This window comes from Diuraphis noxia, unplaced genomic scaffold, assembly GCF_037042655.1.
Source record: "Diuraphis noxia isolate RWA-SAM2 unplaced genomic scaffold, SU_Dnox_SAM2 contig0001, whole genome shotgun sequence".
Classification (NCBI taxonomy): domain Eukaryota; kingdom Metazoa; phylum Arthropoda; class Insecta; order Hemiptera; family Aphididae; genus Diuraphis; species Diuraphis noxia.
Window position 1 is genome coordinate 44,968,887 of NW_028301711.1, and position 240,560 is coordinate 45,209,446.

The 240,560-nt window shown below is 27.6% G+C and overlaps 10 protein-coding genes and 6 pseudogenes across 27 annotated transcripts; 7 read left to right on the forward strand and 9 right to left on the reverse strand.

Moving 5' to 3' along the window:
• The first annotated feature begins 10,197 nt into the window (after nucleotides 1-10,197).
• Nucleotides 10,198-24,997, forward strand: LOC107166526 (uncharacterized). Of its 2 annotated transcripts, none has more exons than XM_089215710.1 (7): nucleotides 10,198-10,426; nucleotides 13,315-13,701; nucleotides 14,092-14,216; nucleotides 19,458-19,540; nucleotides 21,163-21,343; nucleotides 21,418-21,872; nucleotides 24,400-24,997. In XM_089215710.1, exons 2-7 carry the CDS (start codon nucleotides 13,332-13,334, stop codon nucleotides 24,551-24,553), a joined length of 1,368 nt encoding a protein of 455 aa, XP_089071836.1. In that variant the 5' UTR covers nucleotides 10,198-10,426; nucleotides 13,315-13,331; the 3' UTR covers nucleotides 24,554-24,997. The 2 variants fall into 2 exon arrangements, with proteins under 2 accessions (XP_089071836.1, XP_089071837.1); XM_089215711.1 differs by lacking the exon at nucleotides 10,198-10,426 and adding an exon at nucleotides 11,360-11,748.
• Nucleotides 24,998-26,857: 1,860 nt separating this feature from the next.
• Nucleotides 26,858-34,888, reverse strand: LOC149060760 (uncharacterized; annotated as a pseudogene).
• A 1,373-nt stretch (nucleotides 34,889-36,261) lies between these two features.
• On the forward strand, nucleotides 36,262-39,290 carry LOC107166525 (uncharacterized; annotated as a pseudogene). The gene is made up of 3 exons (XR_016192342.1): nucleotides 36,262-36,490; nucleotides 37,585-37,676; nucleotides 38,739-39,290. The product of XR_016192342.1 is annotated as an uncharacterized LOC107166525 (transcript).
• A 1,466-nt stretch (nucleotides 39,291-40,756) lies between these two features.
• LOC107166532 (uncharacterized) lies at nucleotides 40,757-54,153 on the reverse strand. Its single transcript, XM_015515235.2, has 9 exons — nucleotides 53,982-54,153; nucleotides 53,634-53,892; nucleotides 50,322-50,434; nucleotides 45,207-45,305; nucleotides 45,017-45,127; nucleotides 44,699-44,955; nucleotides 44,428-44,616; nucleotides 44,250-44,364; nucleotides 40,757-43,166 (listed from the first exon to the last, which is right to left on the reverse strand). Exons 2-9 carry the CDS (start codon nucleotides 53,680-53,682, stop codon nucleotides 42,186-42,188), a joined length of 1,914 nt encoding a protein of 637 aa, XP_015370721.2. The 5' UTR covers nucleotides 53,683-53,892; nucleotides 53,982-54,153; the 3' UTR covers nucleotides 40,757-42,185.
• Nucleotides 54,154-71,618: 17,465 nt separating this feature from the next.
• On the reverse strand, nucleotides 71,619-76,666 carry LOC107166530 (plexin-B2-like). The gene is made up of 2 exons (XM_015515233.2): nucleotides 76,532-76,666; nucleotides 71,619-74,228 (listed from the first exon to the last, which is right to left on the reverse strand). Exons 1-2 carry the CDS (start codon nucleotides 76,559-76,561, stop codon nucleotides 72,093-72,095), a joined length of 2,166 nt encoding a protein of 721 aa, XP_015370719.2. The 5' UTR covers nucleotides 76,562-76,666; the 3' UTR covers nucleotides 71,619-72,092.
• A 3,338-nt stretch (nucleotides 76,667-80,004) lies between these two features.
• Nucleotides 80,005-87,012, forward strand: LOC107166534 (uncharacterized). The gene is made up of 3 exons (XM_015515239.2): nucleotides 80,005-80,376; nucleotides 80,467-81,164; nucleotides 86,332-87,012. The coding sequence occupies exons 2-3, from the start codon at nucleotides 80,572-80,574 to the stop codon at nucleotides 86,639-86,641; spliced, it is 903 nt and encodes a 300-aa protein (XP_015370725.1). The 5' UTR covers nucleotides 80,005-80,376; nucleotides 80,467-80,571; the 3' UTR covers nucleotides 86,642-87,012.
• Nucleotides 87,013-92,005: 4,993 nt separating this feature from the next.
• HDAC4 (histone deacetylase 4) lies at nucleotides 92,006-155,934 on the reverse strand. 9 transcript variants are annotated; one of them, XM_015515243.2, is made up of 27 exons: nucleotides 155,714-155,934; nucleotides 155,505-155,634; nucleotides 155,277-155,432; nucleotides 147,212-147,344; nucleotides 114,168-114,233; nucleotides 110,319-110,446; nucleotides 107,923-108,030; nucleotides 107,505-107,660; nucleotides 105,895-105,971; nucleotides 105,273-105,406; nucleotides 103,846-103,959; nucleotides 103,637-103,749; nucleotides 103,439-103,570; nucleotides 96,443-96,566; nucleotides 96,000-96,283; nucleotides 95,841-95,936; nucleotides 95,648-95,759; nucleotides 95,410-95,584; nucleotides 95,115-95,341; nucleotides 94,861-95,043; nucleotides 94,624-94,787; nucleotides 94,424-94,543; nucleotides 94,236-94,358; nucleotides 94,035-94,175; nucleotides 93,787-93,957; nucleotides 93,550-93,680; nucleotides 92,006-93,408 (listed from the first exon to the last, which is right to left on the reverse strand). In XM_015515243.2, exons 4-27 carry the CDS (start codon nucleotides 147,249-147,251, stop codon nucleotides 93,354-93,356), a joined length of 3,174 nt encoding a protein of 1,057 aa, XP_015370729.1. In that variant the 5' UTR covers nucleotides 147,252-147,344; nucleotides 155,277-155,432; nucleotides 155,505-155,634; nucleotides 155,714-155,934; the 3' UTR covers nucleotides 92,006-93,353. The 9 variants fall into 9 exon arrangements, with proteins under 9 accessions (XP_015370729.1, XP_089071898.1, XP_015370728.1 ...); XM_089215772.1 differs by having other exon boundaries at nucleotides 92,006-93,405; nucleotides 95,115-95,344; XM_015515242.2 differs by having other exon boundaries at nucleotides 95,115-95,344; nucleotides 103,637-103,746; nucleotides 155,714-155,933.
• On the forward strand, nucleotides 129,842-130,657 carry LOC149060761 (uncharacterized; annotated as a pseudogene).
• A 10,093-nt stretch (nucleotides 155,935-166,027) lies between the features above and the next one.
• LOC149060762 (transmembrane protein 222) lies at nucleotides 166,028-168,627 on the forward strand. Its single transcript, XM_089215852.1, has 4 exons — nucleotides 166,028-166,198; nucleotides 166,863-167,073; nucleotides 167,749-167,879; nucleotides 167,956-168,627. Exons 1-4 carry the CDS (start codon nucleotides 166,128-166,130, stop codon nucleotides 168,041-168,043), a joined length of 501 nt encoding a protein of 166 aa, XP_089071978.1. The 5' UTR covers nucleotides 166,028-166,127; the 3' UTR covers nucleotides 168,044-168,627.
• Nucleotides 168,628-169,113: 486 nt separating this feature from the next.
• LOC107166533 (uncharacterized) lies at nucleotides 169,114-173,865 on the reverse strand. Of its 3 annotated transcripts, none has more exons than XR_016189377.1 (5): nucleotides 173,543-173,860; nucleotides 173,390-173,481; nucleotides 171,858-172,277; nucleotides 171,709-171,745; nucleotides 169,114-169,476 (listed from the first exon to the last, which is right to left on the reverse strand). XR_016189377.1 is itself a non-coding variant. In XM_089215855.1 (5 exons), the coding sequence occupies exons 3-5, from the start codon at nucleotides 172,272-172,274 to the stop codon at nucleotides 169,469-169,471; spliced, it is 387 nt and encodes a 128-aa protein (XP_089071981.1). In that variant the 5' UTR covers nucleotides 172,275-172,277; nucleotides 173,390-173,481; nucleotides 173,543-173,861; the 3' UTR covers nucleotides 169,114-169,468. The 3 variants fall into 3 exon arrangements, 2 of the variants coding, with proteins under 2 accessions (XP_089071981.1, XP_089071979.1); XM_089215855.1 differs by having other exon boundaries at nucleotides 171,933-172,277; nucleotides 173,543-173,861; XM_089215853.1 differs by lacking the exon at nucleotides 169,114-169,476 and having other exon boundaries at nucleotides 169,488-171,745; nucleotides 171,933-172,277; nucleotides 173,543-173,865.
• Nucleotides 173,866-174,076: 211 nt separating this feature from the next.
• Nucleotides 174,077-174,449, forward strand: LOC149060763 (THAP domain-containing protein 1 B-like; annotated as a pseudogene). Its single transcript, XR_016189378.1, has 2 exons — nucleotides 174,077-174,147; nucleotides 174,223-174,449. The product of XR_016189378.1 is annotated as a THAP domain-containing protein 1 B-like (transcript).
• An 8,119-nt stretch (nucleotides 174,450-182,568) lies between these two features.
• On the reverse strand, nucleotides 182,569-183,669 carry LOC107166524 (14-3-3 protein zeta/delta pseudogene; annotated as a pseudogene).
• A 4,822-nt stretch (nucleotides 183,670-188,491) lies between these two features.
• Strip (striatin interacting protein) lies at nucleotides 188,492-205,965 on the reverse strand. 3 transcript variants are annotated; one of them, XM_089215851.1, is made up of 17 exons: nucleotides 205,950-205,965; nucleotides 205,415-205,608; nucleotides 205,227-205,343; nucleotides 203,880-204,041; nucleotides 203,687-203,808; nucleotides 203,457-203,620; nucleotides 203,208-203,372; nucleotides 203,013-203,152; nucleotides 199,218-199,289; nucleotides 197,817-198,158; nucleotides 197,645-197,761; nucleotides 197,405-197,532; nucleotides 197,097-197,324; nucleotides 196,860-197,031; nucleotides 196,592-196,796; nucleotides 191,716-191,810; nucleotides 188,492-190,331 (listed from the first exon to the last, which is right to left on the reverse strand). In XM_089215851.1, exons 2-17 carry the CDS (start codon nucleotides 205,493-205,495, stop codon nucleotides 190,170-190,172), a joined length of 2,472 nt encoding a protein of 823 aa, XP_089071977.1. In that variant the 5' UTR covers nucleotides 205,496-205,608; nucleotides 205,950-205,965; the 3' UTR covers nucleotides 188,492-190,169. The 3 variants fall into 3 exon arrangements, with proteins under 3 accessions (XP_089071977.1, XP_089071976.1, XP_015370718.2); XM_089215850.1 differs by lacking the exon at nucleotides 205,950-205,965 and adding an exon at nucleotides 205,734-205,886; XM_015515232.2 differs by lacking the exons at nucleotides 199,218-199,289; nucleotides 205,950-205,965 and adding an exon at nucleotides 205,734-205,886.
• Nucleotides 205,966-208,922: 2,957 nt separating this feature from the next.
• On the forward strand, nucleotides 208,923-224,657 carry Tbc1d22 (TBC1 domain family member 22). 3 transcript variants are annotated; one of them, XM_015515229.2, is made up of 11 exons: nucleotides 208,923-209,263; nucleotides 209,550-209,652; nucleotides 209,752-209,876; nucleotides 217,760-217,870; nucleotides 221,482-221,550; nucleotides 221,619-221,758; nucleotides 222,281-222,409; nucleotides 222,483-222,663; nucleotides 222,842-223,024; nucleotides 223,081-223,304; nucleotides 223,363-224,657. In XM_015515229.2, exons 1-11 carry the CDS (start codon nucleotides 209,251-209,253, stop codon nucleotides 223,495-223,497), a joined length of 1,413 nt encoding a protein of 470 aa, XP_015370715.1. In that variant the 5' UTR covers nucleotides 208,923-209,250; the 3' UTR covers nucleotides 223,498-224,657. The 3 variants fall into 3 exon arrangements, with proteins under 3 accessions (XP_015370715.1, XP_015370717.1, XP_015370716.1); XM_015515230.2 differs by lacking the exon at nucleotides 208,923-209,263 and adding an exon at nucleotides 209,294-209,433; XM_015515231.2 differs by lacking the exon at nucleotides 217,760-217,870.
• LOC107166531 (uncharacterized) lies at nucleotides 224,051-228,720 on the reverse strand. Its single transcript, XM_015515234.2, has 9 exons — nucleotides 228,534-228,720; nucleotides 228,222-228,314; nucleotides 228,063-228,110; nucleotides 227,806-227,942; nucleotides 227,229-227,483; nucleotides 226,126-226,357; nucleotides 224,941-225,906; nucleotides 224,732-224,876; nucleotides 224,051-224,653 (listed from the first exon to the last, which is right to left on the reverse strand). Exons 1-7 carry the CDS (start codon nucleotides 228,564-228,566, stop codon nucleotides 224,941-224,943), a joined length of 1,764 nt encoding a protein of 587 aa, XP_015370720.1. The 5' UTR covers nucleotides 228,567-228,720; the 3' UTR covers nucleotides 224,051-224,653; nucleotides 224,732-224,876.
• Nucleotides 228,721-232,593: 3,873 nt separating this feature from the next.
• LOC149060764 (uncharacterized) lies at nucleotides 232,594-234,514 on the reverse strand (annotated as a pseudogene).
• Nucleotides 234,515-240,560: the final 6,046 nt, after the last annotated feature.

The window sequence follows — 240,560 nt, forward strand, 5'->3', positions numbered from 1 at the left end:
TTTATTCATTTTATGATTTAATAGCTTTAATAACCTATCATGTACCTATATATTAGTATCAGAATAAATTGAAAATTAAATAATTTAGTGTTATTATTAGCTGGTTTCCCGTTTTATTCGTTTTATGTTTTGTACAATAACTAGCCACTCACATTTTTGATTGGCTAATATCAAAATATTAATATTAAACGTTGCAGTGTTTTTTCCGTGGTCAATTGTAGGCAGCTCTATCACGTGTCAAATGTAAACAAAATCTATTTGTGCTGGCCCCAGAAGGCAAGACATTTAACGTGATGTATCCAGAAATATTTAATGCTTAAGATAAATTGATATAATTGACAAAAAAATAAAAACCATTCATCATAACGAAACAAATATATTCCACAATTATGTATAAAATTATACTAAAAAAATTTACCAATTTAAATATCTGATATAATTCATATCAAATTTTTCGCATAGGTATTCCTAAACATTTATAAATATACTGAAATCTAGCAATAGCAAAGCATTGCCGGGTCAGCTAATTATACTATATAATTTATAACATTATATTAATATGATGGACTATATGTATTGCATTTGTATAGTGTCATTCAGTACAAATTAAATTATTTTATGATATCGGCTCGTTTGTTACAACGTAAAAATCAAGGGTACAAATTTTAACCCATCGTGCAGCAACTATCATTTGTTAAAACTCATAAGTACTTATTATTCGTGCACCGTATACTATATACTATAATATACTACATATTATAAAAATTATATTATAATGTTAGGAAATTTAAATTTATAAACGCAATACATATAAGCATAGGTAATAGGTACAAATTAACAATTTATTTTATATTCATAATTTAAAATTTACGTTATATTTTTTAGTAAAAATATTAAAATTTTAGTGTTTCAAAAATGAATTCTTATCTAAATGTTGGTGAAATTTGCAATACCATACAATTTCCTAAAGGATACGTTTTTTTTATTATTATAGGTATTTATATTTTACATGGCAATATCTTAAAATTCTATACATAATACATAGTATAATACAATACATTTATTACATAATTTTATTCAAATAATATAGGTATCCAATAAATATATTATAATAAAAAAAAATGTTTATAATATTTGTGTACTTTGGTTATTATATATTATTATATCATTTAAAATTCAACACGTTGTGCATGGGACATGCGTCATCTCACTTGCAATAACTTTCTAAAAAAAAATAAAAAAAATTTTAATTGTTTTTTAATACCAAAGTCCTATTATTTATTTGAACAATAATTTACCTCTATTATCTACTTAAACTTATAAATAACAAATAATAAATAATATATTATGTACAATACCTAAATTATACGACTATTGAACTATATAAAATAATATGATATAAATTTAAATAATTGGGTTAAGGACTTCTATAGCACTTGAAAATTTTGAAATATTATGTACAAATAAAAACAAAAAAATATGAACTTAATATAACATTTGAAATATATACTACCTAAATTATTACGATATTCACATAAAAATAATATTTTAATAAATATAGACTTGAAAAATAAATTGATTTTGTGAATCACTTAAACGCGTCACTGTCGCATTGTTATCGGCCAGATTCCCAATAGTGAATTACCTAAAAAGTTAAAACCGATATTAGTTATTAATAGTTATTATGTATGTAGGCACAAATTTAGAAAATAATATTTGTATATAGATTTTTATATATGTTATATCATTATAATATAATAATTACCTAACGTCAAAATTATTTTAATGTGTACCCAGAGGCGCTGATTTTTAGATATTAGCGCGGGGGCAAACTCTTCTATTAAGTGAAAAAAAATTCTATAGTATGCTGTAGTTTGCTTACCGGGAGGAGTAATTACCAAATTGTCCCTTACTCTATTTTAATACTCCTCTAGGGTGCTATAAATATATTTGTTTATAATTTATAAATAATATTATTTGAATTGAAAATTTTTAGTTTATATACTATAATGGTAATAAAATCAGTTCCGTCTCTATATTTCGGGAAAAATTGAAATGACATATGTATTTTTAGACAAAATATAAAACCAAATAGTAGTGAGCGTCGAGCGATCTATAGTATTTATAGATCATATTTAGGTAATATACAAATATACAATCGTCGATGTTCTAATGAATATTTTCATGTTATAATCTGGTATTTTAACCAAATAATTATTATTGTACACTACGGGGCACGGGGGCGAAATAATACTTTTGCCCCCGTTAAATCAATGTACGGGGGCGATCGCCCCCTTTGCCCCCGCGGAGTCGGTGCCTATGTAGTGTACCCATGTCTTTATAGCCAATAGGCTATAATCTATAATTATGCTATATATACGTCCCAATATAATATACTCAAACATGCATTATATGCAAAATACAGTTTTAATAACCTCGGAGTAGGTAGCTACATCAGTACATCACTCATCACACACATTATCACATTATTCTGCTATTTTTTTTAAGTAAATATGAAAAAAACTAGAAGTCCTCAGTCCTAACATTAATCAAATTACAATAATAGATTAAAATTATTTAAATCAAAAATACAAAAAGAAAATTAAAAAAAAAAAATGTATCTTTTCCCAATGGCCAAGTTGCCGAGGGTTGTTTCTTTAATAAAAAAAAAAAAGAAGGAAATTAAACAATTATAAATTATAATATACAACATGATATAAAATATTATGATAAGGGTCTAGTCACTAGAAACCCTAAAAAAATTTCGCGGCACCCTGGTTGGGAATCTCTGGTCTAGTCGTTCAGATATCTAGGTTTATAAAAAGATTAAATATGATTCAAATTATTCAATTATTTACAATAAGTCTGTTATCTATTATTATATTACAGCATTATCTAAAATGGAGTTTTTTACTCTGTAAATAAAGAATTATTATTATTGCTAGTAATATTCTCTTTAAAAAACATACAAACATTTTCTGAATAAAATTATGCTTTAATAAACGAATTTGTATTTTTATTAAAAAGGTGCATTAGATGCACTTATCAAATGAAAAACTAATAGAATCAAAGATATAAAATATACCTAAAAGTATTTTTTTTCCGACAATTAACAAAATATTGAAAAAAAATATGCTAAATATTAAATAACAATACATTAAGACTCAAAATATATCTTGGATAATTGTGAAGTATTCTCAAATGTAAAAAAAAAAATTTTCCAGCAAACTCTAGTGAACGAATAATCTATATTGTTTATCATTAAAAACTGCATACTATGCTCAGTAATTAACCAAAATTTCCGAACCTAGAAATTATTTTAGTTTTAACTTATCATAACTTATGGACGTTGGTTATGACATTTCACATTTTAATAGAGTAAACACTTTAGATTGTAACATTAAAAAAATTAATTCTTATAAATCTTATTTTTATAGAGCAGAAGTAGTTATATTTTTATACGATCCTGCTAATACTATAAATTACTAACATTATTTTTCTAGTTAAATAAATATACATAAAAATATTCAAAATATAGAGTAATTTTAACTAAATTTTTTTTAAATACTACAGTATTTATTTTTAATTTCAAACAGTGGAAAATAAATCTGCAAACCAAAATTTAGTTTAATCTCATACTTAATTAAAATGTGTTGTCAAGTTTCTATCGAAGTTTCTATCGAGCGGTATTGTTTATTTTGGTTATTATCATAGCTATATAAATGTATATGTACTATGTAGTTTATATTTATGTTATAAATATAGTATATTTAGTTATATGAAATATGAATGTACGTGAATTCGTATTTTGTCAACACGAAAATAGCAATATTGTGGTCAGCGAATAACACATTACACAGCCAAAATGTGCTTAATGGTCTTAATAGTATAGTATAATGCCACTGTGTCATTATATGAAATATGAAAAATAATAAATTTAATAGTAAATAAAATTGGTCCTTAAAAACAAGCTATAATCAATGGCTTAAGAAAGCTGGAGCCAAAATTCGTTTTTCACTCATACAGAAAAAAAAACAGATAAATTTTATTAAGCGTCAAATGAAATGGTCTGTCAATTAATCAAATTATTTTTACTTTACTCGTCGGAAGATGAGAGACTAGAGTGTAGAAATTATTAAAATCTCGATTAAAATAATTTACATATAATATTATGTAATCGTAGTATTGTACATTCCTAATATTTTATACAAATAAAACTTTGTGTATTGTATTATGAATAATAATAAAATGCAATAACCATGTTGTTACAACTTATAATTACGGGAAACACAAAAATGTCGAAAATGAATACCACCGAAATCGATAACTAAATACGAAATACGCATATGATAATATACGCGTGTATAATAAATAATAATTATTTATACTCAAAAATAATACGAACAAAAATAGAAATGTGTTAATCGAACTGTCCATGTGCTATTTCTAAAATGCCATGGTTTTTCTCAGAGGAACTCTCGTGACGCAGTACGTATCTATTCTGTGGTACGCACACCGACAACGCGATACCGTTTCGGCGGGCACCGTATCAATATTGTGCATTGAAGAGAATAATAAATATATTATTATCGAAATCCCAGAAATAATATTGTCTGGGTATTTTCAAAGCCGAAAAATATTATGCATGTTGTACACCATGCACAGAGTTTCAAATCTAATTGCACAGACGAATTTTCTTTGTATAAACCTTAAATTTTAAGGTGTTAAAATAAAATTATAGTATTCAATAAATTATTAGACTAATGATGTCTGAGGAAGTGAGGACATATTTTTCTAAATAATCGGGGATAAACAAACTAAAAATTAAGGAAAAAACGGGATTTGTTATGCACAATCAGTTTTCGACAAAATCAATTTTGGTTTTTGATGTAAATTTAAATGCAATTTTCACCGAATTTTTATATAAGTATAATCATTCACCGTTCAATTTTCAAAACATTTCGACTTAAGTTGAATTACTTATAGGCATACGGCGATTTTCGATCATTATTGGTTTAAAAAAAAAAATTAATATCGATAAAAATTTAGTTATTGGATAGAAAAGCTTAAAAATGTAATTCAAGACACCTACCATATTGTAACAATAGTAGTTGAAAAATATTAAAAATACAGAGGCATGATTTTTTTTTATAAGCATTTATAGTTCAAATTTTGACTAAATACGTAAAAATTACGGCAATGTTCAAATTATCTCAGATATAAATGCATAAAAGTTTTTTTTTTAAATTTAAGATTTAAAAATTTAATACAAGGCTCCTAAAATATTTTTAAACTAGCAGTTAAAAAATAAAAGAAATACACAGTCACAATTTTTTTTACAAGCATTCCAAGTTTGAATTTTAACAAAATTCGTAAAATCACGAAAATTCGCAAATTATTTTAAGCTAGAAATTCATATAAAAATTTCTTTTTAAATCCAAGATTAAAATATAACTAATATTAGACAGATAAACCGTCTCCGCTCAGAATCGTTTTTCTTATACAATGATATAATATTATTGGATTCAAATTTAATTCCATCCATTACAGTAACCCATTTGTACCTACTGTACAGCAAAGCGACATCCACGACTTACCCGCTTTTTCATTTTGAACTCGTTCAAAAATGATTAATATAAATTAACAATATTAATATAGATTCCTCACACGTCGTAAATTTTAACATTGGAATTAAAAATAATAAGTGAATTGTAAATATTATACAGTTATTAGTGATGCTTAAGAGAACACTATTGATAACCATTTGAAGTAAACATTTTGAAAAAATTCGTAAAAATCGCGAATATTTGGAAAAATGTATGAAAATATAATACTACTATATACGTCTATGTGAATTATAAAAAAAATGTGTTATTTAAAAAATAAATTTATGAGTGTCTGAAGTTTAAATTTTAACAAAATTGGTTATTCTTGTGTGAAATATAGGTTTTATTTGTTTCGTAATAATTTAAAAAATATTAAGAGATTTTAATTCAAATTTAACACACTTAAAGAATTAATGGAACACGTTGATTTATTCTTTACAGCAGAGTGGTTAATAGTCCAATTATTTTAAATACATTTATTACCCCATACAATTATTATTACAGTAAAGATGTAATTTATAAATTAAAATTAAGTATTTTAAATTCTAGTGGATTATAATAATTGATAGTATGAGAAATAACTTTTTTTTGAATAAATAAAGTTTTCTGCATTTCTATTGTCACTTTCTTAGCTACTTTAAATTCGAAAAGAACATTTTCCTTTCGACTCAACAAAAACTAATAATAGATAATTATTAGAATCATCGCAGTAATACTTTTATCATAATTTCTAATAAATAATAATACCACTACCACACGGACGTCACTGAAGTTTAGTCTAACTCATTGTCGAAAATCAAAACATAAAATATATAATATTAGGATAAACAGATATTATACTGAAAAATAAAATGATAATTGCTTATTAATTTATTTTTTTTTTATATAACATTTTTATTTATTTATTTAGTGTATTTATAATATAAGCAATAATACGCATTCATCGTGAGAATATATGATAGTATTATTATTATTAAACGTAATATGAAATTATGAATACTAAATAATATATTGTAATATATTTATTAATTTAAATATTATAAAAGTTATTACGTAGGTAGGAATATCTATTTTATTTTTATAAAATTAATTTTCCAAACACTTTAGTACAATAGTATGTTATAGTTTTAATTATTAGTTAGTATATTGCACACGTTATTTTTACAACAGTTGCTACACTGTGTCACAGTGGGTTAAAAATATTACGTAAATCTAAACTTTTAGGTCGTAATAACGATATACGAACCGCTAGAGCCCTAGAGCAATGATTTTACATGTAATGAATGAAACTATATCATAATTCATAGTATACAATATTATTTGTAGTCTGGCTATCATATGTTATACATTTATAATATCGTCCATATTTATAAGTTATTTACCAAAATATAAACAAAATAAAATTATTATTAGTTGCCAGTTTGCCACTAGGCTGTCGATGGAAAAAAAATAGAAAACTGCTAATAATAACACGACATTTTTTGATTACTGTTTCTATTCTGAGACAAATATAATAAAATAAACGTCATGATATAAATACTATGTCCTGACAGTCATAGAAATCCACCTAAAAAAATGACAAATAGTTCAAGAAAGACAAATTATGATATTCGCAATTATAAAAATACTGATTAAATCAATTTCAAAAGGTGGGTTATTGACTATTGTTCGTATCAACGTGACGAAAATGGTGTTTTTGAAGTGGGTCATACTCGCATACTGTGTCATATATAAAAAAAAAGTACAGGACAAATAGATACCCCTCTGTAGTTGTATTAGATAGTAATAGACACCTATGTTAGATTTAAATTTAATGATAAATTATTGTATACCAAAAATAATTTTGAGTAGAGATTGTGTTTATTCAAAAAAATTGATACAAATCTCAAATAGCGTTACTTTCCGATAAACTTTTTTTTGTTAAAGATAGAAAAATGTATGACTATGACTATGAATTTTCTGTAAACAGTTCAAATATTAGGTATGAAAAAAACATTAGTGAATTTCTACCTGAAAAATATCTTGCTTAATTTTAAAATTTTGATTAAAATTTGAACTTTAAATGCATATAAAAAATAATCGTGATTATGTATCTTTAATATGTTTTAAATATAATAAAAATTAATTATGAGGAACATTGTGTTCAATTGTAAAAATCTTTTACTGAGTAAAAAAGTTTGATTGACCATAATTGAAGAAAAAACAAAATATATAATATTGTATAAAAGTTCTAGAAATTATTGGAAATTAGAAAACTAAAATACTTTTCGTAGTTTCGTATTCAAAAATTACTGCCCATAAATATATGTCATCAAATTGCTCAATTCATTTTATTAATACAAATGAAGTAAAATAAAATTAACTCGGTACTCGAAAATAATAATGAGATGTAATTTCGTGAATCGTGATTTCATACTTCTATTGAAAATAATTATCGTGTTACTAGGTACTAATTTATAATGTTGAAATGACAAAATTAAATTCCACAGAATTATGTTATACCCTTATACCAAAATAAATTTTATATACCATCATATTATTTGTAGGATAACAACATAGTTAGTATACTAGGTAGTAGACTAGTAGGTATTTCTGTACGTGATTCGGAGTGAACGACAACAGATGAACATTGCAAACAAATTATCAACGACTTATTTTAATTTTGAAAATTATACTTTGTAACTTGTAAGCATTTTTATTTTTTTCTAGGCTTGTTTGGAAATTAATTTTATTTTTTTTAATTTCATGATTCAAGTTTAAGTATATATTTAAGACTGGTGTAATTACGGATGTATGTAAATTCCGCCAGATTCAACCTTTTTAGACCTTTCTTCATGTAAACTCCACCGGTACGTTTTTTTATATATTTATTATGTATATTATATATATATATATTACATTTAGATAGTTACATCTGTCTTACACAAATATAAAAATATATATAAAATAATTTAAAATGATCACTATAGTTAGTATCGAGGTTAGTATAGTTAGTAGGTACCTATTTTAGTAGTAAGTTGAGTTGGGAATACAAAGCATAGGCAGTTCTCACCCAGTTCAACAATTTAGATAAAAAAAGAAGTAAGTTGAGAGTAATAAAAATAAAACATATATACAGTATAGTTAAATATCAATAAAATGAACAGCTAGTTAATAGTACAAAAATAATTACTTAAAACAAATAAAAAATTTAGATTGATAATTATTAGATGCAGCATTAACGAATTGCATAATGTTAACTGTGAATTTTAGAATTTTACGTCGGAGTTTACGTGCTTTTAGGTCAAAAATACGCACCGGTGGAATTTGTGTATTTTTTTGGGGGTAAAAAAACTATCAGTGGAATTTACATGATATAAATCCGATCCTAAAATCGACTACCTAGTACCTCAGTAAATCAGTGAAATTTACAATCGACCGTAATAAGAGTAATAATACAAAAAGGTAAAAAGGACGTACATCCGCATGTGTTATCTTCATCTTACAATTACCTACAACATGTTAACATAGGAAAAAACTATTTTTCGTGGGGTAGGACTACTCGAGCTGTAGTGATGGCTAAAATTCCAAATTGATGTACTAATATAATTGAGAACATAATCTGTGAAATATGGTTTTTATTTTTTTGATATCACTACGAAAATAATTCTTATTGTTTCAAAATCCATTATTTTACAGCCAAAATTCTCCTTTTTAGGTGGCGGAGTTCGATATCTGTAGCATTTTCGGTTCTTTCCCGCGCATATCAGTTTTCGTAATCTTTAACATTTGTAAGACGAAGACAATACATGCGGGTGTCCTAATAGTTAATAGTTACTACAACTGGGTACATCGTAATTAAAAATTATAGTATGATACGATTTACGATTATTGCGAGTTAACTAAAATAAAACTGAACATCTATTTACTTGCAAACTTAAAAATCGAAAAATGAATAAAATTTCTTTTAAATAGTTAACGTTATCGATCAAGACACGGTGATTTTCTTTTTTCTCTTGGTACTAATTATATTAATTATTATTGGAGTCCTGTACAAAATATTCTCCAACACACTGGCTAAAAAAGTGTTTTATAAGTATTTTGAATACAATTTTTAGTACGTATAATTCAACACTGGTCATATAAATTAATGGTTTACAATGAAATACTTTTTTGATTATGTACGCAGTACCCGTTAATATTTGTGACAATATTGTTATTTATTAATAATCTTTCGGCTTCGGTAGGTTATCCCAGTGGAAATTCAATCGAATCGTGTACGACAGTGAAACATGGTGTTATTTTTATTTCAACATTGGAATTGCTCGATTGTTTACCATGCGCACTGGGAATAATATTATTATATTATTAGAAATCAAGTAATAACGGCGAGTGCCGGATGTCCAAGCCACCTCCTGCCCGCCACCCGTCGTTCGGGTTTTCTCGCGATACACCGATAAGCGATAACACGGCACACGCTCCACTGCACCGGCGAAAACCTGATTCGAACGGCCCGTCGTCGGTGCCGCCAGTGCGGACGTGGTGGCGGGTCGCGGGACGAGCGGCGATGGGCAATGTGCAACGGTGTAGGTTCGTCGTCGTTCGTCATTCGTGAGTCCTCGGTGCCGGTCCTCGCAATAATAATAGTCCACACACAGTCACATGGTCGCCGCCGCCGGTCTTTCACTTTTCCCGCGTCGGCCGTTGCGCTCTGTTCTCCTCTGCTCTCTGCTGCATAGCGCGTCTGGTCGGCACTGCAGCCCTTAGATTTCTGTCGGTCGTCGCCATTCCAACAGAAATCGCTTTTTGACAATAACGCCACCGTCCGCTTCGCTCGGAAGGTATGTATTCATTTATTATTTGTGGTTTGTTTAATTATTCGCGCTGGGCTTCCTACAATTAATTGCTGTAGGTCAGTTATTTTATTACTCCTCGCTGTTGAGTTAGGTCCGGGCCTTGTGAGATAAAATTACGAATTTTCATGCTTTCACCTACCTAGATATCAATTCCTTCGTCGGTATTTTTGCGAAGAGACACATCGTCGTGTCGGTTTTCATTCGCATAAAAAAAGTGTAAAATGTAATATGTCACAATCGTGTAGCGTTTTAAATACCTACTATTTAATTTGTGTACATTGCTTGATATATTATATAATTTTAATTTTGTCTTCAATCGCTGCTACAATTTTTTATTTGTCTATTATGTCGTATGTGTTGATCTATATATTAATATGAAACTATTGGTTTGCAAAGACCCATAGGGCAACTACCCACTACCGGCCGAAAACCCGCAAGGGACCGTAAATTATAAACTTTTATTCGTATAATATAATAGATGACGGAAGAACGTGTTATAATATGTCTGTAGTAGTTAGCACACGGTAAATAACGGTACAATTCTTACCAGTTGAATTACGTTGTTAAATATATAATTCGCTCGGGATACGATCACAGAGCATCGAGTGCATTTATTATTGGTATTTTCCATTCGTTGTATTATCTATAATCGTATTTTGTTCTGGTTGTAGCGGGTGGTGGGTGTTTCGCGCCAGAAGACGTTATCAACTCCGTGTGTTGTGTAAATCGTACACACGTACTGATTGCAATGTTGTTTTGCGTTTTCAAATGCCGCTTGTTTATTATTATACACGACATTCGTTCATCATTCATTGTGTAGTATAATTATTGTTATCGTTATTATAGTTGTCATTTGACATATCGTTGCTTTTTTTTTTTTTTTTTTTGGAAAAACCATCTTAGATTTTGCCTGATCATATAATATTATTATTATTTTAAACTCTTACGTCATGTTTTATTTTTTTTCGCCGTTTCTTCTTACTCGTACTAGATTAATGTACATTATACAGATAATGGACTTGAATGTTTAATTATATATTATTCCTAATGTGTTGATTAGTTGGTAATGATGTTTCTTCGACATCGACTCTTTTGGGGCTTTGAAAAAAAGTTTTTGTATGGAGTCCTGTTCAGAATTCAATGACAAGACACTTAAATCATTGTTTTCAAATGCAACATAAGAGTGAAGTAGTTAGCTTAATTAATCTAGTTACTACAATATGTAGTTTGCACTATTGCTCTTATCGTCTTTTCTTAAATAATAGTGTACACCACTCAATGTTGTTAAAATGGCTGTTTTTTATTTTGTGAGTAGTATTAAATATATGATATTATGTTGAATTCATTTTATAAAATTGCTTATTATTAAACTATTATTTTTACTGAATAGTAAACTTAACATAATGGTACATTTTATATTTTATAATGCACATTGTTGTTTTTGCTTTCTATTGATAATATCCTATTGGCAGCATAATATAAATAAATAATGAATATGAGTTTTCAACATGCTTTTATAGTTTTATTAAAGTATATTGAACCAGAATAATGATGCTTGCTACCAAATTTGGAAGGGCAGTTTATTGTTTTTTCACTTTATTACTATACCAATTGTTTTAATTTAGTACACAATTAACAAAAACGTTAAACATAATATTATAAGCTTAAATTAATTTCATTTTTAATTACTATGTTATAAACATTTTTCTTCATTACCTTTACCAGGGATATATATTGTGTTTAAAAACTTAATGACTGTATTAGTTTTTTTTTTTTTACTTTTCTTTTAAACACATGCATGACCTTGTCAAAAACCTAACCAACTTATGAAATAATAAACATATTTAATAAATTATTTTTATATGCAAGCAGAATTAAGTAGAAATATAAAAAAATACCTACCTACTATTATTTTATGAAGCTAGTTTTAATTTTACCTTCATATAATTTTAAATTAAGTTTATAACTTTATGGTACTTTTCTGTTATCCCTACCGCTTGACGTTTTGTTGATAATTTTGATGATTTTTTATGTTTTATATACGATTTAAGTTAGTACTTTCTTAAATCGTGGTTTTATACTATAACTCTCCACTACTGTGATAATTTATGTGATTGCTGATAATAAACGTTTTACTAATATACATTATTACATAAATGGCAATTCATGATGTGTATTATGTATTAAAATACGCAACTATCTGGATAGTACTATAATAGTCGAAATAACAGAATTGAGTAGTCGCGGAATCTGTGTGGTAGTCGAGATAACAGAATTGAGAGTCGCGGTAGTAGGGATAACAGAAAAGTACCCTTATAATTATTTACTCATCTGATTTAAAACTGAGTTAATCTCTCATTGTACATGTCTTACATAAAAGTATGAATAATTAAAAGTTACAAATATGTTGAGCAAATTCTAGCTTAAATTACCACCATAAATACCAATGGTACTTGGGTTAAATATCTACATAGTTTTAGATAAATTATTTTTAGTTTGGCGTTTAATGTTACGATTTTTTTTTTAATTGAATACAATAGTACGGACGTGCCTTATTTGTAATCTCGTCAACAATATTTATATTATCAGCTAGTATTTTTTGCTGTTCTTTACAAGGCCTATTGTATTTTTTATTTTTATTTTATAGATTTAATTGTCTTATTATTCACCAATATAATAATAGTAATATATTATTTATTTTTATAAAAAACCTTTGGTCCTGTTTCATATCTCTGGGATAAATTGATGGCAAAATATTGAATTTTGTTAGTGATTTAATAAAATTATTTCAAAAGTTATTTTTCTAATATAAATTGCCACACTGTTGCATTATTAAATATGATTTATTATTTAAAATTGGATTTTTATCACAGATTAATCAAGTGATACAATGGCTGATTCTGCAGTAAAAAACGAATCAAATTCTACAGAAAATGATCAATTGTCATGTTCAACAAGCTCATTAACTCCTGTTAATAATGTACTGACCAACAACTCTAACTTAGATGATAAATCTAAATCATTGCTTAAAGTTGAGTCTCCTGTACAAAAAGTAGAACAAATTAACAGCGTGGAAAATGAATCTCTTATAAAACAGAATATGGAAGCTGTGGAACCCAAACCTCCTTCTCCTAATAATGAAAAAAAAAAAGATTTTGAAATTGGTGACATCGTTTGGGCCAAAATTGGTAGATATCCATTTTGGCCTAGCATTGTCTGTATTGATCCAGAAACTAATGTGTACATTAAAGGATCACTTGGTAAGTTATTTATTTTGTATTCAATAATATTTTAGTGATTTAAATTTAAATATTATACCTATTTAAGTAGTTATTCTTCAATTTCATATTCTTATTAAATTTAAAATGGAAAAATTTGCATAATTTATCAGCTCTAATTGTCTTATGTTTATGGTAAATAGGTTTATAACTTATTCCATGTTAAGTGATTTCAGTTAATACTCAAAAATAAATTTTCTGAATTAAGATTTTTGATAATTTAAAAAAAATCTTAAATATATTTTTATGAGTTTGTTTGTGATATGCTTATATTGTATTCAAAAGACACAAAATATTATTTTTGATATCTGTTGAGTACTCTTCTATCCTAGTGCTTTAATTTTATATTAAGGTACTTTTGTATGTTTTTAGAAAATAAAAGACAATTTTCATTACATGTACGATTTTGTAATGATCATGGCAGAAGAAGTTGGGCCAAAACTGTAGAAATGTATTCTGGAAAAGAAGCATTGCTTTCAAAATATCCCAATGGTTTAGTAAGTTTTAATGTTAAATTCTGAGACAATATTTACCTCATTAGATTCAATCAAACAAATCAATGAAGAAGTTACTCACGTGTTTGTTATCTCCATTTTACAAACATACGCATAGGAAATATTGTTCACTAGTTTCAATAGTATGCTGTTAGTTTTTGTTTTAGAATGAATTGACCCTTTATCAGACTTTAATTTATAAACATAATATGTAATCTGTGCTTATTTTATTTTTCAATTGATAAAGATTATTAAGATTAAAAATGCTCATACACAGTATTTCTCGCTTGAAAATAAAAATATTGAATAAAAGCTCACTCAAGCACAGTTTGATGTTCATAAGGATATGATTATTGGTTGATTCATACAGCTTTTAAAACTAACAGCGCAAAGTTGAAAGTAGTGAACGGTAATTTGGTATATCATACTTGTTTTAGAAAGAGAACAAATTAATGGGTAACATCCTCTTATTAATTTGGATAACATCTTTATACAATGTAATTTTTTCAATGCATGCATTAGTAATAACTAATAATATTTTTCTTATAACCATATAACACAAAATTAAATTAAAGGTAAATAATATAAAAACAAAATGGTAGAAATCAAATTTCTTTGGATTAATTAATTTTAGAATAACCACATTTTCAATGATATGTATGGTCAGTGTTGGGTTAATTAATTTTAAAAAGTAATGTAATTATGTTACTCGTTACTTCAAATATTTTTATTTAAATAACGTAATATATGTATAAGTACTAAATACTCATAAGCCGGATTCTCATGACTGGTATACTTGCTAAATATGCCAATAATTGTACATTTGACTAGTGGACAAATATGGTGCTCACACGGTACTTGTCAAGTACACCAATACTGGAGCACTTGTACAACTAGCCAAGTACACTGTTCCCATTGCTGGCTGATATACGAACCGGTCGTGGGATCAGTAATACAAGTATATTGGCCGTTCCTTTGACTTGTGTCACATTTAATGACAATCGGGAACGACACCAGTGACAAATAATTGTACAAGTACGGCGATCTGACAGCGTGAAAAGTAACCCCAGTACCAAATATTGGCCAAGTGCACTAGTCGTGGGAATCCAGCTACAGTTATAACTATTATTATGCTAATAAAATAACAACATTAATTCCTAGAATGTTAAATACAATTATTTACTATTATCAGAATTAAAAATAAATATAATTGATTTCTAATTTTTCTGGAAAATCCTATCGTTTTATTTTTATAATACATTAAAAACTTATTTTAACAACGTGGAAAATAACATGGTAGTGTGTTACTTCATAGAAACTACTTTTAAAAAGTAATTTTGTTGCAATTGTGTTACATTAAGTAAAATTTAATGAAATTACTGCAGTGCTGTGTTACTTTGAATCTAGGAAAAAAAGCCCCAACTAAATTCATAACATTTTTATCATAGTGTACATTTTATAATTTTTAATTTTTAAACAATATAGGTACCTATAATACCTATTTTTTACTTACTTCCATTTTATATTCGCACTTTTAATCCAAAATAATCGAAAACTCAAAATGTTACACGATAATTACGAGATGTTTGAAAAATTTGTACTGAAGAGAATATCATACCTAACTATAGGTACACACTTTTAATTTAAGATGTGATTCACATCAATAACTGTATGAACGAAAAAACCACATTTGTAATAATAAAATGTTGTAGATACCAAGATCCATTTCCAGATAGGAGTCTACCATCCTTCATACGTTTTGAGATAAAGTCAAATGTCTATTACTTTCATTATACTACATATATTGCATAGCATTGTATTATTATATTGTATATAGGTATTATATGGTTATAAGTACCTATCCCCAAAAAGTGTCACATATATTGTTTAAAAATAATTGTTAAATAATAGTGTAGTAAAAATAGGTATTATAGGTACCTATATTGTTTAAAAATGTAAAATTATAAAATGTACAGTGATAAAAATGTGTTATGAATTTAGTTGGGGCTTTTTTTTCCAATTACCGTTACTATGCAACACTGCACGATATCATAAGTTCTACACTAAGTGATACTGAACTAAAGTCAGTATATAGTTTCTTGGGAGCACAAAGTTTTTCTTAAATTATTTATTATATTATTACTACTTATAATTCATATACTATAATATGATTATTTTGGTTGTGGATAACATTTAATTATTTTAACATACTATTTTATTTCATACTAATTTATTATATTAAGCGTTCAAACATTATTCATTGGATCATAGCAGATAAATTTGTCATATTATGTTCAAATCCAATAAGTGGTGGTAAATCCCATATACTTCAGAATGCCCGATTTTAGTTTTTAGTATATTAATGAATTCTTTTACAAAATATCATCTAGGTTTTTTAAGAAGTCAGTTATTAATTAAGGTTCAGATTTTTCTAAAATTCCATAAAATTATTGCATTACTTTATTTATTTTAGTCACTTACAAAATTAAATTTAAAAAGCAGTGGTAATATTATATTATATTATATTATATCTATTATATATTATATATTTTTTTTTTTGGCCCTTGACATCAAAAAGCTTTACTGACCCTTGCCAGTGAATATATGTCTAGACATTTTTTAAATTCAACCATTTTTTAAATTACAGCTCAATTTTTGGAAGTATGTTTAATTTACTACCACTTTAAATAGTTTTTATACTTATGCAGACATAATTACATTTTCACAATGTATTGGCTTGTGCTTGCACATATGAGGGTTGCATCTGGAGGCAGTTTCTCGTCTCTTTATGACAACAATTCTCGGAAATACCAATGTTAATTCACTACACTTAGACGTAGCCCAAATACATATGACGTCATATGAATTGTTCAAATATTACTCCTTAAAATATGATACGCTCCATCGTCCATTCCTTTTAATAATTTCATATACTTAATGGTTTGTAAGTATTTTATTACTTATATTACAAAACATAGTTTTGATGATTTTTATGCTTATGTAATTTTGAATGTTACTCTGCTGATTTCTGTATGCTTAATGAAACCAATATAGGTCTGAAATAAGAAAAACATTTGATCAGAAATAACTGTTTAAATTAACTTCAGACGCTCATAAATTGTCAAAAAAAATTTACTTACCACATTATTTTCATTCCAGCTATTACAACTTATGAGGAATCTAGTATTATTTTTTTAAGTTTCTAACCAAGACAACTTTCCATGGCAATTTTTGGAAAAAAAAATTAATTAAATAAAATCTCAAGTGTATAGAAAATTCATATATATTCAGTACAAATTTTAACTATCTACAGCCGTGTTATAATACAAAAAAAACCAAAACTGTTTTTGTCAAGAAGTGGGTTTGTGTTTAAATTCCTGTTTTCTTCTAATTTTATGTCGTCTTTCCTAAATAACATAATTTTTAATTCCAATCCTCTCCCAACAAAAAATATAAATCATTATTAACTTTCCTGATATTGAAATTAATTTGATTATTAACAATAATTTTTAATTATGGCATAAAATCTAAATTAATTACAATATTTAATAAGTACTTACGTAACATTATTTGTTAAATTAAATTAAATTGTCTTAGTTGTGCTTACCATAACAGTTAAATTTGTATGCACTGATAGTAAATTTAATAATGAGCAAAATATGATTAACGCCCCAACAGATAATATAACAATAATATATTGATGAACATCAGCATGATGATAGGTCTAAACTAATTATTTTCATTGACAATTATTTGCTAAGATTGTATATCGATCTTCATTTACTAATAACATAAATGGTTTCCATATAGTAGAATTTTATGACGTTATTTAATAACTCTTGAGCAAACATTTGTTTTTTTTTTAATGAGTTTTATAAATTATTAAAAAAAGGAATTTTCATATTTCATGACTCTTTAAATTGTAGTGACAAAAAGTTTATAAAGAGATGTATTTTCTTAGCCTATTAAAAAAATGTACTCTAAGGCATGGATCTAGGGACTTTGCTTAAGGCCTTTCTCCTTCCTCCACAGTAAAATTATAATATTAATCCATCCTGAAAATTTCAAGCAGATCTGCTCTGTGGTTTGGACTTTACGATGATCCCTCCAGAGGACAAATTCCTTCTTTATATACCGGGTGATTCTTTTATCATTGAACACTCATTATTTCAAAAATTATAAATGTTTTTGAAAATATTATTTTACATAGTTTAAAGTTGTTGAAAAACCAACGTTTTTATTAAAAAAATATATTTTTAAATATTTTTTATCCTTATCATTTTTTTAAGTTTTTTTACTTTTTTGAATGACAACATAGTTTTAATTTCATATTCCAAAGATGAATATTTTTCTTAATATTTTGATTCATAAAAATCGAATTTAGGACGAGTAGTTATAAGAATTTTAAGTTTAGACAAGCAAAGTAGTGGACAAACATTTTGCGGGGTAACCCCATACCACTCCACTCTGCCATTCTAAACTTTAAATACTTATAACTCGTAAACTACTCGTCCTAAATTCGATTTTTATGAATCAAAATATTGAGAAAAATATACTGCTTTGGAATATGAAATTAAAACTGTTGTCATTCAAAAAAGTAAAAAACTTAAAAAAATTATAAGGATAAAAAATACTTAAAAATATAATTTTTTAAAAAAACGTTGGTTTTTTAACAACTTTAAACTATGTAAAATAATATTTTCAAAAACATTAATAATTTTTGAAATAATGAGTGTTCAATGATAAAAGAATCACCCGGTATATAGATTATTTAATATTATGTCTTAATTTTATAATAAATATTTCATTCGACTTTAAATCCATAAATTTAATATAAAACTATAACTGATTATATCATTCTTAAATATTTTGTATAATTTATCATGTATACAATTATAATTGTATTTATTTCTGCCTCTTCCTAATTTCAGATGTTTAGATCTGTGCCTGTGTACAATTAAATAAATTTAATTAAAATATATAACAGCTTTGTCTAAAATATTGTATAATATTATTATATTAGTTCAATACTTAAATTAAACTATTGTGATATTTTACTTTGTGCTCTTGCATAATGTACAAAACTTTTATTTTTATCAAATCATATATTTTAAGCTAATACCCACTCTGAGTAACAGAAATAATACAAATTTATTAGTTTTACCACTTAGTAGTTTAGAATAAAAGACAGTATCAACAAATTATCTATTGTATTTATTTTGTAATAATTCTTAATGTTTAAAGGCTTTGATAAAAAATAGTAAGAAGCAAATGAATGTATGGGAGTTGGCAGTGAAAGAAGCTGATAATTGGTTGAAAGTAAATAGGTAATACTACACTTACGATTAAATTATTATGATTAAAAATTATATTTTTAACTCTTTCTGGTGCCGGTTACAATTTTTTTTTTCCTATTTTGCAGTTAATTTACATTTTAGATGAATAATTAATTTGCCATTAGGCAGATTTAATGGTGTCCCAACAGAAATGCACATTTTAAAGACGCTCGTTTTTTTTTTTTTTTTTTGGGGGGGGGGGGGTGGAGTTAAAAGCACTGTTCTAATGTTTTTCTTATCTTTATCATCTCCTATTTGTCATCACAAAACAGTTTTTGCATAAATAATAAAATTATGGATAGGCCTTGATTAAGTACATACAGAACAAGGAGATGCGGTCTTAAATGGATAAAGGTTATCTCTCATTCCCGCAAGTGGGAAGTTTATTGGGTTATGTTAAATAAAAAACATTAAAATTAGGTATGATGACCTCTTTTAACTTCACATAATTAACCAATCAATTTTCGTATGATAAGATTGCATGATCTATCCATTCTTCTATTATCTATGAGTTTTTAGCATTCAACACAGTTTTCCATTATGGCCACATTTATGGCGATGAATGTTCCTTTGATTGGTGGATTTCTTGTCTACAACTGAGCCAGTTTTCTCAAATATATCTAACAAACGAGAAGGCCCATTGTTTGGTCTAAGGTTTCGGTATGTTTCCACAACACTCCATATTTGTAGTGCGTTTCACTATTGTTATGTGTTGTTCAGCTATGAACCTCCTCATGACTACGAAAACAGTGGTTTGCGATGACAAAATGGGGGATGTAAAAATATAAGAAAAATATTGAACAGACCTGCCGATCCAAGACCAAAACATAAGCGCTTCTGCTGGGACACTCTTTATTATTAGCTTGTACCTATTTATATGCAACAACCCGTAATATTTATGCAAAACTGAGCATCTATTTTAGGTCCTACCGTGTAATGACAAATTATTAAATCCTTATCTAATTGTAATACATGTCAACAATGGTATATAGTACACATACTGTGAAAGTTTATTTATTAATTAATATAAATTTAAGGAAACTATTGTCCTTCTATCATTCCTCAATACAAAATATACCAAAAGTGTTATAAGACTATAACTAAAGTAAAAATTGTGACATACAATTTTTCATTACCTCTAAGAATTGTAGTTGTAAATTTGCATTTAGTGTAAAGTACACAAACTACTAGAAATTTTGTTTTCATTTTAATTTTGTTGTCTTTAGGCAGTTTATATAGTTAAGTTGTAATTTGTGTCCTATCATCCAGGTTATCAGGTTATGATATATTTAAATTCATGAAGATAGAAAATTAATTGATTTACTTTATACTTTTATAGTTAAAATTATGAAATTAATAATCCAATTGCATGAAATGATTTAATGGAATAACACTAGCTAAAAATATATGACCCATGTACTATATTGTATACTTTAAATGTCCCACATAAATTCTTTATTTTTTGCCTTTTCTAATACTTATGCTTTAACCTTTGTAAATATAAAATAGTAACAAAAAAAAAAAAAAATTGCAACAAGGGTATAGAATATTCTCAAAACCTTCATTGAGTATTGATCATTTCAGTAATTGGAAATAACGATTAAACATTTCAGAGATGACAGAATGACTAGATTTGCAAGATCAAATGGTTTGACTCGTTCTAAAATAAGTGGTTTGGGTCCCAAAACAATTGGTTTGGGTCCCAAAACAAGTGGTTTGGGTCCCAAAACAAGTGGTTTGGGTCCCAAAACTCAAAATGCTCCCACTCCATCTACATCTAAGGCTCTTACACCTGTGAGTTATTTAATTACTGAATTGTTATTTATGATTATTATTAATCTTACATTAATAAGGTATTCTGTTTTTAGCAAGAATTTTTAGCAATGCAAAAAGAAAAAGCTCTTAAAGCAGCATCATGTCAACCAAGTACCAGTGGTTCTCAAGGGAAATGTGAAGCTAGTACAAGTGGTTCTAACATGCGTCGATGTTATGTCCAGTTAAAAGATATAAAAAAAAAAAAATCTAAGAGCAAACTTATTGAAGATGAAGAAGAAAGGGCTGTACCACTACCAAAAGTCACACTACCATTACCTGAACCACCAAAACCTAAACCAAAACCTGCTAAAAGAAAATATGTTGATTTAGAAAAGAAACAGTTAAGAGAAGCTTTAAAGAAAAAAAAAGCCAAGAGAGCATTGCAAGTTAAAAAATATGGTTTCTCTTATTCATCGTCTGAATTTGAAAGTACTGATGATGAAGCTGTACCGTTAGTTCCTTTCAATCCAAATCGAAAGGTGTTGGAATCGATTAAATATGCAGTAGCGTAAGTTAAATAATTTTTTTTTTATTTAAATTTTAACAGATCAATAAATTATAAATATCAATTTTTTAATATGTTATTATTGTTTACATAAATTGCTTAAAGCGCTATAGTGACTCTTCTAGGTTGTGTAGTACATAGTGAACTACTTAAATATACATTTTACTTGAGTTTATTGCCATATTTGTACATATTATGTGGACAGGTGAAAGGTTGCCAGTTAATATTATCAATACAATAAATTAGCAAGTATGTTTATAATCAGATAATTTAACAGTGAAACTATGATCAGAGAAACTACCCAGTGATTAGACCATTTTTGTGAGATTTGCGTGGCTGAAGCCCCCCCCCCCCTTAGACTAGGACTTCGATATTTAAGATATTTCAAAAAATAAAGACTTGGTACAAAATCCCGGGACGGAACGCGGATACATTTATTTTCTGATGTGTAGGTACGTGACGACTTTCGAGAAAATCGAGGATCAGGATCAGACAGAGGCACGTCCGTGGAGGCCAATGACGATTGGTGCGTTTGGAGAAATGGAAGAGCAAAAAGGTAGTAGGGGCGCGACGGCTGGCGCCTTGATACCGCGCTGACTGTGAACAATAAAAACATCGGTATTTGATGTTGTGGGTCGCCAATGTGTTATCAATGTTATCATTACTTGTGATTACACACTTTTGAATGAATGATAATTTAACAACATTTGAATAATTATTTCTTAACTTTAAATTTTACATCTTAAACTTTATCTCTTATAATAAGCATATATAATGAATAAAAAAACTTAAACTAAATGCCCATGCTTTTATATACTTTAAGTACAGTTTTTTGTTAAGCCCCCCCCCCCTTTTAATTTCTAGATCCGCGCCTGAATGTATTGGTTTGTGATTAAAGGGTGTGTATGTTGAAGTAATTTGGAGTGGAATTTTATTAAGTGTGTTTTGAAAACTTATTTAAGTCATTGCGAAAGGTGAGATTAGAAACATACTGTGGAACAGCTGATGTACAAAGGGACATCCTCTTTTATATTATGAAAATTTCTAGTTCATACCAAGAGAATTCTTTACATCAAATACTGGTTTTGCTTAGAAATTCTTGGTTTTGTTTTAAAAAATTTGGCCTATTTTATTAAAAGATGCAGTAAAGTTTTGACATTTCAATTACCAACTATATAAAATTTGGTATCAGAAACCACTTAAAACATTGTTTATTTTTATATATAAAAATCAGATAAATATGCTCATAAAATCACACAGTAAATCTTAAAACATTCTAACATAAACATTTAACACAATTTTTTTTGTAATAGATTAATGATTAACTAATGACAAGTTTATCTGTCTTGACATAAATAAAAAAAAAAAATTCTGTTATAGTAGAAAATTAGGAACATCTAAAGTTTCTTGTGATATATTGATTCTGAAATTCAAACAAAGAGTAGAGTTGCTTCTATTATTCTCTTTTTTTGAGAGGATTTTTGATACTGAGATTTTCTGTTTTAGTCTAATACAAGGATGACTTGTAGGATTGATTTGATGAAACAATAAGATGTCAGGATACTTAGAGATCAACTTTCTCAGAATTTTGATATTATTTTCAAAATTCCTATTAAAAAAAGTAATCAAAAGTTATTTAACTTCAATAAAACTTAAAATCAACTTTTTTGTCAAAATTTAACTTATGAAAAATTAAAATCTATTTTCAGACTTCTAAATTTTTCAACATATCAATAGGTATGTTTGGTAAAGAAGTGTTTAAAATCCTGTTGAATATGTGGATTTACCGTGTTAAATCACGGTATCGAATTCCTTTAACTCATTAAGGATAAATTATTTAAGCATAAAATACTAATAGATTTAATAATGATACTATTTTTTGGTAAATTCATGATTTCCCACTTGTTTGTTTGTGTTCAGCTTGTAATTATTTATAATTAATATTTATACCTTCATAACCACGGATACCTTAAAATGATTTACATATGATAGTAGATGGTTAGTTTATGATATGTTAACAATATTATTATATCTAAAAGTTGCTTTTGTTATAATGGCCATTGATATGCAATTTTCATTGTATCTGTTGAAAAAAAACCGTTACACGAAAGTACCAATAATGGTATCGACCAAGCATTAATATTTGATCGATTCCATTGCTATTAACATTTTTTTAGCAAATTTAAAGACTTATATACACATGAAAATTATAGTAATGGTGTAAATCAGTGTTCCTCAACCTTTTAAGTGTTGGGCCCCCTCTTTTTGAGTTCCAATTTTTTAGCGACTCCCCCCCACCCACACACACACATGTATATTTTATTTATATACTTGTATAGTATATAGATAACTTTTAATATATTTTTAGAGTTCTAATTATTTAAATCATACACAACCTTGAATAATGAATTGACGACACTCTGGTTGAGAAACACTGGTGTAGATAGAAAGACTTCTAACAATAAAAAGTACTTTATAAAGTATTAGTATTATATACTAATTTAAAAAAATTTAATTTAATATATTATAGGAATTTAGAATCAGAAGGAATGCAAAGACAAAGAGAAAAAAGAATCTTGATTAAAGCTATAAGACTGGCTGAAAGAAGACATTCTAAGAAAAATAAAGAGGAAGAGGATGAAGAAGAAGAAGAACAACAAAAAGATCAAAAACCAAAGCAATAACAATATTTTTCACATTAGTGAAGAATATTCATAATTGGTAATTTAAATATATTAATATAAAAACACTGTACATATGATCAAAGAAAGAATTTAAAGGAAAACATTTTTATTTTTAGCACTATGATTAAGAATTATTATATTCTACCTTTTATAAAGTATGAGGGAGTTTAAATACTATTAAGATATACAAACAGTTAATATATAGTTATTTATTATTTGAAATTAAAGGTGCTAACTAATAACAAAAAAAAAACCTGTAACTTGTACCACCAGCTTAACTTAACTATATTTATTTAAAATTCAAACAAAATGAAAATTAATTATACATACTGTCATTTTTTTACACAATTAATTATTTTTACTGTAAAAAATATTATAAGTACTCATTATTCATGTGCAATTTTGTAAATAAGTTAAATGATTAAAGGAATAATGTCAAATCTAGTATTAGTTCTTTTGTTTTTAGTTAATTGTTCTTGCTTTTCATAATCATTATTTAATATGCAATGTTTTTTGGTATAATTTATATTAAGTTTTCGATTTTATCATAGGTTTTGATGATTTTTTTATTTTCCAAAAGACATTTACGTATGTCCGATAAACATATCTGATCTATACATATGCGATAAATGTTCTTATAATTGACAACACAGGAGTATGTATAAGAAGTATACAAGTTTAATTGGAGTCTTAAATTCTTATGTTAAATTTGTTAGTGAATCATATCTAAAGGATGGCCAGATGAAATGAAATTAAGTCACCTAATATAGATTGTGTGCAAAACACTTAAAAAGGGAGGATTTATAAGTACCTAAGATTTTTTAGAGAAAGTTCTAAAAGTTTTTAAAGTTAGTAATATTTAATTGAAACTTAAATATTACAGGTTCTCATGGTCTCACGAGGAACAATTAAAATTTATAAATGAAGTGTTTCGTAAAATAGAATTAAGTAAATTTGGTTCTTAAAAATAAATAAATAAAACAACATTTTATTACTAGGAAATTTATTAAATAGAAGTCTACCTATTTCTTCATGTGAATAATTGATAAGTCTAATAGTCTATCTTAACCCATGATATAGTGCTAAATGTACAAGATTTTTTATTATTATTCAAAATAATCAAGAGTTTTTTGGGGATATTAAGAGGCCGTCCTGGTAGCAAAATTCGGCCGTAAAAACATGGTTTCGTACTTCAAGTTTTCCTCAGCTTTGGGTAGTCGTAGAAACATAATTTTTGCACCAAAATAAACGTGAGAAGTTCTTCTAGATTTTTTAATTTAAACCGATTATAAACTAAATTTTTAAAAAATCATATAAAATTCACAAAAAAAGATATCAAAAATCTGACACGACAAAATCTAGAAGAACTTCTCACGTTTATTTTGGTGTAAAAATTATGTTTCTACGACTACCCAAAGCTGCGGAAAACTTGAAGTACGAAACCATGTTTTAGGTCAAAAAAATATAAATTTACGGCCGGCATGTGCTGCTCTGCTGACTATAGTGGCAGCGTTCAGGAACAGTGTTCGTACCACCGCCCCACACGCAGCTGTAACTATACCGCACCATAGGTCAACTAGTTTTCATATCGCGACCGACTCGTCGTTTATAAATAGTCGGGTCGAAAACAGTAATGTCGATTACAGAATATTTGTTTTATTATTTTCATAATACCCATATTGATGTTTATACTTCGTATTATAGTATTCTGCTCATCATATTTTACACAAATTTTCTTTCATCATAAAATACTTGTAGAGCATTTTACGATTTTTTTTTAACGTTGACCAAAATTAATATAAAATAAACCTTAGATATACATACGAATAAATAAAAAGCTCAAAGCTGTTGAATAAAGTGACCTGAATAAATTAATAATGTACGATGTACTTCGATAACTTATATAAATTATAATAAAAACAATAAGTCACATTAATACCTAATTATATGAATTTTATATATAGGACAGTCAAATACTGTGATTATTTATATATATATATATATTAATATATAAATGGATTGAAGCCAATTCAAAATTTTGATAAAACGAATTACAGATGACTAAATTCATCGAAAATTCACAATTATTTAAAAAAATATATTTACAACCTACGAGTATAATATTATTGTAGAATATACAATAAAAACATTTTATAGGCGAATGAGTAGCACATGATAAATCGTCAAATTGTATAAAATAATAAAAATCAATAATATTTCTAAAGACTATAATATTATAATTGTATTGCGTGGTATATCATTATATTATACTAATATTGTTGTAATTAACATTTATAAAATATTTTAATTTTTTTTTTTATTCATATCATTTCGTTTTTGCTGTTTTGTTTTTATATTTTCCAAAATATGCTGAGGATCTAAAATGTCGTCTACCAACAGTCTCTTTCCGTACTGGGGATTGACTATTTCTGGAAGTAAGCATTCTGTATAAAAACTAAAAATAAAATTTCATATGTTTATACAATTATATCAAAATCCTATAACTATGAATTTAAAAATTAAAGTTCAATTACACTTTTAACTTTTAAATCATATTTTCGCGCCAGAACGAATCATCGTAACTAATTATTTGTATTTCTATCCAATTTGGCGAATAAACGACGAAATAACAGAAATTTCGTTTTGAAATTCACATTTGTCCATGAACTTGATAATAGTAATTATGGTCCACTTTTAATTTCATTTCACCGTTTTCACTTAGACGACAGAAGGATAACTGAAATTAAATATTATAATAAGAACATTTTACATTTTAGACTTGGTGTGCGATAGTTGAAAAATTTTTGGTTTTTCAAGTGTCGGGAAAAACAAAAAAAAAAGCGGGTAAGTCATGGATGTCGCTCTGCTGTACAGTAGGTTACTGTAATGGATGGGATTAAATTTGAATGCAATGATAAGTATTATTGTATACGAAAAACGATTCTGAATGGAGATGATTTGTCAGTCTAGGATATATTATATTTAAATATTGTCATATATTCTATTTATAGAAACAAATATTTTATTTTTCAATTAAGACGCATTTTGCATAAGGCATGGTTAATCAATTAGTGTAGTTATCATAATTCATAATACCTTATATATACGAATACCTGGTTTGAAGATAAATCATTATCATTACGCGATTTCATAAAAATTTAAAACTCAAACGCTCAAAACATTTTTCCTATAATGACGCTTCAAATTTTCTGTATAGCTATTTGAAGCAAAACTTATGGAAAACTTGGTGTTAAATTTTATAACCTTAGATATAAATACAAACAATATTATGAATTTTGAACTACAAAATAATTTGCAAATATTCATGGTTTTGACGAATTTTTGTCAAAATTTGAAATCCAAATGCTAATAAAAATTTAATTTGAATTTCCGGTGGACATTTTTTTTGTGATAAAGATTGACAAATTTGTAAGGAATCTTGTATTAAATTTTCAAATCTTAGGTATAAAAGGAAAATTTTTTATGAATTTCTAGCATAAAATAATTTACGAATTTTCGTCATTTTTACATAATATGTTGTAAAAATTCAAACTTTGAATGCTTATTAAAAAAAATTATGACTATGTATTTCTTTTATTTTTCAACTTCTATTGTAAAAATATGTTAGGAGCCTTGTATTAAATTTTCAAATCTTAGATCTAAAAAGAAAAATTTTTATGAATTTCTATCTAAGATAATTTGAACATTGCCGTAATTTTTACGTATTAAGTCAATATTTGAACTTCAAATACTAATAAAATAAAATTGTGCCTATGTATTTTTATAAATTTTTAATTACTATAAGAATAACTAATGAGGAACTTTGTATTCAATTTTCATGTATTTTGATAGGGCCAAAAAAATTTTATCAACCCTTCAAAAAAAATTTTCAGAAAAATTGAAAATTTCAGTTGTCTATAAATATCTCAAAAAAAAGTCAAAATATTTTTAAAATAAAATCATGTAAAGAAAATGCCAATCTTAATAACTGATAAAATTTTCACGTACAACTTATACTTTTTAAATAATAACAAATATTTAAAATCGTTTCAGGATAAATCGTTATCGGAACGCTATTTCGTAAAAATTTAAAATTCAAACGCACTTAAAATTTTTCCTATAATGATGCTTCGAATTTTCTCTATAGCTACTTGAAGCAAAACTTATAGAGAACTTAGTGCTGTATTTTTAATCCTTAGTTATAAACGCAAAAATTTTTATGATTTTTCAACTTCAAAATTACTTGCAAATTTTCGCGTTTTCGACAGATTTCGTAAAATTTTGTACTATAATAAACGCTTATAAAAAAAAATTGTGACTTACGATTTTTAATTTTTTTTAGCTACAATAAGAACTATATATAGATAACACTAACATAAACATTTGGTGAAAATTTCAAGTATTTCAAGTGATTAGTTTTTGAATTACAACCATATAAAAAACTCGATTTGGTCGAAAACTGATTTTGCGTAAAAATTCCCGTTTTTCTGTCATTTTTTTTTTTGTTTTTCTCGATTTTTTTGAAAAATATTGGAAAATGTTAGGAAAATGAAATCGAAGCATTATTTCGACTAGTAATGCTGTACACAGAAACACACAAAAAAAAAAAAACACACATCATTGTAAAATCAATACATTCATCACTTCGTTCAGAATCTAAAACTATGGAAAACCGATATTTTGTCTAAATCCGTTTTTTTAATCTATTATTATTTTCTATACACCTACACCATGACGTTTTCGTATTATTTTTACACTTTTTGAAGTATTTATAGGTGTATATGACGAGATTTTATTAGTTTTTTGAAATTATTTAAGATTAAAAATTTGAAAGTCAAAAAACATAAACATTTAATGGAAGGTTCCTCGTAAGATGTGATAAGTGTAATTAAAAAAAAAAGATTGCAAATAATATCTTAGCTTTTGGAGTTCAATTTTTTTCAAAATCTCGTATATTTGCAAATTATTTTGCTTTTAAAAACTTATGAATTTTTTTATTATTATAGCTAAGAAACAAATTTTAAAGCAAGATTTTTTATAATTAGTTTATATTACAGTATTACCCATAATTTGATACTTCAATCTCATAAAAACAACTACGTTAAAAACGGGAGGTTGATGAGGATTCATTGGAAATATAAAACTTTCAGCATCATAATAATAAAAATAATATATACCCAAAACTTTCTTATGAAATGGTTTAAAACCGTCAAAATAAAAAAATAAAATATATTTGTGTAATTTTTTTTTTTATTTTAGAACTTTTAGTATATCTATTTAGTTCAACAATTACAATATTGATAAATACAGAGATACAATAAGTAAAAGGGGCATAATTACCTACGTGTATAATAATGAAATAAAATATAACTTTATGTAGATATTTTACGTATTTATTTGCCGTGGTAATAAAAAATCATCTGTAACAATTTGCAGTAGTCACAAATAAAGTTAATTACAGTTACAGATGGTTTTTTATTACTGCGTCAAATAAATACATAAAATATTTAGGTAAGTACATAATGTTATATTTTATATTTTACTATTATATTCGTATAGGTAACCTATACGTATGACCTATGCCTTTTCTGCATGCCTAGATAATAATATGTACATATCACATTTCATTCAATTAAAGAATATTATACGTTAGTTATCCATTGTCTATTAATTTAAGTTCTAAATAGGTAGGTAATAAAAATTTGTTTTTAATATAAATTTGTATAATGTATCTCTATTGTTTCTTTTAATTTATATATTAATAATTTAATCACTCAAATCATACACCCCTCACCAGTTACCACAACTATATTCTATACGTATATCATTATTTTACGTTTTCAATAATTATTGTAATAATTGGGCTCGCCCGTTTAATTAATTTAATAAATATACATATATATATATATATATATATATATAATTTCAATTAATTAATATATATAAATTAAATGTGTTCTGTACATTTGTAAGTACCTACATATTTAAATTTTAATTTTTATAGATCATACGAACATGTTAAATTTTTAATTTTAATAATGTTTATACATAGATTGTTGTTTTACTGTGGTGAATTATTATTATATTAAATAATGTAAAAACACTAAAGTATTCAAGTATTTATTCAATATAATATATTATTATCATGTATAACAATCAACTTCCTATAATAAGTTTTAAAATAAAAGAAGTAAACAGGTATGTATTTTATACTTATATGTATATTGGAGATTAAAATATCTTACGATAAGTACTTCAAGTCACTTATAAATTAATATGTAAAAAACGCAACAATTTTACTAAAAAAAAACTATTAAACCGTAATGAAATTATTATTTTACATGTATTTTAAAAAGTAATTGGGTTAGAAATATGATTCAAGTTATGGTGTAAAATAATTTGTATGCCTTATGTGTTCGTTAATATTTTTAAGCAAACAGGAGCTTTTATTTAATAAATAGGTCGCGGCACATGATTTAGCAGCCACGTTTCGCGCACTAGTATATAAGGAATGCACGGGCGACAATTTACGCAACGACTCCTAACATCCACAACGACGGTCTTTGCAATGATAATGTACCTCTCCCGCGATCGCGACGGCGGCGATACGGAATACAACGCCATCTCTTGAGCGTTGTATGTTTTTCACTTTTACCACGACGGCCTCTTAACCACACACCAACATCCCTGTGATTTTTGCTAATGATCTATAACATATTGATTTTTAGAGGATGATCTTTTATTGGAATTATAAACTCTTCAAAAATAGGATAAAACAGATGGGTATAGCACTATAGCATTAACTTGAGGGAAATCATGAATAATGAATTAAGAAATCTATTTAAATACATTAAAAATACCAACTTCTATACTAATAAAATTTAGTAAAATAACATAGAAATTTCATTTTAATATGTTTGAATGTTAAATTGCAATATTAAATATCAAAATCTATTTCTTGCACATACATTATAATTTATATTCTTATAGTTTCGTGTTAAAAAGTAAATTATAAAACTCAAAACTGTATCTAAAGACGAGCTAGAATAGAATCTTGCTAACTATTTATTAAAAAACGAATTTAGTCCACGTGATTCTAAACTACTATCAAACAGGATTTGTTAACCTAACTTTGTCTACCTTAGTGTATGATGTAACCCAGCGGTCTCTCCATCACGCAGCCCTTTTACAAATTTAGTGTGAGCCGTATAAAATTAAATAGTACATTTTAAAATCTTAAATTCTATAAAAAAAAAAATGGATAAAATTAACGTTGCTTTTTATCTTATCTAATTATAATTTATTTTATCTTTCTATTTTCAGCTTGTATTGAATTACTAATTGTACAAATAAGTTGGTACATTATTATTATGAGTTTATTAATTTCCACCATATAGTCTTGTATGAACAGTTAATCCATTATTTCTTAAGATCTTAAAAGAAACAGATAACATCCATCAACATTAAATCAAATTAATTAATCAAACACTAAATTAAAAAATACCGATTTAATGATTTAATACTATGCAAATAATATGAATCTATCCTAAAATTATAACTTCAAGGAAAACATTTGTGTCATTCAAAAACTTTTCCTACAACAATACCCTTCCCTAACAAAATACCCTATCTCATTTTATTATTATCCTCTAGATTTAGTGAACATAAAGTAATTTCTATTTATTTAAATATTATGCGGCCTTCAGTAATTTTCTAAAATTACATTTGTCCCTTTCTCAAATTTTAGTGACTATTGACGGTGTAACCACTGTGACAGATTAATACCAAATGGAAGTTGTAAGATAGGATTTGAATGTTAGAAAAAACACTTAGTTTTACCGAATTTAATTTTTAAGAACACATTAACATTTATCATACAGTTTTTACATTCATATAATATCAATATATTCACATTTCTATTACTATGTTATCTTTTGTACTTTTAAGTTTTATCATTAATTGTATATATTAATTCATTACATCTTATTATTTTATGTTACACAATTTTAGAAAAAATTCAATACATGCATAATGCATAAAATTATTTAGTTAACATTTTTTTTTTTTTTTTTAGTGCCATTTTAATATTATAGCCTTGGCCCATGTAAAAAAAAAAACATTGCCCCCTGGAAAAAAACTTCTAGTGCTGCGCTTGCACTGTACCACTTATCATAGGCGTAATCTGAAAGGTTAGGGGGGTATGAGTGGGCAACTTCCTCTCCAAATATTTTATTAAGGGGGCAATAGTATCGTTTTGCCTCCCCCCTTTAGAATTTATATAATATTCAATTTCTATTTTATCATAGAAAAATTAAACAGCATATTGGATTGTATAACAATAATAATAGATTTATCGTTTTGACTTATTGAATGCGTCAATTCATATCGTAATAAGAAGAATTGCATAGAGATGATAGTGATGGTATGGCTGATTATTACCACAAAGTACAAAGCTAACTAAGATTATTATCGAGTTTATTTTTACCATTTATAAGACTCATCGTACCAGTTATTAACCATTATATGAGGTAATATGTGAAAAGAATCCATCAGAAAATGAGGTTATTGTATAGTATGTGTAACATACAGTTTCAATGAAGCAGAACTAAATTTTAATTATTAAGAATTAAAAGGAGAGTTAAATATTATTAATAGAATGTTAGAATTGAAAATGATTCATTGGAAAATAGAGTAGATATTTTTTTTTCAAATAATTTAGAAAGTGAATTTGAAAATTATAATAAATGTTTAATTATATTTTTGTTGATTCTTACCAATACAGCATCAAATGAAAGAAGTTTTTTTCATTAAAGATGCCGGGGGCAAAATAAATGTAACGCCTCTTTGCTATAATAATTTATATTTTAATTATAATTTAAATTTAAATGTTTACAGTGTAATAATAATAAAAAAAAAAAACAATAGATACTTTTATTATGATGACTATTGAAAGAACTAGGTATTTAAAATACAAAATATTTTATTTGAATACAACACTTAGATTAATTTTTTTTTGGTAACTTTTCCTGAAGCAAATTTATAAATTATTTGTTCCCATTCTATTTGTTTTAATATTGTATTCTCTATACTCAATATGGAAAGTGCCGAAAGTTTTTCATTAGATAATGATGATCTAAGGTAATTTTTCACTCTTTAGAACTGAGAAAGAACGTTCTCCGGTGACTTTAGATCATGGAAGAGAGCGAAAAATTCTTAGAGCTATTTCAAAATTTGGGAGTGTTGAAGAAAGCTGAGATTGTATGGAAGCTTTTAAAATGTTAAGTACAGATGATTTGTTTTCAATAGAAAAGTTGCAAATTATATCTTTTTAAATTGGTATTACTTCTTCTATGAAATCGTTTTCAATATCATCATGATAAATATCAATTACATTTTTTTTTTAACTGAAATACCCTTTTTCACCAAAACCGTTCAAATATTATATAATAATTAATAACGAATAATATTGGGATTAACAATATGTTGACGCCGTTCTTCAAATATGAAAATTTGACGACGCGGGCAATTGGCCCATTTCCCCCCCCCCCCCCCCCCGTTAAACACGGCTCTGCTTCGAATTACAATGGGTCAAATAAGACTGAATTGTATTGGTACGCTTTACTTTGAGAGAGATAGACAACTAGACAAGTTAAAATTGATCGAGTAATTAAAAAATTTTATGGAAGTGCATCTATTCGTGGTCGTCGACTTTTGTTAAAATAAATTTTCCTGTATAAGTATAATTTTTAATAATTTTGTTGAGTTTCATATCTTTTTCTCAATTTTATAATGTAAAATAAAAACAAATGAGTTAAGACGTTAAGTATTTTTTTTATTTATTAATTAAGTCACGCAATTTTAGTTTTACTACTGCTTGCCCCCCCCCCCCCCCCCAGGATGTCGCAACATTATTTTTAATTTCATGTAATTATTTAAAAATACATGCGTGTTGCATTAAAACTTCTTTACAGAAGGCATGAAAAAAGTTTCATAACGGTCAAATATTTAGTTTCTTATATGGAAAAATTTGATTTAATTCGTTCTTTACTATACGAGGGTAAAAAATGAACCATTGATTATTATTTATTACCATAGAATCCTTAAGTTCAAACAGGCTAACAGATTTGGCAATTGGCCGGCCGGTATCTGCTGAATGGTTTTTTTTTTTTTTAAATAATATCTATATTATTAGATTATTGTGGTCAACAGTCAATGACGATTGTTTTCCAGGCCGGTCCTCCGGCATATTTACTACGCTAGAAGAAAATCTGAAACTCGGCGACTTACCAGCAAAATCCAATCGTGTGATTGGACGCTTAGTGTCGAGTAAGTCATATGATGCCCGTGACATTTTTTGGTCGTATCGGCTCTCGTGGCTGGACCTTATGTAGATACAGACGCAATTTGGTGGTGGTAGGAAGTTTAGTTTAAGCCCTGACTTATTAGTATCTAAAATTTAACACAAAGTTTTAATGGTATTAATAAGTATATAGTATCTAATAATAATTGGAGGGGCTAAGGGGACTTAACCCGCCTGCGATTTGCGACTACGCATAACGTGACCATACGTCCCGCTTTCGAGATAAGTGTCCCGCCGTCCCCAAAGAACCTAAAAATGTCCCGTTTTAAGAAAAGTCGACATGTGGTAGATATTAATTATTGGTCACATATCACAATCATACATTTATACTGTATCTAGGGGCGTCATTTCAGATTTTTTTTCGGGTGTGCGAAGTTTCAAGCAGGCCATATAAAAATAGATATACATAGGTAGGTATATGTATATTATCCTGCATTCAATTATTTCCATACATTATAGACCGGTTATTACAATTTGATTTTAATCATACAAATAATTGTGCATTCGTGGCTCGTGCATTATTTTAGGCTTCAGCAAGGCGCAGGCCAATTGTAACATTTTAAAAGTAAGGGGTGCAACCGCACACTCTGCCACCCCCACCCCCCCAAATGACGCCCCTGACTGTATCTATATAGTTAACAGTATATGACGTATACCTACATATTTTATATAAACTGTGAAACACTAAAATTCATAATTGTTGGGAGACTAATATGATTAATATAATATTCGCATTTTTCATATAAACAATTAATGTTTTTTATTCAATAAAAAAATTGTTATTTTACGCAAAATTATATGGTTTTCTTATTGAAATGTACAGGTGTCCCGCTTTGAAGGAAAAAAATTATGGGCACGTTAACTATGCATCATGTATGTATCCGACTAACGCTCTACCGCACCCAAAAAAGTTACATTCCGATACTTAAGTTTCAAGTAATATTTTCTGTATCGAACGACTTCTCTTTTTGATCAATTGGTGATTTTAACATTAACAAGATCATTGGAGGAATTAAATCGATGGCATAACATCAAAGCAGCATTACAGTAATTCCGGTTTACATTATATATAATATAATATGGAGCATTTGGGTGTAATGTAAATGTAATGCTCAAGTGTGTACGGTGTTACTGTGACATTCGCGCGTGCTCGGCTCGCAATAACGCAGTCGATCCACCAGAGTGTCGGTATTTTGACGAACATCAAAGGAACGTTACATTACGACATGGCACCGCAGTGTGTACCTACGGTACCCAGTTGCTATCGCAGCGAATCGCCCTGATCGCTACCGCTATAGAACTGTTTAAAGTTTCACTGTTCAAGTGTTTATCCCTATAAATTTGAATAATGGATTGGACCAACGAAAATGGACCTTATTGAATGTTACAAAAATAAATCGATACTATTATGGTCCCCAAAGCACCCAAAACATTACAATACATTTGCAAAATCTGATGCGTGGGAAGAGTTGGCCACGGAAATGAAAACAACATCAGACGAATGTAAGAAAAAAATAACGAGCATTTTAATGCATCATTTCGACGAGAAAAAGCTAAGATCAAAAAAAGTGGCTCAGGTAATTATAAAATACGTTATATAAAATATTATTATTTCGATACAATATTATAATTAATCAGTCTCGCTAAGTACCTATTCCAATACTAAGATTTTGTATTAAAATATAAAATTGTTTTAAAATATTTTTTTTTAAATGGTTTTAACTTATACATTATAAATTAGGTTTTGTAAAATAAGCAGATAACAGGACCTACCTACCTATTTGAGAATAATGTATATAGACTTTAATATACAATTTATTGAACTAAAAAAATGTATGTGTTTAAGTATTTTGAATACTTTTAAAATTAAGTATTTAAATACGTATTCTAAATACATTTGAAAAGTATTTTTAAGAGGATGCTACTCGGATATATTTTGTTGTCTCCTTCTTACTACAAGTGCGCAACAATGTAACATACCAAATTTACCCTCAGCAGATCACGTTTAATTCAGTTAGGTCAAAAATTAGAGTGAATCGACTTATATACTGAAATTTGATGATAAGAACATTATATGTGTTGATTTTTTACGATAATTCAGTTTTTAAGTGAGTTATGAGCATTTCTAATTTACGCTTTATTATATAGGCACGTATAATTTGCTAAAAAGTTGAACTATCGTAAAAAACCCACATACAAACACAGATAATGTTCTTAACATCAAGTTTCATAGTAGGCCGATTCAGTCTAACTAACGAAGTTTAACTTAATCTGCTCAGCGTAAACTAATAAGTTATTAGTCATTAGTAATAACCGTGTAGCAGCCTCTTAACAAGTCTGTTATTAGCTATAAATAGTTACACTCGTAAATACCTATTACGTATAAACTAGGACCTGTGAACTGTCTCTGAAATAAGCAAATACAACAAACAGGAACCGTCACGTAGTCCTTTTGTGTTACTATTATTGTCATTTTTATAACATTATTTGGAGGAAATTGGATAGGTAGTTTAATTTTAGTCTACTAATAGCACATTGTATTATAATTTATAATATACATTTTTATATTAAAAATTCACCTATTTATTGGAATTATGTCTGGAGGGACTCTTGAATGACTGTTAAATTTCCAAAACAATTTAATATAATAATTTGTACTATTTTATATAAGGAACGGAGGAAGTTTATCAAAGCACGTGGTTTGCCTTCAAAAGTTTGGCGTTTATTATGTTTAAGGACAATCCAAGATCTACATTAGACTCGGTAAGTAAAAACTAAAAATGTTAGATAACATTATTTTAAATTCTGAGCTTAAGAGGACGTGTCGCACCCGCATGTGTTGTCTCCGTCTTACACACGTACGAAATAGGAAATGTTCGTTCGCTAGTTTCAATAGGGTATTGTCAGTTTTGACCACCTATTATCAAACTTTAGGTAGCAACATTGCCAACATTATCTGTGTTCTCTCGTTGGTTTTTTACGATATTTTAATTTCTAAGTGAGTTATGAACATTTTAAAATATTCGTAATTTGCATACCTACCCATAACTCACTTGAAAATTAAAATATCGTGAAAAAACAACAAAAGAACACTTATAACGTTGCTACCTAAAAGTTTGATAATAGGTGGATTCACTCTATATCAAAACTGACAATATCCTATTGAAACTAGCGAACGAACATTTCCTATGTCGTACGTGTGTAAGACGGAGACAACACATGCGGGTGCGACGTCCTCTTAATCAATTTTGGTTTGTGATGTAACAAATGACCTTAGATACATGCAATTGTCACTGAATTATTATATTAGCATTTTCTTTATTCCATAAAATATTCAAACTAATTTGATTTGTTTTGAGGTGTTTACGGACATTTTCAATTTTTTAGTTTTTTTTCCTATACATTTTCAAATGTATTTTTTTTTATGAAAAATGAATTTAACCAACTGTAGTAAATATTAATAAATACTATTATTCACAACAATATCATCAAAATATACACTTAGTAAGATATTATAGACTGACTGACCGTCTTCGCTCAGAATCGTTTTTCTTATAAAATTGTATTATATCATTAGATTGAAATTTACCACAATCCATTACAGTGGTAATTTCTGTCAGTGGTCACTCACTTATAACCCACTGTACAGCAGAGCTGCAGAGCGACATCCATCACTTGCCCACCTCTTTTTTTTTATATATAATTAAAATTATTAAAATTATTTATATTGATGTAATTTGTATAAATGGATGTAGATATTAATATATTAATTATATATGTATAAAATCAATATTTACATTCAATTAATTTTTTGGTATATTTAAGGTCGTCGAAGAACAAGTTGAAATTGAAAATCAGAATAAAGAATCCGAAGTCGATGTGTTACAGTCCACTGAAAACCTAAAAAATTCAGTAATTTTCAACACTCCATCAATTCATCCAAAAGAAAAAGAGAAAAAAACAGATGATGATATAATGCTTGACCAGGCATTTTCAATTTTAACTGCTGCGGAAAAACCAGTAGAAGAAACGGAATGTAGTGCGTATGGGAAATATATAGAAACTAAGCTACAAAGTTTTTCCCCACAAACCAGAAATGCTGTTCAATATGAATTCGGTAACATAATTTTTAAAGCTTTCCAAGGGTTCTATGAATATAACTATCCTGCAAATAATATGAATCAAATCCATCCTCTTTATACGTCACTTTTTAACTATACAATCCTAGCCCTATACCTGCTACTTACATTCCTAGTCCCTCGTCTTCTACATACAATCCTAGCCGTTCGCCTCCTACTTATAATACTAACCCTTCCCCCACTCATAATGCCTATGATCTTAATTAAAATTAAACAAGATTTTAAGCAGTTAGATTAAAATGTAATTGTTTATTTTTTTATTATAATAAGTGTTTTTAGTAAAATACATTTATTAACATTTGTTATTATTATTATTTTTTTTTTTTATTAATATTATAATTAATAATTAATAAACAGAAAAAAGGACTTAAATCGTCAATATTATTATTTTTATATCTTATTAAAATTACAATTGTTTTTATACAGGAAAAAAAAGTACAAATTATTAATAAATAATAATTATTATTATTATTAAGCAAAAAAGGACTTTTATTATCAATGTTATTTATATTTGATTTGTTTTTAAATTATGTTCAAAACTTTATAGTGTTAAAATATAATTCAAAATGTTCATTAAACATGCATACTTGTATATTTTCTTATAAAACTTCCGCAATTGCTTGGCATACTTCGGGAACAATCTGTCCAATAACTTGTTTTGGCATTTTAAACAGGTACTGCAAACTTTGATAGAAATCACCAGTTGCCAAAAATCGCAATGTAACAGCTAATCTTTCTTTTACAGGAATGGCTTTTCGGAAATTTGTATTTTTTTTGGGGATTTTTCACCGATCAAATTTATTAGATATTCAAAATCAATTGATGACATTCTAATGAAGTTTCTGTACTGTCCAGTCCACTTATTTCCTGTTTCTGAAGACAATTTAATAAATCTGATCCACTACATATGTCCCTAGACTTCATTAAATTTGTTTGCCACCACCTTCTTTCACTTTTATTTTTTGGTTTTTTTAAAATAGAATGAATTAAAATAAATGATGTGCTAGCGACTTGTAAATTTCTATCAGAAGACATTGCACACGATGTGAACTAACTCGAGAACAAACTGTAAATACTGAATAACTGATGGATAGACCGGCGAACAACCAAATACACAGTAGCGCTCGACTCTATCATATACACTGATCGTGTAACAATCGTGTAACATTGTAACATTCAGGCAAGCATGAACTCTGTTACATTACACCCAAACGCTCCAGTGTATACCCACCTTTATAGTTAATGTGGCATGTGTGATTGTGCGAAGTATAACCGAATTACAATAAAAAATTAGTAATGGTGATTGGAATATTATAAATTAAGTAATAATTGATCATTGTGGGAATAAAATATCATGCAAATATTTTCAGTCAACCTATTTTAAAGATAAAAATGTTGAGAATGGTAATGATTTTTCATTTTAACTTAATATATTGTACTATATTAGAAAATTATTCAAAAACTGAATTTAAAAGATTTATAGACGAGAACAAACATACTTTTGAGTGGAAGTACACAATTTCAATATTTATCTGAGTAAATTACTCTTATATCCTAGTTAACATGTAACTTTTACCTTTAAATTTAACCAACATTTTTTCTAGTTTAATTTAACAAATTAAAAAACACATTGTGAACTTTCTCAGTCTTGCTGATTAGTATAACATAATACATTAATGGGTAATTAAGAGCATCAAGTTGAAATGAAGACACACACATATATATTTAAAACAAAATTCACAACTCATAGTTAACAAAATATAATATATAAATTCACTCAAGTCTAAACACAAAATAACGATAAAAATGAAAAAGAAAATTTTTAAACATTCGCTTTAAAAACATTTAATATAGCAAAAACATTACAAATATAAAGTAGTATATTAAATAGTTTGTTGCCATCATAAAAAAAAGTGACTTAGTAAAATTTATACATTTATTTTAACTTTATTTATTATTAATTTTTTCTTGTATTCAGATATTTAAAAAAACTAATCAAATACTTAGTCAAGTATTCTTACTTTTTACACAATGACGGATGTATAATATAACCATAACAATATTTTTTCCTCTTAGTCAGTCTAATCACGATCAATACTGACATATATAGTTATAAGCATGTTTAAATTCGGTTAACAAAAACAGTTCTTAGACCATTTATAAAAATATAGCAATAAAATATCATTAGAAATAGATATAAAATATTCAGAAAACTAAGAAATAAATATTATATAACATTATAAGTAAATAATATATCTAGTAAAAATGAATTAAATCATAACACAACAATAAAATATAACTGACAAAAAAAATTAACAACAGACTATCCTTAATACTGTAACACTTGTGGATTAATATTAATATTTTTACTTAATCTTATTCAAAAACAATTGAACAAACAATGACTTGTTGATAAATCATTTTGATTTTACGTTTAAATATATGCATAATTTACCTATAATTGCTATACTTAAAAGAAAGCCATTAAATGTATAGATACATAATAAATTATGCATATTTTTAACAGTTTTATACTAGAATACTATTCCCAATAATAATATTATGTTTAAATACTAATAACATGAATTTCCTAGTATCATTTGTTGATTTATAAAAGGTACCGTTTGAATGGATTCATAAACAAAAGTTTTATAAAAGTTTGGACTATAATTTTCAACAAGGCACTGATTGAACAACATAATAATAAACAAATAATAAAATAAAATGGTTACATTAATAAATAAACATATATTAACATAAACATAACTTTGAAATAAAATAAAAAATTTTAAAACAAATTAGTGGTTTTAGGCCACAAAACATAAACTTTTAAACTAATTTAAAACAATATTTAAAGTAATAATTATCAAGCACAGATCCATTTTTTTTTTGAATTGATTAATATTTTTAGATAGTATTTGGTGTGAATTAAATGAATAAAATTTAAACATCTTTGGATATAACTTTGAGTAGGCATAAATTAAATGTCTTATTTTACCTATAAGTAGGGGGCACATACATCATCAAATAAAAAAATTAATTCAACATAAAAATAAAAATAATCCCTAAAGAAAATAACATTAAGAGATCTCAGATAGGACACAAAACCATTTGGAACATAAATTAACTAAAATTACAATATTTCAATAGAACTGGAGGATGTTGAACTTTTGTTTAAATTTCTTTTAGGGACTACAAAAGACTTAATTTTTGACAACTCTGTAAGTGGAACTAATGATGAAGAATTGAATGATAATTTATCTTGAATTTTTTTGGGAACATTATAAAACCATTCTCCAATTTGTTTAGGTTTCATATTAGACATGAATTTTAAAGAATCTTTAAATGACAATGTACATTTTAAGCTAGGATTGCCTAAATTGTCTATCTTCTCCTGAATGTATTCAATACTAGACTTAGTGTCGGGGATACATGTGTATGTAGGACAGTAAGAAAAATTTGTATAGATATTTCGACGTAACTCAGGATGTTCAAATGTAAATATTTGACTTTCTGTGAAGCTTTTTGAAGGCGTAACTTCAGTTTCATTACTAAAACTTGGTTTTCTGACTACACGTATATATCTATGAACTGGTATAGTGTCCTCCGGGATTTTTTTTACATTAATATCATCATCATCATCATCATCAGATGATGATGATGACGATGATGATGACGATGATGACGATGAAGATGACGACGATGATGAAGATGACGACGATGATGAAGATGATGATATTGTTTTAACACTTTCAACATCACTTGGAGAAAACTTGTTTTTTGAATTTTGTACTCTCTTGAAACGTATTATAACTGGTGGTTGATCAGACACAATTCTATCATTATTTGGATTATTATTTGAATTTGATAAATGGCTGTTTACAACTTCCACTTTATATATATCCTTAGACAATGACTTTTGATGCGTTTTGTGTTTCCGTTTGGTTTTTTTATGAAAATTATTTTCATCATGTATTGGTGAATAATACAACTTACTAGGTCTCTTTTGAGGTACAAAAGAAATATTGTTATCTGAATATTGGAATTTTCTCTTTAAACTTTCTGATGCTTGTTCTTTAAAATCTCTTGGAGCTTTACCAGCATCCAAACAAGGCTGGAAAAAATATAAAATTATGTTAACATTATAATTGTTATTTTAATGTGAAGAAATATTACCTACCACTTTCTAGGTAACTTAAACATATATACAATGCTATACAGAAAAGCCTACATCAAAATTCTTTGTAAAAGAACTAAAATCACGATGTAATGTGTATTTCAAGTTTTAAACGTAAATTTAGAACACCTTATATTCGAGTTTTATTTGTCTTTTAGTTACCAGTATATATTATATTCTATTTCAAAAGTAACTAATCAGTTTGGCGAACCTACATTTGTTGCATTTCCTACCAATGACTTGTATTAATGGGTCGTCTGATGTCAATTTTAATATAAATGGTGTATGTCATGTAAACATTGGCTAGCAAGGTAAAGAAAATTTGGTCTCGGCACTGCTGTAACTGTTAGTTATAGGTATAAAAGTGATTATTCCCTTTTGGAATTAAGACATAGAGTATAACAGTTATAATTTATTGTTTATATTATTGATATGTTTATTAAGTTAATTTATTATCCATAGTTTATTGAGTTTTAGCAAAATATGTTAGAAATTGGGTATTTAGCTCACTACAGAGTGAGCTTTCCTAACTTTTATTATTTTTCAAAACCAAGTCAATCACTATTCAATATATCCTTTCTATGGGGCTCTCTGAGAACTTGTTTGCAGTGAGCATTTATCATTAACTAGATCCATCAGCAATATATCTATTGATTCTATTCAACAAGTCCTGAGCAAAATGCCTGTTATTCTGATATACTATACTAGTAAACTATAATTAAAGTATTAAGACTTAGTGACTTAACCCACATATAATGAACTATAAACAACATACTGTATCCACAAAACATTAAATATTACACGTATTTTAGTAAATTAATAAAAAATATATGTTGTGTTAAATTATCTAATTATTGAGAAATGATGAAAAAAAAAATACAAATACAAAATATTATAGAAATAAATAAATTATCAGCAATTTATCACCCTCAACATTTTAAATATTTAAGTAGATAAACTGAACATTTTTTTTTTGTTTTTCTTTTTAAAAATTAGATTTATTTAAAATGATAAACTTACCACATTTATTTGTTCAGCACCATCAGAATCGGAATCAATAATTATGACTGTATCTTCTATGCAGTTTTTAAGATTAGGTGTTTCTTGAGTAGAGTTTTGATCTTTGATAATTTTCCTGAGAAAATGAAAAATATTATTAAATTATGTTAAATTTTAATATAGCATTATTGTAACTTACTTATCAGACTTATCGGGTATAAATTGGTTAAATATAACATTTAAAGGCCTCTCATTAATTAATTCATCTAATTCATGAAATCTGTGTTCATCTTGGCTTTCTCTCATATGTTTTTTTGTATTTATATGCTCCTTATAATTCATAAATGGCATGTCACATAGTTCACACATTCCACCGATTTCTGAGGTACTATAGTATAATTATTAATGGTTGCACAATAACCAATAGTCAACACATAAATTAAGAAGACGAGAAAACATTATTTATTCACCTGTATTGATCCGAAGAGTAATCATCACCACTTTTATCTCCATTATATTTATGTTCAGCTGAATGTTTTGGTTTTTTTTTACACAATGCATCACCTAAATCTGGCCACTTAGGTATATATTCAAATACAGGACGTTGTGTTTGATCCATTGATTCTATTTTTAAACTAACTTTTCCTCTTAGTACACTTGCAACTTGATCTGTAGGTTTTTTGTCGGTACGGCGTTTTTTCAATAAAGACTTGAGCCAATGTTGAAACTTAATTTATAAAAAAATGTGATTATAAATTGATATTTGTAAATTATATTACATTACTAACCTTCTTGGCGGATAAAATTTTTATGTTTAAAATATTTGCTTTATTAATGAGATCAATTGAATTTTTACGATTAGAAGATTGCCCATTTTTTACTTCTATATCTTTTCTACACTGAAATTTAAATAGAATTAAGTGTTAAGTTGGATTATACCTTGTAATAATATAAAATTGAATCAAAAAATATTCTTACATTATTAGTTTCTGAACTGGTATTATGTTTTGCTCCTTCATTTTGTATCATATCTGATATTAAATAATCAGTACTCTTTTCTAACGATTGAATTAATTTCTGTTAAAAAAAATGTATAATGTGAAAATTAATAAAGACACAAATAGATAACAAGATAAGTTTTTATAAAAATGTTGATAAAGAAATTAAGTTTATTGTATCTAACTTAAAACAAGTTGTCAAAGATATAAAAACTCAATGTAATTTTTAATAATGTTTGTCTCCCACAAGAAAGTTAATATCAGGATTAAAACTGGATAAATTTAGCCTCAAATCACTCAACATTCAATTTAATTATATACCTAATTTTCAAAATAATTTAGTTGAAAAGGCTTGTTTAATATATGGGTTATCCAAAGTTCTGTCAAGTATCTCTATACAATTGAAAGCTATGAACATATAATGAGTTTTCGCCGCCAAATTTATATAAATCACGAAGATATCCCTAAGCTTCCCAGCTCATTATTAATTAATGTAAACGAAAATCAATTCAGAATCTTTTTCACTGATGACAAAATAACATGTTATGTAAATCGGTTGGTCACACAACAACTAACTGTAATAAAAATATCGAAGATAAATTTAAAAGTGACCACTTGTCCGATTCTAATGCAATCAACACTACTGATTTACCACTGAAGTACAAATAGAATACACTCTCCCACACTCAACACCTGATTTAGAACTTTTTGAAAAAATTACTCTGGACTGGTCAAAAGAATCAGAGCCCTCTTCACTAACAAATTACACCCCTGATGTATCCCTAGACTCTCCTCCAAATGAGACATATAAAAAGACCTTTCTCCAAATCGTCATCCTGCCCCCCCCCCTCATCGAATAATTTAAACAACTCCAATTAAGGAAAAACTCACCAAAAAATCCAAAATACGATCGCATCAAACTCGTCCAACAGACAAAAAAATGGCAACGAAGAGGGCCTAAAAACAGTGGAAGAATTTTTCATTGCCAAGAATTCCTCACCAATCATTTTTCTTCAATTTAGATAAATCTTAGAAAATTTTACTCTCAAATCAATGAACATTCACACGCTGACTGTATTGTGATAACTCAATATCTGATATTGACTGTGATAAGCTGATAAACAGTTTTTATAGGTTATGTTGTTTTTTTTTTTTTATTAACTACTGCAGTATTACCATGTGAAGTAGATTTTTCTTTTATACCTATGTAGTAATTAGTTAGTTAAATAATAAAGTTTTGTATGTAATAATAATTCGTTATTAATTATTACGCTTCCAAGTAATATTATGTTCAGTAAACAATATTGAACATAATAAAACATGGCGCAGTCGTGAACTTAATGTGATTTTTACGATTAAATAAGATAAAAAATTGAAGTGAAGTAAAGTGGTCCATAGTCCACATATAACCGTCAACCATGGAATTCAACAAACCAGAATGGTTGAAACTAACAGGAAGTGTCGCTGAAAATTTAAAATTATTCAAAGAGGAAGTCATGGTATTTTTCGAAGCAAACAACGAAAACAACGGCAAAACCGGAAAAGTACAGGTAGCAAGTTTACTAAATTTAATTGGAAGTGACGGTGTTAAGATTTACAGAGCATTTAACAAAAAAAACTCAAATTCACTTTTATGATTCACTTCGTATAATAGGATTAATTTTCGATAATAAATGAATCTGGATCACGCACCTTAAACATGTAAAAGTTGCATGCAAAGCTAAATTGAATGTTATAAAAACTCTAGGTAACCACACACGGGGAGCAGATAAAAAGTCTTTGATAAACATATATAAAACATTAATTCTTTCACAAATCAATTACGGATCTCCAATCTATAATACAACCAAGCCAAGACATCGCAAAACACTAGACCTTATCACGAAGGAATCCGTCTCCCAATTGGTGCTTTCAGAACAAGCCCCACAGAAAGCATTTTATGTGTCGCAGGAGAAATACCCCTTCAACTCATTACAAAAAGATCAATCTTCTACACTGTATCGAAAATAAAACCACTCCCAACCACATAGGCCATATAGCCCTTTTCAAAAACATAAACTTAAATATCAACCATAATATCACAAGAAAACTTTTTTTTCAAAAAACTCCTCCGTGGCTATGAAACCTAAAATTATCAACAGATTTACTCACACTCAGCAAACAAGAAATAAGCCACAAGATTATAACATATCACTTTCACGAAATTATCCAATCTCGTTTCCCTAACCACATTCAAATCTACGCGGATGACTCAGTCTGAAAATGGTGTTGGCTTTGCAGTTGTTCCTAATCAAACGACCATTAAACACAAGCTTCCCACATTAACAAACATATTCACCGCCGAAAAATACGCAATACTCGAAGCAATTTAATTAACAAATTCACTTCAATCAAATAACCTTTTCATTATCAGCAATTCCCTCAGCGTCCTAACAGCATTAAAAAACCAGTGGGATGAGATCACTCAAATTATCCAATCTGTACTAATCAACACCCGGAAAACCTTTGAATTTATGTGGGTACCCTCCCATGTAGGAATAAAAGGTAACGAAGCAGCCTCCCTTACCTCTAATTTTCTACCCAACAGCATCATCGACAAAATATCATCTTATGATACAGTGGCGTAGTTATGATTTTGTTCTGGGGGGGGGATATATAATTTAATGACTCAACATAAAGTGGGGGGCTTCCCCCCAAAACAGTTCTTTTAATTTTTTTAACACAGTTAAATTGGTACTTATTTATTACCGCCAGTACACCGTATACAATTTAGTATCTCCCCGCCATAAATTAAATAAGCAATAGAAATTAAAAAAAAAATATACTGTGCTAAATACCTATACATTAAAAAAAAAAAATAGTAATTCAAAATAAAAAATGAAAACATGAATAACACTATAATTTATAAAATAAGATCCAATTTTCTTGGTTTTTTAGCTAACTCGTTAATTATTTCCTCTGTGTCAATGTGTACATTTTTGTGACAGCTAATGGTTAATCCATTCAATCGATCCTATATAAGATGGTTAAGTGGATTATATCCGTGATTATAATTTATGACATAATATGGATATCAGTATATAAGTCAATGCATTAAACATAAAAAAGGCTCTTGGGGGGGGGGGGGATCTATCCCCATCATCCCCCCATAACTACGCCACTGCTATGATATTTTCACACCTCAGCCGACGTCAAGATATTGCAATCACACGTATAAAGCTGGGATCCCACGACTCGTGTATTTGACGAATATTCGGCATTCGTGGATACTCGCCAAATAATGGGAATGGAGTACTTGTACGAATATTCGGTATTCGTTATTCGCCACCTTCCCGCGGATTGTCGGTAAATGTGACACGAGTCAAATAATTTAATTACCAAAATAGATCTTCGTTGGTACATTCCCACGACGCGACAAATATTTGCATTCGGTTGTTTTTTGTTATCAGTTATCAGTCATATTAACAATTTATTATTTGTGATTTGTTAGCCTGTTAACGGTCATATAAATAATATTATATTTGCATTTCAATGTTCAACTTGAATGTTTCACGTTTTTATTTTTTATTTTGGCTATTCTAACATATCGATTAGTTGTGTATTCGTTAAATACACGAGTCGTGGGATCCCGGGGCTTAAGAATCGGCCAAACTTTCATCACACACTCCTAATCAGCAAAGATCAGCCACCCACATGTAACATAATATGTCAAACTCGCATCATTGTAAAACACATATTCCAAGAATGCTCCACATACGAATCAGTACGCACGTTTCTTAACTTCCTGCACAATATCAAAGAAATCCTCAACGAAGGACAAACCCTAAACATCATCAAGTTCATAACAAGTTCATGCAACCTCATCAACAAATTCTGACTCAGCCAATCTACTTTGTAAATACAATTAATAATTTAACTGTATATATGTAATTTTTTTTCTTATATCTTTTCTTTTCTTCTCAATTGTATACATATTTGAATAGCAAATCTGTTTTTTTATTTAAAAAACAATGTTGGCTAATAACCTTAGCAGTGGAAGCCGGTAAACTTTAAAAAATAAAAAATAAATAATCACAAACATTTCAATATTAATGCTAATTGGCATAAATTAAAATTTGCCAACCCTTGGCTTAAATCTACGAGCAATATATACGACCCAATACCATGTTGCCAATAGCCCATGGGTTGGAAACCACTGCTTTAATCATTTTAATCACTCAAAAAATAATTGAAAATTGTATTACTGTATATAAAAATACTTAACATTGGATATAACTATATGATAAGTAATTCACATACATGCTCCACATACATTACATTATATATTATATACAGGGATGTAGTGGAGGGTATGCGTGAGTATGCGGCGCATACCCACTTTTCAAATTTTTAAAAGAGAGCATACTAAAGAAAAAAACTTGAGACCAGAAGTATGCGCTGAAAAACATGCGTATACCCACTACACAAAAATTGTTTTAAACTAGCTGACAGAAGTATTATTATATTATGTATTAGATAAATAAATATACTTTATAATAATATTAGGTAATTACATTGTTAAAGTTATTATAATTTAAAATCAACTTAATAAAATAATAACTAATTATATGTTATTAATTTAATAATTTATATAATTGAAAGGAGGTGGTGGTGGAGGGGTTGATGCAGGCCGTAGCCAGACCAAATTTTCTGTTGGGACAAAGCAAGCTTTAGGGGGGGGGGCGTTATATATAAAACAATGTCCGTCTAATATTTTTAAGGTGGCAACGCCATTTCCCACCGTGGCTACGGGCCTGGTTGATGACAAAAGCTGCCACATATGTAGCATACTCGCAAATAACTTTAGGACTACATGCCTGATTATATATTATAGAAAATAAGTTACAAAATATATTTAAGATATTTAATTTTAAGCCCTAAACAGAACATAAGTATTTTTTGTCAAATCACATATTTACAATTCTCAATTGGAGAAATAATTACTTAAACAAGTTAAAAAAATAAAATCACTGATAGTCCATAGTGTTATACACTTGGTAAATTTGGCACTAAGATCATACCTTTCATAAAATAAAATGCATATCTATAAACTTACTCCTCCATATGCATTAATGAGCTTTTCCACTTTTGAGCTGACTATATTGTCAACAATGTCAATAAGAAATGTTTTATCATAAAGGATTGACCTTTTATTTTTGCTTGAAGAACCTAAAACAAAAAAAAATCAATCAACTACACGTTTCAATGCAAATTTTAAAGTAATATAATTGATAAAAACATTTATTATGCTTGATTATAATTATAAAATATTAAGAATAAAATATGTTTAATGCAATTAAAATCCTAGTAGTATTTTTCAGCTTTAATTATCTATAAAAAGATTTCAAAGTTTTTCATTTATAATAATCAAATTAAAGGACAATTAAGGAAAAAAACTGTCTTAATTTTGACCTGACCCTTAGTAATTGACATAGGTAACTCAAATTAAGGCAGTTAAAATCAAAAACACTCCTCAGATTGCTAAGTTAAACCAGCTTGGGTAGGTTCAGTGCCGTATCTACTATCTAGGCATTGGCAAGGTGGACGGTGACCAAGGGCGCAGTTTAAAATGATCGCGCTAGGGGCGCAATTTTTATATCATATATAAATACTAAAAATTCATTTTAAATTTATAACATTGGTTACCAAGGGCACACATAGAGCTAGTTACGGCACTGGGTAGGTTAGTGTAAAAATTGTTTTATCAACATTTAAAGGACCGGTCAGTTTTCAAACAATGTTAGGATCAAATTTTAAGTAAATTTAAGGGATTTCAATAGTATATTATAATTTATAATATGTATTAGAACACATTAATTAGAATCATTATATCTCTCTGTTACATACCAAAGTTTTGAACATTTTATTTTTCAATATTTTAAATAACAGATATTGAATTACATTTCAGAACAATAATCATATAAGTCCACTTGTTAATACTTTATAGGACAAACATAATACTTATTTTTAAATTATAAAATAAATCTAAATAAAAAAAAGGCACGACTATTTTATAGCTCAAAATAATAGTGTATGTAATAATGTATTTAAGTATTTTAGATTTCAGTATTTAATTTACTTAAAAGTTTAAATTAAATTCTTTTTTTCTGGTTTTAAAGAGGATTTTCATAAAATGATAAATACAGATTCAAATTAAATTATTACAATTTTCAAGTGAAATAAAACTGTTATCTTTTTAATTTTAAAGAGATACACATAAAAACACAATTTTACAATGTAATATCAATGTTAATTTCCACTTATTATCTGTTCTTGCTCCAAAAATAATACTAGATATATCCAATTTTTATAATAACTACAGGATTTTTGTTCTGTTCGGTGAAAAAAAAAGAAGATGCCAGACTATGCCGTATACTGCACACAGAGGGTAATAAGTAGATTAATTAATTTAATGACGTGCTCATATAAAATGTGGTCTACATAATATACTATATTAGAAATTTAGAAACATAACAGTTAGTTATTAATGTAAGACTTGGATTTCAATGCATTCTTTACATACCTTTGCAAGATACAAATGTGTTTCAGATACACATAACACACTATGCTAACAATAAACTTTTTTGAGTGTTTTGGAACTTAAGGTTTTTGATGTCCAAGAGCAATATTAAACAATTTTAGTCAATTATTTATTTTTTTCATAATTTTATAATCTATTTCTAATACTATTACAAAAAATATGTAATATATAGATACACATATTTTACTATAAAGATTTGAGGTTGTATCTGGATTAAAAAAAAAAAAAAAAAACAATTCACAAATTTATCTTGATTTCTGAAGAACTTTATGGACCTTTTTATAGCAAATCATAGAAATAGCCTCATAGAATTAACCTGACTGTTTACAGAGCCTCTTCAGGTTGTAATACACATGATTATAATTGATTATACATGATATTATGAAGATTAGGGTAGATGTTTAAAAATGTTCTTAATAAGCAGAAATGAAATTGAAACTATAAAGATTATCGATGGTATTACCATTTTAAAATTTATTTTATAATTATTAAAAATGATTAACAATTAATCTACTATGTATATTGATAAACAATTTGTTTAATAAGATTTTTATTTAGAAGGAAAAAGTTTCAGGCAGGGTTAGAACCCTAGAACCCTAACCCTGCAAACGTCATTGTAATGGCAGGACTGTATTTAAGAATTTTCCAACCAGAGCAACAAATAAAAAACTTTATTATACTGAATAATTTAATACAATTTAAAAACTTGAAATTTAACTCCTCTCAAATACAGCCTTGTCTGTTGTTGTGTGTGTCTATATTATATAAAGATTAAAGATGATTACCATATTATATTTTTCACCCAGAAGTATATAAGCAGCCTTTTAATATAAACCAAACAAAATTCAACACACATTTATTTAAATTAATTTTATTATAATGTTATTACCTAAGTTGAGAATACCAGAGGAAAGAATAGGTGGTGAGATGGATTTTTGCAAAATATACAAATTTGGTTTAGACTGTATAACCAACATTTATTTTGGTATGTTTACTATAATAATTTACTAGTTAATAAGTTACCAACTGTGCACTATTCAATAAATGTTGAAATAGGTATCTAACCTTGTCAACATCTATTTATTAGTTTTAATAGTATTAAATAGGTTAATTTTAACCAATGAAGTTGTTATGATAATTGCTAATAATTAATAAATAATAAGGTTTAAGAATTACTATAAAATATTTAAGTATGTATCTGTACAAATATAATTAATGAGAACCTATTAAAAAGTAAGAACTAATGAAAGTTTGTTAAACAAATATTAATATATGATCAAATTTTATTATTTTGTACAGTTCAAATTCTGTTAACCAATATTTTCAATAATTATGTTTATAAACTATGCTTAGACTGTAACTCAATACTTAATTTTCTATTACATTTTTATTAGACTTCACAGTGTATTTGACATGAATAGGAAAGGAAAGAAAAATAAAATAAAATGTTAGGTATAATGTTTGTAAGCAAACAGATTAATTCAAATTTTTTAATAACATTTGGAATATATGAAAAATTAATGCCTACTCTTTTTTTGTAATAAAATATGTAATAACAGATTCTTAGGTAGTTGATAAAGCTCTAAATTGTACATGATTTATCTATTGTAAACCGTACCAAAATAATAGCAAATGTCATAGCGTATACCCATTGTCGAGACTGGCGCGTCACCACAGTCTAACCAGGAGGCTTATTCCAAGCTGGGTTCTCCTGGACGACATATTCCAATTACTTTGATTTTTACGGACGGGAGTGAAGTAAGCACGAATCTGTCAAGCGGACTGTATATGTGTCAAAGGGACGAAAGGATTGGGTTTAGAGTTTACCTGTTTGATCAGCCGAGGGCCGTTGGTTGTTGTGATTTTCGACACTCATGTCGTCGTTTGCTGTCGCTGTCGATACGAGCTTTTACTGCGTTCCAGCGGCCAGCGGCAGAGATAATAAACTGATCATGGACTATTGGACAAGTGCGAATGACGAGCGTCGTACTTGCACCGGAGACGACGGCGAACAGCTGTTGGCCTCTAACGATGGACGGATGGGCCGCCTGCCAGACTCGGAGCGCATACAAGCACTATTCGTCGACTGTAGTCGCCGCGACGAAATCAAAATAATAATATATTATTGTAGAATATTATTGTTATAATTATAATTATTATTATCATAAATATTACTATCATATTTTGTCATCAACATCGTCGACGTCGACGGGACCGTGACGCGTGCACTACAGCCCAATATTTCACTATTTCAGCTGCAACTTGCTGCTCAGCGCTTAACTGCGCTAATCGCGGATTGCGATCGAAGAGCGAATGAGAGCTCAGAAGTTTGAACGACGAACGTATACTGCGACACTCGCTCCACAAAACGCACATGCGCACACATAAAGCCGTACATGCGCACAACGTTCTCCACACGACTCACCGCCTCACATCCCCCCCCTGCCGCTACACCTTTAGCATATTAACATAACGGCTTTCCGAGGCCGCTACGCGACAGCTGCTGTAATATCACACAAACACAGTTATATTATTATCATTATATTATTATTATTATTATTATTATTATTATTATCACTAAATTTTTCATCGCGATATTATCTTTAATTTTTGTCGTTATTATAAAAATTAAATACCCACCCAATGGCTTATGTTGCCGCGGGTTCTCCTTACAAAAAAAAAAAAATTAAATAATTATTTGATTGTAAATCAATATATTATATATATATATATATATATAAATATTAATTAGCTCTTATATTTATAAATATTCTATTATACATATTATATTGATTATCCATGTATAATAATAAAACAGAGAGTTAGTGAATTGTGGGTGTATGCGACCTACAGTCAACTGCCAATTATATAGCACTATTAGCACTCGGTAATTGGCGCTCAAGGTTCTGAAATTTGGTGAATAGGCAATATCCTATACTTGATATCTCATGTGTACCTATAATAGTCCTCTTTTTTTTATTTTGCATTTCGAAGACAGGCTCACACATGAATTTGTTGGCTCACGAAATAATAATATTTTGTTGATTATCAAAGGCTACCATTGGTTACGGAAAATAAAATAATTATTTTATTCGTATACAATTTTAGAACGGTCTATTTATATCAAGTAAAATCCGCCCAAATTACTACTGAAAATACGCATAGCTGTATAGGTTACATTTAACGGGTATAAGATGTGCTAAACCTTCAAACGTGTGGCAAATGGCAATATTTAATTTTTCGAAGACAACGCCGCGCAGTATCAGCATGTTTGTGAGATTATAATTATTTTCTGCGCACTATAGTCACTGGTCCGCGATACGCAATACGTACAATGTAGTTTAAATAATAAAATATTGGCTCTGAATGCTTCGATAATCGATATATTTTTCGTATGTTTATATGCGGCGGGGGTGAAACCATAAAGAAGAATACCATTTTGTAGCCTAGTCGCCTTATCGACGTGGCGAAGCTTGCAAAGCACTAACGAACGCACGCGCGAAAAGCACACAAAACGAGCGAGCTCGTGTAGCCACACGCACGACGTACATAACATCTAATACGCCTTTAAAATAAAGAATAATTTTCTACATTTCGAAGTTCAATATCTTCCAAGTACCAGGCGTCCCGCCGCGGCTTTTTTTTATTTATAGTAATTATCCTGGTACTGAGGTACCTATACAATATATACCTAATTTAATAATAAAATGAATTATTTATTTATTTATTATTAATTAATTTATAGTTATTAATATAAGATCGAAATTCGATGCGATAATAATTACCACCTACATTAAAGATACCATATTTTTTTAAATACTTTTGATCTTTTGAAACATGTTAAAAATCTTTAAAAAATAAATTAGATATGAACACGTTAAATTAAAGATTCTTTTTAAAACTATTGCGTAATATGATTGATTGTTCTGAACTACTTAAACAAGTAAATCCAATAAACTCATGCAGATATAAACCTGCATACCTTTATCTATAAAGAAGATGGCTACACGACTACACAGACATTTATTACAGTTGTCTCCGTCTTAACATTACAAATTGTATGCTCAGAAGATCACGTTTCACGTTTATCTCCGTTATTTTAAAAATTGGAGTGAATTGACCTCTTATAAAATTTTAACTTTAAATTAAGACTATCAAGGGCATCACATAGGTTTCTCATTATATTTTAATTTAAAAGTGAGTTACGAGTATTTTAATATGTACAAATAATTTACAATTTAAAAACTCACTTTAGAATTAAAATATAAAAATCCTATGAGATGCTCATAAATTGAAGAGATAAATTCACTCTGATTTTTAAACTAACGGAGTTGAACGTGATCTGCTGAGCCTACAATTTTCCATGTTATGGACTATACTAGTATACTACACTATAGTATGACAAATTTATGTGTAGGCTGTGTAGTGTCCTCTTAAATGTTAACATTTTGACATTTATTATACGTTACACAGCCTAACCAATATTTTAACGTCTATATATAGGTAATACTGTAATAAATGTTAATTTGTTCTTTGAGCTTAAAAATTTGTGATTTTGTACACTATAGTTATAAATGACTAATGAGTATAAACACTAAACAGTAAACATTAACCACGTAGTTAATATTTTAAAAAAATCTAGAAAGTAGTATTGATAAATTAAAAAAAAAACAGTGTTTTGTTTTAACTGCGGACGCCATTGATTTAGTACGCAATAATAAATACTAATTTTACGTTAAGTATTACTAAATTTTAAAGATTGGAATTAATAAACGTATTTATTATTAGGTAATAAATATTTGATATTAATTAGAATTTATTTTGTTAATTTATATTTTTAATATGGGTTTCAGAGGTTTCACACAAATATGTAGTCCAGAATTAACCATACAAATTAAAACATCGTTTTTCTACGAATGTTTATGGGTGTCCAATTAACCCCATACAGTTACCCGGGTTAATTCCGGACAATTTTAAATTTTAAATGAAAGTACAAATATAACTATGTAATTTTTAGGAGTTTAATTTAATTTTAATTTTAGATTTATTATTTTTAGAAATATTCAAAAAAAAAAAAAAATAGTAAATTCTGTCCTTAGTTACCCCATTTCACGGTATGTTAATAAATGGCGTATTATTTATTATGCTGTTTTAAAAATAACAAGCTTTACATAGTCTCTATATTTCTAATTGGAATTTATTCATTCCGTACATTTATTCATTCCGTAAATATAGAATTATTATTTATTGATTTCTCAATTTAAGGTTTTCAGGAAAAATAATTAAACTATTTAATTTATCATAAATCAATAAAGATAAACCTTAATATTGATAAATAATAATCAATAATATGAAGTATCTACTGCATGTACCGTATACGATTGAGTTGACTGACACATCATTGAAATATAAAAATTATTGCATTTAATTATTGTAATTAAAGATTTAGAAACTAATTATTAATTTTTATCTCAGTAGTCAGTTGGCTACTTATCCACAAACCACTGACATATAATATTAAAATAAAACTATTTCTTTTTCTCATATATCCTTTTTCCCAATAACTCATTGCTCGTTTAATTAACAACAGAAAATTAACAACAGAAATATTTTGAAACTACATTATTCAACTATTATTGATGACTGAATTTGAAAAAAATCATCAAATATAATTTTTTTTTAAACATTTCAGGTAATACGGGAACTAATACTATTATATTTTATTTTTACACCATTCAACTGTGTTAAACTTACAACATGACTATCAGATTATATTAATATTCACGTTTTTTGAGAATTTAATTAATCTGAGTTTTTTAAGAGTTCTATGGATTTTTTTTTAGCCCAGAACCATTCCGTATATATATGCTTTTGTTATGTTTTGTTATACTTATTTTATATTATCTGGTTTAAGATCTTGGTTTATTTGTCAACCGATGAATGCATAAGTCACTAGTTATAGTAACGTAGTTTGACTATACATTATAACATAACATTATATGACGTATAGATAGTCTGTAGTAACTGCTTTAAGTGCACTGGTGAGTGGTGGCGAGCCAATGGCCCCTGAGAATATACATATTTATAATAGGATGTATGTGTGTATACTGTATATATAGTGTAAGTACATTATACTGTAACATAGTCTTTATAGATAGGTAGTAAGATAACTTCGAGTGCAGTTCAAGGTATGCGTTATTATCATCCTGGTTTGTATGTTTAAAACATGATTTTGTATTTTTTTGTATTTCAACAAACTTGAATTTATTAATTAAAATTCATATATATTAAAATTTACAGAACGGACGAGTGTATTCACCTAAACGACAGTATTGTCTTAATTATAATATAGCAGTAAACATCAAACTGTACTTGTAGCTTGTTTATCATAAAATATAAATAATAATAATAACACGTGTCAGTACATGACTATTTTACAATGATAAAACATTATTTAATATAATTTAATTTCACCGTTGGAATAAAGTATTGAAAACTGAGAAGATTCAAACACTATAAACAGTAAATGCCGGTAGACGATAATATTTGTTACCTCCTTCTCAAACGTACGCCCAATAATAAGTAAAACTTTGGGTTTCTCATACTTTATTGTAAAAATTAGAATATTAGTTATATTCTAAATATTAGACAAACACAATCAACTAGTCCTTACAAATATTGCTAAATGAATAGATTTGATCTTATACTTCACTTCAGCTTTTTAAATAAAATATAATAAGTTAAGTATAAATACTAAATATTAATAGTAGAGTAATAACTAATAAAACTATTATAATATTATTAATTATTTGACTTAATTTATCCGTTGATTTATTATTCGTGGTTGTAACTATTTAAAAAATTAAATTATTTAAAATATTATCGTTAGCTCATTATATATATAGTGATCGACACTGACGACACTAATTCCTATTATAGGTGATTTTTCCGACAGTTTGTGTTTATCTGCAGTTAATAACCATTACTATAGTCATAATTAGGTAACAGTTTACCTTATTCAAACGGTTTGGCAATAATCACAAAACGAAAAGACTTAGTTCCGCTGTAACAATCTGACATTCTCTCAACGTGTGAGTGTGTCGTGTGTGAATGTAATGCGTGTCTTCTTCAATCTTCATATTTAGAACTTTCACACACCGCGATGTTTCCATGCCAGCTGGCAACGAACAGTCAAATAGTGTTCGGTCTACGAAGGGGGAATATAACCGACCGGCATTTACAACATGTCGAAAATCTTTACCTGTTCACACAATGTATTAAAACTTTAAAACTAATATTATATATACGTCGAGGGTATAGTATACATGGGCGTAGGTAGGAAATATTTTCGGAGGGTTTTTTTGTCTAAATCTATATTAATATGATAAAATTAAGAATCATTTATTTGTATGTATTAAATAATATAATAATGATAATTATTATTTATAATATAAATACAATATTTTGTCCATATAATTTACAAATTTAAAAATATAAAAAAAAATTATGAGATAAAACTTTGTTTTCTTGGTTAGGTTAGATTGTTTTATTTAATTTCGGGGGGTGTTTGAACACCCAAAACCCCCTCTTACCTACGCCCATGATAGTATATACATTTATATATATATATATATATATAAGTATATAGTAAACAATAATATAGTTATTACTACCAGAACCATCATCATATTATAAATTAAAATAATTCGATTAATAAATATTATTATGTAGCCATGCAGGTAGATTAAATTATAAACTAAATATCGTTTTGACGGTTCCGTCACTCATCTACTTCACGTCCACGAGTTGTGTAAAGGCACTATGTAGAAGTATTATTATTTATTATTTTCCCCGTACGGCTGTGATTATATATATATATATTATTAATACGTAGTCAGTATGTTCATGGATGTCAATTCAACGATGAGAGCTTATTATAATAATAGTAATAATAAATAATAACAGTAGTGAAAACCAAGCATGGACGACGGCATTGGCGATCGTTATCGCAACACCGTCGCCACCGCGCGGGTTTATCATTTTAAGTGTCAGCTCACCACGTCATATATAGATACATTATAATGTTTGTTACGTACTTACTACTTACTACTTACCTTCGAGCATCCGCGACCCATTCGTCAATTGCATACTATTATGGGTATATCCTTTATGACAGCTGCCCCGGGTAATACTTCAATATTGAAACTTAATCCTCTTTATTTTACTTTCGATATGACGATATTATATACTATATGATACCTATGATACGAGTATGCGACTCAATATATATGGACATTTGTATTAACATCATTAATAGTATGACGTGTTTGTTTTGGTGTCATCACTCAATACCTCAGTGAGCAAAAAAATATTCAACTTTGAGTGGGGTTTCCGGTAGAAAATTAAATCTATATAGTACTTTAGTTTTATGAGGAAGTTAAAAGAAAAAACATTAGGTATATAGTTTATATTTTCAATGTAATAAAAATTACGGGAATGTTTTTTTTTTGTTTCTTGGATGAACATTATAGTATTCAACAAGAATATCAATTTTAGTTATAATTTTTATCAAATTTATTTTAGCTATTTTCTGCTTTACAATTTTTGCATGATAAAATTTTTGTTTTTAAAGTAAAAAAAAAATTATCAATATAGCGTAAGGTTCTTTAGGTATATTTTTACTCAGCGTTTTAAAAATTTGTATTGATAATTGATTTTTTTTTTTTTTTTATTGGATATTTTAAGTTTAAACAAAAAATAAAAACATTTTAAAGCCTCGTGGGGAGGCTGAAGTCTTACTATAGTATAATATTGAATAAGCTTTAAAAAATGTAGGAAATATTTGGTTAGGTGTAGATTCTAAAACCCTCTAATTTTGTATATTTTACCTATATAGTTTAATGTTAGAACATAGGACGAATTTACCAACTTTAATTTAACCAACCAATACAAAATTGATTTCTCAGAACGTGTACATTATACGACGGAGATAAATGCTCAACTTCGTATCACGCTTCACTTATGAAATATCTTGATCTTAATATTTGCAAGTTTTATTTCACTTAAAGACTTAAAGTAGTCCAGTCATACAATTTTATAAATTTTGTTGTATAAATCGATATATTCTAAAGATAAAAAAAAAAAAATAATAATCTTTGTAATGGAAAATATCATGGCGTTTTAAATAGGTGATAGGGTGGAGAGGCCATTCCCTTCATATATTGTGGCTCTTTAAAAATGTTTTTAGTTTTTTAAGTAATTTTTTCTGTAACTGACTTTTTTCTGATTAGGTACACTATAGGAAACTCACGTGTGTTGTATAATAACAGTATAAAATAGATTATAACGATTACATTCTGAAAGTAACATAATTTGTTATGTTATGCAAATGTTAGTAAAGATTGAAAAACGCATGCGAATACGACAGGTTTATTTTTTATTATTGACAATTAAATAAAAAGATAGTATCTATAATATACGTACGTCATTTTTGACTTTTCAAAATGTTAAGGATGAAAGACTCACATTTAAAAAAAAATTCAAAATAAATTATTTTTTGGTATTTTTTACTAAAAAGCAAGATTTTTATGTTTTTAACTAAAACTTCCAAAAAAATTGACCAATTTATTTGTACACTTCCGTGGGATTAAATCGAACTAGGTAATACGCTATCTAAACTTTTCTGATATCTTTAAAAACAAAAAAAAAATCAGTCGTTTTTTAGGCCCGGATTTAAATTCCTTAAAAACTACCGGAAATTAATCTAAATATAATAACAAACGTCTTTCAATCCAAATCTTAATTCCGCAAACGTGCAAAGAATGTGGCTTAAAGATACGGTTTTTGTTTGAATTTTGAATTATTTTGATTTAACGTTTATAAATTTTACTGAATATTGTTTCTGATGTTTAAATGTTTACCTAATATATAATAGATACAATAATAATTATTAAAGTCCAAAATTCTAATGAAAAGTTATCAAACGAGGGATAAATATTTATATTATATTATGTTGTATTAAACTTCGTAAATATTTTCTGAAATTCAGCCCACAAATAGTTGTATAATAAAGATTAATATTGTTATATAATACCCGATAAAAGTAAGAGGATGTCTATACGTTTTAAAAATAGAAATGTCAACCCTTAAAACATTTTGTGCTGTTGTCGACGTCTGTAATTGGTTTTTAATTATCCAAGTAACTGAACAGTGAAATTAATTTCATTATTTTCAGAACACAATGACGGATTATCTAATACCTATCTATATTATTATTCATTTAATTTCACACTCGTGTGAGAAGCACTGAAATAACTGGTTTAATCTATTATGTATAGCAGGGGAGGCCAACATGAATACGTCGACGAGCCACATGGATAAATATAATGATATCAAGAGCCAAAATTTTCGATTCTGAGCGGAGCGAGATTTGAAAATTTAATACAAGATTCATTACAAGTTTGTCAACCTTTATCACAAATTAAATGCCCACCAGAAAGTCAAATATTTTAATAAGTACTAATAATTGTCTATAATACATCCTAGACAAATAAACCGTTTCCGCACAGAATCGTTTTTCGTATACAATGATATAATATCATTGGATTCAAATTTAATTCCATCCATTACAGTAACCCACTTGTAACCTGCTGTACAGCAGAGCGACATCCACGACTTACCCGCTTTTTTATTGGTTATATTAAGTATTAACTTATAAATATGACATATAAAATAAAAATAATTTTTTTAAAAATCGCAAAGATGGCGGGGATTGAAGGTATAATAGTGGCAATTTATTACTATCTATAATTAATATCAATAATAATATCAATCTCATCATACCGATTAATCCGGTTTTCAATTTCGATTCACTTGCATAAATTTACCATCGATTGGTATATTCGTATAGTACCACACTAGCACCTAATACCGGGTATTACCTAATACGAGCCGCAGCACGTCGATCATAGTCTGTCACTGCAGGTACTTCTGTGCCTTTATATCTATCTCGTTCGAGTAAAAATACAACTCAAATTGATTGAGCCAAACTTTCCAAACATCACTATATTGAAGTTATCAAAATGAACATTAGAACGCACGTTTTTAAAGTTGTGTTTGGTAAATAAGTATAAAACATTTGATTCAATTTTTGAATTTCAATATTTACACGCTTACACTAATACTAATAAAAATATTATAATTGGTTTCTTAACAGTTAATAATGATTAATGATTATATGTTATAATAACACTCACTATTGACAATTATCGTATAATTTTTTATTGCCTACTATTTAAAATATCTAAATGTTGTCTATAATTACTCTATAATAATATTTGATTACCGCTATAGCTTTAAGTTAAAATTATTTTTAACTGTAGGTCCGCAACACATTTTATCTTTACAAAATGTTTAATATTTTTTGAATGTATTAAATGTTTCAATCCCTACCTCTCACATACTTGACTTAATCTACCACTGACATTCACACTGGTAAAAATAAAAATGTACAACTAAAAACTTTAAAAAAAAAAATCACTCATTATTTGCGAAACTTAATGAATGATATTTTCTTGTTCATCAAAATATATCGATGGGTGTAATGGGTCACCTCTGCAGTAGGTATACGTAAATATTATAATGTGAATAATATTGTAAGTTATATTATAAATATTTTATACTTATACATTATACTAATAAATAAATTATATTTCGTTTATCGTGCGTTTTAATATTTTGATTCTAGTCGAATAGTATTGTACTGAATGTACTGCAGGCGCCAGACGTTTCGACGTCCAAAATTATAACGATTCCATTACGTACATTATCACCAACACACATTCCCCGTAGGCTACAATAGGATAATAAATAAAATAAAAGTATAAACTAGGTACAATCGTTATAAGTTATAACTGATACTGAATATGATATTTTTCATTTTTACGGAAAACCCAGATGTCGGGTTTGTTGAGAATTCAATATAAACATAATTAAATAAAATATTTTTATATTCTTGTTATCGCATGGACGAAAGACTCGACAATATCAAGTTTTCCACTACCGCCGTTCAACGCTGGATATCCTAAATTTAAATTCGTCTGGTAATACCAAAATTGTGACGTCGTCTGGTTGTCACGTCATGTCAACAAAATGATCATTAATGCACTAATTGTTGCTTAGTCGTTGACTCGCATTACCCGTGTTTTTTGACTTGTTGTCTCTGTCTTACAAACGCGTAAATATAGCAAATTTATACTCGGCAGTTCACGTTTTACTCCGTTAGCTTAAAAATTAGAGTGAATAGTGGATAGACCTATATTATGAAACGTGATGGTAAGAATATTATCTGTGTTATGTAGGAAGTTTTTACGATAATTCAGTTCGTTTGTAAGACTGATATATTTTTATATTATAATTTATTACACACGCATAACAAGTCTATTTAATTTAATTTTTAATCAAACAGAGTAAAATGTGAACTGCCGAGTGTAAATTTGCTATGTAACGCATTTGTAAGACACAAGACAGACAACAAATACGAGTATGACGTCCTCTAGAACTAGGCTTATATGGTATCTACAACTTAAAAGACGTGTCTTTGTCTACTACGCAGTACTCATCGCTTTAGTTTTGTAATACACGAACGTAGCATTTTTATGTTATCATTGTAGTATAGCATTACAAATCATTAACTTATGATAATTATTGTTTTTATAATTATTGTATAATTTATAAATATTTAACAACAATTTTCCATTTAATGTTTTTGAAATTTGATTTTAGATAATGATTTCTATATATTATATATTTATATAAGGGATCCACAATTATTACAATTTATAGTTTTCTGGTTTATCTGAAAATTGAAATGAAAATAAAAACAATTAAAAAGATTGTTTTCTCACTTTTTAATAACAAGAAATAACCTATTTGCAGAGTTGGTAGTATAATATTTTATTATCTAAAATATTTGTTACGAGGTATCCAATGTCATGTCTGGATGATAATAATAATAATCGGTATACCCAATGCCAAGAATCATTTTTAGCGCGTCGTCCTCATCTCAACCATTAGTTTTGTATGCCTATATGGAGACTATATTTGTTTAATTTACCTTTTTTTACTCAAGGAAACATTTTTGTCGACTTGTACAAAAATATCTAAGCGAGATATATAAAGCAGATACAAGAATATGGCATTTTTTTTGTAATTATTTTGTGAATTATAATGAAAAAAGCGGGTAAGTCGTGGATGTCGATCTGCTGTACAGTAGGTTACTGTAATGGATGGGATTAAATTTGAATGCAATGATAGGTATCATTGTATACGAAAAACGATTCTGAACGGAGATGATTTATCAGTTTAGGATATATTATATTTAAATATTGTCATATATTCTATTTATAGAAACAAATATTTTATTTTTCAATTAAGACGCATTTTGCATAAGGCATGGTTAATCAATTAGTGTAGTTATCATAATTCATAATACCTTATATATACGAATACCTGGTTTGAAGATAAATCATTATCATTACGCGATTTCATAAAAATTTAAAACTCAAACGCTCAAAACATTTTTCCTATAATGACGCTTCAAATTTTCTGTATAGCTATTTGAAGCAAAACTTATGGAAAACTTGGTGTTAAATTTTATAACCTTAGATATAAATACAAACAATATTATGTATTTTGAACTACAAAATAATTTGCAAATATTGATGGTTTTGACGAATTTTCGTCAATATTTGAAATTCAAATGCTAATAAAAATTTAATTTGAATTTCCGGTGGACATTTTTTTTGTGATAAAGATTGACAAATTTGTAAGGAATCTTTTATTAAATTTTCAAATCTTAGATTTAAAAAGAAAATTTTTTATGAATTTCTAGGGTAAAATAATTTACGAATTTTCGTGATTTTTACGTATGTTGTCAAAATTTAAATTTAAATGCTTGTAAAAAAAAATTTGGTTATACATTTCTTGTATTTTTCAACTACTATTGTAAAAATATTTAAGGAGCCTTGTATTAAATTTTCAAATCTTAGGTATAAAAGGAAAATTCTTTATGAATTTCTAGAATAAAATAATTTACGAATTTTCGTGATTTTTACCTATGTTGTCAAAATTAAAATTTGAATGCTTATAAAAAAAATGTGTGACTATATATTTCTTTTATTTTTCAAATGCAATTGTAAAAATATTTTAGGAGCCTTGTATACAATTTTCAAATCTTAAAATTAAAAAGAAAAACTTTTATGAATTTCGATCTAAGATAATTTGAAAATTGCCGTAATTTTTACGTCAATATTTGAACTTCAAATGCTAATAAAAAAAAATCGTGCCTATGTATTTTTATAATTTTTTAATCACTATAAGAATAACTTATGAGGAACTTTGTATTAAATTTTCAAGTATTTTGATAGGGCAATAAAAATTTTATCGACACTTCAAAAAAAAATTTTCAGACAAATTGAAAATTTCAGTCGTCTATAAATATCTCAAAAAAAGTCAAAATATTTTGAAAATTAAATAATGTAAAGAAAATGCTAATCCTAATAACTGGTAAAATTTTCAAGTATCTAGGACTTATACTTTTTGAATAATAACAAATATTTAAAATCGTTTCAGGATAAATCGTTATCGATACGCTATTTCGTAAAAATTTAAAATTCAAACGCACTTAAAATTTTTCCTATAATGATGCTTCGAGTTTTCTCTATAGCTACTTGAAGGAAAACTTATGGAAAACTTAGTGTAGTATTTTTAATCCTTAGTTATAAACGCAAAAAATTTTATGATTTTTCAACTTCAAAATTACTTGCAAATTTTCGCGTTTTCGACAGATTTCGTATAATTTTGAACTATAAACGCGTATTAAAAAAATCGTGACTTACGATTTTTAATTTTTTTTAGCTACAATAAGAACAACTCATAAGGAACCTTGTATTAAATTTTCAAGTTTTTTTGGTCGTCCAACATCTTTTTACCGACACTTCAAAAAAAATTCTCAACAAAATTGAAAATTTCAGTGGTTTATAAATAACTCAAAAAAAGTCAAACATTTTTGAAAATTAAACTGTATATATATAACACTAACATAAACATTTGGTGAAAATTTCAAGTATTTCAAGTGATTAGTTTTTGAATTACAGCCATATAAAAATTTCGATTTGGTCGAAAACTGGTTTTGCTTAAAAATTACCGTTTTTCTGTCATTTTTTTTTTGTTTTTTTTCGATTTTTTTGAAAACTGTTGGAAAATGTTTAATTTTGACCTCTATAATGCACCAAGGATCTTCAGTTTTACATCGGAAACCACCCCCAAAGTTTGAAATCGAAGCATTATTTCGACTAGTTATGCTGTACACAGACACAAAAAAAAAAACAAACAAAAAACACACATCATTGTAAAATCAATACATTCATCACTTCGTTCAGAATCTAAAACTAGTAATAATAATATTATGGATTATACGCGATTAGCTGGGCTTAACTTAGAAAATATACAACCAAATTTTATATACTCGTACCATGTAGATGAATACATGATCTTGCCAATTGGTTTTATGGCTCTTTGAAATCTACCATAAAATGTTATCGAATGTGGTTATATTATATCTAGGTATTTATAATAAATTAATGACACAAATTTATTTATTATATTTGTTTTATGTATTCATTAGAAAGGTAGTTGACACAGGCGTCAGGGCAATGTTGATGATGTTAACTATATATACGCATTAAAAGATATTGGAATTCAATGTGTTTAATATTGATATGATTCATATGGTTAACTTTCAGTCATAATATTTAGATTATTTAAAACTTATGGCTCGCCGATGGTACATCTCGCACCCTCCTAGATACATGGCCTTGATGGTTCATATATCTATGATGTGTATGGATTATTAGTTGTAGACATGTGCTTATAATACCTTTCTGAAAATACCATTATTATACAGAGTGTACCGCGATGATTTACCCATTGCGATATCTTATGAGATACTAAATATATCATAAATCTGTTTTTTTTTTTAGACTCACAAGGGCTACATGAATTTTATTTTGTAATTAATTTAATTTTGTTGGTAAAAAAGTTAAAAACATTATTTTTTATTTTTGAAAAAAAAATAGAGATACCTATTATATTTTATAGAGCTTATTTTGCTGAAAATTTTGACCTTTCAACATTTTATTTTCATTAATCTCATGATTTTTTATAATTTTTTTAGTTTACACATAAAACCTAACCAGAAAAAACTGTTTTTTATCCGAAGGACGAGTCCCCCTCTACGGTTAATATATTGCATGGTATGAAGCCGTATAAATTGTAGATTCATTATATATTATGTAGTGAATTATATCGAAATGAATTACAGGGTTTTCTTGTTTTTCAAATTTTAGAAGATGTCATACCCACTATTCTGTCTCTGTGCTATTATGTGCATCCTTATAGCCAATAGTGAGAGCCGCCCAGGTCGTCCAGTTCGACGCTCACTATCTAACTCTGCTTGCTGTTTCACCATCACCGGACTTCAATAGTTGTTAAGAATGTTAAGATAATTTCAAGTATTGCTTCCCGTGTTATGTTCGCTTTGTGATCATTGCACATTCGATCACAGAGACTCCCTCCTCGTCGTGCACGTTCAGTTGCTTGTTATGGTCACTTAACAAATCCACGTCAACTTGGTCTCGGTCGACACCGAGTGGTCCTTCAGGTTCAGCCCCCTTGGAAGCGAAAAACCTAAGATAAGAGATTTTTTAATATGATGTATATTTTAATTTTAAAATAATAAAACACATTTTTATTTAATTTTTTTTTTGTATATTATGTTATATCACGGTTTAGTGATAACTAATATAATAACTTATTCCTTGTTCAATCATCCAAATTATTTTACAACTACGTGTACAATACTTTATAGATGACGGCCAAAGTATAAGTGTTTTTAAATTATACCTAGTACCTACCTATATATAAACTAATATAATTTAATTTTTGTTTACTTAATTTCGGTAAGTATTTGACTATTTGGGTATCTTGCACAATATTCAAATATTGTAAATTTATTGTCTGACATTTAATGTGGGTAAATAGACAACACCCAATAAGTCAAATTGTAATGGTATTTACATGATTTTAGTAAATATTTAACAAATTTTAGATTCTGAGCGGAGCGATGAATGTATTGATTTTACCATGATGTGTGTTTTTTTTTTTTTGTGTCTGTCATCACGTTTTGGGGCAGTAAAAATGCTTCGATTTTTGACTTCAGTACCTCGTTCGATCAGAAAGTGAATCTAGTTGGTACTTTGGGGGTCAAAAGTAAAAAATTCTTAATACTTTTTTAAATAATTGAGAAAAACAAACTAAAAATTAAGGGAAAAACGGGAAATTTTACGCACACTCATTTTTCGACAAAATCGATTTTGGTTTTTGATGTAACTTTAAAACAAATGACCATAGATACATGAAATTTTCACCTAATGTTTATATAAGTATATTCTATCCACCATGCAATTTTCAAAAAATTTCGACTTAAGTTGAACTATTCATAGGCATTTCAAATTTTCGATCATTATTAGTTTTTTTAAAATTAATATCGATAAAAATGTATTTGTTAGGCAGAAAAGCTTGAAAATTTAATACAAGGCTTCTAACACATTGTAATAATAGAAGTTAAAAAATATTAAAAATTCGTAGGCACGATTTTTTTTTATAAGCATTTAAAGTTCCAATTTTGATTAAATACGTAAAAATTACGGCAATGTTCAAATTATCTTAGATAGAAATTTATAAAAGTTTTTCTTTTTAATTCTAAGATTTGAAAATTTAATACAAGGCTCCTAACATATTTTTACAATAGAAGTTGAAAAATAAAATAAATACATAGTCACAATTTTTTTTTATAAGCATTCAAAGTTTGAATTTTTACAACATATTATGTAAAAATCACGAAAATTCGTAAATTATTTTATGCTAGAAATTCATAAAAAGTTTTCCTTTTATATCTAAGATTTGAAAATTTAATACAATGCTCCTAACATATTTTTACAATAGCGGTTGCAAAATAAAAGGAATACATAGTCACAATTTTTTTTTTAAGCATTCAAAGTTTGAGTTTTGACAACATATTATGTAAAAATCACGAAAATACAGAAATTATTTTAAGCTAGAAATTCATAAAAATTTTCTTTTTATATCTAAGATTTGAAAATTTAATACAAGGCTCATAATATATTTTTACAATAAAAATTGAAAAATAAAAGAAATGCGTATTCACAATTTTTTTTTTACAAGCATTCAAAGTTTGAATTTTGACAACATATGTAAAAATCACGAAAATTCGCAAATTATTTCAAACTAGAAATTCATAAAAAATTTTCTTTTTAAATCTAAGATTTGAAAATTTTTAATAATCTATAATATATCCTAGACAGATAAACCGTCTTCGCTCAGAATCGTTTTTTGTATACAATGATATAATATCATTGGATTCAAATTTAATTCCATCCATTACAGTAACCCACTTGTAACCTACTGTACAGCAGAGCGACATACACGACTTACCCGCTTTTTTTTATTTGATAACTAAGGCTTAGAAGTTGTAGAAGTTAAAATCGATAAAATATCCACAACAACACAAAATGTTACGTGTCATTTATTAGTAACATTATACTACTACATAATAGTGTATAATGTAGGTATATGGAATTTAAATATCGTATTATCAAAATGTTTATTATCGTGGAAATTTTGGTTTTTGTTAATTATTACAACTCACAAGTCAAAATTCTTGAGAGAAAGGAAATATTATTCACTTGATTATTTCTGTAATAATTTTTTAGTTAACGCCATTAAGTTGCTCCTGCTAATTGCTATTATTATTTATTTAGGTAATTTCTCGTTTTAGCCATCCTGCAGGTTCGATGTGTTAGCTTTAAATGATTATCATTTATTAGTTTGAGTAAAATTCAATACGAGCTCCACTGTATTGTCTGTATTCACTATTTCACTACAATACTTCATGAATTTTACTTATCATATTAGAAATATTAAGTTAGTTAACGAAGTTAACGTTAACTGATTTTGATTCTGAAAAAATATTTGTAGATCGTTTACGAATTATTTTATGTTTTTAAATTTAATTATGATTTGAAAAATTCATATTTTCAAGTTATCAATAACATTATTAACATTTCATAGTAATATAAGATTTAACTTTTAAAAAGTTTTCCGTATAATTTAAAGACAATTATCTGTCGAGTTCAAATTATTTCCAGAATCAATATTGGACAACTGACTTAAGTTTTATCAAAACTTAAGTTGTTATAAGTTAAAATTGACTGCAGTATTGAGGCTCCTTAAAATAAAGACCTATTTGATAAGATGTTAAAATATATTTTAATAATATTAACAAAAATACGAATCTTAAACTTAATAAATTATTAATGTTTTTATTTTTAAAAATATTGGAATTGTAAAATGTACCTACTTGGCTACATGTAAAAACATATGAATAACATATTTTTCAATTGTTGAGATTTGTTGCACTACTTACTGGAGTATCTTGTGAATATACAAATTACTCATTTTCAATTGAGAATCCATCTTTTTTACTGTAAATATATTTTGTATACGTATTTTTTTGATGTAAATGTTATCGTATTAATATCAAATTTCGAACGAGTTGTTTTTGGGTTGATTGACATTGTGTGCTAAAGATAATAGGTCCATAATAATGTGTTAAGACAAGAAGATATGGAAAGTGGGAACTTAAATGATTTGAAAAAGTAATTAATATTAATCTATCAACATTTAACATTTATAATTTGTAACGTCATCCAAGTTTATGAGTACAATGTTATTTAATATTTTTGTAAAACCATTTTAAGGACTATTGTCTATTATACTATAAATATAAAAATAAACGTTCTAATAAATGAGTTTTGCTCGTTAAAATTTTGAATTGAGTATGATGGGTGTATCAAAATGTTCGATAAAATTACTTACCTGATAAATAATTTAATAAGAAAGTGAGGTTCTCGTCGGAAAACCAGAAACCCGTATCGCCAAAGAACACTCCTTAAAGAATATATTAACCTCTACAATGTAAAAATATTGTCTAAAATAATATTTAAAAATTTTAAAAATCAGAATTGTGAGCATGCTTGCAACAGATGAATCATTCTATATTATACACATTGTAGTACTTTTTTACTATTATTGCTCTCTATCCATGTGATATTGTATTTTAAATTGAATGTAAGAATATATGTAATATTAGTGCAGTTGTCCTGAGCTACATTGGTGGTGTTTCGATACTATTCCGGTATCCGGTGTTTGCAACTCGAAGAGCGGCGTGCTGCAGTTGTTCCTAGTTTTTCTTCCGCATAACTGCATAAGGCACGCGCCGCACAACAGCAACGCCCCCGAAACAGTTACGACAACGATGGTAAGGCCATCGGTCCAAGACAGTCGACTGTTATCGACAGAACCGGTGGGCCTTTTGTGGACGACACGCCTTAAAGATACACCGAAAGTGACGTCGACGGCGCGTAGAGTGTCCAAATCGGCCTCGGCTTTCGGCACGCACACGATCCTGTACCGGTCAACGGACGTCACGTCGCACGCAGTGTGAGTGGCCAAGTCGTCATTCATGAGTAACCAGACGACCGTGTCATTGATACGGTACTGTGTGTAACCCCAGTCCAGGTTCCGGCCGATGACAGTGACCGCGTTGCCGTCCGTCGCAAAGACGTCCAACACGGGATCCGCGTACAAGCGGTACCTGGGCATTGCAACGTCGTGGCCGGACCGCAGTTTCACGATCGAGCCATCATCGTATGCCACGTGGAGTTCCAAATCCAACACTTCAATCGGAGTGGCCTTGGCGTCGTCGTCGTCGGCCGCGGTGGTGTTCATGTCCACGCGTCGTGTCGGGAGATCGTCCACGTTGAGTTTAGGGGACCGGCACACCATGCACGTATCGTTGTGTATCTGACAACGGGTCTGCTGGACGATGCCGTTTTGCAGGTGGACGATCATCGTGGTGTTGCGCGCGCAAGAGAAATAACGTCCCCGGACCGGGACTGCTGTGCCGCCCGAAACGATGCCCGCCAACGATTGCGACGCGTCAAGCACCGGGTTGCCGGTGTAAGCGAAAGACTGTCGGTCAGCGTTCTGCGCTTGTTTGGTTAACCCGCCGTCGAACACCACCCTGACGGCACCGTCGGTTGGAGCTTCCGCGGCGCCCGTCGAACACAAAATACGGTCCGGCGAGCGGACGACCGCAGTGCACGCCGTGTCGTTGCCAACCACTACGCGCACGGCGTTACCGGTGTCCAGATGTTCGCCCGTGATGGTCAGCGGAGTTCCACCCGACAGCCGGCCACAGGTCGGGCTCACGTTCGTCAGCCGGGGATCTAGGAGCTTGAACGCGAACGCGGACGCGATACTGAACCTCTGGCGCGGACCGTACTCGACCACGATCAAGCCTACTGCCAGCCTAGCGACGTCGCTGGCCGCCTGCTTCGGCGGTGGCGACACGGTGCACGCGATTGTCTCGTTTTCAACCGATCTCGGGTCGGCGCACTCGCGCCCGGCCACTGTCACTTTCACCGACTTCTTCTCGGCTAGTATCCTGTGGTTCTTTACGGCGATTCGTACCACCGTGCCGCCGGTCCACGGCGCCGTAACAGGTTCCACCGACTGGACGCTCGCGTTGGCGCACTTTAACGGCACCGCCATCGAGGTCGCGACGGGGTTGGTGAAATTCTGTGCGTACCGCCTGTCGTAGAACTGGTACAACCCCGAACACTGGTTGGCGCTTGAACACCGTTTGAAGTAGTTGATGTACCCGTCGGCAGTCCACGCGCACGTCACGCAATCGTAGTCTCTCTTGATGCCGCATTCGTGATCATAGTGCGGTACGTAATAGTCCGAATCGTTGTCCAGCCTCAGGGTCACCGAGTTGTTGTTGAACTTGACGTAATAGAAGTAAATCGTCTGCCTGTTGAACTGGAAATCGACTTGCGTCCGTTTAATGCCGTCGCACTTGATGTCGTTCTGATCGACTCGGCCCCTGAAGTTGACCGTTTGTAGCGAGCACGTGATCGTCACCCTGCGGAGATACGCCATGAAGTCTTTCTTGTCGTTGGACACGGTCAACGTGTAAGAATACAACGCGTCTTTCAGCCACGAAAATTTGGCCACCGTGAACTGCGGACAGTCGGCCATCACGTGCACCATCAAGTTGCCCTGCAGTTCTTCCGGTTGTATGCAGTTCTGGTGTTCCAACGACCAACTGCACAACGTTTCGTTTGCACATTTTGTGCACGATCTATATTCGGTACAATCGATTGTATTATTTTCCGATTCCGACGCAAAAGCATGACGTGATACGCACAGCAATAATACCTGTCAAAAATAAACATTATTATTGACGTTCGAAAAATTACGACGCATTTACATATAACAACGCTTTGCACAGTACCTACCTATATAAAAGCTCAGACTTGTACTTGCAAAGTATAAAAATGTGTCTAGCTTATGGTGTTGAAGACACAATGAAACACATAATTTTGTATACATAATGCAGATAGCTACTCTAGAATCAGAGTGTAATAAAAAATTCAACACCTACATGATTATGTTATTGCCGGGATATGGCGAAGACGCGATAAAACAAACTATAATAATTTTTATAATAGAAATTAACCGCGAGATATATTGTTTAGAGATGTTCGCTGTAGAACGTTCAATTATTGTAAAATCAATACGTAATTTACTATTTAATATTTATATTTTATAGATTTTAGTAATATAGTACATTATAATACTCACTCATAAATAGTTCAATAAATTAGTTGTACTAAAGAAATAAAATATGCACGCACTCTTATACAGACTAGTCAGACTATATGTCTATATAGCTAGCATGTAGTACTGAAAAAATGAACTACAATCACAAAATAGAGTCAAGATTTGAAAATAAAACCGACTTAATTTTATTTTGTATCCCATATACTACAGTGGTCGCCGCTTATTATGAATTTATGATCACAGTTAATGTTATCAATCGCCAATTGTATAAGTACGGGCCGAATGTACACTTATACGTGTAAATTATGCCGGTTATTTTAATCAATACGCCACGTAATTTTATCAGAAAATTGGTTGAAAATCAATGAAAATATACCTACTACATCAAATTTTACTGAAGAAGGTATTGTACATGTTTCATCACAAACAAAACCTGAAGAAATTGAGCTCAAACCACAAACAGATACCGAAAAACCACCAATTCTTTTGAAATGAGAGAGGCCCAACGAGTATCACGAAGAGGAGTGCAGCATTATTACAGGCGCGGATCCAGAAAAATTTAACAGGGGGTACTCAAAAAAAAAAAATTGTTACACCTTACTATTTATTTAAATATTACCATTTTCTATTTGATTTATTAGTGCTAACTTTTTTTTCATAGTAATTGTTATCGGTGATTTCCGCCGTTGACGCGTGTCGTTATACACACGAGTATACTTCTAAAACAATTAACAATAATAGTTACTATTGTCTTAGTGACGGCGATAACAAAAAGCACCGAAATTATTATTATTATTAATTTTATTTTGAAAAATAACAAATTATAAAATTTATAATATAAATTTATTTTGTTAGTGTCTAGATGACAGGGGGTGCATGAGCACCCATAGCCCCCTCTGAATCCGCACCTAGCTGTGCAGCAACACTTATTAAATTTTGAACTACAATATAAATATTAAATACGAACGATTTATAGTTTTATCAATGATCTTTTAAGAGGACACCACGCCCGTATGTGTTATCTGCATCGTACAAGTGCGTAGCATAGAAACTTTTACGCTCAGCAGATCACGTATATCTCCGTTAGTTTGAAATTTAGAGTGAATTGTCCTATTATAAAATTCAAGACAAGCTTATTATCTAGGGCATCTCATTGGCTTTTTATTATATTTTGATTTTAAAGCGAGTTTTGAACATTTTAAAATTGTAAGTTGTTTGTATATCTAAAAATACTCATAATTCGCTTTAAAATTAAAATATAATATAAAGCGCATGCGATGCCCAAGGTAATAATCTTGCCTTTAATTTTTATATTAGGTAAATTCCCTCTAAATTTTAATCTAACAGAAATAAACGTGATCTGCTGAGCGTAAAATTTGGTATACTATACGCACTTGTACGATGGAGACACCACACGAGGGTGTGGTGTCTTCTTAACGGTAAAAAAAAAAAACAGACATCAATAAAAAAATACTATTGCTCAAGTTAGTAGTAGTTAATATTTATTAACATTTTATTTATTTTTTTAACAGTTTTAAATTTTGTATACCTACATAATATGTACTTCAATTAGTAATTAATAATAATAAATTAAATAATTATATTTTTTAGTACTATAATGTGTATACTGCTTTATATTAAATTAAGCACTAGGTACATTATATTTTTTTTTCAACTTTCGTTTAGTGTTATTAATCGGATTATGTTATCAGTTATGTTTCGTACCAAAGTGATTACATTAAGCGGCGACCACTGTACTTCAAATTCAGAATACAATTCATCTGTGTATGTGCATTTATTTGATTAACAGCCTGACTTTTAAAATTATAACTAAACAAAATTATTTAAAATTCATTGTTCTGGTTAAAACTTAAAAGTAAAGTCAAAGTCAAACTTACCATAAATGTGGTAAAATTTGAAAAAATCATATTATTTATATCACACTAAATAATGAATATTATTTACTATTATGGACAAAAACAAAATATAAAACAAATATTTTAATAAGAAATATAGTCCACGTATGTTTAGCACAGACAGCACATTAAAGCTACAGCAGTATATTATATGTATAAAAATTATGTGGTCAAATAAATTGCACTATCAAGCAAATTTGTTATCAATTTCCGGTTTTCTGGTTTTACGTTTATTAAGACAAGTATTCATTTAATTATTGTTGACGTATGAATCTAGACAAAAAAGGATTTATTATTGCAATAGATTTAATATTATTTATTATTTTAGTGATCATTATTATATTTGCATACAGTATAATAAAATTCCCATTTTTCCTGATTTTTTTATTTTATTGTTTTTCCCGACACTATTGAAAATTACTGGAAGTTTTAAATTTTGACCTTCCGATGCACCGACTAGATTCACTTTCCCATAGGAAAAGCTACTAAAGGTGAAAATCAAAGCATTAATTCGACAACTTATCGTGTGATGCACACAAGTACAAAAAAACCAACTCACATCATTATAAAATTAATCAATTCATTCATCGCACTGTTCAGAATCTAAAAATATAATTTATAAATTTTGAACTATATATATAATAATATCTTGATCGGTCACTTCGCTTGCGTGTAAAATAAAAATAATAATAATAAAGGCGTCATACTATGTAATATTTAGTTAATCGGCTTTTTAATTTTTATAAAAAAAAAAATATATTTGTTCGCTTGCGTGGGAACGTTATTACTTATTAGTTATTAGACACACCTGTCAAAAATTCTTCAATGGCTATGTTACTTGAAAAGTTTGATAAGTCTATCGTGGTAATCGTGGTAGGTATAGATTGTTTATTTCAAACAAAGAAAAAAAATTGTCTTTTAACTAACACTTTTAGATGTAAGTCTACAATTTGATTGTGGTCTCTTTATGTATAACTCTCCTCTTCTGGTTCACCTAAAGAATCTAATGCTAAATCGCTAGCTTGGCTCGACCGCTGTAAATTTCGTTTTTAAGACTAATAAAGTAATTAACTAATAACTAATAACTAATATCATGACGTTTATTATACGTATATTGCAGTGTACATAATGTTTATATTTATATTTTATTTACAACTTATATTTTATCCTATTCACAATTAATTACTATTTTCATTATAATCATAATATAGGCATTAATGTATTATTATATTTTGTTACAGGTACATGATGGTAATTAATATTCGGGAGTAGATTTTACATGTGTTCACATTTCTATTTATACATGTATTTCTAGGCTTTTTTCCGCCAACTAATATCGATTATCATTAAAGTATTGTTGATATTTCTAACGTAATATATTATTTTTGGATTATATTCGACTGCAGTCGAAGCATGTCCGTGATAACTTATCGGAGTTACTAAAATACGACCCGCAGTACGGAGTCTCCCGTTATATTAATTGTTAATTATTTTAGACCTGGGTTACCCAGTGGTAAGAGAGTAACGAACATCACGATGCCACGATATAACGACAAATAATATGGGGAGGAAAGTAATATTACTATAATAATTAGCACCGATTATTAATTAATCTGTGATATTAGTAAACATGTTTGGTCCAGGCCCGTGGTTTGACCCCCCCCCTCCCCTCCCACCCAGTGGCGTATTTTCAATTTTTTTCTGGGGGGGGTCCAATAATTCCAACATAATATAGATAGGTAGGTACTGATATAAAGAAATAGTTTTTAATAGATTATAAGAATAAAAAAAAAAGTTTTTTTACTATATTTTATAATTTTAAAGTACAAAATCCTATGTGCCTATATCATACATATTAATATTCTCATCTACTCTTTTATCAGAAAATGTATTTGATTCATCAATATTGGGCGATAAAGAACGTTTTTTTGTTGTATGTGGTTCAAGAATTTCTAATGTTGGAGATTCGACTGTTTGATCTGATGGACACGCGACTGGTGCAATTATAAATGATTTCAATGAACTTTGTTTTATTTTTTTATTGGAAGACATATTTATTCCAATTCCTATATATAATATAGGTTAAACGAATATTGAAGTATGCCTCGTAGCTCCGATAGTCGTACCTATATCAATAATTATTATTATTTTATATAATTATTATAATTATAATTATCAGTACACGTTGACAATTAATATTATTTCGATAGCAGTTTAATAATATATTGTCAACTTCGTGTTAAAACGTAAAAATAGGTTTAAATTATAGAAATATGACATTATGACAACAGTCGTCCATATCACTCTGCTTATCTCTGGACAGAGAATAAATATTACGTAGGTAAACATGGTTCTAAATGAATACTAATTGTCGACCAGTTGACTCCAAAAATTACATTAATGTTTTATGTTATTATTAAAAATAATAAATTCCTTACGGCTCACATCAGATCAATGAGCTATTATTATTATTTACAAATTTATTATATATTTAATTGGTACTTACGTAATAGATCTAAATATCTAAATTAGATATGTTAGATTAGGTTGTCATTAGATAATCTAATGTATTTTATTGAAAAAATGTAATGCAGTTTGCAGTTCGCACTCGTAGCCGACGCCGTCGTTCAGTAACGAAAAACGAAATACAAACATGAAGTAAATGGTTCTATAACAATTTCCTCGTTTACAAAGCAAAAACTCATATAGATTAATAATAAATATCTATATTGTCCTATCAAAATAGTTTATTGGAGAATGATGTGAGTCGTCAATTCCTGGCGATAAGAATGTTTTGACTGTTACGAGAATTATTGATGTTTATCTATAATACGGGTATATTATAAAGTGGTAATACATACAATACAAGGAAAAGTTTAATTACGCGTGGCGGCGGGTTTTTGATCGTTCGACTGTTGACTAATTTTAAACTATATTTCATTTAAATATTTTGTTCACGGGAAAAAACCATGTCCACGCGTGCTTACATAAATCGGGGTCTGCAAATATGTAAGAATTTTTTTTTTTTTTGGAGAGATTCTGGGGGGGGTCCAGTACCCCTGGACCCCCCCCCCCCCCGTAAATACGCCACTGCTCCCACCACCCTGTTATGCACTATAGCACGATGTAAATAATGTGTTATTATTATTATTATCTTCTCCGCGTCGTGAACTATTGGTATACACCAACTGCTGTTCTCATTTTTACTTCGTTTCCTCATATTATACCGTCTATACTGACCCTATACGTCATTACCACCCGGCGGCACAAGGAAAACAGACACACAAAGACACAGCCAACAGGTAACAGCAGCTGCGTCGCACACGGCAGCAGTGCACATATTTTCGTCGACGAAAAATGGCTGTAAACCGATTTCGGTAACCCCACCCACGACCCGCCGTCAAACAATTCGTTCGGCGGCGAGTATCGTTGTCTCGCCGAACAAAAATAATGTGCGAGTGCACACACACACTGATTATATATAAATGAAGAAAAGGAGATTCCCATCGTTCGTTTGCCCGCGTTATCCGCAGATTATGTATAGGTACTACCCATTATCTGTGTGTGACCGTGTGATGTGTATAATAAACCTAATGTCCTAACGTACACGACGCTATTCTTTTATCTTTATCGTTCTTTTTCCTTTCCTCTTCCCGTCGCCGACCATCGTGTTTCCAGCTGCGGTCGGCGAGCTGCACTACAACATTTGCCGCTACCTGCGACCCGGCGACATTTCCATCGCACGCGCCGTTCGTTAATCGTTGTTCACTGGCTCTCGTTCGCATCGGCCGACTTCGCACAGTGCACGCCGTACACGGTACTAATAGGTAATAGTGAATGATGACTACATTAATATTGTGTTTATTGTAATTATAATATTAAAAATAATAATTATTATTATCGTTAACTGTTCACAGTTCATTGATCATTCTGACGACTGTCCTCGCCTCTCGCGAAAAAAAAAACGTGAGAAACACGTGCACCTCATCACTATTACTAAGACCGTCTACGAACACACCGCCATGTCGGATGAACAGCAGATCTCTATCCCTGCGAACCGTCCCGAAGACTGCCCTGCAGAACAGCCGCCCAAGGACTGCGTAGCCTCCTCCTTATCACCGCCGTGTGACGAAACCGAAATGTCGTCAAAGGACGTTGACGCCGCTAGTTCAGCACCGCCGCAAAAGGACGTCGCTTGCCTCGCATCTCTGCCAGGCATTGACGCCGAAGCCAACTCTCCGCCAAAGGAAGATCCCACCCCCGTATCTCCGCCAAAGGAAAACCCCACCCCCGAATTTCCCCCAAAGAAAAACGCCACACCCGAATCTCCGCCAAAGAAAAACGCCACACCCGAATCTCCGCCAAAGGAAGACGCCATATCCGTATCTCCGCCAAAGGAATACGCCATATCCGTATCTCCGCCCAAGAAAGACGCTACCCCCGAATCTCCGCCAGTGGAATACCCCATACCCGCACCGCCACAAGTGAATGACACTGACCTCCCGGCCAGCCAATCATCGTTGCCTTTAAACAAAAACATCGCATCGGTGTCAAAGGTCAAGCCGGGGTTTTCGAAGGCCAATAGTAATGAAGTCACTAACAGTAATGACAATAGGTAATAATAATAATAATAATGATAAAAATAATAATAAGTAATGACAAATTTTGGCTCGCATCTTAAAGGAGCACACAACACAAAAATTAAGTTTTTTTTATTTGAAAGAATGTTCAATTATAAGGATAATGTTATAAGTTTTACGTTTCTACTCACATTATTCAATAAGTTATGAGCAATTGAAAAAAAACGCATGACGTCATTGGGCCTTACTCTTCGTAATCGCCTATCTTATACGTGTAAAAGTTCCTCGCTTCTCACAACGATTTACCCACCTAAACATTTTATTTTTGAAATTTAATTTACGTATAAACGTGTGGTTTTGTGTGTTTAAGAGGACGCAAGAATCAGAATTTTTATATGACGTTTAGTTTTTTAAATATTTAAAATCTTAAAAGAGAAATTTTGGAATTTTTATTTCGTATTTAAATCGCCATGGAGCGCTGTTTAGCAAAAATATCACTTTTAAGATTTTAAATATTTAAAAAACTAAACGTCATATAAAAATTCTGATTCTTGCGTCGTCTTAAACTCACAAAACCACACATTTATACGTAAATTAACTTTCAAAAATAAAATGTTTAGGTGGGTAAATCGTTGTGAGAACTGAGGAACTTTTACACGTATAAGATAGGCGATTACGAAGAGTAGGGTCCAATGACGTCACGCAGCTATTTGACATTTTATAATATCTTATAATAATTTTTTTTGCATCAGATTTTCACTAAGTCATTTCATATAGCCATATCTACAATAATTTAACATATAAAAATAATTTAAATTTTTTTTTTTGTGTTGTGTGCTCCTTTAATATAAATATATAATATAATATATAAATATATAATATATATAAATATATATATATAAAATAAATGTCACGATTTCCGACTTCAGTACCACGTTCGAATGTTCGATCTGAAAGTGACTATAGTTGGTACTTTGGGGGATCAAAGGTAAACAATTTCCAAATATTTTTCTTAATAATCGGGATAAACAAACAAAAAATTAAGGAAAAAACGGTAAAATTTCGAAAAAATCGATTTTGGTTTTTGATTTTGAATTTTTATCGAATGTTAATATAAGTATTTTCTATCCATTTTACAATTTTCAAAAAAATTTCTACTTAAGTTGAACTATTTATAGGCATATGCAATTTTTGATTATTATCCGTTTTTTTTTAAAATTAATATCGATAAAAATTATTTGTTGGGTAGAAAAGCTTGAAAATGTAATACAAGGCCCCTGACAAGCTCTTAATATATTGTTACAATAGCAGTTGAAAAATAAAATTAATTCATAGTTAAAATTTTTTTTATAAGCATTCAAAGTTTGAATTTTGACAAAATACACGTAAAAATCACAAAAATTCACAAATCATTTTAAGCTAGAAACTCATAAAAACTTTTCTTTTTAAATCTAAGATTTGAAAATTTTATACTTGATTCCTTTCAAGTTTGTCAACCTTTATCACAAATTAAATGTCCACCAGTAAGTCAAATGTTTTAATAAGTATTAATAATTGTCTATAATACATCTTAGACAAATAAACCGTTTCCACTCAGAATCCTTTTTCGTATACAATTATATAATATTATTGGATTCAAATTTATTTCAATTACAGTAACCCACTGTAAAGCAGAGCGACATCTACTTTTTTTATCATTGATTTTCCCTGTATGGCGAATAGACGAATCGTTAATTTTTCAATATTTTTATCTATTTAAAAATATACAAAGGTAAATAATTAAACCTAGGCAGGAGGACTAAAGCATGACTTTTCAAATGAATTTAGTTTTGTTTATTAAAATCAATAATTTTTTAGTCTATGTGGTTGTCATTGGTACGGATCCGGACATTTCGGCGTGGCCATCTCGGCGTGGCCGTTTCGGCGTATAATTATTTTTTTCATAAAATTATTTTAATCGCGTTTAGATAATATAATGTTAGCATTTATTTCACTTTCGTCGGTACCGTATGAACTGTATATAATAATAATAATAATAATATATTATGCTGTCACACATCATAATCTATATTACGGTATAAGTAATAAAGATATAGGTAGTTAACCTATACGATGTATCGATAGACGATAATTGAGTAATATAAGATAGTCAAGCAGTCAGTAGTTAGAAGTCACCATGGCACAAGCAATCAAAATTTTAGTAAGTTTGTAATAAGGAGAATACAAAGTGGTCGAAACACCTTCTTTTGCAGATAGAAACAGGCAAAAGTCTATAAAAAAAAAATAATTCATCGACGTTGATAAATGTATTTTAAAATTAATCAGCGATTATGATAATCGTAATATTATGTGTTTTTTAAGAGGAATAGCACATAATTTAAGTATGATGACCAGAATATTTTTATTCATAATTTTTATAGCATTCTCTTAAATATACCTAATTATTATATACAGTTTTTATACAAAAATAATAATATAATTAATATAATTTTTATAGCATTCTCCTTATTTAAAATTATTTATATATTTATATTTTATAGTGACCTACCTAATTACTTAAAATGTATCGGCCATGGACGCCGAAACGACCCTACGCCGAAACGGCCACGCCAAGATAGCCACGCCGAAATGTCCTAGACCGTCATTGGTAACATATTATTGAGGTTAGGGACTTATAGCATTTGTTTATTTTTATGGTTTGACATGAAATGTAGCAAAGTGGTATGGAAGTATATGTCATTACAATGCATTCAACTATGACATTTGAAAGTACTTTTTTCAATGATTTTTAAAATAAAAGCTTATTTCCAATTTGATTATTTTTGTGTATCTCTATGAATGTTGACATATCAAAATTTGTGTTTGATAAAATTAAAATTAAAAATAATTCTACTATCTTACCTACTTGTACTATAGTTTGTCTGTTATCTTATACACTTTGTTGCATAGTTTGTTGTCTCCTATGGCATGAATTACAGAGTAAAAAAATATTCCACCAGTCAAAATAGAACTGAATTTCAAAGAAAAAAATTAATATAATTGGGTTCATGTTTATCAAAATATGTCTAGTACTTGTCATATTCACATTAAAAGAAAATGTAGAAACTTTTCCTATTTTAGGTCTTTTATTTTATTTGTATTTTTTGATTGAATTTAAGATTTTTAAATGTTAATTTGAGTGTTTGTAATGATGTTTTTAAAAATTATAATTTTAATGACTACAAGTGCTGTAAGTTCGGAGCCTTGCATAATATACTAGCTGAACTGGAAAAATAAAATTTGGCCTTGGCACTAGTGGGATAGCCAGTATTATATAATATAATCACAATTGTCAATAATGTAGTTTTGAAAAGATTTTGAATATTACAATAATTAATAATATTATTTTACTATAAATATACCAGCTGATTTCTTTTTTTAAAGCTACTATTAACTAGTGTCTGTGTCTAGCAGGCCTACAATCAGTGTTGGGTAAATTACTTTTAAAAAGTAATAAAGTTACTTTATTCGTTACTCTAATAAAATTGTAATGAAATTACTTTACTTTTCAAATTGAAAAGTAACTCATTACTTTCTTGTTACAAAAAAAAATTAAATATTTTTAAATATATTTTAACAACATTATCATTGTGCCTGGCAATAATGTTACTAGAAATGCATTACCTATAGTAAATAGATATAATTTGAAAAAGAAATCAATATAATACAATATTATTATTTTATATTTATTTATGTTTTAAATTAACTTAACACAATAGTGTATCTTCAAAATTTTTGTCAATCATACGTGACCTTTTTTTAGAACAAATTTCCCCTGAAACATTAAATAATCGCTCTACAGAAGCATTGTATGGTAAAGCTGTGTTGTATTTAATAAAAATATTCTTTACTAATGTCATTGAATTCAAAATTGTGAGATCAGGTGTATAAGGAGCTTTAATAAATATACATAGTATATTATTACTATACTAGATTGGTAAACATAATAATATCCGCATTATGGACATATTTTTTTTTCAATTCGCAAAAGGTAGGTACTTAATAATTCAAAACTGTAACGCATTATTCAATTGAAATTACTTATCAAAAGTAATTTCCATTACATTTTTGTTACTTTGAAATAATTCTAATGAAATTATGTAACGCATTACTTTTGTTACGTTACTACCCAACACTGCCTACAATGAATGAGTTAAAGTAACAAGTATATACATTTTAATTACAAAAGAAACTGAAGGCATAAATAAACATAGAAATTAAAATTAAAATTAAAGTATGTCATAACAATAAAAGTGAACTGTGAATGAAATTATAAGTGGTCGAATAAAAAGGTGTGGTCTGTATTGGCATTAGACATTTTACATATCATATAAATGTAGTAATATACTCTTTTGATAAGTAATTGATGGTACTTAATGAGGCATGGAAAATCGTTGTGAAATGACAATGCATTGTGGATCTTCAAAATGTGTAAAGGAGTCAAAGGAGAGTAAGTTTATATGCTACCTACAACCTAATTATTAAAACGTTGTCATTTTCATATACCTAGCTGATGCAAATAGACTCACTAATCATGTACATTTATATTTGGTCTTAGGAAAAAACTAAACTCTGTGGATAAAAAAAAAATTATTTTTATTTCTGATAAACAGCTATTATTATACAATTTTATATTTACAACATTGATAATGGTATATTTTATTTTAACATTTTATCTGTATTCATATAATATTTATATTATAAATAACTAAATATTGTTTGTGATCCAGTACCTCAAGTTATGGCATTCTTTTTCTTTAATTACTTTTTAGGCCTGTGAGCATTTTATATCAAGTTATTTTAGTCAGAACTCATTTAAATGTACCTTTAATATTGGTTGATAATTAATATTAATTGTATAAAAACAATACTCTTAAATCATCCGCTTAAAAAAAAATCAAATTAAAACACAACCATGTTTGTGTTTTTAAAAACAATTTAGCTAGTCCCACATGTTGAAGAAAATTTGAGTTTTCGCTTTGTTTTGTTTTGTTTTGCTTACTATTACCTAAGTGTGTAAAACTGGTATAATAAGTAAAAACATATAAGTTATCAGGAATGAATCATATAAGTTATAATAAAAAATTAAATTGTACAAAATAAAATTTATAAACATTATTGGAGATCAAGTGATAGTAATAATTAAAAAAATGATTTTTTCAGTGATGAAATAAAGCAAGAAATTAAGCATGAAACGATTGATTTGGGCAACGATACATATTATTATGATGATAATGATACAGAAATTCCGGTTAGAAGTGACACTAAAGTTGGGTTTGATCGTGGACTTGAACCCGATCATATTGTTGGTGCTACTGAAGAAAATGGAAAACTAATGTTTTTGATTGCATGGAAAGATTCAAATGTTGCTGATCTGCTTGAATCAACTGTAATTTACAAAAGATGTCCTCAATTAGCTATTCAATTTTTTGAAGCTCGACTTAGATATTGTCCTAATGACGAAAGCAATTAGTTTTTTATTCTTATAAATGAACAAATATTCCTAATTGAATTTATCAAATCTTTATACTTAGTACAAAATATATTAACTAACATTTAAGTCTAAAAGAGAAAAACCAAACATTTTTTATTTATATAGATATTATTATTTGTCATGATTGATTTTTTTTTATTATAAAAATTATTTTCCATTTTTTTAATTTTTTGGTATATTTTATTTTTAAGAATTCACCATTTTACTAAAATGTTTTATAATTTATTTATTGTAATTTGAGTTTTTTTGTTTTCAGCAGCTTTCAAATTTTTTATTTCATCCGACAGTAAATATTTTTTGGTGAATTGTTAATTATATTCACAATCAATAAACTATATTATAAATCTTTATATTTATTTTATTAAGTAATTAACAATCTGTATCAATACACACGATAAAAATTACAATTATCTCGTCACGAGACTTATTGAAAGAAGCCAACCATTTATGGTACTTAATGTTAGTTTGTTAATTGATTTAGTTATATAGATTGTGACACCACTTATGCTTCAGGGGTGTATCATATTTCAGATGATTGTTAGGTGTTGTGAGAGTAGCCCAATTTTTTATTAGTAGATATGTATGATAATTTAAACAGCTATAGAATCTTTTATTAAAGATTTTTGCTTCATCGGTTATTAATTTAAGATTTAATTTGGTATATAGTGTATGATTTGTAACGTAAGGTATAGTATTCATTAGTTTTGTAAGAGCCAAAATTTGTATTTTTATAAAATTTATCTTTTTCGCATTTGCCCCAAAATTGAAGTCCATTGGTCTATAACGGTTTCAATACTGTTTTGCATTTAAGCAGTTGCCAGTTTAGTTCTAAATTGTAATGTCAATGGAGGTGTATTTATTATTAAGGTTTGAGCATGTGAAGACAATATTATAAATATGAATTCATTGTGCTAAAAAATATTACTGTGTACAGTAAAGCTTGTCCCATTCCAATGTGCTCGTCTTTATTTTTATTTGACACTTTTGAATGACTGTTATAAAATGATAATTAATAATTATACTATAATACATTTTGTGGTTTTGTTATAGTTATATATATTTAAGAGCGATCAGAGCAGAACTTTATACAAATTCCTAAGTTAGTGGTACATATCATTAAAAATTATAGTACAATTAATATTTAAAAAAAATTGTTACAATTTACAAACTTATTCTGTCTTCTGGATTGTACTAGGAAAAATTAGGTACAAAATACAAATATTGCTCATGATATAGTACCCTGCATTTAAATACTCAACCCGACAGATAAAAGGCGCAAATTCAGCTGTATAAGTAAGCAAACATTTTTATTAGTCAAATTAGCAACGGGGGTGCTGGTGTAACGTTTGGCGCTCCGGCGGAAAATCGATTTTCCCAGGGGAAATACTTAGGTACAAATTCTGAAACTTATGGTACAAATCGGTACAAATTATAGTACAATTGATGGTAAAAAAAATAATAAAAAATTCGAACACTGGGGTGCCAGGGTAACCCACCTCTATCGTACCCCATTATATTGATCTCAATATTGTCAAGTTTCATTGCCATACAAATAAATAAATAATTGCCAAAAATATAATTTATTTTAATAAAATAATATAATATGAAATTATATTATGAGTACAAAGAAATTATAATAAAATATGAATACCAATAAAGTATAATAAAACATCAATACAAAAAAAATTATAATAAAGTATTAATACCAATACAATATGAATGCCAAAAAAATTATTATAAATAAAAAATATTATGATGGAAGCATTGAGATAAATATAATGGGGTACGATAGCGGAATCGGTACCTATATCCCGACCGCCGCCACAGTCGGCCGGCCGACCGTTGGGGTACGATAACCGAAAAGTACCTAATTTTACCATGTTAGATAATTTGTCATTATTAAATAAAAAATGTTCATCTAGTTGTAGTAAATTTTATACATTTAATGCATTAAGAATATCAAACACAGATTTAGGATTTGAAAGAAGAGATTTTTTTACGAACATGCTGGATAAATATTTTTTCATACTGTAGTTACATTAGGTATTAATCAGAATTAATTATGTATTTTTTTATTAATTAATTAATTATATTAAAATGATTTTCCTAATACGAATATTTAAGTCTTTACAAGGACAATCTTGCATTCTGTTGTTGTTTTTTGTCTTACAATAGTTTTACTTGTGATAATGTGCATCTATGAAATTAAAATTTGAATTTTTTTTTATTATTATCAGTTGTAAGAAAATAAAATATGAATTGAACATTGCGAAAACATGTATATATAATTTCATAAATATACGGTATCAATCATCATAATTCACAGTTGATAATCATAATCGTCATTAACAGAACAATGAATTCAATAAATTTGTATATTTTTGTTGCTGCACCGTATAAAAAAAATGAATTCGGCCAAAATTTGTTTTTGTATAATGTATTATGCATATTCTCATGCATTTTCGTATTAATGCTTATTTTATTTAAATGTTTTTATCTTTCCTCTAGGTGTTTACTGTTTAGCCTTTAGATCTATGATTTGTAATAGCGATGGTTTTGAGGATCACCACCGCCTTTCTTACAAAGAATGCTACCTACCAGCTCACGATTATATAATCATAATATTATTCAGGTACGCAGTCGTTGTATAGTCCATCGGGAGAGAACTACTCGTGGGCGTGTTCAAATTCAAATTTCAAATGAACGAGCTCTGCGCCCTACGGTTTCGTAGCCATTTTTGTCCCTTTCAGCTAACAGCAGTTTTCCGTGCAAAATAACACCACTTGAAACACGGTGACGGCCTGTTACAGCGGACGAGATTTGGTCGCAGCCCTGCAGTCCAGTAGCGGTTTCTCAGTGGCCGGAGTATAGGTAGGTCATATCTGTTGCACCAAGTTTTGGATGTACCTAACGTGTCATTCGTTGGATGTATTATGGTATGTAGCGAGTGGAGTTCTTAATCGTATGATGTTGTGTAATGGCTTTCACCGGTTCTATAGGTCAAGGTTGCAGGGGGATACACTTGAACGTGTTTATTTTGATCGGACGTGTGCGCCGAACACTATACCGGTTTTGTACTATATTATTGGTCCAGCTAACTTTTAAATTCTGTTCCGGAAATATGTAGTAAACTGTACAGTTATACGGGTGTAGCGTCCCAGCATACTAGATGACGAACGACTTGCGTTGAGGTAGATCAGTAGATGGTTTTGGTGAAATAAGTATAACAACTTGACTTTTGATTAATTATTATATATTTATTTGCTTGCGACTTGAACAAAACACTATTACTGATACAAGAATGATTTAATTGAAAATATTCTAAGTCCAAATGATTAATTTGGAATGGTGACTGGCGTGAAGGTGCTTGCACTGACTCTGGTGGCTCACGTCTGCCTTTTGGTCTATTCGGGGCTCTCCTACATAGTCCTATTCTCCGCGTTTCCTCTCCAATCGATAAGATAAGTATGTGTCCATGGTCGAATCGTGCAAATGCGTACGTGCGTATCACTAGGATACCATAGCATCCCACGCTCGTGCGGCCGTTCGGTTCACATCCTGTTATTCGCGACACACGTAATCTCAACAAGATTAATATCCCTTATTACTTATTAGGTATCTAAATGATTTCCTACCAACACGATAATTTCGGACTATGAGTTTCTCTTATTTTGATATTCTACTCGCACCGGCTATCGAGGTTTGGCACAATGTGATCATTGCTCCAGGGACACTTACGTACATCTACGTGTAAATGCGTATTTAGTAGTCTTAGCGGGACGTCAGTACATAGCACGGGTGTTATGCAAATAATAATAACTAAACCAGTCATATGCATTTATATTTTATGGATAATACGGCATTACGGCTCAGAAACGAGAGGATGTAAAAAAAAAAATAACATGCGCACAAGACAGTCGAGACACGCGGATATTAATTCAAATAATATTTAATCTACCCATATAATTTTAATTAGGTTTATTGGATGATTATTGAATGTCATTTGGCTATTGGCTATAAAGTTTCAAAATCTAAAAGGAATGTGACGCAGCGGCAGCGCCAAACAAACAAACATTTGGGGCTATTCACTCTCTGAAATGCTCATATTATTAGAATAATAACAATAACAATTTTATAGGTCTCCAGGGTGTAAGTGAATGGTTTAAGTTTATAACAAATCTTACGAGAAATTATAGAGGCACTCTCATTTACCCCCATTTTAGAGCTACCGCCAATTTCTAGGGGTTTCTTCACTTTATTTGTCATGGCAGAGGTTTTAGCAAATGTATTGTAATTGTATTGATATTTGATGCATTCTAGTACACAGGCTGATCAGGATGTATTACTTTACTGTAATAGCATAAAGGATTTGTTCAATATGTGGCCACAAGAGTTGGAGGACAGCTGCTGTTGAATATTTAACAACATTACAATATATTAAGAAATACAAATTATAAGTTTATTAATATAAAATATAGGGCCAGATACCTTCTGGTCAGCTCTTACTAGAGCACTCGGGATCTACATCAGAAGCCAAAAATTGACATGAATTATTCTATAGTAGTTACTGACGATTACCTACATTATATAAATTTCAATATTAAATTGAAGTGATGCTTATTTTTCAAAAATCTGTAGCACACCTTGGATAATGATAATAATAAAATTACCTACTAACACTGCTAAAATTTGAAGCACAACATACTGGTCATTGGTTATGTTGTGGTATTAAATTTAAGAGGAATAACAAATAATCATATTCAAAAAGTTGATTCTGACCAGAGCTTGATTGAGTCTATACTCGAAATTGTAAAGAATTGTTCTAAAAGAATTTTCCTTGTACTAAAAAAAATAGTTAATAAACTGATCTATCTGTAGAAAGATTATATTTCTTATTTGATTTGTAAAGATGTTTATGTATTATAACAATCATAACACATTCTAACTGTATAGGTACACGGGAAAAACATGTTATCAATACATGTTATTCTCGTAGGGTTTAAAATTAAATTTTAATAAAAATTCAATTCTGAACTAAATAGCTATATAATCCATTTCATGATGAATAATCAAATGAAAAACATACCAAATCAAGATAATTATTACATTAAAAAAAAAAAAAAAAAAACATTTACATCACTTGGACAAATATGAATTTAACATTATTCAATACCTACCATTTTTTTTAAAACAGTAACAAAAGAAAGAATACAACAAAAGTTAACAATTAAAATAAGCCTGTACACATAATAACAAAACAAATCTATAACCACTACACACAACTGTAGAAAATGCAAGGTTATCTGCTAAATGAGAATAGTATTCTTAAAATATACACCAATGTTTAGTATTAATAAAATAAAGCATTTAATAATTGACATAATATACTTTTAATCAATAGGTAAAAAATAAAAAATAAAATAAATATTTTTGTGATTTGAAAATTAATTTTCATCTTGCAATCGCTTTATAACAACAATGTATATTATGAATTAATTAAACTTAAATTGGCAACACTAGCATTACACATTTAGAGCTGTGCAATATCAAGCAAATTCTTTCTTTTAAATTTTACTATAGAAGATACTATTGACATTGATATCTACTATTAAAACAATAAATAACACCAGGAACAGAAAGTAATCTTATATAATATGTTGCCCATTTAAGTATATTTAATCTATACTAAGTTTAAAATAATAACAAAATATTATCACATCAATTTTAACTTTTATAATATACCTCATAATATAAACTTTCACATCTATAAGAATTACACATCAAATATTTAAACATGATTCTCAAACTATTATAATACTATTTTCAACAAGCCACAAGGCGTTCACAGAAACAAATACTAACACATTAATTCCTATAAATATTATGAAATATCAACAATAATTTGAAATTTAAAAATTTTAAGCAAACTTTTTTATTATAAATAAACTTAATAATTTTAGCGAAAGTAATAATAATAAAATAATAATGATAATGATGATAAATTGATAAACTATAATAATAATAATAATTATATGAATATATATTATAAACGACTAGTAAACAAATAACTCCAACATAATATACATTAATATTTGGTATTTATATAAATAAAAAGGGCAAAACATAAATTAAATTATATTGACATTTGTGTCCAGAATTGAAATCCGGCAAAAAAAAAAAAAATAACAATTATCAGTTATCACAACACTTAATATACATAATATATATATCAATAAGTGTTCAAATAAGATTACATAGATATTTAAAACAATAACAAATTAAAAATATATATATATATATATATTTTACTTTACGTTTTGACGCAGGTAACATATTTTTTGGAATAATTTTATGTGTTAAGAATTATTATTTGGAATGTTTTATTTAAATAAATAAATATATTATAAATATACATATGGGGAAGGGATAATGAAAATATTAAAGCAAATTGATTATTAGATAACCAAACAATTGCGTCAATTATTTAAAGATTTTAATAATAAATAAGCTCGTATACTTCTGTTTTTAATGCAATATACACGATGCAATTGTTTTATGTCATAGCATAGAAGACTATTTTTTCTAGTTGTTGACAAAGTTTGGTTTTATATACAGTGTGAAATGTTGCAGTGAAATAATATTGTATAATACAAAGTGTGATTAATTAACTCAAAATAGATTACATGAACATCTATTTATCATCCTCACAGTCTTCTTCCATTGGTTCTTCACTAGGTTCTGAGCTTCTAAAACAATTTTTATACAAGATATATTTATTGATTTCTTTAATTTCTTTTAATGATCATACTAGTACTAGACCATCTCAAGTCTTAACTTGAAATATTAGATTACCTCTCTTGATTTTCAATTAAATTAAAAGTACTTACTGTATTCTGTGCCTAGTCATTGATAATGAAGCCATGGCACTAACTGTTTCATTTTCTTCACATAGAGTAGCTTCTACTGCACTGCATGATACTGTATGTGCTAGTTTTTTTAACACAGGCCAGTGGGGCAACTGTTAAATAAAAAAAAAAGTTGTATAACATATTATATAATAATTGACAAACATTCTAATTTGGTTTTAAAATTTAAAATAATTTTAATTTTTTTAATCTAATGACCTGAATTGCGATGGTTTTTTGTAATGTTTTTATGGCGTTTTGACAAGGGGTCCGATGAAGCTCAGACTGCACGATTGGTGTCACTTCATCTTCAAGCAGTGCACGTACACATTCTTCTGCACTGTCACATATGGCTGTTAGATCATATCCTCCTTCTAATGATAATATTACCTACAAAAAATGTTATTCATAAATACAATATGTCAAATAATTAATTATAAAGGAATAAAAAGTAAATAAAAACATACCTTTCCATCTGCAATTTGCATCAACTGTTGTGTCATGTAAGCAAAACAAGCAGGGGTTACATTGTATCCACCCAATGGAGCTGGGTGACCTGAAGCTGCATCAAAACCTGCAGATACCAAGATGATTTCTGGAGCATAGTCCTGAAAAGTAAAATAATGATAAAAACGAATACAGCTGATGATCAAGACTTTAATCTTTACCCGAGCAATAGGCATAACAACTGTTCGAAAAGCTGCTAAATACTCAGCATCACCAAGAGGAGGCTGTAAACCACCACTCCATGCAATATTCACATTATAACCTAGACCACTGCCTGCTCCACACTAAATTATATACAAATAGTAAAATGTAAGTATGAAATTTATATAAAATGTTTTAAGATACATACTTCACTAGGTGCACCAGTTCCTGGAAAGAAGTTACCGTCATCATGACGATGAATAGATAAATATAGAACATTTCTGTCATCATAGAAAATTTGTTGTGTACCGTTACCATGGTGAACATCCTATAACAATATTTTACAGGAAAGATTATAAAATATATTTGATCAATAGCAATATACATGAACATAATATTTGAACATACCCAATCAACAATAAGTATACGTCGTACGGCTTGCCTTTGTTGTAACAGACGACAAGCAACAGCAATTGAATTAAAAAAACAAAATCCCATAGCTTGATTAGCTTCAGCATGATGGCCAGGTGGACGGACAATAGCAAAACCATTTTTTATATCACCCAGGATAGCTATTTACAAAATTGTAAGTTAGATCTCATCATAATAAACAAAAAAAAATGTTTTTTTAAAAATATGTATTGCCTTTAAAAGCCAAATCAATAACACAACCAACAGCCATTCGAGCAGCTGGAGCTGTATGCAATTCGTTCCATGTAGTGTCAGAATCTACACCTAATCCACCGCAAGGCAATCGTACCAATGCTTTGACTGGCAGTTCAGCTAATTTAGAACTATCCATTTTTTGACGACTCGCAAGGTTTGTACCTGATTAGATAATTAAAAAAAATATATAAAAACAAAAATAATTAAATAAAATAATTTTTATAAAACCAAACCAAATAAAAGAGTATGTGGTTCAGAATGGCATGTCTGTAATTCTTCGATTGTAGCTTTGCGTGGTCTCAATTTATCACATCGTCTAGCTAATCCTGTTTCAATCAATCGAGCCCAAACACTTTGAAGCCGTCCACTATGTTCTGGATGTATAGCGTTGTTGCCACATTTGCAAGCATGTTTCAACATCAAACTGTCAAACGCTAGACCAGTACTAGGCCGGTGAGGACTTCTAAAAGTAAATAAAAATTAATATTTAATTTAGCCATGAAAATGTATTAATTGTATAAAACTTACACTGATAGTTTGGTGCCAGAAGAATTAAGGCTAGTAGATGAAAGGTATGGTGATGATGATGATGTAGATGTGTCAGAGTTAATGCCCCCAGTACTTACAGCAGCATCTAAAGGACTGGAGTATGTTCTAACTAAAGGAAGAGTAACATGTGTATTCCGATTCGTTAAAGGGGAAACTGTAAAATAAAACAAAATGTTTAGTAAAAAAAAATATAATTATTAAATTTGAATTAACGCACTATCATTGGATTGAGATGTTTGTCGCATCATTAGGTCACGTTGCTGCTGTAAAAATGATTGACTCTTATTTTTTAAGCCATTATCTGTGGAAGCTCTAGTCAAATCTATCACCTATATTTATAATTTATATACATTAATATGCAGTTTTTACTTTATATGTACATAATGTCATATTATATTATATTAGCATACTTTTGCATTATCTTCTTGGTCTTCATTTATTAAACTATTGTTATTAGCCAAATGAGCCCGACTTCCAACTCGAGTCAAAACAGTATTACGAATTTGCTAAATTTTTTAAAAATATTAATGACAAATAAATAATATTTTTGATAATATTTAAAAAATTACTTGTTTCAAATAATGTGTGCTAAGTTGTTGAAGAGGTAATTCGTAATTTTCATAATGAACACCGAGTTGTTGAACTGGTACAGTGCTGTTCAACATTGGATGTCCAAGAGGTAGCGGTGCTGACTGTGTACGACCCAATGGTCTGTGCCCAGTTTTATTCAACCTAGCATGTGCCACTTGAGTGTCAGTAATAGGTGCAGGATGAAATGATGGAATAGTAGTAGTTTGTCTGGATTCAAGACTTCGCATTTGTTTTTGAATGAAACTTTGAGATGTATCCGATACTATATAATCAATATGAATTCTAAATATTTGCTATTAAATTATCTAACAATAGATATTATTAATTAGGTTACTCAATATATTTTTAGATTTTATTAAGATGAATGCATTTTGTTTTGGAATTCTAAATTATTAATCATTTGTGATAAATTAATAATTACTTGGAAGTGTAGGATAATATGGCAATGTACTTGACAACATTTGCCCTGTAAGTGGTGCGCCTAATCTTGCAGTAAACGCGGCACGGACTTCAGCTTCCGAAACAGATGACAATTTTGATCCGTCCTAAAATATATCAAATTGAACTTAAAAATTAGAAATATTTAAATTTGTAAATAAAATATATACATATATATATTTTAATTAAATTAATTTTTTATTCTTATTTTGGTAACTATTGGCAGAGTAAGGTTGGCGGTTCCATATATAATCACTAGATATTTAAAGAATCAATAGTAAGCTAATGGTTTCCTAAAAATAATTTAGTAGCCTATGTTAGGTCATTAAACTTTAGTAAATTATTTATCAATTTTTATTTAGCTGGTATCATATATAGATTGTAAAACTAACACAATATTAAGGATCCTATTTTGTTTAAAATATTTTTCAAAAATCAGGAATTTTTTTGAATAATGAAGAGCTAATTCCAAAATTAGTTTTATTCTTAGTTTGGTTTGACCAGTTATTAATATTAAGGTTTATTATTTTTAATATTCAATATATTTAATAATTTGTGAGATACTAGACTAACCTAATTTCTCCAGGAAGTATTGTAACATCAAACAAATAATAAAATCTATACTTTGCAAATAATTAGAAATGTTTCAAATGTTAACTTAAGTCTATGTCTTATAAATATAAATGTAATTTTAAATTAAATTAATGAATAAAATACATGGTTTTATCATATTTTTTTTGGTATAATCCAACCAGTTTTAACATAAATTTCATAACACCTTCATTAGTCTACAATGTTATATGTATAGACTATAGACATTAGACATAGTTAAAATACAATATGAATAATTTAAAAATACAATTAAAATTATCGTTCAAACTTTTTTGTTTTAAATATTAACTTAAAATAAATGTAAGATTAAAATTTAATAATCTTATTTATGATATATTTTACAGAAACTAAAACTATTAGGAAACCAAGAAAGTTACACCTCTTAAGCAGTTTTTTTTTGTTTTAACCATTTGTGAATATTGTTAAAATTACATTTTTATCAAAAGTTTGACCATACCCAAACATATAAATTAATTAATAAAGATCATATGGAATTATAAAACAAGAAATCTAGAATGGTTAAAAATACAAATTTAGTCTATCTATATTGTATCAGTTTTAAGTGTTAAAAAACTCAATATAATGTAAACAACAGAAGATCTAAAAAAAATAATTATTTGAAACTTAAAAATTGTTTTTTTGGTAGTAAGTGGTATTTATTATATAAATAATTTATAACAGGTGCAATTAGGTAATTGTTTTAATTAAGTCTTAACAATTGTTTAAATTGGTGTTGTATTTATGTAAAACACATTTCACGTAACACAGATCTACTTACCCAATCTGTTAATTTTTAAAGACACCTAATAAACTTGATGTAGTAAAGTGAAAGATTGAAATATATAATTGGGAAAACGAGAGTTTATTAAAAAGTCAGTGTAAAAATCAGTGTATTACAGTCATATCAAACTTAAAATATTAACTGCATTAAATATATTGAACAATTAACCATGAGGGCTGCACAGCATAATTTATCCAAAAAAAAAAAATTATCAGAAGATATAATGTTATGTATACCACTCATCAACAGTTTTAATACAAAGGAAAAATTGTATAGTATTATTTTTTAATCAATTGTTTATCATAATTTATGCCTGTGGGCCATAAAAAATGAGATGGATGAGATCTGGGTTTTTGACAGGTCTGGTGTATGTATTTGTATTTTTAACATAAGGACATACGTTGCTATCTAGGTTTGAGTAACATTTAAACTTTAAATGTAATGACACACAGTGGCGTACCCAGTGGTAGGGTTCTAGGATTCTGACTCCCCTCGAAATGTTTTTATTTTACAAACAAAATCTTATTTACCACCATTTCAATGCACAGTCGATTAATTGTTGATAATTTTTAATAGATATAAATTAAACTGTTTATTATAATTTAAATTATTTACTCATGTAAAACACTAACCGAATTAAAATTCTACGTACGCTACTGATGAAACAATACTATTAATATAATTGAAAATCTTCATCATTCTTAATAATAATATTGTAAAACAGTTAAAGTATTAAATTTGTTTATCAAACGAACATTTACCAAATACCAATCATGTCATATTTCATGAATGTACAAATGATTTATTTAAATATCCACTGATAAATTCGAAAATTTTTAAATATAAATCTTTTATTCCACACTTGGGTGTAGAATACTTTTCGGGTATTTCAATACATAAAACTCGAATTTCGAAATAGTAGTTGAATAGTATAACAATGTAGTAAAAAAGTAAACTTATAATTTAATTACTAATTCGAAATAATATGTTTTTTATGTATCGATGTACTTTGTTCTAGATAGTTATGCTTAGGAAATAAAATTAAAAATATATTTTTTCTCCAATAACTTCTAATTATGTAAAAATAATATTTTCAAAAAAGTTGCAACACATCGAATTACGTGTGTAGACACTAAAATAGTGTACACATTAAAATTTGAATATAAAAATGTTATCTCTAAACATGACCTATGACTACATTTCTGTGTTTTTTCTATAGTATATTTAGATATTGTTTAATTTATGGTGAGTAAATTATGAGATATCAAGTTGAGTGTCCAATACTTAAACAGTTAAACATTATGACCTATCCCCATGATAAATATAGTTTTATTAGGTACATTTACATGAACTGTTTTGTTTTGAATTCTCGTTTTATACACAGGTGTAATAATTCCAATGATACAATTATTATTATTAAATACACAGACTATTTAAAACCAAATTTAAATGTTTCTGAAAAATGTCATAATATGTATTTTACTTAAGAGGAATTGGTGGTGCATTGCAACAGTAACAGAACTACAGAACACACTAAGTATGAGTATGCGATACAATAATAAAGTACGGATTCTATCACAGAAAAGTTGAAACATTGTATAATAGACAACGATAAAAACAGATAATGTTCCGGACTCTAGGTTTAATAATACATCAATTCATTATAATATTAAAGCTAATAACCCAAGATTAAGTCCGCTGAACACAAATGAGCGTGAGTCAGAGACAAAACAAATAGTACACCGACATCCTCTTAAGAGGACACAATCGCCACACCCGCTGTGTTGTCTCCGTCTAAGTGCGTAATATGGCAAATTTACGCTCAGCAGATCATGTTAGTTATCCGTTTATATAAATATTTAAGTGAATTGACTTCTTATAAAATTTAAAGGTAAAAACATTATCTGTGTTCGTATGTTGGGTTCTTACGATAGTTCAATTTTTTAGTAAGATTTGCTCATATAATATAGCGTAAATTAAAAATGCACACTCAAAAACTGAATTATAGTAAAAACCCAACATACGAAAAAAATAAAGTTCTTACTTTTAAATTTTACAAGAGGTCAATTCACTTTAATTTTTAAACGGAGCTAAACGTCGTGATCTGATGAGCGTAAATTTGCCATATTACGCGGTTGTTAGACGGAGACAAACACATGCGAATATGACGTCTTCTTAATTGTTTAATTATTTAGAGAGCGGAAATAGCCAGAAAAGATAAGGAGATATTTATAAATTATGACGTTTTTTAATCATAAAATACGAAGTGTAACATATTATAAGTTTATAAGAGGATACAGTCATAATAATAAAATGTATATTATACATAATATAATTATTTAATTTAAAAAAGAAAACAATTATATTTATTTACCTATACCTAGTATAATATTGAACAAAGGCTTTATTTTTTACCTAATTCAGTCATAATTTATGCTTTAAAAACTTATAAAATCAAACGCGTACACCTGATACATGTAATATGAATGCATATTATGAAAATAGCAATAAATTAACAAACACTATTACATATTACAAATTTGGAAATGCTGTCTTATATACGGATATATTATACGCTAGTTGAATTTTTAATACCTAGGTTATTTCTAGTTATGTCTAATTAAATAATAGTTCAAAATTCGATTATGTATTATACATCGAAAACTCCAAAAAATAATCTTCTTAGGAATATAAAATCAAAATTGTATGATATCATTTAAAATAAATGGAGTGATAAAAAAAATTTAAAAAATGTTGTTGAAAGCTTTTATATTATAGTAACTTTAATTAGGTAAACAAATGGAACGGTTTAAGGTATTGAGTCTCAAGTAAATAAATCATACTGGATAAAGAAATTAAAATTATATTTATTTTAATGATCAAACACAAAATATAAAACTTTTTCCAGACTTGTGTTATTTTTTAATGAACAAAGATTCAACTAAATACGGAGTAATAGAGAAAGTTTAATCAATCAAAATACTTAAAAAAAATACTTACAACTTCCAAAAGTTAAAAAGGTAAATTTATATTAATAATAATTGTCAAAATTACTAGGAACAAGGTATCAAAAAAAAAAAACAAGTTTAATGCAACGCAAAACAAGTTTTTTTTAGGTTAGGTTATAGAATAGTTTAAAAAATTATGCCTAAAATGTGAAATAAATTAAATTTTATACAATAATATATTTTTTAGATATAAAATATCTAAAAACAGTATAAAATTAACCAAGGCGATTTATGTAGAAGAGCATTACTTCAGTTGCATTTATTTTTTAGAAGATAATTCGATTTTCTAAGTAAACCGAAAAGCTAGGTAAAACGTATAAGTCCGTATTTTTTTTTATAAATATTGAAATAATTTATCATAAAGATATATGATGATGAAACATTTGTTTTGAAACGCAGTTTCTTATTTATATTTTATAAAGTATAGTATTTTATATAAACTATAACATTTGCAACAACAACTGTTAATATTATCATTATAATCGGTAAATTATGAACTTGGCTACTAAATAATGATATTAAAACATAGAATTTACTGGATAATACACATATCGACATATCGATTCGATGTATACAAATTTTTACGAAAAAAATTTTTTGCTTCGCGCCAACTAAATAATAAATTACTACTTTAATGACTGTTTCGTGTGGGAAAAAACTGAGAAGTCTATAGTTACCTATAAGTTATAAATAAGGAACCAAATTTTCACCATGAAAAAAGGAAAATTTTAACCATGTCTCGAAGTTTTAATATTTTTGATAAAATCAATATATAAAAAGTTATTGATGTTTAGAAAACTTAAAAATATCAGATTTTTAAAAGTATTATACCTTTTTTCTTATTATTGATATCAAACAAATAAAAACGCTACGACATAGAAAATATTATCTTCTATATTATGATAACTGTTGGTGTTTCTACTATAGGAGTACGGATTGAGTGGCTCTACCCCGGGCCAATAGTTTTTGTCATGTTACGCACTTGCACGACAGAGACAACAATTATTTTTATTTTAAAGCAAGTTATGAGTATTTTTAAATATGCAAGCAATTTACAATAATTTTAAAATGTTTGTAACTAGCTTTGAAATTAAAATATAATAAAAATCCCATGCGATGCCCTAGATAATAATCCTGCCTTTAATTTTTATAATAGGTCAATTCAATCTAAATTTTAAACTAACCGAGATATACGTGATCTGCTGAGCGTAAAATTTGGTATGCTACGTACTTGTACGACGGAGACAACACATGCGGTGTGGCATCCTTTTAACCTAACATTATCTGTGTTCTCTACTTCTTTGTTGATTTTACAATATCTAGTGAACGAATAATACAATCTTTTAAGTTTTAATATTTTAATTATTAATAAAAACTCGATTAAAAATTTAAATATTGACGACAATCTATCTTTTAAGTGTTATAATTGGCGAATTCAATCAAATACTTAAGCTAATAGCATACAATTGAAATCGCCGAACGTAAAATGTTTTTGTATGGTGAGTATTGGACCACTACAGGGGTGCTTAGCAGATCCTTAGTCTTAAATTAGCACCCTAAAATGTTGTTGAAGTGTAATGTTGCGTTTATAAGAATGTGTTAATTCTAGTTTATATTGGTAATGCACTAATTTTTACTCTATTTTTAATATTAATTACTGGAAGACTGAAAAAAATGTTGTTTTCGTATACTGACATACTGTCTATCGGTATGATGGTTTATTGTTATGAAAATAATGATATTATGATTAGAATAATTTAGTTTGATAGTATACAGATTTTTAGTCATTTATTCTTAGTAGTTTTTTTATATTGTGTTCTTGATTCGGTGACAACAGAACTGATATTGAATTATTTTATTTTATCATTCATTTCATTTTTCTACATAAATAATAACAGTTTATTAATGCGGTGTAAAGTAATTAATTTAATATTTAATATTGGATGTTTGTACTCAAATAATAATAGCTGTTATTTTCCAGTAGGTACATTGAAATTGAGTAAAACATATAAAAAAAACAAAAATGATGAAAGTAGTCAAAACGTAGACGACCCTGATTGCAACACTTGTTCATCAAAGAATATTATAATAGTCGTAGTCATAATTGGATATAGGACAAAATTTTTTTTTATTGTAAATCAGATTCATTAACTCAAAATTTTTAATTTAGTCATGTAACAAGTTTGTTTGAAATGGTATGTGTAACAGTATAGGTGGTGTGGGGAGAGCAAAGTCCCTCACGGGTCACTTTGGGATAAAACATTTTAACACTCCTAAAGTTTAAGATTGAATGTACGCTTATGATGCTGAGTTAATAAGACGGGGACAACACATACGAAATAATCGATTATTATTATAATATATAACGTAAGAAAATATAAAATATAATAAATATATAATATATAAGGTAAGAAGTTAAAAACTTAATGCTAATAATATGTTAAACAATATAGTTTTTTTTTAAAGACTCACACCTAACTAATTTATTTTTATTTTTCAGGCGTGAGGTAACTCAATAATTATGGTTAGTCTTAGTTTATATTTATAAATATTTTTTCATAATATGAATATTAATTACCGAATTGGATGGTGGTCTACCCAGTGATATATTAGGCATTGAAGGACTTGTATATAATGCAGATATATCAGCAACACTACTGCTTTGGTCTGATTTATTATTAGACATATGGCCAAATGAAATTTCTCCTTCCTTAAAAATAAAACAAACACACGAAATCTCAATAAAAGGAATTATAATGAGAAATGTATATTTTACTTCTTTAATTGGAGTTGTAGCTCCAGTTGAAGGCGAGTTTCGACAATTTGATATGAGTATAGGAGGGGAATTAGGTCCAGAACCGGGGGTGCTGCCCGAAGGCGACGTCTCTACTGAAAAATAAAAACAGAAATGTAAAATTTTCAATGGAATATTAAAAGGTTAGTATTTAAAGGGAAAAGTATTTTATTGGTAAAATGGTACGGTACTTGCAAGCTTAGAAACTCTGTTGCTGAATCTTTCTTTGGGCCGAGCGATTGGATTGTTACGTCTGTCGAACATGCGTTGTTTCAATCTGATTTTGAGCAAATTCGGTTCGGACGCTGCATGCAATAACATTTTCAACACACACAAGGAACAAAAAAAACACACTTAAGTTAGGAAAGTGGTCAGTGGATGAAAAGAAAACAAACGTTATGTTAAAAACTATATAATTTAAACATTTTAAAGGCATAACAAGTTTGTTATTACCTATTTAAGATGTCATCATTACAAGTTGATGTTACAAATTATTTGGATGGTTAAATACAACTTGCTGAATTTTAAAAACTTTTTAGATGACATCACACTTCAATAAATTGTTTGTGAAAACACTAAAAACTGTTTCGTGCGAAAAAGAACAGGTTACAGCCATAGTTGCAGGGAATAAAATGTACAAGTACATAGTGCACGATACAAAAGACAATATTTTCTTGTAGAGATTTAATTTTTTTGATACCATTAAAACAAAAAAGTTATTTAAGTTTGGAATAATTAAAACAACCATTTATAAGAACGTTTTTCGTTTTTTGTAACGATACCAAAATAATAAAATTGCTGCGATAGTAGGATACCTACAGTAAATATTGTCTTCCTTTACGAGCATAAATTTAGTGTCAGAAATATGAATGTGTGAATTTAAGTGTTTTAAGAGTCATCTCTCACAAACTGATTTTCAATATGATCTCTGCATAATTATACTCACGTATAAACAAATGGTACCACTTGTAAGTTATTCTAAATCAATATTGTTATTAAAATTGTATTTCTCACAGCATTTCATTGAAATTGTCTATACTTATTAAATTCCTTAGAAGCTGGGTGTTTTTTTTTTTTTAATTGTTTAACAAATTAAATTAAAACAGTCGTAAAATAGTTAAATGTTAAATAAATTTAAATACACCATGGTCCAAAGTCACGTTTGATTATTTTCATCAGTAATCAGTTAGATTAGCACCTATTAAACGCACAAAATTACAATTTCCATGTGACTAAAAAATATAATTGATGATCAATGAATATTGATTACAAACATAGTGTAATTTATCGTAATTTTACTATCCATTATATCCATTGTAAAACGAATAATAAATTCCGAAATCCAGCAATCGGAAATTGTTCAATACAAATAAATTAGAATATTATTAAAATTTTTTGGGCTTAAATTAAATTTTCTTAAAAGATATTTACATATTTTAAGTAGGTTTTATTTTAATTATGTTATGTAATTCTGTATAATTATAAAGATGTTAGACTAAATAATAGTAAACAAACATTATTGAGGTATTTCTAGGTATTTAGCACGTTATATCTAAAGAAATTATTAAAACAATGTAGGATGTTAAAGAAGCTAATTTTTCAGATTAATAATAAATACCTGTTTTTCTTAGCGGAAAATCGTCTTCGCACCGTCCAACAAATCTATACGGTGTAATATTTGACCCACTAGATGATGGACTTAAACTACTAGGCATTACATTCGGTTCTGACTGCTGAGATTGTAAGATACCCCTATACATAATTATTAACATTTTAAATACCTATATAGTATAATATATAATAAAAATATATTAAAAGCAATTTAAAATTAAAAGGACGCCACACCCGTACGTGTTGTCTCCATCTTACAAACATGGAAAATTTGACGTTAACACGAATCCATTTTTCTCTATTATTTTTAAAACTAGAATGAATTAACCTACAATACAATACATTTAAAGGGAATCTCGGAGAACTTTATTGTTTTTTGAAATTATTTTAGTAAGTTAGGTATAACCTGTTTGAAACTAAATTTTAAAATATTCATTTCTAGCTTCTTAATAAAAATATCAATAAAAGCTTCCGAGATGCCCCAGATAATAATCTTACTTTTAAATTTTATAACAGGTCAATTCACTCTAATTTTAGAAATGACAGAGTAAAATTTATTACTGGGAACGTACAATTTGCATTATTCTTTTGGAAACAACACCTGTGTGTCATCCTATTAAAGTACTAACCAACTATGGTATGATTGTTGGGATTGTATAGAGCTGCTTGATGCTGCTTCTCGATGTTTTTTACTCAGCAAAAACCCCTAAAATTGTTAAGAATGTACTAAATAAATTGTACTTATGTTTTTACAATATAATAAAAAAACAACTACAATTTTAAAAAAGGGAAAGGGAAAATCGTAACATGACCGTTCATACTTCAATTTTATTAAATATATCTACAAGGCCTTTGGATACCGATGTCTGTTTACATTTAACAGTTGTCACTGTTAAATTATCGAGCGGATGAAGGGTATTACTGTACGTCTGAATTAGTATATGTATATTTTCTAGGATAGGTATTAGTATTATGGGTATCCCTAACTCCTAATGAACAAGTATGTGGTCGTTTAAATATGTTTCTCGGGGCGTCTAAATAGTGATCATACATTTTTAAATATTATAAATAATAACACACAATAATATCTTTAACATGGCATACATATCGTGATAAAATATGATTCAAAAACTATTTATATTAATTATCCTACCTTTTCAATTCAATTTTGAATAATGCGATTTATCACGATTATTTGTATAATAATGGAATTTAATTTTTTTCCACTTGTACCTGATACATAACAGTAAAGTAAAGCCGTGTTCGATTTTAAATTATTAGATGATTATGATTTTAAATGTGTGTTGTGTTTCAATCACATACTGTAAGAAATAATTTAATTTAAAAAAAAATTAAAAAATAAAGTCATATTTTTGTTACGTTTATTATCTTTAAAATAAAAACATAAAAAGTTGGCATTATACTATTTTAAAGGTATATTTATAATTCTTAATTAGGTGCCATTTTTCTAACAAATTTTGTTTTACGCAAATTTCCACAATCAGTTATACTTACTGAGATTTTTCTGATCAGGGTAATAGGTTAAAAATGTCAAGCAGAAACTATATGTTCACTTTTAAAATTATATAAGCGATTCTAAGAAATGGTTATTTTGCTTTTAAATGTTTACAGAATTTTCAAGAGAATCTTAAAGAAAACGACAAGTATAATATGTTGTATCACATTTTGGGTAAACCAAGCGTGAAACCTAACAGAATAATTTTTCAAATGTAATATAATTCATTAAAGTCATCACACTAAAAACTTCTATTCACATTTTTTTCGTTATAAATCTATTTTTTATCAGTAGTTGTGAACTATGATTAGAAGTTGGTTGTTTATTTTTTTAAATTCAAATTATGTTATGATTATGTTTGTATAATTCAGAAAAAGATATCTTAGACATAAAATATTGTGGTTTAAAATTTTAAAAATTTGATAGTATATGAAAAAAATACTGATATTAATAGTTTTTGCTTAATTCGCTAAATTCATATATGCATTTAAATGTTGCTAGAAACTTCCTTAAATAAATATAAAAATTAATAAAAAATTATTATAATTTATCTGAGATAGTATAATACTAGGTAGTATAAAAAGAATATCATTAAAATAGTTAAGATTTTTAATTTATAATTTAGTTCAATGTATCAGTTTGGTTTTGATATAGAAACTGATACCTACATATCTATACATTGATCATTAAATTGTATCTTTACAATTTATTTGTTTATAATACCTGTAAAATTTGTTTAACTTCGGATGACGCAATGGCACTTTGTTCATGTTTTTCCTTTTTTTTAATGGTTTCCAATTTTTCTTCTTCCTTTTTTTCACGCTGTTCTTTTTCTTCAAGTTCCCGTTTTTTTTCCCATAAATCCTGCATAACACATGTCTATACATTATTTATGTAGAATCCTCGTCCAACAAGAATATGTTATGAATTATTTGTATACACAAGATGATAGCTCAAATATTTTATTCAACAGCTTAATTAGTAGGTTGAGAAACTTATTTGTATCTATGCAGATATTGTAATACATTATTAAATACATATTGTTTGGAAAATATTCTTCTGAAATAGGAAATTTACCTAAGCAATTTTTTTTTATGAAATAGTCAACTCTAATATATTTTCTAATATGATAATAAATTACTTTAAGATGTTGGCGGAGTTGTTGTTCATGTTGCTCAGCTAACTGTTGTTGTTGAGCTTGGAATTGTTCCAATAAATATTGTTGTTGAAGTTGTTGTTGCTTTTTTAACTAAAATTATAAATTATACATATTTGAATTTATGTGAATAAGTTTCGTATATTGTACAGATAAACAAATTATTCACAAGGCTTAGAATTGCATTCTATTTAAAATATAGTTATGAAAACAGAGAGCAATAAGTTCTTTTATAGGTAAAACAATATTATGGGTGGTTAGAGGCCCCCAATTTTTGTATAGATTGATTTTCTTAATTGGTGAATAAACGATACATGGACGAGTGGCAGTATTGTGCTGAACAGTTTCCACCTGTTCCTGGTTTTTGAACAGGAAAAAAAAAAATATTGAGGGCGGGTTGCATAAAGAACAATTTGTAAATTTGTTACCAGCCCTGTAATTTACCGGCTCTATAAGTTTTTTAATGATTGTGTAAACTATTCTCGGGTTGCATAAAGAAATATAAAATTATTAATAACCGTGGTTACCAAATAAATTAAACCATATTAAACCAAAAAATTGTGCGTAACCGCGTAGGTATATTAACTTAAAAATATTTTTTATTCTTTAATAATCGCAAAAACTAAAAAATATATAATATAAATTGAATATTGATAATCTTTGATAGTAAAACTTGTTTATCTTATCATAATAATAATATTATATTATTTTAACCGATCTGTAATTAGTTACAGAGCCCAAATTGGATCTGCAGTTTACAGGTCCGGTAGCCGATAATTTACAGAGCCGGTAACTTTACCGAGCGTTCAAGCAACACCTAATTTTATTTACAGATCCGTTAACGTACTTACAGATCTGTAAGTAGTTACAGGACGTTTATGCAACCCGCCCTAAAGATACAAAATAAAACTAACAACACTTTGTTTTTATGTATTCAGTTAATGCCTATGGGACACATTGAATTTTCTTACAAAAATATATTATATTTATTAAAAATATGTGTTTTTATAATTTACAGGGTTCGGGGCTTATTGAATATGTATATACATCATAGGTGATGTAAAATATAGCAGAGTGATATACAAATACGTTTTATAGTACGAAGAATTCAAATATGAAACTAGCATATTTTGGGGGTTTTGCAAATTTTTTTTTTTGTTATTATGCTGACGCATATTTAACGATTTTTATCGTTTGTCAGATAATATTATTGTTCAAAATATATATTGAATGATTAATTACAATAATTTGTTTTGAGTGTAGTAATTCTATTTGTGTAACTTTCTGTCACAAAAATGTTGCAAATGAATGTGATTTCCGGCTTGAAAACGTTCAAAAACATCTTAAAAATTAAATGCAAAGGTAAACATTTTATTAAAACACGTGTTAGTGTATGTGTGGCAAGGATATGTAAGGTTACCCATCCGGTAGCTAGCAACTACAGCCGCCGGTACGTACTCTCAGTACGTTTCTGTTGATTGAGCATATAATCGTGCCTCACCAAGTCACTTTACTTATGTCCGACATTATATTATATATAAATGTGTATTTTATTTTTCAAAACATTCAAAGCCCAATTTTTTATATTTGTATGAAATTAATCGTTTTTTTTTATCATTTTTAGTGCATGTTTTGAAGTTAATTGGGTCATATATAAGCGCATATTTTAGTGAATTTTAGTGCTATACTTCCCGAACCTTGATAATTTACAATGATATTTTAAAATAGATATATAAACAGTGTTAATCTTAAAATTTAGAATTATACATTTTTATAAAAGTATTAAATAAATAATTATACTTCGAATTGTGTGATAGGCGTATGAACACTGTCGTAAAATATTCATTATAGAATTGGAATTATTCATGTATTTTAATTTAATTTATTATTTAATTCATAATAACAGTTTTTTTCTATAAATATTTTGTTTAAGTAGCTATGTTGAAAACTTGGTTCACCGTTTTGTTGTTATATAATCAATATAATACCAATTAAATACAAATGTAAAAAAAAGAATTACATATTATATACAACAGTGGCACAGCCAGGATTTTCGTTTATTATATAAGATTTTTTTTGGGGTGGGGGTTGAGGAGGTACTTCAAAATTTTATTGCTAGGGCTAGGGTATTACAAGTAGTAAGTTTGATATTTCAGCTCTCCGGGCATTGATACACACTTTGTTTAAAATTATCAAACTCATTATTTATAAAAGAGAAATAGTTGTTTTTTAAATATATAAAAATATTTAAATAAGTCTTCGATAAAAATGGAAAATACTATAAGAAATTACCCATTAAATTTGATATAACTTAACTTTTAAACTTCATTTATATAATAACTCTTTAGAACTTAAATAATTAAAAAAAAAATTAATTTTACCTCCAATATTTGATGATGTATTGTATTGTGTTCGTGGACATGATTAGTAGGTCGAACTAATTCCAAAGGTTTGTCCCCTAACGCATCTTCAGAGTTGTAACTGCTTACTATTGATTCACGAGTCATTTCTAAATATAATAAATTAAAAGTACAACCTTGAAAAAAAATTCAAATAAATTATAGTTTTTGATCTATCGTATAATTTTGAACCTAACTTGCTATATGAGATTTTAGGCACTTTTAGATGTTCATATTTACACGACTTTTCAATAACTACTGCCGATCATATTGAATATGTTATCTATTCGTTACCGGTTTTAATTTATAGCCAGTTTTGATACGGGGCGTTACTGGAAAAGGTTTTTCGATGCTGATTGGACGATAAATTATATTATATTTACTAGGTCATACATTTGATAAAATTGTCTTTTTTTTTATCGTTGTTCAATATTTAATTTTCATGTCTAGTTTTCAAAAGATTAAAGAAGCTACAAAAGGCCTTTTGTTCCACTTTGATTAATAATTAGTAAGAAGTGTCTAACACTAACACCTGCAGAATATCTGATGGATATAATATTGAGGAATTACCATAAATTGTTGTTGACAGAAATAAAATTATGTAATATCATTTAAAATAATTAGACTTATTATTGATTCAATAATATCTATTAAGTATTTAAAGTTTAAACGAGCGGAATAATGGATCAATATTTTTCGGAGTAACCGCGCACCACTTCACTCCACTCATCTAAACTTAAAAGTTATAACTCGTACACTATTATTTCTAAATTTGATCTCGTTGTACCGTAATACTCAGTAAAATAATGTTGTTTTATAACAAATTGAAACCATGTAAAAACATATTTATTTTAAATGTTTTAACTACTCTTACTACCTTTTGAAAAATACTTTCCGTCTTTAATTTAATATTCGTTTTTAGTAGGTATGAATAGAAATCTAATTGGAATTCGTGTGGTTAAAAATTGAAAAAAATCCCAGTACTTTTTAAAATAAATAGGTAATCCAATATATATCATATATATAGACGGGAAATCAAGATTTTAATTTGTAATTTTTCACTGAAATTAATTTAATTAGCAATTTCTAGACATAATATTTCAAAATATTTTTGCTCTTTTTGGGTTATTTTAATTTTAGAAGTTTTTTTGGTTTTATTCCAATTTTTGTTTCTTAATAAAAAAGCTTGACAATTTAATATGAATTTCTTAAGAAGTTTTTCTTTTAACAATAATTTGCAACTTTTTTAAATATTTAATTTTTAATTTATTAGCGTTAGTCAATGAATAAACAATTTCAGACAGATTTTAAGTTTCTTGAATAAGTTTATTTAGATAACAAATTCATTGATGAAAGGTCTAACACACTCATTCAATAATACACTTTAACACTGAAATAAATAGTAAATGTATAATACCTAAAAAGATAAATTTGCCTGAATTACAAAGAAATGTAATGCATATTGTATACGGTATACTATTACATTTATGTTATATATATATATATATAATCTATATACATATGTTTGAAATCTCTGAATAACATTTTTAAAATTGTTTCAATTTCAATTCATACTGGTAGTGATAACTGAATAGAAATAAAAGATTCTGTAAAATAAAGCCTTGAAATTTGTTTATCAAAAAAAAAAAAAAATGTATTTTGTACTTTACATGGAAAAATACGGAGAGACACTCTGACCTGTGAGTCACAATAAGAAACTACAATATTATAATATATACAATTTTCAATTAATTTACAGTAAAAAAGGAAAAATGTTTGTATGCATATTAAAATAATTATTGTTCCTTAAAACTATATTTCATAAGGGTTACTTAAATATATGAATATACTCGTATAATAATTATGTGAAAATAAATATAATAATTGGAATAAAATATTTCGGTAATAGTATAAAATATTTAAAAAAAACACTTAATTGTAAACGATATTATTTTATTAACTGCACTCATTAAATAATATTGAATAATATTTTTTTTCATATAATAGTTAAATTTTTTAAAATTTAAACACGTTGTACTACTTAAATTAAAACAATATTAACATTTCCTCATGAATAGTTGATAAAATATTAGAAAATTAAAAAGATAACAGTGATAACTGATATTATACACTTATTTTACGTGGTAAACTCAGTTTATTATTTATTATTAATTATTATATAGGATTATAAAAATGAGAGGCAACAATCTATATAATAAATAATAATAAATGAGTCTTAACTGTATAATAATTATCAAGCAAGAATATTTTAAATAATATTAATGTTTTACAAACTTATAATAAATAATCCTAGTCTTCTGACCTCTGATATAATATTATGTATACAACACATTAATGCATAGTAACTAACATATTATATTTAAAAAAAAAGAAAAAAAAGTAATACTATAGGTAATAATATCAAACTTTTCACGGGCCACAAGATAACAATTTACTTTAAAAAAGAGATGTGCATCTCTAACTGTCTCTAGAATGTATTGATCTCTTTTATCTGAGAGTAAAATAATTACATATGTTCATAGATTATTTGTCATTTCGGATTTTAGATTTTCGTAGATGGTTATAGTATAATCGTATCAGCACATCCTTGTTAAACAAATAATAATTATAATTAATCTTTTAATCTATAAGTACTTAAGAAATAAACGAATGTAAAAGTAAAACACTATACTACAAATTTTGTAGACAAAATGTTTTCAAATGATGTTTATACGCAAGAAATTTAAAAAAAAAACATGAAAAATCCTAAATTGTTTTTCTACAAAATATTTGGATGGTTCGCATATAATACAATTTAATCATCCATCGATTTTATTAGCATGTGGTAAAACAAAGACAATGTAATATGTTTTATATCATCACAAAACATACACATATGTTATTGTGTAGTTTAAAAACGTGGTCTATATAAAGGTAACACTATACAAAAACGATATACCACAATATACATATTATTTAATATTAACTTATGACCCCTTTAATAGCATCGAAATGTTAATAGGGGAAAACAGTTCCTTACCAATTATCATAATTGAACGCATATGAATAATCTACATATCGCATTATATATTATTATAATATACCTACAAGTTGCATCATATTAAAAAATAATGTGATTAAATACGTTTTATACGAAGGTACTTATACGAAGGGCTCTTTGCTCCAGAACGATTAACTACCAAAATGACCTGCAATATATCGATAACAAACCTTACGTCTGCAGCAGATGTTAATAATAATATGATGTGATATTATTATGTTTTAGTAGCCGTGAAAAAGATCCAACACCGATCACAAAAGGATAAAATAAAAAAACAGCGATTTTTTTTCTGCCGAGAAAATATCGATGTCGTAGTCACATTATTTAGATACACGCGACGTCTATGATAGAAACACGCACAATAGCTATAGGTGAAACACTGATATCTGCACGTGTCGTTCAAACGACGGTGCGATTGCTCACTGCCGTAGTAGTGTCGTCGCTGCACCTACTACACACGGTCCTCACGCCGGCGCGGCGCGGAGGTGGCGGCCCCCTATTATAACGAAATGTTTATAAAAAAAAAAAACTAAAACCGAGAAAAAGTGGTACAGCAGTATACATAATATATTAAAATGATAATACCTATACAAATATGCTTAATACACTAAAATATAATATATAGTGCCAGCGGGGGCCGCGCCGCTTTGTTGTTGGGTTATTTGGTCGGGCGTGCAGTACGCACTGTGGTGAGGGGAGTGTTCCGACGAGCGTGGTTCGCGGATTTTGATCTGCGATAATTATTATTATAAACTATTTTTCGGACAAACCTGTTTTTTGCGATAGTTGCGTGAACGCTGAACTGATTTCTATACTACGAATTGACTTGATGTTGTCTGAAAATAAAAAAAATAATAAAAATGTATATTATAGGTAACGATACTGATGTTTTAATTTTTGGAATAATCTATTTAATAATCAAACATCATAGCGGGTTATGTACATCATTCATGGTACCTAACATGATACAAACTGTAGGGGAGTTTTTCTTAACCAAAGAATATAATTATTTTAACTACATATCTATTATCAATTATTTTCTACGAACACCGTGTACAATCTACGAAATCTATGACTTTTTGTTTAAGATAAATTAAACCCAATTTTATTTCTATGTATTCAATTCAATCAAAATAGTCAACGCTTTACACGGGTTTACAAGTGCATTATAATAATAATAATAATAATGTGTAACACTCACACACCGAGATCATAGGATAAAGTGTAACTTTGTAGAAAACCAGTAGGCACTGAGTAATAATAAGTTTTTATAGTAGTATTAATACAGTTTGTAGTCTTGCTACAAATTTTAATCTGCTACCAGCGATTATTGGTAACGTATAAATATAAAAAAAACATAAAAACATAAGTACTACTAAGGGTTATCGGGAAGTGGGTACGCAATGAGATAAATATTGTGACGAGAAATGTGTAGGTACTAATATCGAATATATATTATAAAATACAGCTATCAGTTTTTGTTATAATACCTAATAAAACACCCATTAGGTCTAAAACGATGAATATTGTTAAATAGCGTTTTTTCATCAGTATAACACATAATAATAGTAATAATAACAAGGTTTTAAATGAGGAAAAATAATTTATATACCGTCTGAACAGCTTGCCGGATAACCAGACCAATACTTAGCCTGCTTTATTATACTACTACACCAGCAATATTATCGTTTAATAGAGGACTGGTTGAACGTCAAACTTGACTTGCAGCTTGTGAGGAACACGGGCGTTTGTTGATTATTATGACATTCCTAGTATAATTTATTTCAACTGTACGTTAAATTATAGGTCTGAATTAAGACGGGTAAATATACGATCGACAATCACTATTTAATCCTAAATTCTATTAAAATTATTAAACACGTTGAATTTTACAGTTTTTATATTTTGTCAAAACCGAATTAATTCAATTGAACCATCAGTGAGCTACCGAGAAAATCTCAGTAGGCTGCGTAAAAATTGAGACCGCAACTAAAAATATTAGGCATTTAGGCCGTTATTTTCGTGCAAAAATAGTTTAGTTTTTCTAGATAGTGTTGTACAGTCAAGCCAAGTCCTAAAAATCTGGTAGGGCGAAAAATATCTTAATACCGGCAAATTTGGTGTACCGTGGAGAATAAGTGGTTAATATGAACCAGCCCTATCCTAAATTTTCAAAATATGTCGGGTCATGGCCTGACCTTAACATAGGATTTGGCACCACTGGTGATATGATATCGATTGAAATAGTATAAATCCAAATTGATAGTTAATAACAATGAATGTGTCAGACGTCAGTTGCATATTACTTGTATTTTATAATAATAATATAAACTAGAATTTCAAGGTAAAATTGTATATTATGGAAAGGTAGGCAAGTTGGTAAAAGTTTGCAGTAAACTAGGTGTCCCGTATGATCAGTGTAATGGATGTGTTAGATTTGAATTAAAATATATAAAATTCTTGTGTACGAAAAACAATACAGGATGATTCTTTTATCAAACAACACTCATTATTTAAAAAAGTATTGACTTTTTTCAATTTTTTTTTTCAAAATTGTAGATTTACACTCTTCTTGAATTGTTTATTTATTTTTATATTTTTCATCCTTATATTTATTAGATAAACCACTATCAACTTTTGATTTTCAAATGGTAACCTATACTTAAAATTTCATAAATTAATAAAGCTATTTTTTTTATTAATTATTACGTTAAAATTTCGAATTTAGCGCTAGTAGTTTTTGTCTTATAGGTATTTAAAGTTTTGATTGGCAGAGTGGTGTGGTACGGGGTTACCCCGCAAAATGTTTGTCCACTACTCCGCTTGTTTAAACTTTAAATACTTATACTACTCGTCCTAAATTCGATTTTTATGTATCAAAATTTTTAGAAAAATATTCTGCTTTGGAATATGAAATTAAAAAACTATGTTGCCATTCAAAAAAGTAAAAAACTTAAAAAATGATAAGGATAAAAAATATTTTGAAAAAAGTCAATACTTTTTTAAATAATGAGTGTTGTTTGATAAACGAATCACCCTGTATTAAATACGATATTATATATTATAATAATATTTTTAAGTATAGTAAATATTTCTAATGTTAACTATAAATAATAATTCGAAAAGAATCACTATATTTTGAAAATTATCATGAATGGAAAATGTTAGTATAAATATTTGGTAATTATTTTTTGAGTTATACCAATCAAAGAAAATTGATCAAAACTTTAAACAATCATTTATTATATATTATATTATTTTTATTCTATTCAATAAATTGAATAATTTGTAAAATATATGAGAAACAAATTAGGACTAAGGATTTAAATAGTTTTTTGTTTATAAATGATTGACAGGAGTTAAATCTTACAGAATATAGTAATAGTAGATATTAATATTTTTTTCTACATAAATTATTTTTACGGGTTACATATAATAAGACCAAATATAAAAAATGTTAATTAATAATTTTGATATTTAATTACTGTGTTTTGAACCCACGTTGGATTATTCGAGTTAATAGATTTAAAAACTACTAGACCATTTTCAATAAAAAGGTATACCTATGAATTTATTGATACTTACAGGGTGTAATATATATTTTTAAAGCCCCTATTGGTAGAGCTCACTGCTCAATCCTCACACATTGGTTACATATTATATTACTATATTATTACATTAAAATTAGTACTCGTATAAATATAACATAACATTTTTTTTTTACAAATATATCATAGACACGGACGACACCAAGCGGGTCAGCTAGTTATTTTATTTTAAAACAGAATTATATGGCAATTTATTTATGTTATATGGTAATTATTTTTATTTATTCAAGTTTATTTGTAGATAAACGAGCTGTTTATTTAAGTAACATACAAACATGAGCATTTATATTTTTATTTAATAAGATAAGTATTTGGTGTTTAATTGCAAAATATGAACAATGGAAAAGTAATCAAAGATGTCAATTGTTTTTTGTTTGTTTATAATTATAAAATTAGTAATGACCTCTAAAACATAAAATTCAATCCTAAGTCCATCGACAATCTTTAGTTGAATTATTTTAAGTCTGGTATAAAATGAAATGTATAGGAAATAAAAGCACGTTCATATGTGAACTTACAAGTCAGGGCCAAAATGGTGTGCTGTAGAAAAGTAGCGTGAAGTGCATTTATTGTTAGTTCGTTTTTTATACCACTTAATATTATTATGTATAACATAGATAATTGACAATTTTATAATTTGTATTGTGGAAAATATAATTAATTGCTTATTATTTTTTACCAACTAGTTAAACGTACAGTATTATTGAATAATGGTCGAACTACGAACATGATTAACAAATAGGATTATAATTCATCTTGATTTTATCATAATAGTTACGATAAGGTTAATCTACAACTGCACCTGTAAATGTTAATAATATAATCCAAACCGCTTTTCATTAACCAGGGTTATGAAATTAATGCACTAAAAACATCTATGAAGTAGAATTAAATAATAAACTTAATAAAATAAATTCACTAGAATATAATACATTATATTAGCAATATATTAGTGGGTTGCAAGGGCGGATATGACTTATCCCCCTTAAATACAGGGGGAGGAAACAAACAATATTTTCAGTCTAAAAATTCTACTTTTTATTATTTAATCACACAGGCCTAAAATGTGATATCATGAAAATTTGGAATTGAGCAATTTTCCATTTTGATTAAATCAGTTGACATTAGTCAGTGTGATTTAATGTGACTTTGTAACTTTTTAATGTTACTTGCTTGATTGCGTGAGTATAAGATACTAACAAAAAATGATATGGACCAAAATATGTCTGGAGGAAGGGGAAATGCCCACCATGGAAACCTGATGGGTCGGATGGTAGTGCTGAATGTAAATAAATAATAAATACTATAAATAAAATTGAACTTAAACAAATCACGAATTCTTGTTATACATTTTCCAAAGTAATCTTAAGAAATTATTCTTAGGAATACTATACCTAAAGAACCTTAAACAGATCTTTCATATTCAGCACTTATCAGTTATCATACAGGTACATACAATATGTCCACAGCCTCCTATTGAAACGATTTGTTGCGCGTTAATTCATACGATTATCAAATACGGCTTTATTGCATATTTGTATGGAATCCGTATACTACTTACGACGCTTACTAAGAGCGCCCGGTGCCAAAGTAATTTTGTCCATAAAATACAATTACGCTAATAATGATCTTGTTTTGAAGAATCAACCAAATTTGATAATTTTTTTTACCACATTTACCAACTTCGTTATTCAATATTTTAATATCAATTTTTATTATAAGTCTTTAAAAAAAATACAATTTTAAGATTTATTCCACTAATTGGTAATTACATTATAACATTAAATATCAAATAAAAGAAAAATCGGAGTACGATCGTAACGGCCATTTAAAAGAAAGAGATCAACGTTATTGAATGTAGGTTTTTAAGATTCGCTGGTTTTTATTAGGTGTTCCACATGCACTTTCCACATTCCACTATACCAATTCCGGATATCATTGATTTAAACTCGCTCGCTGATCGCAGGGAAAAGTTAGAATTTAAATTCCTTTATTAAGTTATAAAGTTACTTCTCTTCATCTTTTATCTCTATTAGATTTTAAGGTACTTAAAAACACACACACAACGCATTATTCATAATAACTAATACTTTTTGAAGCATTTATATTTTTTTCTTATCGAAGAATTATAAGGCATTAACTTTCTTAACAAATACAAATTACCTACTTTCATAAAAACGTATTTATGATTCACAGACTTTTAATACGTTTATTTTCAAGTGAGATCACAGTGTGATATGATAAAATAAAATATAATAATGTCATAATTGTTTTGTTTGATTATTTATCAAAATATTATAATTTATTACTTAATGTTTCTACCTTTACCAAGCATTGGTATTATAGTTTCTTTTAATAACTATTAAAAATTATGAATTATTATAATTTTATAAGCTTAAAAGATACAGGTAAATACACGTATTTATGTCGTAATTCTTTGAGAACACTTAAATGCGATTTTAATTTAACACAAATTTTATATAAGTATTATCTAAGAAAATTATAGAAATTATTTGATATCGACATTGTTATTTCAAAATGACAATTCTTATAAATATGAAATATTTCTTAAAAAGCAAAAAAAGATTCATAAAAAAATATGACAAGTGTAAAATAAATGCATTTAAAATTGTAATTTTTAACACGTAATAATGAAGTATAAACAAACATTTATCGCTAGGTCATTGTGCCAATTTATAGATTCGCTATCATGTATTTATCATATTACATTTAAAAGCGATTACTATCGTGCAATAAATAAAAGTATATACTAAATCCTTTTTAACTATTAAAAATGAGTAGGTAGTTTAACAAAAAAATAAAAATAAAAACATTGTCAAGCTCAAAAATATAGATTATTTTCATAGAGTTAAATTATAGAGATAGAATAATTTCGATACACAGTTTAAACATCTACAACGATAGAAACAACTAACAATCGGGAGTTATTTAAACTAATGTTTCCCAATTTTTTTAGCTATATTGTTAATTGTTATATTGCCTAGTATATTATAATATAGTATTAGTTATATTATTAATTATAAACACTAAAATACTATTATAATACTATAATTATATCAATAGTAATAGTATAATCAATGCTTATATGTTCCAGCATAAAATATATACCTATAAGATATTAACTTGTATTGTACACTATGTTTTATAATTTTATAATTTTGAGCGGAATACATTGATTTTATGACGGTGTTTTATGTTATCGTATCTATACGACAAGTAGTCGAATTAATGCTTCGATTTTCAGTTTCGATAAATTTTTCGATTCAAAATCCCAAGTAGTTTCCAAAAGGTTTTTGGTTTATGGAGTAACTAAAAAATGTACGGTAGATAGGAACATGAAATTTTCACTGACTATTTAAATTAGCATTGTATACAGCATCATAAACCATCAATATATATATATTTTATAGGCTTATAAAATTATCGACTATTGTAAGTTTTAGATTCTGAGCGGAGCGAGGAATGTATTGGTTTTACAATGATGTTTATTTCTTTTTCTTGTTCTTATTTATTCTCTAAACACTTTTTCTCCCTCTAAACTTGCTCAAAAGTATCAAATGTAGTATCTTTTCTGAAAGATAATGTTCTTGAGATAGTACTTTAGAAAGGTCATTTTTTGAATTTCGAAACGGTACTCGAAATAAAAGAGTTTAAAGGAGAAAAAACGTACGATTTCACGATTTTATAATATTAAATAATTATGGACGACGTTTTCTACCAGAAATATTGCTTAAAATGAAAAAACGACAAGAGATCTTTTGTGTTGTATTTTGGATGTTGTTCCCTACGGTTTAAAGTTCGGAAAATTTTAGCCATTTTTGAGCTATTTGTAGAAACTTTAATTTTGGGAGTTTTTTTTGTTATAATTCGGTTAAAAACATTCGTAAAAACTTGAAATTTGGGTTGTTTACTTATATTAGCCTTATTTAGACATGGCAAAACATTTGAACGACTTTTTTAATCTTATATTTGAAATTTTTTAATAATCTATAATATATCCTAAACATGCAGATAAACCGTCTCCGCTCAGAATCGTTTTTCGTATACAATGATATAATCTCATTGGATTCAAATTTAATTCTACCCATTACAGTAACTCACTTATTGTAACCTATACTGTATAGCAGAGCGGCATCTACGACTTACCCGCTTTTTTTTCATTAATGTCAATAACAAAATGTTCACTTTGTCAACAAACTTGAAAATATAATATAAGGTTCCTCGTAAGTTATTGTAAATATAAATTTAAAAAAAATTGAGCATAAATCCACAATCACTTATTATAAATATCTCAAATTAGAATTTAGATACGATTCATAAAATAACGAATATTTCCAAGTTATTTTGAGAACCATAAAAAATTTCTTCTTGAAAACAAGATTTCTTCATAAGGCATGTCAACCTTTATAAAAAACACCATTTTTTAACATGTCTATTGAAAAATCAAATTATATTTTTATGAGCGTTTGAAGTTTAAATTTTTGAAACATTGGATTTTATAACATTCACTCAATTACTCATAGAAAGATTGTCTTATTATTTTGTTGTAATTCATACATGAATAATCCTCTTAAGAGAGTATGACACTTTCACTAAATGTTCATAATATGAGCATTTTCTATCCATCATGAAATTTCAAAATATTTTGCCTGATGTTAAGCTCTTTGCGGGCATTTTCAACTTTAATTTAGTTTTTTTTTTAATAAAATATGTCAATACAAGCCTCCCTCAAACATATTGTTACAAAATCAGTTAAAAACATTAAATGTACATAGGTAAGATTTTTTTTATAAGCACATTTGGACGAAATTACATAATATACAACCAAGAATAACGACTTAAGAAGACGCCATAACGGCATGTGTTGACTCAGTCTTATAAGTGCATAACATGGCAAATTTTACGCTCAGCAGTTCAAGTTTAGCTCTGTTAGTCTCAAATTTAGAGTGAATTGATCTCTTATAAAAATTAAATCTCATATTAAAATTAACATTATTATCTAGGTCGTTACAAGGGCATTTTATTATATTTTAATTTTAAAGCGAGTTATGAGTATTTTAAAATTGTGAATTGTTTGTATATCTTAATATATTCATAACACGCTTTAAAATTAAAATATAATAAAAAGTGCACGTGATGACCTAGATAATAACATTAATTTTAATAAGAGGTTTAATTTTTATAAGAGTTCAATTCACTCTAAATTTGAGACTAACGGAGCTAAACGTGAACTGCTGATCGTATAATTTGCTGTTATACGTAATTTTGTGTACGGAGACAACACAAGCGTTTTTTAAGTTATTTTTTGTAATTTTTAAGTATTATTCTATTCTACTATACTTGAAGTTTTTCGAGTATATTATAATATGTTACACACACAATTAAATTTTCAAATTTAAGTTTTCGGCAAAAATGAAATTAACCTAATATAGTACTAATTACCTATACAATATGTGTGATAAAGTAGTAAAATAAATTATTTTAATCACAATAATATCATAAAATATACCCTACTTAGTCATATTATAAACCGTCTTGGCTCAGAATCGTTTATTGTATATGATGATGAAAAACTTTAACACATCCATTACCTACAGACTTTCTAGACACCTAACCTAACCTATATAGCTCATTTGAAAATAACATACATAATATGCACCTTATATTACTTACAATAAAGCCAAAAAATAATTAAAATTAATTATATATAATTATTCTTATTTCTTTAAAATTCAGCAAATTTTTATAGGCAAATCTATAAATAAACTTTACTTCTAACTAAATAGTATAAATTCAATAATACTATCATTTCGAAAACATATTGTCATATTTTATCAAAGTAAAAATAATATTTAACAAACACAAATAATTTGTAGGGTCTGATGAAATGTCATATTATCTAGAAGGTACATATTAATATTTAAATAACAATAGATACGCAAACCTATTGATAAAATGGAAATTAGTGAAGTTCAAAATATCTATTGAAGGTTTTTAGAAGTGTGTTGATTTAAACTATTGTTTTCGAGTGCAGTGCTATAATTTAATTGATTTCATTCTTTTTAAATTCCTGTATCAAATATTTTGTTTCCGATAGATTAAATCCAATAGAAGTAGGGAGGTTTATAAACTTTAATATATAGATTGGTAACTACTATGTTTATCAGAGGAAAAGTTCATAATGTATAATGTTTTATGTACTAATACGTAGGTATAAGGTAGTAGGTACATCATTTAGTTATAATACGAAATAAAATGAATTATTTATACTTATAAATTATAGTCTATAATTTACTCTTGCAATAGTAAATAAAATCACATATAAACAACTAAAAATTAAAATACAACTAAATGAACATAATATCCACGCAGAATGCCGATTATATCAATTTCTGCTTATAAAAATATTATTTAGTAGTATTACATATACTAAAACATTTAAATTTTGTCTTTACAAACTACTAAGGTTATCATCAATAATAAATAATAATTCATTATAATATTATGGGTACTTCAAATTTTATTTGAACTAAATGTTTGAGATATAAAATACAAAGAAGAACTTTAATAATTATTTTTACTTTTTTCTGTTATCTACATTTAAATCTAATATTATTAATATGGAAGATTAAAGTTCATATTTTATAGAAATAATCTATGAGTATTAATTAATGATATTGTTATTTTTTATATTTAAAATAAATATTATTTAATATACGGGGAACGATATTAGAAAAAAATAGTTCATCATTAAAAAGGCAAGTTGAATTTTAAAATGAATTCCTCTAAACATTTAAAGTAAATATTCAGTAGATTATCAGACAAAAACGTTACGAAATTTAATAATTTTCATGAGTTGTTGAGTTTATGTTAAGTTCAACATAAACTTTATGTATTTTTTTTTATTAAGTTTTTTCTTTATAAATTATTTTTAGTATATACTATATAGTATATAAAATATTACAGTGTACATCGATAGACACAATACGAATATAGGTTATATAATAACAAATATGAATAAACCTTTTTAACGAAAGAAACCATATATTGACACTTTATATTTATTATTATTTAATTAAAAGCGAGATACACGCGCTTCATGTGTATTGGGGGATGACCAAGTGTTGTGGAGGTATTGCAGAGGCCAGATTAATAATAAGAACATTTATACGATTACAGACAGTAGTGACTGTTGTGAAATCATTTGTCTACGTCGTTTATCATGTTTATATAATGTATGACATGGAGCAGGACATTTTTAGACAGTTATTTTTCTGAGAGCAATGTTTTGAAAGTTTTAATTGTATATTCGACATTTAAGCATTTCCGCACAACTGGAGTCTACGTACGACTATTCTAGTCTATTAGTTTATCCAATATAATTATGGAATTCACAACGTAGTTAGGGAAAAAACGAATATATGTCATAAAAATACAAAAAAGCGCTTAACTAAGATAAATCTTTAGATTAGGAAACAATATTATATGTTTGTTTAAAAAAGTCTACTTGAGTTCTTTACAACATAATATATCACACCAATAATTCATCGATTTTTTCTGTTTTGTGTCTGCAAAAGAATAAAAATAAAGTTAAACTACGTATATTTTGCATTCACTAATAAAGATGACATTCTCTTGTCAGGTGCCAAAAATGAAGGTTCAGATGATAAAATGTTTATTTCTAACAGTTACGACAAAATCATAACCAATCACAACATCGTTGACTTAATATTCTTACAGTTTTTTAAACGGGGTAACAAATTATGATTAAAATATTTAACCATAGTTAATTACTAAAAATAATACTTATGCCTATTGATAATTAAATGAAAACTATTCAAAATACAAAAAAAAAAACAACATAATATGGGTGTTATTTTTATATCCCTCAATAAGAGAGTTTAAACAAATTGTTATACATTTAAGTGTAATATTATAATATAAATAATAAGTATCCATAATGGTACTGCATGTAAGTTGTACCTTGTAAGGTGTTAATGAAAAGATCTTTGTAAAATTACATACCTAGGTGTTACAATTTAGATGAATACAACATTATATTGTATTGATAGTAGGTCTTGAATAAAAAATTAATCTTAATAAAATATATTAGGTGTACCTAATACAAAATAAATACAACCAATTTAAAATAATCATTTGAAGTCACTTTCGTTTAGAAAAGGTTAAATTAAAATGTTAATAAGTAACTGATTATAATTATTTTATATTATTTTTTAATATTGCGATAAACAACTGTATTTTGAAATGTAGTGAAATCTCGATAACTCAAACAAATAAATATAATGAAAAACCTAGCTGTCAATCTTTAAATTATTTAACTTCAATATTTATATAACTGTATAGTGTATATATGTAGTAAATAAGCAGATAAATTGAATTAATTTTAAAAGTAAATTTAAGTCTTAAAGAAAATCATTTGACTAAATATTTCAAACTCTATGTGTACCAGATTATTTAATGATTAAATATGTTAATGTTTTAGAAGATACAAATTAATATTTAAAGATATCATTAATAGCAGAGGCCTTGGGAATTGTTCACAGATGATTTCATTTACATGATGACTAAATGATACACTGTTAACAAATACATAATATACTAAATGAAATATTCGAGTTGTGACTAGTTAAGATATACTGTAGAATTTATTGCGAAATGCAGCAGTGAGAAACGAATTTTCTAAGATATAGTGTCCAGATGAAGCGAATGGCCAATGATTTGGGGAGTTTTAAAGTATCTCAAATAGATAAAAATTATTTCTTGTGTTCGTAAAGACGTAATTCCTACACCTGTCCATTACCATACTTGTATATCATCAAGACTAAGATATGACGTTACACAATTTATCTTAATTTCCATTAGTAATATGTAATTGAAAAAAAAAAATTGTATAAATTGTTTATTATACTTTCTTACTGAATGCCTTATCATAGTAATAATTACAGTGATGTACGAATTTAAACAAAAATAAATCGAAATATTAAATAAATAATAATCAATACTGTAAATGTGCAGAATAAATAAATATCTTATGAAATTAATAAAATAATAACAAATAGAACATTATTCACTATTATATTATTATTTTTAGAACTTTCAATTCTCACTTAAAATAGTTAAGATATAGAATTATAAATATTTGAATAACAACGTAAATACAGTGACGCATATTATTAAACTATTTTTTTCATATAAATACAGGGTGATTCTCTTAACGATAAATGTTTATTTCAAAATGACATTGAAAAAAATATTTATTGCAGCATTTGAAGTCAATACAATATAAAGTTAAGACAATATAAATAATATTATATTTTTACTTTTTTACTTTTTTTAATAACAGCATTCATGATTAATTTGTATTTTGTTATATCTGAGTATCTAACATAATATGAAACATTTCGAGTAATGATAAACGGAGTAGAGGACAAACATTTTTCAGAGTATCATTGCGCTACTCCACTCGACAGTCTACACTTATATAAATTTTAATTACCTACTTATAACTATAAGTAATTAACTAATCGTTCAAAATATAATTTTTATATAAAATTAAAATTCTCAGCAATTCTGCTTCGTAATATGAAATAAAAATAGAACGACAAGCAAAAAAAAAAAGGTAATTTGTAGTTTTTATTAACTTATAAGTTAGGTATTGCCTTTTATTTATGAAATATTTAACAAAATTAATACACAATTATTGCCAATTATTTTTTTTATTGAACAAAGAAAATCTTAAAATTACAATACGTTTTACCACCAATTTTTAAGTAAATATAAGAGAGTTTTCTTTTTTAGTTATACATTGATTTTTCACATTAACAGCTCAACAAATATACCAGTTAATTAACAAAAAATTATCAGTCAATATTTTTTGATTTAACTTATATGTATATATACATGTTTTAACATAATTCGGGATATATTCGTCTATACTTTAGATTTTTATATAATGAATAGATTTATATATCTTAGCTATCGATAGATTATTATTTGATATTAATAATATAGAGCTCAACGAAGTCAAATAATATATGCACTCAAACACTTAATATAGAAAGCAGTTTCCAAAAATTAAAATTAACATTGTATTTAGGTACGATATAAAATAGTTTATATTACATGGTTATTGAGCGAAGTTAATTATTATAAAAATTGTAATTAATTATACAGGGTGTCCCACGGAGATCTGACAAATGAAATAAATTTTGTTCTAATCAATATTAAAAAAAAATTTCTTTTAAATATAATTCATAGACACTTGTGCTACATTTTTTATTTTTTTATTTTTAATACCTACTAAAAATAAAAAACTTGAAAATTAATAAACATTTTTTTCGAAATATTCAATATAGCCAATTTGTAAATTTGATTTTCAGAAAAATGTATATGGTTAAAACACTTATTTAAGTCAAAAGACTGATTTTTTGAGCTTAATTAAAAATAATTTAATACAGTTGAGAGTAATGTATTAATTATATTATATACTAAGGGAAGTTCAATTTTCTTCAGATATGACATTAATTACATAAAACCTAAAGCATTATTTATTTTTGTGACATTTCTTGTTTTACAATTGAAATAAAACATATACACCCAGTAAAACAGACTAAAAATATGAATAATGAATATATCTATTAAAAATTCACAGCACGAGGTAAAACAATGACAGAGCCAACTTTATGTAACAATTATTTCAGACTATGGAGATATTACATAATAAATAATTACTTTGAATATTTGGTATGGTGTGTTGGAAGTTGCAGGTTCCAATGTATTAAAAAAAATTGTATAAGACACTATTGATTTCTTGAATGGTTTCACGCGGAATACTCAGAAATATAAACGTAGTTGTATGCGTCAACTAAATTAGTATTCATTGTTTACGTTATTTGCCCAGACATAAATATCGTGACTGAATCTCGCACGTGGCCTTTAATACTAAATTAAGATAGCCTTTGTAAACTTAATTATTGCACATTACCTATTTATGTCATAATATTGTTAGGTTAAACATTTAACACGAAAATAGAGTATATTTGACAGTGGCAGATTTATATTTAGTTAAACGAGATATTATTTAGCTAAAATAACATTATGGTTTAATTAAACTCATGAATAACAACCAAAAGTTCTTAGAATGCATTAATTTGAAGTATTCAGTTATAATTTTGAATTATAATGTAATGACATTTCCGAGATTTTATTCAAAATAAAAACTCTTTAAGCTAACTTTTTGTTACCCTAGATGTCTCATCCTAATTCTGTGTAATTACTAATAAAATGAAATAATATTAAATGTAACAAATTAACACATATAATTATGTACAGTTTAATCTTCACAAATATGAATGTATTGGTAATTGTTGAAATAAAGATTTTAATGTGGCACATTTAGTTTATTAAATGTTATACTTATAACTTGGAAGTAATTTAAATTAAGAAATTCACATTTAAAAAAATAAATATCTAAATTTAAATAAAAATAATAACGAGTATGGAAATATAAAAAAATTAATTAAGGGCATTTGGTTAATGGTTATTTAAGAAGCTCTTGTTTTTAAAATGAATTACTGAGTTTCTGTGATGGGGCATAATTCATCTAGCTGAAACTGATGTTTTTCTTCCGTTGATGAATAAACTATTGAAATATAGATCTTTTACTTCATTTTAAATTTAAACAACTAATAGGCATTATAATATATTAATGACTACAGATTTATAAAGCAACTTGAAGTGCTCAATGAATTACATTTACATAATAAATAAAAACAAAGGTAATTTCTTTAATAGGTAATTACAAATTTTTCATATTTTAAATTAATAAAAAAAAAACCTATCATTCTTCAACTATAGTAATGTTTTAAATTTGGAAAAATACGAAGGTAAAAAGTAAAGCAATTCAAGTGAATAATATTAAACCGGGTTGTTAATTCTATTTTAAATACGTATCTAATAAATGTAAAATTGTGAGCTCCATTGTACTGTGGTCCAAGCCTCCAAGGTACAACTTAACTGAATGAAGTAAGCAATTCCAATTTCATGACAGTAACAAGTAACAACCACTACATAATTTCAAGACCTTCAACAAAAAGAAAAATGATCCCTAATCAACAATATACTTCATGAATACTCAACTTTCTTTTGCAAATAGTATCCGCATTCTGAGTCTCACTTTGAGAGCAAACTTAATGGGCGACCTCTTCTGAAAAAACTAAATTCTGAATGTCAATCAATATTAAAGACGTATAAAAGACTTGGACACAGCACCTGGGGATCTGATACAAAGGTCCTTATCACAATTTATAAAGTTCTTACGCTCTCATAAATTCGCCATGGATACATAATATACAATACAAAAAAAAAAAAGACCTAAATACCTATGACTGGATACCTGTACTCTGGATCCTATCCACAACCAAGGCATTCGCTTGGTCATTAGAGCCTTCGAAACGAGTCCTGTAGACAGTATACTTTTAACACAGGAGAACCCCCCTACATTATAGACGCCAGTTATATTCTAAAATTGTGACTAAAATTCAAAATCTGACTGATCACATCACCAAAAATATCATCTGCAGCCTTCCATCAATATACTGCCCACCCGAAGCACAATACTCGAAAACTTCAAAATAATCAGTGATAACTTAGATTTCCAATCACAATCTCTAAATAAAATGCATCCATCTTTCCCTCCGTGTCGGCTCTGATCGCCAAAAATCAACACCTAATTGATCGAATACTAAAAACATAATACAGATAATCGAATCATACTCAACCCTTTTGCAGAAATAATGTCGCAGCAATTTTCGGATTATTCACAAATATATACAGATGCTTCCAAAAGTAAAAATGGTGCGGATTTTCTGTAATCACAGATTGGGAGAACTATCTTTTTAAACTACCGTCGTCCTTTAGTGTATACACAGCTGAAACTCATGCTATTTACCAATCACTATTAATCATCTTATCTACAAACACAACAAACCGCTACATCATCATCAGTGACTCATTGAGTGCCCTCACTCCAATCTCAAACCCTTACCCAAAAAACAAACTTATCCAACACATTCAGAAATTAATATCTGAAATAAACAACCCCACATATTTTATGTAGGTCCAGCCATACCCGGAAACGAGAAAGCAGGCACATCAGCCTATCAGTCATTATACTCCACAATCGATTCAAATCAACTCTTCTTCCTCTTTTGAAACTTTCAGCATAATCCATCGGAAAATAATGAAAGAATGACAACTTTTTTGGAAAAATCTACCCCTCACAAACAAACTGAGAAATATAAAATTATTCGTTAAGAAATTTAACTACATTCCCGGCACAAAGAGAAGAGAGGAAGTAACCGTCACTCAAGCAAAAATAATAATAAGCCATTCTCGCTTAACTTATGTCCATCTCATCAAAAAATAACCAGCACCAATATGTAATACTTGTAACGAAACATTAACAATTGAACACATTGTCATCACCTGCTCCCAAATACATCGAAGCACACAAAATACTTAAAAATCCTGTTTTCCGCCAAGTCTTCAATGATGAGAACACAGCTGCAATCAGTACATTCTTTATAACAAACTCAAACTATCCATTGTAAATGATAATCATAATAATGCTGTAAAATTCATAACAAAATATAAAATTTATGTAATATTTTGCTTGTTTAACTTTTGATTAGATGTAGGCTAGAAATCTTTGTTGTTGAAGCCTAAATAATCTTAAAGAAAAAAAATCGATAGGGATACAATCTAACCAACCAATATCATAAACTTGAGATCAGAGCCGATATGCGAACGGAGCGACTACTTAATATCATAGTACTTAAAAACTGAACAATTTAAAGTAATAATGATTTTAAAAAAGGTAAAAATGTAAAAAATAGGGTGTCCGGTATACAAAAAAAAGTTAGCGAGCTATAATATATTGCCTGATATGAAAATAATTTAGATAATTTCTTTAAAGACATTCTAGACATTATAAATAAATATTAAAATATCTAAATACCACGGTTTGAAATCGAATATATAACTTTGTTAGCCTAGAAAACCTGAGTCAGAAACAATTGGAAGTGAAATTTTACAACTGTATTGAACAATATAAAAATCAAGCATGCAATTAGGTTTTTTTTATTCGATTTCAATACATTTAAACGATTTTCTTCTATTACAAAAAATATAAGTTCTTCGTGGCAAAGAAAATACCAAGTTGCAATACTTGCGGAACCGAACTCTCAGTCAACCACATAATCACAAAATGCCTCTAGTCATAGATGAACTCAATAAGGTTAGGTCAACACCATGAGCGCCCTCGGCCAGATGCAGACACCACAACAGACATTTTAAAATTCTTATACAAAACAAAACCATATTATATAACTTAATCTAATACAAAAAAGAATTGTAAATAATCACCATTGTTGCCAGTGTTAATTAAGATACATAAATAATCAACATTTAAAAGACAAAATAAATGTAAAACCAATATAATTATTTCCTGCTTTGCTCAAAATCTAAGAATTTATTAGGTCGTGTAAACACGTCATATTTTATTATTCTGTATATTACAATTAATATTCGATTTTAATACTTTACCCTATATTATTTTGTCTTTTCTGCGTATGTTTATTCTTTAATCACTAGCGCTTGTTGTAAATCATTACTTTACAGATTATACAATTTTCTAGTTAAAAAAAAAAAGCGGGTAAGTGGGTATCGCTCTGCTGTACATTGGGGGTGGGGTGGACCTCTGACTAAGGTAGGTTAAATTTTAATGCAATGATAGGTATCATTGTATATGAAAAACGATTCTGAACGGAGACGGTTTATCTGTCTTATTATATTATAAATTATTAAAAAAAATCATTCATATATATATATCTTTTATTTTTCAACTGCTATTGTAAAAATATGATAGGAGCCTTGTATTAAATTTTCAAATCTTAGATTTAAAAAGAAAAACTTTTTTGAATTTCTATCTAAGATAATTTGAACATTGCCGTAATTTTTACGTATTAAGTCAATATTTGAACTTCAAATACTAATAAAATAAAATTGTGCCTATGTATTTTTATAAATTTTTAATTACTATAAGAATAACTAATGAGGAACTTTGTATTCAATTTTCATGTATTTTGATAGGGCCAAAAAAATTTTATCCACACTTCAAAAGAAAATTTTCAGAAAAATTGAAAATTTCAAATCTCAAAAAAGTCAAAATATTTTGAAAATTAAATCATGTAAAGAAAATGCCAATCTAAACAACTTGTGAAATTTTCAAGTATCTACGACTTATACTTTTTGAATAATTACAAATAATTAAAATCGTTTGAGGATAAATCGTTATCTTTACGCTATTTCGTAAAAATTTAAAATCAAACGCACTTAAAATTTTTCCTATAATGATGTTTCGAGTTTTCTCTACAGCTACTTGAAGGAAAACAAATAGAAAACTTAGTGTTATATTTTTAATCCTTAGTTATATAAACACAAACATTTTTATGATTATTCAACTTCAAAATTATTTGCAAATTTTCGCGTTTTTGACAGATTTCGTAAAAATTTGAACACGCTTATAAAAAAAAATTGAGACTTACGATTTTTAATTTTTTTAGCTACAATAATAACAACTCATAAAGAACCTTGTATCAAATTTTCAAGTTGTTTTGGTCGTCCAACATTTTTTACCGGCACTTCAAAAAAAAAAATTGAAAATTTCAGTGGTCTATAAATAACTCAAAAAAGTCAAAAATTTGTGAAAATTAAACTGTATATAGATAACACTAACATAAACATTTGGTGAAAATTTCAAGTATTTACAGTGATTAGTTTTTGAATTACAACCATATAAAAAAATCAATTTGGTCAAAAACTGGTTTTGCGTAAAAAATTACCGTTTTTCTGTCATTTTTTTTTTTGTTTTTCTCGATTTTTTAAAAACTGTTGGAAAATGTTTACTTTTGACCTGTATAATGCACCAAGGATATTCACTTTTACATCAAAAACCACCCCCAAAGTTTGAAATTGAAGCATTATTTCGACTAGTGTATTTCGACTATGCTGTACACAGACACACACAAAAAAAAAAAACACACATCATTGTAAAATCAATACATTCATCACTTCGTTCAGAATCTAAAAAAGTAAATTTAATATCAAATTTTTACCTTAATTACATAACAGGATAATTAAAAAATAAATAGTTACTATAAAAAGGTATCTATTAAAATATATTTAAATATTATTTCATTACTGTAAGAAATATTTAATTTGAAAACAAGGAATCTAAAAGTATAATATTATTAGCCATTGAATTATTTTTTTTCGAATTTGTAAAATTAGAATGTTTATCAAACAAAAAAAAAAAATTAATAGGTTCTGGATGATAAAAAAAAAATACTGATTACGCAGGTTACGTAAGGAAAGTTTAAAAATACTAATATGTTAGACAATATTATAATTTACGATAAGAAAATCATATATCATAATCATAATTGTAAAAAACATCATATATCATTATAATTGTGAAAATAATAAACTGTTAAATCTTACTTAATAATTTATTAGTTTTACACGGGTTTCTATTTAAACCATTTTAAATCAATAAGCCACCCTCCTAAAAATTATGACCCAGTGTTCCAAAAGATAAATCAGTAATCTCCTTTAATCGATCATTGACTTGCTCGTGATACATCTTTCTAAATAATCTCATCCATGTCAGGTGATAAACCGATTCTCTCTCTTTATTTTCTAATGCATTGATTTTAGAGTTCCCTCATGTACCTACCCGAAACATTCCTTCTTTTTTCATACCCTAGTATTCGACAGATTATCTAAGTAATGATAAAACTACTTACTGTTAAACCTTTACCTTTTTATAAATACATATATATATAAATACATGGAAATTAAGTTCAACATCTTAAAATATTTTAAATTATAATATGATGTATTTACCATTTTTCATTTATACTTAATACGTTTTGAAAATCCGTAATTTTTGTAAAAAATAAAATAAAATGTATTGAATTATTATGTAGTATAGAATACATATATTTAACACCACGAATATAAAAAAAGTGATTTAGTCCTGATGCTCACCTTACGGTTACAATATTATATTCATAGGTATACTAAGATTATGAAATATCTTAATTAATACTTATTACTTATTCAGTACCTATTGAAATCGATGTTAACTATGAAACTATATTACTATAATTATTATTTTTGACTGGATATAAAAGACGGCCAAACTGTAAAATGTATCACGTCTTTGTAATCCATAACCCACAACTGTTACTTTCAATCATTATGTTTTAGATGTCAGTTCATACGAATATACGATGTAATTAGCAAAATTAAAATTGCATTTTATGTGATACTCCAAAAACAAGCACTTATATTAAAAATTAAAACGAATCGTAGGAGGAAGACAAAAAACGGGCTATATACCCAGAAGTTGTTTAACACATTTTTTTAATATTAATTTTGACTCATAAGTTATCATAATGAAAGAATGACATGCTAATTTGTAAAGTTTACATGCCATAATATAAAAGATCTTAAAATAAACGATTAAATTATTTTTTCACTAGATTACAATAATTACATACACTTTCAACAATTGTGTCAGATTTATAAACTTTAATACCCAAATAATAAATAAAAGCATAATATCGAATGAGTAATAGGTACTAACAAACGGTAAAAAAATGAGTAAGTGGATGTCACTCTGTTATACAGTAGGATATAAGTGGGTTACTGTAATGGATGGTATTAATTTTGAATTCACTGATATACGAGTAATACCATTGTATACAGAAAACAATTTTGAGAGGAGACAGTTTGTCAGTGTAGGATATTTTATACTACATTAATTATGTTGTAATTATTTATAAAAAAATGTAGATACTATAATAAAATAAATTTTGAATAAATCAAATACGATTCATTATGTACCCGACTCACTCAGTCATTCATAGTAAATACAATATCTGAATATACTATAAAATATACTAAAGAAATTTCAAGTACCCAAGAATAATATTTTTAAATACAATTAAAATTATTATATGTAATTTCATCCAAGTTTAAACTTAAAAAACTGTGTTTGGGTAATTTTTAAATTTATATTGTTGCAGAATTAACTACTTACGAGAAACCTTGTTTTAAATTTTCAATCCTTAGCTATAAAAGTTAAACGTTTTATAAATTTTTAACAATTCAATAATTTTAAAATTTAATAAATTTGAACTTTAAGCGGCCATAAAAAAATGCGCCTATGCATTTTTATATTTTCCAACTAATATTATATTAACTTACTTTTTAATTTATTGGTTCAACGAATATAATTTTATTGAAATTTTAAGGATAAAAAACTGAAAAAAATATTTCGAAAATTTAATCAACTTTAGAAAACGCCAATATAATTTAAGAGCGTTATAATCCTAAAAAAATAAATACCAAAAGCATAAACTAAATTTTAGTATAATAATATTTAGAGTATTTATTTAAAGGTTACACTATAAAATCATATTTTTTTTTTTTTTCATAAATTTAACCATGTGCTTTTATAAAACTTATAATAAATTACCTAATATATTATGATATATGTATATAACATTTATTTTAATAAAGAAATGTTTCAACTTTCAAATTGTGAATAGAAAACTGTGATAAAACGTGTAAATATTAAAGTTTATAGTTTTATACACATTTATAATACAAAACTTAATATGATACAAAAAGCAACAAACCTAATTCGTAAATGGTAGGTACTGGGTACTTAAAAAGATGATTCTTAATATAGGATTATACTATTGTATAAGCCACTAAGTATACGAAACCTTTTTTAAACATAATTAATTAAGACACTACTGATTATCTTAGGATTTATTTTGAGATATTTCATTTTTTTGACTATAATTCCTTATAAGTATTAACGAAAAGAGCGCATAATGAATTCATTTATTTACAATGTAATCCTACGATTTTAAAAATTATTATTAAAGCTTCAAGTAAACTATTTTTCCAGAAATATAATTTGTAATTATTTCATAGTTATAATACGGGGAGGGAAGGGCTACACTGAGTGTACAATAAATTAGGATTAATAAATAATATCAAAAACATTCTGATCTAATTAACACAGTATAAAATATACGTCACGTTATCTAATTAGATATAGTGACAAATTAGACTATTGGATAGAACATAAAATATAAATTAAATGATATTATGACACATAAAAACGTAGTTTTCTAAGTTCTAGGTAACATTTACGGGTTTCTAATAAAAATTATATGAATACCTACGTATTAAATTGCTTAAATGGAAACATCTTAAAAAAATACTTTTAGTTATTAATTTACAAAATATTTTATGATATTACTATACTCAATTATCAATCTCACGAATATATAAGGTATTGAAAATATTAGAGTAATATTATAAATTCGACAAAATATCACCTAAGTCGATAGGATGTTCTTCAAATTGTAGATGATACTGTTATTGGGTTGAGTTATAGTAGTAGACCCTACTAGTATATAGTAATATAGTATACCCTTAGTTTCTAACCACAAAACTTATAATATATTACATTCAATAAAAATAAATTATACCAGATAAAGTAATAAATTACTTAAGATAAATGTATTTTGTATTTTATTTAAATTCAATAATCGAATTGGAAGAACTTTTACAATAAATTATAGTTAGTACTTTGAAAGATTGAATGTAAAATGTAAAAACCATCAAAATATTTGCCGAAAACCAGTTTTCGAGAAAGCATTAATAATTTTTTTTAGGGATATGATATTTAATCTAAATCTAATCCTATTAAAACACGACGTCCTCCTTTAGACACTCACCCCCTGTGACTATGTCTTTATTTATGGTAGGTACCCAAATTCAAAATAACTTGGTTTAACCCTCAATAAAAAGCTGATCTGGGCCCAGCATATCAAATCTGAAACATTAAACTTAAATCTAGGACTACGTTTATTAAAAAACCTCATTCATAATAACAAATATAATATACAATCTAATAGAAAACTTCTTATTTATAAATTTTACTTACACCTTAGTGGATATATGGTATGCAACTATGGGGAAACACAAAAAAGTCTAATTCAAACAAGATCCAAACTTTTCAAAAAATAGTTTTAGATTCTGAGCGGATCGATAAATGTATTTATTTAACAATGTTTTTTTTTGTGTTTGTACACATAAGTTGTAGAAATAATGCTTCGATTTTCAACTTCAGTAGCTTTTCCAGTTGTAAAGTGAATCTAGTTGGTGCATTAGGTCAAATTTTGAAATTCCCAGTAGTTTTTAAAATTACCGGGAAAAACAAAAAAAACTAAGGAAAAACGGAAATTTTTACGCAAAATTAATTTTTGAGAAAACTTATTTTAGATAATGGTGGAATATAAATAAATTTCCGTAGACCCATAAATTTTTTACTGAATGTTTAAACTGTCATTTTCTATACAAGATAAAAATTTAAAAATATTTTAAATATTTTTAAGTTATTTATAAATATTTGAAAATTTTAATCTTTTTAATTTTTTTTTTAAATAAATGACGATACAATTTTATTTGTAGGATAAAAAATCTTCAAAATTTAATTCAAAGCTCCTAATATATTGCCACAACGGCACAACGGAAGTTAGAAAATATTAAAAATTATTTCGTCGCAATTTTTTTAATAAGCATTGAAAGTTCGAATTTTGACAAAATACGTAAAAATCGCGAAAATTTGCAATTCATTTTGAGTTAGAAATTTATAAAAATTAATCTTTTTAAACCTAATATTTGAAAATTCAATACAAGATTTTCATGGGTTTATCTAATTTTATTAAATAAAAATATCTACCGGAAAGTTAAGTTAAATTTTTATGAGAATTTGAATTACAACATTGGTTATTCACTCAATTTCTCTTGTACAAATATTTTGATTTTGTTGTTATTAAAAATCAAATAACTGTAGAAATTTGAAATTCACACCAAATGTTTATTTCAACTATTTTTAAGTTATTTATAGACATTTGAAATTTTCAGTTTTTTTGTTTTTTATTCTATAAATGACTATAAAATTTTATTCATTGAGTCAAAAAACTTGAAAATGTAATACAAGGTTTCCCATAAGTTGGTATAAAAGTTGGATAAATATTTAAAAAACCTAGTACCTACCAAAATATATATATACTACCAAATAAATTGCGGCTAAAGGGTGGCTGCTTTCCTCAAACGTATCATTATACTGTGTATAATTTATTGTAAACTACGTACTTATATATTTTTTAATCTCTAATATGTTTTGATAACTTATAAGTTTATTCCTGTATAATGTTTACCCATTGTGCCATTATGTACAGATTGTATATTGCAAATAAAAAAAGGAATATGGTATTCTAAGACATTTTATATGTTTGTAAGAATGTCAGTATATTTAATAAAATTTATAAAATATGACACTTTATTTTGCCTATAGAATATTAACTTAAAACATTTAAAATTAAACAATACTGTTATTTTTGGTGGGATAGATGGACCTTAAATAAATGTTTTTATCGTCTATTCAGGTAAAAAAAACTTATGTGTACAATTTCTATCCATAAGGATAATAATAATAACAATAATAATAACACTAACAAATATCCTAGGGTTATGATTTTCTGGCAGTGGCGTGGGGCCAATCATCGGGCGGCAGCCCAATGTTCACAATTATAAATAGCGGACCAGCACAAGGTCACGTGGCATGTCAGACAAAGAAAGCTGCATCAAGCCAAATATAAACGTACCTATTTTTAACCGAGTGTCTCTCTGATAATAATCCTTCGTCTTTCTCTCTCACTCACTTCTCAACTCGCGAACACAATCCCTTGTCTTCTTCTCGTTGTAAAAATTATTCATTTATAAAAAGAATCGTACTTTTTTTACACCAACTCAGAACGGGAGACAGAAAAAATAAACTGAGTGAAAGAAAACATATTTAATATTTATAAATGTGCCATAGTGGTCTATAGTCAAGAGATAAAAATTATTTTCATTGAACTGAGTTACATTGTTATATAAAACTAAAACATTATTTTGTAATGTAACATTTAAAGGATTATTTCGAGAAAAAAAACTACGAAATATTTTCCAAAACTTGGAGGATAACTTGAATGAGTAACAAGTAGCAATTATGTAAATAATTAAATTACAATTCGTCTATTTAAAAAATAAAATACAAGATAAGTGTGGTATAAAATAAAATTATGCAATATTTTTGGAGAAGTAATAAACCACAAGAAAATGTAAAAATAAATGAAATATTAAAGTTCTATTATATAAAATAAATACATTCTAAAATATTTAATAATTGTTATGTTGAATAATAATATTATTATTTCACAATGAAGATAATTAAATGCATATGAAATATAGATATAGCACTGGATAAATATATTCGATTATTTAAACAACTAAAAATGTTCTTGGAATGCTTTATATCTCAATATCAATTTATTGTCAAATTAAACTTTTTTTAAATTGATTTATTCGTACGTACAAGTACCATATTATATAATTTATGCTTATCATACTTATATATATTTATCTTGGCTTAAAAATGGTTATTTTTTTTAAATTCATTGATTGACATGATACCATAGCAGTGGCACAACCAGAAATTTTTCGTAATAGGGGGTCCGATAATTAAACCATCTTAATTTGTATAACCAATATTATTATACGTGCCAAAGGGGCAATTCTGGATCCGGAGAGTCCACCCCCCCCCTCGGTTGCATCAGTGGGTAGTATGTATAATCAGTGGCGTATTTACGAAGGGGGGGGGGGGGGTACTGGACCCCCTCCCAGAACCTTTCCAACAAAAACTAAAATTCTTACATATTTACAGAACCCAATTTATGCAAATACTAAATGGATTGGCCAGGTTAAACGTTCACAGGGAAGTTGAAATTTCTGTTGATGAAGTGATAAGAGGAGTTGGCAAAAAATCGAGACGATACTATTATATATATTTATTTTAACTTCCTACAAAAACGGCATAAGGATGACGTAAAGGACGTAATTATAACAAAATATCATATTTTGTATTTATTATGTATATAAACTGAGGACCCCCACCCCATAAAATTTTTAAAAACGCCACTGGGTATAATTATGATTTAATGATAAACAAACAAAATGAATTTAGAAAATCACTGCAGAGTGTAGTCAATAAATTAAATATAAAATAGGAACCATAAACTAAATTAATATGCTGTCTTTATTCCTACAAAAATTCTAAATAGTATTGTATTAATGGATATTAATTTTAAAGTAATGATAAAAAAACGAATTTAAAATATCCACTCAGAATTTAAAGTATGTTGGAAAAATTAGAAAACGGGAAGTCCTGGCATTCAAACAACATTAAATCATGGGCTATTGTAATCATAGCCCATCTATGTTTATACATTAACATTATACAAATACATTGAACATTCTCAGAACGAAATCTTACATTTTTTTTATTGCTTTCAATTATAATGTTAGACTAGAATATAAGTAATAAGTGATAAGAGATAACTGTTGGGTACTTGGGTAACTAATCAGTTTTAGTGAAATAAATAGTTGAACAAAAAATAAATACATGTTCAAATTCCCAATAAGGAAAAAATTATAACACTACATTTATAATTGAACTCAAGGAAAAGTATTTATAAGATAACCTTAAAACATTAAAAAAATTGTCTTCCAGATATTGATCATTTCAAACAATCAGCAATAAATTATTAACTATACTATTAATTTTAGAATTCCTTTTTTTCATTATTTATAAGATATAAACAATCTGTACTAAATTTAGCACAATAAGAGTATGCGGTTTGTTATTGAGTTATGAAATAAGAAGTCACCCATTAGTGGCACTTGAATGGGAATTGTTTAATTATCTATCTATAACAGGGGTCACCAACTGGCGGACCGCGGTCCGGATACGGACCTCGAGCACTTTTTTTACGGACCGCGAGCGCGTTTTCATTTTACATTGATTAAGTTCATACGTGCCATAGATTTACTGATTTCAAAAAAATTGAGAATGTAGTGCACATTTTGAATAATTGTTTTTCTTTACGGCGAATGGAGTAGTGAAGCCACAAGCGTTTTTGGCTCTAATAAAGCTGCCCTACAGATGGAGATAATCGAATTCCAGGAAGACTTGAATTTAAAGGAAAAATTTATTCAAGTCACCAAAACTTTACAGTACGATCAATTCTGGATAAAATACGTTTGTTCAAGTAAATACCCAGAACTAAAACGCCTGGTTTCAAAACTGTATACAATGTTTGGATCAACATATGTTTGTGAAGCCGCTTTTTCTAAGATGAACTTCATTAAAATCAATTTCAGATCTCAGTTAACAGATGAACATCTTATCGAGTTAATGCAAATCAGTTGCACCAACTTCTCGCCAAATATTAGGAAGCTCGTGAAAACATTAAAAATGTAATTTTTCACATTAAAAATGAAATATTTCATGCATAATCTTTTTTTTTGAAAATTCAATTTAAATAAATAAATATAAATACAAATTTAAAAATGTATATACCTATTTATTAATGTGTGTAAAATACAATATGAATAGATAAATAATATAATCACAAATTTATAAATTATGTCATTGAAACTGTTTGGACCGCGTAGTTTGGTAAGTTTCAAAATGGACCCCCATAGAAATTAGTTGGTGACCCCTGATCTATAATATACATTGGTATAATATATATAGGATTTTTTTTATTAGTTTCTTTGCAAGTTATAAGTCACGACACCAAAATTCCTTTTTAAAATCAAACAGTTTTTCTAACCTATAATTCCTCTCTTTTGTGGGCTTAACTTTTATACATATATGTCAATATTGTTTTTAAATCAATAATAATTAACATACCTAGGTAGTGAAAAGTAATTTATATTAGTAATCATATTTTATGGCTGAACACCGAAATAAATATTAAATTTGACTAATACAATTAGTATTTCTTATGTCTAAAATTATGTAAGATACCTAGCTAAAGTATGAAAAACATTTAAAGAAAAAGAAAATAAACTTATCCAAATTTAAAATATGCAGAACTCCGTGTCAAACGACAGAATACACGTTTAAGAAGCCCTAAACAGCACAAAAAAGTTCAAACATAGATGTTGATAAAAAATACAACATGGTTAAAATAAATAGCATAAAAGTAAATCGATAACATCAACCAAACGATGTAAGAGATTGCAAATCGTTTTTAAGTAAAATAAAAAAGCGGGATAGTGGGTGCCTTGATGTACATTAGGTGTCTTAGAGCCCAGTACGTATTTGTTAAAATTGAATTCAATAATCATTGTACACGAAAAATTATTCTGAGCAATGACTGTCTTTTAATCTGTCAGGCTATTAACATAACTAAATACATTTCATGATATTATAAGCAAAATAGGCAACTACAGTAAGTTGAATTAATTGTTACCAGAAAAATTTCGTACGAATATGTCATTGTGTGTATAAAATAAAATAATATAGGTACTATACTATACTATACTATATAACAACTGCAAGTACCCGCGAATAATATTTATAAATTACAATAAACTAACTTCAGTCGTTATCCTAGGTTTTTATACGTAATTCCATCCGAATTTGATTTAAAAATGTCTGTAAAACAGAACTGTGAAAAAAATTGTCAAATGTTTTGACGAAAGTAATCACAAATGATATTTATAGAAAAAAATTCAAATTTTAAATTTCAATAAATAACTCAAAATATTTTGAAAGTTTTATTATGTATAGAAAACGATAAAGTAAACATTTTATTAAAATTTCAAGTAGGTTAATAGTTCACAACAAAATAAATTGTACCTATAAAAGTTTGTTAATTTTTCGGTGAATGTCTAACTTCAAACGCTAATAAAAAATGTATTTAACTTGGCGGTATTTTTTTTATGTTAAATGCGGGTTAATTTAAAGGAAACCGTTGTATACAAATTTTAAATATTATAGATTACATATAATTTTTTTTATGAATTTCTAACTCGAAATAATTAACCAATTTTCGAGATTTTGATGATTTTAATTTAGGTGATCAAAATAAATTATTGTACACTTAACTTTTTTTTAAATATTTCCATTAACAATACCTTTAAATACCTAAATACCTAAATGGGACCGTAGTATTACATTTTAAGATTTTTTGACCGAGTGAAAATTAAAAACTTATAAAACTCGAAGTTTGCATATGCCTATAAATAGACCAATAAGAGTCAAAATATTTTATGGTGGATAGAAAATATTAATTTTAATATTTTTTAGAATTAAACTTTAAAACAAAATACATTTTTTCAAAATCAGGTTTTGTATAAGAATCTCAGTTTTGCCTCGATTATTATTTATTTGTTGATTTTTTTCTGACACTTTTGAAAACTATTGGGAAATTTTTAATAAAAAAAATATCAACCAATGTTTTAGTATCCAAAGTACACTATAAACTATATTCATTCTGCTACTAGAAAAGATGCAGTTGATGAAATTCGAAGCATTTCTACTTTATAAAAAGTTGATGAGACGCAAAAAAAAGTTGCTTAGCTCAAAATTTAAAATTAGAAAAATTGATACGATAGATATATTAGAATTTATACTATTGTTAGTTTCAGAATGTATTTTAATTATATTTATAATATTAATTTATTAACATTACTTTTAAATTAAATTAGGACCTAGATTAACAGTAATAAAATCTAATAATAAATTCCTTTATTCTTAGAGAAGCTAAAGTTATTTATTTAACCGATATTTAATATTCTCTCTTTAAAAATATGATTTAAACAAAACCTATTGTTAGGAAAGTGGATTTAGGTAAGACAAAACAAATCATAATATTATTTTTATTATAGGAATTATGTCTTAACCAGGGGTCTACATTAGGACGAACAATGTGACTCTAGAATTGCTTCCAAAATAAAGGTAAGTGACATTTTTTCTCTCGAATACATGAATGTAATTGTTCTCGAATTAGTTAATAATTACTCAAATAGTCAACTCGATTTGCCTTCCTAATATATCAAGATTATAAATTAATATATCATCGATACTTATACGTATACTACCCAATGGTTGACTTGGGGGAACGCGGGGAGATTGAGTACCTCAACTAATTTTTTGGATACGCTAGTGTACCCCTACTTCTTTTTTAAAGGGGAACGCATGGGACGGATTTTTATGTAAACTTTTAACTTACCTATTAATTCAAATTAAATACAAAATTACATTTGAAAATGTGAATTGTAATTTTATTGTATTAATATTTGATATCTAATTCTAATATGAAGTGAACCTTAAGTTACACGGTTACACCTAATAAATTATGATTTATAAGTTATGATTCATTTATACGTATTTCTTAATAATTTATTATGCTTCTTAAAAGGGCCCATAAAGGGTGGTTGGGGCGACCCCCCCTCCACCGGCATGGTTATGTAAGTTTTATTAAAATGCTAGTTTATGAAACTTAATTGGCATTAAATCAGTCAACATTTGACTTATTAGGTACTCAATTTATCTAATTTATTAATATTTCCTATATTTTAAGGTTGGACAAGCTAACTTAACTTTGCCTATTCCTTCCATATTTACTGTATATGCTCACTGTTATTTGTTATTTAAATTAGAAATCGAATATAGCTATAGGTATCGAAGGCGATTCGAGTAGAAGATTACACATAAAATACGACGAAATTCAATCGAATGATATTTTTGAAGTCGGGATGTAACCTTTTTAATAAAAAGTTCATCGGTGGCAATTCATATGCGTCACGAACATATTAATTATTGAACCTGACTTAACTCACACACTTCAACAATGGTATTTTTAACTTACGCCCCTGTTTCCCGCCTAATACAGATATTGTTATTATTGATAAGTTTTAAAAACAATGTAATCAGAATTCATAATTAAATATACTTTGTATTAAAAATATAAATTTATTTATTTTTGTAATTATAAAAACAAAACGCATTGGTTTTCAATTAATTATAAAAATGAAATACATAATTTTAAAGATACATTTCTTGAGTTAATTTATTGGTTTACCTCCTAAGAGAAGTTGTACTCCGAAGTTTAGATGTAATCCAATGTATTCATATTATTTTAGCACAGTTAGATTTTAAACACTTAAATACTTAACTAACAAAAAAAATATTTAATATTATCATAAACCATACTGTAAACTGATTAATTATAAAAAAAAAAGACCAAGTGACGTTGGGTTTTTAAAACTCGTGGTGGTTACGATGTCCGGGAGAAGGCATACCGCATGGCACGAAACACAGAAATAGAATCTGGTGGACGAGAACGCGATAAATTTATTATAGTAAATTTTGGGGTCAACACTTTGCTTTATTTAAAGATCGCCAACATTATATACACCGTGTTGATAATAATTGAATAGCTGTAGTATACTATATTATATTATTATAATCTTAAGTGTATAAGGTATTTAAGTATTTATACAGCTAATATAATATAAATTTGTCTTCAGTAATTTGTGAAGTTAGATTAACAATATAATATATATATTTTTAATAATACATACAAATTTAATATTACTAAACGTGAATAAATAATATTATTACTATTCCAAAAACATAGATAATCTAAGAGTACATTTCAGCCCCCTAAACCAAGATAGATAATTATTGATACTTTAATAAATATTGTAACCACGTTTTTCACTATAACAGTTGATATATGAATTGTCAATATTGATTTAATGTTTTATTTCACTTCTTATCTAAATCCTACTTATAACATAACATCGTTTGTTATCATATACATTTGTTAATTACCTGGTTAATATTTTATTTATATATCGCTATACGCCTTCAAGTAAAAATACTTGAAAATTAAAATACTATTAGACTGTAAAAAATAAAATATTTCTTGTTTTCCATTAAAAATATAATTAATAGGATGATTAAGTAGAAATATTATATCATTAATAAGAAAATATATACCTAACTTTTAAGTTAATATAGTTAAATTATGGTAGGTAATCTAACGACATTCTATTTTTATGATTATTAAGTACGAGAATAGATTATAATATATTATACAACTTCATTTTAAAAATTTAGTCAACTTAATTGGAATTTTTAATTTGTTAAGTATGTATACTTTTTAAAAAGGTAGTTGATCCCTTACCCACATTTATCTACATCATATCACCATTTAGTACTTAACTTTTGTTATAGTCAATGTGAATATAAAATAGAATAAAATAAATAATATCTTTAAAAATTCAATACTACACATTAAAACACTAAATATGTATTTAAATGTTAAAAAGGTTTTCAAAGAATGTAAGTACCTAAACAAAAAAAAAAAAAAACGATAAAATATTCTGAAACATGTTTTCTATTCAAAATATTTAAGTATTTCCAATTAAGTACGAAATAACGAATTCATAGGAAAATCTAAATCCTGCGAATTCCAATAATTGCATAAAAGATTGTTTTCTTTATTAAAAATTAAAAATGAATAATTGAGTCCAAAATATTAATCTAGTACACATGAGTAGACACGGTAAAAACATTTAATTATTTTAGTTTTTGATAACGTTATTTTAAGTATTGAAATAAGATATGTCGATTGTCAATAGATAAAATTAAAATATTAATAGAGACGTATGATTTTATGTAAATTAAATACATAATTACAAAACACCCCTAATTTAAGCAGAATGCCAGTATTGTACATTTTCATTCGTTATTTATTAAAATGTCGGACAAGACAACATTCAGAATAGACATATATTTTTATACGTTTAAAAATTATTAATATAATATGGTATTAATAAAATTAACTAGTATTATACCCAACCACAAATAGTCCAGTGAAAAGTGATGTCACCGTTTATTCAAAGCTTGACAAACCCACATATTAATAGTTTTCGTTTGTATTCGTATAAGCAAAAAATAAATAATTATACAATATTTAAATTCGAATAGTAAGGTTATACAAATCAAAGACACGACAAGTATGAATTAAAAGAAATTTAACACTTTTTTTGTACTATTTAATACTTAAGATGAACTAAAACTTTATTTATACTTATTAATCACCAACCTGTTATCTTGCTGTTTGGTTCGGAATGATCAGCAGACATATTTCAACAAAAAGAATTGGCTACAGCCTTCATAAAATCAGCGTTACATCTGTGATATCTAATCAATGAATTTGTATAGGGCGACCCATGTTTCTGAAAGAACAAAATAAAAGTTATTAAAATAATATATTGGACAACATTATCTATGCCATAGCATAGTTCATTTTTATATATGTATGTATTTTAATTTTATAAAATTCATATTTATCTCTTTAGAATTAAGAAATAGAAAAAAAAAATCCAACACTTTACAAATATATAATATTTTCCAACTGTATTTTAGATAATAAGACAATTAACTTTAATTTTGATCCAGGGCTCACAGTAAGAGTATAACAAAATGTGAATTAGTAAATGGCGAGTATGATAGACACAGATAACAAATCGATATATAGGCAATATAGCATCCTCTAAACTATAAGTAATTATTCTGATAATGATGAAATTGCGTTCTACTTTAATCATATTCATAAAATCATTTACAATAAATTAATGATTGAATTATTTAAATAAAACAATATTACGAAGAAACAAAAATACAACTATGCCTATATACAACCAAAATACACCTACTAAGTTGAGCTCATAGGTTAGCTATACATTTTGTTTTTTTTTTTTTAATTCTAAAACAATGGTTAATTATTTTACCAAACAAACCTTTTTGAGTGAAACTCAAAAACACATTTTTCAGTTTTAAAGATTTCAACAAAAAAGGTATTTGCTGAAATTCAAACGCTACCAACATTATTGCGTGAGTTTTTAAATAACAAAATCGGTATGATATATAATTTTAAAATTGTAAAAACTAAACATCAGCTGAAATTTCAAAATAAAAATAAAAATTTATCAAAAACGGAAATGCTATATTTTTTATGGTATTTTTCATACATTATTGAAAATAATCCGAAAATTCTAGTAAATTATGTGTTTAATTATGCCTACTATATATCTCAAGCTTTACATGTTCTAGAGAAGCTATATATTATATTTATGAAATACTCGTTTTATCCCTAAAAGATTTATCCATCTTAAAAAGAAATGTCATTGTAAAACCTATGAAATTATGTAGGGAACCAACAATATTATATCATAATAAAAATCTAATAATTCTAAAGTAATAAAATATTTTTTACATTTCTAATTTACATAATTTATTTCATACATAAAGCTCCCTCCAAAAATTATGTTTACTTAAATTAGTACTTTACACAATATTATGGTAGTTATTTCAACTATCGGGATGGAAATATAACATGCACACCACAAAGCCAAAGGTTAATAACGAGATAATTGGGGTTGATTGTTTATTAGATGGACGTCACACAAATACACAATGGATATAATTTATTAATATACCAGTTCCGGTATCTATGAATTTGACAAAATTGTATGCAATATTTTCTTAACAATGTTGTCCACGAATTTCTCTGTAACTACAGGCTACAGTCCATATTTTTGTAATCAAAATGTTCAAGGAAGAAATTGGAGTGTATTGATATGTACCAACCTTAGACTTCGATACGAATCGGAAAGTAACTATTCAAAGTATCGAATTCTACTTCTTGTCTGTCTATGCGTTAAGAACTCACACCCACATTTATGAGGTCTCTGACTTAACAAACATACAACATACCAAATTTGTGTTTTGCGTTTTACAAAACTAATTTTGTATTGTTAGCTTTAATATTAGAGTGAATTTACCTGTCATTAAACTCACATGTGTTGTCAATGTCTCCAGTCAAAAATACAAAACATAGCAGACTGTAAATTTTGATTGAATGTAAATTTTTCAGTTTTATAATGAATAAGTGCAAATACATTTCGTAGTTTCTTAAGGCAGTGGTTCCCAAACTGTGTACCACGACGTACTAGGAGCACCGCGAACACCTTTTAAGGGCACCGCGGTCTACGGCTCATAATAAATGGTTTTTTTCTTCAAAAATTCGTTATTAATGAGTATGCTTTTTTCATGAGTTACCGACTTTTATAGTATTCACAGCAGAGAACCGAGGCTATATCTAGTCCAAAAAAGGGCACCGAGGAAAAAAGTTTGGAACCACTGTCTTAGTGTATTAAATTCACAGCCCTGATAATAACTGAACAAAATAGCTAATATTTTATCAACATTTACCAAGGTTGTAACTTGTAGACAAAACCTTTCTGTGATTATTAAATGTCGATAAAACCAAATTTGTCATTTATTTGTTAGTAATATACAAATGTCAAAGAGTAATGCTTCTGCAAATCCTGTCAATATTAAAAGCAAAAATTTTCAATAATTAATCACTTTTAATTAGTATTTAATAGTATAAAATAGGAAAAGGATTGATCATACAATTGAACTATTTTTTAAGTGAGGATACTCTTTGTTTTTAAGAACCCTTCAAAAACATGTGGTTGGGATGTTGATTATATTACATAAGTTCAAACAGTTAAGTTTAAAGTTATAAAATAATCGGGAAAATAATGATATTCAAGAAAAGGAATAAATGTGACTTTAATTATTCAAAATCTATTAAGTTTTAACTGTTTTACTACTTATAATTTTGGATAGTGAACAAAGATAATTTCTACTCATGAAATCAGTAATGACTTAAATTATTTGTTATCAGGCCTGTCGTAAGACATTTTGCGCCCTAAAGCTAATAAAAATAATAATTAAATTTCTGTCTTTTTTGAAAATTTAATATTACAATTTGCCGCCTCAATTTGTTAAATGTTATGCCGCCCTAAAGCAACGCATGGCTTGCTTGTACCCTAGCGACGGGCCTGCTTGTTATTAGTTCTATGATAATCATACAAACAAAATATAATTTTGTATCTAAATAGTATAAGAACATTAAGAACAAACATTTATAAAAATAAATATAGAATCTGAATTACTATAACTTTTTAAATGTTATATAAGTAATACATTGTTAATAAAAAGTCTGTAAGTTCTTACACTAATATACTATATTTAATTTAAAGTAAATAATGCCATTACGTTGTTAAAGTCATAGTAAAATGTTACAGGTGAACAAGTGTGCATGAGAGTTATGTAACATAACAATATTAAAATGACACAAGTGTACATGACAAGTGCAGTAACACAAACCCAGTTCTCAAGCAGAGTTCTAAAAAGAAAGATAACATGTGTATAATGTCTGAGAACATATTATCCTTAAACCAAAACTGGATGAATTATATACCAAAAGTGCCAATTCAATATTTATTTATGTTCTATATTTTCATAACAAAAGCCGAATACCTTTAATCATTCTAATGAATGCCTTAGTTGTACAGACTATAAAACGATTTTGTTTATTTACCTTATATTACCTATAGGCTATAAAGACTTAAATTTCAAGAAATATTTCTCATTACAATCTAAAACAGTGTCTATTTGAACATGGTCTAGAAACAGAAAGCGCAGCATTTAACATATAAAAACAATCATCTAATTAAAACTTAATAAAACAGCAACTCATATTGAGGTAGCCCAATCAACTGGACTCCCTTTTTAATGCCTTTCATGTCAATTTTAGTGTAAGGATTAAATTTCCTTATTTAACAGTAAAGGGTTATAAATAAATTATTGAACTTCAAAGAAAAGAAAAGAATTATTTTTTAATTATTATTAATAAAATATATACCTACTATTTATATATTTTGAATCCAATGAATTAAAATAATATATTTTTCATACATATTAGTTACTACAACTAGGTACATATTATTAAGACAACCAATTTTTTGACTTTAAAAACAGTGTTTTGTGTATGATCTTCTAACAATTCCTGCCAGTTTTTTAACATAACATTTGAATAACTGAGTACCTATATAATATATAAATTAAAAATTGAAAACATTTGTGATTGAAAATTTTTTTTCTTTTCATAGTTTTTAAAAATTAAAATGTTGCAAACATAATAATATATACATACATTTTATTTTAAATTGTACGTTAAGAAACTATCCAATTAATGAATAAAATTATTTAGTTTTGCAATTACATAATAAAATATTGGGTATACAATTGGTTAAGTATGAAAAAACAAATATTCAAAGATAAAAATAATGGTTTTTAACTAAATGCTTATAATTAAGTATTTTAATAGTTTTTTTCAGGTAAAAAAAAATTAAGAGGGTTTATCATAATCAATATTAATTACAATAAGAAAAGAATGATTTCATATAACATTTTAGAAGAAGGAAGTTAAACCCCTTAAAGCTGAATTTGTATTATTTGGTATAGTTACTAAAATAGGAATAAAATCATTTTTATAGTATTTCAGTGTAATTAGTTGTAGAGGACAAGTAAAATTTGTGTATTATCCAATATACATTTTGTATCATAATGTAAAGTAATATAATATAATTGTTATATGTGTAATGGTAATACTATAATAATACCTCTTTTAATAATTATAAACAATGAATTGGGCTAAGTTACATAAATATATAGCTATTATGTATATTGGTATATACAGCTTATTTAAATTACAAAATTAGAATAATTTGTTAGACATTTTTATGTGATTTAATAGTTTTGTATTTAAAATAAAATAAAACAATTTAAATAAAGGTAGAATGAATGGTATTTTTTGTATTTAAAACAACTTTTTTAGAAGTAGTTTAATGAGGGAAAATGGAATGTCGTCCTCCCAGTTTTCTAAAAAAAAAAAAGATTTAGGTACAACTGCTATTTCATATTATGTTTAACAATGTAACATTTTAACATATGCATTAAATACAATACACAATCTCTCTTCAATTAATTTTATCAGTTTTATTGATTTCATCCTTAATTTAATTGATTTTTTTAATGCTTTATTTAATTTTTAAATATAGATTTTGAAAACTTATTAAAAAATGCACTTAAGGAAGGTATTTATATTGACAGTTCTATAAAGTCACATAAAACTATTGCGATCAAAAACTGTACAAAACTGCAAAACTATACAATCAGAGGAAGGTTCAAATCGACAAAAATGGGTACTTGTTTATTATTGCCCAGCCGTCTTAGTGAAATTAATGTATTGCCCAGCCACAAGCATGTCCTAGCTAAATAATAAGTTTTAATATTCTTAATATTTTGTTAAATTAATAGTGGCAAAACTAGGTACAAAATTGTATTCAATAAACAAAAAAAAATATATAATTATTGAAAAATAAAAATAAAAATACATCTCAAATTATTTATTATAAAGACTATAATTGAGATATCTTAAAATAGTTTCTAATGTATCTTGTTCACGGTTGGGTTTTCCACAGGAATTTTGCCAAACAAAAATACAGAAAATGTCAATTGATCCAAAGACACTTGTTATTCACCTGTTTAACAGACCTCGTAATTCTAGATGTTTTAAGTGTGTGCCCCAATATCCAGAATCCGGATCAACAAAATTACGACTATAGTTAACCATACTATGATAGAATCCAGCTTGTTATAAATTGCTGTCGGCTTCCCAACAATCTGATATTATTAATCCTGAGCCTGACCTTAGATATATTTATATGCAATGAGTAACAAAATTTTCTTATCGATCAGAAATTGAATGGCGGATTGATAACAAACATGAGTGCCACGGTGATCAAGTACCAAAAAGCACTGCTAATTAACATAGGTAATGAATAGAGTAAATATAGAAAATATTCATAAAACAAACAATTATCTATGCAATTTTGAAAGTGAATGTTGAACTAATAAAATTATTAAATACACAATACAATTATGGTACTGGGTCTAGTTGACCCCTGCCACACATTTTCAACGCCATTAAAACCCTTGAATTTTGTTAACTATTGATTACGTTAATTATTATATTTATTTACAGGTGAAAAATGCTGATAGAATCTACCTATATATTTTAAATCGATTGTGAATGAATATTTTATTTTGACTGAGTGATTCGAGCAATAAATTGTCTGAAGATTAATTTCATTTTGGTATCATAAAATAATATTATTAAATTTGAAATTAAATAAGCAACAATGTGTATGAAATCACCGAATACAATATTAGATTGTATAATAATTTGATGTTATCTTGTCCAAGAATCGAGTGCTATGGCATGCAACCCGAGTGGGCTGCATACGAGTTGATTTCCAGGTACCTGTTTACCTGCACCAATACCGTTTAGTTGATTCCCGGGTCATTAAGAGGTACGTACAAGTTGATTCCCGGGTTATCAAGAAGTATATATATATGAATTGATTCCCGGATCATTATGCATTTTATTTAATATTTAGTAAAATATTTTTAAATAAAAATTTAGTTTTTTCATATTTTTAAAATCATTCAATTTTTATTTATTAATTATATTATATTTATTATTTATTAAAAATATTATTATTAAAAACATTTAGTAATTATAGGTAAAAAAATATAAAAAAATTTAGTAATTTGGTAAAAATTTGTAACTCGCTGTTTTTATAAATTGGTATCTGGTAATGAGATTACCGTGTAAGTATACCGTGACATCACTTCTCTTAAAAAAATTTGTTTTTCTTGGTGTTTTTTAGATTTCTTAGTTCCATTACTCCTGCATTTTATGTATGTTTCTGATTGTACATCTAACAGCTCATCTATAAATACGTAAATATTTGGGTGCCCACTATAAAAACAACTGTTGAGTTTAGAATGAAAACTCTCACAGCTGTTAGTAGTTCTATTTATACTTGGTGGAAAACTTGCTTCAGGGGAAATATAATTATCAAATACATAGTCCATAAACTCTTCAAGTCTAATAGAATCTGGTCTCGGTGGACAAGAGCAAGTTGTGTGTGACGGTCAAACTCTTTTCTGTTATAAACTCTTTACTTGTGCAATCTATTGATAATTAATATACAACAATAGGGAATCAACTTGTACGTCCCTCTTAATGACCCGGGAATCAACTCGTACATACCTAATAATGACCCGGAAATCAACTAATAAATAAAATAGGTCTCGGGAATCAACTCACCTACACCGCCCGAGTGAGGGGGAAATACTTTCTTGGTGGAGTAACCAGACCAGTACCTAATTTAATATGTAATTGTGGTCTTACGCATATATAATAATAAAAATATATTTTTTACAGAGATTGTAGTAATAAAAATTAAAGAGTAAGCAATAATTTTAATGAGAATACCTAGCTCAAAACTAATAAAAAAATTAAAATGTCAATAAAAAAATAAGTTCAGTGCAGATTAATTTATTAATATAAAATAAGTCTCAACCACTAATACTTTTGACTTCTAGTCTATAAACCTTACAATAGGACAATATAACGTCCATACTAATCTAACTAACCTAATGTTATTAATTAAAAAAGGTTTATAAATTTCTTGAACAATAATTAAGTCAAGTTAGATTATTATTATATTTAGACAATTTAATTCATTAGTGAATTATTTTTAACTGTCCCATCTCACCTAAAACTAGATTTTTTTCAAATTTGATTTAAAAAAATAAAACACAATTCATTACTTTTAATTAAAGAACAATTATTTCTTTTAAATATAAAACATTTTAATAAAAATCATCAATCACATATTCCCTTAACAGTTATTTTTGGAATAATTAAGGTATCTAATAATATTGACAGGCAAAAATTACATTCAAAGATGGGGAATAATCGTCAACAGAGTATTATTAAAATGTATGGCTATTAGAATACAATAAACATTATTCAAGTTAATTAGTAATGATTATTTAGCTATAATTGATGAGTATAGAAAAATATAATTGCCGAGCCAGTTTCTAATATATGGTCATAGGATGCACTAGGATTCACCCAGGTATGCAATATTATAACTATAGAAATTGAAAATTATTCTTTTGTAAAGAAGTTATTAGAGAACAGCAACCAACCATCAGGTGTTCAAAATTCTCAAAATATGAAGCACATCACCGTGCATCTAATGCTACTTAAAATATGAAATTTCGAAACCTGGTTAATCAAATCAATATCATTGTTGTGAGAATTAAAATTGAAAATAATAAAGAAAAGTTCAAGGTACCAGCTAAATAATTTACTGATCCAAACACATACGTACCTTGAATGAACACACAAACCGGAATTATACACGGTTAAGTATAAATGTGAACTTGTCGAAGACACTAGCGAAAATCGTCGCACAAAACACTCACACGCGAGAGCGCGTGTATAAAATATTATATTATCCACACACAAACAGAACGTACTTTGTATACTAATAAACACAATAAATTGAAATATTGGTAAGGTGCTTTACAACAATAATAACAAAACTTATATAACTCACATTAACTGCTGGTGGTGCTGTTGACTGTCGTTGTCCTCTTCCACACTTCCACACGGCAAAGTTCACGCGCGCGCACTTATCAGCAATACCGACGAGGATACCATTGTCCCTGTGCCGTCCATGTTATCATCTACGCGACAACATAATAATGGTTTAATAATTTTCACCGACTTGGATCGCACGATGAACGGAGTCCACCGGAGTCAAACCTGAAGCCAGTGTTGTTATGTGGCAAGGAAATTCCCTCTGCGCAGGGAAATTTTAGGTAAACAATAATTGAATAATCACACAAAAGGGAAAAATGGGAACTCTAAACTCATTTTATGAAGAAAATAACAGAAACTGTATCATTTTATTTCCAACATAAATAATGATTACGGCACTATTGTTTCGAAAATAATATAATGAACATCGTGATTCGTAGCTGCTGGTATTGGGCCGGACGCCTGGATAATATAACAAGTTGTTATTGATATACTCCTCCCCACCACAGCAACAAATAACGTGGATATCATATAATATTACTATCAAATATAATTCTGTGATAGTACCACGCGTATAATCTAATTAACTATTATTGTAAAACACTAGATAGCAGGCTAACAAATTTTGCGTGGAGGTGAATGTTTTCGCTATTATCTTATCATCATTATGGCATGATAACAATAAAATTGCATTGCATTTTATATTATCCGTAACCGGCGTAACCGTAAGTTAGTACTACAATAAGTATTAAGTAATAACACAGAACAAACAGAAGGGAATCTTAAGGCTCATCGAAAAACCGTCCGACATTTCTAGATTTTAAACGTGCTGCCACGTACCGAGAAATTCCCTTTATTTTAAGTTTGTTCTGTGGTAATAACTTAAATAATAATATATCCTTACAATTTCTATTAAGCTTGTAAAATATTTCATTACAATTGTCTTTGAATCAAACTATTTGTTTGATCATAATTTTGTCTTAAATATTGAATTGTTACTGGTTTTGTATTTTTGAAGCTTAAAATCACTGTTTATTCATGATTTCTTCTGTTCTGAATTAAAATAAATGTTCAAACCGTATTTAATTAGTATTAAAGCAGTGTTTTTTAGTGTAGTTAATAAGTTTGTTTAATTTGAACAAGTATTCAGGTTGTAAGTACCAAACAAATGGACCTTAGTATGCAAACAAAATTATTGTTTGAGTCTATAAGTAATTATTCCAAGCGGAGTGATTACCTCTATGGGCATAATGAGCATGAAAACTTAGTTCCTTATTGGTCAAAAAGTGACTATTTGTTATTTGAGTGTACCATATAAAGACGGTTATTAATCAACTCATTCAAATCACAAACAAACAAAATAAAAAATATTGCATATTTTAGTGACCTTTTAATAAACAACAATATCATGAAATAGTATGGTTTTTGTTAATTTATGTCTTTGACAAACCGTTTTCTTTAAGTCACTATAAAATTGCATACCATAAAATTGTAATCAACACTTACTTATATTTATACCACATGGGTATTTAAAACAATTCAAATGTCTATCTGAGGAACTTATATTTTCACAAATTAGATTATTAAAAATACTTAAATTCAGCATTCTAGCTTTTGTTATGACGTGAAAAATTATTTCTTTTTTTTTCTAAATTGGGATCATTGATTTGTTTCAAGTTAAATATAAATAGTATGTTTTGGCCACTAAAATTGCTTTATAAAACATTGAAGATTATAATAAATTAACAGGATTTTTTGAAAAACAGAATTTAATATGGAACTGAAGAACAGAATAATAATTATGCTCAATTTAAATTTGGCTTAAATTTAATGATTGAATGCAAATAATACAATAAATATGTTTTGAAATTTATAAACAACCTATTATATAATAAAAATATTTATTATATCCTCATTCATGAGTCATGGATAAATTTATACAATTAAAGTAGGAGTAATTCAACATACCAAATTACAAATAATAAAATGAATTCCTTACAATAATAGAAATATAAATTTATATTAAACAAATAAAACTCTTGGAATCGTTTTACATATTTAATCATTAATAATTATATTCAAATATATTATTTACAATGGCCTACTTCCCGAATCTAGACACCTACTATACATCAAAGTGGTACTACTAATTGCCGAAATTTATTTTCCTAAGCTATTGAGAAATGCTAAAAATAATTAAATTAAATGAAAAATCCTATCATGGGGTATGAGTGTATGACTTATTTATAAATTTATTGTGTTGAATGTACTACAATGTACGTTGAACGTACAACGTGCGTACTATGTTCCTATATAGAGATGTATATTCACTATATTCACATGTTCTGGAGAAAAAATACAATATCGGCGAACTATACTAGTATGTGTCAATACTCAATCGAATTTAGTCACAAAATAATTACTCAAAAATGTGACAATAATACAATTACTGAATAATATTATTATCATGCACAAATTATTCGATTCATGCATTAAATGTTTTTATCCTGTGTTACACAATAATGAGCGTTTGTGTATGTAGTGGCGTAATTCGTTAGTATATTATATTATTATGGATTTTAAGTTTTTTTTTTTCAAAACACTGTTGCGACGGCCGACGATGCATAACCAGTTGCTAGAAATTTAACGTGGCGCGGGGAGTTACGATAGTCTTGGTGACGCTGGTGCCCATCGGAAGGGGGATCAGGAGAGGAGGAAACGACGTGTATGCGATGGTTTATTATTTATTTAATATTATATATTCTTTTATCGGCAGGTAAAAAGCAATTCGAACCACATAAACTATTCAGTATAGAATATACATTGATAAGTAAATATTATACTAAACAAAAAAAAGTAAAACCATGTAGAAATAGGTTATTTCTACCACGAGTAAAACTGTATGCCTACTAAGAATAGGAAAGTTAAATATCAATATTCAATGACGAACACTACACAGTACATACCATACTACCAAAGGGCATAGACACTTGGTCTTATCATACATTTATACTTTTACTACACGCACGATTTCGAACATGAGTAATATATTATAGTTATAAATTATAATATTATATTCACAATTCACGTATGGTATTATATTATTAATCATTATAATATTCATGATTATAGATTTATAATATTATTTATTTTCATATTTTAACAAGTATAATGATGACATGTTTACATAACCACCATGCGTGTATGCTTTTTGTGGCGTGTGCTACGGTGTCACTGTGCTATAATGTCTAAAATAATTTTACTGGCCTAAGTATTGTTTTAAAAAATATAAAAATTATTTTTTCGATATTCTAAGGCTAAACATAGAATTTCAAATTAATTAATTAATGTACACTCAACTTATATAGGCGGAGATTTGATTGAATTTTAGAAGAGGCTTAAATCTTTCCTTATAATATGAGAATTGGGGGAATTGAAAAATAATTCTACGATTTTGGGGGCTTTACATTTTTTTTAGAGGTCAAGCTAAGCCCCCGAGCATCCTAATCTTCGCATATGCTTATAGAGCTATAATATATAGATTATTATGATATTTTCAAACTTCCGTATACATTTTTATGCTATTTAGTTTTCTCACTTAAAACGGTAAAAAATATTTTATTTTTCAAACAGTTATTTCTGATTATATTGTTCTAGTTAAATGCAATAATGATAAATTATTTTTTTATTTTAATTAAGTGTATAAATACCTAAGGGTATTTATGGTTTTTGAACTTATGGAGAATGATATTTATAATTCAATAGTTTTACTAGTTTTTCGATACATATTTATAAAGGAAATTGATAGGCTATAACTATTTTAGAATACAATGATTTTTGAATTCAGTTTTAAACTTTTAATAATAAATTACAAAAGGTAGTAAACAATCATTAAACGCCGTAGTTTTTACAATAGTCAATAGTATTTTATATTTATTGAAAGGAAACCATTTTTATAAATAACTTTAGATACTAAACGCAAAATATGTTGAAATAGCTATAAATTTCCTTTGCAAGAGTTATAATTTCTCGTATAATTAGTAAAAATACGTATATTTAAGTGTCATTATTCAAAAGTTAAAAAACCATTAATACACGTATATTTTGACCACATTATAATATAGCCAATACTTAAAAAAAATAACATGTCATTATTACATTTTGGAGAATATTATAACTGTATACATTTAAAATACAATTTTAACGTTTCAAGTGAGAAAATTAAGTAATTTAAAAATGCATGAAAGTTTGAAAATAATAATTACTCCGTTATATACACTAATCAGCATAATAATCCAGTTACACTGCCAAGCAATTATGCCACAAAAATTATTTTGGAAACCCGTGTATTTTATTGAGTTAAGAACAATGACGTAGGTAATCAGAATTTGTCCGTCGGACTTATTTCCAAAGTTGTAACCTTTTGAAGATTTATGATGTATTTATACGTAATGTTCCTTTATGGGCTATGGATCATAATGGTTGTACTTAGAGGTGCTTATGATATAAACCAAAACTTTTGTAGCGGTAGGGGGGAGGAGTAACTACCGATGTTTTAATCCCTCCCCCAAAAAAAAAAACCGTCCAAATTATGCCACTGGTACAGATATTAATTTTAATTACGTTATAGTTTGAATTTATAATAGGTATAATATAATATTATTATTTACTATTTACTATTATTATTATCGTTATAGTCGCGTACGGGATGTACGACCATCTATATCTGTATTACTATGATTAAATTAATATGTTCAATAGCAATACATATCGCGTACGACAAACGACGACGTGTAGCCGTGTAGGCAGTCAGTTTGTATAGCATGATCAGACACTATAGGCATTTTCGTACGTCAATACGGCGTAGTACCTTATCTCTTCCCGACAACGCACGCTGTGAGTGCCCGCGACTGATATCCGTACATTGGCCCACTCCTAATAGACGTGCGCGTGCCGCTTGTGGCGTGTATGGTCAATGGAGTGTGAGTTGAATTTATTATAAATTATAAAAATATCATACAAAAATAGTTTGATAATAACGTGGAGCGGACAGAGGTACTACTATATAAATACTAATTGAAATAGTACCTACCATATTAGTTTACTACCCTAATACCATTGATTGTGAACGCTATAGTACCCATTGTTCACTGGTCGTGTTCTCAGCAGATTGGTTAAATATAATTGTAGAGTTGAAAGAAAAATCAATTGCTAAGAAGTCAAGGAATTATTTAAAATAAAAAGTTATGACAAATATTTCTAAACAAATAATGTATTTATCATATAATTAAAATTTTTCGTAATTTAATACTTAAAATATTTTTCTAGATATTATGCACTGTATTTATTTTGTATAGTTTTAAAATACTTCACCTATAGCTATAGGTAGGCACGTAATTATATAATGTCTATTACACGTCCAGTACGCTATACAATACTTAAATAAATTATTTCTTTGCTACACAATTGAAATGTTGTAGTTTATGCTCAAAAATATTTCTCAAAAATGTATATTACTCGTTTATGACCTTTGGTTACACCTACAGCTTATAACGATATACAATTATTTTTTTCTAAGCTATATAAATAATACTATGATGGGAATGGTACACAAAACCTGACATGAACTTCGATTGTTTATACAGATCAACAGTATAGGACAGAACAAATATTTTGTTCTTAAAATAATCATTGTTTTTGTTTTGAATGTTTACGGTCTACGATCGGTGACACTCGGTCACTCTTTTCTGTGGTAACAACTAACAACGTTCCGGCAGTCTGTACCCGGTTATCAAATGACTGGTAAAAACCTGTTTTCTTCGCACCACACCCGACCGCTGAGGAATAAAATAGGAATTTATAATATCGTAAATTATTATGTTCTAATTTCTTATCGCCATCTATCGGGAGTTTTATTTCATAACAACGACGAGAACACAGGCCGAGCCGTCGAGCAATTATTCACAGTCGTGTTGTATAATATTACTGATTATTTTGTGTTACAATCAATGGTACTAAACATAGTACGCGTAGGTTACGCTACGATACTATAGTAGTATAGTGCTGCGACGCAGTGACAAGCGCATGTGCGTACTCGAGTACGCGGAGGTGCGTGCGAGCTGGTCGGCATGCGTGCGCACGGCGCGCATGTTCAAGCCGTTAGCCGTGCTACTGGCACCAGGCACATGGACATGAGTACATGACAATAATTTCTCGGAACGCGCTCGCCCATCGGTGTGCCATCGCCCGTTGGGGGTCAGCTGTTTGTCTGTCACTGTTGCTTGGATTGGGATGGTAGTGGTTGCAGACTGCAGTTGAATGGTCTGTAGTAGCAGTGGTGGAGGTGGTTTCGGAGCCGGTAACTTGTGGCAATTGCACGACACGTGTCGTGTACTCGTGTACGCCTTTTCGCCTTGTATGGTACCTTCCGACCTTCCGTAGCGATCGCCAAGTACGTTGTGTTGTTGCGCACGCGCCTGACAACGATTACGCTATGCCGTAGCCGTGTTGTGTTCATTCGACGACGAACGGATCGATAACACGAGACACGACACCATATCACGTACACAATAATCTCATATAAATATAATAGTACAAATATTTGAGTCACTCATTGCCCATTGGAAGTATTTTTAATGACTGGGTGACATTATATTTTTCATATTTTAACATGTCTCAAGTCACCTTAAACATAATACCTACCTATTAAGGAATTTAGAAAAAATAACAGAATAAAAATGAGTTTCACAAAATATAATTAGGTTCAACTAGCATTATATATCTAAAATGTCTCTGTAGGAATCGTTTTCCCATAAAATGTCAACGTTGATTTATTGTTAAATTCAAATCTACACATCCAATTCAGTATTGGTTTATTACGATTATAATTATTATTAACTATTATTATTGTATTATCCATTTAACTATTAGTTACTACCTCGTAAAAAATGAGAGGAAACTCAACACCTATTTACTATATATTATACAACATATCGAGTTCTTCTGTTTTTTTAATATTGAATGATATTTTCGATATGCCTTCAAAAAACGCTAATGGTTAGGTTAATACTGGGATCGAATTTCAATTATGTACTAAAAATCACTAAATATGTTCATCAATATATGCGGTTATGCACTTAAAATTGATAAATGCATGGTAAAATCTGCTCGTGAAAACAACGATTAAATAAAATTTTTAATTATTTAAATTATAAAATAAATAATTTAAATATAAAACGAGTTATACAGCAATATGTTTATTTATTTACTTATCATTGGAGGTAATAATTATTATACCGGTCTAAGTATTTAAAATACAGAAAAAATAATAGGGAATAAAAATATAACAATTGGGTAGGTATACATTGAGTTTTTATTTTTTGCTGCTATTTTAAACTGACAATTAGTACTTATTTAATTCAATTTGATTTCTATTTTTCAAAATTATAGGCAGGTATGTAAAATATTATGTTTTATATACAGATACACATTAGTGGTATGTATTATAAAAATACTAAATTAATATGATTATAAAATTTAAAATTTTGTGTTTATATTATTTATAATTATACATAATGTTTTATAATGCCGTTAAGAGAAAATTCCATTAAAATAATTGAAATAATAGAATATCGTATAGAATGTAGAAAATGTTTTATAAGTATTTACAATATATAGAACTAAGTTACTTCGCATTGTTAGCTTTACATATATAAATAAAGTCAACAGGTATATAGTGTATATACGTAGGTACCATTGATTATAGAATAGTCTATTCTATAATCAATGGTAGTTACTAATTTAACTGTAAGTATTATTTATAAGTATTAGGGACTTAATAATATAATATATTTTATAAAGATATAGATAAAAGAACCTACTCCCTTATGTTAACTAAGAGAATATTAATTCTTAATAAATACTAATAACTATTACAAAAGTATATTTATTCATTTAAAGTTTAAACACGACATACATGTAGTTAAACGGATTAAATAAAAATATATATAAAGTTAGAAATGTAATCATAAATTAGGCATTTTATTATATATTTTAATAACTAATCATTTAAATAATTGGAGTCATCGAATAAAAATATTTGGAGAATAATATTGATTTTAGTGTTCAAAATAGATATTTTATTTATTATGTAAGTCGTAAAAATGTAAGATAATATCATATTATATTATTTACCATTACATTTATAATGGTCCATTAGTAATACGGTTTGTTGAACTCAGTTATTCCAAAAACATAAAATACGTTATATAATTGTGGCATATTACACAATCATATATATCAGAGGTATTCAAACTGTGCGTCGTGTGACTCCCAGGGGCGTCGCGAAAGTTTGCAAAGTGAGCCGCGTCTAAGTACCGAAAACCAACATCATACCTAGGTTTTGTATAATTAATTATACAAATTATTTGCAATCAATATGGAAATGAAAATAACACACCTTACGACGTGACCATTTGAAGTACTAAATATAAGTCACTGTTATTACTACCCATATAACATATTGGCCATCATATATTGTACCTATCAGAGTGTTGTTTTAATTTTTTCTTATTATTTGGAAGCTGTCAAAATATTGTGAACACTCAAAAGCCGCGGGATGAAAAAGTTTGAATACCTCTGATATATTAACATCATTAACTTAGTCGATACCGACGATACCGAGATGTATAAATAGCCATATAGTGGCGCAATTAGGTGGCCAATGTAGCGAAGTCCCCCTTGCGTGGCTGGATCATTTAGATCCCTTCCCAATTTTTTTGGATAACATCTAGTACCAACACATATTCACGAAATAAAACATTTTATCAATTTTATTATTTGTATGTATTGTTATTGTTTAGATAGATACCAAATAGAGGGACCTGCGGACTGGCTGCGGTAGTAGTTTATTTTATATTTTAGAATAAACAAGCAAATAACTTCTGAAGACAAGTAATATAACCGACAAGTTGCAACCCGGGTATACACACTATTCAGTACTGACACTTCGTATATAGACATAGTCGTCAAGACGACGTGCAATAACGTCCATTATCCATATGATTGACAAGAGACACTTAATACTTATCAGTTATAGGTACCTATCATCATCATCATTATTCGCGTCATGGGTTTACGCTTAACTTTTTTTCCTGTGTGAATAAGCAAGTTGTAATGAAAAATTTATTTATTTTTTTACAATCCTTAAAATTATGTGAACTTTTAAATTTTGATTACAAAAAAAATATGAAATTCATTAAAATTAGCTTAACACAAAAACTAACAACCATAGATACTTTAAATTTACACCAAATGTTATTATAATCAATAACCACGATAACATTTTCAATAAATCAATTTTATAAGTATAAAAAATAAAAATATAATTACATAACATCAATATCATAGATTAATTTCTTTTAATTTTTTACGAAGTATTTAAGTGTTTAGATGCATGTCATATTGTGTATAATTTCATAATATAAAAAAAAAATATATTATAATTAGAAATATTCCATAATTTCAAGTGTATATATTCAAAAATGGAAATTCAAGTCTAATAATAAGACGTCTTTTCACGGCTTGAGGGCATTGGCTCATGTTCACCTGGTATCATAGACGTGCCGTGGTTTGGTGCCTTGTATATTATGTATTGTAATAACTAATAGAACACTGCACATTTGTGATTTGCCGACTTAAACTTCACCTATTTTTAATCGGTTTCCAAATGATTGCGTACAGCTGTGCTTGCAGGTCGAATTTCAGTTTCTGTTGCGTGGTTGCACCTTGCATCACAATAAATTATTTAATTTATAATTAAATTATAATATTAAAATTTAATACAAGATATCTCATAAGTTGGTGTTAATGCTAACTTTAAGGTATAGTAGTCAATTATATGATTTTCTGATCTTCATCAGAAATACTTGACATATATTATTGCTAAAGTTTAATGTTAACTCTAAAAAGCTTTAAAAAAATGCACGTTCTCTGTCAATGTGAATTTACATAAAACTTGCAAGCCAATTGCAGAACAATCATATATTAAGTAGGTAACTTATAAGAGATTCTCGTTGCAAAACAGATTTACCATGTGTGAAGGGCCTAACCCAACGTCACGGCTAAGGTTAGGTTAGGTTAAAATTTTCTAACTAATAACTTTAATTATTTATATTTGAATAACATTAATAATTAAAGTTATCAGTTAGAAAAATAACTTTATTAAATTTATTTATTAAAAATTATTGGTTAATGCTATTAGAAAAAAAAGTAAAAACGCTACAACACAGAAAGTTCTTCCGAATGAGTTGTGGTCGTTGTGGAATTTTGGTAATTTTATCATAAATACAAAGGGAATAAAATTGTTACGTAAAACAATAAGTTGTACGTTTGTAGACGGACAAAAAAATTACCACCTTTTCTGTTTTTCTTGATGCTTTCTGAAATTAATTGTTGATTGTTGATTAAAATCTCTGGAATAAATTAAGAAAAATGATAACTGATAAGCAAATAAATTAATGTGATAAGTGATAACGTTTATTGTTTTTGTTGCAATTTGTCAGGATAGGACGGTATTTTGTTAAATTCGCTTTGATTTACTCTAAATTAGATTGTAATTTGTATTTTACTACAGTATAAAATGGATGTTGATAGACATTATACCCATCGTTATCCGTACAGTGTGGTTTGGACTCCAATACCATTTATAAGGTAAGTTTTCCTTTGGGCTTTGATGATTTTAACTTACTTGTCATAGGGGATATATTTATGCAGCATATTTATTTTAATAATTCTTCATCATGTATAAAAGGTGAATATATTTAAATAAAATATTTATCATTCATTTAAAAAAAAGTATACATTTAATGTGCTAAACACTAATTGTTCCATGCTAATATGCTATGATAGCAAATAGATCTTATTACTATTTTACTTACTATAAGTAGTTAAAACCTTTCTAGTTAATTATTTAAAAATATTAACATATTATAATATAACTGAGAACCATGAAAGTATCGTTATTGTGATCAATGATTGGGAGTAGTTATTGATGGTCAAGTATATGGAACAATTATTATTTTCAGGAATGTAACTATAAAACAAGCATTTTCTTTTACAAACTGAAAACATCAATACAAAATATACAAAGATAAAAAAAAAAAATGATATTCAATAATTAATAATTAAACCTCATTGCTTTTCAGATATTTTTTAAATTAAAAAAAATATTTTAGAATAATATTGTTTAGGAGGATTTCATATAGTTTGTGTACATTAATCATTGTTAAACATCTTAGCTGATTTGTTAATTTAACCAATGACTTATTGATACTTTAACAGTTTTTAATATTTAAGTTATTTGCCTAATTTATAGTTGGTTGTTTCCATTGATTGGTCACATGGGAATCACTACATCCACTGGGGTAATACGGGATTTTTCTGGATCATTTTATGTCGCTGAAGATGATATGGCCTTTGGAGATCCTACTAAGTATTGGCAGTTGGATATAAGAACTATAATTGGTGGTTCTAAAGCATGGGATAAAGCTGTTAATGAAGCATCAATTGAATATTTCAATAGAATGGTAATGTTAAGTTATACTATTATTCATAATTTTGTTAAAATAAATTAATGTTTGGTATATTTGTTCGTATTAAAAACCTACCAAATATGCGCTAACATTTTTTTAAATATCTGAAATATATGTGCTAATATGTTCAAATATGAACGAAAAATTAGCAAGACATTTATTTTATTGAATATTTAATTAACAAAATCTTAAAGAATAAAAACACTACTAAAAATTCTTTTCTATTAATAACTAACTAAGTTTTGTTGATAGTTCAATCTATAAGAAAAAATATTAATTTCTAAATTTATTTGGCAAAACTGGTAATAACTACAAGTTTATTTATTTATTTTGATATTAATCGAAACTATAAAAATATACTATTGTTTTTTATATTTTACTACATTTATTATTTCAAAGAAGTCTAAAAAACAAAAAAAATGCCGAAATATGCACTAAAAGAAGAAATATGCAAAATATGCATCATTTAAGTCTCACCTACTAGATTAAATCGTTATTTTATAAAACAAATTATGTGCTCACTTAGAATATGATATAATCAAACAGAATAAATATGCAAACACTTACTAATCTGTGCTCTAAACATAACTAAATTGATATTTTATATGTTTATTAAATTTTATTATTCATAAGTTGAAAGCTTTAACTAATAAAGATTGTATATTTTAGCACAATCTACTATGCGATAACTGTCATTCCCATGTTGGCATGGCATTGTCATTAATGAATTACGGTAAAAGCAAAAATTGGAATATGGTTAAATTAGCTTTGTACACTTTCATTTTTGGAAAATATGTGAGGTAAAATCATTAAAGTTAATCTTTTACATTTAATACGTATAAAAAAGATAATTATATAAATAATTTGTGTTTCCAGTTGCAGTGGATGGCTTAAAACATGGGGCCCATTTATAATTTTAGTGTTTATATGTTTTGGACTTTATTCATATGGAAAATATTTTTAATAGTTACTTTGTGAAGTCAATTTTTTAAAAAAGAGGTCTTTAAGTGATAAATTTGTATTATAAAGATCTCGTAAGCATTGTTATTACATTTTGTAATATATAATTTATATTTTATACAGTATGAAACAAAATAATACATTGAAATATATTTTTTACTTTTTTAAATACAAAAACAATTATTTTATATAATCATTAAATAAAATGTGTAATCAATGTATTAGTATTTAGTATTTATATAATCACTGTTTACTTTTTTAACATTTTATGTATTTTTCAAAATGTTAACATCATATTAGATCAATGACATAATCCACATATTATTTTGTATTTATGTATATATATTTCTTATCATTACTGGTAATATTTTTTATGTATCAGATCAGATGTGCCTTGAGTCTTATTTATTCATAAATTGTAATTTTTATATTAGCACTATTAGTTTTTAATTATATTGAAATTTATGAATGTGAAGGTGTGTTACATGTTTAAACAACCAACTTACTAACTACTAAATATTAACTACTTTCAATTACTATTTTTATACTCACTGTGAGATTACACAAATATACCCATAAGCCTTTGGATTTAGTTTACTGGATTATTGATTATAAATCAACTTTCAATTAAATATACAACATAGCTATACTCTGTTTAAAATCAGACTATAGTTGATTATTGCTGCTAAGTGGAATCAATATTACAATTTCAACCCAATTGACAGGTATCGAAGTTCACCTATGATCTATTTTATTTAAGAGTATACCAGTTTGTACATATGTTACTGACTACTGTATATTGGCTGATCCCTAATTGATCGTTCAGAAACAATCATAACCAACTGCACGTTGTCTTGTCGTCGTAAAGCGATGATCACAAAAGTTATGATGAAAGTTTTTGAACCTGACCTAACTTTGGTAGTATGGTTCAATTTTAATTTGCCATATTTTTGTTATTGTAAATATTTTATCCACACTTAATGCCCAATAGTTTGGTATTAATTCATAATAAAATATTAAATTCTTTATAATTTTAATTTTTAATTAAATATAAATGTAAGGACAAATCACAAATTCTATTTAGCTTTCAGCAATATAATATCACTAATGTACACATATTTATTATATATACATATAAAAAAATACATGTCATAAGTTAACAATTAACTATCAATTATTTAATGACTACTTATACTTTTAATTACAATTAATAATAATTATTAATACAAGAAAAGCTATAAATGAAGTTCAAAACACTCCTTAATAGATAAATTTAATAACAATATTCAATTATCTTTTTAAAATGTAGAAAAGTGACAATAACAAATAAATTTATTTTAAATCCAGTTCAGATCAGAAATAAAACTTGAATAATACAGATTACAGTTTGATTTAAGGTTGAATAACAATATGCATGTTTTGGAATGGTTCAAATTCCTAAAATGTAAAAATACAAAATTCAGAGATCCTGTTTACTCATTAGTCATGAATACTAATTAACTAGTGTTATCATATAATTTTAATAAAAAAATAATAGGAATAATCTTAAAGAAAATAAATTATTTTGATAGTAATTTATTTTATTTAAAACTATTTTTTCCTTATTAACGAGAGTACCAACTTTGTTTGAGTATGAAATATTTATTGTACATTGTTTGACTAAACTAACAAATATTTTTTACTAAAAAATATATAATTTTATAATAGGTATTACAATTATTTGATTCAAAATAGAGATGTATTAAAAATAATTAATTTTATATTTTTAAAAACTATAATTAGTGAATTTTAATATAAACAAACTAAATAATAGGTTAAATAACATTAAAAGAAAAATGGTAATTACTGTGGTTATGATATTTTGACACTCATTAATTTAGGGCTCAGAAGTTTATTCCTTAAAACCATTGAAAATGACTTAAAAATAATAAAAAATTACATTATAAATTAAATAAATTACAAAATGTATATATTGTTTAAATATTGTAATTAAAGGTAGATTTTTTTATGACATAATAATAAAAATTTGGAACTCATCATATGCTATCTACATGAAAAATGTATCTACCACAATATTGTTTGTTGGCGGTGTATGTTATCTACAATTTTCTACCCCGCAATCTGTAAATTGTAGGTGTCATCTGGGCATTATTACATTAAAGAATTATTTTTCATATCTTCAAAAAACTGGTCAAAAAGGTTCTTGGATGCATTGAGTGAATGCCACCACTCATTCCATCAACTGCCATTCCAATAAGTTGGTGGCATCACATGTTTTTATGCCATATTTTACTTTGACAATTTCGATTTACGTCAACATAAGTAAAGAATTCATTTTATTTTCTGATAAGACTGAAATATTTGTCATTCTTTCTTCTGATAACATAAACACTTTTTTATAATAACTTTACCTTTTCCATCACGTTTGCGAGTATTCTTCATATATTCCTTAATAGCCCCTCCAGTAGACTGTATTATAAATGTTTATAATTATACAGTTATACCTGCAATATCAACTTCAGTACAATGTTGATATCAACCGAAAGTAGATAGCATACAATGCGAGTTCTAAAACTTTCATTACTTTTTTAGTATCTGTGTTCTATAGCATTTATATGTTTTACGAGGGAAATGTTTTTTCTAACCTTACCTTTACTTCACAAAATACTTAACAACGAAAACTTGTGCCATCGGGGATCGGAAGAAATTTATCTTCCCCAAAATTCCGATGTAAATGCACGCAGGTTAGCACAAGCTGACATTTAAAATTTCTGTATTTTGAAAAAAATTACAAAATTAATTTCAAAGGCTGATCGGCTGATAGAAAATAGTAAAATAAGCGAAGCAAATTGATTTATTATTAAATGTTAGCATTAATATATTATTTGATATACAATAAATATTATAGATATAACTTACAATTGGGTTTTTAATAAATTCTGTATTTTTTATTTCAACGAGTAGAAAATGAGTAAAAATGACTAAGTGTAAAATAATAATTATATATTAGGATTCACTTGCTATAGAAACACATTTTTAACTAGGAGAGTATAGTCTAAAAAGTTTGAAGAAATGCAAAATGTTTAACTTCTGAGCCCTACTCATTATTATATAATTAAATTGCTCGATATCATTTCCATCAAGTCTATTTTATAGAATATATTGTCTATCAAACTTCATAGAAAATTTAAAATAGGAGTCACCAACCCTTTTTAAAAAGTAAGCCACATTAAAATTTTAAGTATCCGGTTATCTGGTATACTATTTATATCATTAAAAGCAACATAATAATATTGTTGTTTTATTTTTTCTCCATCAGAAAATTGCAAGTTTATTCTGCTAATAAATACTTAATTTAGTATAAAATAAATCTAAATAATTTTTTTTATAAGATTGACTAATTTATCTCTAAAGATTGATTAGTCAATCACGACTGACTGGTTGGCAACTCTTGATATAAAATATATCAAATATACAAAATTGGTAGGAGGGTTGGGAATATAAACTTTAAATACTATTTTCTATCATTAAATTTTTAGTTATTATATTTAAGTGACTTTTCATTTCCATTCGATAAAAAAACAAATGTTAAATATGTCTAATGAAAAATGTTTAAACAAGTGCAATGAAACCAATGATTATCACTATCATTTATCAATACAATATTACCATTGTCTTTAAGTCCATTGTTCACCAATTTGGAATGCTATAAAACAATATTTGATTCTGATTAATGATTATTATCAAATATTTTACAATGCAAAGATACTATTAGACACAAGTAGCTTAAGAATCATATTTATTTTTATTTTACTTACAAAGTAATGCATACTAATTTGAAGTTTATTATATACAGTGATATTTTAAGTAGTATACATTGAAGAATCGCTCACCAGTCTTTTATCATTGGAAAAATCATAATCGTATGCATCTGATTCAAGCAATTTTTTTATGGACAATAACTGTCTTTTTGTGTTATCTAAATTATAACTATAATTTTTAGTAGTCATAATAATTTGGCTGGATAAAACGAATGGTATACTGTCCAGCATACTCGTAGGTTTTAAATCAGGAATATTTGGTTTTGCTGGTTGTAAATCATAAAGTAATTGAGGCTTTGTGGGCAAGGTATTCACAGGTTCTGGATTAGCTGCAGTTGGAACAGTTGGTGTGTCTTTTGTATCAACAATCTGTTCCGCTGATTGTTTAGAAACTCCAAACAACCAGGATGCCATGGTCTGAAAATTATAAAAATAATAGTATAACTTTAATATGAATCAAAACCATCACATATATTTAATTTTTTTTTAATACTAATAGGATTTAAGTTAATCAAGTAGTGTACAACAGGTAACATTAAATAATAATTAAATTTATAGTTGATATCAATTGATCATTTTATCATAACTACCTACTTATTTAAAAAAAGTTAAATATTGAAAAAGACTAAATATATAGGAACAGGGGTTGTAAATTTTGTTACATTATGATACTTTAAAGAAATTTAAATAGTGTATTATAATCTAATATATAACATAAAAATACTAAAAGTGATTTATCATAGCTTGTCAGTGGCAGCTATTGTTAAAAATATAAGTGTAGCAAAACATAAAAAATAACCATCTACCCACAACAATATTTATCCATATAACATCCAATCTACTGAATAGTTTAATCAACATGTTATCACTATAGACGATTTAAGACCATATTATCTTAAATCCTGCAATAGACTTAGATATAAATGTCGGTATAGTAGTATCCTATAGTTATCCAAAAACTGTACACCCAACATTGTTTTTAATTGCATTAATAATAAATGACACATCTGTCAACTATAATCTATAGTCTATATTAACATAGTTACTATTATCTTATTAAAATATTCCAAAGTATTATTCGCATACAAAAAATTATATAGACAACCCACCCTGCCAACCTCTTATTAAAGGTGTATCAAGTGTTGCACCTCTACTCTAGGACAGTCATCACTGTAGCTTGTATTGTGATGAAGGTTCATAATATATTTTATAATGCATAAGAGTAATTACTTAGAATAATTAAGGTGTTGACATAATTTTAACTTTAAAGACCAATTTTTAAGCACAATATGTTTTGCTTAATAAATCATAGAAATACACAAGTTTGGTAAATAAAGCAACATCTAGGTGGTAAGTATATTGTACACAAAATATGTTAGTACTTTAGGCACTTGCTTCAATAGAAAATAATAGTTGATACATTCAATTATAATATTGTACATGTGATATATACAAACTGTCAGTAGTAAATATCTCAGAAACGTCCATTATTTTGATAGGTTCATAAATGATATGGTTGTTTAACTTACTTATAAAGGTGTAGTAGCGTACGGGTACTTCGATATGTAGTAATTGATAGAGTTGATGATTAGGTATTCAGGAAAGTGTTGAACTATGTTCACTATAGTATGAAATATTGATTAAATTAAAAACAACAGCTGATTGAATTATATTTTACTCACCGAAAACGTATTTACAAAGCCATAAGCATAACGCGTTCGATTAGTAATAAAGGTACTAATACGGTGTGCCGTACAACAGCTGCAGCAAGCTAGTACTTAATTTATTAAATTTGTAATTGTAATCTTTGCTTTTAGTTCTTACGTAAACACAGTACGCCCCTACAAAGTACAAAAACAGTAGAAGCCATAGATAATAACATGAAAGTACAAAATTCGAATAATAACAAATGTCAAATAATCACGGGAATACAGACTTCATTTATCACACTGATTTACGCACGGTTTAGAGGAGATCATTGAAATTGAACTACATATATGATAACTGGAATGCTCACCCGCCATAAGACCAATGTAAACACAACCGAGATAGCCTGTTAGAAAAAGACAGCAGATAAGAATGGTGTTGCTATCTCTTTTTAGCACACTATCAATACGACTGTTTACCAATAAATAATAATAATATCGTTCGTTTAACGTTTTGTTCTTTGTTTTAAATTTTAACTGAAATAAATTTCAATTAGTGGGCAAGTTAAGATGATGAATTATTGTGTTGGTTTTAATTGTACTAGCTCAAGTGACGTTAGGGGAGACTTGTCATTTCACAAGTTAGTATAAAGTGTTAATGAATTTAAACATTGATAATTTGAAACAAATGTACATTTATTATTTTGATATTTAAGGTTCCCTCTTAAAGAGAAAGAGAGGCTTCAAAAATGGGTATATGCTGTACAAAGAAGGATTTTAAACCTACTTCCAGCTCAACTTTATGTAGTTTGCATTTCAATGAAAATGATTTCTATTTAGCTGTTGTAAGTGGAAAACAAATGTTAAAAAAATCTGCTATACCAACTGTTATAAATTAATTATAGGGTTTAGAAAAGGTGAATAAAATACTTCAGTAATCTTATGTTTAGCACTTTAAGTTATATTTAACAATAAAACACAATAGCTGTACAACGCTCGTGACGCGCTGTCCAGCTATACACTGCCTCTATACATGCAATGTGCACTGTCCACTCTCTCATCAGTGATCTCCCCTACCACCACTATATGATAGATAACATTCGGGCATCCTGATGAGTTTAAGTGTCCTCACTTAATGAACATTGAAAACAAAAATAATATGAAAACATGTAATACATTATATATATATATATATATATATATAAAATACATGTTAATAGTTAGTAATTAATTAATAGTAATTTATAATTTCAAACTTAATCCATTACTTTTAGATCTTACACATTTTGATAATAGACTAAACAAAAAAATAAACATTTAAACACTAGTTTACATAGCAAGTAAAGCATTCTTACTATATATAAAGAAAAATAATGCAATCAAAATCATATTAGGAACATCCTGTTTCTTTTAAATTTAAGTCTGTAAGAGGAACTACGTTTTGTATTCTAAGCATAAAAATTAATTACATACCTATACAAACACACATAATTACAATATTGCCTCACAGTATATACAGATTAGTGTAGACATGGTAAACAAAAAGGACCAACATAGTATAAATTAATCACATTTTATAATCCTCATGCCAACTCGGTGGCCGCCTTATCCTAGCCGTTTTTACTACACCTGGTGAGAGTTCAGCAATGGACTTTGATAACTGTTCTGCAGATTCTTCTTGTGGTCTGTCTGGGTCAGCCTCTCCTGCTACACATTGTTCTTCTGAAGTTGTACTAGATTGCTTGTCATCCTCCTCCGAATCTGAGTCAGGCAAATGATGATTTCATCTGAGACATGTGGACTGTAGTTGCATATTGTCTCCCTTCTTCAGCTCGCAATGCTGACACACTGTATACATCATTAGGTAGTCCTTGTGTCACAATGAGTGGTCCACGATACTTAGGTTGTAGTTTCGTTGATTCACCCATTGCCTGGGGGGGTCTCCTTATGTAGAAAATGTCTCCCTTCCTGTAAACGATTGGCCTAGAGTGCTTTTTATCATACCTAAGTTTCCATATTTCATGTTCTTTAGCTATCCGTTCGCGTACCTTTTCTTGAAGTCTTGTAGAATCATTCCATACATCATCTTTTACCACATGTCGCAATACACCATCCTTGAAACTGGGAAAATAGCCATACAGTACATGAAAGGGTGTGTCTCCCATAGTTTGATTATATGCATTGTTAAGGTTACACTCCACCTCAGTAATTTATTTATTTATACATTATAAACGGGTAGGTACCCTTTGGTATTAATAGTACAGAAAGTATATAAAGTTTAAATATGACACTAAGTTACAATATAGGAGTTAACAATAATCAGGTAATATGCTTGTCCCAAGTACGGTCTGTTTCCATAGTGGCTTGAATAACAGGAACTAAAGTCCCATTCACCCTTTCGACCTGGCCATTTGCTTGAGGGTGTCTGACGGAATTTAAAGTATGTTTTATACCATAACGAGAGAAATATTCCCCAAACGCTCTGGATGGTACCCCTGTCGCTTATGATTCTTCTTAGAATACCAAACTGTAATATAAACTTTTCTAGACTAGCGATAACACCATCCGTACCACAGCTTCTCACTGCATACAGTTTCACATACTTAGTTTATCTATCATTACCAAAATATATTGGTTTCCTCTGGTAGATTTAACGAATGGCCCTAGGTGATCTAAGTTTAGTATTTCAAACGGGCGTTTCCCTGGCATAATTGGATGTAATGTTCCAGGTTGTTTTCCTCGGGGGACTTTAGTTAAAATACATTCGGGACAACACCGTATATGTAAACGCACGTAGCGACGCATCCGAAGAAAATAATAACTTTCCATTATTTTACCGACAGTCCGGTCTACTGAAAAATGACCTGACAGGTCATGAAATCGTACGACTATACCCTTTCGCATGGAGTTTGGGACAACCCACAATTTACGAACTATCTTGTTCACTTCTACTTTCTTGTATAGTAGTCCAGATTCCAATACATATTCTTTCACCAACGCAGTTTCACTGACGGAGCGTCCCGATTCTTCACGGCATAAAATATCCACAATTATTTTTAGCCTCGTATCGGTGCGCTGCATCGCCATTACTTGCGCCTCCTCAGTAACTAATGTAAGTACTTCCATTTTCTCATTAATGATCTCCGTCTCCGTGTCACTGGCAACTTCGACAGTTGCTCTACTAAGAGCGTCGATGTGTGAAATCTTGTCTCCGGCTCAATGTTTGATTTCGTAGTCGTATTCGGTTAACAATGTAGACCATCTGGCCACCTGCCGACTAATTGTCTTTTGAGTATTTAAATGGACCAATGCCTGACAATCCGTCACAATAACAAAATGTAGTCCAATTAGGTAGTGTCTCAATCGGATTACACTACAAACAAACGCCATTAGTTCTAGCGTACTTGAGTGGTAAAGTTTTTCCACCGCAGTGGTTTTTTTTTGATACAGCATGCACCAAATGTAAGCGATTGTCAGCCCCAAGCTGTAACAATATGCCACTAAATCCAATGCTGCTTGCATCGCAGTGCAACTCAATATGGGCTCTAGGATTGTACAATCGGAGTACGGGACTGGAACTTAATTTTTTTTTTAACTCCTTAAACGCATCGTCCTGCTCTTATTTCCACTTGAAAATCTCAGAATCTTTAAGAAACTCAGTAATTGGTTCAGCTAGTTGGACATACCGTGAGATGAAACGTCGGAAGAATCCACTAAGTCCCAAAAATCTCCTCACTTCGTGTTTGTTAGTAGGTGTTGGAAAATCTTGTATCGATAAAACTTTCTGTTTTCCAGGGCGCACGCCATTTGAGGATAGTAAAAAATCAAGGTAAGACACCTCATAATACCCAAAATAGCACTCACTCAACTTAAGTGTTAGGTGTGCTGTCCGAAATGCTTCAAATACCAATTTCAACCTATCCAACATTTCCTCGTACGATATAGCAGGCACCAACACATCATCCAAGTACCACATAGCAATCTTTCCCTTCAACGGATTGAGTACCCGTTGCATTAACCTTGAGAACTCATATGGGGCATTAATGAGACCAAACACCATTCGTTCAAACTGACCTATGTCATCAGGAGTGATGAATGCGGTTTTCTCCTTGGCTGCTTCTGTAAGAGGTACTTGCAGGTACCCGGAGGCCAAATCCAAAGTGCAAAACAATTTCGCCCCATACAAGGTCTCCAAGTGATCATCTAGCTGTGGTGTAGGGAGCACCGTCTGAGCATTAAGCTTTCGGTAGTCCACCACCAGTCTGGGATCATCATCTTTTTTTGGACTATGAGCACCGGGGAAGCATAAGGTGATACGGTATCTGACACAATTCCTGCTTCCTTCCACTCCTTGACTATCCCTGCAATGGTTTTGCGTTCAGCTGCACTCGTACGGCACGGTTTACACACAACCGGAACACAATTGTCCATAATGTCCATTTCAACGACATTTGTGCACCCCAACTCTCGTGCACTAAAAGCAAAACACATTCTGTAACTATTGATTAAATTTAATAATTTATTTACTTGTCCCTCCGAAAACTCAGGATTATAATTAACCATATCTATTGTAATTATTCTACAACTATTAAGACTATCATAAACTGGACTATGCATTTTATTTTTGACGTTGCCCACAATTTTTCCCTTAGACCATATTGTAACTGATTCATCACCGTCATTTACTATCATTATCTCTATACCATTGTCCTGGGTTGTAACATTTGTAATCTTCACACTCCTTGAGGGTATCTCTTCAAAATTCCTGGTTGTTATTGCAGTATACAGATTTTCTTCCTTATAGGGTACCTCAGAGTCTTCGAAAGGGAACTTCATTCCATATGCAAAGTGTAACTGATCACTTGTTTTAATGAATGTCACGCGTTCTTCTTATCCACAAACGCGCGTCCGACAATAACATCATACTTTTGTAGTTCATCATCCACAATGACACATTCAACTAATTCTTTTACAGTGTCAAAAGATATGATGTATACAATCAATTTTTTAATTAAAACAGAAATTTTAAATGTCAACAGAATTTATTTTTATGATACTTAATATCACATTGATGCTTCAGTGACTGTAAACAGACTATAAATCTTGTTTACTCAAATAATTATACCACTGGTTATATTTTATGATTAACTATGAAAAGGTCACTATGATTTCTACCTAGGGTATCTCCAGTAAAAAAAATTAATTTTACTCTATATTTTACCACCCTGTTATATTGTATTTAATATGTACAAATATGCAATATTATGTATAATGACTAATGAGAGACATATTATTGCAATCACTCATTGGTACCCGTTAATAATTTGTTTTGATTTTCATAATCAACATTTAAAATTTTTAATAAATTGTTTGATAGGTTCTAAATAACACAGCTCCTTTGCTGATGAAAATTTGGATGGTTAAGTTCCACACAAATTCATTCTATGTCGAATCCATCTAGTAAAATCTAAAAATTCAATTTTAATAATTTTTTAACATTCAGAAATGCCACAATTGTTAAATGTATTAAAAAATGTATTATTTATTACATACTTTTATTTAATCTAAGGTATAGAGTATAGACGTATAATGCTAAAAAGTTAAAACATTTTAAATCTATATACATAATGTAATTTGTCCTCCGGAGGGATTACCGTGGAGCCTAAACCACAGAGCAGATCTGCTTGAAATTTTCAGGATGGATAATCATTATAATTTAACCGTGCTGTAAGAAAGGATTTTTGTAAATTCAACCCCTAAAAGTAAAATCAAGTGGTTTTAAGTATACAACAGTGGCGCCATCTATCAACCAATATCTAATATTATTAATATTATATTTGTTTATTTATATTATTAAATTATTATTATTATTGTTATTGATTAGACTGATTAGAGGGTTGTATTGACAATATAATATAGATATAAGATTTTTTTCACTTTCATTTGTAAAAATGTCATCTATTGAATAAATTACTGTGATTGTAATGTTGACATTTCAAATAGTTGTAGCAATTATCGGTGATGGTGCCTGCTTTTCCCGTTTAATTTCCTTTCATATATATAAGACTCAAGAAAGATGTCAGGAGATCCGAAATACAACTGTTGCGTATGTCTCTGATAATTGGAATACCTTTGTTAATATGTCTTACAATTCATATGGTGACAACTTTTCCATTACTGAGGATTATGTTCGTGATATGGAAAATCCTACTGTCTACGGTGGTTACTGAAAATTGTTTGCAACTGGAAATATTTTCCCATATGTGTTTGAAATTTATTATAATAATAATCTTTATACCAAATTTGGTGTAGATACATTGCCAGTAAAAAGATTGCGTCTAACCTGAAATATTAATAGTGGGGATTTTGATGTTTAATCTATTTCTAATATTCCTAATTTTACAGAAAATGTAATTTTTATTTCAGAGAGCGATTTGTCTATTTGTAATAATTATAGTGTCACAATTAATTTAATTTATAAAAGTAAAAAGCGTTGCTGTGCTAGAGGTACAGATATACCTCGAAGCAATCAAGTCAAGGAAGCTGAAAAAAATACGAGAAAACCACTTTTTGGTCTGAAAGTCCATTGCACAAAATAAATGGAAAATTATTGAATTAACTGGTCTTGCATATGATCCCACATTCCTACAATTGATTTTAAAAATTGCATTGGCACTATGAACCAAAATTGTCAATTTTGTAACGCTCTCAAATGGAAAGGCGAAACACATGCCAAGGTGCTGCAATATTTAGGTAGAACAAAACTCGATATCTTGCTACAGCCACCAGAACCGTTTACTCACTATCTTGATCACGATCACTTCCCCATAGAATTTGCATGACTTTTTATTCTCTCTGAAATGTGTTTCCAATCATCCAGCCCATAATTAGCTAAACCACTACCACATGAATTTCCAAAAAGTTTACAGAAAAAACAATAGACGATATATTTTTTCTTTGAATAAATTAACCATCTACGTTTAACTTTTTCGTCATTACAAAAAGTTCTATTATAATGTTCAACTGTGAACTTTCTCTTTACTCTACATCATCACTAGATTTTATTGGAAAATCGTGATTGCTTATTTTTATTGGACATTTTTCGATAATTATATCTCTTTCTCTAATTACTAGGCCATTCACCGGGATCTTAAAATTTTGAAAAACTTCATCATTTGGTTTACTAGTCATTTTATTAAAATTTGAATTAATAGTAATGCCTTGTTCATCATTTAAATTTACTTTAATATTTTTAGACATGTCTTGTTCGTAATCAAGACTTAAAACGGAATAATTTTCATTTTCTTTCAAAGAGAAAGTACTAGTAGGAAGCAATGGGACATCAATTTTACATTGCAATTCTACTGTATTTGGATTATTTTCTTTTGAAGGTTTTAAAATTTTTGGAAAAGCACCAGTTTCACGTTTCATGAACTTTTCTTTTAATTTTTTTTTTAAAATTTTTGATTATCAGGTTCGAATTTTCTGAATTTATCTCGATCACGACCCATTATGGCGAAATAAACTGTTGAAACAGAAACGTAAAATATATTACCTATAATACAGATTTACGCCTCAAACATGCTCATTATTTTATTTCAAATTTGATGAAAAAACTAATAAATATACAAAATTGTGTGTTACAATACATTAAATTTATGTACTCATGTGTATAGATGTACAATTGTATAATATTATCAATGACTAATGACTATATAAATTATATAATATATACACACATAATATATATAACGTATATTTAGGTACGTACAGTGAAAACTCTTTTACCGAATCTGGAGGGACCAAGAGATTTCTTTCATTATACAGTTTTCGTAATAAATAGTTTAAAAATAAAAATTTTTACTATTAATAAGGTATGTTTATTTATCATACACATTATTATTTTTACATTACATGAGTAGGTAGTTAATTATTTATTATTTTATCGAAATATATTATAATTATTATAAGATACGTATTATATTTTATACAATAATTTAAATCTTTGTTTAAACTTATTTAGTCTGCCAATATTTTTTTATAAACGGTATTATTACGATGACACAAGTAGATAATGAAAGAATATAATCGTAATTGTAAATTTAGGCATTTATATCGATTTAGATACTCTTATAATTTATATTAGGGATTAGGATAACACATAAATTACAATATGAAACATAAAATATTATTTCGTTATTGGGAGTGACTATAGAGAAAGAATCCACTAATGAGTTATAAAGCAAACCAACCATTATTAGGTAATTTTAAGGTTAACGTTGTACCTATAAAGTTTTTCGTTGTAAAGAGTTTCGTTATAAAGTTTTCACTGTTTAGGTAAAAATTTTAAGATTTTAGGACTATTATTTACTATAATTTAATAATTATTACATTTGTATAATATTACACATATTATATCAAATATCAATAAGAATTAGTTCTTACGAAATTACGATCTTAGGATTTTGATTACTAAAACGAATGTGCGATGCAAAATGAACTACTTCCTAAATACCAAATTAAATTTTATCCGACCGGCATATCGCTCAATATGTGAACTTTGCAACAGAAATAAGCCGGGTTTCATGATATTATTGTCACAATAACACGATAAGAATATAATAAATTAATATAAAATATTGTTTGAAATCGTTTTCGTTGACAAAATGATTTTATTACAATATACGTATTACGTAGCATCGGAATCTCCTACACAAGTACATATATAATCAATAATCTATAGGCTATGGTATAACTAATAATAATAAAACTTATAACGACAACTGTTTCTCTGTTTACTTTAAATGTAATCTGTCCACTAAATTTAAATCGTTTTTTAATTTCGCCGAAAAATTATGGTATAAAATAATGAATAATTTCATTAACGCGAGGCCCAAAATGTTACACAAAAGCTCGTGGCCAGGGGCAGGGGCCCCGCTAGTCCCTGCCTAAGGCCGGCTCTGAATCAAAATATATTAAACTATTGTTTATACATAATCACGCATGGAATAACGATTTTATTTTATAATATTGCGAACGTATTTTCGAATAGAGCCCGACATTTAATTCGCGTTATCCTGCAACGAACGACGATCGATGTCAGGCTGTGATTCGACGGCGACGGTCGAAGGTGACAACGGCAGCAGAACTGTGGACGTGGCCACCGTGTCTGTAGTCACTAGGTCTGTTTGTACTATATCATCCTCTACCGAAAATGCCACTAGGGCTGTCTGGTTTTCGGAGGCCCTTGCATACGACTCTCCACCGTTTTCTTGAATCCATATGGTCAAGTTATCCCGGATAAGTCGCAGGATGAGCGTCGAATCGTCATACATGGACTCTTCGATGGTATCTATCTCAGCTAAAGCCTCGTCAAACGCAAGCTTCGCCACGTCGTGACCCTGCCGGCGTTGTTGGCACACCTGATACAGAAATACGGAATAATTGAGCATGAGTCCGAGCCGGATTGGATCGATGGGTCGAAGGTTCTTCCGGCCCAATCGGTCGGCCTGCTCGTAGGCGGCTCTGGAAATGGCCACCACTGCGGCCCGGTCATCCGGGTCATCGATCACTTCGGCAGCATACCGGTTGTAATCGGCACAAAGTTTCCAGTAGAATACGCCAGTGGAAGGATCCGAGGTTTCTGGCTGGTCGGACATCAGCCATCTATCGACCAGTGTCAGTACCTCAGTGCACAGCGCGCGCAATTCGTCGTCAATACGAGCGCGATAATGGCGCACCACCGTTGCTTCCCACGAAGTTATGCCGTCCTTCTGCTCGATCGTCACCAACGTCCTCCTGGACGAGCGTTTAGTGTCCAGCACGCTCTTGTACGCAGCTGCCAGCATGTTGTCCTCTTCCTTGGTCATAGGCACCCCGCACTCAGCTACCTGTCTCATGTACTTGGCCATTTCCTCGAACCGGTTCGCTTCCTGAGCCAGCTTCGCCTTCCACAGGAACTTTTCCTTAATTTCCACTACTGGCATCTGTTCCACGTCCATTTTTCCCGAGTGTTAGCGTGTAAGGATAGACGTTACGTTGTGCGTATGCTTTTTCGGTCGTAAAAAGACTTAATAGGGAATTGTATTTTATTATCTGCTGTTGGGTTTCAAATGTGTGTATGTGTCTGTATCTCACTGATAGACTTAATCGTGCGTGAAAGGTGTGTGTTAATTTGTAAAAAGGGAAATAAAATAAAATAAAAAACACTTGTGCGTTTAGTGATATGTTTTTTCATTACTAAGCAACGAAAAAAAATTTACGTCTTTGTTATACTAAATGCACTATGCATGTAGGTAATCAATCATACATATTATTATATTAATATATCATAATTATATTCATGCACAAGCTTATGATAATTAAATAACAGTATTCGCACTTTTATTTTATTTTACAGTTCTATCTTTATCCTATATGGACACGTGCCAAGGGTCCTCAGTCAAATGGAGGCCCCAAATAATCAATATTACAACTTTAAATTGTAAGCTATAACGTATTTATACGTTTTATATAAAAAAATTATTCTGGATTATTGAAAAAAAAAAACATAGGTAAATGGTCAATCCAGTTGTTACAGTACTTATTTAGTTCACTCAGGTCTTCCATGCAGTATTTTTCTAGTGGCGTACGCAGGGGTAGGGTTCTAGGGTTATAACCCCCCCCCCCCCCATGGGTCTCTGATCAACCTATACTGAAAACCCTACCAGAATTAAAATCCTGCGAACGCTACTATAAATAATTTTTTGTAGAGATCGAATGTCTTTTTTGACATAGGAGGGCTATATTGTCTGCGTAAATAAATCTGTTCGACTTGGTGTTATGTTTGGTAGGTCAATGGGGTAAAAGTTGAATAGTAGGGGAGCTAAAACAGATTCTTGTGGCAGTCCATTGTGTAGGGTTTTTTGCTTACTTTTTCGATCACCTATAACTTTACTACTGTGAGAAATCTGTTGTTCAGCATACTATTTATGATACCACTTAATTGTTTTACATGGTATAACCCGTAGGAATTAAGTGATAAGCCCATCGCGCTATACTGTGTCATATGCTGCCGTGAGGTAAATAAAGGCTGCATCGGATTTTAGTCCTTCTTCAAACCTATCTTCGATGTTTGTGGTCTGCGTTAGAGCTTGGTTGTAGCAATTCCTGTTAGGTCAAAACCCAGCCTGTTCTATTTGAATAGTTTTATTTACAGTTTTTTTTTTTAAATTCGGTTGTAAATAAGTCTTTCAAACATCTTTTAGTTAACACTCAGTATGGATATCGGTCAGTAGCTTTTAATTTCATTATCGGGTTTCCCCCGTTTTAAAATAGCCAGAATTTTTGTCTTTTTGAATTTTTTAGGACATCTTCAAGTACGTAGTATGCTTGTGAAGAACACTGCTAACCATTGACGAGTATTGGGTCCACAATTCTTTAAGGATTCTGGGTATACTTCGTCAAATCCCGCTGATTTACCAGTTTTAATTGCTTGTATTGCTGTTTTTATTTCAGATTCAGTGAAATCGTTCGCATAAATTGTTATAATTTCTGCTTTAGTTTTCAGTTCTTTAAGTTCCTTTTTAGTATTTCTTGTTGCGTTCTTATCGACTTTTGCTCTGAATAGCTCGATAATACAGTTCGCGAACTTAAGCTTAAGACGGCCCTACGCTAAAATATTTATTCAATAGGGTTACATAATATATTAGCAATGATATATTATATTATACTTCATAAAAATACAAATCAATAAAAAAAACCTATACCAAATAGATTAATACATTATTAATACCTAAATTAAATATTATACACGTTGTAGTAATCGATAAAGTAGTGACGAATTTGTGGCAGCAGGGGAAAGGTTAAGTTAGGAGGAAGAAAGTTCCTATTCTGTGTTTTGATTAAAAATTATCTATCTATATAATAAACTATCTCTTAAGAATTAGGATGACTAATATGCACGTGTTTACTACGTGTTTCAAACATATTTAACAAAACTATAATAATTGTTTGTTGTACTTAACCTGATTTAAATGATTTATGAATTGACCTGTTATTAAATTTAAGGTGAAAGCAATACATACCAGAGATTGTTGGGTTTTACGATATTAAATTTTTCATTAAGTTATGATTAGGGCTCGAAAGTTGTAGGAGCTAAAAAAGGTAAAATATGCATGCAAATATGCACGAAAAAATTGCAAAATATGCATTAAAAATGTTAAATATGCAAAAATATTATTCTGAATTCCAAAAATGTACGCACTTCACCTACTGGCTACTAACAATACGACGCGACGTCTAAAACGAAACTGTCACTGTCAAACATCAATCGTGTACAATCAACAGTAACGATAAACAAAGAAACCATCATTATATTTACGATAACTTATCGACGATAAGATAGTAATACAAATAAGTATTTCGGCATACTAGCGTGATAGACTAAATGCGTATCACATCAGTAGGTACATCACTGTTATTAACTCCGTAATTGACTGTGGCGATGACAATAAATACCTTCGTTGGTCATTTTGAGTTTTATATTCAATATTAGTTGAAATAAACAGGTTAAGAAAGATATAATTACTATCTTACAATCAATATACTACTATATAAACAATTTGCATACATCAGAACTAATTTTGTTATAATGGCTTTAATATTATAGCGAATTGACCAAATCTCAAGATAAGAATTATATAATTCATCACCTCATGGAGTTTAATGAACTGTAATAAATAGTGATAATAAACTAATAACATAAAAATAAAATATAGGTAATAATTTTGATTTAAATCATGAACGTATGTTAACCCCCCCCCCCCACACCCCAATTTGATTTTTGCAATTTTTTTGCGCCAGTAATTAGTGCTCAATTCCTGCTCTAACGGTTTTCACGGAAAGTCGAATTTTCTCCTGGTGGGGCTGGGGTAACGTTACTCCAGCCCCACCCACCTTCTAAATTTAACTTTTTGCAATTTTCTTTGTGCCTGTAATTAGTACTAAAATCCATAATATATAGTAATATAGTATTAGGTATATATAATTGTAATAATTTTAAGTGCGTTTGAATTTTAAATTTTTATGAAATCAGGTATATTATGATAACTAAATGCAATGTTTTTGGAAAAATTGATTAACCATGGCTTATGCAAAATGCGTCCAAATTGAAAAATTAAATATTTGTTTCAAAATAGAATATATGACAACATTTAAATATAATATATCCTAGACTGACAAATCATCTCCGTTCAGAATCGTTTTTCGTATACAATGATACCTATCATTGCATTCAAATCTAACCTACCCTAGTCAGAGGTCCACCCCACCACCTAATGTATAGCAGAGCGACATCCACTTACCCGCTTTTTTTTCAATTAGTCTCACAAATTTTCTGTTTCGTATTATTGTCCAAAAAATATTTATAATGTTTACTTTTGGTTTAAAAAAATATCTGTACCGTACTTGTAGGGCTAGTGCATAATAAACTATATATACAAAAACAAATTTAATGTATCTAATAGTGAATTAGTGGGTAAGTGCGCTTTTTATATTAAAAAATGTAGGACAAGCTAAATATTATATTAAATAGAATATATGTATTGAATACAAATTACAAATAGCCACAAAATGTTGCTATAAAATAACTAATTAACCTATATATTTACTACCTATCAAATAATAGACACCGATAACAGTGGCATCATTTGGGAGGACATGGAAATTTTTCATCACAACAACCATAGATCGGCACATTTAAAAATACTTATTTAATAAGTCTGAATAATAAATTATAACTAATAACTCTGTTTTATTTATTAGACTGACAAGGATAGACAAGGACTACAATTGTTTGATATTTTAATTTAATTTAAAGTTTTGGCAAAAAAACTAAAAAGTAATTGTTCTGATAAGACTTATTTAATATTTGTAATTCTACAAAGTCGAATAATTTGACAAAATTCACACTGTATGTGAAAAAAAAATTAGTAGTTTTTATATACGTAACTTTCTAATATTGAATATTGTGTTACTTTCCCGAAAATTTTACATTTAAATTGAGTAAAGACCAGATTTATGTTTAGCTGTAACCTAAAAACTTTCTTCTAAAATGTTGAAATTTGCAAAATCGTGCAAAAACCAATTATAATTATAAATTAGGTAACAAATCTTTAATCATAGGTATTTCAAATTTAATTTTTACTGTTATTTATTTTTATAATATACTATTTTATTAGTATTTGGCATTATATAAAAAAAAATTAATTCAATTAATATAAAATAATTATAAATTTTAAATTAAAAAATTTTAACTGATTTACAATATCGAAAATTCGATTTAGAGCAGTAATTCCGGGGTTTGCGGCAGGAATTGGCAGGAATTGAGCACTTATTACTGGCGCAAAGAAAATTGCAAAAAGTTAAATTTAGAAGGTGGGTGGGGCTGGAGTAACGTTACCCCAGCCCCACCCGGGGAAAATTCGACTTTCCGAAAACCATTAGAGCAGGAATTCCGGGGTTTGCGGCAGGAATTGGCAGGAATTGAGTACTGGCGCAAAAAAATTACAAAAATCAAATTGGGGGGAGGGGGGCTGGGGTAACGTACGTAAATCATGAGTAAACAAATGGTTTATAGGTGCTAATGATACAATACTAGTCCATTAAGTGCTATGCAAATTTTTTTCTCTACTCTATGTTTTAGATATTTTAATGTTTATTTATAGTCCAGTTAAATTAAACATATATCATATTTTAGAATTAAATTAGAAAATATCTATAATTTTTAAAAAGTTTGAAATGTCAGAAATCATCAAGAATAAAAATAAAGATTGATACATTTTGTTGATTAAAATTTTCAACAAATTTAAATACATTAAGGTTAGGCGTAACCTAAGGATATAAAAAAATAAATAAATGTCATCAACAGATGACGGTCATACTATTTACTTGTATAAGCATACATAATATACATAAAAAAGAAATTAATTTAAAATATCATAATAATTAAGAGTAAGCAAAATGTTTATTCTAAATAACTTTTTAATTTATCAATTATCAGTTATCATAATTTGTATAATAAATATTAAATAAACAATATATCTATATAATGTATGTTATATAATGTATAATGTCTACTTAAATATAAAATATATATGAAACTAATCTTAATTTTAATATTATTAGGCCATTAAAATAAAAACACATACTTAATTTAGAGCCATAGAGGTTTATATTTAGAGGTACAAAAATTAGTCATAAGAATCATAACTGGGGTTTGAGACTTATAGAAAGTGCATGCTCATCATAGATTTAGTAAAACATAACATTTACAAATACAGATAAAAGCATACAGATAACTTAAAATTTAATTTAAGGTTTACAAGTTGGCTTATTAAAATATATCACATACACACAAAGGTAATTTTTACGATCTATTGTATATTTTTTGATGTTAATTTGCTAATTGAAATAAATTAAAATATTTTACCTGTTAATTCCTGAAATTTAAATAATTATAATTGAATATAAAATATATGAAATATATTAGATTTTTTAAGTGCTTGTTTTTACATTTTTAGTGCATATTTTAATTTATTTTACTGCTGGATGTCCCAAACCCTGATCATCACTACTTTTAAAATGACTATTGTAAAATAAATGTGAAAGGTAGGTTTATTCAATAATTAACTAATTATTTTTCAATACTATCCAATCATTATCATATAAATAAGTAAATACAAAAAAAAAAAAAAAATAAAAATAAAAATTATCAGTATGTATATAAATTTATAATTATACGGTCAAGAAAAAAATGAAGAATACAAATGTGGGTCACATGATATTATTTATTTATAATATTTAAAATGCTTCAAGTTAAACTACTTTGGTACTAAAAAAATAATTAAAATTTTAAAGTTAAGTATTACAATAAAGGTGTTTTATTCACATGAGAATAAGCTAATGTTTTGGTTAAATAACTAGGGTTTGGTCTGATTTGTAAGTTAAATAAACCGAATAGTTGAAAATCACTAATATTTATTTTTTTCTATAGTTTTTATTTTTTTAAATAAATTCCATGTAGATCAGAATTAGTTTATTGAAAATATCGAATAATGAGATCAAGTACTTGAATTGTAAGTCAATGTTCACTATTGTATACATTTTCAATAAATTAAAAATAAACTATAAGTAAGATTTTAGATTTCAATTTTTTATCTTTCGATCTTGAAAGAATCATCAATTCTAGATATCCATAAATTAAAAAAACATGATGATGTTATCTTTAAAATGTTTTTAAATATTTTAAATAATCTACTCAAAATATTACATTTGGATATAGATTTAAACGTTTTTCTATAGAACACATTCGTTTTTATTTAATGCAATTGCATGAATAGAGAAGTGAGACACTGGAGTAATATGAATAATATTCAATGATGGCTATAATAATTTAATATATATGTATATGAATAACAAGTAAAATTGTTTTCCTTATGTATATCAAAGTAAATTGTAAAGTGATCATAATATATCAACAATTGATAACTTACTATTATTGTACATATATTGTTAAAATAAAAATAGCATGGTAATTTAAATATTATAATTTGAATTATTTAACTATGCTTTTATAAGATATATAGGTATAGGTATAACAATAAACTTTTATACCCATTTTAATCTAAATTTCAAAGTCTGTAAGTAATGCGTTCCAATCAATGTTATTTTGAAACACTTCTTGATCTAACCAAATCTTGTAATGCTGCTTAAATTCACCTGATAACTTGACAGGTTTTCCCAAAGCGGTATTGATTGAAAAATCACTCGGTGTAAGTTCATCATCCTTTAATAAAATAAATATTTTATCAAATGTAATTATTTAATTATTTAATTCAGCTATAAAATTACTTAAATGTTATAAATATTATATATTGTATAATGCATATATATATAATATATATTGTTACTAAGGCTTGGATGTTTATGCACTTAAAACTACTGTAATATGCATGCATTTATGCACTAAAAAATTACAAAATATGCGCTAATGAATATAAAATATACATTCTTAACCAATCAAAACACAAAAATATATTATAATTCATAGACATAAATATTTTATTTTTATTACCTATAGTAGTTATTTTTATTCATTATTTTATTACAATACATTTTTTAAATTTGCATATTATACATGTTTTGTCCGACACTGCAATTTAAGTCGTACTAATAAGTCATCGCCGTTTTCAAAATTCTATAAATGCTATATATATTAGGTATCTAATAAAGTACCATAGTCTCCCCCCCCCCCCCCCCCAAAAAAAAAACATTCATCTATTAAGTCAATGTGTGATAGATTGTAGTTACCACCCATAAAACTTTTATACAAAAATTGTGAAATTAATTTTATAGTTTGTTAATTTTAATTGTTTTTTAAAAAACTTTACTGAAATATGCATTTTTATTTTAAAAATTCCAAAATATGCAATTAAAATACAGAAAAAATAATATTATTTGATTCAGTGGAACATGATTAAATTTTTACCCAGGTTAGCATGAAATCGAATGAATATAAAAAATAATGCAATTTCATAAACAATCGAGCCCTAATTATTACATTACTAATATCCATAATATTGATAGTGTCAATACTTATTTTTGTAAGTATATATGAATGAAAATACTCTGTTTAAGTTTAAGAATTATAATTTTCAGAAAATATTGATTTTATTACTAACTAAAAAATGAATAAAGTGAACTATAATCAAAAACTGACAAAACTAACAAAATTGATTCTTTAAGAGTCTTCAGAGATTCTAGAGATTCTTCAGCGTTTTTCAAACATTTTAATGTTCATTTTTATCGTGGTACCCCTACTTTTGTTGTTGGATTTTTAGGTTTTTTTTAGGATTATTTGCAAATAAATTATAATATTAAGTAGAAGTCTTGATTATTGAGTAGCTTATAGATAATTCCACATGGCTTATACATTATTATTTAATATACAAGTATTTTTTCTATAATGGATATTTTAAAGTAATTTTCTTGAACATTAAAAAAAAATTACTTAAGCTTCGCGGAACGCTGGAACACAGTTTAAGAAATGCTGCCTTAGAGTATAACTAAGACTTATGCCTACATCAATAGTTTTGGATTTGAATAGCCAGCATAAATGAAAATATATTATAATAAAGATAATTAAGACTTTAAAAATGTATTGCACTTACATATTGTTGAGAGTATCGCCGTGCATGAAATTTATCAACTGCTGATCTCAAAAACCGTTCTTCAATTTGAAAATCAGTTGGACGAGCCTCAAGATCTAAATAAAATACAACTTGCTGAATATCATTTAATATATAATTTGCATCTTTCACTAAGTAAAAAATGTTTTTGATAACTTTGTTTTTATATATCTACTAATGTAATAGTGAATGATTGTTATGCATATTTTCATTAAACTATAAAGTAACATATTTAAAAAGAAATAATTTAACGATAATTTACAAATACAATTTAAAAATATAAAGAAAAGTCAAATAAAAAAATAGGTACTCTTCAATTGTACATTAGGTGTTGTATGGGCGTATGGGCCACTGTAATAAATTTGATAAATTTTAATTCAATGATATAAATACATTGGACATGGATAACGATTTGAAAATGGTTAATCAGTCTATATTACTAAGTATATTATATTCTGAACAAAGTGAGGAATGTATTAATTTTACAATGATGTATGATTTTTTTTGGGTCTGTCATCACATTTGGAGTAGAAATAATGCTTAGATATTTGAATTTAGCCCTTCTTTGAAAAGGAAAATTTATCTAGTAGGTACTTTGAGGGGTCAAAATCCTAAAAAAGTAACGAAAAACGGGAATTTTTATGTATAATCAGTTTTCGACAAAATTAATTTATTTTGCTATAACTCAAAAAAGGAATCATTGTGAAATCTTGAAATTGTCACCAAATGTTTATATTAGCGTTATATATCTATGATTAAATTTTCAAAATATTTTGGCTTCTTTTAAGCTATTTATTAACATTTTCAATTTTCGATTTTTCTAAGTTTTTTTTATTGAAATGCCTATAAAAAAAATTGTCAATCTAAAAAATCTTTAAAATTTGACACAAGTTTTATTATAAGCTATACTTATCGTAGTAAAAAAAAATCAAAAAAAGTTAGTCACAATTTTTGTTTATAAGCATTTTTAATTAAAATGTTTACGAAATATGTAAAAATCACGAAAATTTGCATAGAATTAAGAAGTTGAAAATTCATGAAATTGTTGTGATTTACACCTAAGGTTAAAAAAACCCATTAAAAGATTATCCATTATTTTTTCTTCAAATAAATGTAAAAAAAACTCAAGAGTCAATACGGAAAACATTTTGTGAGCGTATAAAAATATATTATAATTTAACATAATTTATCCTAGACAGACAAATCATCTCCGTTCAGAATCGTTTTTCGTATTCAATGATACTTGTCATTGCATTCAAATTTAACATGTCCATTATAGTGAACTACTCTCCATTTTTATTATACAGCAGAGCGATACCCACTCGCCTACTTTTTTATGATTTTATTGTAATTTAAATGGGAATAAACTGATAACTTTCGCAACTGCTAGAAAATTGAGAATAAGTAGTATAATGTTCTCGAATAAAAACATCCACCAACAAACTTAGATATCATCATAAGGGAAGGTGAAGAACCAAACAGATCACGTAATGGATAGACTTTCGAATTAGATTAACTATAAACGACGTAAGAAGCATGAGAGGGAGCAGTTTAGTCTCGGACCACTTCCTAGTAATAACTAAAGTCAAATTTAGAATATCGGTAGAAAGATCCAAAATAATGAAGAGTACAAAAAAAATTAACAAAGCAATATTTAAAAGAAATCATGCTAAAGACTACAAAGAAAAATCAAGGAGTACTTCGATGGCTTAAATTATATGAATAAAAATTATTGTTGGAATAAAATGGAAACGACAATCAAAAGATTGGCAGAAGTTTTGGGCAATGAACCAAGGATAAAAAGAAAGTCATGGTTCAATGAACAATGTAAGAAAGCTATTTCAGAAAGACATAAAGCACGTTTAAGAGTGTTACAAGACCCTACAGAGGAGAACAAAAGGATGTTAGCCATACGATAGAGAGGGAAAAAAAGAATAATTAGGATGAATAAAAGATTAAAGGATATAGAGAAAAACAGAAAAAAACAATAGGATATTCTTCAAAAAGGCAAACGAGGTGAGAACAAGTTTTAAACCTAGACATACAATTATAAGAATGGAGGATAGAACCCTGTCAACAGAAAATGACAAAATAGCGAAGGCATTCAAGACCATGTATCAGACACTTTTAAATCAACCTAGAAGAGATTTAGTATCAGAAGAATGTGTCACAATTGAATATGGATAGAGAGAGACATTATGGAAAGTAATGGATCAATTGGGAATACCAAGAAAGATCGTAAGAATGATTCGTGCATGTGTTCTTGGATCAAAATGCATAGTAAAGTATGGAGGGGAAAAATCAGAAGAATTTTAAGTAAAGACATGCTTCAGACAGGAAGATGCCTTATCACTAGCCCTTTTAATATAACCCTAGAATCAGTTATGAGAGAAACCTTGGATGGAGCAACAGGAATCAAAATGGGAATTGGTCCGCAACTGGTAATGGCAGGATATGCAAACGATATTATAATAATGGCGGAAAATGAGGAAGACCTTAAGAGAACTACGAGTAAACTAATAGAAGAGGGTGAAAAAATTGGAATATTAGTAAATGAGGGGAAAAAGTACATGATAGTCACGAGACACAATCATAGGACAAAAACATTTTGAAATGAATAATTATAATTTTGAAAGGGTGGAAATCTTCAAATACCTGGGAGTAAACATCAACGAAAATGCTGACAGTCACGAAGAAATAAGACTGAAATTAGTAGCAGCAAATAAATGCTTCTTTGGACTACTACCCCTTTTAAAGTCAAAGATATTATCATGGAGAACGAAAATTACGCTGTACAAAATTCTGATAAGACCGGGTTGCACTTTACGCCTGTGACAACAACAAAGACGGATGAAAATAGACTAGTTACTTTTGTAAAAAAAATCCTTAAATATTCTTATATTTGGACCAAAAAGAAACGCTCTTGGGGACTTGAATTAAGAACAAACTGGGAAGTAGAAGAACTATATGGCGAAACAAATATAATTGGAGTTCATAAGAGAAGTAGATTGGGATAGGCTGGACATGTGTGGAGGTCCGAAAGCTCTATAGGTCTGGCCAAAAAGTGGAAACCAGACACAAAAAGGCCGAGATGACGACCCAGACAGTGGTGGACAGACAGGATTACAAAAGACCGAGGTTGGGAGTAAATAACGGAGAAGAACTAGCACAAGATAGAGATAGGACATAGGTGGAGTCAAATGGTTGTTGCGGCAATAGACCTAAATGGCCAATAGAAGCTATAAAAAGAAAAGGAAGTGGACATATTTTTAAGTATCTACAATTAAGGGGACTGCAGTCAATAAAAGAGTGACTTTTAGACCAATAAGCTAAACATAACTGGAAGAATATTTAATTTTGAAAACAGATTATGAATAATCAACAAGTTTACTAGAGAATTATCGAGGCGGTTTTTTTTTTTTTTTGAGCTGTGATATCCAAAAATAAAAATATCGAAAAATATTATATTTTTCATTATGACACTAACAATAATTGGAATATTCAAAATCGCTTCGATCATTCCTTAGTAAACTTGTTGATCAATCATAATCCGTTTTCATAATTAAATCTGTCAAACTTAATTCTTTCAGTTTTGTCTAGCTTATTGATATAAAAGTCACATTTTTTCATTGACTGGAGCCGCCTTAAGGTTTATTTTATGATAAGGAATTTAAATATATTGAAAAAAACATTATAACAAACAAAATTAACGTTTAGAATGGTCAAATCTATATAAGTTTTTACTTTTGAAAAATCTGGCTGCAGCTCCCTTAATTATTTTTGAAGTACAATAAAATAAGAAAATTATTGTATTAAAAATCGGGCTTTCAAATTTCGTAAAAATTTTAATCTAAAATATTCATAAAAATTAATTTCCAGTAATTTTGCTTGTTTTATGAAAGTTAGTTTACAATTTTGCATTCTTAGATATAAATAGAACTTTTTTAATTTAAAAAAAAAAATGATAATTTTTGTAATTTTACCGATTTTATCAAAATGAAATCGAGTCCATAATAAAATATTTTGGTGGACTAATAGTTAATTTTTTTATCAACATAAAAACTTATGAGGAATTTTGTTTTAAGTTTTCAAGGTTTTTGACAGTGAACAAATTTTTTGTCATCATATTTAAAAAAAAAAATTTATCAGGCCAAAAAATAGCTCAAAAAAAATATAAAACATATTTTTTTATTACATAATATGGTGTATAGAAATTCTAAGATGAACATTCATTGAAATCTTCTACAGTTTTTATAATTTTAGCTTAAGAGCTACACTAAAAAAACAGAATCGATTTGATTTATTTTAATATAAATTAACAAGTGGTTCTATTTATTACAAATTGCATATTTCTTTCACAAAGTATACCTGTAGGATTGCTGCAATCTTGCCATATTATTTACCTAATTATAAATGTGAACAATCACCATTTCCTAAACAACGATTACAAAAATAATTACATGTGGGGGTAAAAAGTTTGTAAAGATCCTTACAGTTCCTGTTTTTTCTAATTTTAATAACAGATTTAAAAGTTATCGGAGTTGAAAGAGAACTGATTGTTAATATATTAACAACATATCGTCACAATTCTTTTACCTAAATATAGTCAATTATTATTTTTAAATTTATATCTACTTAATTATGATTTTCCACCATATTTTAAAATACAAAAATTCATAAATTATTTGGTGTGTTTTTCACAATTTTCCAAGTCCAGATTAAGATTAGGTATGTATAATATTCTTAGATTCTATGATCTCTTAAGTTATTTTTAGACAATTATACAGATTATAAAATTAACTAGAAATTAATATACAATTATTAGCTTCTAAATTAATATAATTATTTCAATTTTTACCATTTCCATATGCCCAATCATCATTTAGTCGGTGTCGAACTTTTTGATATATTGTACTCATAGTTTTCATATTCGATTTTCGCCATGCCCGGCCAAGGTATTTTGCTTGCATTTTCAACAGTTTTAAAATATAAAGTTGCATCATAGCATGCCTTACTTTTAATGATTTTTTCAATATTGGTGCCGATTTAAATATAACCAGCATCTAAAACACACTTATATAAATTTAATTAAGATTCTTATTAGGACAATTTTGTACTTAAGCTACCATGATTCGTGAGTGTTTCCATTTTGTTATTTTATTCAAGACTCTTAACAAATTAATACAAGAATAAACATTTCTCCATGAACATAATGGAAACTCTCCTATTTCAATGTTGTCTAATGAAAGGTCAGGTCCATCACCAATAACACAAGTTGGAAAATCTAGTATTGGAATCCTACAACAATATTAAGCCAAATAATTACTAATAAATCACTGACAAAATTTTAATTTATTACTAACGTATTTTTAGATGATATATAAGATACGAGATTTTGATTCAGAAATTTGATCACAAGTGGTATGCAATTTGCAAATACAAGATGTTGAGAGATAAACTCAAATTGATAAATATGATTTGCTTTAAAATGTTTAAGTAGTAAAAGCAATATACCACTTATAGCTTTTACTACAATTTCCTTCTGTCTATTAATATCAGTTTCTAGCTTAACCGACTCTGAAAATGACATTCTGTAAAGAAAAATATTATGTTGTTTACAATAATGAATTTTTGAAGTTAATTTTATATTTATTTTGATTTGGTTACATACGGCACATCAACAGGTAATATATCAGCAATTATATTGATTGAATCACTTTTAGCTTTAGAAGTAGGTGATGCAGCCAATAATATTTTTAATAATGCAATCATATGCTGAGGTAAATTTGGCAACATTGCCTAAAATTTCAAAATTGAGTTTAGATTATAAATTATAGATAAATACAATATTATTTTGTTTGGTTATAATTAAATTATTAAAAAGAAATAATTATGAAAAAACATCTTTAACCTGATACAAAACTTCAGCAGGTGTTTGTTCAACATCATCGTTGCCCATAATTAATGGATTTCTTTGAATTGTTTCTTCTTTTTTTATCTGGTAATCAGCTAACGATGTATACATATACTGAAAACATAATATTTTGTAGATTTTGAACATAAAAAATTATTTAGAGATATACCTGTTTGAGAATAGCTACACTTTCGTGTATGGGATCAGGTAAGCCAATTAGTGTCTCAATATCATTGTCTAATTTAAAACCAAGAAATTTAATTCTTGTCTGGTCCAAAAAAAATTGTAAGTCTTTTTGACGAACTTTAGGTATCCATGGTAGGCCTTTTATAACCAATGGTGTAGGTGGTGTTTGTGGTCTATAATCATTTATTTCTTGAATATTTTTCATACTAGAAATATCATCCATTCCTAATTGCTGATCTTCATAGTCTTGTAAATCTTCATCATTCTGATAGGATAAATCCATGACTACAAGAGATTCATCCAATGAACTCTGTTTTATTAGGCCCTAAGAATAGTTATCAAAGTTATAATTAATGTTGAAAAAAACATGCAAAATGTAATTATAAAATTTGTATTTAATATTAAGAATATAAAACTATAACTAATCATTATGTGATGCTGGTAAATACTGAACATGATTACCGACTGGCTTAGGTAATATTATCTTTATAAAGATAATAAAAATATCTAGTATTCAACCAATTACAAAACTTTTATTTATTTTTAACAAAATAAAAGCTGCATTATTTATATGAACATAAATAATTACATATATATTTATTTTATATGTACATTCTTAAATGTTTAAGAAAAATAAATTTTACTTAATATATTAGAATATTAATTGTATTTTTAAATTGAAAATTTTTATTTTTATTTAATAGCTCAAAATATTTTTAATTAATAATTTGAAAAATTATTTCATAAGTATGAAGTAAAACTTCATTACATGTTCTTGTGGTTTGAGGTCAAATATCTTTATAATATTTATTTTTTCCAAGCTAATTTTTTTCTTTGAAATATTTAATTGAATTAGTTGTTTCTGGTACATATAAAATAACATTTAAATTGAACATTTACTGTGATGCAAAATAATATTTACACAAATGGTTTTGTTTATGTAAAAATCAAATATTAGTTCTAACTATCTAAATAAACATGAGACATCCAGTTCCTATTATAAAATATTTTTGAGTTTTTGAGTTAAAACAAATTGTCTTTATCACAATTTTGCTTACTCAATGTATTCATATTTTAGTGTTTATAATATTATATAGGTAATAGTTATTAAACTGAATTGAATGTACTTTTTATACGTCAAATGAGTATGATTAATAATACTTAAGTTGAGAGTTGAAAAATTATAACTTATTCATATTAATTGAAATATACACATAATTCATAATGACTAACAAATTAGGTACAACATTTGTGTAATTAATGAATGTGCACATAATAAATTCAAAATACATTATGACATTAACAAAACAGCACAAAGACAGGACCATAACTCTTTAGTGATTTTCCAATGATTATGATTTATGTCAGCACTATTTAAACTTACCTCTTCACAAATGCTAAGAGAAGTAGAATCACCAGTTAATCGATATGATAATGCATTTAAATTATACGCCATCTAAGAAATAATCAATTATTTTTTTTCAAATTCACCAACCAAGAAACTGGACAAAACTTTTTAGTATAAAATTAGAAATATTTAAATTAATATTTTTGCTTTCATAGGACTGTGTGTTCAAATACAAATAATATTATTATAGTAAGTATAACTTACAAATTACCAAACCAAAATAATAAACCTAAACAAAGGGAATAAAAAAAAAAAATGTTGATAAGTATAGTTAGCCATATCTTTATTTTTCAAATTTCATGAAACTAAAACAAATTTTTCAGATTGTGGTTTAATGATCATTCCAATTTTACATTACAAATTTTTTTCACAAAATTTTGTCATTTAATGACATTAAACATTTACTACACTTATTATTTTGATTTATCAATGCCATGTTGAATACCATACAAGGTTTTGAATAATATATAAATGCAAGTTGTATTTATTAAGTTAATTTATACACAATATGGTTCAATATTTATAAATATTACATCATACATTACATACATATAAATTAAATTCATATTTTTCAAAAAATATTTATTGAAGAAAAAAGTTTATACAATTATTTTATTTATTTAAGGCATTTTAAGAAAGAAAGTGAGTTATTATTTATGTTTCAAGCTATATCTTTAAAAGATTTTCATCATTTGAATTCACATACACATTTACACAAATAACATAGGAACCACCCCTAACCTTATAATAGAATTCGAACAAATTTCATAAAAATGTTTGTTTGTCAACTTGTACAGCAAAACTAAAATTTAAGTGGCGTGATGCATATCTTTAGAACTAAAAAGTGAATGTGGAATATTAACGTCTTTATACATTTGAATATTACATTATATTAAAATAAATAAAATCTGCATATTTTAGATAACACAGTATAAATATTGTTGAATTATATAATAATTAATAAATAATAAATATATGCAAGGAGCTATTCAAGTTGTTAAGTTGTAACAAGAGATAAGGGGATCCTGAGATGTTCATTTAAAAGTGCTTATAAAACCAATGGACTTATTTTGAAGATATCATTAAATATTACAACCATTTGTTATAACTAATTGCTCTGCTTAATTAAAATAAATTAAAATACAAACAAAATATTGTAATCTTCTCAAAATAAACTAATTTTTTTCCTTTTTAAATAAGTTGCAAATACATTTTAGATTCTGAACGGAGTGATGAATGTATTGATTTTACAATGATGTGTGTGTTTTTTTTTTTTTTTTTGTGTCTGTGTACAGCATAACTAGTCGAAATAATGCTTCAATTTCAAACTTTGGGGGTGGTTACTGATGTAAGAGTGAATATCCTTGGTGCATTATAGAGGTTAAAAGTAAACATTTTCCACAGTTTTCAAAAAAAAATCGAGAAAAACAAAAAAAAAAAGACGAAAAAACGAAAAAACAAGAAATTTTTATGCAAAACCAGTTTTCGACCAAATCGATTTATTTATGTGGTTGTAATTCAAAAACTAATCACTGTAAATACTTGAAATTTTCACCAAATGTTTATGTTAGTGTTATCTATATACAGTTTAATTTTCAAAAATTTACCCACTTTTTTGTATGTAGATTTAATATTATGACTTAATTGTAAAATATTAAATATAATAACAATTAATTAAACTCATATTTAAATAAATAATAGTCAATAGTTTTATATATTTTTAAATTAATAATAAAAATAATAATTATGTGTTGTAAAATAGGTTTTATTTCAAAAACTGAATGACCGTACAGTAAAAAAAGTTGCACAATGTCAAATATGAGTGACCATTTTGTACTTCACATTGTGTGAAAACGCCATTTACATTTCATGAAAACATTGACTTTATAAAGTAGCTAGGGCTTACATTAAAGTATTATGAACTATGCATGGTATGATAAAATTTTTAAATACCTATAGGATTTATTTCTATTATTTTCATAAAATTTAATTTTTTGGTTTTAATAAAAAACAAATGTAAATAAAATATTTAAATATTAGTTGATTAAAAATTGATATAACAATTCTACAGCATACTAAACAGTAAAAAGTTGTAAAATATTCTATAGTTGAGAATATTGTGGGAACACTCTTAAACCTATTCTTGAGTTATTGTAAATTAAAATTATTAATTAAGAAAAATAATTAAGAAATAAGAGATGGTTAAGATTAATTAATCAAACCATAATTTTAAATTCTCAGCAAGGAGAGGCTAGTATCCTGCACTAAGACAATTAAAGTAAAAAGAGCACCAAATACCTATAATATGTACCCCACTCTTAATTTTTTTAAATTTATAAGCAATTGATTTTTATTTAAAAAAAATCTTACACAAAATGTTTGATATGTGAGATAAAATTTTAAATATACAACAAACATGTTATCAATGGCGGTGTGAACTTAATTTTTCAATGACACAGTAAAAAATTTTCAACACCCACCTACGTTTTATATCAACACCAAAATATTTAAAAATAGATACATTAATATTTAATTATTTTCAATGTATATATATATATATGTATATACTAATTATATAATACACATATTATACATAGATATTTAACTATATTTCTATATCCATTTGAATAATAATGACTTTTGTAAAAGTTCACTTGATTGAGCACATTTTTTTGTGACGCGACTGCGTCAAATTAACTCCGTTCACACCCCCACTGTATGTTATAACACAATGGTTTTCAAATTTTTTAATCACGGGATTTCTGTGTGATATACATAAAATGTCCATGGCACCTATCCATGAACATTATAAGATTTTATTTATAAAAGTATTTTTAGTCATTATTCAAAAGGTTTTATACCAAATTAGATAGTGAACAAAATAAAATAATTCAAAATATCGTATTGAATCTTATTACATAATTATTTATTAAATAGGTACAAATTTAATGAGAAATGTGAGCTTGATAGGTATTATAAATACTTTTAACTCTTTTTAACAAATATTTTGAGAACTTATTACTTGCATTTCATCTTCCACTGAAATTAGTTTTTCTATTTTATAATTTTTACATTTGTATGTGCTGAGAACTCTATGATTGTAAAAACATGGAATTGTGTATGGCAAGATAAGTCATTATTTTTTTAATGTTTATTGATATTCTTCAGAAACATATTATATCTAGAAATTATTAATGGCATATTCTTTAAATTTTACTGCAAAGTTTGATCATATTTAATTAAATAGATTTTCATCTTTAGCAAGTTTGATATTGGGCATCCATGGATATTGTATATTTTATTTAAGTTCAATACCAATATAAGATAATTAATTTTAATTTTTTTTCTTACTGCCAATTTTAATTTTGTTTTTGTACATCATAATTTAATGCAATGGGTCAATTACAAAAAAAAAAAAAAAACTATCAAAACATTGCCACACCCAGTTTGAACACCAATGTTATAACAGTTACATAAGTACATATAACCAAGTATACACTTCAAAAACTACAGTAATTTTGAATTTTAAAAATTGAATAAAATTTAAAAAATTTAAAAATCAGTGTTGGACAGAAATATGATAAAATATAAAATATTTATCATTAGTAATTTCGTAAATAACAGTAAAAATAATCTATTTTTTTATAATTTATTAAATTAAAAAACTTTAATAAAAAAAAAAAACATCTAAAAATATATTTAAAACAATACTTTTATTAATATCCTGTTAAAAAATAATTAAGATGAAATATTATATAATATTTTACTTACTCTTTTTTGACGGGTGCCACGTTTTTGTGCATTCATCATATCAGTGGAACTTGGTGGTGGTGAAGATGATCGCATTGATTTAATTATTTCAATTGGATCTTCTTGAAGTTCTGGTAATTCTACATTTTTTCGATATTCATCTAAAAAAATTATGTTCATTATAAAAAGAAAAATTCAAGTATGAAAAATACAAACTTTTTAAAATGGCCAATTTGTCCATTCCACCAAGTAAAACTAAAATCAACTTCCACAACAACAATAAAACTTTTTTCATTGGATAATATGATGCCAGTCCACTGCAAAATCTAGTAATCATGCCTAATAGTTTTACTATTAAATGGTCTTCTGTATAAGGTAAGCCTACAATTTAAATATATAATTTGAAACAAATTCATAATATGTAGTTTATTAAATAATTTTAAAAACAAAATATAATTTAGTTACCTATATCTAATAAAAGATTTTCTCTAAATTCTTTGAATTCAACATCAGTTTCAAATTCCGACACTCTAAGGACTTCAATAAATGTGTACAACACATTTAAAATGATTCTTAAATTTGTAGAATCTGTACAATTAATTTGAGTTTTTCGATGAAATTGTACCGATCTATAACAATTAATAAATTATAGTTCTAGATTCTCAATTTAAAGTTGTCAAAAATATATATCATACTCTATTTCCATATTCAGCAAATTTACAAATATATTATAAATACCAAATTTATATAAAAAAAGTATATTTTCTTTGGCATTAGTCTGCTGATCTTTATCTGATTGACATTCTGCCCAACATCCCTAGAAATAAGACATTTATAATGTATTTAAATATCATACAACATAGTATCTCATGAAAAAAGCCTACTAACTTGCAACAAATATAATACACATCTGGCTGCATTCATCCGTTTTGTTTTATCCGATACCTCTAATGAATCAAGCAGTCTAGATGCAACTATATTTTTATTTTCTATACTTAAGCTGTGCCATGATGGTTTAAAGTCCAATGATTTCATTACTCTTTCAAATTCCTGAATAAAATATTTTCAATTTGAGTTATTAATATAATATTACAGACCTAACTTAACGTTAATATACATATATTGAAGTATTAAAGTTAGAATTAAGAAAATGTTTTGTATTGAAGCTATGTATAGAGTTATAATATCAAACAAAGTATAATAAGATAAAATAATTACTACTGAAAATGGTAAAAATACATTAACAGATTTATTTGCTATAAAAAAATAACCTAATTTATAAACTTTATATGATAAAGTGAAATTTCTCTTTATGGACACCTTTAAGATACATATTTTTTAAAGAATTTCAACATTTTCACTATTTTGTTATAGAAAAACATCTGAATACCCAAACATTCATAAGTCATAATTCATAACAAACTTCATAAATAATAATTCTTCACATTATATTTCTAATTAATTACCATGATTTTAAATAAACCATGGTAATTTATGATTTTTTTTAATCTTATAATGTACAGCCTAATTTAATTTGAATACACACAATGCCGAATTTAACGGGTGGCAAGGAGGCGAGGAAATTTTATGGTGTTTGATATGACGGCAAATTTTTGAGGATCAACATAAGATAAAAAAAAATAACTATATGATTAAAATTATAATTTTCTTAAGGGCGGCCACATCGCTTAACGCAACACTGAGTCACTGAACACACACATGTTGATTCTAAATGTTTTATTCTATAATTTTTTAGAATCAACTATTAGTAATAATAATTACAATAATTTTTAACAAAAACTTAACACTTAAAACCAAATTGTAATGAATATAGCTAAATAATTAAAAACTATTCACAATGTTTCTTTTAAAAGAACTATTAAACACATTTTATGCTATGCTTGATTTAAATACTATTATACTAGAATATCGGTAATTCATGTACAAAGATATTTAACTAACATAATGGGAGAGGAATACTATAGGTATTATTATTTCATTAAATAACAATTAAAAATTGTTATTAAAAAGAACTGTTTGTCATATTCAATTCAAAACGGTATTCACTATTCATAACTTTCTGATATTATTTTAATTTCTGCAGTACTATTTTGATTATATTGATGTTTTAAGGATAATAATATAGATACAAATTATTTAACATAATATACATAAGCCTTAATTGCAATAGACAGTTTTAACTGTTAGTCTTTTTTATACATATTATTTAATTACCTGAATATTAATCTGGTAATCTTCTAACTCAGAGTAACTATATAGTTCTGCCATTTCACAGAGGTGAGTATCTGTATCTCCATAGTTATATTCAAGATCAGGGCAGTCAGATTCTTCCTGAATAAGAATATTGATAAATATATTAAGCAGCTGACAAAAATCCAAAGGTCAAAATATAACTTTCTTACCTCTGAATCTTGTTTCTGTTTTCTGCCCATGGAGTCTTTTAATTTTGGAGTGTTTCGTTTACCATTACCAAAAACATCCATTATAAAATAATATCAAGTATAATATAGGTATCACAAAACTATTGTAGAATGCCAGAGGTATACTTATTGCATGTAGTATAGTATTACACAAAAACAAGAATCATTTTTTAAATCTGTTAACATTAAACAAAAAATAATTATACTAAATACACATAATACACTATATAAAAAAACTTGTGAATAATGGATCCACTGGATTGTAAACAAAATACAAGCTAATCAAAACTTCAAAAATTACCTATAGATTTAAAGCTGATATTATTCGAAATATTAATAAAAGTACAGTGAAATTACAAAATATTTTGTTTACTAAAAAAATACTTCTAAATTTTAACGTACTCAGTCATAAAATTAAAATTTTAAGTAATGTAAATAATGATTGTTAATGAAAAAATTGTTATCAATATTCATTATTATTGTTATCGTCTAAGATGTATTAATATTATATATTTACTATATTTATGTATTCGTTCATGGTTATCACTTATCAATAAGTAGTATCGTGTCACAGGACAGGACGCTTATAATTTTCTATGCAGTTTAAAACAATAGATACCGATTGGCTACTATTATAGTATATTATATCATAAATCGACTATAACGACCGCAATTTATATATTTAATATATATGGATAATAATATAATAGATACATCTTAAATATACAGTGTATTCATATCACAACAAAATGTTATGAATACTAATGAATAATGAGAATGACCAATGACCATACAAGATACAACAGAAGCAGCTACGCAAAGATATTGATAAGATTACATTTATTATATCCAATATCCATAGATAATAATATCTATGATTATATCGTTTGGTTATTCGGAGTAATCTGTTTTGAATAATGAATACCTACAACTACATTTGATAATTTAAAGAAGCCCTTCACTCGACTATTTATTTTCGAAGTTTCGAACGGACGGTGCGTTAAATAGAAGCGTGGGTAGTACTGTAGTAGTAGCAAGTGGGTCCCACGGTAAATATAATATTATATACTAAAATCAAATGGAAGTCAATAATGATCAGAGATATAATTAGTTGTATCACTTATATTAAGACATTATTATGCATTAATACCTATACGTGGAATATTTATAAGTTTTCGCTAGAAAAGTTCAGTTCGCCACGCCCATTGACAGTATGACTGGAACGTATCTACTATTTTTTTTATAATGAGTAATGACTATACCTACTATATACATATTGTTATAATATTCTGTATTTTTTTTTTTTTTAATTAAAACCAATATATTTACAATCTGTATTCTGTATACATTTGATACAATAAGTAAATTGTATAACATTATTTACAAGGCATGTGGGCGTGATAGAAGGGGGCATCCAGTGACACTACTTCAATAATAAATTTTGACTTTTGATTTTATTAATAAGTTTTTTTTATGCTGATTATTGAAGTAAATCACGTGACCAGTTATGTTTAAGGCGTCGAGGAGGATTGTTGGGAATGGTGGCAGAGGAAAGATTAGAAATCAGAGGATTAGGGTGATTGTGAGTGTGCGCGTGGAAATTCGAATAATATATACGGGTGAGAGTAGGAATGGTGCACATTTTTAGGTCATTATGTAAGGAAATATTACTAACATACCACGGAGCTTTGGTTATTAGCCTAAGATTAATTGATTGAAACGCTTGGAATATATTGACGTTGGATTTTTTGGCTGAGCCCCAAAGTTGGATACCATAAGTCATAGCCGGGCGAATAATTTGTTTGTAGATTAGTCATTTATTGTAGAGTGAGATGTTGGAACTGAGAAGAGGTCGAAGTTTATGTAATTTGATATTTAAGAATTAAATTTTAATTTTTATGTGTGTCGCCCAGGTTAGCCTTTTATCGAGATGAACACCTATTTGACCAAGTTTACCTTAGGAATTATTTTTTCGTTAAGGAATACAGGAGGGCTGTCGTTAGGGCGGAGAGTAAAGGTGATATTGTGTGATTTATTCTCATTAATCTCAATTCTCCATGATTTGAACCAGTGTTGCAATCAGTGGTGTATTTAAGGTTTTTCCGCCTATAGACACTTTTCAATTCGTCGCCTTCCCCCCCCCCCCTTCATCCTTCCTACAATTTAATTTTCAGACTAATTACTATACAAAAAAATGTTGTCTTTATTATAAGAAATCGAACCAGCATAGCCGCATTGAATTCGCGTGTTTTGTTATCTATGTGCTCGTACTGTGTTGCGTATGTGTATAATATAGTTGTAGGTACATGTAGATAGATGAAATTTTGAGCGAACAAAAATTAGTTGAGTTTGATTTCATCAAATGAAAATACTTTTTATAATTTTGTAAAAAAAAAATCGTTGAAATTTGCCGCCCTCCAATGTTGCTGCTCTAGGCCCGGGCCTATAATAGGGCCTGTGCCTAAATATGCCTCTAGTTGCAATTTTAGTGAATGATTTGAAGGTTTTTTGTTGCTATGTTGATGTCAAGTTTGAGGAAATTATACCAGTATCGTCAGCAAAGGTGGCTAAGATAGTGTCGTTAGAATGAGGAATATCAGCCGTGAATATGTTATATAGAGTAGGGGCAAGAATGCTGCCTTGTGGTACACCTGCTTTAATGTGATGGACTGTAGAAAGTTCGTCATCACATCGCACCGAAAAGGAACGGTGGGCAAGAAAGGATTTGAGGAGTAGATTGAGTGGGGTAGGTAGAAATCGAAGTTTCTCGTATATAAGAGGCCGCCGTGCCAAACTCGATCGAACGCTTGGGTCACGTCTAAAAAAGCACCTGAACAGAACTGTTTTTGTTCTAAAGAAGATGCTATTGTGTCGACTATTCTATGGATTTGGTGAAGAGAAGAATGTTTATTTCTAAAACATTGTTTTTTTAATTTGAAAAAAAAAAATACAATTAAAAATCGAAAATTTCATAAAATGCCTAAATTGCAATAAGCAGAAAATCACCGTCATTCGTCCAGCGTTCACAAGTTTATTATTATTAAATTACTAACGAATAAATTAATATAAATTTCGTCGATATTTAATGAGAGTATGATTGATAATCACAAATTCACAACCGTTACTCGATAACGACTTTTTATCCTTTTTATCGAAAAAGCGAATAAAAAAAGTCTCGGCTGGTATGCCGTGAGTTAGTCAGGTCGGTGGGGAAAAGTGACGTCACGTGTGCGTGGAGGCCCAGGCCGTCGACCTGCACCGTCGTCAGCCGGCGGGCCAAGTGCCCAAGTCGCCGTAATGAATATAACGATGCGACGATGCGACCTTCCCATGCATAGAGTAATATTACTCTATGTTCCCATCGCACTACATCATATTTTGTGTCGAATGATAGCGTGTGCGGCGTTCCGTCGAGATAGTGACGTCACGGCGTATCACTCTCGGCGACGGGGCGACTACGACGACGATAGTACGATACGTACCCACGGCCAGTGTACCGTTAATCGCTCACAAGTTACGGATTCACTACTCGCTACTCCGGTACTCACAAGTGACATTAACCCCGCGGCCAACGACAACGCGAACGTTGCTTCTGTCAGTGTTCGTTTTATTCGCCGTTCTCGCAAACGGCACGATCGCTTCACGTGGTTACACACTCGGCCTTTACGCCGTCCCCGCGAAGTATCGCGTATTCTCGCACTGCCCACATTTTCAATGAATGCCGTTGTCGACGACGACTGCAACATGAGCCAGTCACGATCAGAGTTCCGCCGTCGTGCTTGTCGCGTCCGTCCGTCTTGGCGCTCGTGAATCGAGCTATGTTAGATTTAGGTGAGTGTCTGTGCGTCCGAGTACCTACCGACCTCGGGCAACACTGTATAGTAGACCGCAAAGACCACAGGGTCTCGATTGACAACTACTGAGCCTCTCAGAAACTGTGCACTGCGGTATCTACTGTACCTCCTACTGCTCATAGCTACTGCCCTATGTCCGTTTTGAATGTAATTGTAACACACAAATGCACAATGTTCATCATTATTCATTACCCAAACTTGTGACATTTATTTTTGATTAACTCCAGAGACTGTTCTTAATATTGTTACATTAATACGTTTAGATATTAGAAAAATGGGTGATCACATACAAAAATATGCCAATGATAATGACATGAACCTTAAGAATTCGTTTTGGAAAAAAAACATTAGAAATCTTCCTGGAAGGTAATGTGTTTTATTCACTTGATATGTGTAATATGATATCATCTAGACATTTTTTTTTATTAATAAAACATTTTTAAGTATGCGTGATTTGAATTACAGAGCAAGTCCTAAGAAAGAAAGCAAATCTGTATCTTCTTCAGCTTCGACTTCGTTTGATGATTTCCAAGAAAGTGTCAGTGATGCATGGGAAATCGAAGCTGAAGATGAAATACTACGTATATCAGGTAAATAACCTATGATTTCAAATTTTTATATTATACTGTCCTAGACTCATAAATATTTTAATAATATACACTTTTGGCATGTACACAATAAATAAATAAATTTTGATTACCTATAGTATAAATGGAAAGCATTTTTATAGGTGCCTACTAAAACACAATGCATGGAAAGTTTTTTCAAAAATGAATGGAATTGAATTCAGTTTTTGTTCCTGACTTAAAGATACTAACAAACAATTCCTAATTTCATATTTTCCTATAATATGTTATATTTATATTTATTTTCCTATATTTCATTATTTCCTATATAAGTATTAAATATGATAAATGGTTATAATAAAATTCAGACATAACTCAAACTTCGAGTATCCTGTAATTGGTTCTTTTGTGTATGTTATGTACAGTTATGTTATTATGGGGCCAGAAACAAGTTTTTTCAATATTTTTTTGATGCCCATCCTCCAAAAAAAGTCTACAGTTCTACACATTTAAATTTTTCATTTATTTAGTAATTTTATTATTATTACATTTCAGGTATCTAATGTATAACAATAAAAACATAAAATATGTATATACAATTATAAAACTAATTTAACATAAAATTAAATCTTTTCCATTTATTTATCTGTGTTTCATAAATCTATTAAATATTTTAAACATTTATAGCTTTTGTTAGATTTTATAATTTTTATAGTACATTTAACTATGCTATTAAGTAATAAACATTTGGTTATTGGCTATGTCAAATGTTACATTTTGTTTATGAACTTAAATAATAATAATTTATTAGGCACTATGTTAATAATTTTAGTCTACATAAATAAGTTATGAGCATTAAATAGTACTTATCATGGTTTTTATGCAATTTATATTTTTATGTACTTTTCATATTTATTTATTAATAAATATATTTTTCTTAACTGACTAGTTGTTGTTTACTCTTAATTAATTTTTAAAATTATAATTAATAATTGATTTATTATTATATGTACATTATACATGAAAACAATTTCCAGATCACGTATTTCTATTATTCTGCAATGATGTATTAAATATACTTTTTTAAGTTATAATATTATTGAGCAAAAAACATATCTATGGTATTGTAGGAATATACTAGGTTTTGAATACATATCTATCTTCATTAATTTTAAATCAATTCAGCTATTGTTTTATTTGTATAATAATTTCAAATATGATAGCTCTGAGGCATTGAACAAATTAGTTTAGAAAGAAAATTGTTATATATTTAGATAAAATATTTAATAAAAAAAAAAATTATAAGTTTAGTAGCAATAAGACAATATTACACGTGAATTGACTCCATCTTACTAACACATAACATGGCCATTGTATGATTTTAAAATGCTCATAACTTGCTTCAAAATTTATTTATTTTTATTTTAAAATATAAAATACAACTTATGAGGCCTAGATAATAATATTCTCACCTTTAAATTTGATAATAGCCCAATTGACTTTAATAGATATTAATAATAACAGAGAAAAAATATTATTTTGTATTTTAAGTGTGCCATGTTATGTGTTAGCAAAACAGAGGTCAGAGACAAAACATTCAGGTATAATGTCTTTTAACTGTGATAACAAATTTTTAAATGATGACTTCAAATTAAATCATATTTGTATGAGCAATGATTATTGATTAAATAGCTATATTATTAAGTAGTTGGGTCTTGTAGACAAACCCGGTTACTAGCTGTTATTAGGTAATTGCATAAATGTAAAAAAAAAAAATTTTCTCTACTACAATTACATTTTTACAAGGGTCAATCTTTTAAAATATTTAGTCATAATACTACACTAGTTTTATATTACTTTGCTGCTTTAGTAAACGATAAAATTATTAATAAGAAACATTTAGCTCAAAGTTTCTAACCTTTTTTTTAGTTCATAAATCACTTAAAGATACCATTTGTTTAATAATGGCTATTAAGTATCTATAGCAACGGTCGGCAACTGGTGGACCGCGGTCCGAATCCGGACCGTGGAACGCAGAAAGCCTCCGGATCGTTGACATGTTTTAACATTTTTTCTTCATATTACTATTATAAAAACATAAAGATTTGGCAAACATTTTTTTCACTGGACCTCTTTATTTTTTATTTTAATCATCCGGACTCCAATAGAAATTACTTGCCGACCCCTGATCTATAGATTAAAATTATTCATAGAACATAGTAAAATATAAAAGTATTTGTGCACGGTCGTTAGAATTGTATCTTTTAGTAAGTTAATGCCTGTTAATCTAAATACTATATTCATTAGGGTGGTCTTTATTTTTAAATATTTAATGTTTTGTGACTGATTCCCCTAATTAGGTTTCAATATGTATAAAAATGACATATTATACAAAATTTAAGCATAATTAGATAAGCTTAACCCGTGTCCCAAAGTGCTCAAAAGTTAAACATTGTAATTCATAAAATTAACAAACAAATTAGATTATAAATACGAGTAAATACATATTTTATAAAGAAAATCAATTTTAATTTTATAAATAATTTAAAATAATAACTAAATTTTTAATCAATTTAAATAAATATTTTATATTCCATGCATGTATTATAATTTTTCCATAATAGTGCTTTTGTTTGTATTTGAATATTATTGCCTATATTCCGTCACAACTTGAATATACTGTTTCTGTTCTTCATTTTTGGAACCAATCTTGTTAAAGTCTTCAATTAATTTATCAGCTCGTTCAGCTGTACCATTCACAACTTTTAATTTTCTGATAATTTCTTTACCCTGTTTGTATTCTAAATTATTATTCTCCCAAGTTAATGGTGGTGTTTCAATAAAGTTATAGCTTATATTGAAGGTTTTAAAAAAAATTAAAGTTTTATTTGAAATAAATGATTTTATTATTTTATTTATAAAACTTGGTATTTCATTTAATTTTATACACAAACATTTTTCTAAATTGATTGAATCTCATTCTACATCACCTAACCAAACCTTGAACCATTTTTATTTTTGTATCGTTAGAAATGTCACCATTTAAAAATGCTGCAAATCCAATCATATTTAGAGACAAATACCATTGATGATTGATACATTTTTTTTTTTTGTGTAACTTTAGATAACTTTTTATCTATTGTTTTAATAAGGATAAAGACAAAATTTGTAAATCTGGGCATGATGCTAAATAAGTATATAGCGTATTGAACCATGCTTTAACATAGCAACAAACAATAAAAATAAAAATATCACAAACTGAATTGTATTCTCTTTGTTTAATTTTTATTCTTAACGAAGTATAAATATTTTTAAACTATTTATGGCCTTCGACATCTAGCGAGCATGATGAATTGTTCCTGGTACTTGAAATAAGATTCCACGAGCAGAAGTACCATTTAAAAAGATAACTGTGAGTTCAAGAAATTCTCAGTAATCTTCCCTACATTAAACCTTAGTTAATTCAGTCGTATAAAATTTTAAAATAATTCCTATTGAATTATTTGAATGTTGACTAACTTTAGTGGCTTGGAGTCCATGTTCAAAGTTGTTAAGATTAAGTTTTGGCTACGCTAATTGTAACTGTTGAAATAAAGTTAAATCAGGTAACAATTTACCATCCCACTGTAAGATTATTGCATTTAATTTAGATGTTGAAAATGTTTTATGAATATTGTTTGCTAAAACTATACGCGATTGCTCATGATACCGTTTTATACTTTTATGGAAGATCTGTTTACAACTAAATCACTTACTTCAACGTTAAGTGCTTGTGCTACTGCAATAATTATATGCACTGCGTCTCTGTCACTAATTTTACTACGGCCAAGTGCTGCAGATAATTTTTCCGTCATGATTTTTTTTACTATCTCGTATTTTATTTGTGATGGTGATTGAGTATGTGAAATATTGATTATAGAATTTAAAAATTAGATCGTACAGACAGATCTGATAAACAGTCAACTGTAGTAGAATTTTTAATTTTGTTGGAAAAATCTTCATCACTGCGATCAGTAGAATCTCTTTTCACTTTCAACAAAATCAAGTAAAAAAAAAAAATTTTGGCATTCGTGTAGCAGGTGATCTACGGCCTCTTTTTAGGTGTATCAGGTGATCTACTGTAGTTGGTCATTTACGATTATTATTACCTATTATTATATGTACATTATCGCAGATCGCAGTGGGACAATATTGCGACAACAATTAATGACATTTTTTATAAAATAACTACGAGTCATTAGCAATGTTGCTGGATAGGTTAGTTTCAAATTGTTCGTTGGTTGGAGTTTGTCTATAATGCGTGCGTCTGAATTTTATAAAATAATTGTTGATGAAAAATCAACAGTAAATTTTTACAACTACACAATTTACTTCCAAATGAGAGTGAAACTCCAAATTGTAAAAAATGTGATTCTGAAACAAACATTGTGATCAGAAAAAACGACTGGCTCTTGGTGAACAAAATATTTTTTTACAATTTTTAAATGATACTAAAAATGTTCACTGTAATTGAAATTATAAACTAACTCCTCGGTAGACCACCTGCTACACGAATGCCAAATTTTTTAATAATTTTTTAAAAACAAAGGTATAATTAAAGAAAATTATGAACTAACGTCTATTAAAAGTAGCAGCACATTGTTAGTTATGACTTTTTTCTAGCATTTAGTTTCTCTTGTAGTCTTTCTTTTTTATTTTTAACTTTTCTCATAATCATAAATGGACAATCTGCATTCTACACCAGATAAATGACCAGTTCTTCTCTTTTGGCGTTATAAAGTTTAAAAAAATTTGTCATCCTTCAAGTTAATCATTTGCATAGCATTGGCTTCAATTACTTCAAATAAATCTTCTAATTGATCTGATAACTGTTTTTCTTTATTTATTTGGTTTTCATTTTTTCTTGTTGCGTGTTTCTGTAAATTTCTGTAAATTTCTTCAATTTTCTTTATTTGTCAACACAACATAGAAAATCTCTGGATGGTATTTGCGCTTTTTCCCAAAACACAATTGTTTCTTTTAAAACTAAAGGACAACTCAAATTAAGCTTCACTTTTCTAAGATTATAAAATAAATCCTTGCATGTTTGATGGCAATTAACTGCCTATTATTTGATTTGCATCATCTTCGATCAAGTATAATTTTGTTTGATCACGAAGTTCATATGCTAGTGACATTTTAATGACTCATATAAACGCACAGTGCAGTAACGATACCAGTGACTTTATAATGACTAACAATAAATATGAACATTCACGGTCGCCACAATTATTAAGTAATTAGGATAAAAATGGAGAATTGTAAGAATGAACAATTATAATATGAACTGTATCAGAGAGGTATTTCATAGGTTCATATTATCATATCACATCTATGTCTACAATTTACTATCGATTTTATCCAAATATTCAATGAATAGTACTTTTAATGACGTTCAGAACTCTGTTGTTGAACAATATCTACATCAATCACAAATTGAACCCAAATCCACTTCAATGACTTGGAAGATTGGTCTTACTTTTTATTTATTTTTTAAATTATAAAACTTAATTTTTTAAAGTTTTTAAGTAATTTAAATTTTTAAAAGTTTTGGGGCACAGATTAAACTTACCAAATTTTGTGTACACCAACTACATTTAATTGAAATACTACATATACCTCACCCATGGGTACAACTAACTCTTGATAAATAAAATACCTCAAATACAATTTTCAGTAGCCTTTTATAATCCTATTGGATTATTATTAGGAAATTATTGATAACAATATTTCTCAAAAATCTAAATTTAATGTAGACATAATATTGTAATTTTTGTGGAACATGACATGACCAAATCATGCATCTGCGTGGATGCTTGGCGGCTAGGAAATATGGACCTGTTAGTATAGTAATTTGATTGCCCATAAAACTGTTATCTATGAAAAACAATTTAGTCATTTGTTTACCAGGTATTATAATTGTGATGGATTTATCGTTTACTATTTAAAATCAATTATAAATATATAATATTATCATCTGTTACATTAAAAAAAAATTAATTAGATATAATAACTGGTTATAATATTATAATATAGTCTTTTGTATATTCAGTTACTATATTTAGTTTTACTAATAAAGAAGAATACTGGCCACCTTCACTGATAAATTAGTTAAATAGATAATTGGTCTTTTAGAAAGAAATTTCAGTAAGCAGATAGGGCGCCTATTATAATTTATAAATAGTATATAAATCTTATGTAAAATGTGAATACATAATTTAATTGAAAAATAATAGTAACAGAAATGATTTAAAAGTTATATTTGCACTGTTTAAAAAAAAAAAAAATCAATGTTTAATGATAAAATTTAGTCTATAAAAATAAATTTAAAATCAAGAGGATTGGAAACGGTGATTTTCTGTCTTTGTCTAACATACGTGGGACATACAATACGCCTGACAAAAATTAAGGTACTTCTAGTTTTTCGATTTAGAATATGTAAAGATGTGTTAATTGATATACAAGTTTACTTTGCATCGATCGAATCACTTTTTCAGTTGTAGTAATATTTTGATAAGAATAAATATTTTAAATTTTATAAATTCATCAATTTTTTTTATTAAATATATTAAAAATATGCTTCGACTGATGCAAAGTAAACTTGTATACCAAATCAAAAATCTTTACATATTTTAAATCCAGTAACTAGAAGTACTTTAATTTTTATCAGGCGTATTGTATGTTTCACGTGTGTTAGACAAATACAGAAAATCACCGCTTCCAATCCCCTTAATATTAATATGATTATTAAGAGATTTAATTAAAATTTTAAAATTTGTTTATTTAATGAAAATTTACAATCTAAATTAAGTATGATTTGGTAAATAAGTGGAGTAATACGAGATGGTGAATAAAGAACAATGAGTAGGAGTTTCACACTAGAAATGCTTGAACATGAGTGCACACAAATAGATTTTTTTTTATTCGTTGTTTATTAGTTTCATAAATAATTTAAATTTAATTAATATACTTTTTGACAATATTATAATAGATGAATAAATGATGAATAGTTTCAATAAAAATACAAAATACTTGATGTTGAATACAGATAGTTCTAATGCATTCTCCTAAATTGGATAGATTGCCTCAATCTAGTAATAATTGTCTGATACACATATCAATGCAAACAATTTTCTCATTATGATAATATTTATTTTATTTGTAGTTAATATATTATCTTTTTCTTTTGAACATTTCCTAGCATATTTTTTTTTAAACTATTAGTTACATGTTAGTCATAAATTGCATCCAAGTATGTTAAAAGGATGCTACTCCCGCATGTGTTGTTTCCGTCTTACAAGTGTGTAGCTTACCAAATTTTATACACAGCAAATCACGTTTAGCTGTTTAGCTCCATTAGTTTAAAATTTAAAGTCAATTGACCTCTTATAAAAATTAAAGATAACATTATTATCTAGGGCTTCTCATAGGCTTTTTATTATATTTTCATTTCAAAGCGAATTATGAATATTTTAAGATAAACAAACAATTTAAAAATACTCATAACTTGCTTTAAAATTAAAATATAAGAAAAATACTATGAGAAGCCCTCGGAAATAATGTTACCTTTATTTTTATAACAGGTCATTTCACTCTAAATTTTAAACTAACGGAGCTAAACGTGATCTGCTGAGCCCAAAATTTGGTATGTTACACACTTGTAAGATGGAGACAACACATGCGGGTGTAGCGTCCTCTTAAGACAATAATCATAACTAAGGTATATTTTGATACTTAAACTATTTATTTAATTGTAGTTATAAATACTATATGCATTTTTATTTGTTTGCTTATTATTTTTTCAAATAGTTATGTTTATTACTTTACCCTTCAGTTTTATTTTGTATTTTCAACCCATTGAATTTCAGACGTGAAAATTTCAAAGCGTGTGGCCCATTCTGCTGCTGTCAATGTAATTAATAATCATAAGGCTTCGATTGAGGAAATTCATAAATCAAAAAACTACTCAAACTCTGATCGTAAGTCTTATTGTTCTAGGAATTTCATCTTATTGTATTTGTAAATATGGCTTAATGTTTTATCATTTCCTGTTAAATTGTGTTGTTTGTTGTATTTATGTAATTGTCACAGTAATTTGTCAACGCTCCTTATAAATTAATAACACAAAAAACTTATTCACTATTGGTTTTTAAATAGTAAATAATTTGTACACAATCATTAATCATGGTTTAGTATTTATTTTTAATGAAATATTATATGATTTAGTACCATATGGTTATTTGTTAACACAGATTGTGTGTACTTTATAGCTATGCTACTATAACTATATGCATTCAACATATAGAAAATAGGCATAGGCAGAATATAGGGGGGGATTTACCCACCTATTACAATATATAGTACAACTACTTTGAGAGATTGATAGAACTCATGTCTAACGCATGATCTTAGTATTTAATAATACATAAGTATTATTTAAGGCCTAAGTCTAACATTGTTATTTTCTATGGGTTTCATTTAATTAGTGGAAGAATATAATGTTATTAAACAATATTTACGCAGCTTATAAGGTTTTTTAGTTAACTTAGCCCCCTCCCCTCACTAGAAATTTCAATAGATTTCCTACTATAGCTGTAGTAGTTGTATACTTAATATTTTTTGTAAAAATGTTATAAGATAAAGATTATAATGTACAAGAAAGCATTTTAGCAAACATTATCTCAAATAAACATCATTATTGAACACCATTTAAGATACCAGTTAAATGTTTATGTTTCCAAATTATAAATTACATTTTATTCACTTTTTTAAGAAAATATTGAGACAACTATTGTAATTTCTATAAGTTTGTCTAGCCTCTAATTTCATTAGTGGAGAGTATAAGATTAGCTAAAATTTTGTACACCAAACATTTAAACTTTCTTCTCAATAAATATTAGTTTATTTTATAATTAATAGTTAAATTTTGATTTTTATAATTTTTCTTATTAAATTCAATTAAATACTTTACATTGATTATATTTCATGCAGTACATTCCAGTGTAACGTTTATATTTTATAATTTTGTATATGTAAATAATTCTATATTTCTATTATGTATGTATGGATAAAATATAATCGTTTCATTAAAAAGTCTTAGCACTATAAGGTCTCTTTATTCTACCATTTCATAACTTATGTTGTTTTTTGTTATCAAAATATGCTTATTATTAATTTACTATATAACAGGTGGCATCATCTTAAAATGATATATTCCTGTAGTATATATTAAAAAATAATATTTGACTTATAATAAATCCTAAAAAATTAAATAATGCTATAAAATTATAAATAGACCATTAAAAAAAAAAACTTATGGTTATAATTTATTTGATTATCATTCAAATTTGAACAAATTGTAACATTAACTTTTTAATTTATACATTCTATACCTGGGATGGCCAACTTGCAGCTTGCGAGCCATATGTGGCTTACGTCATAGTCGTATAGGGTTCACAGCTTATTAAATATAAATAATATTTACTTATTAACAATAAAATTTTTATAATTGCTTTGCTATGATTAATTTTTAATAAAAGGCAAATTAAAAAAAAAAAAAAAAAACAATAAAATTATAAATTGTATACCATGTATTTATAAACATTTATGCTCTTGATATCATTGTATTTATCCATGTGGCTTGTGAACGTATTCATGGTCACCCCTGATTTATACAATTGTTGTATTATAAGCATAACGAGGTTCAGGGTTGTTTTTACGCTTGGTGGCTTTGAAGTGACTACTTAATTAATCCCTGAGTAGAATTTATATCATTTTTTGAAATGTATATCTATACTGTGTGTCCCAAAAATCAGGGCCCACTTTACTACTCATTACCATGTAAATATTTTTCAATTCTGCTTGCGGGACATTATACTAGACTAATGGATCGTAAATTTCTATGACTTACAATGTTTTTAACTCATGTATCTTGCGCATGCGCTATAAAACTTATTTTTTTTAAATGGCAACCCGTAATTTAAATATAATATTTGAGTTCATGGATTTTTTCAAGCCATTTTGATGTATTAACTTGTATTCTAAACCCAAAATTGACTAAACTAGAGCTAAGTAGAATTTTAAAAATTTAAAAATTCAATTTAATTATTTTTTTTCTAACTGTACGTACTTTTTTTTTTTTAAACACCATGAAACAAACAATCAAAATTATTATTATAATTATTAAATTTTATTTCTTGGTTTATGGTGACATCTGAGGATGATCCATTATTAATTAATCATATTTTGTGGACTGATGAAATATTAAATAAGCAAAATAATCGTTATTGGTCGAATGAAAATCCTCACTGGGCTGTTCCTACTAACTTTCAAACATGTTGGAGTACAAATGTATGGGTTGGTTTGATTGGTGGTAAGTTACTTGGGCTCCATTTCTATGACAGAACTTTAACGGGAAGAAGATACGTAGATTTTTTGCGTAATGACTTGCAATTACTCCTCAATGATTTACCTTTAGACATACATAGAAATATTTATAATCAGCAAGACGGGGCCCTACCTGCTTATAGTGCCCCGAATTTTCCAAGAATTTTTGATAATAAGATTTGGCGAAAATTTTTATTGCAACGCATGGACCAGTAGAGTGGCCCCCCAAGGTCACTAGATCTAACACCGTTAGATTTTTTTTGTGGGGGCACTTGAAAAATGTTGTGTATGCTGATCCTCCAATAAACATCCAAGATTTAAAGAATAAAATTACACACGCATGTTACCTCCTTAACAAAAACCAAATACTGGCAGCAACTACTATAGTGAATGTTTACGTCGATTTGAGGCATTAAATTTACATGGCGGAGGAACTTTCGAACAGTTTATTGAATAGTTTATGCTTGTAATTTCTGTATATTAAATTTTAAATAAAAATGTATGGTAATACTTAAAAAAAATAATAAAAATTTTGGTTCTTGAAACACATGTTTAAACTATGTTATTAAATTGTAAATAGTTAATTAGTTTAATATTAATAATAATTTTGATTGTTTGATTCATGGTGTTTAGAAGAAAAAAATAATTAAATTAAATTTTTTAATTTTTTAAATTCTACTTAGCTCTAGTTTAGTCAATTTTGGGTTTAGGACACAAGTTGATACATCAAATTGGCTTGAAAAAAATCCATGACCCCGAATATGATATTTAAATTACGAGTTGCCATTTAAAAAAATGTAAGTTTTATTGCGCATGTGCAAAATACAAGAATTAAAAACATTGTAAGTCACAGAAATTTACGATCCATTAGTCTAGTTTAATGCCCCGCAAACAGAATTGAAAAATATTTACATGGTAATGAGTAGTAAAGTGGCCCGTGATTTTTGGGACACACGGTATACATTTAACAGTAATTGCATATTAACTAGTAGATAACTTAAATTAGTCTTTTTAGAAAAATATTTGCAAATAAATTATACACTGATGGATATGGGATGTTTATTTATTATTCTTAATTTTACCATTTTTATGGTGAATTTGTTGCCAAGTACATAATCATTTTATATTAATTCATAAAATAATATGCGAGTACTAATTATTATATTAAATAAACAAATATTTATGTATCTTTATTTTTTTATAGCACAAGGAGAATCTAGTTCACAAACTTATAAAGAATCTCGAAACATAGAGAATAGAGTGAATTTTTCCAGTAAGTCTTGAAATTAATTATTAACTTAATTTAAAATGTTTAATGACTCATCAATTTAATTTTTTAAGATTCTGAAGTTGATACAAATAAATTAACAAAATTCCAAGTGTTGCTTGAAAGTAACTTATTAAATTTAGATGATTTGAAGAAACTTAGTTGGTCTGGCGTGCCTGTAGAAGTACGTCCTATGACATGGAGACTATTAGCAGTAAGTTAATTTAAAATGCCTTGAAAATAAATGTCTATTGAATCATTGTATTTTATATAAATTATATTGTCTAAAACCTTTTGACCAATCAGAGAATGTGTCAGTTCTGCGCATCTCCACATGACACACTGCCACAGGTAGAACCAGTGTGGCATATGAATGCAAAGAATCAACTGATTTTTGTCAGGCCAAAGCACATTTTCTTGGTAAACAGAGTATAATATGTAATTTATTTAAAATCAATTATTTTACAAGTTATAAGATTCTCACAATCCTAATATTAAGTAAAAATACAATACTAGCGAAACCAAAATTATTAGTATTTTATTTGAATTTAAAACAGTTTAGTAGGAAAAAATTCAGATAATTAATATTATTAGACCATAAAATAGACTAAATCTTGTATTTTACAATTATAGTATTTAAAATAATTTATAAATATATAAGGGTAATTGATTTAATCTAAATTCACACCTTTACATCACATAAATTATGTCCCTAATTTATAATTTTATTTCATAGGGTTATTTACCAACTAGTGCTGAACGTAGACAAGAAGCTCTTGATCGAAAGCGTATTGATTATGCAAACCTTGTCAAACAATATTATGATACAGATAAAGATGAAGTGTACAAAGATACTTATAGACAGGTTTGTATTGAATAAATATTTTTGATTTTTATTTTAACATTTGTTTATGGTTATGTATTTTTATTATCTATAGATTCATATTGATATTCCACGTATGAGTACTCCTCTTTTCCAACAAACAACTGTGCAAGAGATGTTTGAAAGAATTTTATTTATCTGGGCAATTAGACATCCTGCATCTGGATATGTTCAAGGCATGAATGATTTAGTTACACCTTTTTATGTTGTCTTCTTGCAGGAATATCTCCCAATAGGTACTAGTATAATAATGTTATTAGTAAAATTTTGTAAAACTATATACTATTTTTATTTTTAACATTGATATATAACAGTATTATAATAAAATGTTTTAATTTTTTAATTTGTATTATCATTAAACGTATAACTACAACTTAATAAAATCATAAAATAACTATCTACTGATATTTTAAGGTACAAATATTGAAACACTCGATGTAAGCTCAATATCAAAAAAGGATCGAGACTCTCTAGAAGCTGATTCATTTTGGTGTTTGTCAAAGTTTTTGGATGGTATTCAAGACAATTATATTTTTGCTCAGCTTGGAATTCAGTATAAAGTTAACCAGCTAAAAGAACTCATTCAAAGAATTGATGGTGATTGATGTCTTATTTGTTTTAATGAGATAAATAATTATTCAATATTTATTTAGGCACACTACATGGACATTTAATGAAACATGGAATCGATTACTTACAATTTTCATTTAGATGGATGAACAATTTACTAACAAGAGAATTACCACTGAGGTGTTCAATAAGGTTGTGGGATACATACCTCGCAGAATCTGATCGTTTCGCTACTTTTCAGCTTTATGTATGTGCTGCATTTTTGTTGCATTGGCGACAAGAATTACTAGTAGAAAAAGATTTCCAGGTAATTGAATTTTAATGATTGCCTCATTATGTGTTATTAATCAAGATACTTCTTCTAGGGTCTCATGATAATGTTACAAAATTTGCAAACACAAAATTGGACAGACGCTGAGATCAGCTTATTAGTAGCTGAAGCCTATAGATTGAAGTTTACATTTGCTGATGCTCCAAATCATTTGACTACAAAAAGGTGATGATTTCCTGTCATATTGATGACACACCTTTATATAATATACATAATTGCATATACCACAACCGTATTTATTTTTTATTACCTAGTTAAGATATTATAATTTATTATTATTGATTATTCTGCCGTTTCTATTGTTTATTTTATTTTAAAATAAATTGAAATTCATAATTTATACATTTTACATTATTAAGTTTACTGTATATATTATATTGATTATTGTCAAAGTTATTTAATATATTTTTGTTCATATTTTTATTGTTGTTGTGCTCCCAATACAGGGTGGATTATTGTCATTAGTGTACAAATTCTATATATATATTTTTATTATTTCTATTATTTTATTTTAAACAAAATAAATGATCATTAATTATGGTTTTGACCAGATTTTAATAATAATAAAATAAACAATAACATAATTACAGATGTATTGCATTTTATGAACTTATGGTTCATTTTCAAACATATCTGTTAACATAGTTCTAATAAAAACATTAAACTGTATTGTGTAAAGTTGAAATTGAATTATAGGTTCATTTATAATCTCAAGTCATATATACATATATATTTTTAATTTTTATTCTTAATATATCACATACATTTTCTGAATATGATATGTTCAACATTGATCAATTTATCTAACCAAGAGGTGAGCCGATCACTTTTAACCAATAATATAATATAATACATTTGAAACTTTGAATTTATATCTAAAAGCATGAATCAATAATATTTTATTTGTCAATATGGTTGTTAATACATTTACAGTATAACCACACACAGAGCTAATAAAATACTAGATGATGCATTTATTAATTTTTTTCCTTCTATTAGTTCTAATATTGGATTGTTAAAAAAAACCAATATCGATAAAACTGATTTAGCTGATATTGGTTTGCTTATCGGTTCAGCCTTAGTTTATACAATTTTTAAAAAATCTTAATAGCATTCAAATATTTTAGAAGCACACATGTACATTGTAATCTCACGTCATTGTTTAAATCACCTGCAACTTAGATGATTATTTCAATTAATTAAATTACCTGACTCAATCCAAAAAAATGTTAAATTATGGTTAGAAATCCGTATCGCAGTTCTTAGTCTTTTGGGAAAGTGTTATAACTGCATTTTTGAGTCACTGATAGTTTTTTTTTAAGAACCTATTGAATACATAATATGCATCTTTAATAATGATTTTATAGCCAGTGCTTATTATTATATTACTAAAAATAGAATACCTATAAAAAAAAATTAATGATTAATTCTTCTTATTTCAGTGTCCGGTATTTTTTGCAATTATATTTTATCTATCCAGTAAGATGCCAATTTTGTAACATAATCATTAATCTTATCCACAAATTCAGTGATTAATGTAAACTAAAACTAAAATATTAAATTTTAGTAATAAAAAAAATAGTATAAAAATGTACATATAAGTATATATTACTTAAGAATCATTTAAGTCTATTGATAAACTCGAATCAGAATCATCTCCAAAACACTCAATTGCTGTATTCCGTTTACAAGCAACCATGGCTATTTCACTAGCAAAGCTTTTACTAGGTAATTGCATAGAAAATCTTTCATCTTGAGGCAAGTCTAATGCGACTTTACGCACTTTATTTATATACCGTTCTTGTCTCTCATTACATTCATCGTCATCAGACAATTCATTTAACTGTGGATGTTTTTCTAACAACTTGCATTCTCGTTCTTTCCATTCAGCTTGTTTATCTTTAAGCGCCACTTTCAATTCTAACATTAAATTATGATTGTTAGACTTATCAAATATTACTTCATTATAAAATGTATTTTCTACTTGTTCAGTAGGTTCTTCAGATACACCAAAAAATAATTCATCTTCACAAACTTCTTTGATTGTTTCATTGGTTTCTGTATCTATATGTTCAGTTACTTCAAAAGAATCATTAGTTAATAAAGTTTTATCTGTTTGATTATTATTTCTTTTCAGAATGTTAATTTGTAGAGTTGAAATAAGTTCATTAAAAACACTGACTTCTTTTACCAAAACATTCAGTGTACTATTTATATCATCAATGTTGTTTGCTGAAGAGCTTTCAATCGAGTCTTCCATGAACCGTACATGCACCATCATGTTTTGTAAAAACTGTCGAATACTATATATTTTCACTTTAAGATCAGAATTTATATTCGTACCTTGAATTGGTTGTTTACTATGTTTCATTGCATTATTTTTAAAAATTGAATAAATATTATACTCATCATATAAAACATTATATGAGCTTGAATACACTTCTTCAATTTTGCCAATAGTTTCAATTAGACGATTTACTTGAAAATAACTGTAAGGAGTCCATAATACTGGACATAAACATAATGCTGACTGTTTCAAGAATTCTGATTGTAGTAAAAAATAAGTGTACTTGGCTTTCTGAAACATAATATTATAAAAAATAAAATTATGTCTCAGCACAATATATTTTATAAATATCAAAATATTTAAAACAAGATTAGAAACCATAATTTGTATTAGAATAATTATTCCAATTTTAGGTAGGTAAGTTTTATTTTTTTATTTAATTTTGTATGTATCATTAAATCTGAACATATTTAAAATATTTAAATGTTTATTACTTCAAGCTGTACTCACATTTATATTTTCAATTGAAGTGTTTTTTAAATCAATTTTGCAATCTGTACGGTACAAATAAACAATGTTGGAAACAGAATCTTTTAGAGGAAAAAATGAGTGAACTTCAGATACATTATGTACAAGATTATTGATCAAATCTTGTAACACAGTTATAAGTAAATATTTTAATTCTGGCATCAATAAGTATTTGAAGGCATTAGGGTTTTTACCAGCATATGTATGAAAACAACTAAAATAATAAAAAATTGCATAATATTAAACAATAAAATAAAACTAATTAATAAGTAAAATAAGTTAATTTAAATAAAAAATAATAATAATTTGTATGGTATTTAGATCATAGAATAACCATGTGTAGTTTTTACGACCATCTATCCAAAAGAGCAAGAGTAATGATCACAAAGTAAAAAGAATGAAAGCTAAAATAGCAAAACTCAAAAGTAACAGAGACATCACCGGTATACATAAAAACAAAAATAAAGTGAAGATAAATAAGTGCAGTCATGATGGTTTGTATGAGAGCGTGATGGGACTTAAGAGTTTAAAATTATCTGAGATTTTTTTATTTTCATTTTCATTTTTGTATTAGTGAATATTTAACCTGTAAACACAACCTTTTAGAAATAAGTATAAACATTGTAAAAGAATACATTCAATGAACCTAGCCACCATATATCAGTCAATGTATCAAATCTATTGAAAAAGTAGAAAATATACTACTGCTAGATTTCAATCTATAAAATTATAATAATATTTTGTTACACTTGTAGATATTTGCAGCTGAATTTTCACAATATCAAAATATGCTTCGACACTTTTTTTAGTACAGAATTTCCATTTTAATATATGCACATGTATTTAATATTTCAAAACAACAAATTTTGATATCTATAGAATCCATGGACTGATTTTCTGCAGCGTATATTCCATAAGAGTGATACCGGCTTTTTATGTTATACTCTTTACTTTTATTATTATTATGATAAACCACTTATTAGGAGATAATCAATAACTAGTAAGTATTTTTTTCTTTTTTTAAGACTGATATATTTATAATTTGAACTATAATTAAAACTAATTAAATTGAATGAAGTTATTACCTATTATGGAGATTGTTACATTCTTGAAGAAAATGAGTAGACTTTTGTATCAGCAGAGATAATTTTTCCATGGATTGGATGGTTTTCATAACAGTATTTTTAATTGTTCTACTTTGGTTTAAGTTATACAATACGTCCATAAACACACAACCAAACCAAAAAATGAACATGCCTATTGTTGTCCATTCATCCCAGTATTTTGAAAAAAACATGTTCATAAGACCACAAAATACGAATAATATAAGTAGAGTAACACTGAAAATTAAGATTGGTAAACATTAAGAATAAAATTAATGTGCTATTTATATAACATACATTTGGATTAAAATTGGATATGTAGATGATCAAAAATACTAACAAAAATATTAGGTTATTAGGTCTGATATTGTTATTATCATGACATAATGAATTTATGGCAATATTGTATACAGTAAAACAAAAAATGGTATCTTATTCACTGAATTATGGTTAAATAATAAAAATCAAAACTTTAATCAATTTAATATTTAAACACATAAGTTGTTATTTCATACTTAATAATTAATAACTTTATGAGATTTATTCTAATATTTTGTACCTTTTCCGTTTTGTAAGAAATAGAGGATATTTTAAGTGATCTGATGGAATGAATTCCTTAATAAATAAAGTATCTTCTTTGAAAATAAGTTGACTCTCCATGATCATCTTGATTAATGTTACACACAATCCAAAATCCTAAAATGATATAAGTTTTTATTTTAGCAAATTTAGAAGCCTTGAATTTATTGCTCTTTAAATTTGGTTCTCTGACACTTTTAGATTTCTACCCAATTCTAATAATGATTACCTACATACCTTTTGATTTTGGATTGATCTCATTATTTTCCTTGGATATTTTTGCTCCTGTTAAAAAAAGGAAATAATATCTTTATAGGTAAATAAAAATGTATAATCTGTATGTAGTTAGGTATCTAGTGTGTAGTGTACTTTTTAACATTGGTATTTCAAACTTACTTCAACTGGACAAAAATTTTCAATAGGTTTTCGTTTAGAAACTTCAAATTCAGAGTATCCAACCGCATTCAAATACTTTTGCAAATCTGTACCCTGAAATATTGATCAAACATAAACTAGAAATTCGCTAGGCTAAACTGGTGTGAATAAAAATGCGCAAATCTATTTGGACCACATTATTTACATGGTTCATTGTCCCAGTGCTGTGACAAAGTGGGATTATTTAAGGCTGGTTTAGTCAAGCGAATCTATAGAAAGAGTTACAAGAAAAATAATTTACAATATTTTATTATTCTAGTACTTAGTACTTACGTCTGCGACAACATCTTCGTCATCGATTTCCATCTTGGATACAAGAATTTAATTCTTAAACGTTAATGCCACTGAAACATTTGAATTGTGTATTTTTTATATTATTTTCCTACTTATTTCTCAAATAGGTACTTTAGTGTCAACAACATATTTATTCATTCTATAATTATTTATTCGGTTATCAATACTTAGTTATGTTATCAGGTTGATATGAATAGTTGTAGATATCAGCACAATCATGGCACATTCATAGTATCAGTCGAACACAATGGGAGCATGCTTCTGGTAACAAACGTCGAATAGATGTATTAGTTTTTTTTCAATTTAAGTTACGACATTTTAAATTCTTACCCAATTATTATTTAATCTAATAGACCATGCAAAATATATGAAATTGTGTAACTAAACAAATAAATAAACGATTAATTTGGCTAATATTTTTAATTGTATAGTAGCCAGTAGGTATATAATATATATATATATTATATGGTTTGACGAATCTGTAGACAAGTCCCGAACGTACATGTAGTTAGGCACCTACAGGTATCCACAGTCCACATATATGTAATAAGTAGCCGAGTGGCGAGTGACCTGATAAGTAATCGGCCATGTGAAAATTGTGGGGGTTTTGTTGAACTATTCATAGGTAGGTACTTGCAATGTTCGATCATTTAAAAAAAATTAATATCGATAAAAATTTATTTTTTGGATGGAAAAGCTTGAAAATTTAATACAAGGCTCTTAACATGTTGTTACAATAGCAGTTGAAAAATAAAATAAATTCATTGTCACAATTTTTTTTATAAATTATTATTTATAAAATTCAAAGTTTGAATTTTGACAAAATACATAAAAATCACAAAAATTCGCAAATTATTTTAAGTTTTCATTTTAAATCTAAGATTTGAAAATTTGATACAAGATTCCTTATAAGTTTGTCAATCTTTATCATGAAAAAAATGTCCATCAGAAAGTCAAATTAAATTTTTATGAGCGTTTGAAATTTAAATTTTTACAACATTGGATTTTCACTAGATTTCTTATTTAGCGATTTTCTTATTTTGGTGTAACTCTAAAACAAATGACTGCAGAAACTTGAAATTTTCACTGAATATTTATTTGAGCATTATACATTATACATTGTATCTGATAAAATTTTTCAAAAAATTTGATTAGTTTTGAGCTGTTTACTGACATTTTAACTTTTCAACTTTTTTAGGTTTTTTTTTCTATTAATGTGAATAAAAATTTATTTTTTGGGTAGAAAAGCTTGAAAGCTTAATACAAGGCTCTTAACACATTGGCACGACTTTTTTTATAAGCATTTAAAGTTTAAATTTTAACTAAATACGTAAAAATTACGGCAATGTTCAAATTATCTTAGATAGAAATTCATAAAAGTTTTTCTTTTTAAATTTAAGATTTGAAAATTTAATATAAAGCTCCTAACATATCTTTACAATAGCAGTTGAAAAATGAAAGAAATACATAGTCACGCTTTAGATTCTGAGGGGAGCGATGAATGATTGATTTTACCATGATGTGTTTTTGTGTCTGTCATCACGTTTTGGGGCAGTAAAACTAGTAAAAGTGCTTCGATTTTTGACTTCAGTACCTCGTTCGATCAGAAAGTGAATCTAGTTGGTACTTTGGGGTGTCAAAAGTGAAAAATTCTTAATGCTTTTCTAAATAATCGAGAAAAACAAACTAAAAATTAAGGGAAAATCGGGAAATTGTACGCACACTCATTTTTCGACAAAATCGATTTTGGTTTTTGATGTAACATTAAAACAAATGACCATAGATACATAAAATTTTCACCGAATGTTTATATAAGTATATTCTATCCACCATGAAATTTTCAAAAATTTTCTACTTAAGTTGAACTATTCATAGGCATTTGAAATTTTCGATCATTATTAGTTTTTTAAAAATTAATATCGATAAAAATTTATTTGTAAGGCAGAAAAGCTTGACAATTTAATACTAAGCTTCTAACACATTGTAACAATACCAGTTGAAAAATAAAAGAAATGCGTAGTCACAATTTTTTTTTACAAGCATTCAAAGTTTGAATTTTGACAACATACGTAAAAATCACGAAAATTCGTAAATTATTGTATGCTAGAGATTCATAAAAAAATGTCCTTTTTTTATATCTAAGATTAAAATATTATGGCCAGTTGTACCGTCTATGGTTAAACTTCGATTATGCTTAATCAGCTGATAACAGATAAACCGTCTCCGCTCAGAATCGTTTTTCGTATACAAAATAATACAATGATATAATATCATTGGATTCAAATTTAATTCCATCCATTACGGTAACCCACTTGTAACCTACTGTACAGCAGAGCGACATCCACGACTTACCCGCTGTTTAATTCTATTACTAATTATTATTTTAAATTTATATTTATTTATTATATTTAACTATACATTACTATTATAATTATAAAAAACAGTTTTTACAATTATTATTATTATTTAATATTATATAAAAAAAAAAAAACATAGTATTAACACTGCAGTTAATAATATACATTATGCACATAATCCATAAATAAGGATATAAATTAAAAGTGAAATAAAATATCTTGTCGACTTGTCGGTATTGTGGTTGTCGGTCGATTGACCCAGACCCAATAAATTATGATATAGTTTGCAATATACGCACAGAGGTTAAAGTAGGAAAAAATTCTAGAGGGAACTAATGTCTCCATATAGTTTTAAGCGTTCCATATATCATTTTATGTATAATGTCTAATGTATAAAACTATAAAATCCTAATTTGTTAAGGTGGACGCTTTTTAACCGCCGTCAGAGGTAAGGGGACTGAGTCCTTCTGCGCCCCCCCCCCCCCCACTTTAACCCCTGTATACGCGATACACCTAGGTGCACAATGTGTACATATATATATATATATATATATATATATATATATATATATATACATGAACTAATGAATAATTATAATTTACTAGGAACACAACAACACTACAGCTCGTTTGCACGTGTGTTTACTCAGTATACTCTTCGTAGGTATACGGTATATGTTAATATATTATTGTACCGAACACTACATAAGCACACTGTTTGGAGCCCCCCCTTAATAGTGTTATTTATTATTATACATATATTTATTGTATACGGCGGATAACTATAAGTTATATAGCTCCAAAAATATTATAATGATATAATTATAAGAACACGAGAATTTGGAAAATCTATCGCCTTAAAAAGTAAGACTCACGTGTTCACAATAAACCTAACTATACAAGAGTTATTTTATGACATTTGAATTTTTAAATGAAAATAACAATTAGCTCCTGTACAATATACCAAGGTGAATTACTTTCTAGCTTTAATCTTTTACAAACTAACTACTATACTTACTAGATTATATGGGTGTAGATTTTGAATTAATTACTTTATTATAGGCGATAAAATAATATATAAATTAAAATTATTAACTTATATAGTAACTATAATACACTTATAATAATATGAAATTGCATTTTTTATTAATGAATAAATAATAATATTATTATAATTTATAGGTATATATAAATATATAATACATGATGCCTTTTTAACTTTTATTATATACATACATGTAGTGAATGTACATACATTCCCATAATCCCATGCATATTTACCAAGCTCTAGGTATGTTAAAAAATAATAAACACAGTAAGTATTGTTGCTGTATAGATAAATTTTGTGTTCCTATTTGAGTATTTTATTTTTATTGCATAAGATTCTGAGTGAAGGTCACGTAATTATATAATTATTTAAATCGGTTCTACGATGATGTTTTTTTTTCTTAAATTTTATTTCCTTCTGTGAAAACTTTTTTGGGATGTAGGAGAAGCTCAAAAATGTTAATGATCCACAACCTATATCAATTGGAAACCATAAGTAGGTTGTAGGTATATCAAAAACAGTGCCGAAACTATGATTTTTAGGGCCGGGGTGCAAAACAAACAATATGGTTCTTTTACTTTCAAAAATTATAACATTATCATTAAAATGCATTTGTGTGTGAAGACGTAAAAAATCATTTAAGTTTCTTATGAACTACAAAAAATACATATAAATACCATATTATACAAAAAATAATAATAATAAAATTATATTATATCACTGTATACGAAAAACGATTCTGAGTAGAGATGGTTTGTAAGTCTAGGATATGTTATCCTACTATATTAATCAATAATCATATTGCTATCATTTCAAAAAAAAAAAAAAAAAATGGAGGTTCTTATAAAATAAATTCAATAAATTTTAAATTAATATAATCAGACTCACTCAGTCGTTCATAAAAGGTATATACAATATACAATTTATAATAAAGTAATAATATAACTCATTAACTATTAAAATTAAAATATAAAGTTTATTCTAGAAATTTCGAGTATTAATGAATAATATTTTTAAATTACAACAATGTAACTAAAATTGTTATTCTTGGTTATTTAATATGTAATTTAATCCAAATTTGAACTTAAAATAACTATAAAAACACTTTGTGTGTATAGTTTTTAGATTTTTTTTGTTACAGAATTAACCACTGAGGTGGAACCTTGTATTAAATTTTCAAGTTTTTTGACCCAATGAATAAAATTTTATTTACATTAATATAATTAAAAACTAAAAAACTGGTGTAAATTTTAAGTTTTTTCAGATATTCGTTTTTGGAAAACAATAAAATAAGAATATCGGTACTAGATAAATTGAGTGAATTTTCAATGTTATCATTCAAGTGCTCATAAAAATTTAATTTGACTTTCTAATTCAATATTTTTATTTGATAAAATTAGAATAATTCATGAAGAATCTTGTATTGAATTTTCAAATCATAGATTTAAAAAGTTAAATTTTTATGAATATATATTTAACTAAAAAAAAAATACAAATGTTCATGATTTTTACGTATTTTGTCAAACTTCGAACTTTCAATTCCAAAATGTATTTTTAATATTTTTTAACTAACATTGTAAAAATATATTAGGAACCTTGTATTAAATGTTGAAGCTTTTTTACTATACGAATAACATTTTATTGTCATTTATAAAAAAAACAAGCATAAAGATCGAAAATTTCAAGGTCTATAAATAACTTAAAAATATTTGAAATATTTTTTTAAGTATAGAAAATGTCATGTATCTATGGTAATTTGTTTTAGAGTTACACTAATACCTAAAATCAATCTTCTCAAAAATTTATTTTGCGTAAAATCCCGTTTTTCGAATTTTTTTTCCCCGGAGCTTTTGGAATTACTTGGAATTTCAAATTTTGACCTCCTCAATGCACCAACTATATCCACTTTCTAAGGAAAGTTATTGAAGTTGTAAATCGAAGCACTATTTTGACAACTTATCGTGTACACAGAGTACTGCAGACACAAAAATAAACACATGTCATTGTAAAATCAATACATTCATCGCTCCGCTCAGGATCCAAAATACCAGGCTGTGACCACTTCAGTATAATATACGAAGATGATAGGTCGTTTTCTATTTAATTTATACATAAATCTTTGATTGTTTTCATCTTAGTATTTTTTATAAATTCTTTCAAAGATAGAACTTGACTAGTTAAATCAGAAGTTACGTCAGATTTGTAAAATTCAATAAAATCATAGCATGCTTTTACTATGTCGGCTTCATTTAAAAGAATAATATTTGGTGGCAATAAAAAATTAAAAGTATTTGATATGGTTTTAAGTCTTATAAAACGATCTTCGATTTGAATAAACCAGTATCAACTAGTGGTAAAAATACTGAAACATAAAACTTTTCATCTGTAATGTCAAATCTTCTGTCACTATTAACTTCACCAAATATTGTTTTAGAATTCACTTTGCGTTTATTTTTATTCTGAAATTCTATTCCCCATTTTAGACACATTGTTTTTGCTGTTTCTGTTAGTTCTTTATGTTTCAAGTTTTTAATTGAATTAATAGAAGTTTTAAAAATTCATTGGCTTGGTGGATACTGGTTAGTAAGCACTGCAATATATTAAATATCACAGACAAAGGTTTCGCATTTTCCCAGATAACTATAAGCAAAAACAAACTCAAAAGATTGCATTTTTTTCAAAAGAGATTTTTCTCTATTTAATTCATCTAATAACATAAGATAAGAATAATTTGGCTCCTTAAATGCCTTAACGCCGAATCAGACTAGCGTTTTATTGGCAACCGAAAAAATCGTAATTTATAAAAATAGAAAAGAAAAATTGTTACAAAAAGCTATCTAAGAGATTATCATTTTTAAAAACGGCATTTAATTGAACAAATCGCCATTATTATAATGATTAGGTGGTATAGCATAATTTTAACCAATTTTAGTAGGTATAGGTTAGTAGATACTAGGTTAGTATGTAACATGTCTTTGTGGCAACTGAAGACGTAGACATAATTGTTATGGGCTGACGTTCCGTTAGATAATAAACGGTATTTTTTTATGTGGTTACTGGTTAGGGTGCAGCTATCGTCTGGGGAAATCTACCATAACAAGAGGGTGGGAAATAATATAGTTCTAAGAAATCACATACCTAGCGCATTACAGCGTGAGACAATGACTGATAATCATGTGGGAAAGACAGTTCTTAGAAATAGGTTGAAGTTATAAAAAAACCATATACATATTATTATATACATAAATGCATCATAAGTAACGGAAATTACTGTCACATATAGGCAGCTAGTGCGCATGAACAAAACGTGGGAGCGATAAGTATCATCAAACCCTACGAACAAAAAATAGTTCCAAGAAATATTATTTAAAATACTGAATATTTTGATATAATAATCAAATAATAATAATACACACGAGATTATCGGGAATGCTGCCATCCAGGACGTACACTATATCGCATCCGAGCATAGGTAGTTAGCATGCTATCTAATATTCTATAATGCATTCCCCACAGAATTAGATGATTATACAGCATTCGTGGAACAGAAGCGAGAGCAAGTAGGCTAAAAGGAATAGAGGGTAGGACTATATAGGAAGCCCCTGAAACGGTTTGTATTGACTAAGCACACCAAAATAACTGTGACACCAGTCTGTTCTAAATATTTAGACTTCGAATGATTTGTGAAAAATAATATTTTTGGACTTAGAAAATAAGCGTGTAAAATTGGTTATTTTTCTAGATACTCAGAATATTTTGCTGATAAAATTAGACTAGTTCGTCTGTTGTAAAATTTATTATTTAAGTTCAAGTGTTCTGTAATAATTAATAAACAAATTTACATCGAAAAACAGCATTTCGAATTTAAAAAAAAATTATCTCATTTCTCAGCCTGAATTCCCGACATCTGTAAGCGACGAGATCACTACATAATTATTAAAGAACTGTATATCAAACAAAGTACAAACTGTATTGCTGTTATTTTAACTTTAAGTGGTTTTATTCAATATAGGTTTGGCCACACTCATAAAATCATAAATAATAATAGATACGGGAGACAAAATAATAAATATGGCAATAATTTATATTAACCACTATATTTTTCAATCTATGGCTAAGGAAACTAATTTTCTACATAAAAAAAAATTTAGGGAGGGAGTTGAACAATTTTTTTATACACCCGAAAGTGGTTCGGTTCCTTTTAAACATATAAATATATTAAATACCTAGCAACATGTTCTTCAGCTTTACGATATATAATATATATATGCAATTGATAAACCCTCTCTCTCGGGGTTAATACAATTCATGCTTATAAGTTATAACTATAGTCTCAGAGTGTTTGAAGCCCTGCCCAAGCCTCCCCACAAGTTGTATTTAACTAAAAAATGCAAAGATTTCCTCAATAAAAAAAATCTGTAATTCTTTATCCATTAGTGGAATCTTGCGGTCAAACCATCACGTCTGAGCAGGCTTATTTGAAACTTGTAATTTAATATTAACTTACTGGCGTACGCGGTCGTCCGCGCCAATTTGAATTATCCACGTTTAATTGTAGGCAGTTATCCACAGCGGATAAAAACCATGACCGCGCGTGGTTAAACCGCTCAGTGTGTAACCAGCTTAATCAAGGTTTTATTATAATAACTATCATTGAACGTCTGCAAAGTAGTAGGTTATCAATGCCATACAGAAATCGAAATTTCATACTCAATTCTATATATAAAAAAATAGTTATAAACGACATCACATTATGAATTTTACCAATCAATCAAACCATTCGTATTAACTGGGTATTACTATAAAACCTTTTAGAACGAATTGAGTCCTTGTAAGATTTAAAATATTATATTTATTGAGCCATGTGTAAAATTATCTGAGCCCTGAAAAACTTTAAAAAAAAATTACACTTTCTCTTCAATTTTTACGGACTAGGTCTCAGTGGTATATTTACGGGGGGATATGGGGGATATGGGGGATAGATATGCCGCTTGGTCACTTATTTGTTTATTTGTTATTTATTTATAATATTGTGATGTCGATATGGTAAGTAAATTACTCCCTCCCCTTAGGGAAATTAAATGTTTGCTAATGTATTCCCCCTCCCCCTTGAAAAAAACCTGGATACGCCACTGCTAGGTCTCTCTGTAAGAAAAAAATCTACAGGTATAGTTGAAATAAAGATTTTATCTTAATTTGGAATCTCTCGATAGATTTAATAAATTTATATAATGCTCCTATATATTTTTATCGATATATTTTGTTTAATTTGTAACTGCTGAATTTTTCACTAGTTTCATTTTCTTTAGTGAGAAAATCATTTATCATTTATGACATAATTTATTTTTATTAGGTTATAATAAACATAACAATATTAAATTATGTATAACGCTTTATTGTACTTATAGGTTTCTAGATAAGGCACTGCATTAATAGATGTGTTAATTTGAATTCAATTATATTAAATCATTGTAGATATGCAAATAACAAATTTAAGCATAATATATGTATATATATTATATAATAATATTACTAGCATATCTTATGATATTATTATGATTAAAGTAATGTACTTTACTAATAGGTATTAGTACTACAGTAAGTTAAATTAATTTTTGAAGAAAAACTTGTGTTTTAAAATTTCAATAAATGTAAAAAAAATAATAATATATTTTTAAAGTTTCAAGTATCCAGGAAAAATATTTTTAAATCATAAATAAACAACTAAATTCGTCATTCTTCGTTTAAATATATAATTTCGACCAATTTGAACATAAAATGTTTATAAAAAAAACTCTTTTCAAATTAGCGTTTTTAATTTTAAACAGGTACTTATAAATCAGAAAATGTAATACTTAAGTAAAAAGTTAACAAATGTAATTTTTCTAATCATTTTGGTTGGTATTTTCTTATGAAAGTTTAAATAAGGACTGTTCGGGACTGTTTTATATAATCATATAGGTAAGTAAACAAGTTATTTTAGAATTTTAATTTAAGCATGATATTTTAAAACGAATGCAGAAACTCTTGGGTATAAATTCTGACCGTTGAATACTTGAAAAGGTACCCTTGCTTTCGTCTCGTTGTGACGAAATACAATGTTGTTTTATTATTACGATTTTAATAGAAATGTTGAGTTAAATTATCAAAACATTTGAGGAACGATATAACCTAACCTTAAGTGTAACAAGTTTTACGATAGTGATGTATTGATATGCTTATAAAAAAGTCCGTAAAGGAATTTCATTATTTTTTATTTTCAGTTATTACTATTGTTTATATTTAAATATAATATCGTGAGTATTAGGTACCTATAATAGGTTATAACTTCTCATTGGAATGTTTGTAGCCTTTTAACAGGCTGTATATCTGAAATTAAAGTAATTAAAATAAATAATATGTATTTTATTAGTAGGTATACTTTGTTCCCAGCTTTGTCAATAAATCCACCTAGTTTTAGAGCTTCTAATATTTAGGTACTGTATGGTTAAATAATTTGATTATGTTTATGTATTTTTTTAATTTTCCACTAATTTATCAATTATCATTATACCATTTATGAAATTTAAATAAAATTACAATCTAATACTCATAAACCGGGCACCAGTCCATATTTTGAGCCAGCCACCGAGATTTTCTCGATTGCTCATCGGTGGTCTGCCCAATCCTTATCTGTAGACTGTAGAGTGTAGGTATATACAAGTTGTAGGATACAAGTTGCAACCTACATAATAGATTATAATGTTATTGTCATGAGATTAATAAGTATACATTTTGAATTTATAGATTTAATTAAAACTTCATTAGATTCTTATAGGAATTAGGAATTTACAAAAATATTGCTTATGTGAATACCTATACATTATTTAATGCGTTAAGAATTTACATTTAGCTCTTGCGTAAATAATAATAACTAAATAGTATATTATGAAACGTGTCCATTATTATTCCTACTTTTTTAGTATGCCATCGATATAAAAAACATTACTTATGCCTATTATATAATACGAATTCTAGAATAATCAATTTGAATAAAAGAAAGGAGAGCATAATATATTTTCATGTATACGTATGGTTATGTCGTTGTTCACAACACAAAGTTGTATAGTATGCGGAAAGTCGCAGACGCATATATTATATTTAGCAATAAAAAAGGTAGGTAGTAGGCTGTAGGCAGACAGTTACTTAGTTATACAATGTTCGACGTCGAATACTAGTCTATATTTTCCTCGTGATGCTGCGGATGAGTAATCAGCCGTAGTAGGTATATTCTATTATAGCAGAAACGTAACAGTTAAAATGTTTTAATTTATAAATTATATTTGTTTAATAATCAATAACAGATTTTTCGAAACCCAATCTGCTAATATTTTTATATTTTATATAGTATTGGTATACTTCCAGTTAATTAAGTTCATAGAAGTTGGTTGACATAGGCGAAACTAGACATTTTTATTAAACTGGGTCAATTTTTGTCCCGCTATTTAAAATTGAATGCCAATTAGCGATCGAATAAATAAAATATATTGTAAAATAAATTAAAAACAATTTTGTTCAAGTTTTTAATGTTTTTATACGCCATATTTACATATACCTTTTTTTAATAGAATATCCCTGTGAGTAATACATTTACAATGCAATTATACATGCGCACATCACAGTTTTTTAATAATATAAAACATTATAAAATAATAATTTATAAATATTATCCCATTATATTGTGCCAATTTTTTTTTTACATAGACAGAAATATCTAGGTGGGCATGACTTTCCAGTCATCATTAGGACCCTATAAATTTGTATTTTAAAATAATGTACTTAATAATCTATAAAATAAGTTAAATAAAAATAATTTATTTCAAATTGTAACGAATTTAAAAACACAAATATATTTGTTACATATAGGTATTGAGGTTTTTATGGACATTTTATTAGTCCATAGGTATTTTATATTTCCTAAAAATATACGATATATATACTTATTAGTATGGGGTGGAATAAATTGTGTTTTTTTCATTTCGAAAGAGTAAAATGTTTAATAATTCTTTCATCGAAATGTCTACTCTGCGCTAACGAGTTCAATTATAATAATTGACAGTAATTACATATAATGATTTTTACGAGGAACTTAATCTTTTTTTTCAAATAGTTATCAATTATCATTCTCGTCTTTCGTTTTACAGGATAATGTTTTAACCAATTATTTTTATTAATTAATAAACACAGTTTTACTGTATATTTATTACGTAAAATTTTACTTTTTAATTAAGCATTTTTAAATTTTTTTGTATGGGTATTTATTTTTACAATTTCAATTTTATAATTGTATATATAAATACATAATATACACTATGTAGCCTTACATATTTTTTATGCATGTTAATCTATAATTATGATTAAATATTTGATGAGATGCAATAATGCTACATTTTTGAATGCATATTTTGAAGATTTTCAATGCGATAATAGTCCCTTGGCTTGTTTTAGTCATAACATATGATTACGGGCGGGTTCCGACCTATAAATCGTTTAAATGTGTAATGATCATAAGAAATTTATTAAATTTCAGGGGCTAACCTTTTTAATAGCAATATGAACGTT

Excerpts from the sequence above, each read along its gene's own strand:
- LOC107166526 (XM_089215710.1), top strand. The coding sequence starts at position 13,332 with ATGGCTGATTCTGCAGTAAAAAACGAATCAAATTCTACAGAAAATGAT. Across the intron at positions 19,541-21,162 it reads AATTGGTTGAAAGTAAATAG|AGATGACAGAATGACTAGAT; the intron begins GTAATACTACAC and ends TAAACATTTCAG. Across the intron at positions 21,873-24,399 it reads TCGATTAAATATGCAGTAGC|GAATTTAGAATCAGAAGGAA; the intron begins GTAAGTTAAATA and ends AATATATTATAG.
- LOC107166532 (XM_015515235.2), bottom strand. The coding sequence starts at position 53,682 with ATGAGTGTCGAAAATCACAACAACCAACGGCCCTCGGCTGATCAAACA. Across the intron at positions 44,617-44,698 it reads TACTCTTCGGATCAATACAG|TACCTCAGAAATCGGTGGAA; the intron begins GTGAATAAATAA and ends ATTATACTATAG. Across the intron at positions 43,167-44,249 it reads GTGCTGAACAAATAAATGTG|CCTTGTTTGGATGCTGGTAA; the intron begins GTAAGTTTATCA and ends TATTTTTTCCAG.
- LOC107166530 (XM_015515233.2), bottom strand. The coding sequence starts at position 76,561 with ATGATTTTTTCAAATTTTACCACATTTATG. Across the intron at positions 74,229-76,531 it reads CAAATTTTACCACATTTATG|GTATTATTGCTGTGCGTATC; the intron begins GTAAGTTTGACT and ends TATTTTTGACAG.
- LOC107166534 (XM_015515239.2), top strand. The coding sequence starts at position 80,572 with ATGTCGGATGAACAGCAGATCTCTATCCCTGCGAACCGTCCCGAAGAC. Across the intron at positions 81,165-86,331 it reads ACTAACAGTAATGACAATAG|TGATGAAATAAAGCAAGAAA; the intron begins GTAATAATAATA and ends TGATTTTTTCAG.
- HDAC4 (XM_015515241.2), bottom strand. The coding sequence starts at position 147,251 with ATGTCTGCTGATCATTCCGAACCAAACAGCAAGATAACAG. Across the intron at positions 103,571-103,636 it reads CTACAACTCCAATTAAAGAA|GAAGGAGAAATTTCATTTGG; the intron begins GTAAAATATACA and ends TTTATTTTTAAG. Across the intron at positions 96,567-103,438 it reads GTAGACCACCATCCAATTCG|GACGGATCAAAATTGTCATC; the intron begins GTAATTAATATT and ends GATATATTTTAG.
- LOC149060762 (XM_089215852.1), top strand. The coding sequence starts at position 166,128 with ATGGATGTTGATAGACATTATACCCATCGTTATCCGTACAGTGTGGTT. Across the intron at positions 166,199-166,862 it reads ACTCCAATACCATTTATAAG|TTGGTTGTTTCCATTGATTG; the intron begins GTAAGTTTTCCT and ends CCTAATTTATAG. Across the intron at positions 167,880-167,955 it reads ATTTTTGGAAAATATGTGAG|TTGCAGTGGATGGCTTAAAA; the intron begins GTAAAATCATTA and ends TTGTGTTTCCAG.
- LOC107166533 (XM_089215853.1), bottom strand. The coding sequence starts at position 172,274 with ATGGCATCCTGGTTGTTTGGAGTTTCTAAACAATCAGCGGAACAGATT. Across the intron at positions 171,746-171,932 it reads TTTCCAATGATAAAAGACTG|CATTCCAAATTGGTGAACAA; the intron begins GTGAGCGATTCT and ends ATTGTTTTATAG.
- Strip (XM_089215851.1), bottom strand. The coding sequence starts at position 205,495 with ATGGATGTTTTTGGTAATGGTAAACGAAACACTCCAAAATTAAAAGAC. Across the intron at positions 203,373-203,456 it reads AAATCTTTTATTAGATATAG|GCTTACCTTATACAGAAGAC; the intron begins GTAACTAAATTA and ends TTTAAATTGTAG. Across the intron at positions 197,762-197,816 it reads GTGTAGCTATTCTCAAACAG|TATATGTATACATCGTTAGC; the intron begins GTATATCTCTAA and ends TTATGTTTTCAG.
- Tbc1d22 (XM_015515229.2), top strand. Across the intron at positions 209,877-217,759 it reads TGAAATACTACGTATATCAG|ACGTGAAAATTTCAAAGCGT; the intron begins GTAAATAACCTA and ends ATTGAATTTCAG. Across the intron at positions 221,551-221,618 it reads GAATAGAGTGAATTTTTCCA|ATTCTGAAGTTGATACAAAT; the intron begins GTAAGTCTTGAA and ends TAATTTTTTAAG.
- LOC107166531 (XM_015515234.2), bottom strand. The coding sequence starts at position 228,566 with ATGGAAATCGATGACGAAGATGTTGTCGCAGAC. Across the intron at positions 227,484-227,805 it reads TTTCTTACAAAACGGAAAAG|TGTTACTCTACTTATATTAT; the intron begins GTACAAAATATT and ends CTTAATTTTCAG. Across the intron at positions 226,358-227,228 it reads TGTAACAATCTCCATAATAG|TTGTTTTCATACATATGCTG; the intron begins GTAATAACTTCA and ends TTATTATTTTAG.